General features: G+C 45.9%; 3 protein-coding genes across 7 annotated transcripts; all 3 read left to right on the top strand.

Annotated features, from left to right (window-relative positions):
• The first annotated feature begins 26,213 nt into the window (after nucleotides 1–26,213).
• On the top strand, nucleotides 26,214–80,134 carry LOC105472888 (exonuclease 3'-5' domain containing 2). Of its 5 annotated transcripts, none has more exons than XM_011726459.3 (10): nucleotides 26,214–26,341; nucleotides 43,868–44,122; nucleotides 44,463–44,842; nucleotides 63,568–63,824; nucleotides 65,225–65,351; nucleotides 69,718–70,046; nucleotides 71,062–71,168; nucleotides 71,424–71,559; nucleotides 72,594–72,950; nucleotides 76,171–80,134. In XM_011726459.3, exons 3-10 carry the CDS (start codon nucleotides 44,510–44,512, stop codon nucleotides 76,385–76,387), a joined length of 1,863 nt encoding a protein of 620 aa, XP_011724761.1. In that variant the 5' UTR covers nucleotides 26,214–26,341; nucleotides 43,868–44,122; nucleotides 44,463–44,509; the 3' UTR covers nucleotides 76,388–80,134. The 5 variants fall into 5 exon arrangements, with proteins under 5 accessions (XP_011724761.1, XP_011724759.1, XP_011724764.1 ...); XM_011726460.3 differs by lacking the exon at nucleotides 26,214–26,341 and adding an exon at nucleotides 28,759–29,136; XM_011726457.2 differs by lacking the exon at nucleotides 43,868–44,122.
• Nucleotides 80,135–96,001: 15,867 nt separating this feature from the next.
• Nucleotides 96,002–195,776, top strand: LOC105472895 (polypeptide N-acetylgalactosaminyltransferase 16). Its single transcript, XM_011726473.3, has 16 exons — nucleotides 96,002–96,297; nucleotides 158,452–158,609; nucleotides 162,407–162,505; nucleotides 163,050–163,117; nucleotides 163,675–163,740; nucleotides 166,202–166,323; nucleotides 169,217–169,304; nucleotides 170,835–170,919; nucleotides 171,250–171,353; nucleotides 176,412–176,538; nucleotides 177,289–177,381; nucleotides 179,474–179,557; nucleotides 185,464–185,605; nucleotides 186,292–186,417; nucleotides 190,534–190,673; nucleotides 192,199–195,776. Exons 1-15 carry the CDS (start codon nucleotides 96,121–96,123, stop codon nucleotides 190,669–190,671), a joined length of 1,677 nt encoding a protein of 558 aa, XP_011724775.2. The 5' UTR covers nucleotides 96,002–96,120; the 3' UTR covers nucleotides 190,672–190,673; nucleotides 192,199–195,776.
• Nucleotides 138,467–138,954, top strand: LOC105472894 (cytochrome c oxidase subunit 5B, mitochondrial). Its single transcript, XM_011726471.3, has one exon. The coding sequence runs from the start codon at nucleotides 138,497–138,499 to the stop codon at nucleotides 138,884–138,886; it is 390 nt and encodes a 129-aa protein (XP_011724773.1). The 5' UTR covers nucleotides 138,467–138,496; the 3' UTR covers nucleotides 138,887–138,954.
• Nucleotides 195,777–208,521: the final 12,745 nt, after the last annotated feature.

Raw genomic sequence — 208,521 nt, 5'->3', positions numbered from 1 at the left:
CAGGAAGGGCAGTAGATGAAAGCAATGAGATGAGGAAGAGAGAGGGGCAGGTGAGTGGCACAGACCTCAGAGAAGTTGGCTTTTCCTTTTAGAGTACAGAGAGAACAGTAGTCTGGAAATAGGAATGGGAAGCAAATGAATAACAACCCCACTACTGTTAAAGGAAAAACTTTTTTTAAGGTAAAATTATGACTCCCATTAAGATATAAAATGAAATGTGTTAAAAGTTTTAGTTAACTCATTATTAATGAGAGAACCAGTTAAATGTCCAAGGTGAATCCACATTGATAGATCAGGCATACGGAAATGAACTGGAAAATGTAGGTAAAACTGGCTTCATCCCACTGTAGGAGAGGCAAGTCAATTCAACTGCCACTGGACAGAATTTACTTGCATGTCTAAAGTTAAGAATTATCTTGCACTGCTGTCAGTTATTTACAATTTACAGAGTTGTACAATACCTCACAAGCAATAAAAGGGTAGAATCAGGTGCCTTGGAAAGGTGTGCTCTAAAGAATGTATAGTTTATCACTGGAAATACCAGTTACATTTTTGCTTATTCCAAATTTCCTTACACTTCTCATCTTTGAGGTATGTGCAAATTGAGAGCACAAAAAGCTACCATTTAGGTGAGCAAAAGGGAAAATATCTTTAAGAGAGCACCAGATTTTAATAAAGATAAGAAATTGGGGGAAATGCTTGAGAATGGCAGGGACTTTTGCAGGTTATGGATCATTAGTTCCAGAGAACACAGTGGAAGAATTTGGAAGGGGAAGGAAGGGAACGTAGGATGAGGCTGGGAGAGGAGTAATGTTGTAGGGAATATTATAGGCATAATAATTCATTCAGATGGCAGTTCTTGAGCCAGATGTGGTACACACCTGTAGCTCCAGCTACTAGGGAGGTTGAGGCAGGAGGACTGTGTGAGCCCAGGAGTTCAAGACTGCAATGCATTATAACCACACCTGTGAATAGTCATTGCATTTCAACCTGGGCAACGTAGTGAGACTTCATTGCTTTAAAAAAAGAAAAAAGAGGCTGGGTGCGGTGGCTTACGCCTGTAATCCTAGCACTTTGGGAGGCTGAGGTGGGTGGATCACTTGAGGTCAGGAGTTCGAGACCAGCCTCGCCAACGTGGTAAAACCACATCTCTACTAAAAATACAAAAATTAGCTGGGTGTGGTGGCACACACCTGTAATCCCAGCTACTCAGGAGGCTGAGGCAGGAAAATCACTTGCACCCGGGAGGCTGAGGTTGCAGTGAGCCAAGATTGTGCCACTGCACTCCAGCCTGGGCGACAGAGCATGACTCTGTCTCAAAAAAAAAAAAAAAAAAAAAAAAAAAAACGAAAAGAAAAGAAAAAAGAATGATGCTTCTCAATTGGGGAAGGATGTTGCCCCTCTTCCCCTCTCCTTTAAGGTTGTCAGATAAGGCATAAAGTAACCGGTCACATTGGAATAAAGAAGTTTTTGGCCAGGTGCGGTGGTTCACACCTGTAATCCCAGCACTTTGGGAGGCCAGGGCAGGTGGATCACCTGAGGTCAGGAGTTCAAGACCAGCCCGGCCAACATGGGAAAAACCCGTCTCTACTAAAAATACAAAAATTAGCCCGGTGTGGTGGTGAGCACCTATAATCCCAACTACTTGGGAGGCTGAGACAGAGAGAATTGCTTAAAACCCAGGAGGCGGAGGTTGCAGTGAGCTGCGATCACGCCACTGCACTCTAGCCTGGGTAATAGAGGGTGAGACTCAGTCTCAATTAAAAAAAAAAAAGAATTTTTTATAAATGTGTTCTGATATTTTGTTTTCACTTTTTCATTTTGTTAAATCTGGCATTCCTAACCTAAGGGAACATTTGTCAGTGTCTGGAGACATTTTTGGTTGTCAAAACTGTAGAGGAGGGGGTGCTGCTACTGGCATCTAGTGGGTTGAGGCCTAAGATGCTACTAAATATCTTACAATGCACTGGAAAACTCCTCACAAGAAAAGAGTCTCCAGCCCAAAGTGTACATAGTGCCCAGGCTGAGAAACCCTGCATTTGAATAATGATCTCTACATTATTGAATCACAAACCTTCCTTTAAATATTTTTCAACATGCATCCTAAGTTATTCATGCATTAGAAGCATGTAATACAGTCCTAATATGTTGTATACCTTTTAAAATGACAAAAATGTTTTAAAGTTAAAGGACAAAATGATGGTGATGCCGAAATAAACACAGCATTTTAAAATATAACATTTTGTTTGTGATGGCCCTATCTTGCCCTACAAGCCAGGCCCTACTTTGGGAACAGGTGTCATCCATTGACTAGGGGTGGCAGGGCCCAGTGGTCTGCCTCTAACTAGTTTTCTTTGTCTGACACCTACTTTGAAGTCCATAGGTGTTTGTCAAGCCAAATACCTGTTTTCTGTGCTTCTCAAACTTGTGGAAGAGGCCTCAGGCACCTATCTCCTCAGGTTTCTGTAATCCAGGTATTCTTTGGCCCTGCTGAAGCCCTGGAGAGTCCTCTAGATCCAGCTGGAACTGGCCAGAACAGGCTTACTAAGGACTGTGTAGCCTTCAGTGTCAGAGGTTCATTTTCCTGGCCCCCAAAATCCTCCAGTGGCTGTCAGGGCAGTCAAACCCTGGCCTGACTGCCTCTCCAGCCTGGTACCATTTTACCCCACCCACACTCACTCTGCCCCCAGTACATTCTGAGGGCTCAGACCTAGCCTTCCTTCCTCTGTACAGAAAGCCTCTTCTCTACCCACCCAAACTGGGACACCATTGTATGGACCCCACCTGAAGTGTTCCAAAGAAGACCACCTGTACTGACTATCAGATCTGAGAGAAGTGAACCGCTTTCCCACTGGAGGGTGATGCCACCTGGGCTGGTTCTGGTTAAAAGGCGGTGGCCTCGTGTTTGCTAGCAGCGTGGGGTCACAAGGAACTGACAGAGAAAGACTCCTATGGCCATTTTGTTCCCCTTCCCTGCCAGTATGTGACAAGAGAGCCCCTAGTATAAATGTAAGTGCATCTGCATGTGTGTTGGTGTGTGTGTTTGTTGCATTATGTTTATTTTATTTACTTATCTATTTTTTAAGAGACAGAGTCTTGCTATGTTGCTCAGGCTGTTGCAGAACTCCTGGCCTCAAGTGATTCTTCCATCTCAGCCTCCTGAGTAGCTGGTATTACAGGTGCCAGCCACCCTGCCTGGCTATATTTTATACATATATTTATATTTATGTATATTATTTTATATACACATATATGTAATTGTATAGTATATATATTTGTGTGTGTGAATATATAGATTTATGTGTGAAACATACACACACACACACACACACACACACACACATATGTTTCCTTCTTGCCTGCGTGAAGAACCACCACCAGAGACTGGCAGACAGTGCTACAACATTGTATGTAAAATCATCCATATTCTAATTTTTATTTCTATGTTGATACATATATTTATGTTACCTGTTTCTTTACTTAAAATATACACATTTATGTATGCATATAAAAATTATGTTTATTATCTGTACAAAAAAAACCCTCTTTTTTTGAGACAGAGTCTCATTCTGTTGCCCAGGCTGGAGTGCAGTGGCATGGTCTCAACTCACTGTAACCTCTGTCTAACAGATTCAAGCAATTCTCCTGCCTCAGCCCCCTGAGTAACTGGGATTACAGGTGTGTGCCACGATGCCCAACTCCTTTTTGTATTTTTAGTACAGACGGGGGTTTCACCATGTTGCCCAGGTTGACCTTGAACTCCTAACCTCAGGTGATCTGCCTGCCTCAGCTTCCCAAAGTGCTGGGATTACAGGCGTGAGCCACCTGCCCAACCAAAAAAAGCCTTTTTTTTTTTTTTTTTTGCTGTAACTAATTTATTTTTAAGAGCAACTTTATTGACCCTGCTTTATTTCTGATATTGTGGTTTAGCACATTACAATATTATAATTTGAGGCCGGGCACAGTGGTTCATGCCTGTAATCCCAGCAATTTGGGAGACCAAGGCAGGCGGATCACTTGAGGTTAGGAGCTCAAGACCAGCCTGGGCAACATGGTGAAACCCCATCTCTACTAAAAATACAAAAAATTAGCTGGGTGTGATGGCATGCGCCTGTAATCCCAGCTACTCATGAAGCTGAGGCAGGAGAATTGCTTGAACCTGGGAGGTGGAGGTTGCAATGAGCTGAGATTGCACAACTGCACTCCAGCCTGGACAAGAGAGTGAGACTCAATCTCAATGATGATGATGATGATAATAATAATAATAATTTCAAAGGCTTGTTTCTATGATCTGTTTAGCTTATTACTTGGTTTTGATGGAAATAAGACCTGACAAAAATATGAACTCTAAATGGATGAATTATTGTCTGGGCTTACTCAATAATGGAATTAGTTTTTCAATTTCATTCACCAATTTGTGAAGGATTTTACTGAAATTCAGCTAATTTTTATCTTCCATGATAGTCAGCTGCCTTTGCGATTAATCAGAAAACACTATATTTTTATATATGAGCATTGCTATAAGTTATATACTTATATAATTTTTAGCAAAAAAAGTCACACCAAAATGGAAACATTTCCAAATACACATTTCCAAATATATATTTTGAAAAATTTTGCAATAGCTTTCCCAAAAGCAGTTGTTTCCCCACTTGTGAAAATATCAACCCTACCTTAAAGAAATGGAATTTTAAAATATTACTTATTAGTATCTATAAATAGCATACTACTGACAGCCACCTTAGTATCATTGAAAAAGGCAACACAGTTTGAATGCTTGTCTTTTTGTCAAAGAAAAGTGCAAGTTATTTATAGATTCTATTTTTAATACTCTTGACAAGAAAGACCAAGCAAACCTTTGAGTGAAGTCAAACATCTTCATCATCAATCACCATTTCATCATAGACTACTGTATTATAAAGATTCTGCTATTTGTAAAAGTCTTAAAAAGTTAACATATTGATGTCATCCCTTAGGCACAAAAAAAATATAATATGGGGAAGCACTACTATCATTCCATCTGTGCTGTGGAACTCCTGTGTCTCTCTCAAGTATCGAAATGACTCATAACCAGCTGGCATCCAGACCAAATAAGGATGCCAGCATCTATCTGCATATTAAATACTAGCAAAGCTGAACTTCTTTTAGATTTAAAAACTATAAATAGAAATCTAACATTGCCTTCCAATGCCCTAATGGATCATCATGCATACCCTGGACATGCCCATCCCACTCTGCTGTGGGACCCTTGTGTTAGAAAACGGGGCCACTGGACTATTTATACTTCATTATGGAGGAACATGAGGCCTAAATGAGGTTGGTAAATTGAAGTCAGAGAGGCCTGGGTTAGAACTTTCTAAAATGGCTCCATCATTCATCAGCTCAGTAGTCATATACAAATTGTATAATCACTGTGCTTCTGTTTTTACATTGTAGAGTAGAATTATATTGTAAAGTAGAGATAATGACACCTCATGGAACTGAGCAAGGATTACATAAAGTAATTTTGTTAATAGGACCATAACATATTTTCTAAACCCTCAGAAATTGAGCATACTACCCAAGCCCTTGCTCTTAGCCTTGACCTCCCCATCTGCCTCACAAGGATCATGGAAGCCATGAGCTGAGGACTCCAACCAGCTCTCTCTGAGGCAGGGGGCGGGACTCAATTCCAGAGATAAGGCTAAGACACTGGACCAGATTGAGGACTAGCTGAAATGGGGCCAGGGTGAAAGCGGTTTTCAATCAGACACATCCACCAGTATGCCATGTCAATTTACTGTTGCCATGGCAACACCCTGGCATCACCACTCTTTTCCATGGCAATGACCCAATGACACAAAAATTACTACCCCTCCTCTAGAAATTTCTACATAAACCTCCCCTTAATCTGCATGCAATTAAAAGTAGGTATAGGCCGGGCGCCATAATCCCAGCACTTTGGGAGGCTGAGGTGGGCAGATCACCTGAGGTCAGGAGTTCAAGACCAGCCTGGCCAACATGGCAAAACCCTGTCTCTACTAAAAATACAAAAATTAGCCAGGCATGGTGGCGGGTGCCTATAATCCCAGCTACTCGGGAGGCTGAGGCAGGAGAATCACTTGAACCTGGAAGGTGGAGGTTGCAGTGAGCCGAGCTTGAACCACTGCACTCCAGCCTGGTGACAGAGTGAGGCTCTCTCTCTCTCTCTCAAAAAAAAAAAAAAAAAAAAAAAAAAAAGTGGGTATAAATATGACTGCAAAACTGTCCTGGGCTGCTCCTCTGCCCATGGCATGGGGGTAGCCTTGCTTGGAAGGAGCAGTCATAGAGCTGTAACACTGCCTCTTCAATAAAGTTGCTTTCCTCTATCTCTGGCTTGCCCTTGAATTCCTTCCTGAGCAAAGCCAAAAACTCTCGCAGGCTAAGATTCACTTTGGGGCTCGCCTGCCCTGTGTCATTTCCACTGCAAAACTCCTTATCCAAGCACCATCTTATCCAAGAACCATCTCATGTTATTTTCTCATTTTATCATTAAATCATTCCATCAGTTATCCCCACTTTCTACTATACATTAATCCACTCCAGTGCTAACCTTTCTCCTTAAGTTGTTAAGTTTGTCAAGTGTCTCCCAACATTGAAAAAAATTTTTTTAACTTAGGTAATAAGTTTATCCCCTCTCCCAATCCCACTTACCCTCTGAGAGGAAACCATGATTAACAGTTTAGCATTTATATATTGTAGTAGTCCGTTTTTACATTGCTATAAAGAGACACCCAAGACTGGGTAATTTGTAAAGAATTTAATTGACTCACAGTTCCACATGGCTGGGGAGACCTCAGGAGGCTTAAAATCATGGCGGAAGGGGAAGCAGGCACGTCTTAAATGGAGGCAGGTGACACAGAGTGTGTGAAGGAGGAACTGTCAAACACTTATAGAACCATCAGATCTCGTGAGAACTTACTATCATGAGAACAGCATGAAGGAAACCACCTCCATGATCCAATCACCTCCCACCAGTTCCCTCCCTCAACACATGGGGATTCTGGGGATTACAATCTGAGATGAGATTTGGGTGCAGACACAGAGCCAAACCATCTATATCTAGCTCATTATTTTAAATTCCTGCATAGCATAGTGTCCCATAGTCAATAAATATTTTTTGAGTACACTGTTTTATGCCCTGATGATATGGCCATGAACAAGATGGATAATATTCCCTGCCCTTAAGAAGCTTATATTCTAAAGGCAGTGGGACACAGAAAGCAACTAAGGTAAAGAAGTAAAATTTTTTTTAAAAAATACATATATATATATATATATATATATATATATGTTTTTTTTGTTTTTTTTGAGACGGGTCTCACTCTGTTGCCCAGGCTGGAGTGCAATGGCGTAATCTCAGCTCATTGCAACTTCTGCCTCCCAGGTTCAAGTGATTCTCCTGCTTCAGCCGACTGAGTAGCTGAGATTACAGGTGTGTCCCATCATGCTGGGCTAATTTTGTATTTTTAGTAGAGACAGGGTTTCACCATGTAGGCCAGGCTGGTCTCGAACTCCTGACCTCAAGTGATCCACCTGGTTTGGCCTCCCAAAGTGCTGGGATTTCAGGTGTGAGCCACCGCGCCTGGCATATAATATGTTTTTCCTCAGTCTCCCCAGTAGCTGGGACTACAGGTCTGCGCCACCACGCCCAGCTACTTTTTGTATTTTTAGTGGAGACGAGGTTTTACTTTGTTGGCCAGCCTAGTCTGGAACTCCTGGGCTCAAGTAATCTGCCTGCCTCCGCCTCCCAAAGTGCACCACTGTGCCTGGCCTATAATATGTTAGGTAGTGATAAGAACTATGGAATTTAAACAGGGTGGTTAGGGAATATGTCACTGAGAAAAGTGACATTTGAATAAAGATTTAAGGGAGGTGAGGGAGAAGCACTCATGGATATCTAGGAAAGAGCTTCCAAGCAGAGGAAACATCAAGTGCAAATGTCCTTGCCATTGAGTCACAGTTGCAGTATTCATATATAGGCAATGCTAATACTTCTCAAATTCAGCCAAGGTCCTACCCAAATATATTGAAACCTAAAGACAAATTGTCAAGTCAATCATCACCAGCAATCATTACTATGAAACAATAAGGGAAATCAGAAGAGAGATTACCTTTTTTTGTACACACATAAAAAGTTGGAAGAACATATGCTTAGATGTTAGTGTGCTCATTTCTTTAAGTGGTCATGATGTCATAGTTGACATTTATAACTTGTTTTCCACTATACATTCATTATTTTCTTTCTTTTTCTTTTTTGAGACGAGGTTTCATACGAGGTTTCATATATATATATACACACACATGCACACACACACATATATAGTAGAGCAGGGTTTCACTGTGTTGCCTAGGCTGGTCTCCAACTCCTGAGCTCAAGTGATTCGTCCGCCTTGGCCTCCCAGAGTGCTATGATTATAGGGGTGAGCCACCATGTTCGTTCTGCACTCATTATTTTCTTTATCCTCTGCAAGAACCTCTTTTTCTGGTCTAGGTTCTTTACCTGGTTGGGGAACCAAACCTTCATTCCTGAAGGATCTAAATTTTCTTCGGCATTCTGCCTTTTTCTGGTTGCCTTAATTTTCCATTAATCTTTCCTATTAAACATATAAGTGCTCAGAGGCTCCCCAGAGAATCTCTTAGATTCAGGAGAAACTCTTGGGTGCATGTCCTCATTGTGTAACAGAGACTCAATTCCCTCTCAGTAATTAGGATCAATCGCTTCAGCTAGTTGAGCAATATCTTCTTGGCTATTGGTTCAGTGGCTCCTCAGAGCCCAAAATGGCCAGGTGGTATCTCAGCCTCTCATTCAATGGAGCTAGTGTTGTGTTTCATAATAGAAGCATTTCTCTGTGGAAACAAAGTTCTTCAAACCTGCAGAACTCAAAGTTGCAGACGTGGGAAGTAAAAATCCCAGAAGTTGGTTATTAGGTGTAAGAATGAGAAAAGTCACTTACATGTCCAACCATTTATTCCTGGACTTGTGCATTCTGGCTGTGGGAGAAACAGCATGATATATGGGAATATATATGGAATTTTGTAAGACAGAACTTCAGTCTTTTAGGACACTATCTCTCAACAGGTGCTAGTGCTGAAACTAAGCCATCAGTAGGCTAATCCATCATTCCACCAGGCTAGATGCTTCTGGGTAATGAGTCATGTGGAAAGATCATTTTTTCCTTTACATCATTGAATGTAGTTGCAATATCTGCTTTTAAATCATGACAATTGCAGCATTTATGTCCTATCAGTGTCAGTCTCTGTTGATTATCTTTTCTCTTGAGAAGATGTGCTACATAGTTTTGTTTCTTCATATGTCAAATAATTTTGTTTATTTCTGAGACAGGGTCTTCCTCTGTCACCTGGGCTAGAGTGCAGTGGTGCACTCATGGCTCACTGCAGCCTCAAACTACTGGGCTCAAATGATCATCCCACATCAGCCTCCTGAGTAGCTGGGATTACAGGTGTGTGCCGCCATGCTTGGTTAATTTTTTAAAAAAATTTTTCAGAGACGAGGTCTCCCTATATTACCCAGGCTGGTCTCAAACTCCTGGGCTCAAGCCATCCTCCTGCCTCAGCCTCCCAAAGCAGTAGCATTACAGGTGTAAGTCACCACACCCAGTCATTTGTCTAATAATTGAGTTGTTTTCTGAACATTGTAAATGCTAAGTTGTGAACACTAGATACTATTATGTTCCTTAAAGAGTTGAAAGCCAGTTGCAGTGGCACATGCCTGTAGTTCAAGCTACTTGGGAGGCTGAGGCAGGATGACCACTTCAGCCCAGGAGTGTAGTGTGGTGCACTATTATCACACCTGTGAATAACCACTGTATTCCAGCCTCGGCAACATAGTGAGACCCTGTCGTTAAATGTTTGTTTTAGCATGCCATTAATTTGGTTGGACTCAAATTACAAACTCTGACTCTGGGCTGCAGAGTGAATCTCAGTTCAGTTCTTTTATCTTTGGTTGGGTTACTTGCAGTGTACCCAAAGCATGTATGACTCAGGGGTTCTCCAGATCTCCAGAAAGTTGAATAGCTTTTTCTTTTCTTTTTTTTTTGAGACAGAATCTCGCTCTATTGACCAGACTGGACTGCAGTGGCACGATCTTGGCTCACTGCAACCTCTGCCTCTCAGGTTCAAATGATTCTCTTGTCTCAGCTTACCAAGTAGCTGGGATTACAGGCATGTGCCACCACACCTGGCTAATTTTGTCTTTTTTTAGTAGAGACGGGGTTTCACCATGTTGGCCAGGCTGGTCTCAAACTCCTGACCTCAGATGATCTACCCACCTCGGCCTCCCAAAGTGCTGGGATTACAGGTATGAGCCACCTCACCTGGCCTGTTACGTGTTTTTGTTTTTGTTGTTGTTGTTGTTTGTTTGTTTGTTTAGCATGCCATTAATTTAGATGGACTCAAATTGCAAACTCTGACTCTGGGCTGCACAGCAAATCTCTGTTCAGTTCCTTCATCTTTGGTTGGGTTACTTGAGGTGTACCCAAAACATGTGTGTTTCAGGGGTTCTCCAGAAAGCTGAACAGTATTAAAACGCAAATAATATGGCTCCCCTTCTCTGGGTCTCTCCTTTCTTGAATTCCTTCTCACCATCCAGCAGCTATTTTTCCCCCAACTCTTGCCTCTTGTTTTTCTGGCCAGAAATACTGTGGATTTTTTTTTTTTTTTTAAATCAGTGTTTTAGCACCACAAGTAGCACTGACTGAAGCCTGCCCTCAAGCTAAAAGATGGTAAACGATGGAAAATTCACCCCATGCTATTGCTTTCTTTTAGATGTTAACTCCCTGTCAGAATCTATCTACTTTTGCCCATTCTCCGGTGCATTCAGAGAGTTATTTTCTGGTGTGTTTTGTACAGTTTGTGTTTGGTCCAGCAGGGGCTTACTAGGATATACAACAAATGAACTCCAGTAACATTTTCTCAAGCTGTCCATTTAACTACGGACACCAGGATCAATTAACACTGCCAAAGAGTCTCATATATTAGAACTTTCTGAATGCCATTTCATTCCTTTTGCTCATTATGATGCCCACATCGTGTTTTTAATTTTTGATATGAAATTTTAATTTGAAAATAGATTTTGATTTACAGAAGACTTGCCATGAGAGTATAGAAAGCTTCCATATATCCCACACCCAATTTCCTCTATTTTATTTTTTTTTAAGATGGAGTCTCGCTGTGTCGCCCAGGCTGGAGTAAAATGGTGTGATCTTGGCTCACTGCAATCTCTGCCTTCTGGGTTCAAGCAATTATCCTGCCTCAGTCTCCTGAGTAGCTGGGATTACAGGCACCCGCCACCATACCCTGCTAATTTTTTATTTTTGGAAGGATGGGGTTTCACCATGTTGACCCGGCTGGTCCTGACCTTAGGTGATGTGCCCAACTCAGCATCCCAAAGTGCTGGGATTATAGGTGTGAGCCACTGCACCCGGCTTCCTCTATTATTAATATCTTATTTTAGTATGGTACATTTGTCACAATTAATGAACCAATATTGATACAATATTATTACCTGAGGTTCATACTTTACTCAGATTACTTTATCTCTTATATAATGTCTTTTTTCTGTTCCAGGATCTAATTAAGGACACCACATTACATTTAGTCATCATGTCTCCTTAGGTTCTTCCTGGCTGTGACCAGTTCCCAGACATTTGTTGTTTTTGATAACTTCAACAGTTTTGAAGAGTACTGGTCAAGTATTTGGTATCATGTCACTCAACTGTTTTTTTTTTTTATTTTTTGATTTTATTTTATTTTTTGAGACAGGGTCTCACTCTGTCACCCAGGTTGGAGGGCAGTGGCACGATCTTGGCTCACTGTGACCTCCTCCTCCTCTTCCCAAGCTCAAGTGATCCTCCTGCCTGAACTTCCCAAGTAGCAGGGACTACAGGCACACACCACCATGCCCAGCTAATTGTTTTAAAAATTTTTTTTTATAGAACCAAGGTCTCACCCTGTTGCTCAGGCTGGACTTGAACTCCTGGCTTCAAGTGATCCACCCACCTTTGCTTCCCAAAGTGTTCGGATTACAGGTGTGAGCCATATCTGACCTCAGCTGAGTTTTTATTGATATTTATTTCACTATTAGACTGGGGTTATGTGCTTTTGGGAGGAAAGCCATACAGGTGAAATGCCATTCTCATCAAATCATGTCAACTACACATACTGCCAGCATGACTTATCGCCTTGATAAGTAGTGTTTGTCAGGTTTCTACACTGTAAAGCCACTCTTTATGCCCTTCTTTTCATACTATACTCTGAAAGGGAGTCTATACATTGTCTCTTGACTCACACTGTCTTTGTCCTCTGTTACCCCAGGATCCCATCACCTCCATCAATATCAGGGAACCCATCTCAACTATAACGTCTTCCTTTACCATATCTACCTACAGAAAACAGTGACCATAGCATTTACAGGGATATTGGTGCCCATCTGCTAATGTATTTCTCAGTGCCTTAGTGAAGAGCATGTCCTCTGGGATCTCTTAGGTGATATAGTGAGATGGTGGCCATTCATATGTTATGAATTCAAATGTTATGAACTCTAACATTTCTATCTCCTTAAGCTTTGGGATTGCTTCTTCTAAATTACGCCACAAAGTTCTTGCATCTCAACACTATTGAAAGCAGCCTACTGCTGAAATAAAATTTCAGGCAACCAACCAAGTAACTATTAGAGAGATTTCCAGCTGCACAAGCTGACACATTAAATCCAGAATTTATGGTAAAAGCACCCATGCTAACAATTCAACCAAATCTGTCTTCTTGGTCTATTTCCTTGGTCTTAGAAAGGACGAATCCTCTCTTTCACATGTTCTCCACATTTCTGCAGATAAAAATTAGCAAAATATTGAAAGAATAAGTTATTTCTTCCCAGTCAGACTGTGGAACACACCGGGATCTAACCCTAGCTATAGATGTAGAGCTGTGGTTCTCAACTGGGGATGATTTGTTTCCCACAGTACATTTGGCAATGTCTGGAGACAATTTTGGTTGTCACAACTTGGAGGGGAAGGTGCTGCTGGATCTAGTGGGTAGAGGTCAGGAATGTTGCTAAATATCCTACAACACATGGGACATCTCCTCCCACAAAGAATTATCCAGCCCAACATGTTGAGAAATCCTGATCTACAGTTAACAACGGGTGGTTCGAGTGAAACTAGAGGAAAGTAGGCTGGGCGCCATGGCTCACACCTGTAATCCCAGCACTTTGGGAGGCCGAGGAGGGTGGATCACCTGAGGTCAGGAGTTCAAGACAAGGCTGGCCAACATGGTGAAACCCCGTCTGTAGTAAAAATACAAAAATTAGCTGGGCATGGTGGTGCACACACCTGTAATCCCAGCTACTCAGGAGGCTGAGGCAGGAGAAATCGCTTGAACCTGGGAGGTAGAGGTTTCAGTGAGCTGAGATTGTGCCACTGCACTCCAGCCTGGGTAACAGAGTGAGACTCTGTCTCAAAAAAGAAAGAAAGAAAGAAAGAAAGAAAAAAGAAACTAGAGGAAAGCAGACATCCTTCAAATGATTAAAAAATTTTTTTTCTTTTTTATTTAGAGATGGGGGTCTCGCTATGTTGCCCAGGCTGGTCTCAAACTCCTGGCCTCAAGGTGTCCTCCCACTTGGCCTTTCATAGTGTTGGGATTACAGGTATGAGCCACCATGCCTGACAGAAATGATGCTATTCTAGTGCCTTTAAGGGAAGAAGGACTGCTTCTACTGACCTTGTAGAAGTTTAGACAGATTAGATATTGTAGAACTTCGACTTTCTTTGAGTCAACCCAATACTCCCATTCCCAGTTTCAGGGTCACGCCCTTCCCAATCAGTGCCCTTTCCCTAGAGATATCTGGCAAGGATGTGAGATCAAATCATACTGTAACTCTGAAAATTGCACAATTACATTTTATGTTTGATTTTTAGAAAGATAAGTCTGGACGTACAGGAAATTCTTTTAGGGCTGCTGTAGAAGTTTTTGTATTCTGACTGTGACTTGAACTGAATGTTTTTTGTTTGTTTGTTTTGCTTTTTTTGCAACAGGGTCTCACTCTGTCTGTCACCCAGGCTGGAGTGCAGTGGTGCAATCATGGCTCAGAGCAGTCTTGATCTCCTGGGCTCAAGCGATCCTCCCACCTCAGCCTCCTAAGTAATGGAGACTACCAAGGAGTCTGGTTACAAACTGGCCACCACGTGCAGTTAATTTTGTGTTTCACTATGTTGCCCAGGCTGATCTCAAACTCGTAGGTGCAAGCAATCCTCCCACCTTGGCCTCCCAAAGTGTTGGGATTACAGGAGCGAGACACTGAGCCTGGCCTGAACTGAATGCTTAATAACCTGTACTTTTAATTTATAATAAGTTCCTCGATGCATTCAAATAAAGCCATGGATAACCTAGAGTTGTTGTAGATATTATTGTCAAACAGTTAAATGTAGCTCCCAATTACTTGCTTTAGTAAGCACTTCGACACAGTTGACTACAGATGATAAGTTGATTATTTGTGATGCCACTACATTCCATTTCCCATTGACAAGTGGCTCAACATTGCATTTGAGTTTAAGGATATGACCAAATAAACTCCTATAATAAAGCCTATATCTGAAAGTCTGTTCCCTGGAATAACTCCTAGAAAACCATTTTCTGTATTAGTCAGGATTCAGTGAAGAAATGGAAGCCATAGGAGTTATTTTTTTCAATATAAAATTTATTAATTTTCATTGTGGTAAAATTCACATAATAAAATTTATCATCTTAACTATTTTCAAGTGTTCAGTTCAAGTGGTATGAAGTACATTCATAGTGCTGTGCAACCATCACCACCATCCATCTCCAGAACTTTTCATTTTGTAAAACTGAAACTCTGCACCCATTAAACAGTAACTCCGGCCAGGCATGGTGGCTCACACCTGTAATCCCAGCACTTTGGGAGTCTGAGGTAGGCGGGTCACAAGGTCGGAGTTCAACACCAGCCTGGCCAATATGGTAAAACTCCATCTCTACTAAAAATACAAAAATTACCCACGCGTGGTGGCAGGCACCTGTAGTCCCAGCTGCTCAGGAGACTGAGGCAGGAGAATCACTTGAACTCGGGAGGCAGAGGTTGCCATGAGCTGAGATCATACCAATACGCCAGCCTGGCCGACAGAGCAAGACTACGTCTCAAAAGAAAAGAAAATAAAAGAAACAAACCCTGTAACTCCTCATTTCCCCTCCCCGCCAGTCCCTGGCAACTGCCATCCTACTTTCTGTCTCTATGATTTTTGACTGTCCTAACAGTGATTCTACTATGTGATAAGTAGAATCACATAGTATTTGTCTTTTGGTAGCTGGCTTATTTCACTTCGCGTAACGTCCTCAATGTTCATCCATGTTGTAGCATGTGTCAGGATTTCTTCCTTTTTAAGACTGAATAATATTCCATTGTAGGTATATACCACACTTTGCTTATCTGTTCATTTGTCAGTGTACACTTGTGTTGTTTCCACATTTTAGCTATTTTGAATAATGCTGCTATGAACACAGGCATGACAAAAACAAATATCTCTTCTTTGACACCCTGCTTCTGACTCTGAATATATACCCAGAAGTGGAATGCTGGATCGTATGGTAATTCTATAATTTTTTGAGGAACTGCCATATCATAGGAGTTATCTTTTTTGTTTTTTAAGATGGGGTCTCACACTGTTGTCCAGGTTAGAGTGCAGTGGCATGATTACAGTTCACTGCAACCTCTGCCTCCCAGGCTCAAGTGATCCTCCCACCTCAGCTGTGACCACAGGTGCACAATACCACACCTGGCTAATTTTTTGTTTTTGTTTTTGGTAGAGGCAGGGTTTTGCTATGTTGCCTAGGCTGGCCTCAAACTCCTGGGCTCAAACAATCCACCCGCCTTGGCCTCCCAAAGTACTGGGATTTCTGGTATGAGCCACTCCTTCCCCCTGGCCAATCTTAACTGACAAAATTAATATAAAGAATTATTAGAGATATCACAGGTATTAGAGAATTAAAAAGGGAAAATGAAACAAAGAAGTAGTGACCGTAGGAAGTAGAGGAAATAAAAGGTCAAGATTGAGATTATTGGGACCAAATACTTGAAGGAGGAGCCCAGCTAATTTTCGTATTTATAGTAGAGACTGGGTTTCACCATGTTAGCCAGGCTGGTCTCGAACTCCCGACCTCAGGTGATCCGCCCGCCTTGGCCTCCCAAAGTGCTGAGATTACAGGCATGAGCCACCGTGCTCAGCCCGGAACAATTTCTTTATAACCAGCACAGTTAGGCAATCATTGTTCAGATTACATACAACGACATAAGGGAGAAGCAAGAGTCTAGGACATTTCACAGGTTTCTAGCTTTAGTAACTACATGAATAGTGGAGAGAGGGGTAGAATGTATGTGGAGTAGAGAAGAGCTAGTTTGTAGGGGTTGTAAATATACCAACCCCAACAGAGTTGATATACTTAGAGAGCCTGGACTCTAATATAGCACAACTCAAAATGTGGCCTCTTTACTGGCCAATCTGCAATTTTTTAAAACATTGTAGTAAAATACACATGAAGTAAAATTTTCCATTTTAACTTTTTTTGAGACAGGGTCTCCCTCTGTCACCCAGGCTGCAGTGCAATGGCATGATCATAGTTCACTGCAGCCTCCTGGGCTCAATCAATACTCCCACCTCAGCCTCCTGAGTAGCTGGGACCACAGGCAGGTGCCATCACTCTTGGCTAATTTTTAAAATTTTTTATAGAGATGAGATTTCCCTATCTTGCCCAGGCTGGTCTTAAACTCCTGGGCTCAAGCGATCATCCCTCCTCAGCCTCCAAAAGTGCTGGGATTACAGGCAGGAGCCACCATGCTCAGCCCTTTTTAACAGTTTTTAAGCATACAGTTCAGTGGCATTAAGTGCATTCACATTTGTTGTGCAACCATCACCACTGTCTCCAGATTTTTTTCATCATCCTAAACTGAAACTCTGTACCCTTTAAACACGAACTCCACCCTCCAGGCCCTGATAATCACTATTCTACTTTTAGTCTCTATGAATTTGTCTATTCTAGGTACTCCATATAAGTAGAATCATACAATATTTGTCCTTTTGTGCCTAGCTTATTTCACTTAGCATAATATCTTCAAAGTTTATCCATGTTGTAGCATGAGTCAGAGTTGCATTCCTTTTTGAGGCTGAGTAATATTTCATTGTACATTTATTCCACATTTTGTGCAATTTGTTATCAGTCCTCAACAAGATAAAAGCTTGTCACAGAATGTAAAGCAACTATGTCACTGAACACCATGTTTAGTTCCCTCAGCATTTTTGTAGGAAGATTTTCTCTTTCTCAGTGAAGGAAGCAGAATGCTGATTTACATTCTGGAGTGAGGTCATTATCTCACTTCATCCTAGTACTTCTAATAGCACTGGTATAGTAAGTATTTAGAGATATAGCTTTGGACTGGAGATTTGAGAGTCATCCTACAAAAGAAAAAAAAATTCCAAACCTGGACTAGGATGCAATCTTTTTGCATGATGTAATTGAAAGCTTCCTTCCAGGAAGAAATTAGGATTTCTTGTAAAATGCCTACACAAATGTCTAATAAATTAATGGGACTAAAACTTCTAAGAAACCAGTCATCCACCCACTTACTTTTCAGTTAAGAGTCCAGTGAGTGACTTACCAAATACTCTTTTCGTTTCTGTATCTAATGGAACAATAACTTTATAAACAATCTTTTTTTTTTTTTTTTTTTTGAGACAGGATCTCGCTCTGTCACCCAGGCTAGAGTGCAGTGGTATAATCACAGTTCACTGTAGCCTTAACCTCCCAGGCTTAAGGGATCTCCCGCCTCAGCCTCCCGAGTAGCTGGGACCATACTTGCATGCCTCCATGCCTGGCTAATTTAAAAAAAAAAAAAAAAAAATTGTAGAGATGAGGTTTCCCTATGTTTCCCATGCTGATCTCAAACTCCTGGGCTGAACCATCCTCCCCTCTTGGCCTCCTGAAGTGCTGAGATTACATGCGTGGGCCATCGTTCCTGGTCAACAATCTCTTTTCCTGTAAAATATCCCTATCAAAAGTGAATATTTGAATTGAACTTTTTAAAGGATGATAGTAAAAACAAAAAGAGGTAAAATGATGACTCTCATGCAGATATGAAATGAATATGGGGCAAATATTTTTATTTATTTACTAATTAATGAGTAGTTAAATAATGAAAAAGATGTTACAATCAATGCAAAGGGAAACCCAAAACCCAGAAAACTATATAAACCCATCAGAAATGCTGGAATCATTTTTGTTTGTTTGTTTTTGAGACAGTCTCGCTCTGTTGCCCAGGCTGGAGTGCAGTGGTGCCATCTTGGCTCACTGCAAGCTCTGCCTCTCCAGTTCACGCCATTCTCCTGCCTCAGCATCCCAAGTAGCTGGGACTATAGGTGCCCGCCATCACGCCCAGCTAATTTTTTGTATTTTTAGTAGAGATGGGGTTTCACCATGTTAGCTAGGATGGTCTCAATCTCCTGACCTCATGATCCGCCCACCTCAACCTCCCAAAGTACTGGGATTACAGGCGTAAAGCCACCGGTCCCAGCCTTTTTTTTGTTGTTTTTTGAGGCAGAGTCTTGCTCTGTCGCCCAGGCTGCAGTGCAGCCGTGCAACCTCAGCTCACTGCAACTTCCACCTCCCAAGTTCAAGCAATTATCCTGCCTCAGCCTCCCAGGTGTGTGGGATTACAGGCGTGAGCCATTAGGTCTTGCTAATTTTTGCATTTTTAGTAGAGATGGGGTTTCACCATGTTGGCCAGGTTGGTCTTGAACTCCTGACCTCAGGTGATCCACAGCCTCAGCTTCCCAAAGTGCTGGGATTACAGGTGTGTGCCACCACACCCAGCCTCTCTCTTTCTTTCCTTCTCTCTTTCCCCCAACCCCACCTCTGACAGGGTCTTGCTCTGTTGCCCTGGCTGCAGTGCAGTGGTGCCATCATACATCACTGTAACCTCAAACTCCTAGGCTCAAGCAATCCTCCCATCTCAGCCTCCCTAGTAGCTGGGACTACAGGTGCACATCACTATGCCCCATTAATTAAAGTTTTTTTTGTAGAGATGGGGTCTTGCTATGTTGCTCAGGCTGGGCTCAAGCAATCCCCCTGCTTTGGCCTCCCAAAGTGCAGGGATTATAGGCATGAGCCTCTACACCCCACCTGAAATCAATGTTCTGAATAGAACAGTGAGAAAGGGAAGTCAACAGAAACTTCTCAGAACAGAATTTATTTGTATATCTAAAGACAATAATTATTTATGTTACTCTTAGTTTTCTACAAGTTAGAGTCCATCTCTTCAGAATTGTTAAATACCTCAAAGACAATGAAAGGTATAAACCCCACAGAATCTGATAAGCTGGAAGGGGATACTTAAAACAATGCAGTTTTCCATTTCTCAATAATCTTTTGGTCCATTTCAAAGTCTTTCAGACTTTCCCCCATATGCTACTATAGGCCTGCTCTTATACTATAGGCCTTGCTATGAGATGGTAATGAAATTTCCCTATAGGTTCATAGCAAAATTATCCGAAAAACTTTAACACTTGGCTTCTAACATTGGCTGCTGATTTAGGGGAGTCAAGCAGAAGTCTTGAAAGTAGGTATTTTCACTGAATTGGCATGTTTGTTATGGCACCCCATCCTTAACTAGACAAAGAACCCTCTGCTTTACCCTCTCCAGGGAATCAGTCCTGAGTCTTGCACCAGGCAGTCATTTGGGAGCTGGGGAAGGAATCCAGTGTTCTAATGCTTCTGAAATAGACTTTGAACCAACTGTCCAATTTAAGCCCCCACTTTATCCCTGCTTCTGGGGGTACCTGGTGCTGCCAATTCTTGAACTTTTGGTGGTTTTCTAGGGCAAATCTGGCTTGCTTTTGGCCATCCCCTTTGATAGAGGGCAAGTCTGCTAATTCAGTTCGCACTATCCTGCTTTCCAGCTTCCAAAATGGTAATAATTTGATCTCCTCTACTGTTCTCTGACAGACGGATTATATAAACAGACAGTAGCCAGACCATATATGACAACAGAACTCTGACCCACAACCTCTGCAATCGGCCAGCCTGGGCAGGGCTTGGTCAATGAGTCAGTTGCCCTATATTTTGCCCCTATTTTCAACACAGGACCAACCAGAGAAAGCCAAACCATTACACAAGAAGCCCAGCTTCTAGTTAGCCCACCTGCAGTTTCCCCATGACGGTGACCTCCAGTCAGAGTATACTGAAGCCTTCCCCTTTTTTCACTACAGCATAAAGTGTTTCCACTCCCTGCCCGCCTTCAAGTCTCACCAAAGTATGGTGGCATGTTGGCGGACTCCCAATGACAGCAGCCTCGGCATAAATATCCTCTCTTCTTACCTGAGTGGTTTTCATCATTTTCCTTATCTTTTTGATTGTGAAGTTTTATGTTAAAGTGCTTTTTTAAACCATTGTTCTACAGGGATTTTAGAAGGAGGTGGGTTGTGTGTGGTTCAATCTACCGGCTTTAACTGGAGATCTCTTTCTGTGTTCTTTCCTCTGTGACTAGATGTCAGCTGTCCATCCCCTACCCTCCCCCGGCAACAGGCCCAGAAGTCACCTTTGCATTTTCCTCTTGCAAACCTGGTTGCAAAATCCAGTATGTATTTAAATTCCTCCAAAGAATCCGCTGGATCAAAAGGATTAGAGAATGACATAGACTTTGCTGAACCTTACCTGTGGAAGATAGAAGATGAAGTTATATAACATTCACAATTTAAGCTATTTAACATTCACAAACCCCACCCCGCCCAGCCTGTCCCCTTTTTAGAAACATTACCAAAAATCCCATACAAAAACTTTTGCTTATAACTAGCCAGAACTTAGTCACATGGCCACACCTACTCCTAATGAAGACAGAAAATTGTATTTTGTAAATGCAATTGTTTAATGCCCCCGACTAAGTGGAAAAGGAGAATGGATGATAGGTGGGCAACTAGCACTTCTGGCCGCAGTTCCTCATGAATTTTCTGCATATGATGTCCCATGAATCCCTAGCCCAGTGCTTGACATTAAGTTGTCCTTGGAATGGATAAACAAATGAATAAAACATTTCAGATAGTTCACACAATAACCTTTTTTTCCAAAAAAAAAAAAAAAAAACATTAATTGACTTTATTTCTAGAGCAGTTTTAGGTTTATGGAAAATTTGAGGCTGGGCGCAGTGGCTCACGCCTGTAATCTCAGCACTTTGGGAGGCCGAGGCAGGCGGATCATGAATCAGAAGATCAAGACCATCCTGGCTAACATGGTGAAACCCCGTCTCTACTAAAAATACAAAAAATTAGCCAGGCATAGTGGCGGGCGCCTGTAGTCCCAGCTACTTGGGAGGCTGAGACAGGAGAATGACGTGAACCCGCGAGGCAGAGCTTGCAGTGAGCCCAGATCTGCCACTGCACTCCAGCCTGAGCGACAGAGCGAGACTCTGTCTCAAAAAAAAGAAAAAAAAAATTGAACAGAATGTGCAGAGAGCTCCCACATACGTCCCCTCACCACATGCAGTTTCATCTATTATTGACATATTGCATGGGTATTGTACATTTGCTACAAAATGATACATTATTAGCCAAATAGTTTACATTAGAGTTCACTCATCATGTTGCACAGTTCCATAGGTTTTGACAAATGCATAATGTCATGTATCCACCATTACTGTATCACACAGAATAGTTTCACTGGCCTAAAAATCCCCTTGCTCCAGCTATATTCTGCCTTTCCTCCTCCCCTGGAATCCCTGGCAACCATTGATCTTTTTACTACCTCTACAGCTTTGCCTTTTCCAGAATATCATATTGTAGGAACCATACAGTATGTAGCCATTTCAGACTGACCTCTTTCACTTAGCAATATACATTTAAGATTTCTCCATATTATTTTTTTGTGGCTTGATAACTTATTTCTTTTTAGTTCTGAATAATATTCCATGGTAAGGATGTACCAGTTTGGTTATTCTTTTACCTACTGAAAGACATCTTTGTTGTTTCCAGCTTATAAATAAACCTGCTGTCAACATTCATGTGCAAGTTTATGTGTGGTCCTAAGTTTTCAACTCATTTCGGTAAATACCCAAAGGTGTGACTGCTGGATTGCATGCTGAGACTATCTTTACCTTTATAGGAAACTACCAAACTGTCTTCAGAAGTGGCTATACCATTTTGTATTCCCAACAGCAATGAATGAGAGTTCCTGTTGCTCCACATCCTTGGCAGAATTTGGTGTAGGCAGTGTTTTGCATTTTAGCCATTCTTTAACCTCCACCCCCGAGGCTCAAGCGATCCTCCCACATCTACCTCCCGAGTAGCTGGGATCACAGGTGTGTGCCACCATGCCCAGCTAATTTTTGTATTTTGGGTAGTGATGGAGTTTTACCATGTTGCCCAGGGTGGTCTCAAACTCCTGGGCTCAAGTGATCCACATGCCTAAGCCTCCCAAAGTGCTGGGATTACAGGCATAATTTCCAAGTACGTGGAGTTTTAAAAATAATCTTTTCTTTTTTTTCTTTTCTTTTCCTCCCCTCCCCTCCCCTCCCCTTCTCCGTCTCCCTCTTCTTCTCCCTCTCTCTCTCTCTTTTTTGAGAGTCTCGCTCTGTTACCCATGCTGGAATGCAGTGACATGATCTTGGCTTACTGCAACCTCCGCCTCCCAAGTTCAAGCAGTTCTCCTGCCTCAGCCTCCCAAGTAGCTGGGATTACAGGCACTGGCCACTGTGCCTGGCTAATTTTTGTATTTTTTGTAGAAACAGGGTTTCACCATGTTGGCCAGGCTGGTCTTGAACTCCTTACCTCAGGTGATCCACCCGCCTCGGCCTCCCGAAGTGCTGGGGTTACAGGCATGAGACACTGCACCCAGCCTCATTATTGATTTCTACCTTAATTGCAATGTAGCCAGAGAATGTGAGCTATATGATAGCAATTTTTTACAATTTGTAAAAAGTGCTCAATAACCTAAAATGTTTTTAAATTTTTTATTTGATTTTAAAAATAGCAACCTGTTAGATAATCAATGGCCTAAATCAAAATTAATTTTCTTAAATCTTCTCTGAATATGTGAAAAGTATATTTGAGAACAATTTGTGTTCTCAAATCGTTGGGTACATAGTTCTTTCCTTTGTCTTCCTCAAGAACGGAGGGTTCTATACATAGTTCTACACATGGTCCTTAGAAAAGGTTAATTAATTATGTCAGAGACATTCCCATAATGACTGGTGATTCTTGGATGTCTTCTCATATTTAAAAGTGAGAAACTGTATTTTAAAAGCTGACTAGAAGTTCTGTATGCACAGAGGAGTCTTGTTGACTGGGCCTTAATGTAGAGTGATTGCTTGTGAACCCAGACAGTTCTTTATGAAATCCTCCAAATGTCAACACTCTGTTATTCTTTTTGTTTTTAATTTTTAATTTTTGTGGGCACACAGTAGATGTATACATTTATGGGGTACATGAGATATTCTGATACAAGCATACACTGTATCTGCCATTCTAATCTAATTTCTATCTTTTGAAATTGTATCTTTTTTTTTTTTTTTTTTTTTTGAGACGGAGTCTCGCTCTGTCGCCCAGGCTGGAGTGCAGTGGCCTGATCTCAGCTCACTGCAAGCTCCGCCTCCCGGGTTCACGCCATTCTCCTGCCTCAGCCTCCCGAGTAGCTGGGACTACAGGCGCCCGCCACCTCGCCCGGCTAGTTTTTTGTAGTTTTAGTAGAGACGGGGTTTCACTGTGTTCACCAGGATGGTCTCGATCTCCTGACCTCGTGATCCACCCGTCTCGGCCTCCCAAAGTGCTGGGATTACAGGCTTGAGCCACCGCGCCCGGCCTAAAATTGTATCTTTTTTTTTTTTAGTTTGGTATTATGTCCTTTCCTGTTCTTTCTTCTTTGGGTTAACAAACTTTTCACTCCTTTACTATCATTTTAAAAAAACTCTTTTATCGAAGTATATATGAAACCAGAAAAGTGCTCACAAATATAACCTGAACACACATGTAAAGCTGCACTCAGATTAAGAAACAGAACATTATCAGCACTTTGTGAGCCTCCTCACGTTCCCTTCCAGTTATTACTACCCTAAGATGAATCACTATATACAGTGACTTCTAACAGCAGGGATATTTGGGTAGTTTCCAGTTTGGGGCTGTTGAAAGTATGGGTATGAGCTTTTTTATGTACATGTCCTTTTGGTGAATATATGCAGACATTTCAGTTTCATATTTATAACTAGGAGTAAAATTGTTTTTTTGTTGTTTTTGATTTTGAGACAGGGTCTAGCTCTGTCACCTATGCTGGACTGCAGTGGTGCAATTACAACTCACTGCAGTCTCAAACTCCAGGGATCAAGAGGTCCTTCTGCCTATGCCTCTGGAGTAGCTGGGACTACAGGTGTGCACCATGATGCCCAGCACTTTGGGAGGCCGAGGTGGGAGGATCGCTTGAGGCCAGGAGTTCAAGACCAGCCTGGGCAACACAGTGAAAATCCCTAAAGTGCTGGGATTACACGTTGAGCCACTGTGCCCCACCTAGGGGTGAAATTGTTGGAACAAAGGCTTTTTCATGTATTCAACTTCAGTTGATACCACCAAACAGTTTAACAAAGTGATTGCATCAATTTATGCTCCCTTCAGGAGCATATAAGAGCTGTGGTTGCTCCACAATCTTGCCAATACTTGATATTTTCTATGGTTTTCATTTAGCTATATCTCATTGTGGTTTTAATTTGCATTTCCTCTTTATCCTTTGTTTTTTTTGTTTGTTTGTTTGTTTGTTTGTTTGTTTTGAGACGAAGTCTGGCTCTGTCTCCCGGGCTGGAGTGCAGTGGCCGGATCTCAGCTCACTGCAAGCTCCGCCCCCCGGGTTCCCGCCATTCTCCTGCCTCAGCCTCCCCAGTAGCTGGGACTACAGGCGCCCGCCGCCTCGCCCGGCTAGTTTTTTGTATTTTTTAGTAGAGACGGGGTTTCACCGTGTTCGCCAGGATGGTCTCGATCTCCTGACCTCGTGATCCGCCCGTCTCGGCCTCCCAAAGTGCTGGGATTACAGGCTTGAGCCACCGCGCCCGGCCTATCCTTTGTTTTTTAAGGGTTTCAAGATGGACAGATAAAAATTCAGGGAGTTAATCACCTATAATAGCTGGAAATTTCCCCCATGGATACTCCTTCAGTGGAATTTAAAACATTTGCCTCTGTATTGAAGACAATGTAGTATAAAGGATGGGGCCACATGCTTTGCAATCAGACGTATGAGGTTTGATTCCTAACTCCAGTGCTTACTTGTGAATTACCTTGAAGAAGTTATTTAACCTTTTTCCATTTTATGTAAAATGACACTAATAATAGTACTGCCTCATAGGGTTGTTATGGGGATTAAAAGAGAAAAAATAAGTAAAATGCTTTGCAAAGCTCCTAGCAACAGGTGAGCACAAGGTCAACAAATGGTAGCTATTATTACACCTTATATTGGTTATTTATGCACATCTCATTTCTCCTTCTGTTTTACACATTCCATGAGAAAGGAGAAACATGCATGTAGCAAACATTAACTGCCTCACATATAATTGCTAATGAAGACTGATTGGATGAACGATTTAATATATAAACAGAAGATATTGTGATTATCGCTATAAAAGATGGCATAGGTTGGGCATTCACGCCTGTAATCCCAGCACTTTGGGAGGCTGAGCTGTGAGGATCGATTGAGCCCAGGAGTTCGAGACCAGCCTAGGCAACGTAGGGGAACAGTCTCCACCAAAAAAAAAGAGGTGCATAAAATTATTATAGTGGCTATAGGATAATGTGCACTGCTAATGAAGACTACATTATTTAAATACACTGTCTTTCCTTCTATTTACTGTTATTGTTTAACAGAAAAACAGTACACAGGATACTAAAGAAAGAAAATTCGATGTCCCATATTACATTTGTGAGAGTTCAGCCAAAACCAAAACCAAAACCCAAAACACAAAGCCAAAACCAAAACCCAAACATACCATCCCAGAAACAAATGCGTCACTTTTCTGAAGACGTTAAGCCCTTCCAATTTTAACAGATTCTTTGTTCAACAGAGGAGACAGACTGGGTAGGCATCACCTGCCCCAGGAGCTTCCGTACAAGATGGCGTTGCCCGTTCCCAGACCCCAGCTGGGATTACGTCCTCCAGGCCTGCCGCAGGAACGGAAGTGGTTACGGCCCTAGTGAATCCGGGTGGGTGCGCGCTGGCGGCCGCACAGGTTCCAGCGCTTTACCGTGAGCCCGCTGCAGGTGTGCGGCCCAGTCCGAGACAGCAGGTAAGTGAGGCTCAGAGGCCGGCGAGGCCTTGCACCGGGATTGTGCGCGGAGCAGAGGGGCTTCCAGTGCAGACCAAGAGGGGTCGTGGGGCGGGGGATATTACCGTGTACGGGGGTGACATTGCGGGGACCCCGCTGTCCCGGAGCGAGTTGGCCCTGCCCCTCTCCCCGCCCCTCAGCGTGGCCCCCTCGCCCCCGTCGCCCACGGCGGGGCGGTTCAGCACCCAAGTGCGCAAGGAGGGCCTCAAGCCTGCCCACGTCCTCCCACGCTCTCCTCGGGCCTCTCCTTCCGACCCCCTTACCCTCTCTCTGGGAGCCCCTACCAGACCTTCGAGGCTGCGTGTCCCAATCAGCTAAAAAGGAGGCCCCGCCCGCGGCACCTGGTAGCTCCTCGGGCGCTGCGAGTTCGACGCGGCCACTGCTGCTGTTTTCTCCCCTGGATGCGTGTGAGCCGCCACCCCCGCTACCATCCCTGTCCTCTCAGACCACACCCTGCTCTGGGTCTTGCCGGGAGCCACCTCTTTGGTTTTTCACATCCCTGGGATGGATCAAAACTAAGAACCTTAATCAATACTTATTATAAAATTGACACCTGCTCCTTAAAATACAAACAAACCCATCGCTCGATAAGCTTTTGATAGGCTTTTGATATGATTACAACATTCAAACTCCTTTATATACCCTCTCCTCAAAAACACAAAATTGAAATTATACTTTTTTTTTTAGTTCTGTTACAAGGATAGAAGGAATTGAAAGGTTTTGTTAGTCATAGGAATTAGAAAGTGCGGGTCGGGGCGCAGGGAGGAAGATGGATTAAATTTGGTAAAGTTGAGCTTGTTTTAAAAATGTATTTTAAAAATATTCTAGTTATAGTCTGTGCATAAAAGTCTTGTAACAAAATTATGTAACAATTTTAAACAAGACAAATCTTTCTTAGCTTTATGTTCTCCTTGGTGGTGAGGGTGGGGAGTGTGGAAGACAGATCCTCTTTGATTTTTTTTTTCCGTCTCCTCCCTTTCTTCTTTACCAGTCCCTTTCTCACAAAATAAGAACTGTTGTCAGTTTGTGTGTATTTTTCTTTGCATTTATTTGACAAGTGTGTGCACGTTATGATATATGTTTGTAAGATTTCGCCTTAAACTTTTACAAATATGTATGTTTTATGCATTACATAACTTGACGTTTTATGCTTAAAAACGGGTCTTGGAATTTTTTCTTTGTCAGTATGTAGAGATCTACCTATTCTTTCTACTTGCTCTGTAAATTCCATGGTTATGTAAGATTCCATAGATTGTTTCCAGTTTTTCCTTGTCAGACGCAGTGTGGCGGAGAACATCCTTCCCACACACCTCTATGTGCCCATGTGAGCATTTCTCAAGGATGGGTACCCGCAGGTGGAATTGCTGGATGGGAGAGTATGGGGATTTAGGAATGCCAAACTGCTACCCACAGTGTATAATAATTTCCTCCGTGCTCTCTCTCTTTTTTGATACAGAGTCTTGCTCTATTGCCTAGGTTGGAGTGCAGTGGCGTGATCTCGGCTCGCTGCAGCCTCTGCCTCCCAGGTTCAAGCGATTCTCCTGCCTCAGCCTCCCGAGTAGCTGAGATTACAGGCACCTGCTCCCACACCCGGTTAATTTTTGTATTTTTAATAGAGATGGGGTTTCACCATGTTGACCAGGCTGGTCTCGAACTCCTGACCTCGAGTGATCCACCCGCCTCGGCCTCCCAAAGTGTTGGGATTACAGGTGTGAGACACCGTGCCCAGCCCCCCATGCTCTTTCGAACATTTAATGGTATCAATCTTATTTATTTTTGCCAATCTGATGGATGGAAAAGTGATTTCTCATTGCTGTTTTAATTTGCATTCCCCTGATTACTGTTGAGATTGAACATCTTCATGATTGTCGGCCATTTGTATTTCCTCTTTTGAGAAACATCTCTTTCTATTGGATTGTCTTTTCCTTACTGATTTATAGTAGTATTTTATATGTTCTGGATTTTGATCTTTTGTTATTTATATATGTTTATAATATTTACTCCCTGCTTATTGCTTTTTTAAGTTGTTGCTTGTCTTTTAACTATATGGCATCTTTGTTGAAACAAAGTTTAAAATTTTAGGTTTTAATTTATCAGTCTGTTCTGTGTGTGTTTGTATTTTGTGGCTATCATTCCCAATCTGAGTGGTTCTTAAATGGCAAAGATTTTTGCTCTCAGGGTTATTTGGCAATGTCTGTAGATGTTTTTTGTTTGTTCCACTAGGATGGTGCTGCTATTGGTTATCTAGTGAGTAAAAGTGAGGGGTGCTGCTAAACATCCTACAGTGCATGGGAAACATCCTATAGCACATGGGAAAGCTTCCCACAACAAAGAATTTCACCAGCCAAAAATGTCAATTGTGCTGAAGTTGAAAAATCCTCCTCTACTTTTAGAGAGAGGAGGGTTTTCTCCTAAAGCTCTGTTTTCTCCTAGAAGTTCTTCTTGTGGGAATAGTTTTTTTCCTTTAATTCCTCTGGAATTGTACGTGTATAATTGTTGTTTTCCAAGCACTGTCACCTTGAATAGTCAGTCCATTCTTGAGCCATTGATCTGAAATGTCACACTTACCATGTACTAATTTCTTTTTTTTCTTTTTAATTTTTATTTGTAGAGATAGAGATGAGGTCTTGCTATATTGCTCAGGCTGGTCTCAAACTCCTGGCCTCAGGAGATTCTCCCACCTCAGCCTCCCAAAGTTCTGGGATTACAGACAGGAGCCACCTCACCTGGCCACATGTACTCATTTATCATACAGGGTCTGTTTCTAGACTGTCTTCTGTTCTATGGTATACTTTTCTATTTGCTGGACCAATACCACAACGTCCTATATATAACATATATAACTGTATGTTATATGTTGACATCTAATAGGGTAAATACTCCATCATGATTATTATTTTATTGGAAGTCATATACTATATCAGCTCGTGTCCTCTCATTTAAAAAACAATATTTTTGGTTATTATTAGTTTATTTTCCAGATTAATTTTAGAGTCAGCTTGTCAATTTTTTTTTCTTTTAAGAGTTGGGGAGCTGGGCGCGGTGGCTCACGCCTGTAATCCCAGCACTTTGGGTGGCCGACGCAGGTGGATCACCAGGTCAGAAGTTTGAGACCAGCCTGACCAACATGGTGAAACCCCATCTCTACTAAAAATACAAAAATTAGCCGGGCATGGTGGCATGCGCCTGTAATCCCAGCTACTCAGGAGGCTGAGGCAGGAAAATCACTTGAACCCAGGAGGCGGAGGTTGCAGTTAGCTGAAATTGCGCCACTGCCTTCCAGCCTGGGCAACAGAGTGAGACTCCATCTCAAAAAAAAAAAAAAGAGAGAGATGAGATCTCACTTCGTCACCCAGCTGGAGTGCAATGGCAGCCTTGACCTCCTGGGCTCAAGTGATCCTCCTGCCTCAGCCCCCCAAGTAGCTGGGACTACAGGTGTGCACCACCACACCTGGCTAATTTTTGTATTACTTATAGAGATGAGGTTTCACCATGTTGCCCAGGTTTGTCTTGAACTCCTGGGTTCAAGTGACACGCCCACCTTGGCCTTCCAAAATGCTGGGATTACAGGCGTGAATCACCACACCTGGCCCCAAATCATTTTTTAATGGCTTTATTGAGATGTAATTCACACACCATATAATTCATTATTCAAAGTGTACAATTTGAGGATTTTAGTATATTCATAGAGTTGTGCAAATATCACCATAGTCTAATTTTACAACATTTTTATCACCCCCAAAATAAACCCATACCCATTAGCAGTCACTCCCTATCCCTGACTCCAGTAAGACCCCAGCCCTAAGCAACCACTAATATTTCTGTCTTTCTAGATCTGGGTGTTTTGTGTAAATGGAATCATACAATGTGTAGTCTTTTGTGACTGGCTGCTTTAACTTAGGATAATGTACTCAAGATTTTTCCATTCTATAGCATGTTTCAGTATTCATTCCTTTTTATTACTGAATGAAATTTCATCCTATGGTATATTTGTTTTGTAGGGCTGCGGTCAAAGTAACACAAACTGGTGGCTTAAAACAACAGAAGTTTATTCTCTTGCAGTTAAGGAAGCTAGAAGTCCAAAATTAAGGTGTCAGGAAGGGTCATGCTCTTCCTGAAGGCTCTAGGGGAGAATCCTACCTTGCCTCTTCCTAGTTTCTGGTGGTTGTTGGCAATCCTTGACATTTCTTGGTTTGCAGTTGCATAACTCTAGTCTCTGCCTCTGTCTTCAAATGGTCACCTTCCCTGTGTGTCTGTCTGCATATTGGATTTGCTCAATGTAAACCTGTTTCTTCTCCTCCTCCTGTAAGGACACCAGTCGTATTTGATTAAAGGCCCACCCTACTTCAGTATGACTTCATGTTAACTTGATTACTTCTTTGAAGACTCTATTTCCAAATAAGGTCACATTCACAGGTATTGGAAGTTAGACCTTCAACATATCTTTTTGGGGAATATAATTCAACTCATAACATACGGATATGCTACGTTTTATTTTTCTGTTCATCAACTAATTGACATTTGGGGTGTTTCCACTTTTGGGCTGTTATGAATAGCTATGGACTTTAGTACGGGCATGTGTTTTCATTTCCCTTGGGTATATACCTGCCAGTGGAATTGCTAGGTCATATAACTGCCAGACTGTGTTCCAGAGCAGCTGTACCATTTGACATTCCCACCAACAATGCATGAGATTTCTAATTTCTCCACATTATTGCCAGCACTTGTCTTTTTTTTTTTTTTTTTTTGAGAGACAGGGTCTTACTCTGTTGACCAGGCTGGAGTACAGTGGAGTGATCAAAGCTTCCTGCAGCCTCAAACTCCTGAGCTCAAGCAGTCCTCTTGCCTCAGCCTCCCAAGTGGCTAAATCTATAGACACATTACCACTCCTGGCGAATTAATTTTTTTTGTTTGTTTTTATTTGTAAAGGCAGGGTCTCACTATGTTGCCCAGGCTGGTCTCAAACTCCTGGCCTCAAGTGATCCTCCCACCTTGGTCTCTCAAAGTGCTGGAATTACAGGTGTGCACCACCATACCTGGCCTTATTTGTTTTTTTTTAATAGAATCATCCTACTGGGTGTAAAGTGGTATCTGATTGTGGTTTGGATTTGCATTTTCCTAACAGCTCATGATATTGAACATCTTTTCAAGTGCTTATTGGCCATTTGTATACCCTCTATCAGGAAATGTCTGTTCAGTTAGCTGGACATGTCTCTTCAGTTAGCACACCTGTAGTCAAGAGGCTGAGGCAGAAGGATCACTTGAACCCAGGAGTTTGAGGCTGTTGTGAGCTATGATTGCACCACTGCACTGCAGCCTGGGCAACAGAGCCAGATCTTGTCTCTAAAAAACATATTAAAAAATGAATTGAAGAACAGAAATACCTATTTAGATCCTTAGCCAGTTTTTAAATTGGTTTGTCTTTTTATTATTTGGTTGTAAGAGATTTTTATATATTCTAGATACACACTCTTCCAAGATAATATGATTTGTAAATATTTTTTTCCCATTCTGTGGGTTGTCTTTTCACTTTCTCAATGGTCAATTCATTCTTTTTTTATATATATATAATTTCAACTTTTATTTTAAATTCAGGGGGTACATGTGCAGGTTTGTTACATGGGTATATTGTGTTTTGCTGGGGTTTGGGGTATGGATGAGTCCTTCACTCGGGTACTGAGCATAGGTAGTTTTTCAGCCTGCAGCCCCCTTCCCTGTCTTCCCCTCCTCTCTAGTAGTCCCCAGTGTCTGTTGTTCCCGTCTTTATGTCCATGTGTACTGGGTGTTTAGCTGCACTTATGAGTGAGAACACGTAGTATTTGGTTTTCTGTTCCTGTATTAATTCACTCAGGGTTGTGGCCTCCACAATCCATGATCCGTGATCCACAATCCATGATCCTGATCCATGTTGCTGCATCCATTTTTCTCATCTACACACAGTCAATTCATTCTTTAAAAAGTTTTTAAAAATGAAGTTTGTATTGAATTTACATATTATTTTGAGTATTTCTGTAAAACAATCTTGTCTGCTTATCAAAAATAGGATAATTATAGTACCTCCCACATAGGGTTATTGAAAGGATTAAATGAATACTTTAACATGAGTATATATGTACATGTAAAGTACCTGGCACATGACAGCTGCTATCATACATCTCCACTCTTCTGGTCTTCTAGATCTTCACTAAAGTTTTCTGTTTCTCTTTGTATTGATCTGACGCATTTCCTGTTGAATTTATTCCTAGACTTGTGTATGTGTATATGTGGTTTTTTAAATGTAGTTTTAAAGTAGTATACAGGTATATTGCTATTATGAATGAGATTTCTTTTTTCACATTTTTATAATAGGTTTGGAAAGCTATTGAGTTTATACTCATCAGACTTTCTGAATTATCTTATAATTTCTAAAAGTTGGTTGATGACTTTGTTGTTTTTCCAGGTGGTTGTGATGCAGCCATTCTGTTTAGGAACCGTGGCTCTTTTTTTTTTTTTTTTTTTTTTTTGAGACGGAGTCTCGCTCTGTCGCCCAGGCTGGAGTGCAGTGGCCGGATCTCAGCTCACTGCAAGCTCCACCTCCCGGGTTTACGCCATTCTCCTGCCTCAGCCTCCCGAGTAGCTGGGACTACAGGCGCCCGCCACCTCGCCCGGCTAAGTTTTCGTATTTTTTTAGTAGAGATGGGGTTTCACCGTGTCAGCCAGGATGGTCTCCGTGGCTCTTTTTATTCTGGTTTCCTCTGCCATAATTCGAGTATTCTTTGCCTCTCAGCTTTATGAATCTTCTAAAGGTCTTTCTGCCTACAGCCTTGCCCTCCTCCAAGCTAGCACCCACATTAGTACCATGGTGGTCTGATCCTGTCACTCTCCTTATAAGTCTGTTATTTGCTCTCCAGGGTCCTGTAGGGTAATGCATGGCCCCCTCATGACTTGTCCTGTATCTACTCATTCTAGCATCGTCTCTGTTTCCTTACTTGCACATTATATTCTAGCACAGTAGTGTCCATTAGAAGTAGAATGTGAGCCCCAATTTAAAATTTTCTAGTAGCCACATTAAAGATATAAAAAGAAACAAGGTGAACTATAGTAATGGCATCACTTAGTGAGAATCTGTTCTGCGAAATGTGTCATTTTATGAACATGATAGAGCACACTTACACAAACCTAGATGGATAGCCGACTACATACCTAGACTGTATGGAATAGCTTATCACTCCTAGGCCACAGACCTGTACGGCATGTTATTGTTCTGAGTCCTGTAGGCAGTTGTAACACAATGGTATTTGTGTGTCTAAACATATCTAAGCATAAAAGTATAGTACAAATGTGGTATAAAAGATAAACAGTGGGCCAGGCATGGTGGCTCACGCCTGTAATCCCAGTATTTTGGAAGGCCGAGGCGGGCAGATCACCTGAGGTCAGGAGTTCAAGACCAGCCTGGCCAACATGGTGAAACCCTATCTCTACTAAAAATAAAAAAAATAGCCTTGTGTGGTGGCATACACCTGTAGCCCTGGCTACTCGGGAGGCCGAGGCAGGAGAATCTCTTGCACCTGGGAGACAGAGTTTGCAGTGAGCTGAGATCACGCTACTGCATACCAGCCTTGGCAATAGAGCGAGACTCCCTCTCAAGAAAAGATAAACAGTGTTACACTTATGTAGTGTATCTGTCATGCATGGAGCTTGCAGGACTGGAAGTTGCTCTGGGTGAACCTGTGAGTGAGTGGTGGGTGAATGTGAAGGCCTAGGACATGACTGTACACTATTTTAGATCTTATAAACACTATGTATTTAGGCTACACTCAATTTATTTAAAATTTTTTTTACAGTAATAAATTAACCTTAGTTTGCTGTAACTTTTTTACTTTAAACTTTTAAATTATTTTAACTTTTTGACTTGTAATAACACTCAGCTTAAGACACAAATATGTTGTATAGCTGTAGAAAAATGTTTCTCTATTTTATAAGCTCTTTTCAACTTAAAAATTGTGTTTTTTAAAACTTTTTAAAATTTTTTGTTAAAAACTAAGACACACACACACATACATGTTAGCTTAGACATACACAGAGTCAGGATCATCAATATCACTGTCTTCCACCTCCACATGTTGTCCCACTGGAAAGTCTTCAGGGGCAATAACAGGCATGGAGCTGTCATCTACGATAACAGTGCCTTCTGGAATAACTTCTGAAGGACCTGCCTGAGGTTGCTTTACAGTTAATTTTTTTTTATAAGTAGAAGGAGTAAACTGTAAAATAAAACATATGGTAAATACATAAACCAGTAACATAGTCATTTATTGTCATTATCAAGTATGTACTATACATAATTGCATGTGCTGTACATTTATACGACTGGCTGTGCTGTAGGTTCGTTAACTCCAGCATAATTACACACATTTGTGAGTAATGCATTGTACAGCAACGTTAGGATGGTTAGATGGCTATGATGTCACTAGGCAATAGGAATTTTTCTGCTCCATTGTAATCTTATAATTTTGTAGAACTGTTGTATGTGTGGTCTGTTGTTGACCGAAACATTGTTATGTAGCACATGACTATATTTAACCCAGTATATTCCAAACATTATTTCAACATACAATTTTTTTTTTTTTTTTTTTTTGAGACTGAGTCTCACTCTGTCGCCCAGGCTGCAGTGCAGTGGCGCAATCTTGGCTCACTACAAGCTCCACCTCCCAGGTTCACGCCGTTCTGCTGCCTCAGCCTCCCGAGTAGCTGGGACTACAGGGACCCGGCTAACCACACCCGGCTAATTTTTTGTATTTTGTTTAGTAGAGACGGGGTTTCACCGTGTTAGCCAGGATGGTCTCAATCTCCTGACCTCGTGATCCACCTGCCTCAACCTCCCAAAGTGCTCTTTTCAACATAAATATTTAAAAATCAATATGGAATTTATAGAGGTAGAAAGTATAATAGGGCTTATCAGGGGTTAGAAGAAGAAGAGAATGGGAATTCTTGTTGAATGACAGTTTCTGTTTGCAAGGATGAAGTTGTTCTGGAAATGGGCGATGGTGATGGTTGCATAGCAGTGTGAACATACTTATTGAATTGTACACTTAAAAATGGCTAAAATGGGCCAGCCGTGGTGGCTCAGGCCTGTAATCCCAGCACTTTGGGAGGCCAAGTCTAGAGGATCGCTTGAGCTCATGAGTTCGAGACCAACCTGGGCAACATGGCAAAACCCCATCTCTACAAAAATAATACAAAAAAAAAAAAAAATTACCCAGGCATCGTGGGGAGTACCTGTAGTCACAGCTACTTGGGAGGCTGAGATAGGAGGATGGCTTGAGCTCAGGAGGTAGAGGTTGCAGTGAGCCAATATCGTTCCACTGCACTCTAGCCTCTGCAATAGAGCAAGACTTTGTCTCAAAAAAAAGAAAAAAGGCTAAAATGGTAAATGTTATGTTATATATATTTTACCACAGTAAAGAAGTCACCATAAAAATCAGTATGGGGCTGGGCGTGGTGGCTCACGCCTGTAATCCCAGCACTTTGGGAGGCCGAGGCGGGTGGATCACCTGAGGTCAGGAGTTCAACACCAGCCTGGCCAACATGGTGAAACCCGGCCTCTACTAAAAATACAAAAATTAGCCGGGTGTGGTGTCGGGCACCTGTAGTCCCAGCTACTCAGGAGGCTAAGGCAGGAGAATTGCTTGAACCCGGGAGGCAGAAGTTGCAGTGAGCTGAGATTGCGCCATTGTACTCCAGCCTGGGGTAAGTATTCAAACGTAAGTATTCAAAAATTTAGTGCATATTTTACACGTATAGTACATCTTACGTTTGGTTTTTTGTTTGTTTTTGTTTTTGTGATTGAGTCTTACTCTGTCCCCCAGGCTATAGTGCAGTGGTGCGATCTCAGCTCACTGTAACCTCTGCCTCCCCGATTCAAGTGATTCTCATGTCTCAGCCTCCTGAGTAATTGGTACTACAAGCACACGCCACCAGGCCTGGCTAATTTTTGAATTTTTATTAAAGTTGGAGTTTCACCATGTTGGCTAGGCTGGTCTCAAACTCCTGATCTCAGGTGATCCTCCCACCTTGGCTGCCCAAAGTACTGGGATTACAGGCGTGAGCCACCGCGCCCGCCTACATTTTACATTTGTTTAAATGTTTCACCTATCTTGTGGTGCTTCCTGCCCTTCCCATTTGTGCACAAGCTATTCCCTCCACCTGGAGTGCCCTCCTCCTGTCTGGCTTCTGCACCTGGAGAACTCTTGCTCCTGTTTGAATGCCAGTCTCAGACACTATCTCTCTCAGCAAGTGTTTTCTCTTTTTTTTTTTTTGAGACAGAGTCTTGCTCCGTCGCCCAGGCTGGAGCACAGTGGCACGATCTCGGCTCACTGCAACTTCCGCCTCCCAGGTTCAAGTGATTCTCCTGCCTCAGCCTCCTGAGTAACTGAGACTACAGGTGCATGCCACCACACCTGGCTAATTTTTGTAATTCTTGGTAGAGACGGGGTTTCACCATATTGGTCAGGCTGGTCTTGAACTCCTGACCTCAGGTGATCCACCCGCCTCGGCCTCCCAAAGTGCTGGGATTACAGGCATGAGCCACCACACCTAGCCGTGTTTTCTCTTAATAATACCCCAACTCGGCCAGGTGTGGTGGTTCATGCCTGTAATCCTATCACTTCGGGAGGTTGATGTGGGCAGATCACTTGAGCTCAGGAGTTTAAGATCAGCCTGAGCAACCTGGTGAAACCCTGTTTCTACCAAAAATACAAAATATTAGCTGGGGTGTTGGAGCTCAGGAATTTGAGACCAGCCTGGGCAACTCGGCAAAACCCCGTTTCTACTAAAAATGCAAAATGTTAGTTGGGGTGCTGTCATGCGCCTGTGGTTGGTCCTAGCTACTTCGGGGGTTGAGGTGGGAGGATCACTTGAACCCAGGAGGTCAAGGGTGCAGTGAGCTGAGATTGTGACATGGCACTCCAGCTTGGGTGACAAAGTGAGGCCCTGTCTCAAAAAAATAAAAATAAAAACAATATCTCCACTCTTTCCTCAAGTCCAAGCCATTCGTATACCTGTATGTGCTTCACCTGACGGTGTTATCTCAGTCTTCGCAACTTGTTCATTATGTATATTTTTCCTTGGCTAAATCATGAATTTTTTGAAGGCAAATTGTGCCTTTCAACTATTTTTACCCAGGGTCTATCACAGTGTCTGACTTATATAATGTGTTATATAAAAGTTTGCTGAATGAATCCTCTGGCTGGAAAAGAAAAGAAACATGCAGTTCACAAAACCTCTCCAAATAAAAATGAATTAATAAAAGCATATGTTAGGAGATGTTATTTTCTCTGAAAACAGATACTCAGTTTTGTACATAAAATTATGTTTGAGAGGGAAGTATAATCAAGATGCAAATTGGCCTCAATATATGAAACATTTGGCTGAAACAGACAAGATGAAATTTAGAAGACGCATTTTTGATTTAAGTGCAAAATATAAATTACAAATATTTAAAATGGAGAACCTGATTTGGCGTCAGTAAATTTTAATTTACTGCAAACTTTATATGACCCAACAATGAGATTCTGTTACGAAAAAATATATCATTTCATACAGCATTAATAAAATATAGGGTCCAGCTGCTGGGATGTAATACTGTCACTGTAGCCTGCATCAGTTAGACCGTGTCTCAAGTTTGTTTTTTTGAGACAGGGTCTCACTCCTGTCGCCTAGGCTGGACTTTAGTGGCGTGATCACGGCTCACTGTAGCCTTGACTTCCCAGGCTCAGGTGATTCTCCCACCTCAGCCTCCTCAGTAGCTGGGACTATAGGTGTGTGCCACCACCATGCATGGCTAATTTTTTGTAAATTTTTTTTTTTTTTTTTTAGTAGAGATGGGATTTCGCCATGTTGCCCTGGGTGGTCTTGAACTCCTGGCACTAGCTACTTCGGGGGTTGAGGTGGGAGGGGTTCAAGCAGTCCACCTACCTCAGCCTCCCAAAGTGCTGGAATTACAGGCCTGAGCCATCATGCCTGGCCTCAAGTATTGCATATAGACCTAAATGCCACATTTGAAGAGATACATTGACAAAGTTGGAACTGCGCAGAAGGCCTTGGCCAGGAGAGTCTATAAGCCAGGTCACAGGAAGACTATAAGGGGAATCTCAGAGCTCTCTTCACCTCTTTAACAGGTTTTAAGGAGGGAGTAAACACTTGTCATTTCAGAGGCTATCAAAGAGGGCAATTTGTGAGTAGGCAGCTTTTACAGAACGCAAGGACTTTCAACAAAAACTGCCTCTGAAGGTGATGAACTCAGATACTGGAAGTATTCAATCAGAGACTAGGTCATGATCTGTTGGGATTATCATGGAAAGGATTCTTGAATTGGGTGGGAGCTGAACTTGACTCCAAAATTTTAACTCTGATTCTTTGATTTCCTTCAATAGAAGTTCTGTGGTTTTGTAGTAATAGCTAACATTTATAGAATCCTAATGTTCTAGCCAATATACTAGGTGAATTTTATTGATTTTACTTAAGCCTCACAGTAATCATACATAGTAGGTATTCCTGTTTCACAGATGAGGAGACTGTCCTTCCTGTCTCACAGATGAGGAAACTGAGGCTTAGCGAACTTTGGTAAATTGCCTAAGTTCCTACAGCTAGTGAGTAACAGAGGCTGGATTTAAACCTAGGCTATTTGACATTAGGGCTTGTGTTGTCTACCATATACTACTTTCCAAACACTTTAAACATAATCATTTAACTCATTAAAGTATGATTTATTCCAAGAATATGATTATGTGTTTTGTCAAGTGGGATATTTACTTGCCTATCTCTAAAGAGCACCAGTTTAAAAAGAGTGTATTTTTCTAATTACAAATATGTACATATTCGTATAAAATTTGAAAAATAAAAATTGTTCATAATCCTACTATCATTAGGTAGCCATTGATACTTAGCTGGGCATATTGGCTCACACCTATAACCCGAGCACTTTGGGAGGGTGAGGCAGGAGGATCACTTGAGTAGGCAGCAGTTTGAGAGCAGCCTGGGCAACATAGTGAGACCCCCATCTCTACAAGAAATCAAAAAATGTGCTGAGCATGGTGACGTGCACCTGTACCCCCAGCTATTCAGGAGGCTGAAGTGGGAGCCCAGGAGGTTGAGGCTGCAGTGAGCCGTGATTGTGCTACTGCAGTCTAGCCTGGACAACAGAGTGAGACTCTGTCTCAAAAAAAGAAGTTTTATGTTCAATTAATTTATATAAAAAACTTAAGAATGACATTTTGTTTCACTCATGAGATTTGGTGAGGCATTGAAAAGCTTGGATCCCAGAGTAAACTGTTATCAAAGTTTGATTTTTTTCTGGCTCCCAGCCCAGTAGTGAACCATATTACTTCCTTATAACGTCGAGGCACGATAAGGGGAAAAACTTTTTTTCATTTGAATAAACAGAATGTTGTAATCTGGTGATTGAATTAGAGACATTTATCATACAAATGTTAACATATAATACCTTGAGCTGAATTTCATTCATTCAGTAACTATTTACTGAGTATCATCAACTCTGTGCTGAGTCACTGGTGATATGGTGGTAACAAAGCCAGTTAAGGCTCCTGTTCTCATGGACAGACAATGAATGAACCAGCAGTCATGCATTCATCAGTCAGGCCAACAGGCTGTTTCCAGATTTTGGCTGTTACAAACAAGTAACTGCTATGAACATTCTTATATGAGTCTTTTTATGAATAGATTTAATTTATCCAGCTTGGGACTCAGAGAATAGTACAAAATCTGGCCCTTTTCATACATTCCAAATCTTTATTCCATGAATGTTGGAGTTTCTCAGTCCATTTGCCATGTCTCTGCTTTGTTGTGTATTCTTTCTGTTTTAAAAAAAATTTTAGCAAAGATGGGATCTCATTATGTTGCCCAGGTTGGTCTTGAACTCCTGGGCTCAAGTGATCCTCCCACCTCCGCCTTCCAAAGTATTGAGATTACAGGTGTGAGCCACCATGCCTGGCCTCTGTATGTTTTCTACCTCTTTATCTGTCTACTACATTCTGGTGACTTCCTCAGATTTTTTTCTTCAATTCGTTAACTCTCTCTGTATGTGTGGTCTACATTTTAACTTGTCTATTGAGTATTGAGTTTTAAAAAATTTTTAATAACTATTTTTCATATCTAGAATTGTACATTTTTTGTCTTTGTTTTGGTTATTATTTTCATTAATATCTCTGAATATTCTTTAAAGTCCTTTTCAGATCTCAGGTATGGAAATATTTGACGACTCTGTGCACTATTTTTATCGGCTTTAGGGTTTGGTTTTGTTGTGATTCATTGTGAGCCCCTTCGAGGGACTGATCTTCCATGGTAGTCCTGTATGTTTCCTACGTGGAGTGAGTGGGGTGTGTGTGTGTGTTGTGATTGATTGTGCCTGGTTCCAATAGAATTTACCAGTTCTGCACCAGTTTAAATTCAGTTTATTGGCTTAGGTTTCCCTTTTATGAGGATAATGTGAACTTGAACCTTGTTTCTGCTTGAGCCATAGAGAAGTGTAGGCTTGAAGATTTGTCTTTTATTTTTTAATTAATTTTTTCTTTTTATTTGTTTTTTGAGACATAGTTTCACTCTGTTGCCCAGGTTGGAGCGCAGTGGCTGGATCTTGGCTCACTACAATCTCCACCTCCCAGGTTCTAGTAATTCTCATGCCTCAGCCTCTGGAGTAGCTGGGATTACAGGTGTGCACCACCACACCTGGCTAATTTTTGTATTTTTAGTAGAGATGGGGTTTCACCGTGTTGGCCAGGCTGATCTCAAACTCCTGGGCTCAAGCTGTGCACCCGCCTTGGCCTCCCAAAGTGCTGGGATTACAGGTGTGAGCCACTGCACCCAGCTGAGGATTTGTCCTCTTTCGAGGGATTCTGTTCATGCCTTTAGCCTGGGGCAGGTGGCTTGCCCGGGCCAAGGTGGGCAAATACTTATGGTTTGTGGATAGTGTGGCACTCTCCTGGATTCCAGCTGTGTCCTGGGCCTGTGGCCTAGAGTTCTGCCTCTGGGTTGCTGATAAACTCCAGCGCTGGGTCTGATATGAGTTCTGGTCTCTGCCCAGCTTCATCTCCCACCTACCCACTTATTTTTTTTTTTGAGACAGCGTCTCACTCTGTCACCCAGGCTGGAGTGCAGTGGGTGCAGTGGCACACCATCAGAGCTCCCCGTAGCCTTGACCTCCTCAGCTCAAGCTATCCTCCCACCTCAGCCCTCTAAGTCGCTGATACTTCAGGCATGTGCCACCGCACCCAGCTAATTTTTTGTATTTTTGGTATAGATGGGGTTTCACCATGTTTCCCAGGCTGGTCTCAAACTCCTAGGCTCAAGCAGTCCACCTGCCTTGGCCTCCCAAAGTGCTGGGATTACAGGCATGAGCCACTGCACTCAACCTTCCACCCACTTTGGGTTTCCTCTTCCTTTTCTGGCACCTGATGATTTCTTTCTTTCTTTTGGGGTCTTAACTGTGTATTACTTTTTTTTTTTTTTTTTTTTGAGACGGAGTCTCGCTCTGTCTCCCAGGCTGGAGTGCAGTGGCCGGATCTCAGCTCACTGCAAGCTCCGCCTCCCGGGTCCACGCCATTCTCCTGCCTCAGCCTCCCGAGTAGCTGGGACTACAGGCGCCTGCCACCTCACCCGGCTAGTTTTTTTTTTTTGTATTTTTTAGTAGAGACGGGGTTTCACCGTGTTAGCCAGGATGGTCTCGATCTCCTGACCTCATGATCCACCCTTCTCGGCCTCCCAAAGTGCTGGGATTACAGGCTTGAGCCACCGCGCCCGGCCTGTGTATTACATTTTTATCTTTTCAGTGGCTTCTCCAGCATTTGCATTGGTTAGAGTGGAAAAGGGAAGGACTTTTATGTCTTCTCAGATTACTTTAATCAGAAGTTTCTCTGCACAAGTTATTTAATCTCATTAAGCCTTAGTTTCCTCTTCAATAAAAGCACTGGAGAAAATAACATATGAAATTCTTAGCACAGTTTCTGGAATAAAGTAAATGTTTTTAAAACAGCATAGCTATTACCACTTTTCATTATTACTGTAATAATTGCTGTGATTCAGTTTTTCTTCTCTAATACTCACATATCTATATAGGCATGATTATAATCCAGAAGTTGTTGTAAATACGAAATTTTTTTTGGCCCAGTGCAGTGGCTCACACCTGTAATCACAGCACTTTGGGAGGCTGAGGCTGGTGAATCACTTGAGGTCAGGAGTTCAAGACCAGCCTGGCCAACATGGTGAAACCCTGTCTCTACTAAAAATATGCAAATTAGCTGGATGTGGTGGCACACCCCTGTAGTCACAGCTGCTTGGGGGGCTGAGGCAGGAAAATCGCTTGAACCTGGGAGGCAGAGACTACAGTGAGCCAAGATCACACCACTGTACTCAGACTGCAGTGAGCCGAGATCACACCACTGTACTCGGGTCTGGGCAACAGAGCGAGACTCCATCCAATTAAAAAAAAAATTTTTTTTTATTATTGATGAAATTTTTAAAAAGTAATAAAAACCATACACATTCAGTGGGTAACCTTCAGTCATAGAGAAGTGTAGGCAGGGTACAGCTGATTGCTCTGTCTTTGGGCAATTTAGCTTTTAGGCCAGAGGCCACGGATGGGTAGCCTGGTGCCTAGTGTGTTTTTGTTTGGCTGGCACAATATTTTTTAAAACTGTAAATTTATTGCCAGCATTTTAAAATGGTGACATTTCATATAAAATTCAGATTCCTGACTTCTCTTAAATAAGCAAAGTATTTGACCACTCTGGGCCTTCTTTCTGCACAGGGTCATCAGCTTGTGCCGAATGGTTGCTGCCCCATGTTTTCTCCCTGGCCCTGAGACCAAAGGCCATTTACTTTTTTTGTTTTTTGAGACAGAGTCTTACTCTCATTGTCCAGGCTGGAGTGCAGTGGTGTAGTTTCGGCTCACTGAAACCTCCACCTCCCAAGTTCCAGCGATTCTCCTGCCTCAGCTTCCTGAGTAGCTGGGATTACAGGTGCCTACCACCACGCCTGGCTAATTTTCGTAATTTTAGTAGAGATGGGGTTTCACCATATTAGCCAGGCTGCTCTCAAACTCCTGATCTCAAGTAATCCGCCTACCTCGGCCTCCGAAAGTCCTGGGATTACAGGCATGAGCCACCACACCTGGCCAGGCCACTTACTATTTACTGTTGCACTTTTACTGTTATTTTAATAGTACAGAAATAGTGCTGTATACTCATTTCTTTCTCACATATAGGAAAACAGAAACTACATGGAGAAAGCCACTTGTTATAGAAGAATGAAAAAGGGACTATTTTGTGGCTTGCTTTATTTATTTACATTAACCTGCCTGGCGCTGTGAACACTTCAGTTTGCAACCTCCTTCTATGCATCTTGGATCTCTCTCTAAGTTCTACCTTTTTCTTTTTCTTTCCTTATCCTTTCTCTTTTATATCCCCCTGCCTTACCCTACGATAACCAAATCAGTTTCTATGAAGAACTACTGAGCCTTCTGGAGCAACAGAAAGTGTTGACTCAAGCCTGTTTCCTCCATTCCCTCGCTGCCCCACCTTCCAGAGAAGTCAAAAAAATCTCCCTACCAACTGACTGAGGATTACAATTTTTTTTTAATTGAGAAGCAAAAGTTTTCCTCAACTGTTAGGTCATCAAAGGTTTAAAATGCAAAATACTTTGAAGAAGATCCATTAACTAAAAAATTCATTCATTAATCAGCAGTTAGAGGTGAGAGTCTAGCTTATTGTTTGTTTGTTTTTCCTAGATCACACTTCATTGTGCAGATAGCCTGTTGTTTTGATTGATATGATTTTATGTCATTAAGAGAGCCCTGGGGAACTGTCAGAGGGCAGGGAGATTTCCTGGGGTGAGGATGGAGATAGAGATGGAATACAGAGATTATAAAGATGAAGAAATTAAACTATTATACTATTTCACGTGGAAATTTATAGCAGTTCTTTTAGTTTGTGGGCATGGATATTGTAAATGGGACTTTTTTAGAGGAAAACTTGTTTATGTAAAGGTTTATATTCTGTATATAAATGTATTTTTGCCATTTGTTTTGCAGATTGTGGGATTAGTGATATGCTTTTCTAAAGAGTAGAAAAGTCGAAGATGTCTAGACAGAATTTTGTGGCTTTGACAGTGACTACCCTTCTGGGTGTGGCTATAGGGGGGTTTGTCCTCTGGAAAGGCATCCAGCGCCGCCGAAGGAGTAAAACGAGCCCCGTGACCCCACAGCCACAGCAGAAAGTGCTGGGCAGTAGAGAGCTGCCTGCTCCAGAAGATGATCAGCTGCACTCCAGTGCCCCCAGATCCTCGTGGGAGGAACAGATCCTTAAAGCAAAGGTGGTGACGGTGTCTCAGGAGGCAGAGTGGGATCAAATTGAGCCCTTGCTTAGAAGTGAATTAGAAGATTTTCCAGTACTTGGAATTGACTGTGAGTGGGTAAGTTAAAAAGCAAACGTTAAAAAAACAAAAACAAAAACAAAAAAAACAACTTCTGCTTTTCCAACTGGGACCTTGGACAGTCAAGTAGAAAATAAGGTTAAAGGAGAATGAATTAGCTTGTTCTCAACTTGCTTGTAAGCAGATTTTAGCAGTGAAAACGAAGCTGCTGTTCCTCTCAGGATGGGAGAGTACTTACAATTATGGATTCTGGAGTCAAACCTATATGAATTCTATTTCCCCCACTTATTCTGTGAACTTGGGCAAGCTATTTAGCCTCTCTGAGTCTTTGGTTTGTTGGTTGGTTGTAATAGGAACATCATGGTACTTACCTCCAGTGGCTTTTCTAAGGGTTCAAATAACCCCTAGAAAGGATTCAGCACAGTGTTAACATGTAGTAGTAAGTGTTCATGAAATATTAGCCACAGTTAATATTTGTAGTAGCGTTTTCATTAGGATGCCATGGAGAAAATAAGGAAGTCTATTTAAATGGAAATTATTACTTAGGATTTTAAAAGATAACAGTTAACATTTGAAACATCATTTACTCTAAGCCATGTACTGTATGTTTTGCTTGCATCATCTCATTTAATTTTCACAGTATGGGCATAACTTGGAGATATTGCAGGTTCGATGTTAGACCATGGCAAAAAAACAAATGTTGCAATAAAGTGAGTCACATGAGTTTTTTGGTTTACTAGTGCATATAAAAGTTATGCTTATGCTGAGTGTGGTGGTGGCTCGTGACTGTAATCCCAGCACTTTGGTAGGCTAAGGTGGGGAAAATCAGTTGAGGCCAGGAGTTTAATACCAGTCAGCCAGGTCAGCATAGCAAGACCCCATCTCTACAAAAAGAGAAATTAGCCAGGTGTGGTGACACCCACCTGTAGTCCCAGCAACTTGGATTGAGGCAGGAGGATTGCTTGAGCCCAGGAGGTTGAAGCTGTAGTGAGCTATGAACACATCACTGCACTTCAGCTTGAGTGACAGAGGGAGATCCTATCTCAGGGGGAAAAAACAAAGTTATATTTGTAATATACTGTAGTTTATTAAGTGTGCATTAACATTATATCTTTAAAAAGTACATACTTAAATAGTTTATTGCTAAAAATTGTTAATAATTATCTGAGCCTTCAGCAAGTTGTAATCTTTTTGCTGGTGGAGGGTCTTGGCTTGATATTGATGACTGCTGACTGATCAGGTTAATGATTGCTAAAGGTTGGAGTGCCTGTGACAGTTTCTTAAAATAAGACAACAAAGAAGTTTGCCACGTTGATTGACTCTTCTTTCATGAAAGATTTTTCTCTACTATGTGATGCTATTTGATAGCATTTTACCCACAGTAGAACTTCTTTCGAAATTGGAGTCAGTCCTCTGAAACCCTGCCATTGCTTTATCAACTAAGTTTATGGAATATTCTAAATCTTTTCTTGTCATTTCAGCAGTGATCACAGCATCTTTACCACCAGGAGTAGATTCCATCTCAAGAAACCACTTTCTTTGCTCATCCACAAAAAGCAACTCTTCATCTGTTAAAGTTTTATCATGAGATTACAGCAGTTTAATAACATCTTCAGTCTCCACCCCTAATTCTCTTTATCTTGCTCTATCCAGGAAATGTAATTAAGAGTCCCTAAGCAGGCCGGGCGCAGTGGCTCAAGCCTGTAATCCCAGCACTTTGGGAGGCCGAGACGGGTGGATCACGAGGTCAGGAGATCGAGACCATCCTGGCTAACGCAGTGAAACCCCATCTCTACTAAAAAAAAAAAAATACAAAAAACTAGCCAGGCGAGGTGGCGGGTGCCTGTAGTCCCAGCTACTCGGGAGGCTGAGGCAGGAGAATGGCACCAACCCGGGAGGCGGAGCTTGCAGTGAGCTGAGATCCGGCCACTGCACTCCAGCCTGGGCGACAGAGCGAGACTCCGTCTCAAAAAAAAAAAAAAGAGTCCCTAAGCAGAATGGCTCCGCAAAATCAGTTCACAGGTTGATAGAAGAGGCTACTAGATGCCAACACTGTGATGACCAAAAAGAGAACACCTGACAGTGTGGGGAAAGCTTTGTAGTCACAAAAGCCCTTATACCACAGCTACTGAGGGTGTTTCTTTATATCAGCAATAGTAGTAGTAGTTTACACCAATGACCTTGGGCCATCAAGAAAGGATCGATCAGTGATTTTAATCTGTTCTGTATAAAAAGTTACATCATTTTAGAACTGTTTACATCAGCAACAATAAAAGAAAACAGGGTTTAAGTGGTAAGCTTTAGCAGATTAGGAAAATTCACATGTGCCAAGCACCTGGATTATTCCAACTAAACAATGTATAACTTGAGCAACAACAGGGTAGACTGAAGTGAATAGTAATTGATCTAATAATACACTTTAATGGCTGGGTGTGGTGGCTCACGCCTGTAATCCCAGCACTTTGGGAGGCCGAGGTGGGCAGATCATGAGGTCAGGAGATCGAGACCATCCTGGCTAACACGGTGAAACTCTGTCTCTACTAAACATACAAAAAAATTAGCCAGGCATGGTGGTGGGCGCCTGTAGTCCCAGCTACTCGGGAGGCTGAGACAGGAGAATTGCGTGAACTTGCAGTGAGCCGAGATCGCGCCACTGCACTCCAGCCTGGGCGACAAAGCAAGACTCTGTCTCAAAATAATAATAAAATTTAAAAAAACACTTTAATTACTATAGCAGAGGCATAGATAAAGTGGCAAATAATCTAACCGCCACCTCATTTTGACTTTTGATGTGTATTAAACTCAGGTTGAATGCCACATTTCCCTTTAGGCATGACTGCATTTTCCTGATTGTTGTCATAAAAAACTCAATGAAAAAGTCATTCATGGCTTCTTTCCTTGTAAAAATAAGATAGAATACATTTAAGAGATGAATAGAAAACAAAAATAGGCTGGGTGCGGTGGCACACACCTGTAATCCTAGCACTTTGGGAGGCCGAGGCGGGCAATCACTTGAGGTCAGGAGTTCAAGACCAGCCTGGCAAACATGGTGAAACCCCCCCGCTCTCTACTAAAAAGACAAAAATTAGGTAGGCCTGGTCGCAGGCGCCTGTAATCCTAGTTACTTGGGAGGCTGAGGCAGGAGAATCGCTTGAGCCCAGGAGGTGGAGGTTGCAGTGAGCTGAGATCCCGCCACTGCAGTCCAACCTGAGCGACAGAGCAAGTGAGACCCTGTCTCAAAAAAAGAAAAAACGAAAACAAAAATAAAAGGAAAAATCATCCATTCATGCTCTATTTATTCTCCATTCCTGTTTTGCTTTTTCATTCACTTTTATGTAAATGCTTATTCGATTATTAGTTTTGTTCTTCGTTGTTGTTTTTAGAGAAGAACAACGAAGGTGTCACTCTGTTTCCCAGGGTGTCACTCTGTTTCCCAGGCTGCAGTGCGGTGGTACTATCATAGCTCACTGCAACCTCGAACTCCTGGGCTCAAATGATCCTTCTGTCTCAGCCTCCCAAGTAGCTAGGACTGTAGGTGTGTGCCACCACTGTCACTTGGTTCCAATGGTTGTTGATTTCTTTTTTTTTTTTTTTTTTGAGACAAAGTCTTACTCTGTCACCCAGGCTGGACTGCAGTGGTGGGATTTTGGCTCCCTTTAGCCTTGACCTGCCTGAGCTCAGATGATTGTCCCACCTCAGCCTCCCGAGTAGCTGGAACTATAGGTGTGCACCACCGCACCTGGCTAATTTTTTTGTATTTTTCGTAGAGATGGGGTTTTGCCGTGTGGTCCAGGCTGGTCTCAAACTCCTGGACTCAAGCAATCCATTTGCCTTGGTCCCAGAAAGTGCTGAGATTACAGGCGTGAGTGGCCGTGCCTGGCCTATGTTCTTGCTTTATAGTCAATATTTGTTTAGATTTACCAAAGTGTTTACCTTCCTGTATTATTCTTCTTCTTTTTTTTTTTTTTCTTTTTTTTTTGTTGACAGGGTCTCACTCTTGCCCAGGCTGGAATGCAGTTGTTCGATCACAGCAAACTGCAGCCTTAACCTCCCAGGCCCAAGTGATCCTCCCTCCTCAGCCTCCTGAGTAGCTGGGATTACAGGTGTGAGCCACCACACCCCATCTCTTTTTCATAGAGACAGGATTTTGCTGTGTTGCCCAGGCTGGTCCCAAACTCCTAGGCTCAAGTGATTCTCCTGCCTTGGCCTCCCAAAGTGTGCTGGGGTTACAGGTGTGCGTGAGCTAACATGCTGGGCCTTTTTTTTTTTTTTTTTAAGAGATGAGGTCTTGCTCTTCTGTGCAGTTGTGTGATCATGGCTCACTGCAGCCTCAGACTCCTGGGCTCAAGTGATCCTCCTGCCTCAGCCTCCTGAGTAACTGGGACTACAGGCATGTGCCACTGCACCTGGCTAATTTTTTTTTTTTTTTTTGTAGAAATGGGGTCTGGTTGTGTTGCCCTGGCTGGTCTTCAACTCCTGGCCTCAAGTGATCCTCTCACTTGGTCCTCCTGCAAGCATAAGCCACTGCACCCAGCTGTATTTACCTTTTTCTTTTATTTTTTGAGACAGAGTCTCGCTCTGTCACCAAGGCTGGAGTACAGTAGCGTGATCTTGGCTCACTTTTCCTCCCGGGTTCAAGTGATTCTCCTGCCTCAGTCTCCTGAGTAGCTGGGACTACAGCACGCCACCACGCCTATCTAATTTTTTGTACTTTTAGTAGAGACAGGGTTTCACCGTGTTAGCCAGGATGGTCTTGATCTCCTGACCTTGTATTTACCTTTTTCTTTGCTCACCTTTTCTTATATCTCAGACCTTCTTTTGGGGATCATCTTCCTTAAAATCATTCTTTAATAGTTTAGGGCCCATTGATAATGAACTTTGTCATTTTGAAAATGTCTTTATTTTGATTTTAATCTTAAAGAGATTTTCTCTGGGTGTAAAGTTCTGGCTTGGCAGTTTATCATTTTCAAGATAGTATTCCATTGCTTTCTGGCTTCCATTATTGCTGCTGAAGATAACTTGTCAGTCTATATCTTGATTCTTTGTAAGTAATGTAATTTATTCGTATCTCTTCTTAAGATCTTCTCTTTGGGTTTTTGGTTCTGAAGATTCACTATGATGAGTCTAGGTGTTTTATTTCTAGCTTGGGATTCAGAAAAATATCCGGATAATAGGACTGATACGTTTTATCAATTTAAAATTTCTCTTTGAAGATTGTCTTTATCCTTTCTTCTTTCTTGCTGGATTTTTTTTTTTTTTTTTTTTTTTTTTGAGACGGAGTCTTGCTGTTTCACCCAGGCTGGAGTGCAGTGGTGCGATCTCTGCTCACTGCAAACTCCGCCTCCCAGGTTCACGCCATTCTCCTGCCTCAGCCTCCCGAGTAGCTGGGACGACAGGCGCCCACCGCCATGCCCGGCTATTTTTTTGTATTTTTTTAATTAGAGACAGGGTTTCACCATGGTCTCAATCTCCTGACCTTGTGATTCACCTGCCTCGGCCTCCCAAAGTGCTGGGATTACAGGCGGGAGCCACCGTGTCCAGCCTCTTGCTGGAATTTAATATTTAACATATCTTAGTCCCTCTAGATTCATTGTATACAATTTCTTCTGGTCTCTTTTACAATTCCCTTTTTCTTTATTTGGCTTTGTCTAATCTGTTTAACCTGCCCCTGAGTCTTTTTTTAGACTTTTTTATTGTGAAATATAACACATCAAGAAAAGTGCCTGGAACAAAAATAAACACTGAATGATTTATGTAAAGAGAACAGCTGTGTAACTATAAACTAGGTCAAGAAACACAAGATTGCTAGGACTCCAGAAGCTCCCGTTGTGCCCCCTTGCAATCATTGTCCCCTCACTGCCCTCTAAGGGTTACCATTATCCTGTCTCATGGTATTTACTTTCTTGTTTTCTTTATACTTCTACTACTTAGGCATGCCTCCCTAAGCACTGTAGTTTAATTTTATCTGTTTTTTAAATTTAGTATAAATGAATCATCGAGTATGTGCTCTTTTTTGGTCTGGCTTCTTTTTCCAAACATTGTGAGATTTACCTGTGTTGTGTGTGACTATGATTTGTTGCCATATAGTATTCCATGGTATAAATATACCATGACTTATTTTTCCATTCTATTACTGGACATATATACACATATGTATTTATATATATACACACACACATATATGTATCTATATACACATATGTGTGTATACATAGTGTATATGTAATATATAGTATATATATAGTGTATATGTATATATACACGTGTGTGTGTGTGTGTATAGAGTAAATATAATACAATATAGGCCAGGCATGGTGGCTCACACCTGTAATCCCAGCACTTTGGGAGGCCGAGGCAGGTGAATCACCTGAACCTGAGGTCAGGAGTTCAAGACCAGCCTGGCCAACATGGTGAAACCCTATCTGTACTAAAAACACAAAAATTAGCCAGGTGTGGTGGCGCATACAGGTATAATTCCGGTTACTTGGGAGGCTGAGGCAGGAGAATCGCTGGAACCCAGGAGGCAGAGGTTGCGGTGAGCTGAGATTGTGCCACTGCACTCCAGCCTGGGTGACAGAGCGAGACTCCATCTCAAAAAAAAAAAAAAAGGTATATATATATGTGTTTGTGTATGTGTGTGTGTGTGTGTGTGTATATAATACAATATATCATTTACATTTGGGGGCTCTTGCAAAGAATGGTGCAACTGAACATTTACATTCATTATTGGGCATATGTGTCTATGAGTGGAGTTCTGGGTCATGGAGTTTGTGTGTGTGTGCATGTGCACGCACAACTTTAACTTTTATAAATGATGCCAAACTGTTTACCAAGATCTTTTTATGAATTTACCTTCCCATCAGTAGCATATGAATGATCCCATTGTTTCCAGCTGTTTTGAGAAGTGATTATACTAATTTAACCTCCCTACATATGAAAATTGCCTTTGTTTTACATCCTTGTCCACATGTGGTACTGTCACATTTTAAAATTTTATCCATTCTGTTGGGCTTGTAGTAATAGTTCACTATTATTTTAATTTGCATATTCCTGATTACTAATGAAATTGAACATCTTTTTGTATTTTATTGGTCATTTAGATATCCTTTATGAAGTGTCCGTTCAAGTCTCTTGCCTCATTTTCTTTTTTTTTTCTTGCCTCATTTTCTATCGAGTTATCTTTATAGAAGTTCTTTATATATTCTTCACATGAACTCTCTGGGAGTTAAATTTATGTTGTAAACGTTTTCTCCCATTCCGTGAATTGCCTTTACATTCTTTTAATGTTTTCTTTTGATAAACAAGATCTGTGTAGTAAAGTTTATCAGGTCTTTTCTTATACACAGTCATGAACATATTCTCCCCACATTATTTTCTTGGAGTTTTATGGTTTTAACCTTGGCGATTCAGATTTACAATCCACCTGAAATTGATTTTTTAGGTGTGTTTGTATATGATGTGCAGTAGGGTTAAGTTTAATTTTTTCTCCCAAAGGGATAGCCAATCTGCCTAGAATCACAGATTGAAAAGATAAACCTTTCCTGATTGCTCTGCAATGCCACTTTATCACAAAATGAGTGTCTGTGTCTAGATCTGTTTTTGTCTTCTTGATTGTGTATTTTTCTATTCTCCCACCAATTATTATATATTTTTTTATTTACCTTTGCTTTAAAATAACTCTGGATATCTGGGACAGCAAGACCTGCCATCTTGTTCTTTTCCCACAATATCTTGGATAATCTTGATACTCTACGTTTTCTTTTGTGAGATGGAGTCTCACTCTGCCACCCGAACTGGAGTGCAGTAGCACGATCTCAGCTCACTGCAGCCTCCACCTCCTGCATTCAAGCCATTCTCCTGCCTCAGCCACCCGAGTAGCTGGGACAATAGGTGCCTGCTACCACACCTGGTTTGCATTTTCTTTTTTTTTTTTTTTTTTTGTGACGGAGTCTCGCGCTGTCACCCAGGCTGGAGTGCAGTGGCCGGATCTCAGCTCACTGCAAGCTCCGCCTCCCGGGTTCACGCCATTCTCCTGCCTCCGCCTCCCGAGTAGCTGGGACTACAGGCGTCCGCCACCTCGGCCGGCTAGTTTTTTGTATTTTTTAGTAGAGACCGGGTTTCACCGTGTTAACCAGGATGGTCTCGATCTCCTGACCTCGTGATCCGCCCGTCTCGGCCTCCCAAAGTGCTGGGATTACAGGCTTGAGCCACCGCGCCCGGCCGGCTTGCATTTTCTTATACGTTTTAGAATCAATTTTCAGGTCCTATAAAATTTTCTTGAAATTTTAATTGAGATTGTATTGTATAGATAAGTTTGTAGGGAACTGACTCCTTTATATTATTGAAGGGTTTTTAAAAATTGACATGAAATTGTATGTATTATATATAATGTTTCATGCATATATACATTGTGGGATAATTAAATCTAGCTAATTAACAAATGCATTACTTCACATAGTTATCATTTTTTAATGATGAGAACACTTAGCATACACTGTCTTTGCATTTTAGTAATACAATATATCATCATTAACTATAGTCACCATGCTGTGCACCAGATCTCTTGAACTCATTCCTCCTATATAACTGTAATTATATATTCTTGATCAACATTTTCTCATCCTCCTCTCCTCCCAACCATCCTAGCCTGTGGTAACTACTATTCTACTCTACTTCTATGAGATCAACTCTTTTATTTTTTATTTTTGTTTTTTAGAGACATGTTCTCGCTCTGCACCCAGGCTAGAGTGTAGTGGCGTGATCATAACTCACTACAGCATTGAGGTCCTAGGCTCAATCAGTCCTGCCTTACCCTCCCAAGTAGCTAGGACTACAGGCACACACTACTACAACTGGCTAATTCTTATTTTTTTTTTTAAGAGATGAGGTCTTACTATGATTCTTAGGCTAGTATTGAATTTCTGGCCTCAAGTGATCCTTCCACCTCAGCCTTCCGAGTAGCTGGGATTACAGAAGGGAGCTACAGTGCCCACCAAGATCAACTTTTTTAGATTCCACATATGAGAGAGCTCATGCAGTATTTATCTTTCTGTGCCTGGCTTATTTCAGTTAACAACATAATGTCTTCCAGGTTTAGCCATGTTGTCACAAATGACAAGATTTCATTATTTTTTATGGACAAATAGTATTCCATTTTAGAGAGAAAGATATATATATATCACATTTTCTTTATCCATTCGTCGGTTGATGAACACTTAAGTTGATTCTATATCTTGGCTATTATGAATGGTGCTGCAGTAAACATGGGTGTGCAACTATCTCTTTGACATACTAATTTTATTTCACTTGAGTATATATCCAGTAGTGGAATTGCTAGACCACAATATTGAGTTTTTGAATCTAAGTATTTGTTTAGACCTTTAGTTTCTCTTAATAATGTATTTATAGTTTTATGTGATTTTTAAATTTAAGTATAAATGGAGATTTTAAACATTTTTCTGTTTCTGGTACATGGAAATGCAATTGAGTTTTACATATTTCTCTTGTATTAAGGAACCTTTCTAAACTCACTTATTCTAATTACTTGTAGATTCTTTTGGATTTCTATATAGATTATTATCTTTGAAAATGACAATGTTATTTCTTTCCCGTCCTTGACATTTTTTCTTTCTTTTCTTGCCTTGTTGTACCTGGCTAGGATCACAGTACAGCGTTCAGTAGATGTGGTGATAGTGGACATCCTTGACTTATTCCCTAACTCAAAATGACAGCTTTTAACATTTCACCTTGAAGTATAATATCTGCAGTAGGTTTGTAGATCCCTTTATCAGATTAAATATGTTCATTTCTACTCTTGGTTTGCTAAGAGTTTTTTTTTTTTAAATCATGAACAGTTGGTGAATTTGATCAAATTTTTCTGCATTTCTTGAGATAATTATGTATCTTTTCTCCTTTATTCTGTTATTGTGTTGAAATACATTGATTTTTGAATTCCTGGGATAAATCCAACTTGACCATGATGTCTTATTCTTTTTATACATTGCTAAGTTCATTTTGCTAATGTATTTTAGAGGATTTAAAACAAAATCTTTATAAGTCATATTGGCCTATAATTTGTCTTTCTTAAAATTGCCTTGTCAGGCTATGTATGTATTTATTTATTTTTGAGACGAAGTCTCGCTCTTTCACCCAGACTGCAGTACAGTGGCACGATCTTGGCTCACTGCAACCTCTGATTCCCGGGTTCACGAGATTCTCATGCCTCAGCCTCCCAAGTAGCTGGGATTGCAGATGTGTACCACCACACCCAGCTAATTTTTGTATTTTTAGTAGAGACAGGGTTGCACCATGTTGGCCAGGCTGGTCTCAAACTCTTGACCTCAGGTGATTCGCCTGCCTTGGCCTCCCAAAATGCTGGGATTACAGGCATGAGCCTCTGCACCCGGCATTTTTTTTTTTTTTTAAAGAGGCAGAGTTGGGCTGGGTACAGTGGCTCACTCCTGTAATCCCAGCACTTTGGGAGGCTGAGGCGGGTGGATCACAAAGTCAGGAGTTTGAGACCAGCCTGGCCAACATGGCGAAATCCCGTCTCTTCTAAAAATACAAAAATTAGCCGGGATTGCTGGCGGATGCCTATAATCCCAGCTACTGGGGAGGCTGAGGCAGGAGAATCGCTTGAAACCTGGAGGCAGAGGTTGCAGTGAGCCAAGATTGCGCCCCTGCACTCCAGCCTGGTCAACAAGAGTGAAACTCTTTCTTAATCAATCAGTCAATCAATAAGAGATAGAGTTGTCCTTTTCCCTAGGTTGGAGTGCAGTGGCTCAGTCATAGCTCACTGCAGCCTCAAATTCCTGGGCTCAAGCGATCCTCCCACCTCAGCCTCAAAGGTAGCTGGGACTACAGGTGCACACCACCACACCTGGCTAATTTTTTTATTTTTTTGTGGAGATGGGGGTCTCGCTGTGTTGCCCAGGCTGGTGTCAAACTCCTGAGCTCAAGCAGTCCTCCTGCCTCAGCCTCCAAAAGTGCTGGGATTATAGGTGTGAGCCACTGTGGTTGGCCATTGTCAGGCTTTGATTTGAAAAAGTTATGCTAGCTTCATATAACAAATTAGGGGTGTTTCCTATTTTTATGTTCTCTGGAAGAGTTTGTATAAGATTGTCTTTCTTTTTTACTTAAATGTTTAGTTAGAATCTACTGGTGAAGCCATCTGGAGTTTTCTTTTAAGGGACTTTTTGAATTATGGATATAATTTTTTGAATCATTATGGAGCTATTCATATTTTATATTAATGTCTCAGTTTTGATAAATTGTTTATTTCATCTATCATCTAAATATGTTATCTTTTAAAATGTTTAATTATTGGCATAAACCAAGCATAGTGGCTCATGCCTTTAATCCCACCACTGTGGGAGGCTGAGGCGGGAGGATCATACTTCAGGCTAGGAGTATGAGACCAGCCTGGGCAACACAATGAAAATCTGTCTTTACAAAAAATTTTAAAAATTAGCCTGGCATGGTGGTGTGAATCTGTAGTCCCAGATACTCAGGAAGCTAAGGTGGTAGGATGGCTTGGGCCCAGGAGTCCAAGGCTGCAGTGAGCTATGATCACGCCACTGCACTACAGCCTGGGCAACAGAGTGAGACCATGTCTCCCCCTCCAAAAAAAGTATTGACTGGCCGGGCGAGGTGGCTCATGCCTATAATCCCAGCACTTTGGGAGGCCAAGCAGGTGGATCATGAGGTCAGGAGTTCAAGACCAGCCTGGCCAACGTGGTGAAACACCGTCTCTACTAAGGATACAAAAAAAATAAAAAATAAAAAAGCCAGGCGTTGTTGTGCACACCTGTAATCCCAACTACTTGGGAGGCTGAGGCAGGAGAATCGCTTGAACCCGGAGGCAGAGGTTGCAGTGAGCCGAGATTGTGCCATTTCACTCCAGCCTGGGTGACAGGGTGAGACTCTGTCTCCAAAAAAAAAAAAAAAAAAAATTATTGGCATATGTTTGTTTATGATATCCTCTGACAATTTTTTCCCCGTTTGGTAGATATCTAGGAATGTCTCTTTTTCATTACTGACTTTGCTTACTTGTGCTTCTTTCTTTTTTCTTGATAATCCCTTCCATGGGTTTATCAATTTTATTAGTGTTTTCAAATAACCAGCTTTTTACTTTGTTGATCTTCTTTATATTTGTGGTTAATTGATTTCTGCTCTTATTTCTATTGTTTCTTTCCTTCTGTTCTCTTGGGTATGATTTCTTATTCATTATTCTTCAACCAACTTTAGTCTGACATCTTTCCATATTACTCCACTGAAACTGATCAAGTTGATGGCTTTCTTGTTTTCTAGTCCAGTGGACACTTATTTGGACTCATTATTCTTGCTCCCAAAAGCATCACACTCACATTCTTCTATCTCCTATCTTGTTTTACCTGATATCTAAATATTGAAATGGATCAGGCTTGGTCTCTTCTGTATCCACCCCAGGTATTACAAACTCAAATGCCTACAAGAGCCAAACAGATTCCGTAAATGAATGATACAGAGTTATTGTTTGCATTTTTTAATACATAGGAATGTTCTCAAATTCATAAGGAAATATATTACTTTTCATTTTTTCTTTAAACATAAGGCCTCTAGGGTCTTTCATTTTTGTGGTTTTACTAGCAGCATAGATCCTGAGAAATATTTCTTTGTATTAGAAAAATGGTTGTGTACAAATATGATGGGAAGTGGAAGATGACAGTTGGCTTCAGTTGAAAAGACATCCTGGTGAATTAGAGAATTCATGCCTCATATAAATGAGAAAGCTGCCATATAGTTCAAGCCAACTGTTATTGGATTGTCCAGTTCTTTAAAAAGAAACTTGGAGTATGGATTTTTAAAAATGTGGCTCTACTAATTTTAAAATTCTGGCATAAGTTTTTAAATACTTGGAGATCAAAAATAATATTATAATAAAAGCATGTCTGTGAGTCAGCAGATGGATCCGTGGGCCACTAATTTATGTCTTCTAATTTACATTCCTTTCCTGTATTCTCATCTAATTGTATGGCTTTAAATACCATTGATATGGTGATTACTCTCAAAATCAGAATGCCAATCTTTCATATCCACCTGCCTACTTGACATCTCTCCTTGAATGTCTAATAGTCATCTCAACCTTAACATGTTCCTAACAGAACTCATTCTTGATTTTTCTTCCCAAACTTGTTATCCCTAGTCTTCCCCACCTTTAAGATTAAAATCAGTGAGACATTCTTCTCTCTGAGGGTTGTCCAACAGGATGGTGATATGATTGAAAGTCAGAGATAAACAGACAGTTATAATATGTTAAATTTCTTTAATGGCAAAATATATGCAAATTCAAAGAAGTGGTTATACAAAGCAGGAAATAACACAGCATGCTATCTCAAAGAGGTATAGGTTTCTTTGAGTTACCTATAATGAGGTGTAACTGTGGATAAATCACCAGTACAAAATGAATATCCTGCCATGTTTTAGAAGCTATTATTGCCCTTCTCCTGAGGCAGGTGGAGACATTAAATACCTTTTTGGTCTTCTGACTCCTACCTGGTCCTTTCTGGAGACTCTGGCTACATATTTCCTTGCATAACAGGTACAAATAATTGATGCAATAAAGGTTGAGCAAGGTGATTTTCCCAAAACCATCATCCTGTAGACCCAATGTATTAGTCTATTCTTGCCCTGCTGTAAAGAAATACCTGAGACTGGGTAATTTATAAAGAAAAGAGGTTTAATTGGCTGTACAGGAAGCATGGCAGCATCTGCTTCTGGGGAGGCCTCCAGGAGATTTTACTCATGGTGGAACGCAAAGCGGGAACAGGCGACTTACATGGAAGGAGCAGGACCAAGATGGCAGGGAGGTGCCACACACTTTTCTTTTTTTCTTTCTTTTTTTTTTTTTTTTTTTTTTGAGACAGGGTCTCACTCTGTCACCCAGGTTGGAGTGCAGTGGCGTGATCTTGGCTTACTGCACTCTCCACCTCCCAGCCTCAAGTGATCCTCCCACCTCGGCCTCTGGAGTAGCTGGGACTACAGGTGCACACCACCATCCCCATCCCCATGTGGTCCAGGCTGGTATCAAACTCCTGGACTTAAGCGATCCGCCAACCTTGGCCTCCCAAAGTGCTGGGATTATAGGCGTGAGCCACCACACCCAGCCACCACACATTTTTAAACAACCATTATCTTGAGAACTTACTCAGTATGCAGTACCAACGGGGAAGGGTGCTAAAGCATTTATAAGAACTCCATCTCATGATCCAGTCATCTCCTACCAGGCTCTACCTCCAACATTGGGGATTAGAATTCAACATGAGATTTGGGTGGGGACACAGATCCAAACTATATCACATCCCTACTACCTCCTGAGTCTAAGCTTCAGGTATCTCTTACCTGGACTATTGCAAATCTTCCCCTGACCGGCCTCCCGCTTTGACTCTTGCACATGTAGCAATCCTTTCTCTGTACAGTAACTAACAAAAATGCAGATCAGATTGTGTCAGTCCTCTGCCCAAAATCTTTCCATTGCTTAGAGTAAAATGCAGATGGCCAGGTGCAGTGGCTCACGCCTGTTACCTCAGCACGTTGGGAGGCCAAGGCGAGTAGATCACGAGGTCAAGAGATCGAGACCATCCTGGCCAACATGGTGAAACCCTATATGTACTAAAAATACAAAAATTACCTGGGCGTGGTAGCAGGCACCTGAAGTCCCAGCTACTCGGGAGGCTGAGGCAGGAGAATCGCTTGAACCCGGGAGGCAGAGGTGGCAGTGAGCTGAGATCACACCACAGCACTCCAGCCTGGCAACAGAGTGAGACTCCGTCTCAGAAAAAAAAAGAATAAAACGCAAATGTCTCAATTACCTACATGCTCTTAAGGTCTTACTTGCTGTAGCTTCTTTCAGCATCTCTGATTTTGTCTCCTCCTACTCTCTTCCCATCCTACTCTTACCAGCATCTAGCCACACTGGGCCTTAGTTCTGTTGCCTGAACAGGGTAAACTCATTCCTATCTCAAAACCCTGGCCTAAATTTAACTGATACGTAAACTCCACAAACTAGGGGTGCTCATTAGTTAACCTGTTCCAGCCCAGAAGATGGTCCCATGTCATTCTTTGCTGCCTTCGTGAAGTCATTTGAAGAATCACAGGCCATTCCAGAAACTATTTTTTAAGAATGCTGTTTCGTTTTGTTGGATTTTTTCTTTTAAGAATACTGAAGCCAAAATGGATTATCCCCTGGCTTCTGGAAGGAGGACTCTAACCCAGTGTTCTCTAAATGAATCACTGAAACAGCAGAGTGTTACAAATTCTATCTGTAATGATGGTTGGTATTACTCAGTTAAACTTTGTGTTTTGTGTATCTCTAACACATTAATGCAGTAATATATGTGTGTAATTTATAAATACATGTAGTATATGTCTCAAACTTTTATATATGTTGACTAATTTTAAAAACCCTAGATTAAATAATGCTAATAAGACCACTGGATTAAATAATGCTAATGAAATTAAAACGTGTCTAATGAATAAAAATGTGTTTTTAATGATGTTGATAAGCCAGGGTTTCTTGTTTTCCATGAGTAGTGATGTCAGGGCAAAAAGACATTAGAAAGCAAAAGGGGGGAAATATGAGAAATAAAGACTAGGTATCTTATTCTTTAAGCTAAATTGACTGTCCTAGAACCATTATTCTTCCAATTATATATTCAATATAAGTTATGTAGCTAGAGGAATCATAAACATTTGGATTCCTAGTGAGAAAACTTTGATTATAGTATATTGGATCTTAAGCACAATCCAGAAACATTAAAGACAACTCAATTTACCTATCTATTTATCTAGTTATTTAATGTATTTTATCTTTTTCTTTTCTTTTTACTCACCACTATATTAGCAAGGAAATCAGTGTATAGTAGACAATGAGACGTGACTGTAAAGAGGTACAAATATCCAACCTTAGAAATTTGTAGTGAGTTTTATGTCAAATTAGCAGTACTAGCTATTAGAAGTAGAGATTTATAGCTTTTTCTTGGAGAAAGCTGGTATCACAGAGGGAAGGAACTACTCATTAATTTTTAAAAAGGTGATTTGGTCACATCCAGAAGAATTATTAGAGAACAGGAACCCCAGTAGTCAAGTTTTTTATAGGTGTTTTTAACCTTGGCGGAGCCCCAAGAAATAGACAATGAGATCAAACTGGCATGCTTTCGTGTGAGGATACGGAAATAGCCCTCATTGGCAAAGCAGTGCCTAAGAAGGAAGCCTAAGTCTTTTGTGGTTAGATCATGGTTTTACTCCACCTTAGAAAAGAAGTTGAGGGCTAGAGGTATCTCACGCCTGTCATCCCAGCACTTTGGGAGGCTGAGGTGGGTGGATCATTTGAGGTCAGGAGTTTGAGACCAGCCTGGCCAATATGGTGAAACCCTGTCTCTACTAAAAATACAAAAATTAGCCAGGTGTGATGGCAGGTGCCTATAATCCCAGCTACTCGTGAGGCTGAGGCAGGAGAATCACTTGAACCCGGGAGGCAGAGGTTGCAGTTAGCTGAGATTGTGCTACTGTACTCCAGCCTGGGCAACAGAGCAAGACTTGGAAAAAAAGTTGAGGGCCAGAGCCCTCCCCAATTTTTTTTTAACAGCAGTTCTTTCGTGATCTTGACTATTTCCTCTGTGTGATTTTGGTCACTTCAACTATGCAATGTCCCTCCTCTGATTAATTGTGACACTTTGCTTGAAACATTCCTTTGGCATTTACCATGTCATTTTCTGTGTGTGTGAGCTTGTGTTTATGTGTATCCATCCTGCTCTTCCTATAAGATTATAATTTCTTTAAATCAGCATGCTGTCTTCCATTACTTTGTATGCAACTGTGGCACTGCAGGCCCAGCAGGCAGCTAGCACAGTAGCGAGAGGACCACATTGCCCTAGAGCAGTTTCTCAGCCTCCTCGCTATTGACATTTTGGGCAGATGATTCTTTGTTTTAAGGGACTATTTTGTACATGTAGGATGTTTAGCAGCCTTCTGGCCTCTGCTTACTAGATGCCTATGTACTTCCTCCCCACTTGTGACAACCAAACATTTCTCCAGATATTGCCAAATGTCTCTTGGGGTACAAAATTACCCTCAGTTGAGAACTACTATTCTAGGGACTGGGAAATTTAGGTGATAGTGTGATAGTCCTAGCTTTGCCATGATCTCACCATATTTGGTCAAACTAATTCACCTATATTCCTCTCCTGACAAGTGAGAAGGATTGGAATTTATTGGGTACTTAATCTGGGTTCTGTGGATAGCTTTAGGGAAACTTTAATCCCTTGAAAATGTATGTGAGTTTTGTGTATACGTTTTTCTAGGAATAACATCCTTAACTTTTAGCATTTTTTCAAAACGTTCTATGACCCCAAAAATATTAAGCCTCAGCCAGGTACAATGGCTCATGCCTGTAATCCCAGCACTTTGGAAGGCTGAGGCAGAAGGATCACTTGAGGTCAGGAGTTCGAGACCAGGGCAACATGGTGAAACTTCATCTCTACAAAAAATACAAAAATTAGCCGGGTATGGCTGTGCATGCCTGTAATCCCAGCTACTCAGGAGGCTGAAGCAGGAGAATTCCCAGCACTTTGGAAGGCCGAGGCAGAAGGATCACTTGAGGTCAGGAGTTCGAGACCAGGACAACATGGTGAAACTTCATCTCTACAAAAAATACAAAAGTTAGCCGAGCATGGCTGTGCATGCCTGTAATCCCAGCTACTCGGGAGGCCGAGGCAGGAGAATTGCTTGAACCCGGGAGGCGGAGGTTGCAGTGAGCCAAGATTGAGCTGCTGCACTCAAGCCTGGGCGACAGACCCAGACTCCGTCTCAAAAAAAGAAAAAAGATTAAACCTTGATCACTTATTGTATAAAGCTTTTTGTATCTTTTAAGATTTAAAGGCCTAACTTATGCTCAATATATATATATTTTTTTCTTTTTATGAATGCCATTTGTGACTAGAAAATGCTGAGAAAGCGCTTTGTGCTACTGGTATTTATTATCAAGTACCACTTATCTCCTACCTCTTTTTAAAAATTGGATCTTGAGTCAGTGATGATAGGGTAAATGACTAGAGTTACCTGCGTGTACATTAGAGAGGCTGGATAATGGATAATGAAAAGAGGATGTTTATCATTTCACACTCTACTCCTTAGCTGTTTTTTTTTTTGTTTTTTTTTTGTTTTTTTTTGAGATGGAGTTTCACTCTTGTCTCCCAGGCTGGAGTGCAGTGGCGCAATCTCGGCTCACTGCAACCTCTGCCTCCTGGGTTCAAGTGATTCTCCTGCCTCAGCTTCCCATGTAGCTGGGATTATAGGCACGTGCCACCACGCTCAGCTAATTTTTGTATTTTTGGTAGAGTTGGGGTTACAACTCTACCAAAAATACCTGGGATTACAGGTATGAGCCACCGTGCCCGGCCTCCTGAGCCTTGTAAAACCAGCATGTTCCATATGACTGCCAGTGTATGTCCCAGAGCTCCCCTGTGTCGGATGGTCACTGTTTATGGACCACTCATATTTCAGGCCTTGGTGTTTGGGGTTCTCGGTAACCTTTGTTTAGGCTGCTGCTTCACAAAGTCCATTGCATTCGTTACTGTAGGCTTATGTGTAGATGCAAACCAAAACCTGGTCAGATGCTCCCTTTGGGAATTTAAGGGTGTACCTCTTAGACTTTTTTGTCACAGTTATATGTTGTGCTTGCTGCTGTGCTAAGGTGTGAACCACAACCCTGTCTTCCTCTGTTGCAGGTAAATTTGGAAGGCAAAGCCAGCCCTCTGTCACTTCTACAAATGGCCTCCCCAAGTGGCCTCTGTGTCTTGATTCGCCTGCCTAAGCTAATCTGTGGAGGAAAAACACTACCAAGAACATTACTGAATATTTTGGCAGATGGCACCATTTTGAAAGTTGGAGTGGGATGCTCAGAAGATGCCAGCAAGCTTCTGCAGGATTATGGCCTTGTTGTTAGGGGGTGCCTGGACCTCCGATACCTAGCCATGCGGCAGAGGTGTGGTTTGTATGAATGCTGGGATTCCTGTAGCTGTGGGACAAATATTTTAGCCAGATTTGTAGATGCCTGGGAATCAGTAGCGAAACATGTGAAATTGTCTAGGAGCCTACAGGCTTCTAAGATGCATATTGAATTTGTGAGAAGACATTCCAACTTCTGTGAAACTCTGGTTACCTAGAATTAGTCTTTTTAGATCAAACATTACTGAGGTATCTCACAGCTACAGGCTAAAAGCTGGTGGTCCCATTGGCTAAATTATGGCTGCAAAGGGTTTTTGGTTTTCTTTTTTTCCCATATGATATTTTTGGAACTTTTTATTTAAATCAAGAAGATTTAATGTAAAAATCTGTATTTCTGGCTTCTCTTGAAAAATTAGGTAATCTGACTACACTGAGTCTACAGTTCTAGATGGCAGCATTTGGCTGGGTAGCATATGTGCCCTTTAGATGAGCATGCTCTGTTCAGTTTGCCAGAGTCCCCACCACTTCCATTGTTACCCTGGCTCCTCCTGATAAGCCTTTGAGTTTACAGACCCTGCTTTAGGCCGAAAATGATGGTAGACCGGCCCTTATCTGGGAGGAAGAGAGATTTCCTTTAGAATTTTATTCCTATGGAAATTTGATTTCAGCTTGTCTTTTTGGGGCGGGGGGTCATAATTACCTCCTCATGTTTATGCACGGGTCCTCATTTATAACATCGTGGACTGAAACAGCCTCTTGCCCTGCCTGAAGTGACAGAGTCACTAAAAGGTTGGAGATTTGGTAAACTAAGAGAAGGCCTGATTAAAATCTGTGCTTACCACAATTTTTTAGTATAAAATGAAATTTTATTTTAGTTTGTTAGTTTGGCTTATATAAAGCTCTTACAAGTGAAGTATAATTTTTTAAAGTAATACATTAAGATATTGCTGTAAAAATTAAAACTGTGAAAGTCTGTGGAGTATAACAGTAAAAGCCTCCCTTCATCAGGCCCTCCTTTCTTTGGCAGCAGCTCCCCAGAGGTGCCACTGTCACTGTGTGCTGTTAGAGGCAGTGTGGATAGAGGCTAAAAGCTGACTTGGGAGCAGACTGCATGGGTAGGAGTCTCAGGGCTGCCACTTGCCACCTGTATGACCTTTGGCACAGTACTAAGCCTCTCTGTTCCTCAGTTTCCTCATCTGTAAAGTAGAGATGATAATGTAGCCACCTCTCGGGGTTGGTGTGAGTATTAAATGAGTTAAACTACAGAAAGGATTTATAAAGTGTTTCACAAGTAGATAAATTATCATTTTCTTTGATGTCTAGTGAGATTGAGTATGTTATCTCTGTTTATTGGCTACTTATATGTCTCTTTTGATTTTCTTGTTCATGTCCTTTGCCCATTTTTGATGCATGGTTTTATTTCTTTCTTTCTTTTAGAAACAATTTGCTCTGTAATGGGCTTAGCCTGAAATCCCTCGCTGAGACCGTTTTGAACTTTCCCCTTGACAAGTCCCTTCTACTTCGTTGCAGCAACTGGGATGCTGAGACTCTTACAGAGGACCAGGTACTTCTTATCAGAGTAGTTGAAGAATGGAAGGTCATTGTTTCTGAAGTATAACTGTTTATAAAATTAAAATTCTTGGCCAGGCGCAGCCGGGCGCGGTGACTCACACCTGTAATCCCAGCACTTTGGGAGGCCGAGGCAGGCAGATCATGAGGTCAGGAGATCGAGACCATCCTGGCTAACACGGTGAAACCCTGTCTCTACTAAAAATACAAAAAATTAGCCAGGTGTGGTGGCGGGTGCCTTTAGTCCCAGCTACTTGGAAGGCTGAGGCAGCAGAATGGCGTAAGTAAACCCAGGAGGCGGAGCTTGCAGTCCGCAGAGATCGCGCCACTGCCCTCCAGGCTGGGCCACAGAGCGCAACTCCATCTCAAAAAAAAAAAAACAAAATTAAAATTCTCAAATATAGTATAAGTATTGGATAGAGATGCCCTAAAATGGATTCATTCTCTGGTGATAATCCAGTTAACTGGTCTACAATAAAATAATCACTTAAATAAAAGATAAGAGTCCTGCTGTTGTTTCATTTTTGAGGTGGAGTCTCACTCTGTTACCCAAGCTGGAGTACAGTGGTACGATCTTGGCTCACTGCAACCTCTGCCTCCTGGGTTAAAGCAATTCTCCTGCCTCAGAGATTACAGACGTGCACCACCACGCCCGGCTAATTTTGTTTGTATTTTTAGTAGAGATGGGGTTTCACCACGTTGGTCAGGCTGGTCTCGAACTCCTGACCTCAAATGATCCGCCCACCTCAGCCTCCAGGTGTGAGCCACTGCACCTGGTCAAGAGTCCTGATTTTTTTGACCTTTTGCTATATGTTGGGCATTTCAGAAAAAGGGATTTTTTTTTTTATGAATACAAATGCATAATTAAAAAAAAACAGTGTTATAAGTGTGTAGGAGTTATAACTTATTTTAAGAAGCAGTAAATAGTTCCCTGTATTACCTTTCCCCATTCCTAATCCTTCTTCCTTCTTCTCCTCAGAGGCAACCACTTTCATTTCTTTCTGGTAATTATCATTACACTTCTAAATTACATGCATGCGTTATTCTTCCTTATCTATATATATTATCTTTTGACTTCATACTATGGAAGATATGGTTTAGAACTCTTGCAGCTCCCCTGCCCCTAGACAAATACTTCTCTTCCCCATCCTCCCAATTTAGGCAAATCATCATTTTTATCAGGTTAATATCCAGTATTTGTATTATTTATAGCTGAGTCACATAGTAAACTGCAGTTACTTTTATTTCCCAGGATTAATAATTAGTATTTTGTTTGCATAGTGTCCATGTACCTATTGTTTCCACCCCAGACTCCTTACCAGAACTATGAATCTCCTCTGGGCTGGTTCAGACACACATCAGGTCACTTACTTGTTTCATTTTCCCTTGGAGCCTTCTCTCCTAGAGCACTCTCTCATCTGGCTCCTCCCAGGACGGACTGTACTCTAGGCCTGCTGCCCAGCTCTCATCCTGGAATTTGCATTTATCATCAGCCTGGAATTCCCTTCACCTCTCTCTTTCATAGTAGATCCTCTGTTTTTTAAATTCCATGTCTTTTTCCTTTCTTGCTTTGGCGGAGTACATTCATAACAGCTTCTTGAGAAAGGGAGCATGAGAAGTAAAAAAAAAATGTCAGTAACTCTCTTTTCTCTCAGGTGACTTAGTTTCTCCAGAGATGAATCTTTTAGTATTCTATTCAAGAAGCGTAAGCCCCACTACCTATATTCCAGTCACTGAGTGGGGGAAAGGCGCCAGTGGTCTTAACATTCAATGTGTAATCTCTCCCTTAATCCCCCTTTCTTCAGGTGACATTTCGTCCCTCCCTTCAGTTGTGCGTGGTATTACCAGGTCCAGATCCTCTGTGGTTTAACCATTATATGATTTAAACTTTTACTGTCTTTTGGGCTAGGGGAGGGATAGTTGTCTGGCCCTGTGCTGTAAAGGAGGAGAGCAGGGTGTAAGTGTTCTCTGTGGAGATTTCACCTTACCCTTCTGTTTTCACCCTTGCCTTCACAGATACCTGGTGTCTCCATTCCTCATGCTTTCCTGGTTCTGTGGCTTAAACCCATTAGAACTTAGGCTTTTTGCCATACCACTTGCATAGGCCTAGTTTCAACCTTGTTTGCTGGGTCAGTTACCACTTGTTCATCCTTGAGAAATGTTAACTGGTTTCCAAAGTAGCTACACCATTTTGTATTCCCACCAGCAGTGTATGAGGGTGCCGGTGTTCTACATCCTTCCTGACATTTGTTATTGTCAGTCTTTTCCATTAGAGCCATCCTAGTAGGTATGAAGTGGTATTTCATTGTGGTTTTGATTTACATTTCCCTCGTGAATAATGATGCTGGGTGTCTGTTCATGTGCGTATTGGCCATTTGTATATCCTCCGTGGAGAAATGTGTATTCATACAAATCCTTTGCCCATGTTTTAATTGGGTCATTTGTTATTTTATTTTTGAGTTTTAGGAATTCTTTGGATATTCTAGATCCTTTTCCGATAGATGATCTATAAAGTATTTTCTTCCATTATTTGTTTGAAGCACAATAGTTTTTAATTTTGATGAGCTCCAGTTATCAGTTTCTTTTTAAAAATCTCTTCTTTTAATTGCTTATGCTTTTGGTGTCACAGTCAATAAATCATTGCCTCATCCAAGGTCATGACGATTGGCTCCTATGTTTTCTTCTAAAAGTCATATAGTTTTAGCTCTTGCATTTAAGTCTGTGATCCATTTGAGTTAATTTTTGTGTATCTTGTGAGATAGGGGTCCACATTCACTCTTTCTCATGTGGACCTCCAGTCATTCTAGTACCATTTGTTTCTTTATCATTAGAAAATAATGTGTTAAAGAGAACTCTGAAGTCTTTGCATTCAAGTACACATTCTTCTGTGGGAAACAGTCTGCTAATAGATATGTAGATTGTTGGATCCAGGTGGAAAATTTTATCCAAACTTGTTTTATTCTAAAAGTATAAATGATCCTTACTAATAGAATTATTCACTGGCTTGGTTATTAAAGGTGAAGTAATAGAATTTTAAAGTCCTTATACTTGTTGGGAAAACCTGTTAATTTTAGTTTTTAAAATTTTTATTTTATTTATTTTTTTTTTTTTGAGATGGAGTCTCACTCTGTCACTCAGGCTGGAGTGCAGTGCTGCGATCTCAGCTCACTGCAACCTCTGCCTCCCGGGTTCAAGCCCCAGGTTCAAGCGATTCTCCTACCTCAGCCTTCCGAGTAGATGGGATGACAGGTGCGTGCCACCGCGCCCAGCTAATTTTTTGTATTTTTAGTAGAGACGCGGTTTCCCCATGTTGGCTGTGCTGGTCTCGAATTCCTGACCTCAAGTGATCCGCCCCCCTCAGCTTCCTAAAGTGTTGGGATTACAGGCATGAGCCACCGCACCCAGCTGAATTTTAGTTTTGACCACAGTACTTTTCCTTTTTTTTTTTTTTTTTGAGATGGAGTCTTGCTCTGTCTCCCAGGCTGGAGTGCAGTGGCGCGGTCTCAGCTCACTGCAACCTTCACCTCCTGGGTTCAAGCGATTCTCCTGCCTTAGCCTCCCGAGTAGCTGGGATTACAGGTGTCCGCCACCACACCCAGCTAATTTTTTGTATTTTTAGTAGAGACAGGGTTTCACCATGTTGGCCAGGCTGGTTTTGAACTCCTGACCTCAGGTGATCCACTCGCTTTGGCCTCCCAAAGTGCTGGGATTAAAGGTGTGAGCCACTGTGCCTGGCCCACAGTACTTTTCTTTATGACCGGCTTGCGTATCATCAGTTGCTTAGGAGAATGACTTACTACTATTAAATAAATAAATTCCAAGAATGGGCCCTGTGACTTTGATTTGAGGCCCATGTTTGAAACCTATTTGTTTTCAATATCTTATTAATGGATATGGCAGGTCATTTCTGATTGACAGTCACACAGACCTCTTAATGAATCATGATTTCAGCTATTCCAGAGGATGACTGCCTCCAAAGTGAATTTCATGTACTAGTTATCAGGCCTTTGTTAACTACCCTTCCCCCAAAGTTGAGAGAAATCTGTCCAGCAATTTGGTAGCAGATAGACACTTCACTGATTTATATAGGTGAGGATTTTCCAGCATTTAGAGTAAGTCATTATTTTAGCTATTTTAGTGAAAAACATAGGGAACATGAGAGTTAATCATGCTATTCAATTTACTTCTGTATAGTTTGAAAATTTTTATAATAAAAAGTTTTAAGGAAGTATATGGTGCCCAGGTTGTCGTACATTTTGAATTAGCATCCTAAGAGCTATCTATTTCTTTGTGATTGACTTTGAAGTTGCTCTCTCTGGTTTGCCTTCCAGATTCCACTGATCTCTGACTTTTCTCTTCAGGTAATTTATGCTGCCAGGGATGCCCAGATTTCAGTGGCTCTCTTTCTTCATCTTCTTGGATACCCTTTCTCTAGGAATTCACCTGGAGAAAAAAACGACCACAGTAGCTGGAGAAAAGTCTTGGAAAAATGCCAGGGTGTGGTCGACATCCCATTTCGAAGCAAAGGAATGAGCAGATTGGGAGAAGAGGTTAATGGGGAAGCAACAGAATCTCAGCAGAAGCCAAAACATAAGAAGTCTAAGATGGATGGGATGGTGCCAGGCAACCACCAAGGGAGAGACCCCAGAAAACATAAAAGAAAGCCCCTAGGGGTGGGCTATTCTGCCAGGTAACTGAGTCACTCCCTGTCTAGCAAAGAGTCAGTCCCAGCCTTAGCAAAGGGTGTGGTGCTTCCCTTGGGTCTGGGGAGAAGGCTTGTAGTAGGGGAGCAGCAGCTCTCCAGGGGTTAATCTTGCTTTTTCTTTCCATCAGAGACGTTTGGACTCTCCTTTGCTTTATTTATGTATTTTTCTCCTTTTCCCCTCTTTTACTTTTTTATTTTTTGACAGTTGGAGTGGAAATGAGGAAAGCTTAGCTTAGTTCTGTCATTGACCCTGATGTGACCTTAGGCCTTAACTTCTCCAACTGTAAATGGGGGTATAAGTATCATTCCTTCCTTGTTTCAGGCTAGCTACGAAAATGAATAACACGTAGTGCCTCATACTTTTCAGGAGACATGCATCATCTGATTTCTTGTTCGTATGTTAATTAATTATTTAGAATGACATCCAGCTCCAAGAAAATGTTACTCTCTAGCCAATGAAAAATTTCCTGTATAACTTACTCCTCTATTGTAGGAAGATGACTAATAAGTACTTTGGAGCATAAATTTGGTCCCTGTAGCAAAATGCCTTAAGGAATTAATTGGATGATTAAATTGAAGGAAGTGTTATTGCATGTGAGTTAGAAGTAAATCCACATGGCCCTCATTACTTTGGCTTCAACTTTAAAATTTTTAATTTACTTTGTTTCACCCAGTGATTTGGCAATTTTCTTGTTGCTTGATTCTTTTTTGCATTCACAGAAGAGCTGTGTGTAAACCACCCGACACACTTCCTAATGTCCTAATCCTTAAGTTTAAAAACTAGAGGCATAAACTAATTCATTTTTAGTTCTGTTTCCTAGCCCAGTGCAGGTGAGGATTAAACATGGTTTATCACTGTTTGTTTTTTCCATAGTGGTGTGTTTGACCTTAGTGCTTAGTGTTGAGAATAGTTTGAGTCACTCAGAAGAGAGCATGGGAAAGCAACATTTTGACCCACAGTTAGCTTTCGGTTTGAGATTTCTCTTTCCTTTCCCCACAGAAAATCACCTCTTTATGATAACTGCTTTCTCCATGCTCCTGATGGACAGCCCCTCTGCACTTGTGATAGAAGAAAAGCTCAGTGGTACCTGGACAAAGGCATTGGTGGTATGAGATTCAGCTGTCCTTGTTTATCTCTAATTAGGTACTTTGGATGCTGGCAGGAGTGGGGAGTGAGATAAGGAAGAGGGGAGGGATGGAGGAAGGCAGAGAGACCTTGAGTTGCATGGGACTGGGTAGGCACAACCCAGAAATCTTGTTCTCTGCCAGACCATAGCAGAGAACAGTGAAGGTAGTGCTGCTACTTGGGTGTGGTGGTGGGGGCAGGGGGAACAGTCAAACACTGATGTCTCTTCTCTTAAGAGCTGGTGAGTGAAGAGCCCTTTGTGGTGAAGCTACGGTTTGAACCCGCAGGAAGGCCCGAATCTCCTGGAGACTATTACTTGATGGTTAAAGAGAACCTATGTGTAGTGTGTGGCAAGAGAGACTCCTACATTCGGTGAGTGTGGCATTGGGCCACCCTGGTTCTCTGTGGCAGATGGAAATTGCTTTTGTAGCCATATGCGGAGCCTTTGGGGGCTGTGACTGAGTCTGTCCACGTTGGCTGAGAGGCTTGTCCTTGGCAACCAGCTTCCCCAAGAGCTTTGGTATTCTGCTGCCCTTGCTATAGTGGCCTTTACTCCTCCTGAGCCATTTCTCAGTTTCTGGAGTGCAACACTATGCTCAGTAGTGGTCTGTCATGTGGAAAGTGGTTCCCTTTTGCTCATGAAAGACTGAAGACCAGTTCCTTCAGAAGCTGTGTCCTTCTCATCCTCTCTTGACTGGCTCACCAGCTTTTTGAGCCATGATTTTGTTCGTGGAGTATCCAGATGTCCTGAAGCTTGCCCTGTGCTGTAATACTGTTTCACATCAGGGTCCCTGCACCGTGAGAGTGAGGCTGCCAACTACGCCTGAGTGCCCAGACACTTGGGCTTTCTCCCTGGCTTCTGTGGAGTCACTCACTCTCCTCCTTTCTCCCCTGCGAAGTGAGACAAAGTCATTGCTGCCAAGAGTTTTTCCTGAGAGCTTAGTTCTCCTTAGAAAATAATGATGGACCCTGGTGAAGCAGGGAAATAGAGTAAAGTATTTGCTTCTCAGATGAAGGAAATTGGCTTTTTCAGGTTCCTAGGCCTTCTTGAGAGAGTTGTTGTCCAGGTGTCAAAAGGCCATTAGAGTATCTTTTCAGTTCTCTGAGACTTTCCCTTCTGGGAGCGCAGCCCTCTCAGAGGTTGTTATTAACCTCTTGCCACACTGGCCCTCCATTGAAGCCCACAGCAGGTGGTCTGTACTTGCAGGAGAGAGGAAGCTAAGACATACATGGGCTGAGAGTGGAATAGGTGATACTGCCTTTCTGTGATCTGTGTTGGGCGGTGGTGCCCAAGGCTTCCCAGTCATGGTTAGGCCCCAGTTAGAACCCCAGTAGCCTGTCTGCTGTCTTCCCATGTGCTCTGTCATACACTCATGAGTGCTGCTTTCTGGCTGGGCTTGTTCCAGGAAGAACGTGATTCCACATGAGTACCGGAAGCACTTCCCCATCGAGATGAAGGACCACAACTCCCACGATGTGCTGCTGCTCTGCACCTCCTGCCATGCCATTTCCAACTACTATGACAACCATCTGAAGCAGCAGCTGGCCAAGGAATTCCAGGCCCCCATTGGCTCTGAGGAGGGCTTGCGCCTGCTGGAAGATCCTGAGCGTCGGCAGGTGCGTTCTGGGGCCAGGGCCCTACTCAATGCGGAGAGCCTGCCTGCTCATCGAAAGGAGGAGCTGCTGCAAGCACTCAGAGAGTTTTATAACACAGACACGGTCACAGAGGAGATGCTTCAAGAGGCTGCCAGCCTGGAGACCAGGTACAAAGCACAGATCTGGTCAGAGAAGGGAGTGCGGGATGTACCAGGGACATTAACCCTCATTACTTAGTGAGAATGCTTGCCAGGGAGGGGGCATTGGCTGCTTAGGCACAGTGCCTAGCCTCATGCTTCACCTAGTAGGTGTCTAGTAGTTTAAGATACTTTAGAAGTGGAATAGAACAATCTACTTGAGGATTTCCTTTCCATAGGAAACTTGCTTTTTGTGAGGTCCCTATCTTTGACCTTTTTTAAGATCATACACTTAAGTTCAGTCATTTCTGTGATTAGCATGAGAGTGCAGTTGTGGTGGAGCTGCATCTTACACATTCTATGCAGACGTAAATCCTCATGCCAGCTCATGAGATGAAGTAATAGTCCAATAATACCGTCAAAGTTCTGAAGTTCCCCATGAGATACAGTACATTCACCCCTCAGTATCCATGGAGGATTGGTTCCAGGACCTCCCTTGGATACCAAAATCCACCAATGCTTAAGTGCCTGATATACAATGGCATAGCATTTGCATATATCCTACACACATCCTCCTGTATACTTTAAATCACCTGTAAATTACTTATAATACCTAATACAATGCAAATGCTATGTAAATAGTTTTTATATTTTATTGTTTATGAAGTAATGAGAAAAAAAGTCTGTATGTGTTCAGTACAGATAGTACAGATAGTTTTTTTTTTTTTCAAATAGTTTTGTGTGTGTGTGTGTGTGTTTTTTTTTTTGTTTGTTTGTTTTTTTGAGATAGTATATAGCTCTGTCACCCAGGCTGGAGTGCAGTAGCACTCTCTTGGCTCACTGTAACTTCCACCTCCCAGGCTCAAGTAATCCTCTCACCTCAGCCTCCCAATTAGCTGGGACTACAAGCATGCACCACCATACCCAGCTAATCTTTGTATTTTTTGTAGAGATGGGGTTTCACCAGGCTGCCCAGGCTGGTCTCAGATTCCTGACCTCAAGCAATCCACCTGCCTTGGCCTCCCAAAGAACTGGGATTACAGGCATGAGCCACTGTGCCTGGCCCTAAGTCGTTTTGATCTGAGGTTTGAATCCACAGATGCAGAACCCACAAAGATGGAGGGCCAATTCTATGTGTGGTTTTGTGTCTCTGACTTTATACAGGTCTGTGAGAACTGTGACTAATGAATTCATAGTTCCTATCTCACCTGCACTCCAGGGTATCGGCCCACTGAATGGAATGTTAAGCAGAATTGCTGTTACTCTGTAAATTACTTTTCTCTTTTTTCCTTCCTTGCTTTCTCCCTCCTTCTCCATGAGTACATAGTTGAATTCATGTGACACAATGTAGTGTTCTGAAATGAGAAATGAATGGGCACATGGCTCAGATGGTAAGAACTCTGGGCTACCATGTGCAGTTCTGCCTCCCAACTGTCACTTTTTCCAACAGGACTAGGAGTTGAAATAAGGGAACTGATAAGTTCACAAAACCTTGAGAGTGATGCTGGTTGCCTATAGGGTTTTTGTTAACTGAAAAATTAAAAAGTAACTCTAATTATAAGCAAATATTTAATTTTTTTAGAAAACAAAAATTTGTTTTACTCATGCTACTGATCCATTACAGATACTGCAAATATTTATTGAACAGATATTTATAGATATACTAAATCTTGCAGCAAACCAGCTAATAAACTTCACATAAATTTCCTTAATTGTTTCTCATGACAACCCGACAAAGTAGGATTTAGATTTCTTACTGGTTAACTGCTATTATATCTTAAATTTTAAAAATCTTTCAAAGTTTTAAAAGAATTATAGAATTTTATCCCCATAGCTATTTTGTGAGGTTGTAGAATAGATGTTGTTTTGTAAGTTTTTTGTTGGATACCCTGAGATTACAGTTAAGTAACTTGCCAAGATCATATATATTACAAATTAGAGAGACTGACTACTTTGACCCATTTCCAAATATGTTTTCTTTTGTTTTCCTTTTGTTTTTTCTTGAGACAGTCTCACTCTGTTGCCGCCCAGGCTGGAGTGCAGTAGCACAATCTTGGCTCACTGCAACCTCCACTTCCTGGGTTCCAGCGATTCTCCTGCCTCAGCCTCCCAAGTAGCTGGGATTACAGGTGTGTGCCACCACACCTGGCTAATTTTTGTATTTTTAGTAGAGGAAGGGTTTCACCTCGTTGGTCAGGCTGGTCTCAAACTTCTGGCCTCAAGTTATCCTCCCGCCTTGGCCTCCCAAAGTGCTGGGATTACAGGCATGAGCCACCACACCCAGCCGCCAATGTTTTCTAAAGCAGCTAAACCTCCTCTTTCAGCTACAGACTTTTCTAACAAATGCATCTTGCTGAATTGGATAGATGAATGCTGGACTTGTGACTGAGAAGAACAGTTGTTTGGAGACAGACAAGTTAGTGGGAAGCGCATGAGCTAAATATTAATAATAAAGTGTCTGCAGATACCCAGAGACGCCAACACTGCTGGGATGGTCGGCGTCTTGGGAGGGAGGATTGAAAGTGGGGTATGAATGTAGGGAGAGAAGAGTGTGTGTGGACAGGGTACTTCCTTGAGGAAGGCCATCTTTATTCACAGGAGGTGAAAGCACTATTCACATGGCATTGGAGCAGTTTTGAAGGACTCTGCTTAGGAAGGAGGGAGGGATTCATCTCATTTAATGGCACCATTTGTACAACTGAGCAACCATGGTAGCATTTCACTGTGACCAAAACACTTCTCACCACTGTGGCTTGCATCTTCTTGTGAGAAAGAAGGCTCTAAAGAAATACGCTACCTTGCATTTTACATTCAGTTATTAAATTGTGTTGTGAAAAAGTGTAACATGTGGGCTGATTTAACAGCCTCATATAAATACTGTGTCCCAGAATGAACAACTTAAAAGAGGGATGAACTGGTCACTGGGTAATCCTGGAAGAAATGGAAGACCAGCATTCTTCATCCATTATCAGCTGGATGGTAGGGCCCCTCTTGTGGGAGCTGAACATTATGCAGTGGCCTTCCTGTCAGTAGGGCTCAGAACCCTGGAATACCTTCTGTTGGGATTATGAGTTGTATGTTCAGTCTATCGAAAAGGGCAGAGATAAGAAAGAGGATGTTTGGAAAACACCAAAGTAACCCGTTAGGAGTCCTTCAACATCCCCATTTACCCTTGGCCTGCAGCATTTGAAGCTGTGAGGCCATCCTGTGCTTGTTCCCCTCAGACCCTTTGTTTTTCGTGTCTTGGCAGAATCTCCAATGAAAACTATGTTCCTCATGGGCTGAAGGTGGTGCAGTATCACAGCCAGGGTGGGCTGCGCTCCCTCATGCAGCTGGAGAGCCGCTGGCGTCAGCACTTCCTGGACTCCATGCAGCCCAAGCACCTGCCCCAGCAGTGGTCAGTGGACCACAACCATCAGAAGCTGCTCCGGAAATTTGGGGAAGATCTTCCCATCCAGCTGTCGTGATAGCTGCTTTCCTCCCAGTTAGGACAGGTGGGAAGCTGGAGCCAAGGTTGAAGAGTCACCTCTTCCCATTTTAATACATCATTAATTGTCAAAACCTGGGTGACACGAATCAGAATACTAACCTAGACTAATCCTAGGATGCTTCTGCTGGAGCAAAGATATTGTTTGAAGGAGAGTTTATGGTTTTGGATTTTAAGTGGGCAGGGTCTTTTATCCTCTCTTATTTTTGTGGACAAGAGAGGCCTTGGCCTTTATTTTTACTCTCCCTCTTCTGCTGTCCCTGTGCAGAGGAAAAATGAAGAATTCTCCCAGAAGTGACTTGTCAAGACTTTCAAAAAATGTTTTTAATGCATTTCTTCCTTGTCTGGTGCCTCAGTTTATCTCTAACAGGGGCTGTCCAGTATATCAGTCCCGTTAAGAGGGAAGAAAAAGTTCTTCCAAAGGCTGGAGAAGTGAGCAAGGAGTCAAATTTATTTTCCCAGTTCAACCTCATCATTATCATTTATTTGGCTTCATGCTCTCCCATAACTCATGTAGTTGAGATCCATCCCATCTGGGTCACTTCAGTCTACTTCACATACTTGAAAAGGCTTTCCTTTACACATTCAGGACCAAACAGCAAATTCCTGCCACATGCTTCCACCCTATCACTGGGAGAAATCCTTTTTTGGAAATGAGCCTTTGACCAGGGTGGGGCAGAAAGAACCACAAACTCCATCTCCCAATAGAACTTTGAAATTCACTCAGCTTTTCCTTTCATGCTGTTTGTTGCCTGCTTGTTGCACTTCTCCTGCCCCAGAACTGCAAGATTTTTAGCTTCACCACTTTCTGAGGGGAATGTTATCTTTTATCCGAATCAGTATCAGTTTCCCTATATTCTGTGCTTCATCGAATTTGCAAGACTGACCTCTTTTAAGCATTTAATTCACTCCCAGAGTCATCTGGTCAGGTTGCAATATGAGGACTTCTCTGTCTCCTCTGAAGCCTGGGACACCGAGGTTACTTAATACATTAGATGTTCAAAAGAGGAGTGTTATTTCATCTTTCAAAATGTTAGGCCATCACTTTGAGTATAAAATTGACTTATTAATGATTAGTATTTTTTCTAAAGTATTAGGAAAACTTTCTTATTTTATAAGATCTTAACAAGCTTAAAAAAGAATTTTATGACCAGAATCCAACAAGAGCTCTATTTTGGAATTGTGCCCAAGCTGGTGATGTTTGCTTTAAAATTGATAAATAAAACTACTTGTAAGCACAAGGCTCACTGGATGTGAATGTAAAACTTCACAACTTTATAAAACTGGTAAGTGTTCCTAGGGAAGGGGCTATTTATCCTACAGGTCCCTGCCTCCTGGCAGTGCCATGGTATGTGTGCATGGATATACCATACACGGTCACCATCAGCCATCAGTGGCAGCCCACGAACCTACGTACACATCCTGCATCTTGCTCCTCTGACCCTTCATTCCCATTTGTCTTCAAGCAGGCATTTCTGGGATCTAAACTAGAAATCCTTCAAAACAAATAGTACCAGCCACTTTGAGGAATGTGCGTTCACTATAGTGGGTTATTATGGGGTCTCTGCCTCCTGGCTGTGTTATGCGGAGCCCAGGAGTGGAGCTGTGGAAATAGATGGGGAGAGGCTGGTACTTGGGTTGTGGTAATAGTCAGGCTTGCCACAAGAGGGCACTCATAGATTTGTTTTTATATTCATTCTTGCGAAAAAAAGCGACTGGTTACTGAACGTAACTCATGACTTATGTTTCAAATTTTGCATACCTGATTTTAAGTCATTTTGATAGCTTTGCAAGAAAAATTTTTCCTTTGAAACAAGGGAGTAGGGCGGTTTCATTTTCTTTCCTTCTAATCCTTGTGCTAAGAGGTAAGAAACACTTAAGGTCATTTAAGGTGCTAAGGAATGGGTTTTCCCATGGAGCTTTCTGTAAGGCGCAGTAAAATAGAGCCAGCAGCAAAGTAGAGGAAAAAGCCAGACTGCGTCACACAAGATTTCTCATCCTTTTCAGGAGAGAGTTACTGTATAGATTTGAATCTTTTTTCTTTGAGTCTGCTTTGAACTTCAGCAGGCTTTTCCTAAGACTGACAATTGTCATCGTAAATGAGAGATTTGAGGGTAGACTTATTTTATGGTAAATGTCTATTTTTCTGATATAAAAGTAACAATGCTCATTACAGAAGAGTCTAAACAAAGAATAAAAATTAGCCATCTTCTCTCCATCTAGAACAGAGCTAAACTTTGCTGATATGTTTATGAATTTCCTTTCAGTATTAAAAAGTGCATATAAGGTGTATAATATTTAAACAAAATTGAAGGTCATACATATATACAGGTTGGTATCCTAACTTTATCCTCTGATTAACATGGTATCACGAGTAACTTCCTATGTTTTTAAATCTTTGAAAATAGATTTCTAGTGGTTCTACCTTATCCATCCCCATACTGTTGAAAATTTTGGTTGTTTCAGATACTTTTATTATCAGTGATGATGTGATAAAGTTTCTTGTGTATATCTCTTTGGCTCTATCTTTGGTAATTTCTTAAAACTAGAATCTTAGAATTGGATTGTGAAGAGGGGAACTCATATTGCCAGGGTTGAGTACAAATTGACATCACCTTTTAGGAATGAAATGCTTCTCTTTGACCCTTTAGCTCCAGTGTCCCAGCATAGTCACTGAGCTTCATATGAGTAGCAGTGAGAGGATGGTGTCACAGCAAGGGCTTCTCTGCATGCTCCCTGATCTTGTGTTTGCAGGTTCAGCATCTCTTTTTGAGTCCTTCCCGTCTTCCAACTTTATTGCCTCATTTCCCCCTTGTAGTCAATGTTTTTAGAAATACTGTTTATATTTATTTTAAAATAAAAATGTAAAAAAGTAAAAAAATAAAATTTTAAATTTTAAAATAAAGGCTATAGGCAGATGTTTTTTTCCTGCTACATAAACAATTAGTGATTTGCCATCCCAAAGTGAATGAGGCACAATATTCAGGGCTTTGTTACCACTTAAGAGCACAGCCATAAGTTACTTATTCTTATCCATGTCACGGATAGAGATGAGATGACAAAATGTATTCTGTTGAAATAAAGCCATTTTAATCCTGGATTTTAGACTCTCAAGAATCCAGCAGACAGAAAGAGGTTTTGTTCACCTTCCTATTCTGCCTGTTAGTTTGGGGCCCTAACATTTGACTGTGAGTTAAGTTCTTAGTTTACCCTGCCTCTCAATTTTTCATTCATTCATTTATCCTTTCTTCCTTTTTTCCCCTTCCTTATGTCTCAGCCTTATAAGAAGTATCATTTTTTTCTTTTAAAGGAGATATTTTCTCAGTTTGCTAGTTTACTAATTATTATGTATTTTAAATGAATCTTTTTTTCTGGTCTTTTATGTTTTCTATTATAAGATGGTCATTTTTTGAGCGTACCTAATCCCCTCAGGAGTACACTAAGAATCAGTTTTTGTTGGAAGAGATAAACTAAAAGAGGGCATAAGAATGATTCTTGTTTTGATTAACTATTGATTGATCTGAATAACATAAAAATAATACATAATCTCCCCAATACTTTTTTTTTTGACAGGGTCTCACTCCAGACTGGAGTGCAGTGGTACAATTATGGCCCACTGCTGCTTCAACCTCCAGCGCTCAGGCAGTCCTCCCATCTCAACTTCCCAAGTAGTTGGGACTACAGCCTGTGGCACCATGCCTGGCTAATTTTTTTTTTTTTTTTTTTTTTTTTTGTGGAGAGAGGGTCTTGCTTTGTTGCACAAGCTGGTCTCAAGCTCCTGGCCTCAAGCTGTCCTCTCACCTTAGCCTCCCAAAGTACTGGGATTACAGGTATGAGCCACTGTGCCCAGCCCCCAAATACTTTTGTTTCGGAATTCAGATACAATTTTCAGGCATTCACCAAGATGTCCCTTGTGCAGAAGCCCAGCGACTTCTGCTTGTCCCAGTCCTGGAGTAGTTTTGCATCAGGCGATGGAGCAGGGATGACATGCAGCCACACAGCCTATGTGTTCAAAAGTACCTATTCCACCAGCCTGTTAGAAAGTGTGTTAGTCACTCCCTTTGCTTGAGGAAGCAAGGCCTCGCTTAAATGCTAACATGTTATTTGGAAAGGTGGGAAGTACATTAGATCATTGGTTTTTTTTCTAACCAGCTTTATCTGTGGCCAATTCTGGTTGGGGGGCCTTAGAAACTGGGTAACTGGCCGGGCGCGGTGGCTCAAGCCTGTAATCCCAGCACTTTGGGAGGCCGAGACGGGCGGATCACGAGGTCAGGAGATCGAGACCATCCTGGCTAACACGGTGAAACCCCGTCTCTACTAAAAAAATACAAAAAACTAGCCGGGCGAAGTGGCGGGCGCCTGTAGTCCCAGCTGCTCGGGAGGCTGAGGCAGGAGAATGGCATAAACCCGGGAGGCGGAGCTTGCAGTGAGCTGAGATCTGGCCGCTGCACTCCAGCCTGGGCGACAGAGCGAGACTCCATCTCCAAAAAAAAAAAAAAAAAAGAAACTGGGTAACTGGACCAAATGGTTAATCATTTAAGAGAGAATCAAGAACTGCCTTTGCAGAGGAATAGAGTTGTCAAAGGACCTAGTTCATGCATCCTGGGTTGTACCCCCTTCTGATATGGTGCAGGCTGCCTCAAAGGTCATTTTGTGTTGTGACCGAATGGAGATAATGTCATACCCTCCAGACTGAACTCAAAGCATTTGCTTTTTGCTATTTGTTATTCTCAAATTTTTTCTCTCTTGCTGGATGGGTAGCCTGTTGCCTTTCTCTCAGCATAAGCTTCAAAAGCTGCCGAATTTATAGGCAGCATTATTATAAGCATGATGTTTGGGTTCAGAATATTCCTGAGTTGAAATGGCTACTTAGAATCTACTGCTGCTGCTGCCTTTTTTTTTTTTTTTTTTTGAGACAGAGTTTTGCTCATGTCACCCAGGCTGGAGTGCAGTGGCACGATCTTGGCTCCCTGCAACCTCTGCCTCCTGGGTTCAAGTGATTCTCCTGCCTCAGCCTCCCAAGTAGCTGGGATTACAGGTGTGCGCTACCACGCCCAGATAATTTTTTTATTTTTAGTAGGGATGGGGTTTCGCCATGTTGGTCAGGCTGGTCTTGAACTCCTGACCTTAGGTGATCCACCCGCCTCGGCCTCCCAAAGTGCCGGAATAACAGGTGTGAGCCATAGCGCCTGGCCCCTACTTCTGCTTCCTAAAGATCTCCCTTCTCAGGCTGCAGCACGCCAAGGTGGAGTTAAGATTCTAGCTACTCAGGCCACCAGGGTATCTATTAAGTCCTGGATAAGAAACAGAATTTTGAGCTTAGTAAGCTACAGGGGGCGAAAAGGAATGAGATTGAAACATGGATAATTTTAAAGGAGGTACATTTATTTGTTTAGTGGGGATGGAGTGGGCTGGGAGCTTGTTCATGAACTGAACTTTAAATTTTGCTCTTTCCTGTACCTAGTTCTGTCATGTATTGGAGGATCAGAGAAAAGTGTGCTGGTGACTGAGGTTCTGGTTCCAGCCACCAGCTGTGTGCCTTTGGACAGATCACTTTTCTGGGCTCCTTTCTGTATCTACAGAGGTTTGAATTAGATGTGCCGTAAGGGCCCTCCTAGCTGTAGCATTCTGTAATCCACCCCACTGTTTCCTTATGTGGCCCTTTCCCTTGAGTACTGTGTACTTTCTGCTTTGTTGCACACTCTCGTCCTACCCCCAGCACTGGGAATGGAGACTACATGGAAAGAAGGGTAATGAGGGAAGCAGGATGCCACACCATGGCCTCATTGGCTAGGGAGAAGCCTGCTCTCTCCATCTGGTGTCAGAATACCTGTCTCACCGGAGATGTGTGGCTCTAGGGAACTCACATTTCCCTGTCGCCCAGTCGACTGAATAATCAGAAAGAGAGAAGGGAAATCTGTATGTTTAACCATATTGCCAGTGCTGTAGGATTTAATAGGAGATAAGTGTAAAAGGGAAATGAGGCAGGTGTGCCAGGTGTTGTAGATGGGAGGATATTGAGTGGGGAAAGACTTTCTCATTTTAAGGGTAAATAAATTAAGATTATATATATATATGTATATACACACATATATGTATATATACATATATAACATACGTATATACACATACATACACATGTATACATATATACACACACATACATACATATATACACATATACACATATATACTCCATTACATATATACACATATATACACACATACATGTATGTATATATGTGTGTATATATGTATGTAATGGAGAATTGAATTGGGTACTTAAAAAAAAAAAAACTTTAAACCAGTAAGTAAAAATACTCTTTCTGTGTTTTGTGTGCAGTGTTGTGACAGCCCAAGAACATTGGAGGCATCCATAGTGTTAACACGTTCTTATCCATCCGTGAGTCCTAAGACATGAAGAACTCACAGGGAGACAGGGAAGCATCTCTGGAGCCTGTCTTGTATAACCCTGACTTGCCTTGGACTTTGTCCTGCTTGCCTTTGCCTTTGCCTGGGCATCAGCTAGACAGACATGTGCAAAATCTAAAGTTTGCATTTTATAAGCTGCTGAAGACATTTATCTCTATATATCCATCCCCTATGACCTGACAGAAAATACAATTTCTAGTCCATCCTTGTGCTTAGTTTCAGTCCCAAAGTGGATTGGCTTTTCATTGTGTAACACAGATTTGTACCAAGTGTGTTCATCATGGAGCTCTTTTCACAATAGTCACCTAGATCTAGACATGAGCCCCTGCTTTCTACCAAATTGGGGTCCTTTTGTTGTTTGTTTCAGAAAAAGTAGGCAGCTAGCCAAACAGGAAGCTCAACTACATTTCTCTGCCCTCTCCTCGATGGACCCTAACTTTATCTAAAATTCTGAAATTTCTCCTTATATCCCATGGAATCAACTAAAGCCCTGTTGGCTGGCTGCATTTCTTAATCAAGATATGTATGTTTGGCCCTGGAGGTTTGGTAAGCCTGAGCTGTTGCACATATGGCTCCCTCTGAGTTCTTGGACACAATGAGCAGGACAAAAGTTGGCTACGAAAAGGAACAGAAGATGACTTAGGTTAGTTTTTCTTTTTTCAATGTTATACAAGTGCAGAGCACTTGGCTGCCATCCCCCTCTCACACCATCAGCAGAGCTTGACCTTGGCCAAGATTTTGCCTCATCCTCTCGGCATTTCAGCAAAGAGTTGCATTTCAGTCATGGAATGCTTAACCAAAAGCACATGCTGTCGTGGTGGTTTCCAAAGAGTAAGTTTTTGCAAAAAGTCCACATAATGTTTCCTCATAACAGCAGCTTTCTCTGAACCACCAACCCAACAAACCTCTTAAGTGGTGAGTTTTTGGCTGCTTTGTCCACAAGGACTGGGATTTTTTTTTTTTTAGCAATACTTTATAAAGTGCAGTATAAGTAACATGATAAAGTACACAACTCTGAAGAACCCAACTCAATGAATTTTGACAAATGCATATATCCGTATAACCACCAGGGGCTGGTAGTGGTAATATTATGTGAAACACCTATTCTAATGATGTACATTTTGGGATTGGAAGGTTGTGCATTCATCTAGCTGAGAAAATTACTATGAAACAGTAAATCCAGATCAAAATGTGATGAAGATCCACCTGCCACAGAGAAAGTATTAATAGAATATAAGGCTAGGGTCTAGGAGAAGTGGCCCAGGAAAGCCATCCATTCAAATTTTGTTTCCTTCCTACTTGAGAGGATTGGGGATGAGAGGTCCACCCTTCCCTGGCTCATAAGCCCATGAGTTGTGTAAAACACTGTTCAATAAGGCAGAATATAAGTGCTCTTATATATTGAGTCCAGGCAGTTTTCCCTTTTGTCACATCTAGTGGATTTGGTTATTGCAAAGCTTCATGTTTGATTTTAATACGTTGATTTTTTAAAATAGGTAAAACGTACACATAGTATGAAATTTTAAAAAAATATATAATGAAAGGAAAATCGCTCCAGTCTTTCCGCCCTCCTTGAAAGCAACCAGTGTTACTATTAATTTGTATCCTTCAGAGAGATTGTATGTATGTGCGGTTTTGTTTTGTGTTTTAATTCCCAGGTTTCTTATTTGGTCGCGAACGAATAATATTCTCCACCCCTTTGTTTCATACTTTAGACTCTAGGGCATTTATACAGAAACGTTTTGGATACTGCAACCTCAGTAGGACTAATTCTTTTTGTTCTGTACCATGAAGTTCATCCTCTGTATCTGTCAGCTGGTTCAAAAGTCCATGTTTCTCACAGGATTGGCCATGGGTTGAGAATCATTGAAGCTGTGTATGTTGGGCCCTCTCTCTCTCTCTCTCTCTCTCTCTCTCTCTCTCTCTCTCTCTCTCTCTCTCTTTCTCTCTCTCTCTCTCTCTCTATATATATATATATATGAAATTTTCCATTAAAAATGTTTTTTTTAAAAAAAACTCAGTCTTCTGTTTGTTTTAAAATAATGCTTAGTTGCAACCTAGAAGCAAACTATAGATTAATCTCTAGACAGAACCCCCTGCCCCACCATCCAAGTCAGACATTCAGAGTTCCCAGTTTGCAAATGTGACCTAGGATGGTTATTCACCTTCACAAGCCATCCTTCTATTTAAACATAGGATTGACTCCCAATTTAGTTTGAAAAGCCAGCTTCTCTGGCAGGTAAAATTTGATTTATACACTAATTCTTTCAAGAATATGAATCTCATGCAGAAGAGGGCTTATATTCTGCCTTCTTGAACAGGTTTTACACAACTCATGGGCTTATGAGCCAGGGAAGGGCGGACCTCTCATCCCCAACCCTCTCAAGTAGGAAGGAAACAAAATTTGCATAGATGGCTTTCCTGGGCCACTTCTCCTAGACCCTAGCCTTATATTTTATTAATACTTTCTCTGTGGCAGGTGGATAAGGAGGCAGATCTTCTCCAAATTAGAACTTCCCGAAGATACACAGTTCAGAGAAAGGAGCGAGGCTCTTGGTGTTTTCCAATTCAAGTCCCGTATAGTTTCCCTAGGGCCATTTTACCCTTGGTGCCCTTTCATGCTCGCTCCTTGGTCTTGCCATAGTCTTAACACCCAAGGCCTCTCAGTCATCATTAAGAATATTCCCACTGGTCAGGGAGTGCCCTTTGAGTGTGCCCTTAAGAGCAGCTATCAGATTTGAGCAGTATCTGCTTTCTGACAAGTTTGAAGACAGGATGAAGGAAGCCATTGAGTCTTTCCCAGTGGAAATGGATACCACAAGCTGCCTTTGGGACTGTGTTCGATATGCGAGGAGTTTAGTGACCTGGCAGCTTGGGTAGGGGTGGAGATGTAAGTGTGGGTCATTCAGGATGGGGCAGGGATCTTCATGGTCTCAGCCATGTCATCCATTCAGGGTCCTGATGCTGGAATCCTTCCCTCAGCCTTTGGCTCCAGCCTTTTCTGGGCAGGGAAACAGAACGAGGCAAAATGCCTGGTGTGTTTTAAATAGATTCTGCTTGTGGCAGCCAATGAATCCAACAGCTTGGAAGGTGAGTGACCCTTCCGAGACTTACGTTGTGCCATTTCTCTTGCCCCTAGCCCCTGGAATACTGACCACCCTGGCCCCTCCTGCTGTCCTCCCCTCCGACCTAAACTCCAGTGATGTTAGCCATCCTCCTGCTGCTCCCTAGATGGACTCTCTTCAGGCTTTTCTGGTTTTAGTATTTATTACACTTTCCACTTGGCTTTTTCTGTCCGCAAAGCTGATTTTCCTCGTGCTATTTGTTCACTCCACCCAGTGCACATCCCCATCTGCTGCTGCTTGTCTGACTCTCATGGCTTCTCAATTATCTTCTTGCCTCCACCTTCCCGTGGCCTGCTAGGGGACAGCCCAGCCCCATCTGGGCCTGTGTGCAGTTGGACAGGCAGGAGAGTCTGCTCATTGCAGTGACAAACATTGGGGCCTGCAATGTGAGGTCAGCAGTCAGTGCTAAATTACAGCCAGGACACCCCAGATTGAGCATAGGCAGCACGTAAAGCCGTTTTCAGAAGAGTATCTTTTAGCAGAGAGAGGACTTCAGAGGACCAATGTGGCCTCTTCCCACCCTATCACGGAGACCACTTACAAGACCTAAGCATCATGATCTCTGGTTTCCCAGTAAGGGGTCATACAAAGGAAGGACATGAATATTTTTTACTTACTAAGGGGAGATTGGCTATGTTGATTCCGGAAAGAGGTAGGGTGTGGGGAAAGTGAATGGAGGGTAGAGGCTCCTACCTCGAACAATCTCGGTTTTGGGGAGAGGGAGAGCTCCAGACTGGGAAGCCGTCATCAGTGATGACGGCTATTTCTTGGCAGTGTGGCAGTGCCATAAGTTGGCCAAACAGGTAATGGGGGAATCAGAAATCTGAGGAGGGGCATAGGGAAGTAGGACACACAAGTGATGGGCCAGCACCCATTCAAGGTTAGAATCAGAAAAGGAAAGTCAGGTGGAGGCTGGATGTCATGAGGGAAAGCTGATGAGGAGCCGGCACTGGGGAGACCAGGGCAGTGGGACCCTGCCAGAGACCCTGCAGCCCAGCTCTGCCACATGGAGGCAAGCAGTTTGGGGATGAGGCGAGGAGCAAAGGGATCTGTGAGGACCCTGTCTCCTACTCATCTCTCGCCCTTTTATTCTTTTTTATGAGCCTGTCCTCATGTTATATTAGTAGTAGAAAACAAAGGCAGTCTGTCTGCCTTTGAAAGGGGGTGGCACAGCCTGGAGAATTTAAGGCTGGATGTATTTCCCCCTTTGCTGAATTCTTAGGCCTCTTTGCCCATCTGGTGCTGGAGCTATGGGGCCGGCCCCTTACTGGAGCACTCTGAATGGAGCCCCTACACAGCTCGACAGCTCAGATAAGTGCCGGTGGCAGGGGTAGCCAGCAGTGGGTGTGCACCCACAGAACCCCTCCAGGCCCACGGGGCAGCCAGGGGAGCAAGGCTGTTGGCCAGCCTGGCTAGAGAGGGGTGTTTGCCTTAGGGAGGGCCTGGTCTGAAGGCAGTTTCCAGTGTGTGAGTCCAGCTCAGTCACTGGGCTCCTCTTCCCCTAGGCACTGAGCTGCAGAGAGACATGTGGTAGAAGAAAGAGGAAGGAAAACTTTTTTCTTGCTGGAAAAAAATTTTAGGTAAAGAGGTAAAAAAATTGAAAAGGCACAAAAGGGTATACAATGAAGGTCTCTCTCCTACTCCTGTTCCCCTCAAATTCCCCTCATCAGAGGCATCCCCACATGTACCAATTTCTTGTACATTCTTCCAATTTCTCCTTTTTTAGTCTGCTGTAATCCAGAAGTTTCCAGATTCTTGATCAAATGGACTATTTTAAGTTGTTGGGGGGTGTGTGTGTGTGTGTGTGTAAGATGTAGGGGGGGAAATCAAATGATAATAAATAAAATTGTATCCTAGTTGATTGCCCATTATTCTTGCTGAGGCAGGGGATGGTTTAAAACATTAAAACAAGTAAATAGAATTCTAAAATGCTAGCACTTGAAAGGACCTTCCAAGTACCTCTCCTCTCCTCTCCCCTCCCCTCGCCTCCCTTCCCGTCCCCTCCCCTCCCCTCCCCTGCCTTCCCCTCCCCTCCCCTCCTCTCCTCTCTTCTTTCTTCTGTTTTTTTTTCCCAAAGCCCTCCCTATAAACATGAGGAAGAGGCCCAGATAAGTGACTTTTTCAGGGTCACCGTGCTAGCTGACAGCACATCAGCTACTAAAGTGGACATTAAAGCAATGTTCCTGGGATTGGTATATATTTTGAAGCTCTCAGCAAGGCTGAAGATATTCATCGATACATTCTGAAATATAATTTCTAAAACCCAGGTTTCCCAACTCCCAATTGTCCCAGTTGCCCAAGAAAATACTGAGTGCTCCATCTTTAGGTAGTGGTCTTTGTAAAGATAAGTGATGATTCAGAGGTGGAAGGAAAGACAAATGATCAGACATGGATTTAGAAATTTCCTCTGGTGGACACAAATAGGAGAAAAGAAATTAGTAATTCCAGGAAAAGCCCGAAGTCAAATTCCAATTGAAAACAGAGCATGCGCACACATGCACCCGCCCGCCCACCCATACACAAGTACTGGCAGAAGACAGAAGATGACTGCCGGCAAAGTCTATTGTCTGTCTATCCTGCTGGGCTCCAGGCTGAGATTCAGGGTCCAGGCAGAGGCTGTGAGAGGCAGCATAGTGCCATCCCTCTGCCAAAAAACCTGCAGCCCTCTGGCTTACTGTCACTGGGCAGGTATTTTCTTGTTGGGCGAAAGGGAGAAATGTCAACTTAGACTAGACAACGAAGAAGACAAGCTGTGCGTGGGGAGGATGTGCCTGGCCATGCCACCATGGAGCTCTGCCACCACTGGCTCCATGAGCACTGACAGACAGCCCCAGCTGTTTCCTACCACCTACCAGGAGGAAACGCCATAAGATTTACATGCTGATAAAATGGCAGGATGATATTTTAAAATCCTCCCTGTTTTGGCATCAGCTCCAGACACTGTGAGCAATTTCAGTGTCCAAGCCAGACTGATGGGCCTTTTGATGACTTCAGAGGGTGGCTTCAGTGAGAAGGGGACATGTAGGACTGTAAACATCGGCTGTAAAAGCCTTCAATTGCTTTGAAATGGTAAATTTCCAGGCAATGTGGATCTGATGTTATATGCCTCCTGCATTAACAGCTTTTTCTTCCCATTCAATTATTTTGACTGGTAAGGGAGTAGAAATTACACTTCAAAATATATCGATGGATATTTTCAGCCTTGCTGAGAGCTTCAAAATATGTACCAATCCCGGGAACATTGCTTTAATTTCTACTTCCCAGTTTCACAAGGAAAATGGAGATATCAATTATAAGCACCATTAGACTGAGGGAAATGCAGGACCAGGACTATGGATCTCTCTTCAAATTCTCTTTGGTCTTGTCACCTGACCTTTTTGATATTGAGCCAAATCTTATTCAAACCCTAGGTCAAGGGGTCCATCCTGATATGTACCAGATGAGATGCCCAATAAAGCAATGAGTATTCCTAAGAGCCTGGGTCCAGGGACTTGAATTAAGGCATTTGACAGAGGCAGAAAAAAATGCCAGTTTTCTGTCTCTCCATCTTCACACGAGGCATCCGGAAGCCCTCATCTCTGACAACATGGCCTTTCTGCCATGCCTAGGTGCTGGGTACATAGGCAGCCACCCAGCAACATATTCGCCCCAGCTGTGTTTCTGGCTTTCTCATCTCTACCTGACTGGCGCCATCTAGTCTCCCTGAGCTCCAGATCTGGATTTATAGATGCCTTCCTGGACCGACCACAGAGAACTCAAGTTCACTGAACACACCTCCCCAATTGGCTCCTCATCCTATATTCCCCATTTCAGTTAATGGTTACATTACACCAAAGCACTAGTCTCCTAAGCAAGAAACTTACATGCTATTCTCAAATCCTTTCTCTCAATCCACCTCCAACGCACCACCAAATCTTACCCTCTTTCTCTTCTGCTTCAGTGTTACTGCTCTCATCTGTACTTCTGTGGAGCTCTATTATATCATCTTGTGATTTTTTTTTTCTTCTGAGGCAGGGTCTTGGTCTGTCACCCAGGCTGGAGTGCAGTGGCATGATCATAGCTCACTGCAACCTCAGACTCCTAGGCTCAAGCTATCCTCCCAACTAACCCTCGTGAATAGCTAAGACTACAGGCATGCACCACCATGCCCAGATAATTTTTAAATTTTTAGTGGAGATGAGAGTTCACTATGTCACCCAGGCTGGTCTCGAACTCCTGGTCTCAAGCATTCCTCCTGCCTTGGCCTCCCAAAGTGCTGGGATTACAGGCACGAGCCACCACACCCGGACTCATCTTGTGATTATCTGTGTTTATTTCCCCATTGTCAATTACTGGACTCTTCAGAGGCTACAACCAGATTCTATTAATTTTTGTATCCCCAGTACCTAGAATTGCCTGGCATGGTAGGTGTTCAAGAAGGAAAGGAAAGGAAGGGAGTGAAAATTCCATGCCAATGGGCAATCAGGCACTGGCTTTACAGTCTGAGTGGGCTATTTGGCATTTTCATGGGACAGAATGGGGAGTAGCAGCAGCTGCCACCCTCAATATTCATTCATTCATTTACTCTGCCTAGATATTTAGTGAGTGCTGCCAAGATGCCCAACACTGTGCTAGAAACTCATGATACATAAAAGGAGGCTGCCAGGCTCTGCTCAGAGGAGCTCCCATTCAGGGGAGAGACAGGCATGTGGCAGGCACTAACCTGGCCTCTTGGGTCATGTAGTCTGATCTGAGGACCTTGGCCACTCAGCTCTGCAGAGGCGACGGAGAAGGGGAAGGGGCTCAGGAGAAGGTAGTGGAGACGGGAAGGTCAGAGAGGCCTTGGAAAGGGCTCTGCCTCTGGGATCAGTTCTGCTGAGGAGTGGTTTTATTTATGTATTTCTCCTTTGTACAAATTCCTTGCTTGTTAATGAAAATCATTTGACACATTTCTAATTAGCCTGCAGCCTCTGCAATGCTATTATTCTCAAATGCAACACCTGGGTTATTTCATGATCCCTAGTAACATTTATGGTTCTTGCAGTTGTCCACCAGAATTGGGGTCATTCCTTCTGCTACTTCTGATAGGACCACAAAGGACTTTCTCTCCCCAGTCATCCTGGGGCAGGAGGGCTTGGCCCTGGCTCCATGACTTGGGGAGGAAGCACTGGCAGGGGACTCACTACACTGGTCCGTCCTGGTCCTAGATGAGTCACCCGCTTTGTCTGTGCTCTAGTCCTGTACTCATTTCTCAAGTGCTTGGCTTAAGAGAGAAGTGCATTTTTCATGAAGCTACCCTGCCTTTTCTCCTCCCTCCCTCTTCCTCTCCCTTCCTTCCATCAACAAATACCTATGATATCGCATTCCAAGGGCTTTAGACAAACAAACAAACAAAAACCAAATACTGCACACTAACAAGCATGTACTATTTGCCACTACTATAAGCACCGGGAAAACAGTGGTAAACAAAATATACAAGAACCCCAGTCCTCTTGGAACACATACTCCAGTGGCAGAAACTAATAACTAATAAACCACGGTTATCAGATAAATAGGAGGAGGAAGATTGACAATAAGAAAGCTGCCAAGTTCCTTTCAAAGAGCTCAGTCCTTTCCTCCATATATAATGGTTTGTAGAAACTCACCTTATAAATATCTTTTCCTTAGAGACGATTGGTGCATTGAGTGCGCTTAGCTGGCAGTGGGCAGCGCATGCTCCACTTTATGCTGGCACCTCCATGGGCATCAGTATCCTCCCCTGTGGAAAGGGGATGATTGCGCCTTCTTCATAGGGTCGTTGTGAGTATTCTGAGATCCTGTGTCAGCACATTGCCTGTTGCATGGTAACATACATTCTGTCCACCATCCCTGCCTTCTTTCCTGCTTAGAGCAGATATGGGCCCGTGAGGGTATCCAGTCAGGTCCCTTCCCTACCTTCTGGGCCCTACTGCTGCAGACAGAGCAAGAGCTTCTGAGCTGGCCCAGCATCTCAAAGGTAATGAATGGGAGGCTGGGGCCCTGCTCTGTGCCTTTCCCCTGCCTTGCCTCCAGCCTGCTCAGCAGAGGCTCTGGAAGAGGCAGCCACCACCCACCGGCAGGACAGTCTATGAATGTTGGACATTAGCCATGGCCAAAGAGGCTCACGTCAGATCTGTTCTTGGCAGCAATAGTGAGCAATCCCTTTCAGGAGGCCCCTTTCACCTCCAGCAGCCAGCAACAGCCTGCGGGAAAGAGCCCCAGGGGACTGGGGTGCTTACTAGGCAGTCAGTGGATTTTATATGACTTTATTTCATCCTATCTTTCCCAACAAAGTTGTGAGGTGAGAGCTGTCAGTGCCCCATTTTGCAGTTGAGGAAACTGAGGTTAAGAATTTGCCTAAGCCACTCTCTTAATTTGTGACAGGATCAGCATTCAAGTTCAGGTTGTCCAGCCCCAGAGCCAGGGCCTTACACTGAGCTGTACCCTTTCCCCCTCGGTTATCCACTCCTCTACAACCCCCACACCAAAGGCACGGAGGCCGAGGCGGAGGCGGAGGCGGAGAGCTCCCTGGGGCATCTGGGAGCCCCAGGGGCTTGTGGAACTTTGCCCAGCTTACCCTGAGTGCTGGCTTTGACAGCTTTAAAACAATGTGCCTAAGAGAAATCCTGTGCCTAAGAGAAATCCTGAAAGGGAGGAAATGCAAGTTCTAAGTGGCACAGTTGGTGGGACCCCCGCTTCCCCCAGGACATCTCGTATCCCTCCTTTTATGGATGAGAAAACGGAGAACTGTGGGCAGGGGAAGTGAGGCTCCTGCATACAGAAATTCAGACCACACTGCAGATTTCCCAGTGGCATCAGAAGCCCTGCACTCATACCCAGACACAAGCGTTGAAAATGGCACGGGACTTAAACTGAGCTTCACCACTTATTTGCTGTAGAATTCCAGGCAAGTTGAGTAGCCTTTGGGCTTCAGTGTCATCGTCTGCAGTTGGGGATATGATCATCCTTAGCTCAGGGTTGTATGGGCTTTAGAGACAGTTTAGGTGAAGTGGTGGCACAGTGACTGGCATCTGGTAGGTACTGAGTAAACTGTAGCTATTATGATGACTCTTGTTTTCAAAGGTCAAAGTACGTGAAGAAACAGTGAATTCCTTAGGTGTTGCTTTGATTCTATGATGCTGCTGGAATCCATTCCTAGTACCAGAAAGGAAACAATACTCATGGTCATTTCTGAGCATTGAAACCTATCCCAGGGAGGGCCAGTTCTGCACCCACTTGGGATTAGAATCTGAAACAAAGACCACAGACTGTGGCCAAGGTGGCAATTCCTGGTCTCTAGCTCTGCCAGAGTGCCTATGGCTTCAGGCACATTACTCCACCTCTGTCTATGTGGAATTCCTGTAAGCCAAATGAGCACGGTAATTACTTACTGTCTTACCCCCACCCCACCCCTGTCATCCCCCAGGGAAGTGCCCAACTAAGGAAGAGCTGTGGTAAAGTCATCTAGAGAGGCTACACTTCACTTCTGTGCAGTCTTTCTGGTGGTGGGGGCCAAGGAAACCTTCTGTCAGGGACAGAACTACCAGGAGTGACCATTTGGGGCAGAAATATAGCATCCTCACCACTGAGCCCTGGGCAGTAAGTGGTGAGATGTGAGAAACCCTGCCACATTCTAGCCCATCCTTCCCCTCCCTCCTTCTCCCCATGGAGCCTTCCTTTTGGAGTCACTAGAAGCCCCATCCGCCTGGTTTCAGTCAGCATGGTCCAGCTTCATCCCCATGCCGAGGGGTGAGTTTGGAGCCTTTCACCAGGAAGTGATAGGTGATATGATGTCTTCGGATCCCACATCCAAAGGCAACTAGATATGCACACACCAGGCTGGGATGAGGGGAGCAGCCTATGACAACAGGGCTACTCCCCAAGTCTTTTACCTGGCTCACCTGAGAGATGTGTGAAAATGGGGGCACCAGGAGATTACGTAGTTCCCTTACATTTTCTTGGTTGACCTGAGAGGCCTGTGGAGCCTAATTACCAAGGAGCAAGGTCTTTCCTGGCCTCCCACAGATGGCATGACCACTGGATCTGCCCCATGATTCCTGCAGAAACCAGATGGTGGCTTGGCATTGGTTTTCTCCATCTATGCAAACGAGCCCTGGCCCCTGGCGCACTATTAAACTCCACAGGGGAGAGACACCACCTGGGAGAGCATCTGGTGTCTCCACACCCCCTGCCCCTGTTGCTTGTGACTGCCACACCTTATGCCTGAAACTCCCTGCTACTTGTGTAGACCCTTTTGGGGCCCTCTTTTGTGCATTCTCTTCTTTCTAGGCCCATTCCTACTTGGGTCACTTTTGGACTTATCTCAGTGTCCTCGTAACTAGTCTTCTGAGTGAGGATATCGTATTGCAGCGATGACCCTGGGTTTTCCGTGGCAAAAACCCAACTAGGGGTTTCTTCACCTCAACAGAAATGTATTGAGCATCTATTATGTGTGCAGTTTAGTCTCGAGTGCTGGAGAAATGGAGAAAAGCCATCTGATTTTACCTCTATCTGTCAGGGTGGTGCTCATGGGATGCTTGTGGGGGGCATGATGCTGTGACCTCAGTTTGCCTGATTCCCCAGGTGGCTTCATTTAGAGGCTGGACCCTATGTGGGTCTTCGGAGAAGCCATGGTGTCCAGCAGTGCCAGCAGGAAGCAGACTCCTCACCAACTCTGCCCCGGCATTCAAGGACCTCCTGAGTTCAGACCCACCCAGCCTGGCCAACCTCAACTCCCATCAAATCCTAGGCCTCCTGCAACACCCTGCAGCTCTCTCTCTTGAACACATCAAGCTCTTCCATCCTCTGGATCTTTGCAAGGCCTATTCCTGCATTCCCTCCCCTTTCCTCACCTCCCCCTTCCTTGCCTCTTAAGTGATTCATGCACCTTTCTGGGAGCTTTCCCAAAGACCACTTTACAATAAATTATTTCTTCCTCTGTTGGATCCCTACTTTGTTGTTACACAACTATTCATTGAGCGCTCTGTGCCCGACACTGTGCTAGTCTCCTAAAACTCATCTAAGTCACTTGCTTTCTGCCTGAAGAGTAGTTCACGCCTGATTCCCAGTGCCTCTAGGGCTGGAGCGGAATCTCAGCGTCTGTGTCCTCGTCTCTCACCACCACGTTTTGCACTTTGTCGAAAGGTGTCACATGGAGAGATGGCTTCCATACTGGGCTTTGCCCACTAATTAGCCGTGTGGCCTTGGGAGAATCATCCGGCCTCTCTTGCTTCCCTTCTTTCCGATGAAATAATGCTGACGATGATATTTCAGGGTTGTCCAGGGTCTATGGGGCGGGATAGGGGGAAGCATCGTGAAATCCGGGAGCCCCAGGCCAGTGAAAAATGTGGAATGGCTGTACCCCCACTCTCCTAGCACTGGTTGTGAGGCAGCGTCGTTTCCCCTTCGCTCTCCTCGAATGTCAAGTGCACCAGCTTCCAATCCCTCCTCTGGGCGGGCCCTGTCTGGCTAATCTTGGCTGCAGATTCCAGTACAAACTCAGGACTCTCCCCCGCCCAGCCGCCCCTACCCAAGGACTCGCCGAACACACCTTGAATCCCGCGCCAAAGCGCAGCCCGGAACTGCAGCTCCGCGGCGCTGGCCCAGGTCGGGGGTCGCGCGTCTCCAGTCGGTGACTCAGGGCCACTCGGTCCGGGGGTGGGTGTGGGTAGGCAGGACCGACCAGGGCCGCGCGGGGGCAGCTGCCGGGCGTTCGGTCATCTAGCGGTGGGAGCCGAAGCTGGCTCTGGCCAGTCGCCATTCCGCCGCGGGCGTCTGTCTCGCCGGGTTCCCGGGCGCGGGAGGAAGGCCCGCGCCGCTTCCCACCCGGCGCGCTCCTCTCCCAGTGCGCAGTAGCCGGGTGGGTCAGCCGGCGGCGGCTGGAGCGCGGGGCCGGCCCTGCGCGCGAATGAATGGGCGCCCGGGGGACGCGCGCGCTCGGGGCTGAAGGGCATTAGGACCGTGAGGATCGCTCCGCGATCCTGTCTCTCCCTATCACCCCCCCGCCCCCCCGCCACCTCTCTCCTTTTTCTGCTCTGCAGGACTGAGCAGCTAGGCGCGAGCAAAAACAAACAGCTGGGGCTGCGAGCGCCCCCGCCCCGGCCCCGAGAGCACGCCGGCCCCGGCCCCGGCCCCCACCCGGGGCGCCCGTCTGCCCACCATGAGGAAGATCCGCGCCAATGCCATCGCCATCCTGACCGTAGCCTGGATCCTGGGCACTTTCTACTACTTATGGCAGGACAACCGAGCCCACGCAGCATCCTCAAGCGGCCGGGGCGCGCAGAGGGCCGGCGGGAGGCCGGAGCAGCTCCGCGAGGACCGCACCATCCCGCTCATTGTGAGTACGCCCCGAGCGTCGGGCGGCCGGCTAGGGAGCCGCGGCGCGCGTCCAGCCCCTGCGCGGCGGCCGGGGGCGCGGGGCCCGGCCAGGGGCTGAGTGCCCGCTGCGCCGGGCCGGCTTTGTATATGTTGGAGCATTCCTGCCCGTTGTTATGGCAACCTCTGCTGGGCGGCGGGGCTGGGGCGCACCGACTAAGGGAGGGTGTCAGAGGGTGGGGGCTGGGAGAAAGTGCTGCAAGTTTGGTGGGCCCGGCGTGCGCGCGCGGCTGGGAACGTGGCGGCTTTCCCGGCTCTGCGCTGCCGGGGCCGGGGGTCTGGGGGCTGCAGGAGCCTCGTGTGCCCCGGAAGGCTGCCGGGCCCAGCGCGCAGCGAGCAGGCTGTGGGAGCCACTCGCAGCCGAGCGCGTAGGTGGCAGTGCGCAGCCCCTCTCCAGCCTTCTGGGGGCAAAGGACATCGGGTGGGGGCGTGCGTAGGGAAGGCTCTCTAGGCGCTGCGCCTAGCTTCGAGCCCCCTTCTGAGCCCGGGTCAACTTGAACCCGCTTCTTCGGCGCGGACACTCAGCTCCCCTAGAGTTCTCTGGGTTGGGGAGAGGTCTCTCACTGTACGAGTCCCTCACTCCCAACATTAGGGTCTGCCACCACGGGTGGGCGGGCAGTGTCAGCGCCCGAGCTTGGCGATACCCTTGCATGAAGTCAGCCTCGCGACATCTAAGCGGGCGGGGAAACAAAGGCGGTGTGGCACAGCGGGGGCGGCGGCGGGGCTGCGGGGGCCCTTGGCGCTCTGGGGACCCGGGCGAGGGCGTGCGGAGCCGCAGCCGCCCTGCAGGGGGCGATCCTGTAGCTGTCTCCGTCCGAGCCCCAGGTGACAGAGCTGTGTGTGGTCAGGCAGGGGCACCTGTTGAGGCGGGAGGCTTTGGCACCCGCCGAGAGCGCGCTCGAGCGGGCGCGTTCTTCCAGACGGGGGCGGTTGGTGCACGGGAGCCTCGGGCGACCCTCGGGACCTACCAGGGCGAGGCAGCCTGGCCGGATGAGGACCAGGAAGAGGAGAGCCAAGTGGGGCGGGGGTAAGGGAGGGAGAGAGCGTGGCGATTTCGACAAGGAAAGATCTGGGCCTGGGGGCGGGGGGGTGAGGAGCTCTGCAGGGGAGGTGCAAGGTCGGGAGGGCTGAGGCTTGTGTGGAGCCGAATCCGAGAAACGCATCCAGACGCGGATCTGAACCCCAGGAATATCGGGAAGTTCATTGGAGAGTGTCCCCTCATATTCCCATCCTACCCCAGATTCCAAGTCCCCTGCAAAGGAACCATTATTTCAGGGCTTTGCCTGAGGAGACCTGGGGGGTGGGGGGGTGAGGTTGTGGGTTTTGTCCTAGTTACCAGTCTGGGTGAATTCTCTGGGGGCAAGCCTGATTAGGTGCACTGTTCCCTTCTGGGCTGTCCTCCCAGGACAAAAAGCTGATGAGGAAAAGCCTCCTGTGCTGAGGACCCCAGAGTGTTATGATCTGAGCAGAGGGACAGGTTGGAGCTGGAACTGTCCAAACCAGCAGTGGCCTCCAGACCCCAGGGAGCTTCCTCCCCAGGAGCCCAAGCTGCCACATTCATACTCTGTGACAGAAACAGCCCTAGTGCTGTGTCCCTCTTTCTGGTGAGGTGATGGGAGGAGGGTCTGAGTTGGAAGGGGAGGAGAAAGAGGCTGGGCAGGGAGGAGAAGAAGGAAGAGAGCACAGGGGACTGCTGCTCAGAGCCTCTGCTTCGGAACCCGGAACCTAAACCCTGACCTGGCCCATGCACCTCTCTCCCGCTCCTTCCAGAGTCCTGCAAGAGTCCTTCCAGAGTCCATTGGGAGGGCCGCTCACATTTCTCAAGAGTCCCAGAATGGTGTAGGGGACCTGCTGGAAGGATTCAGCACTGATTTTGAGGGATGGGAATTGGAGGTCATGAGAATCACCAGTAAATATCCTCTTGTCCATGCTTATTCCCACAGGGTTTGACTTGCTGCAGGTAAGAAAAGGTCTCAGAGAGGGAAGCTAAGTTTAAAGTATGAAGGAGTATCAGGGAGATACTTGGGAGCTGGGAAGTGAAGGTGCAGGAAGAAAGGGAGGATGGAAGTCCCTGGGAGTGGCAGAGCCTTCTGTGGCCACTTAGGGGCACAACCAGCTCCCTCTTTGTTCTTAAGCTTTAGATGCCTGTTCCACCAGCACTGACCCCCTAGTCATGCACCACTTTTGACAACTGCCTTGCATTGTATCATTGTACTCCTCTCTTCCAGTTATTTTACTTCCATATGATTCACAGCTGAATGTAAGTAACGCATGCAGGAACTATGCTGGAAGCTCCTTGCATCTCCACATTGATGCACACAGCAAGACTTCTTTTATTTTTTGAGATGGAGTCTCACTCTGTCACCCAGGCTGGAGTGAGGTGGCATGATCTTTGCTCACTGTAACCTCCACCTCCCGGGTTCAAGCAATTCTCATGCCTCAGCCTCTTGAGCAGCTGGGACTACAGGCATGCGCCACCACTCCCAGCTAATTTTTGTAGTTTTAGTAGAGACAGAGTTTCATCATGTTGCCCAGGCTGGTCTTGAACTCCTGACCTCATGTGATCCATTTGCCTCAGCCTCCCAAAGTGCACAGCAAGGCTTCTTAAAGGAGTGAAATAGGATTCTCACCCATTTCTGGGAGCAGTCAATGCTTCATGTCCCCTTAATATTATTATATTGTATTCATATCACCTTAATATTTTATTATCAACTGTAACCTGGCTCTAAGTAAGGAGGTAGGGGGATGTATGTTCAAGCTTCTCTGCAGGCATTGAACCCTTTATTCAACTTAAAAGGGGCAGGTGCAGCTGAGAATTTACTTTCTCCCTGCAGTTTGTGGTAACTACTTATTCAGAAACATTTCTCTGTCTAGTTAGGCCAGGACGCTGCATGTGGATTTTCAGATTCTTAGAGAATGATGTGGCTAGCCCTGCTGTCAGAGACTGGCAAATTCAGACAGGCGTCATCATCACTCCCTTGGGGAGTCAGAGAGCTGAGCTGGGAAAGGGAGGGTCTGCAGAAGCGCCTGGACCTGGAGGCAGCTCTGCTTTCACAATGTCTGGACTATTCGAAGCCAGCCAAGCTGCTTCTGGACCTTGGCGCTGCCTATTTGGCATTATAGGGTGTCGGCATGGCAACCGTATGGCCAGATTTCTCAAGGAGGTCTTGATTTTTAATATTCTGTCCTGCTGTCAGCCCATGTGTCACCAATTTTGATGTGAAAAATTTGGCTATGGAATCTGTAAAGCTAAAGGGAGATACTGATTCCATCCCTATATGGCTGCTTACGATGTGGCAAGGTTTGTGATTTTTCTATGCTGTACTTGATGGGCGAGGCAGTAGATCTGGGGACATCCCCTTGAATCTACACTGATGCACGCTGGGACAGGACCGCAGCCAAACTGGGAGGCAGGGCAGACACAGCTGGCCTTGAGTCTTCAGTCCTCACAGTTGGGAAGAACATTTGTGGTTGTTTTGGTTTGGGACTTAGGTTTTCCATATGCCAGTTCGCTAACAGGCATGGGTGGGAGGCTAAGGTGTTACATGGAATTTCACTTTACAATTTTTAAAAAGACTATTCATTTTCGGTATAGGTGCACTCATTTGCGTCAACAGTCTCCTATTTAGAATTGTGAAAGATTTAGGCAAGAGTTTTCTTAAACTGGAGTTTCTTAGCCTGAAATTGGGATACTGCTGAATGACCATGGACACAATACTTAACATCTCTGGACCTTGGTTATTTTGTCTGCTGAAGATGAGTTAATGATGTGCAAGGTTTGTTGATCCTGAGATAAGCAGATGATAGCTCCATTTCTAGATGTAAATACATGGCTTTAAGGGAGTTCTCCTGAAAGGTGTTGTGAAGTTTCTGCTTATGGAGGGACATGCTCCTGTCAGGGGAAGTTCCCACAGGAACTCTTGGGGCCTTGTAGGAAGCCCCCGCTTACCTCGCAGAAGGGGATGCAAATGATGGCTTTTTTGGTAGTGTTCTCAGAGAGCAGATGCTTTAATAAGATCTAGAAGAATTTATATTTTATTTATAATGTGTGCATTTTGGAACTGTGGGAATATGATTTGCCTAAATATAATAACAGAAAGTGATTTCGTATTTAATTGGTTTAGGTACCACACTCGAGAAAGACAGTGAGGAGGAAGAAGCACAAACACCCACAATTCCCTTTGTCAAAATGTTCGGATTTTTTTCTTTTCTTTTTTTTCCTCTTTTCTTTTTTTTTCTTTTTTTTTTGGACACAGGGTCTCACTCTGTCACCTAGGCCAGAGTGCCGTGGGGCACAGTCATGATTCACTGAAACCTTCTGGGCTCAAGCGATTCCCCTACTCAGCATCCTGAATAGCTAGGACTGCAAGTGTGTGCCACCACACCTGGCTAATTTTTATAATTTTTGTAGAGACAGCGTCTTTCCATGTTGTTCAGGCTGGTCTCGAACTCCTGGACTCAAGGGGATACTCCCACCTTGGCCTCCCAAAGTGCTGGGATTACAGGCATGAGCCACCGTGCCCAGCCAAAAATGTTCAGATACAAAGGGCCTGATTTCCTGTCAATGGGGTCTGTTCCTGGGCCATTTCGAGACCTGCCTCTGGGACACGGGGTCAGCCCAGAGGCAACAAAGACTGGGGGTGGGGAGGTCTTTGTTGGTAACTCTCGGCTGCCAGCCCGAGAGTTACCTTCCTGGAAGGCCAGAGATCCAAGGGCGCAGGACTAGTTTTAGGGTGCTGCTCATTCTTCTGCAGGTCTTCTACTTCTGTGCTGTAACAGCATTTCCCCCCCACCTGCTGCTCCAAGAGCTTTGGGAGCATGGCTTCCTTCCCTGGTGGCTGTGTTTGTCCTCTCTGCAGGCAGAGGAAACCCTTAGGCCTGGAAATGCCATTTAAGGTAGAGGTAGGGGGACCCTGGTAGACCAGGACCAGGCTGAGTTGCCCACGGGACTGTCTCATTGTAGTGGAGGAAGCTTCCCTGAGGTTAGAGGGGAGCCTATAGCCAAGTCGTCATTACAGTTACAAGATTGAAGATTTATACCCTGTCTGCTTCTTGAGGAGACCTTAAGCACCTTCCCCATGAACAGTAAAGCAAAGACACAGGAGGCTAAACAGACGTGGAGAGAAACAGAGGAGCCAAGCTTTCAGACATGAGTCAACACTGATTATACTTGGGCAGTAAATTCGGTTCAGTTAATCAGTGTGCTTGCCTGGTATGGTCACTGACTATGTGTAGCCCACTCTGAAAATGGTGTCAAGTGGTTTAGTCCCTCTTCTCTGAAAGCTTACCTGTCTAGCCTCCATAGTCACTGTATACTCTGTTATGTTGATGGTGACAACATTCATTGGAGACCTGGATGCTGTGTGTTTTACAAGCTTACCTCTCTGAATCCCCTCAACAACCTAATGAGATAGGTGCCATTGTTAAGTTCTCATACGAGTAAACACACTTACTCATGCTCTGACAACTAGTAAGTGTGCCTGACACTAGGTGTTTCTGACTCCAAAGCCCGGGCTCATGTCTTCCTTCCCCTGGAGCATCTTCTGGGCAAGATCCAAGCCTGGTCTATCAGTGCATCTTTTCTGGGGCACCTGAATCAGCACCTTGCTTTGTATTCACTCCACAAACATTTGTTGGGGAAAAAAATGCAAAAACCATACAGAACAAAATGTTGGCAGTAGGGAGGCAGGATTATGGGCAATCCCTCCTTCCATCTTTTGGGTTTTTACCCCCACATTTTCTGTAATAAGCACCCATTGACATGACAGTGTTCAAACCAACAAAGATAATTATTTTAAAAACATATTTGATGACTGTTTAAGATCACTCTTGACTCCAAAATCAAAGTATAACCTTCTTAACCACATCTCACACTTCTGACTCCCCATCAAAACTTAGCATTGAGCCAACTTTCAGAAAAGGCAAGAGACTTTATTTGAATTATTCTGTAGGGTTCCAAGGAATAGAATTGGAGCCAGGAGGTGAAAGATGCAGGGAGAGAAATTTCTTTGCAGCAGAAGGAAAACATTCTCACAGAACCATCCAACATCGGAGCAGTCCAAAGGCCGGCCAGGGTTTCTCTCCACGCTCCCCGTTGGCCCTTAAGTGCACCCAACAGCAGCGGGAAAGGGAGAAAAAAGACTCTCTGTCATGAAATAGGGCCCAATTATTGCACAGCAAGAGCCCTGCACCCCGGGAAATAGGCGGGCCCCATGCACTGAGGCCAGCCCAGGACAGGGTAACGACCAGAAATGCATAACTTCTGCTGTACTCCTCTCTGCTCTGTTCCTTTGGAGCTGCCAAACAAGGACAGAGAGAGGAAGCCAAGGCTGGTCAGAGGCAAAGCTGCAAAGTTGGAGGCACTGGTCTTTAGCATCTTTCCTCTCCCAGGACTGAGGCCTGCATATGTGTTTCTGCCTGGTGGAGGCAACTTGAGTCTGACCTTCCCATATTCCACTTCTATTTTCCCAATCCAACCCAGGTGTGATTTCCAGGTTACCTGTCCTGTCTCCCAGGGCCCTGACTGTTGCTGCCTGGGGTGGCGCTGGCTGGCAGTGCCCCTCAACTGTGTGCTTATGGAGAAGCCACAGCCCTGGCCTGCCTGTCTCCCCACACCCCTAAACTTCAGCTGCACCCTTGAACTGTATCTGGCTAGAGACAGTATGGTCACCCAGGGGACTTTTGTGAACATTTCACACCAGACAGGAGTGGCAGGCCAGAGGTACTTTGGGAAAGAGGGGGCGACTGGAAGAAGCTTGTCGATCATATTATGTAGGGAAGATAAGGCTCAGGCAAAATTTGAGGAGGCATTGAGGCAGGTCTGCCCAGGTACCGCCTTCCCACTTTTCCAGACCCATTAGGAATAACTTTGCGTTTTGCTGGGGAGCACCAGCTCCTCTTTCTTGCTGTTTCACAAAGTGAGGTGTGGCTCTCTGTAGAGCAGGGACAACATTGTCTCAGAATTAGAGGCGGGTGACATGCCTTCATGTGAATTGTGCTGTTGCAGGATTTTCCTAGGCCCCTAGGTGGGCCAGGCAGAATGGAGTCGCTCAGGATGGAAACAGATGTTGGCTGTCAGCAGGGGATGGAGAGAGGGAATGGAGAGAGGATGTGAATGAAGGCCAAGGGATCCCACTTCTAGGCTCAGCTCTGCCCTCAAGGGACTGTGTTTCCTTAGGTGAGTCACTTCCACTCTGTGGACCGTAGTTTCCTCATCTGTCAGGTGAGGGTTGAACTACAGGATGTCGGAGGTCCCTATCAGCTGAAATCATCTTGGACTTTGTTGAACTTCTCACACAAAAGTGAGGTGGCCTTCAGCCAGGGCTTAAGTCCTGATAGTGCTTGAATTAAGGAGACTAAGACCAGAGGGTGAGGTGTACAGAGACCTCGACCACATGTGTTGAGAAGGGCTGTAACCTTTAAATTCTCATAAGGAATAAACTGGCCCTCTTCCTTCCCCTTTCTCTTCCCTTGAAACACTGTCTGATGGAGTTACGCAGCTCCCTGCCTGCTGTACTAGAAGCCTAAGATATTTGTGAGTGTGTCTGAGAACACACAGGCATGTATACAGAAGTGTCTACAAGTAGACTTCAGATATCTCAACAATCTTGGAAGACCAGAAGGAAGCTACAAAGACCCCTTTGCAGAGCATAAATAGCCACAACACCCGTGGACATTACTCAGAAGACAGGCATGGAATCGCCCATAGGCCACAGTCTGGAAATTAACATTGTTTATAACAATTGATTTCAGTAGTTCAGGGGGTTGGTCATCTCCTGGCAACTTTCAGTTTTCCTAGGTTACAAATATAGTAGATTGGATGAAGCAAGATGAGGGAATTACTAGGAGCTGCTGACACACTGAGAAGTGACAGCTGACAGCAAAGGCCTAGCCAGGAAGGGCTGTGTGTGGTAGGAGTGGCCCTGGCCCCTGCTGCCTCCACATACACACAAGATCAGAATGCTGAAGGCAGCATCTATTCATTCTCTTGACAATTATTTACTGAGCATGTACTATGTTCTAGGACTGTTACAGGCCTGGAAATAACAAACCAGGTAAAATCCAAACTCTCAAGGGGCTCCTATTCTAGCAGGGAGAGGCAGAAAATAAACAGAGAAAGATATATTAGGTGGTGGCAAATACTACGAAAGTAAAGCAGCATAAGGGGGCAGAAAGATGGCAAAAGGATGGCCAGGAAAGGCCTCTGGTAAGACTTCGGATGGCATTGGCATGCAAAGAGAGTGAGCCATGCGGACCTCTAGGAAGATAGTGTTCCAGACAGCCTAGGCCAGGGCGCCATCCCCGGAGAGTGTGTGCTTAGAGGGGCAGCTGGAGCAGGAGGAAAAGTGCCCACAGCAGAGGCCAGACCATTAGGCCTTGCAGACTGTGGTAAAGATAGGCTCAGAAATCCGTCCCTGAATCATCAGGAAGTGATAAATTCCACTCGGTTCACAGGCTTGGTAAATCAGGGAACTGTGTCATTCATTTCAGAAAATTTTCCAGCAAGATGCTCAAATTTAGTTGTTAGTGTTGGTTCTTTTTTCTTTTTTTAAGACTTTTTTCCTTTGCAGGATATGTGTGTGTATAAAAGTGTTGGTTCTTAAGGAGGTAAGTGTAGGTTCGTTGGAAAATGTTCTGTGTCTTGGAACACTTCATTTCCTTACAATGTGGGATCAATGTGTGTTGTGTGTGGTGTGTGTGGGGTGTGGTGTGTGGTGTTTGTGGTATGTGTATGTGTAGTGTGTATGTTGTGTTGTATGGGTATGTGTGGAATGTGTGATGTGTGTGTGATATATGGGGCTTGTGTGTGTGTGTGGTGTAGTGTGTGTATGTGGTATGTGTATGTGTGGTATGTCTGGTGTGTGTGATGTGTGGGGTTTGTGTTTGTGTATGTAGTATGTGGTTTTGTGTGGTATTTGATATGTGGGGTTTGTGTGTGTGTGGTGTGTGTGATGTGAGGTTTGTGTGTATGTAGTGTGTGTGTGTGATTTGTGAGGTTTGTATGTATGTGTGTTATATGTTTGTGGGGTGTGGGTTGTGTGTGTGCTATGTGTGGTGTATATATGATGTGTGGGGTTTGCGTGTTTGATGTGAGGTTTGTGTGTATGTAGTGTATTGTGTGGTGTGTGGGGTTTGTGTGTGTGTGGTGTGTGTGATGTGAGGTTTGTGTGTATGTAGTGTGTGGGTGTGATTTGTGGGGTTTGTATGTATGTGTGTTATGTGTTGTATGTGTGAGTGTGTGTGGTATGTGTGGTGTGTATATGATGTATTGGTTTGTGTGTTTGATGTGAGGTTTGTGTGTATGTAGTGTGTTGTGTGGTGTGTGGGGTTTGTGTGTGTGTGGTGTGTTTGATGTGAGGTTGGGTGTATGTAGTGTATTGTGTGGTGTGTGGGGTTTGTGTGTGTGTGGTGTGTGTGATGTGGTTTGTGTGTATGTAGTGTGTGGGTGTGATTTGTGGGGTTTGTATGTATGTGTGTTATATGTTGTGTGTGTGGGGGTGTGTGTGTGTGGTATGTGTGGTGTGTATATGATGTATGGAGTTTGTGTGTTTGATGTGAGGTTTGTGTGTGTGTGGTGTGTGGGGTTTGTGTGTGTGTGGTGTGTGTGATGTGAGGTTTGTGTGTATGTAGTGTGTGGGTGTGATTTGTGGGGTTTGTATGTATGTGTGTTATATGTTGTGTGTGTGTGGGTGTATGGTATGTGTGGTATGTATATAGTGTGGGGTTTGTGTGTGTGTGTGGTGTGTGCGATGTAGAGTTTGTGTGTATGTAGTGTGTGTGTGATGTGTGAGGTTTGTGTATATGTGTGGTGTGTGAGATGTGGGGTTTCTGTGTATGTAGGGTGTGTATGTGTGTGTGTGTGTGTGTGTATGATGTATGCGTAGGGGGCGTAGTGTGTGATGTGAGGCTGGTGGAGGGTGCTGGTGCCCTAAGCGATGTAAAAGGGAACAGATAATGGAGGCCTTGTTGAAATATCGGAGAGGGGCAGGCTGGGGAGGACTCTGTCTGGAGGGAGAGTTTTGTGTGGGATGGAGAATTCCTCTGAATGGTGGTACCTGATCAAACCCGCCTTTGTCTCCTTGTCTGGTTCGTGGTGTTCTCTTCTGGTACAGTTGGGACTCTGGAAATTGTTTTCTGGCAATGCAGGAACTTGGAATCCCTGCCCCTCCCCACAGCTTTTCCTCTGTTCGAGCAGACCCCCTGCAGGCTGAATTTTTCCGGGGCCTTCCCTGAGACACGGAGCAGGCACTTGTGTGGGGCGGGTAGTCACTGCTGGGCGGGAGTGGGCACTGTGCAGCTGTTTTTCGGGCCGGCAGTGGATAAAAGGGGCTGCCCTCAGGAGGCAGACAGCTCTGCCGGGCCCTTCTGAGGTGTGTCCTCTGAGGTTCAGTGGCTCCCCCAGTGCCCAGGTGACTGGTATGACACAGCGTCGTGTGTCTCTGGCAAGCTGCAGGCACCTTTTTTCTGTGGTTTGGGTCACACACAGTTCCAATCCCCTGGCAGTCGCACCCTGTGAGATGCTGCTTGTCAAAGTTCAGATTTTCATCCCTTCATCTTCTCACAGCAGCTCTGCCTGTAGCTTCTTTAAACAAACTGTAGGGGAGGGCTTCTGTTACTTCAAGGTCTTTCATGTCAAGTAAGGGAAGCTGGCCTTGGGCTGCCACAGCCCACTGAGGCAACCCGAGTTGCCTTCCAAAGTTGCCAGGTGAGCGGTCTGCTCCAGGGGGCTCCGCTTCTGACGCCTCACACGTCTGTGACCTGATTATTTGCTTGGAAGTCATCTTTTCCCCTCCCTGTGGAAGTTCTCACTGGATAGGGAAATGCAGGGAGTGTGGGAGGCCTGGGGTACTATCCCAGGGATGGGGGGCAGCGCAGCCTGGGGCTCAGGGAGAAAGAACATGTGATCGCCTAGTGATGGCTTGCTGGGGATCTGGTGGTTTGAAGGGGCGAAGCAGTCAGGACTGAGCACAGCCCCCACAAACACCGCACCAACCTGGAGGCCGGATGAAGAAGGAGAACCAAAGGTCAGGGTAAACACACCGCAAGGACCAGGGAAGGCAAGGGAACAGCAGGCCAAAGCGCTTCTCCAAGTGGAAAGCAGAGGCTACCCACGGTGATGGGTGAGTGCAGTCTTGGTGGTGCCTTGTGGGGGCATGAACACGGCAGAGGCCTTCTCCCAAAACAACAATGGGAAATGGCTCATCGCTGGATGCACCCCAAGACTGCTGACTCCAGTTTGGTTTTTTTTTTTTGGTATACCAGAGAACACAGCATCACCCAACTACCTCTTCCAGACAATGCAGGGTGCCTGAACCACACCGGGGCCAGGGCTCTGGGGCTGGGACTCACAGCGAGGTAAGGATGGGCTAGCTCAAGGCCTATGGAGCTTGGAGATCTGAAGGCCAGTGCTGGGGCAAAGCTGAGGGCAGGCCAACCAGAGATCCCAAGAAAGATCCCTGGCAGAGAGGAAAACTGGGCATAAGGTGACAGGTCTGAAAGAGTGCTTAGAGGAGCCAGTCCCTGGGATCCCTGAAACCAAGCCGAGTCACAGGAGCTCCAATGGGAGGCTGGCATCTGCCCAAGGCTGGGGAGAGCCCTCCTCGGCACAGGGTCCAGACTGTGCTCACCAATGCAGTGGTCGCCAGCCACAGGTGGCCACCGAGTGCTTGGAATGTGGTTAGTGCAACTGAGGAACTGAACTTTTCATTTTGATTCTCATTGATTTAAGTTTTGAAACAACTCTCATTTTAGCTCTGGGAAAGTATTTGGGAATGTTTAGAACTTCGGTGTGTGGAATCTATATTTTCAACTGTAAATTTTTGTGAAATCTCAATACAGATCAAGTATCTGTACTGAAAATTTAGTATCTGAATTGAAATCTGCTGTAAAATAGATATCGAATTTCAAAGACTTAGAAAAAGAACTAAAATGCCTTGCTAGTATTTTTTACATATTGAAATGATAATTGGATATATTAGGTGAAATAACATATTATTCAAGTTAACTTCATCTATTTCTTTGTATGTTATGTGGCTACTAGAAAATTTTAACTTGCATACACAGCTTGCAGTCTATTTCCACTGGGCAGTGCTGGCACTCACATTCATGTATATGCCCTCTCTTAAGTGCTAGGAGGGACCAGGTGCTGTGGCTCATGCCTGTAATCCCAGCACTTTGGGAGGCCGAGGAGGGCAGATCGTCTGAGGTCAGGAGTTCAAGACCAGGCTGGCTAACGTGGTGAAGCCCCATCTCTACAAAAATATTAACCGGGCCTGGTGGCATGCACTTGTAATCCCAGCTGCTCAAGAAGGGGAGTCATAAGAATTGCTTGAAGCTGGGAGGTGGAGCTTGCAGTGAGCCAAGATCGCACCACTGCATTCCAACCTGGGCAACAGAGTGAGACTCCATCTCAAATAAATAAATAATCAAAAAATGCTAGGAGATTGTCCAAGGAAGGTTATACAGTCATGTGCTGCAACGATGTTTTAGTCAACCATGGACTACATACACGACAGTGGTCCCATGAGATTATAATGGAACTGCAATAGTCCTCACCTACTGACCCTATAGCCATTGTAATGTTGCAGCACAATTAACTTTATTTCAAAAAATCAATTTAGTGTAGACTACATATACAGTGTTTATAAAGTCTACAGTCATGTAACATCCTGGACCTTCCCATTCACTCATCACGGACTCACTGACTCACCCACAGCAATTCCCAGTCCTGCAAGCTCCATTCATGGTATGTGGCCTGTACAAGTCTACCATTTTTTGTCTTCTGTACTGTATTTTTACTCTACTTTTTCTAGGTTTAGATACCTACAGATATAAAAGTACTTATTGTGTTACCGTTGCCTACCATTCAGGACAGTAACATGCTATCCAGGTTTGTAGCCTAGGAGCAACAGGGTATCCCATATAGCCTAGTTGTGCTGGAGGTTATATATACCATCTAGGTTTGTGTAAGTGCACTCTGACGTTTGCAATGATGAACTTGCCTAATTACGCATTTCTCAGAATGGATAAGGAATGCATGACCATATATAAAGTGAAGAATCTGGCTGTGCATCCTAGTTTACCTTGACTTCAGGATTAGATCTTTCCAGTCCAGCTGCTGCTGAGCTATTGGTTCCTAATTCACCATTATCCGTGAGCAGGGGATGCCTCCCAGCATGGGCCCTAGTCCTCATATCATCATTAAAAACAAGGGCCGGGCGCGGTGGCTCAAGCCTGTAATCCCAGCACTTTGGGAGGCCGAGACGGGCGGATCACGAGGTCGGGAGATCGAGACCATCCTGGCTAACACGGTGAAACCCCGTCTCTACTAAAAAAATACAAAAAACTAGCCAGGCGAGGTGGCGGGCGCCTGTAGTCCCAGCTACTCGGGAGGCTGAGGCAGGAGAATGGCGTGAACCCGGGAGGCGGAGCTTGCAGTGAGCTGAGATCCGGCCACTGCACTCCAGCCTGGGCGACAGAGCGAGACTCTGTCTCAAAAAAAAAAAAAAAAAAAACAAGGTCAATATTTTTTTGCAGTGTCTTCTCTTTTAGAAATCCCTTCTAAGCTCTTGCTGTGATGAAAATGGGTTTTGGAGGAGGGGTAGGAGCAGTGGAGGCGAGAAGCCTTTTACTCCCCTGGAAGGTAGAGGGATTAGTTCCAGTCTGTTGCTTTTGGTGTTTTGTCTTTGTCCTGTTAGAGCCAGAATGACAAGTAGGTCTCAGCTCTAATGCCAACTCAGAACCTGTGGAAGTGGCAGCCTGGAGCACTGCGATGAGGATTCTGGAGCTGCCTCCAGGCCGAGCGGGAAAGAGGCTATGATCGATTCGCCATGTCTGTAAAGGGCTTGGAAAGGGACCTTGTATTTACTAATACACCTTGTATTTACTAATCCTGCATTAGGTGAGGATGCACCTTGTATTTACTAATCCTGCATTAGGTGAGGATGTCTTCTTGGAGTGATTTTTCTCCACTTTAGAGATCTGATATGCTTTAAGACATCGGCCACTTTGAAGAAGCAGAGATGAGGCTTACATTGAGCCAGAACATGTGCAGAAGACACATTCTCATCTCCTTGGGCCAGAATCCTAGCTAAGGAGATGTGTGACATTTTAGTAAGCATTCCTATCGGGAAAATCTCAATACCCCCTTCACCTACTTGGTGAGGGTGAGCTTGGCTCTGATCCGGGGTCAGCTTACTGGCAACATAGGACATCGTTAGAGCCATAAACCCAAGAAGAGTAGGAATCTGCAGGGTCTGGGAGAAATGGGAGGGGGTGGCTCTTTTTCTGTCTTTCCTCTTCTTCACTTAAAAACAGGAGCTGTGGATTTGAGAACATGTCCTGCTTCTTGGTGCTAAATTTCTGATGATGGCTTTGTTCAGGATGCAGCATAGCATAGTGGACATTGGAGCCATAGACATTGGAGCCAAAGTGTCGGGGTTCTAGTTCTGCCACTTACTAGCAAGTTACTTAAGCATTCTGTGCCTCTGGCTTCTCGTCTGTAAAATGGGGATACTAGTAATCCTCATTTTAGAGGGTTACTCTGAAGATTGAGTTAATTCCCATCTAGAGTTTGGAATTGTGCCTAACTCATAGTAAATGCTGTACAAGCATTTTTTTTTGGAGATGGAGTATACAAATACAAATTGTTATACAAATTAATATACAAATTTGTACTATAAGTTATTATTTGTTAATTTGTGTATTAGTTACCTAATTCTATGTAACAAATCACCCCAAAACTTAATGACTTAAAACAATAATTATTTATTCTCTCTCATTGGGTCAAGGAATTTGGGAGTGGCTTGGCTAAATGGTTCTGGGTTTTCTCATGTGGTTGCAAATAGATGTCAGCCAGGGCTGTCGTTATCTAAAGTATTGAAGGTGTTTCTCTCATATGATTGGCAAGTTGGCATTCGCTGTTGGCAGAAGACCTCAGTTCTCCACGTGGGTCTCCACAGGCCTCCTTGTGTGTCTTGTGTGTCTTCATAGTATGGTGGTTGGCTTCCTCCTGAGTAAGCAATCTGGGAGACCAAGGCAAATATTGCAGAGCCTTGTATATGTGTGAATGTAGTCTTGGAAATCTCATAAACAGAAGAGTAATATGATTTTGAGAGATTGCTGCGGCTGCTGGTTTGATAATAGATCAGAAGACAGCAGGGATAGAAGCAGTTTTTGACTGTCCGGTTTGTTCTGGTACTTTCCCCCTTGACCAGCACAGCAGGCCTCGAGCTGATTATTACTGTCCTCATTTTACACATCAGAACCTGACTCAGAGATGGCAGGTTACTTGCCAACAGAGCCAGGATTCTACCAGGATCGCCGGGCTTCAAAGCCGTGGACACGCCTACTTGTCAGGATACCCACCACCCACAGCTTACAAGGGGAAAACAGATTCTGCAAAGGATCTTAGTTCCCTTATACCTTCAAGTCCGGATGGGGAGCCTCAGAGGGCCGAGAGGTACTCATGGGTCAGACAAAGGATTGGAGTGAGGAAGGGGTGACCGTAGCAGCTACCATAGCTGTGGGAAGATAGAGGGACGGGGGCAGAGTTTGGAAGGTGTTAGGGAGTAGAAGGATGCAGCCTGGGGAGAGCCCCTGCAATTGACTTAGGCTCTCCAAATTAGAATCTCTGAGGTCAGGGAAATTCTTGGTGTTATTTATTATACCCTAGAGAGCTCCATGGAAAGGAAGTGGGACCACCCACTTGGGCTGGAGTACCTTGCAGGAGTAAAATAAATGAAATCGATCAGTATATATATCAGTATGAATGGAGCTAAAAAATATGATGTTAGGGGGGAAAAGAACTGCATTGCAGAATTGATTATTTAGTATGATACCATTTATGTAAATTAAAATAATACAAAACAGTTCCGTATATAGTCCTTGGGTGTGTGTGTGTGTGTGTGTGTGCGCGCACGCACGCCCATAAACATCTCAAAGTATAAAAGTGGAACTGGCCAGGCACAGTTGCTCATGCCTGTAATCCCAGCACTTGGGGAGACTGAGGCAGGAGGATTGCTTGAGCTCAGGAGTTTGAGACCAGTTTGGGTATCATAGTAAGCCTCTGTCTCTACAAAAATTTGTTTTTCATTAACCAGGCATGGAGGCATGCACCAGAGTAGTCCCAGCTACTCTGGAGGCTGAAGTGGGAAGATTGCTTGAGTCTGGGAGGTCATGAGGCTGCAGTGAGCTGCGATCATGCCACTGCACTCCAGACTGGGCTACAAAGTGAGACATGTTGTATTAGTCTGTTTTCACGTTGCTAATAAAGACATACCCGAGACTGGGCAGTTTACAAAAGAAAGAGGTTTATTTGGACTTACAGTTCTACATGGCTGGGGAAGCCTCACAATCATGGCAGAGGATGAAAGGTGGTGGCAAGAGAGAATGAGGAGGAAGCAAAAGTGGAGACCCCTGATAAATCCATCAGATCTTGTGAGACTTATTCACTATCACAAGAATAGCACAGGAAAGATGATTCAGTTACCCACACTGATTCAGGTACCTCCCATTGGGTCCCTCCCACAACACGTGGGAATTCTGGGAGATACAATTGAAGGTGAGATTTGGGTGGGGACACAGCCAAACCATATCACCTGTTTCCAAAAAAAGAAAAAAAAAGAGGACCAAAGAAGATACACAGCACACTTATGACAGTGAGTGTCATGGAGAGAGACGGGAGAGAGGATCAAAAGCGAGTGGGACTTTATCTGTAATGTTTTGTTTCTGTTGTTTTTGTAGTTTTGTTTGCTGTGGTTTTTTAATAAGAAAGAAGCTTGAAGGCCGGGCATGGTGGCTCATGCCTGTAATCCCAGCACTTTGGGAGTCTGCGGCGGGCGGATCACAAGGTCAAGAGATTGAGACCATCCTGGCCAACATGGTGAAACCCTGTATCTGCCAAAAATACAAAAATGAGCTGGGTGTGGTGGCGGGTGCCTGTAATCCCAGCTACTCAGTAGGCTGAGGCAGGAGAATCGCTTGTACCTAGGAGGTGGAGGTTGCAGTGAGCCGAGATCGCACCACTGCACTCCAGCCTGGGCGACAGAGTGACTCCGTCTCAAAAAAGAAAAAAAAGAAAGAAGCTTGAAGCAAATCTAACAAAATAGAAACAGTTATTAATTCTGGTGGCAGTACAAGTAATTCTATTCTTTGTCCTTTCTGGAATAAAAAAAAACTCTAATTTTAAAACATGTTTAAAGTAAAAGGAAAGAAAGAGTTTGTGACTAAGGTTGCTGGATCTCAGCTGTATGAAGGTTGAGAAGGAGGATGCAGTGGAGGACTGAAGGCAAAATTCCTGTTCCCCCAAGCCTGTCACCCATGTGGCACTGTGGTCACCTGCCTGGAGGACAATCAAAGTGATTCTTGATTCTTCTGAACCTGAAGATCAACCCTGATGGACTGTCGTTGAAGGCACTGGTCATGGAGAAAGGACTTCCCTGCTGAGAGCCAAGGCAAGAGAGACAAGATCCCAGGACCTGAAGGCCAATCTGTAAAAGGGCTGAATTGTCAAAATTGGGTGTGTCTTCACAAAGGACAAATGACAAATCCTTTTGATAGAAAAGTATGAGGTCAAAGACAAAAAGCCCTTATTATTATATTTTCTCCTTTTTTTTTTTTTTTTAAGAGACAAGGCCTCCCTCTCTCACCCAGGCTGGAGTGCTAGGGTGCTATCAAAGCTCACTAACCTCCAACTCCTGGGCTCAAGCAATCCACCCACCTCACCCTCAGCCTGTAGCTAGGACTAGGTGCACACCACCATGCCCGGCTAATTTTTAAATTTTTTGGAAAGACAGGGTCTCACTACGTTGCCCAGGCTGGTCTTGAACTCCTGGGCTCAAGCAGGCCTTCCACTTTGGCCCCCCAAAGTGCTAGGATTATGGGTGTGAGCCACCACACTGGTCATGTTCTGTCCCTTTAGACATAATATGTGTTTAATACACAAGACAGGAAATCAAAAGGAAGGAAATAAAAATCACCCCAAATCCTATCATTCAGGGTTACTGCTATTAATGTTTTGGCAAATAATTGATTCAGATCTTTTTTGATTGTTTTTTTTAAAAAGGAAATTATAGGTTCCATACTGTTTGTAACTTGTTCTTTTTATTTAACACTATATCATGAATACTCTTCTGTATCATACTCTTCTTTCAAATATTTTTAAATGACTGTCTGGAATTTCACTGCTGTCTACTGTTCCATAGACTATATAATCACAGTTCATAAATGATGAATGTTTAGATTAGGTTGGACTATATGACGTTGTATTTTAGGTAAAAAATTGTCAAATTGGCAGTTTCATATGATCTAACCAAATATGTTGTCCAGTGTTTCACTGTTATAAACAACACAATGAGCATTCCTGAAGGCAAATCTTTGCACGTAGCCTTGATTAATTCCTTAAATAAATACCTCGAAATGAATTGTTGAACATAAAGACAGGATGTGACGGGGTTGGAATTAGGGTGAGGCAAATTATCTATGCACAGAGCCAAATCCTGTCTTTATCTTAATTTTTTTTTTTTTTTTTTTTTTGAGACAAAGTCTTGCTCTTGTCACCCAGGTTGGAGTGCAATGGCGCGATCTCGGCTCACTGCAACCTTCACTTCCCAGGTTCAAGTGATTCTCCTGCCTCAGCCTCCCGAGTACCTGGGATTACAGGCGCCCGCCACCACGCCCGGCTAAATTTTGTATTTTTAGTAGAGACGGGGTTTCACCATGTTGTCCAGGCTGGTCTCGAACCCCTGACCTCAGGTGATCCGCCCACCTTGGCCTCCCAAAGTGCTGAGATTACAAGCGTGAGCCACCAAGCCTGGCCATTTATCTTAAATTTTAATATTTTGTTCATTAAGAATTTTTTGCATTAATTTTGATTTTTAAAAATACTTCATTAAAATATTATGTACTTAATTACTGAGTTTTTGAGGGTCCCTTTACATTTGCACCTGAGGTGAGTGCCTCACTTGCATTACCCTGAAGGTAACAATAGCACTACCTTTTAGAGTCGTTAAGATGAGTCAATCTTTCGTAAATCTCAGAACACTGTCCATAGTAAGTGTGTTCAATAAATGTTATGTACATCTCCTAAAACAGCATTGATTTTCTTTTTTTTTTTTGAGACAGAGTCTCGCTCTGCCGCCCAGGCTGGAGTGCAGTGGCGCGATCTCAGCTCACTGCAAGCTCCGCCTCCTGGGTTCACGCCATTCTCCTGCCTCAGCCTCCCGAGTAGCTGGGACTACAGGCGCCCGCCACCTCGCCCGGCTAGTTTTTTTGTATTTTTTAGTAGATACGGGGTTTCACCGTGTTAGCCAGGATGGTTTCGATCTCCTGACCTCATGATCCACCCGTCTCGGCCTTCCAAAGTGCTGGGATTACAGGCTTGAGCCACCGCGCCGGGCCAACAGCATTGATTTTCTTGTGTGCAACAAGCACTAATCTAGAAGCTGGTTTACAAGGATGAGTAAGATGCAGTTCCTGCCCTCAAGTTGCTCAGCCCTGTAAGGGACCGAGTGAGTGTGGGAAGAGTTGTGGGAGCCATGGCAGGGCGTATGCCGAGTATAGCATAGTCGTGGTCAGCTTCACTGAGGGCTGAATCTTTGAAGATGAGCACGTGCTTGGTGGACAGGGGAAGGAACATCAGGTAAGGGGTGTGGCCTAAGCAAAGGCTTGGCATAGTAACCCCAATTACATCTTGTAGGGTCGTCTCCTAGGGTCATCTCATGGGGTCATAGCCTGAATGGAGGGGGACTAGGCCGAGAAATAAAACTGCGCTGTTGGGGAAAGAGACTGCAGCTTCACCCTGAAGCTGGTATTTATTCTGTTCCCAAGCCACACAGACTACAGGAGGGTCCAGCCTAGAATAACCTACTCATGTTCCCAGGGGCGCCCCCCCGCCATGCAACAGAAATAATGGTGCCTAGTATTGATTTATTTTTCTTATTTTTAAAATTTTGTATTGTAGTAAAATACATATAAGATAAACTTTACCATCTTAACCATTTTTAAATGTACAATTCAGTGGCATTAAAGACATTCACGTTGTTGTGTGACCATCACTACCATTCATCTACAGAGCTCTTTCATCTTCCCAAACTCGAACTCCATGCCCATTAAACACTAACTCCCCATTTCCCCTCTCCCTAGCCCTTGGAGGCCACTGTCCTACTTTCTGTCTCTATGACCGTGACTACTCTAGGTACCTCATATAAGTGGAATCCTGTAAGTGGTGTCTTTTGTGATGGCTCGTTTCATTTAGCGTCGTGTCCTCAGTGTTCATCCATGTTGTAGTGTGTGTCAGAATTTCCTTTTCTTAAGGCTGAATAATAAATACTCCTATGTATGTCTATACTGTATTTTGTTTATCCATTCATCCATCAGTGAACCTCCTGGGCTGCTTCAACCTTTTGGCTAATGTAAATAACGGTGCTGCAAACACGGTGTACAAATATCTGTGCAAGACACTGCTTTCGGTTCTTTTGGGTGTATATGCAGAAGTGGAATTCCTGGATCGTATGGTAATTCTATTTTTAATTTGTTGAGGAATCACCGTACCTTTTTCTTACCATTTTTTGCTGGATAAGGGAGCTGAGGCATCCAGCACAGTGCCCACGCCTAGAAAGTGTACAATGAACATTGTTGACTGGATGAGGCTCATGGAAGTTGAGTCACTTGTCCAAGGTCCCAGAGTTGGTGCCAGATTTGGGGAACAGCCAGATTAGAATCCAGAGGGCAACTCTAGGGCCCAAAGGCTCTTTACCTCCAGGTTGTACAGCTCCCTGAGAGGGCCTGGCTCCATCAGTTTCATGATGTCTTCTCTTCCCTTTCCTCCCCTTGGGGAAGAAACTGAGGTTACAGCCCTTAGGGGAGCCCCCACTGCCTTCGCTGCAATGAATTGCAAAGGTGGCCAAACTGCTCATGGCTAATAAAAACACGGTGTCTTCACCACATGCCCACAGCAACGCCCAAGACCAGGGCAGCAGCTGCTGTGCACCAACCCAACTGTGCTGCAGATTGCTTTTCGTTAGCTGTTCCTTGTATACCCAGTGGACAGAGTCTGTGATTGTACTTGACCTCCACAGTGCCTGGTCAATGGTGAGCACTTGGGGACTCTGCAATGATTGAACCTACAGGGCCTACTGTGTGTCATACCCAGAGCAAAAAGCTTGACACATTCTCTGATTTAATGCAGTGAACTAGGAACTGTCAGTATCTCCATTTTGCAGATGAAAAAACTGAGACTCAGAGAGGGTGTGACAGCTAATCAGTCACAGTGCTAGGATATAGAGCAGCTATATCAGTCACAGTGCTAGGATATAGAGCAGGCTTCTGGGTTCCTAACCACACAGGCATATTAAACAGGAGGAGGACCTCATTCAGCTCCAGACCTTGTTAGGTGTGCAGGGTCCCACTCAAAGCCCCTAAAGAACCCTGGATTGGGATGGAGGAAAAGGATGAGAGGAAAAGAGGGACAATTGCAAAGCTGATGGACCCAGTGCTCTGCTTGTCTGCCCTCCCCACTTTCAATGTTCTGTGAGCCTGGTGGTGGAAATCTCTCTCCTTTGTTGCGCCTACATAGGGATGCAGGGCTGGAGGCTGCATCCCTATGTAGTCATGACACCAGCCGAACCCTCCATTCCTGGGTTTCATGTGCTCACGTGACCCCAGCGAGAAGTGGCTTGTTAAAGAACTCTGACGTCAGCCTTTCTCCATCCCAGCACACAGGCATGTGCCATTTCTGAGACCTAATATTTTACAAGCCTGTATTGAAGGACCCAATACAGTCTCCCATTACTCCAAACACAGTCCTCTGCCCAAGGGTGGGCGCTGGGTAGGAGCTGAGAGTGTCCCCAGGGCCTGTCTAAACCCCAAGTAACCAGGATGGTCATTAAAGAAACAACACTCATTTTGAAATTGCCTCCTGCTGGTATTTGCATGCACAGAGCACTTCAAAGACTAAGTGTTAGGATTATGAATTTTCGTATGTTTCGTTGTGGGGTTTGTCCCAAAGAACCTATGAGAAACATCAGACTTGATGAAGAGGATGTCTGCACTAGCTGGACTTTGTTTTTCTTTATGTGAAGACAACTCAAGTTGCATGGTGAGGTTTCATCACTTTCAGAGGGGCTTGTAACCTGGGACCACCCGCGTCCCCTGGAGGCGATTCCTTGCATAGTTCCCTTGCACGCTGCCTGCGTGGACACTGTGTTGAGTGGCACTGGAGTGCACAGGCCTGGAGTCAACCAGATCTGGATTCGAGTCCCTGACTTTCCTCATCTATTGTTCCCTCCACTCACTGTGCTCCTTCCACACTGCCCTCCTTTCTTTCCAACAGGACCAACAGGACCTCAAGTTGTCCTGCCCTGGGCCCTTTGCACAGGCCATCCTCTCTGCCTACAATACAACACCCCCAGCTCCTCAGATCTGACCAAGGTTGGCTCCTCTCCCCAATCCTCTCCAGCCTGTACCTTGCTGTATTGCCTTCCCCACGGTGATCACCCTCGGAAATGATTTTTTTAGTGTTCCCTTTTATAAAGATAATGTGAACGTGAGCCCTGTATCTGCTCTAAGTGCAGGCTTAAGAATTTGTCCTATTTATTTATTTGAGACAGAGGCTCCCCCTGTTGCCCAGGCTGGAGTGCAGTGGTGCTATCTTGGCTCACTGCAACCTCCGCCTCCCGGGTTCAAGCAATACTCCTGCCTCAGCCTCCTGAGTAGCTAGGATTACAGGTGCACACCACCACACCCAGCTAATTTTTGTATTTTCGGTAGAGACGGGGCTTTACCATGTTGGCCAGGCTGGTCTCAAACTCCTGACCTCAAGTGATTCTCCCACCTTTGTCTCCCAAAGTGCTGGGATTACAGGCTTGAGCCACCGCGCCTGACCAAAATGATTTTTATGTGTTCTTTACTGCTCTCCATCCCACCTCTTCCACTAGCATTACAGCCTATGAGGGGCAAGGCCATCTGTGGTGTGCACTTCTGTACCACCAGATCAGCCCCTGCCATGCAGACACCTGTAAATTTGTGCATTTACCATGGAGCAAGTGATCTCACTTTTCTCAGACTTGGTTTCTTCATCAATAAAATGAGCATGATTATAGTCACAGAATTACATGAAAAGAGACACTGTGCACACATTAGTACATCTTGGAACAGAACAAGCACATCACAAATGATGGATCATTAATGTCTTTCACCTGAGTTCCTTGAGCACATCAGGGAGTGCACCTGTTTAGCTGCATCAGGGCCTGGACAGTGCCTGGCACTTGGTGGGCACACAGTAAATGTTGCCTGAATCGGAGGGAGGCTGGCCAGTATTGATATGGCTGCAGTTTCTTTGCTCACTTGGCCCTTCATAGTCTGCATCACCCATGTCGTGGTTGCTAGGATGTTGGTTTGTCTGCCATGGTCACACTTGGCCTATTACAAGTCCTGACTCTTGGGCTCAGGCTGGTGAGTAGCTTTGCGTAATGTGCCAGGGAGCTTTTCCAAGGTAGGAAAGATAGGATGGTAGTCATCACAAGGATGAAGACCACCAATGCTGGAATCTAGCTGTCTGGGTTCAAATTTAGCTCTACCACTTACTAGCTGTGTGACCTCAGGCAAGTTACTTAACCTCTCTATGCCTCATACCTACATCACAGGGTAGTTAAGAAGATTTGATTATTTACTCTAAGTGGTGCTGTTGGAATGGTGCCCAACACTTAGTAAGTGCTGCGTTAATTTTGTTTGTATTATTATCCCTCTGCTCTCTCAGCTTCCCTGTGTCATGTATTCATTCATTTAAGATATATTCATTATGCACCTACTATGTATCAGGAACTGTACAAAGGACTGGCAAATCAAAGAAGAACAAGAACAACATTCTGGCTCCTGTCTTCAAGTTGCTTACAGTAAGGTGGGAATTGGTGATAACAGAGGTGCGGATAAATACCAGGAGAGGGTGTGCTTAAGAATGATGTGGCACATCCTTACCCATCCTGATTTGGAAAAATGGATTCCTGCCTTTTGGTGCTCACACTTGCCCTGCTATACAATCTTTGGCCCTCTCCTGAGACTAGACTCGACTTCTCAGGGCTGGACCTCTTCCTTATCTTCCCCCAAACACCTGCTGCATTTCCTCGAGAAGGGGATGCCTGCTCTTCAGGCACAAGGAAGCAGAGGCACCACCTCAATGCCAGCAGCCAGGCCATCCTGCCACCCTCCAGACTCCAGAGGCGAGTGGGCCCATCAGCAGCAGCAAGGAGAAAGAGATCAATGCACCTGTCTTAGGAGCTGCACACAGGAGCTCCCAGCAGCGGGTCAGCTTTGGGGCTGTAACTTCCAGTTAACTCACCCCGTGTGGCATGTGCAGACGAAGGTGACATTGGGGAACCAGAGCCAGGAGGCTTTTACACGTGGCTGCTCACTCATGACAAATAATGCTCCTGGGCGGAAAACTTGCCACCCACCCTCGGCAGGACTCTGGGGCCTCCACTGAGCACCGTTTAGGTACAGGAGCCTCTCATTCAGCAAAATGCTGTGACTTGCGGCTTCATAATATGGTGAATTCTGGTTCCACAACTTACTAGCTGTGTGAACTTGGGCAAAGTATACCTCTGTTCTGTTTCCTCAGTCGCAAAATGGGGACTGATATGGTTTGGCTGTGTCTTCACCCAAATCTCTTCTTGAATTGTAGTTCCCATAATCCCTATGTGTCATGGGAGGGGCCAGCTGGGAGGTAATTGAATCATGGTGGTGGTTCCCCCATGCTGTTTTCTTGATAGCGAGAGAGTTCTCATGAGATCCAATGGTTTTATAAGGGGCTTTTGACCCCCTTCGCTTGGCACTTCTCTCTCCTGCTGCCATGTGAAGGACGTATTTGCTTCCCCTTCTGCCATGATTGTAAGTTTCTTGAGGCCTCCCCAGCCATGCACAACTGTGAGTCAATTAAACTTCTTTCCTTTATGTTACCCAGTCTTGGGCAGTTCTTTATAGCAGCATGAGAATGGACTAATACAGGGACTATAAAAGTGCCTGCTGTGGGAATAGGATTGTTGGGAGGATCAAATGAGATTACACCTCTGAAATGTGTAGTATCCTGTGTGCCTTTCTCATCATTACTGTCGTCATTATTGTCATCTTCCAGGAGCAGTGAGGTCGTGCCGATAAACCACACATGGAAGTAGGATGACTTCCATTTAAGAAAGATACTTTAATTTTCATGCCACACTGTCAATTTTGCACCTGCACAATGTACCGCCGTCTACATTTCCATTGTAGGCACCACTGTAGCTGGGGCTGTGGCAGTCACATGGAGGAAGGGCCTGTTTGACCCTCAGAGAAAGAGGGTTTTGTGAGGACACCAGAGAACTGGAACTGCAGTTGAAAGGGGAGGAAGCTGAGCCCCCATCTCCATCTGTCCCTCAGGGACGGTGCCATCTCTCACACAGAGTCTCTTCGTCTTCTGGGTACACACCCCCTACCCCTCACTAGCCCTGGCTTTTCCACACTTCTGCTGGCACATGGCATGCAATCATGGCCAACCCAGATCTGCCTCATGGCCCCTCAGCTCAGCATCCTGGTCTGACTCCCGCACCCGCCCCAGTGCAACCAGTTTCCCACTTCTCGAAAGAGCCTCTAGTGGCTGTGGCCTACCCTGCTAAGCCAGGCCAAAGAGGTTAAAGATCGCTCTTTAACCAGCACCTGGCTGGGTTGCCTTTGGGTCAGGTGCCCAGCCTGGGCAACTCGCTGTGGCCAGGTACTCAGAACCACAGGGCAAAGAACTCATAGGGTAGGATAGCAAAGAGTAGGGCATGGGGGACAAGTGCAGAATCCTTTAAGAAGGGATAGATGAGGGAACTTTCTGGAGTGATATTACTGCTCCATTTCTTGGTAGGGATTTGGACTACACAGGTGTATGCACTTACCAAAATGCATCCAAAGGTATTTTTTTTTTTTTGAGATGAAGTCTCACTCTTGTAGCTCAGGCTGGAGTGCAATGGCGTGATCTCAGCTCACTGCAACCTCTGGCTCCCAGGTTTCAAGTGATTCTCCTGCCTCAGCCTCTGGAGTAGCTGCAGGCACCTGCCACCACGCCCGGCTAATTTTTGTATTTTTAGTAGAGATGGGGTTTCACCATGTCAGGGGTCTCAAACTCCTGACATAAGGCAATCCGCCTGCCTCGGCCTCTCAAAGGGCTGGGATTACAGGCATGAGCCACTGTGCCTGGCCAAAGACACTCTTAAGATTTGTTCATTTTACACACACATATTATAACTCCTACTTAATAATATGCATGCGAAGTGTTTAAGTGAAATATACTGAGATCTACAGCTTCCTTTGAAGTGCACCAAAAAATCAAGATGGGTTGATTGACAGATGAAAGGGTGGATAGAGGAGAGTTGTATGATCAAGCAAATATACCAAAATGTTAACAGTGGAATCCAGATGGATGTTCACTATACAACTCTTTCAACCTCAGAATGTTTGAAAAATTTTATAATAAAATATAAATGTTTTAATAAAAATGAAAGGGAGTGTAAGCAGACAGGTCTTGACTGGCATCTCCACACGATTTGCCCTTTTTCCAGTCAAAAACATAGGACCCTTCTGCCCCAGGCCTGCCACAGAACACTCTGCATCTTCTTGACCAGTGTAGCTCCCGTCAGTGAATCAAGAGACTTTCCAAGACATATGAGTCACTCACCATTCCTGGTTTTCCAGATCAAGTCCCCACACACCTCACCATGGTTTGTGGCTCTGCCCACTGTTGGTCCATCTTTGTGCAATTACAACTCTGCACCACAACCTTCACTTTCATAGGGCCCCTTTGAGCATCTTTTGTACAATTGCCATTGACATCATTGTATCTCCACTGTGTGAAATACATCCCAGAGATAAAATCCCTGTTGGTTCCCTGGGCACAAGAGCCTCAGGTCTGGTGGTTGTTGCAGGCCCAGCACAGTGGCCTAGCCAGATGCTCAGTAAGCGTTTACTGGCTAAATGCAAGGATGAGTGAATTGTAGAATTCAGTGCAAGAAAGAAGCGTTTCTCTCCTGGCGGATGGGTAATCTTTCTTTTCAGCAAACAGAACTGAGCAGCACACAGTGTTTCCCTTTTGGTGCAATATAGCAATTACAACTGCTCCGGTAGCCTGAGCTCCCTCACTGGAAGTGGGAGGGGTACCTGCTCCCTCCCTTACACGTCTCTGGATTTTTGTCTCCCTGTGACTAATGCTCCAGGGAATACATAATAAGTGAACAGAAATCAAGTCCAACCTCCAGAGAGGTTAAGTGACTTGTCCAAAGGCAAACAGCCATCTGCTGGCCAGCACAGCCAACACAGAGCCCACCTTTCCTACCCGCACTTCTTTCTCCGGGACCACACTGCCTCTTGTGTTCAGATTTGAGGTGAAAACACAGCTTGGAAATGATGCAGCTGCCTCTGAGTGAGATATGCTAACCAAAAATCTCAACCGCAGGACTTAAAACCTGTAGAAAATTCTCCTCTTGATCCTCGCCTGGGTATTTGGTGACTAATTCTGAGGACTCAGAGAAAACCCTCCATAGCACCAGGAGCTCTGAATTCTCCCTCAAGCTTCTCAAGTCCTCAAAAACTGAAGTGCTAAGAACTGAAAGTGTTTCTTGGGATCAGTGACCCTCCAAGTCCAAAGCAAACTAACAGTGTCTGCCGCTGCCTAGCTTAATTCTTTGTGCACTGCTTTCCAGCAGGGACTGAAAGAAGGGCCAGTCAAATCTAGGAAGTGACCTGGACAGCCGCCTGGTGGCCTAATTTACAGGGGAGGAAGTGAAGGTCAGGAGAGAGTATCATTTGTTTAAAGTTGCACAGCTTGTTTGGACAGACTAGGGCTGGAATCCAGGCCTCCTGGCTTCCAGCATCCCGGCAGGACTCTTCCCACTACCCTCTGCTGCCTCTTTAAAAAGCCACAGGGCACTTGTTCTGCATTAAGGCAAACCAGAAGGCAGTTGGAACAGGCTGACAGCCCACAGCAAAGAAACCTCTGATGCAATTGGTGGTGAATGAATTTTAGTGGGGATGCTACCAAACCCGACCCCCGCTGACACAGGAGGCCCATGTGAAACAGTGGCTCTCCCACCAGTAACCCTGGCCCCCATGCTTCCCCAACACCCAGCAGGCTGGCCACGTTTCCTTCATTCATTTTGCATTGACTGAGCACCTAGCCAGTCCTGGTGAGTTGCAGCCCCAGACCTCACTAGTTTACCACCTGGAATTACTCAGAGAAAATGAAATTAATGGGCCCTTCCTAGGCTATCTCTTCAAGCATCAGAACTTCCAGTCGGTTTCAATCAACCCAGAACTCTGTAGATTGGAAAATAGTTTCCACAGTGTCAGAAACTTCAAAAACTCAATATGAGGTCTGGAAAAGCCAACGCCTGGAGAATGAGAGAAGCCACATGTGGACCAGGGCCATATTTGGGTCTGATATTGGCATAGTCTGTCATCCTAGCGAGTGGATAGAGGTTTTTTTCTTCTTTTTTTTTAGAGACGAGGTCTCACTCTGCCACCCAGGCTGGAGTGTAGTTGTGTGATCACAGCTCACTGCAGCCTCAACCTCCTGAGCTCAAGTGATCCTCCTGCCTCAGCCTCCTGAGTAGCTAGGACTATAGGCACACACTCCCATGCCTGGCTAATTTTTTAATTTTTTTGTAGAGACAGGGTCTCACCCTGTTGCCCAGGCTGGTCTCAAACGCCTGTCCCGAAGCCATCCTCCTACCTCAGCCTCCCAAAGTTCTAGGATTATAGACATGGGTCACTACACTCAGTCAAATAGAAATCTCACTGTTTTCCCTTCTGGGGCCTCTGAGGGATGCTGAGGTGCTGGAGAGTCTTGAGAGTGGCAGATCCATGTGGAAGTCATCATGTAACACTTGAACTTGTATGAGGCTCAGTGAATCCATTTTGAAGTCTCTGGTTTTAAGTTTACACAACTAACAAGTCATCAGGGAATGTGATGCAGGGGAGACTGGAAACCAGGATGCTTCAGAAGGTCTCTGTGGCCAAACTTCTGAGGGCTTCAGCTCACTGGAAGGTTCAGACTCTACAAATCTCAGTTGCTGGTCTCAGGCCTAAGGCTTGAGAGGGTCTTGTTGGCTCAGCCTACATCCTGTGGTTGCCCTTTGGTGGGAAGAAGTGGGCAGTCTCCACAGGGGCCTGCAAGGCCTGCCCCAGCTGCCATGGTGGTGATAGTGGTAGTGGGCCAGACTCCTGCATTCACCCTCCTGGTGACGTTACCCTCAGAAACAAGAGGCAATTCCCCGGAGTGAAACCCAGATGCTCTTAGGAAGAGGAAATGGATACTAGGCTTCCCAGAACAAACGCTGTCCCCAGAACCCATTGTGGACATTGTTCTGAGTTATTTATTTATTTGGAGACAGAGTCTCACTCTGTCGCCCAGCCTGGAGTGCAGTGGCACGGTCTCACTGCGACCTCCACCTCCGAGGTTCAAGCAGTTCTTGCAATTCTCATGCCTCAACTTCCTGAATAGTTGGGACTACAGGTGCCACCACCAGGCCCGGCTACTTTTTTTTTTTTTTTTTGTATTTTAATAGAGACGGGGTTTCACTGTGTTGCCCAGGGTAGCCTCGTACTCCTGAGCTCAGGCGATCCACTCGCCTCAGCCTCCCAAAGTGCTAGGATTATAGGCATGAGCCACCACACCCGGCCTGTTCTGAGTTATTTTTGTTAATTAATTTCATATGAACTATGCTTTGTTGGTCAATATCAATGATCTAATGTGTAAGGTTTTAAAAAGCAAGGGACAGTGCCACGGTGGTAGTTACTGTCGCACGCCACGTATTCATCTTTCTCACCGGAACTGCAATTTGGAGATGCTCTCAAGTTTGCACTTTGACCCACACAATCTTGCCAGATCTTTGCCAGGTTCCTAGGAGGCAGCTGTTGTTTTACCGAATATGTGTTCCCAGGAGAAGGACCCTTTGCCTCAGGAAACCAGCATCTTGGATGGCCTTGCAAGCAAACAGGAAGGCGGGGGAAGAAAAAGCTGTCCCAAGACATCGGAATTGAACCCAGGCTGCCTGCGGCTGGGAACAGCACAGCAGGGACAGACTCCCCGAATCATCTGTGTTTGGTGCCCCTGCAGAGGAGCTGAGACAAGATGTTAGCAGGGGCTTTGCCCTTCGGTTTCACTGTTGATGGTTTTAAACTGACAAAAGCAGTTGAAAAGGTTGCAAAAATAGTAAGGCTCTCATTGACCCCAAGATGCTATGGCAGAGAGTGATTGAAAGATTCACGTTAAGAATGTGACTCTTGAAAGTGCCTCCCAGAATTCAGACTGGCTTAGGAAAATAACTCGTGTACTTCATTCACCTCTGGGCTTGGAACCATCACAGCCCAAATGGTAATGGTCTCGGAAAATTACCAGCCCTCGAAAATGAGGTTGGAGAATGGAAATGCTATTTCAGCCTTAAATGGGGAGAATTAAGTGCCAAAACCTTCCATCCAGGTTCCATGACTGACAAGAGTTAAACTGTGTTAGAAGAAGGTAACATCGCCAGAGAAGGTTCCCTGAAGCTTCAGGACCCACAGAGCTCCCTTGAGAGACATGGTTCTGGGGCGCGGCAGCCCACTGGCCAGGAGACAGGGTTTGAAGCTCAAGTGTCAAGTACACTTCTTCCAGGCTGGGCGTGGTGGTTCATGCTTATAATCCCAACAGTTTGGGAGGCCAAGGCAGGAGAATTGCTTGAGGCCAGGAGTTCAAAACCAGCATGGGCAACATAGTAAAACCCCGTTTCTATGACAAATTTTAAAAAGTTAACTGGGCATAGTGGCATATGCCTGTAGTTCCAGCTAACTTGGGAGACTGAAGCAGGAGGATTGCTTGAGCCTAGGAAGCAGAGGTTGCAGTGAGCCGAGATCACGCCACTGCACTCCAGCCTGGGTAACAGAATGAAACCCTGTCTCAAAAAATAAAGTAAGGCCGGGCATGGTGGCTCAAGCCTGTAATCCCAGCACTTTGGGAGGCCGAGACGGGTGGATCACGAGGTCAGGAGATCGAGACCATCCTGGCTAACACGGTGAAACCCCGTTTCTACTAAAAAGTACAAAAAACTAGCCGGGCGAGGTGGCGGGCGCCTGTAGTCCCAGCTACTCGGGAGGCTGAGGCAGGAGAAGGGCGTAAACCCGGGAGGCGGAGCTTGCAGTGAGCTGAGATCCGGCCACTGCGCTCCAGCCCCGGCGACAGAGCGAGACTCCATCTCAAAAAAATAAAATAAAATAAAAAAATAAAAAATAAAATTTTATGTGGGAACATTTGAAGTTTGTCCCCAAAACTCTTATCTAATAAGCGCCCCTACCCGGCTTATTAGATAAGAGGGAGACTTGGCTCTGACTTTCCGAGTCTCTAGGCTGGGTGGCTCCCAGTAGACCAGCTATTCATACAGCTGACTTGACAAGGACACAACCCAGTGAGGCCAGGGTCTGTCGCCACCCACCCTGCTCTTGGTCAGAACAGTGGGAAAGGCACCTTCTTCCACAGACATGCGCCAAGCCCTGACCTTGAGCCAGCCTGCCAGGCCTCTCTGCTGCCCTCAGCGACCACCAGGCACAGGCACTCAGGAGGAGAGTGAGTGGGGTGGGGAAAGACAATCCTCACCTCTGCCAGGAAGGGCTCGAAGTCACGTGGAACAGGAGTTCTACCCCCTGGACTTCAGTCCTTCTTCACTGGCTGTGTCGCCTCCCTTGACTGCCCCCATTTCTTCATCTGTAAAATGGCTACCATGAGAATGCTCACAGGCTTATTAGATAAGAGCTCAACTGAGCAAGCGTGTGAAATTGCTTTGCAAACTGTTCAGTGCCATAAAAGCAGTCATTACTATAGTAGGCACCCCAAGCCCTGTAATGGGTGTGACCCCACAGGCACTGCTAACTTGGGAGGGGTTCAGATACCCCTCCTGGGCACAGGCCTGATGGCATCCTGAGTCCTTCCTCAAGACAAGAACCTCAGGTGGGAAAGGGGACCTGTGGGTGGCTTTGTCTTAATTTCAACACAAGCTTAACAGTAGCTGCTAATTATGGAGCATTAACTCTGTCCCCAGGCGTGCTAAGCCATTTTCCTCTCCCTATATCCATGTGGGGTAGGGCCTGGGGCACAGAGGAAATGGGCACAGAGAGGCGAAGTACTTTGTACAAGGTCACACAGCTGGTGAGTGGCAGAGCCGGGACTCCCGTCCAGGTCCCCTCATTCCCGATTTAGTGCTCTTAGCTAGCATGCTGGACCACATCTTTGTTTCCCATTATGAACTCTGCCCTGAGACAGAGGGGAAAAGGTGAGTCAGCTGCTTAATGCTGCTGCCCCTGCTGGGCCCTGCTCCTTCTACGAGAGGAGCCTGAGGCCGGCGCAGGCAGGGCAGGGAATGGGAGTGCCATCCGAGAGCCCCGGGGAAGGAGCACAGCTGACTGCTCCTGAGCGCATCTCCGCCCTAATGACACCAAGGCGGGTCTCCTTCCATACCCTTGGCTGGTTTAATGGCCCATGGAAAGTCCTTTAAGGTTAACCTAGCCAGCCTCCTGCCCCAGTCTAGACCCAGTGGCTCTTTCTCTGTTCTCTGGGGAGACGGAGAATCATTCCTTCTACCCACAATAACCTTTCTTATACCAAACTCACAGATATACTTAAAGCGCCTTATCCTTTTCTCGTTAGTCTAGTGATGGTGGCGTCCCCCTACCAGTTTGATTTGCAGTACTCAGGGGCTAAAGTTCCTGTCGTCCCTCCAGGATGATGACAGGGTTGGCCCATTGGGCAGCCTTTTCCCAGTGTGGAGAGTCAGATCACAGTGCTGAGAGCACAAGACCTTTTGTTAACCTTCCTCGATAAAGTGCTACACTTCCTTAATGAGCTGTAATGAGAAATGCATCTGTGGTGACAAGAAAATTAGGTGGAAGATCATTGACTGAACTTGTTAATCCCTCAATATGTGCCATGGCCTATGCTGAGCACTCTACACATATTACAATATGTCATCCTTGCAACCTCCAAGCAGGTTTTTTTTTCTTCTTTTTTTTTTTTTTTTCCCCAACCCATTTTACAGACAAGGAGGCTGAGACTGAACAGAAGTTAAGTATCTTGTCACTGATCAGATGGCCATGTTGGTAGAGGGGCCGGGACCAAATGCTGTTCTGTCCTGCCCCAAAGCCTGGGCTTTAAACTCCTCAGCACACCGCCTCACTGCTGCAAAGAAACCCAGGTGCGATAGGAACTGCATTGACTTCTTACTCCACCTCTTAACATCTAAACCAGATAGAAAAGGGATTTCTTTACAGAGGCTCTGTAGATTTAAGCACTTTTCTTTCAGACAAACTACCTCTTAAACAGGCTTGGCTTTTTTCTCCCCAATCACTTCAAAATACAACTGGACCAATTCAAACCATTTGAGTCAGTTAAGTAGTAGTTTCTTCCCTGACTAGCATTTATTGAGCACTTATTTTATGTCAAGTACTTTGTATTCATTGTTTTTATTTAATTCTCATAACAACCTGAAATAGGTGATGTCATTGTGAGGTGGTGCAGTGTGGTGCTTAAGCATTTGGCCCTTAAAATCTGGCTACTGCTTGCCCTACTGCCTGCTAGCTGTGTGACCGTGGGCAAGTCACTTAACCTCTCTGTGCCCAGTTTTCTTATTTGTAAAATGATGATGATCATAGGAAAGTTATGAGGCTTAAGCGCATTAATATATGTAAAGTGCTGGAACCAATGCCTGGCTTTATAGTAAGCATTAGTTATTCCCAGGACCACGTTACTGATAAGGGAACAGGAAGATAAAGGAGCAGCTACACTGGGAGAGCTGGCATTTTCACCCAGTGAGGCCAATGCCAGAACCCACACTTTTTTTTTTTTTTTTTGAGACGGAATCTTGCTCTGTCACCAGGCAGGAGTGCAGTGGCATGATCTTGGCTCACTGCAACCTCTGTCTCCCTGGTTCAAGCGATTCTCCTGCCTCAGCCTCCTGAGTACTTGGGACTACAGGCATGCACCACCATGCCTGGCTAATTTTTGTATTTTTAGTAGAGACGGTTTGACCACGTTGGCCAGTATGGTCTGGAACTCCTGACCTTGTGATCCACCCCCTTGGCCTCCCATCTCGCTCTGTTACCCAGGCTGTAGTGCAATGGCGCAATCTCGGCTCACTGCAACCTCCACCCCCTGGGTTCAAGCAATTCTCCTGCCTCAGCCTCCCAAGTAGCTGGGATTACAGGTGCATGCCACTGTGTCTGGCCAATTTTTGTATTTTTTAGTAGAGATAGGGTTTCATCATGTTGGTCAGGCTGGTCTTGAACTCCTGACCTCAAATGATCTATCCACTTCGGCCTCCCAAAGTGCTGGATTACAGGCATGACCCACCGTGCCCAGCCCTCTTTTACCTTTTTAAAAAGCCACTTTACTGAGGTACAATTTACATACCAAAAAATTCACTAGTTCTAACTGCAATTTGAGGACTTGTACTAAATTTACACTTGTGCAACTATCACCATAATCAAGTTTGGAACGTTTCTGTTATCCCAAAAGGATCCCGCATGCCCATATACAGTCACTTCCCCTTCCCACCCCCGGCCCTAGGGAACTACTAATTTACTCTCTGTCTCTATGGATTTGCTTTTTAGGGGAGACATTTTATATAAATGGAACCTACAATATGCAGTCTTTCGTGACTAGCTTCTTTCACGTCACCTGATTTATTTTTATGTTTATTTACTTTTAAAGAGGGGGGTCTCATCTTGTTGCCCAGACTGCATTTGAACTCCTAGGCTCAAGGGATCCTCCTGCTTCAGCTTTCCAAGGAACTGGGATTTCAGGCACAGGACACCACGCTGGCTCACATGATATTTTTGAGGTTCACCCGTGTTGTAGTTTATATTAGTAGTCTGTTCATTTTTATTGATGAATAACATTCCATGGTATGGATATGCCTCATATTTTTTCATTCACCAGATGATAGACATTTGGATTTTTTCCACCTTTTGATCTTTATGAATACCTTTTAAAATTTTAATAATCTATTATGAAAAAATTTAAACATACAATGAACCCCCATGGGCCCATCAACCACCTCAACATTTAACATTGGCTGGGTGCCATGGCTCACGCCTGTAATCCTAGCACTTTGGGAGGCTGAGGCGGGTGGATTGCTTGAGCTCAGGAGTTTGAGACCAGCCTGGGCAACATGGTGGAACCCCACCTCTACCAAAAATACAAAAATTAGCTGGGTGTGGTGGTGCATGCCTGTAATACCAACTGCTTGGGAGGCTGAGGCAGGAGGATCACTTGAGCTGGGGTGGTTGAGACTGCAGTGAGCTGAGACTGTGCCCCTGCACTTCAGCCTGAGGGGCAAAGTGAAATTGAGACTCTGTCTCAAAAAAAAGAAAAAAAAAATTAGGCTGGGCACGATGGCTAACGCCTGTAATCCTAGCACTCTGGGAGGCCAAGGTGGGCGGATCACCTGAGGTCAGGAGTTCAAGACCAGCCTGGCCAACAGAGCAAAACCCTGTCTCTACTAAAAATACAAAAATTAGCCAGGCATGGTGGCACGTGCCTGTAGTCCCAGCTACATGGGAGACTGAGGCAGGAGAATTGCTTGAACACAGGAGTGGGAGGTTGCAGTGAGCCAAGATCACACCACTACACTCCAGCCTGGGCATCAGAGCAAGATTCCGTCTCAAAAAAAAAAAAAAAAAATTAACATTAACATTTTGCTATTGTTCTTTCGTTGAAACCACTCGTTTTTTTCTGGAGTATTTAATTTCTCATAGGTAATATATTAATCAGGTTCTAAGTCCAAGGAGTATAAGAAGGTATTCCTTTCACTCTGGAAAGTCCTATCCCCCATCTGCTTAGTTCTCAGTTCCCTCCAACCACAGTTTTGTTCATGGAAACTTCCAAAATTTCTTTATGCATATCATTACCAGTCCATTCTTGGATTGCTGTAAAGAAATACCTGATGTTAGGTAATGTATAAAGAAAAGAGGTTTCACTGGCTCTTGTTCTCCAGGCTGTACAGGAAGCATAAAGGCTTCTGCTTCTGGAGAGGCCTCAGGAAACTTCCACTCGTGGGAGAAGGTAAAGGTGGTGTGTGCCACTTCACATGGCCAGCATAGGAGGAAGAGAGAAGAGGGAGGAGGTGCTACACACTTTTAGACAACCAGATCTCATGAGAACTCACTATTATGAGAACAGCACAAAGGGGGATGGTGTTAAACTATTTGTAAGAAATCTCCCGCATGATCCGATCACCTCCCTCCAGGCCCCATCTCCAACACTGGGGATTACAATTCAACATGAGATTTGGGTGGGAACACAAAGCCAAACCATATCACGTATGCAAGAAAATATAAATATATAGTCTTGGTCAGGTGTGTTGGCTCATGCCTGTAATCCCAGCACTTTGGGAAGCTGAGGTGGGCAGATTACTTAAGTTCAGGAGTTCAAAACCAGCCTGGGTAACATGGCAAAAACACATCGCTACAAAAAATATAAAAATTAGCCTGGCATGGTGGCACACACCTGTAGTCCTAGCTACTCAGTAGGCTGAGGTGAGAGGATTGCTTGGACCTGGGAGGCAGAGGTTGCAGTGAGCCAAGATTACACCACTGCACTCCAGCCTGTGTGGCAGAGCCAGACTCTGTCTCAACACAAAATAAAACTAGATAGATAGATAGATAGATAGATAGATAGATAGATAGATAGATAGATGTCTTTTCTCACCTTTTATACAAAAGGTAGCATATTACATATAGTATTTTGCACCTTGATTTCTTTTGCACTTAATAGTATAGCTTGGAAATCTTTCCATATCAGAAGACAGTCTTTTATTTGCATTCTTTTATTTACCTTTTACAGCTACATATTATTTCATTGTGTAGCTATACCATAACTTATTCAATCAGCCACCTACTGATGGACATTTGGACTATTTCCAGTCTTTTACTCTTAACAGGCAATGCTGTGGTTCATTGCCTTGTACATACGTCATTTATCATGCAAAACATCTCTAGGATACATTTCCTAAAAAGGAATTGCTGGGTGAGAGAGTATGTCCATTTGTAGCATTTGTAATTTTCACTGATTTGCCCTCTTTGGCAGTTACATCAGTTGACACTCCCAGCAGCTGTACACACTTGCAAGTCTTGATTTCCTATTGCCTCACCAATAGAGTGAGTTATCGAACCTTTTAACTGTTACATAATAGTTCTGTTTTTCAGCTTTTGCCTCATTTTCTTTCTTTCTTTTACTTTCTTTTCTTTAGTTAATACATTTTTATGTTAAGAATTTTTGAATGGGCTATTCTTGTACACCTTGACTCATGTTTTAAGGCTTTTTAAAATAACAGCTTTAATGAAGCATGATTCACATACTATACAATTCACCCATTAAAGTGTACCAGTCCATGGTTTTCAGCACTTAACTCACTTTTAATGCTCATCCTCAACCTTTAAGAGTATTTTTTTCTAATTACGTTAGTATTATGTGTTCAGAAAAGCTGAAAAAACAAACTACAAAGAAAAATATAACACTGTCACTTAGAGACATCCACTGTTAACATTTTTTTAAAACAAAAATAATACCATATTGTAGATCATATGCTGAAGTTTGCTTTTATCATTCTCAGTTCTTCTGTCTCTCAATTGTGTGTTCAGCCTCTAGGTCTTCTAGTGACATAATCATCAGTGATGATAACAATAGCAGTAATAGCAATAATAGTACCGACTTACTGAGAGCTGATTATGTGCCAGGCACTGTATCTTACATACTTTATGTGCTCTACCTCAATTAATCCTTGAAACTGTTTGTTGGTCAGTACTGTACTCATCCCTATTTTACAGCCACAAAAACTGAGGCTCAGAGAGGTTAAGTAATTTGCCTTATGTTAAACAGGTAGCAGGTGAAAGAACTAAGGTTTGAACACTCATCTATGCAACTTCAAAATCTCTAGTCACTCAGCTACAAATTCAGATTAGAGACATTCAGGACTGGTTAAAGAAAGCAGCCCCTCGCTCAGGAAGAGTCAGGAGGGCAGCGGAGTTACAGCCTCTCAACAGCAACGTTGGGGCCCGCCAATGCCAGTTCCTGATGCCCCCCTCTTTCTCAGGGCTGGTGAGTGCCCAGCGCCCTTCACCTGCACTGGCAGGATTCTGTCCTAGCTGTGTGTGGCCCTCTCTCTGTCCCTGGAGGGCCCTCCCTCCTTCAGCTTGTAGATAGGGAGTGGAGTGGGGAAGGAGGTGTGGCTGGAGAAGTGGCCTGCATCGCGAGGTGTGGGAACCCCTCTGGCGGGAGTCATCTCATAGCTCTTCCAACCTGTTGGTAGCGAATGACAGAACAATTCCAAATCTCTGCACTGCACAGCCTCCCGTTCCCTGTCCCACACTTCCCACGTCCTCCACCGTGTTCCAGCCTCACAGACACTCTGGGGGCATCTTCTGCAGTTGCCTAAGCCAAGTAGTCAGCAGGAGGTTCATGGCTGTTAGCTGGAGCGGAAGGCTGACTGCCTGGTTGCCACAGCAACAGCTGTTGTAAGTGGTCCTTGTGACAGGAGACAATTTAATAAGCCAGATCTGGGGGCCTAGTGGGAAGGTTGCTAGTGGCTTTACTGGGTATCTTCTGTGGTGCTAGAGCTGTAGGCAGGGGTGTGTAACTGAAGAGAGTTGGAGTCGGGGGAGGCCAGGCATCTGCCTTTACCCAAGGGCTAGAGGCTTTTGTCCTGCAGAGGTAGGCGCAGCCAAGAGGGAGCTGCCTCCTGTGTCTTCAGAAGTCCCGACACTCAGCTCTGGACATCACCCAAGGCCGAGGCCTTGCACTTCTGCTCCCAGCTGGAATGAACTAGCTTGTATCAGAGCAGTTCTGCTGCTGAAAGCTGCTAAGAAACATCTGTGTGCAGTTGAGACTGAGGCAGGCGGGACAGGTGTCCGTATCTAGGGCCCGATTTCAGCACGTGCAGTAGCCCTGGGGAAATGGCTTGCTGTTTCTGCATCTCTGTGCTCCTAGTAAAACAGCAAAACTCCTGGAAAGAGTTGCCTACACTTGCTGTGCTGTTTCTCTCCTCTTGTGCTTTCTTGAATCCACTCCAGGGAGGTTTTTGTCCCTACTGTTCCTCCAAAATTGCTTGTCAAGGCTGTTCTCACTTCATTTGCTCCCTAAGGGATCTCACCTCAAGTCTTAGGTTCCCAGGAAGCTGACTCTGAGATGGAGGTTTACGTGCAGCAGGTTTGTGTGGCAGCACTTTGGAATGCATACTTACAAGGCACACAGGATGGCGCAGAGGGAGATGCTCCCCTGCGATGGTGTTGCAGCAAAGGCTGTGGCTGACCTCCAAGGGTGCTCCAGAGCCAGGGCAGCCTCATCCGTAAGGTGGGATGGGGAGTGCTGAGCAGTGTACTGTGGAGGCATTACCTTGAGTCTTCCTAATATCCTTAAGGAAGAGGCTCTGTCATTGTCCCCATTTTGCAGGTGCAGAGGTGGAGGCTGAGTGAATAATACATTTTGCCCATTGTGGGGATCTGAGACTCAAACCCAGTCTTCCCGCCTCCCAGAGCCCTAGCTACGCTTCTGCTTCATAAAGCCTCCAAAAAGCGTGTTGAGGAAACTCCTGGGCCAGGTCTCTGGGAGGCCTGTGACTGTCACTCCCCTGGGCTGGCTGCTGGGAATCTCATCTTCACCATGGAACTGTCAGGCTACAGTGGAGGCTTCCCACAGATTCTGTCCCTATCTCCTTCTAAGACACCAAGGCCTCCGTGTTACAGGGTCTGATGGAGCGACTCTGAGATGTTGCAAGAGTTCGAGCAGCCTCAGAAGCAGGATGCAGGGATGAGGCCCCAGAGCGCCAGGCCTCTCTTCCCTAGCCCCTCAGCGGCTGCATTTGGCACATGTGTATGCACATTTTAGGAAGGGATGTTTCCTAGGGTGCTGCCTGCTTTCCCCACAAATGGCTCTGAAACTTGAAAAAAAAAGTCAATTCCAAAATAAGCAAATCTCTAACCACTGGGTGAACCCCTCTGTGCCCCCTGGAAGAACTTTTGTATTGAAAGTATGTGGGTGCCACACCCGCACACATGCATCTGCTCTGATACACACAGACACATCCCTGTCCACAGCAAAGCTTGTGCCTGCGCACACACATAAGCACACTCACATATTCACACAAATATGCAGACCCAGAAATGGAAACACTGAGCAGCATCAGCACTGGGGTGATGCCACTCCTGTCCTTGCCGTCACTGGGGCTGTGGCTGGTGATGCTTCTGCTGCTGCCAGGGCCACCTCTAAGAGCTGCTGCCCCCTAGGGAGCCCAGGCAGCATTCTCTGACCTCAGAAAACCATGCTTGCTCTTGCCTATCAGGGTCTGGGGTGATGTTTGAAGCCTGCAGGAATGGTTTTAAATGTTGATTTGAGTCATCTGCAGAATCTTCCGTTTCACTTGGGGTGTGCCCATTTAACCTCTGGAGAGCTACTGCCAAATCGCCCACCCCTCCTGCAGGCCCTCTTCCCAGGTCCTAGCAGTCCCCTTTGCCATGACAGTTGGTAGAGGTCTTGGGGTTTGGTTCTTGGTACAGCTGCTTGAGAGATCTTTCAAAGCAAGAGGACATCCAACTCAGAATTAAAACAAGACTCCTGTTCCTACCCCCACACTCCCCTCCCTGCCCCATCCCAAAGGCATGGGACATAGGAAGTAAGAGGTACCAACTTGGGATTTACCTTCTTGTTCTTCTTCCTGTCCGTGGAGCCCTCCCAAATTGAATGCTTTTCAGCGGTACTCAGAGTACAAGAAATTCTTCCTCTGCATCGTATTCTCTCACACACACTTTGAAAGTGCTTGCTGTGAGGCAGCCCCCTGGGAGTGCTGAGCTAATTCTATCCCTGGCTTTGTTTCTTTTTTCAAAATTCACGTTTAACCAGTTTGGCCCAAAAGGAAGTTGGGCATTTCAGGGCTCCAGGGAGTGCCAAAGGCTTGGGATTGCGCCAGGGATTCTGAATCTGGACTCCAAGCATGGACCTCGGGGGTTTGTGAGCCTCTGAAACCACCTGCAGCTGCGTGCGAGTTTATGTGTTCATGTGTGCTTTTCTCCTGAGGAAAGAGTCCATAGCTTTTAACAGGGTCTCAGCAGGTGTGCGATCACCATTCCCCACATCCCCCAGAAAAGCTTAAGAACCATTGCCTCAGGGACAGAGTATTGCCATGGTGCCATCTCTGCTCACTGCAACCTCCACCTCCTGGGTTCAAGTGATTCTCCTGCCTCAGCCTCCCTAATAGCTGGGATTACAGGTGCATGCCACCACACCCGGCTAATTTTTGTATTTTCAGTAGAGACGGGTTTTCACGATGTTGGCCAGGGTGATCTCAAGAGACTCGCCTGCCTCAGCCTCCCAAGTGCTGGGATTACAGGCGTGAATTACTGCACCCAGCCCAGAGTATGTAGCTTTATAAACAGGCAGAGTTAAGTAATTGCATTCTAGAATCAAGAATCTAGGGAGGCGCCAGGCGTGGTGACTCACTCCTGTAATCCCAGCACTTTGGGAGGCAAAGGCAGGTGGATGATTTGAGCTCAGGAGTTTGAGACCAGCCTGGGCAACATGGTGAAACCTGATCTCTCCAAAAAGTACAAAAAAAAAATTAGCTGGACATGGTGGTGTGTGCCTGTAGTCCCAGCTACTCAGGAGGCTGAGGCAGGAGAATCGCTTGAACCCAAGAGGCAGAGGTTGCAGTGAGCCGAGATGGTGCCAGCTTGGGTGACAGTGAGACCTCATCTAAAACAAACAAACAAACAAACAAACAAAAAGAAAACAGAATCTCAAGACAGATTCTTAACAAGAAGTTTAGCTTGGGGGGCTGTATGCATAGTGTAAATCTGCCTTCTGAGAATAGGATACAGATTTCATTAGATCCCCAGAGCGTTCATAACTCCCTGATTTAATAATCACAGATACAGAGAATTAATGATGTTAAAGTATTAATGTCATCTGAGAAGGTAGATATTTTTAATAGTGATTCTTTTTCAAAATGTGAATGCATTTATTCATTGAAGAAAACTTGAAAAAAATCTTCTGGAAATCTTCCAAAAATCACCTATAATTCCAACACCCAGAAATAATAACTTTAAAAAAAAAAAAAAAAAGGGGGCTGCTAGTCGAGGACGCGATGGCTTCAAGGTTACTTCGCGGAGCTGGAGCGCTGGCCGCGCAGGCCCTGAGGGCTCGCGGCCCCAGTGGCGTGGCTGCGGTGCGCTCCATGGCATCTGGAGGTGGTATTCCCACCGATGACGAGCAGGCGACTGGGTTGGAGAGGGAGGTCATGCTGGCTGCAAGGAAGGGACTGGACCCATACAATATACTGCCCCCAAAGGGAGCTTCAGGCACCAAGGAAGACCCTAATTTAGTTCCCTCCATCACCAACAAGAGAATAGTGGGCTGCATCTGTGAAGAGGACAACACCAGCGTCGTCTGGTTTTGGCTGCATGAAGGCGAAGCCCAGCGATGCCCCCGCTGTGGAGCCCATTACAAGCTGGTGCCCCACCGGCTGGCACACTGAGCGCCTGTACTAAGTTACTCAAAATGTGCTGTAAAGTTTTTTCTTTCCAGTAAAGACTAGCTGTTGCATTGGCTCCTTCTCCCAAAAAAAAAAAAAAAAAAAAAAAAAAAGGTTTTTCCAGTGTGTCTGATGTCTGTCTGTCTCTCATTCTCTTTCTCTGTGTGTGTATGTGCATGTACACACAAACCTAGAATCATACTGATTTTAACATGATTTTTATCTATGTAGTATCTATTTTATGAGCACTGTTTCCTGTTGTTAGTTTTCTAAAACAGTGTTTTTCAAACTTTGTTTAGTAATGGAACTCTTATTTTTAAACCAAATCTCGCACAGAAGTCTAAAATATAAAAGAGATAAAAGGTGAGACATTCTAGTTAAAGCGCAGGAAGAGAAGAAACACAATTTGAAAGCTACTGCGCTAAAAATATGAATTTTAATGGCTATATTATATTCCATCATATGGATGTATAGGGTGACCAGATTTAGCACATGAAAATACAAGACATCCAGATAAATTAGAGTTTCAGATAAAAATGAATAAATTTTTAGTATAACTCTATCCCAATTTGAATTTTAGATAAACAAATACTATAAAAAAGAATAATTTTTTAGAATAAATGTATCTTATAGCAATATTTGAGACATACTTATACCAAAAAAATTATTTGTTGCTTATCTGAAATTTTAATTTAACTGGGTATCCTGTATTTTACATGGCAACCTTATGATATGCCATAATGTAACCACTCTCCCATTATTGGACATTTAGATTATTTCTAATATCTTACTATTATAAAAAATATTAAGCCTGTGTCTTTGTACCTACATCTTCATTACTTATTATTTTATAACACCCTAGAATCAAAATTACTAGACCAGAGGTTGTGAACATTTTAAAGGCTTTTGATGCATTTGCCAAGTTGTTTTCTACCAAGAAATGTACCTTCCACAGCTGTGTGTGAGGGCACCCTGACCCGTGGTTAGTGGTTCACATTTGCTCGCCGTTCTGCCCCAGCAAGGTCCTGAGCCTCCAGGTGGGATCCAAGATAGCCAAAATGGGTGGGGGCCTGAAGGTGCTGAAGAACCCAAAGGGAGGGGCTGGTTAGCCCAACAGCATCTGCTGCTTGGGGTCAGGGATCAGGGCTGATAAGAAATAGGGTAGAGATGGCAGAGACTTCACCCAGGGAAAGTCAGCTCCAACCATGTGTTGCAGAGACCATCCTTTCTCCATGAAAGTAACAGTAAGCTGTACACTAGGCCCATGGAATGCGTTATATTTAGTAAGCAGCCTTACTTACCATAAAGACAACCATTCCAAGGAGAGGAGAGGCTACAGAGGAAAAAGTCTGAAAAGATCTGAAAAAAAAATAACAATTACATAAACATAGTAACAACCGAAAGGATGGAAAATCACCCATAATCTTCCCATCCTAACAAATCACAGTTTTTAGTTTTCAGTATACCCTTCTTGTCAAGGTCCGTAATTTTTACATAACTGCAATCACACAGTGTATACAATTTTATCCTGCCCTTTCCTCCCTTTATTGTGCAAGCGTTTTTTTGTACTGCTACAGAGCTTTTATAGCTATTATTATTGTTATTTTTTCTTGATTTCAGAGGTATAATTATTCAGCAAGATAAATGAGAACATCCAGATAAACAAAAATGGGATCAAAATGCACATATTAATTTGTAGCTTATTTTTTCCCATTTAACTATGTCTAGTGAACATCTTTCCATGTTAAAAAATGTTGATTTCTGCATCATTTTTATAACTGCAGTATGTTCTATTTAAGGAGTCTTCCATCACTTTTTTTCCAGGCTCTTTTTAGGGGTGGGGGTGAGGGATCAGCTCATATTTAATGATGACATTTTTAAATTGTACAAGTATTTTCCCATTTGCCCACTACAAATTTAGTCTGTTAAAATGACAGGAAAACACCAACCAATCACAGGTTTAATAAGTTTACCCCTTCAGTTCCAATTTGCCACACCCAATATTCTTTTGAAATATAAAACAGACCAGTAAAGGCCAACAGTAAATTTCTGCCCTCTTGACAGAGTTGGAGAGTTCAGTCCAGGTTCTATTATGGTTTAATTTTATAAATGAAGAGATGGAGATTCAGAAAATGTAAGTAACTTCTAATAGATCATATGTCAATGAGTGAGAAATGTAGGCCTTTTAATTCCATATGTAGTTTTTTTCTTTTTTCTTTTGTATTATTGCAGTAAGAACACATAACATGAGACCTACTGTCTTAGCAAATTTTGAAGTGTACAATCCAATATCATTGACTACAGGGACGATGTTGTACAGCAGACTCTAGAGCTCATTCATTTTGCTTGGCTGAAACTTCATAGCTGTTGATTAGTAATTCCCTGTTTCCTCTACACCTCTTCCCAATAGCCCCTGGCAACCATGAATCTGACATTTTGATGTCTATGAATTTGACATCATTATATTTTAGATACTTCATATAAGTGGAATCATGCAGTATTTGTCTTTCTGGGACTGGCTTATTTCACTTGGCATAGTGTCCCCAAGGTTCATCCGCATTATTGCAAATGGCAGGATTTCCTTCTTTCTGAAGGCTGAATAGTTTCATTGTATGCATCTACCACATTTTCTTTATCTGTTCATCTGTCATGGACATTCGGATTGTTCCCGCATCTTGGCTATTGTGAACAATGCTGCATTGAACACAGGAGGGCTAATATCCCTTCAAAGTCTTGATTTCAACTCTTTTGGATAAATACCCAGAGTGGTCTTGCTGGATGTTATGGAAGTTCTATTCTTATTTTTTTTTAAGAGCTTCCATCCATACTGTTTCTGTAGCAGCCGCGCCATTTCACACGCCCACCAACAGCATGCAGGAGTTCCAGTTTCTCCACATCCTCACCAATACTTGTCTGTCTTGTTTTTTGTTTTTTGTTTTTGTTTTAATAATAACCATCCTGACAAGTATCTTTTTTTTCTTTTTTTTTGAGACAAAGTCTCATACTCTTGCCTAGACTGGAGTGCAGTGGTGTGATCTCGGCTCACTGAAACCTCTGCCTCCCTGGTTCAAGTGAGTCTCCTGCCTCAGCCTCCCAAGTAGCTGTGATTACAGACATGTGCCACCATGCCTGGCTGATTTTGTATTTTTAGTAGGGATGAGATTTCACCATGTTGGCCAGGCTGGTCTTGAACTTCTGACCTCAGGTGATCCACCTGCCTCGGCCTCTCAAAGTGCTGGGATTACAGGTGTGAGCCACCGCGCCCAGCCCTGACAAGTATTTTATTGTGGTTTTGATATGCATTTCTCGATGATTAGTGATACTGAGCATTTTTTCATATACCTGTTGGCTGTTTGTGTATATTCTTTGGAGAAATGTCTATTCAAGTTCTGAGCCCAATTTTTAAATCAGGTTACTAGTTTTTTGTTTTTTGTTTTTTTTACTGTTGAGTTGTAGGAGTTCCTTATGTTTTTTTTGGAAATTAACCTCTTATAAGAAATATGATTTGCAAATATTTTCTCTCAGTCTTTTCACTCTGTTGATTGTGTACCTTGCTGTGCAGAAGCTTTTTTAGTTTGATTCAGTCTGGCTTTGTTTATTTTTGTTTCTGTTGCCTGTGTTTTTGATGTCATGTCCATGAAATCATTACAAGACAAATGGCATGAAGATTTTCCCCTATGTTTTCTTCTAGGAGTTTTACAGTTTCCAGTCTTATATTTGTCTTTAATCCATTTTTAGTTGATTTTTGTGTATGGCATAAGATAGGGGTCCAATTCCATTATTTTGCATGTGGATATCATGTTTTCCCAGCACTATTTGTAGAAGAGACTATCCTTTCATCAGTGTGTATTCTTGGCACCCTTGTCGGACATCAGTTGACCATATATGCATGGGTTTATTGGGGTATCTATTCTGTTCCAGTGGTCTCTTTGTGTCTATGCCAATTCCATACTGTTGTTTGATGACTGTAGGTCATCAAAATACATTTTGAAATCAGGAAGTGTGATGCCTCCAGCTTCATTTTTCCTTTTCAAAATTAATTTGGCTGTTTGTTGTTACATAATAACTTACTGAGCCAATTCCCTACGGTTGGAACTAGGGTTTTTTCCTACAATCTTTTGCTATTATAAGTGAAACCAAATTTTAATCATTTCCTTAGGAAAAATCCCTATAATTGAATCACGTGCACACTTTTTTTTTTAACTTTTGATCATACTGTTAAATTTACCTCTAAAAGATTTGTACCAGTTTATACTCCCACTAATAATGTATTAAAGAGTACCTACTTCCCCACAGCCTATATCAAATATTGTAAATCATTGCTAAATATTCTATTCAGTTGAGAGAACGTAATTTATTTACTTTTTCCTGCTGTTAACATTTAGATTATTTTCAAATTTTCGTTCTTGTAAGACCATCGTGAACATCTTTCTGCCTAATGTTTGTCTATAAGTTGAATCATGATTAAAATAGGAATCCTGGGTGAGAGGGCCTATTTACACATGTCGCTTGTACTTTCCAAAGGTTAAATTGAAATCTTCTGGGTAGATGGGAGATTTGGGGCACCCTGCCATGCCTAGGGGAAGGTAATGGACAGAATGAAATAGAAGAGGCCATGTGCCAAAGGAAAAAGCACTAGAAATGTACTGCCAGACTGTTTTCCAAAAGGGTACTAATTTAATAACCATTCCGGTGGCTTAAAAACAATTTAATGCAGTATTCAAAGATATTAAGTAAAGAAGAAAAGCACTATCCACCATTAACCTGCAATAATGTCATTCCTCACAGAGGACCCTTCGACCTCAATAAAACACACATCTCTGTCCCTCCCGGACCTACAGCTAGCGTGTGCATCTGCCTAGCTCATGCACTTGGCAGAAACCACCTGTGGAACTCACTGGGTAGCTCATCTCCTGGGGCTCCTCTGTTCTAGAATCCTTTGTATTTTTATCTCCTGTCCAAAGCTCGAGATCCCCAAGGGAGCAAGTCCCATTTTAGTGACACCTAATCAGAACTGCTGAAACTCCTTCAGCTCCTGTGGAGCCTAGGTCTCTGGGGCACAATGAACACACTTTTTCACGTGACAGACATACCTCAAGCAGCTACTGTGTGCCAAGCAAAGCGACAGGTCACAAAGAAGCTCTCAGCTCTTCAGCTGGCTTGTCCAGAGACCTAGTCCTCACTGTTTCGGCATTTGCTCCATGATCTGCAATAAATATGTATTGAACAATGATAGGATGAGTGGGTATTGTTCCGGCTCATTTGATATTTGAAGTGGAAGAAGACTCAGAGATCATCTTGCTGAAACCCCTCCTTTTATACAGTCATTTAGTGACAGCCTCCCATGACCCGAGGTGCTTGACACCCCGAGGAAGTACCATTACCTTCTTTTCGCAGCTGTGGAAACTGCTTCACTCAGAGGTTAACTCGACTGCCGCTGTGGAGTGGCTGTGATCTAGCTGGAGGAACTTGACTGATATCCCTTTTCAGCTCTCCTTGCCCTGCCTGCCCCCTTCAACTAAGTGACTAAGTTAAGCACTCAACACCAGGCACTTTAGAACAAGATGGGTTTTTTTGTTTGTTTTTTGTTTGTTTGTTTGTTTCTTTGAGACGAAGTCTCGCTCTGTCACCCAGGCTGAAGCGCAGTGGCGCGATCTCAGCTCACTGCAAGGTCCGCCTCCCGGGTTCACGCCATTCTCCTGCCTCAGCCTCCTGACTAGCTGGGACTACAGGCGCCCGCCACCGCAACCGGCTAATTTTTTGTATTTTTTAGTAGAGACGGAGTTTCACCGTGTTAGCCAGGATGGTCTCCATCTCCTGACCTCGTGATCCGCCCGTCTCGGCCTCCCAAAGTGCTTTTAATGGTCAAGACGGAAAAGGAAATGGCACCAATTGCCCATGTGCCTAAGTACCTAAGTACCAGCCTCTTGGGAGTGTTCTGTGGTTGATGTCTGCAGTACAGGTGAGGAAAGGCTTGGCTTCTCGGCCCCCACCCCCAGTCCACCCTGTTTTCAGTTGTTAGGCTTGTGCTGTGGGGAGATATTAGGCAAAGTCAAGTTGGGTTGCCAACCATCACATGAATGATGAATTCACCTGCAAAAGCACCTCCTGCCCTGACACTGCAGTTCAGCCTCCATGTCCTGCTCCCCTCCCTCCTCCACTTTCCTCTCCTTCCTGTCCATCGGGACTAAGCTACTCCGGATGTACCTCGGCCCTCAGATGTTACAGCTGAGGAGGGGCTTACTTTTCATCAATGTATTTATCCCTGAGTTTCACTCTGAGGATGATGATGATAATGATGACAGTAATTAGCTCAATCCTTTATCTTAGGTAGAGAAGAATTAAGGTTCACCTGTTTCTTAAAAATTTTATTATAAAAAATAAATCCTGGCAGGGCGCGGTGGCTCACGCCTGTAATCCCAGCACTTTGGGAGGCCGAGGTGGGCGGATCACGAGGTCAGGAGATCGAGACCATCCTGGCTAACACACGGTGAAATCCTGTCTCTACTAAAAATACAAAAAAATTAGCCAGGCGAGGTGGCGGGCGCCTGTAGTCCCAGCACTTTGGGAGGCCGAGGCGGGCGGATCAGGAGGTCAGGAGATCGAGACCATCCTGGCTAACACGGTGAAACCCCGTCTCTACTAAAAATACAAAAAAATTAGCCGGGCGTGGTGGCGGGCGCCTGTAGTCCCAGCTACTCGGGAGGCTGAGGCAGGAGAATGGCGTGAGCCCGGGAGGTGGAGCTTGTAGTGAGCCGAGATGGCGCCACTGCACTCCAGCCTGGGCGACAAAGTGAGACTCCGTCTCAAAAACAAACAAACAAAAATCCTTATTTATATAAAAAAAAACCTGACATATATGAAGGAAACAGTTAAATGCTTCCGTTTTCTTTTTTATTTATTTACTTATTTATTTATTTTTTTTGAGACGGAGTCTCACTTTGTCGCCCAGGCTGGAGTGCAGTGGCACCATCTCGGCTCACTACAAGCTCCGCCTCCCGGGTTCACGCCATTCTCCTGCCTCAGCCTCCCGAGTAGCTGGGACTACAGGCGCCCGGCACCACGCCCGGCTAATTTTTTTGTATTTTTAGTAGAGACGCGGTTTCACCATGTTAGCCAGGATGGTCTCGATCTTCTGACCTCCTGATCCGCCTGCCTCGGCCTCCCAAAGTGCTGTAATTACTGGAGTGAGCCACCACGCCTGGCCAATTCTTCAGTTTTCTATCTCACCCCCCTGCCATTTTCCAGAGATGACCACTGTTGAGCGGTTTCCTGTGTATTTTTCCAGGTATACCTATGCATTTACACATGCATATGTTTATAAACTATATAAAATGAATCATACTGTATATACTTAACTTTTTCCTTCTAACACTCCTTTAGAATTCTAGTATAAGGATTAACTATAGTTTAATCAGTTGTCTACTGATAGACATCTATTTCCACCATTTTTATTAAAAATAATGCAGTAATTAATATATTTGTACATTTCACACATTTACATGAGTTTAATTGTAGGGTTAATGCCTAGAAATATAAGGTGATCATATAATCTATTGCCTAAACCAGGACAAGTGCTCATTCAGAAGGGGTCCACAGACAGCATAGGAATGTACACTGGAATTGTCTCAGGAAATCAAATGTATTTTTGCCTAAAAATGAAACTTCTGCTAAGTCGAAGAGTGAGATTTTTAAACGCTGATGTTGACAAATAGCCTTCCATCATGGTTATACCAATGTATCATTCACCAATGTATAAAAGCTTCTATTTGTTCGAACTGTCAAAATACTGAGCATTAATAATTATTCTTGAACTTTGCCAGATGAATTAGCAAGACATTATGTCTCATTTTAGTTTTTGACTTTTGTTTTCTGTATTCAACCAGAATCAACCAGATATGTCTTGCTTTAATTTGCATTTTTATTTAGTCATTAATGAAGTTGAACATCTTTTCATTTATTAATGGCCATTTGCATTTTATTTTTTTTTTCCTTTTTTAACATGTACTTATGTTTATTATAAAAGGATGTAACTCAGGAAAAGCCAGATGGAAGAAATGCATAAGGCAAGATATGAGGAAAGGGGCACAAAGCTTTCATGACCTCTTGAGATGTGCCACCTACATTTCATTTTTCTTTCTTTTTCCTTTCTTTCTTTCTTTTCTTTTTTTCTTTTTTTTTTTTTTTTTTTTTTTTTTTGAGACAGGGTCTCACTCTGTCACCCAAGCTGGAGTGCAGTGGTACGATCATAGCTCATTGCAACCTTGAATTCCTGGGCTCCAGTGATCCTCCTGCTTCAACCTCCTGAGTAGCTGGGACTATAGCATGCACCATCATACCTGGATTATTTTTATTATTTTTTTGTGTTTATAGAGATGAGGTCTTGCTATGTTGCCCAGACTGGTCTTGAACTTCTGGCCTCAAGTGATCCTCCTGCCTTGGCCTCCCAAAGTGCTGGGATTATGGGCATGAGCCACTACCCAGCCACACATTTTTCTATGAACTTCTTCATATCCTTTAAGCTTACATTCCTTTTTAAGTATTGGTTCATTTCTTATTGATTAATAAGAGCTCTTTGTGTATTAAAGAAGTTAGTTCTTTGTCATATTTTTATTTAATATTTTTTCCCAATGTAATGTTTGTATTTTGATTTTATGACATTTTTGACATATAAAAATGTTAAGTGTTTGTATAGTGCTTTATTTTATGACATACAGGCTTTATGGCCAAGATTGAAAATAAATGAAAAGTGACCATTTTTTTCTTTATATTTTTAAGTTTCTTTTTCAGTTAAAATATTTGAGCTACCTGAAATTTATTTTGGTTGAAGAAATTAGTCCAGCTTTACTGATTTCCACATTGCCTAGTCACTTTTCCTAACGTCATTCACTGAATGGCAAAGCTCTCCCTCCCCACTGCCATTTGAAGTACAAATGTATCTTACGCCAATCCTCCACATGTATTTGGGTCTATTTCTGATCTCTCCTCTGTTGATCTGTTTGGCCTTATACTAGTTAGACATGCTATAAGACTGCCGGTACTACTAGTATAGTAGTATTCTACTATATGCTACTATATAGGATATAGATCTATATCCTATAGATACAGGATACTATTATATGAATAGCATCTGTAGTCTTATGGTATGTCTTAAAACCTGGTAGGTAGTTTTTTTCAGATTTTCTCTAATTGTTCTCTCATGTTTAAACTCTTCCAGCTGAACGTCCTTTCCCCCAACACAGTTGTTATTTTATCCGAGTTGCATTAAATTCATAGATTAAGTCAAGGAGAATGTATGTCTTTACATCACTGAACCTTTTTCAAGCATGAGCTGTGTCTTCCCTTTAAGGTCTGTTTAACTACAGGGTGGGTGGCCATAAAGGGAAACATGGACAAACATACCTAATCAGTGGTTTATTTCTATCACATTACAATACATGAAACTGTTGTTTTTACTAACAAAGTATGGTTCAGTGTACTGTGCAAAATTGCAATAAATGCCCCATTTCTATTGATCCCTGCACATGCATCTAAAATGTGCTATGATCGGAACATTTGTGTCTGTTTTCTAGTGTAATAAAACTGCCCTTGTGGTATCCCAGAAGTAATCAAAAGGGTTTTTTCTGTCTAAAAAAAATTAGGGCTGGATGCAGTGGCTCACACCTGTAACCTCAAGACTTTGGGAGGCTGAGGCAGGAGGATCACTTGAGCCTAGGAAGTTGAGGCTGCGGTGAGCTATGATGGCACCACTGCACTCCAGCCTGGGTGACAGAATGAGACCCTAGCTCAATAAATCAATAAAATTTTAATAAATAGTATTATCCCTCTTTCCAAAATTTATGGGTACTTTGTGTGTTGATAAAATACTGGGCTACAGGGGTAGAGGCAGTCCAGGGGCATGGTCCTATTGAGGGGACAGGTCATACCTGCTCCAGCAGCGGTCCTGTCTTTGTGCTGCTGTAACAGAATATCATAGACGGGGTGGCTTATAAACAACGGAAATTGATTTCTTACAGTTTCGGAGGCTGGAAACCCAAGATCAAGGCACCAGCAGGTTTGGTGTCTGTTGAGGGCTGTTCTCTCTGTTTCCAAGATGGTACCTTGTTGCTGTGTATTCCAGAGGGGACGAATGCTGTGTCCTCACATGGCAGAATGTGACAGGGCGTAAAGGTGTGAACTCTCTCTGAAGCCTCTTTTATGAAGGCATTAATCCATTCATGAGGGCGGAGCCTTTCTGACTTAATCACTTCCCAAAAGGCCTTACTTCTTAATACCACGACAATGGGGATTAAGTTTCAACAGGAATTTTGGAGGGGACGTATTCGAACCACAGCAGAGCCTCAAAGAAAGTCACATGAGAGGCAGGCTGATTTTTTCCCAAGTTCTCCTTCCCCTCTCCCTTTTCCTTATGTTTAATCTGACTCAAAAAATCTGCCTTTGTCATGCTGTGTCCTATTGGTGGACATTATTGTGAGAGTATAGCCTAACCAATTAATTACAAGTCACAAACCACAGGTAACATGTTTCTAAATTTGACCCACCGTGCCAATAATGTGCCACATCGACCACTACTCTGTTTTTGGCTCTCTCTTCTGAAAAGTGTTATAAACCGAGACACTCAGCTGGCAATCAAAGCCTTGCTGAGTTCTAATGTGTTGAATTGGATTCTGGCCCCCACTGGTCCTGACCTCAGTCAGTGGTGCAGAAGGCTGTCACCATCTTTGCAACAGTCACACTGTACGTGTTCTATATGTTATATGGCCCATTATTACTTTTTCCCCCCTTAATATGTTGGGGTGACTCACGCCTATAATCCCAGCACTTTCAGAGGCCAAGGCAGGAGGATGACTTGAGGCCAGGAACTTGAGACCCGCCTGGGGTAACATAGCAAGATCCTATTTCTAAAAATAAAAAAAATAATAATAAAATTATCTATCTATCTATCTATCTATCTATCTATCTATCTATCTACCTATCTATCTATAATATATATAGTCCTGCTACTATGGGAGACTGAGGTAGGAGGATCACTTGAACCTAGGAGTTTGAGGTTGCAATGAGCTAGAATCATGCCACTGCACTCCAGGCTGGGCAACAGAGCAAGACCCCATCTCTAAAAAACATTTTTTTTAACTTCAAGTGTGATCAGTCCGTGTTGCATAGATACTGACTGTGAAATAGCTGAAGTACAATGGTGGCATGCAGACCTTGACGCTTTACGCTTGTGACTACAGCCGAAGTGGCACCGACCTGAACCCCATGTTGGCCCAGAGGGTGTTTATTGGGGCCTCAGTTGCCTTGAGGTTGTCCTGTCTTAGCAATTCATGCTGCTCATGTCCTTTTCCTCAGCCACAGAGCAGGACCAGGTTGTTTAGGGGACTGGTACCCTGAGCAAGAACGACTGTCTCCCATTAGATGTGACTGCTGCTGAGGGTCATCAGGACCCTGAGAGTGTCGCTGGCTGAGAGGACCCAGGAAATCTGGTGGTGTGCTGATTTGGTCTGAGTACACAAACTCTTGTATTTTTCTGTTTTTCCATGTTCTTTTGAGCCATGGTCGAGAAGCGCATGTCCAGGCCAAGAAGTGACAGCACTGGGCAAGTCCCTATCTGAGTCAGGAGCTGATGCCCTGATCCTTGAGCCAAGGAGGGAAGCAACCTCCAGCCTGAGCTTGTCAGGACCCAGCTGTATGCCGGGCACCAGAGGCCAGCCTGCTCTGGAGCTCAGGACTCAGTATTGGCAAGGAGGGATGCCAAGGACATCTGAGCCACGAGCTGGTCTGAAGACACACAGAGAAGGCTTTGTGCTTAGGCTCTGTGGCCAGACAGCCTCAATTTTGGTCCTGGCTAAGCCACTCAGCAGCTATTTGACCTTGGGCATACTATTGTACCTCTTTAGGCCTCAGTTTCCACCTCTGTAAAATAAGGAAAAGAGGAGCATTTGGAGATAGAAATAAGCCCTTGGCATAGCACCCACTGCACAGTAGAGCCTCAACGAGCCGTCAGCATCAGCTGATTCCTGTTGAAGACGCCCAGTCTTCCCTCACACCCTGGGCTACAGCAGCTGTGGCTGGAAGGATCAGGCAAGGCTTTTATACCCCTCACAGACCCAGGGATGCTCGACTTGCACTGGCGAAACTGATAAGCAGGTGCAAGCTGAGCATCACATATCTCTGGCATGGACCAGCCTCACACTCCCTCCATCCCCAGATGGCCTCTGGGCTGGGCAGAGTGTGGGAAATGGAGACATGGGGAGCCTGGTGGGCCTGGAGGGGACCCTGGGGTCTGAGCAGAGACTGCCTGGAATGGCAGGCCTGCTGCCTTGGCCCAGCCTTAGGTAGAGGACGCTGGTTGGCTCACATCCCTAGGGGAATAAGCAATGGGCCTCCCTCCACTTTCTTGGTGAGATCACTGGAACCACAAGCACTCATAAGGTCACAGGAACTCTTTCTCAGTGAAACCACTAGTGTTGGAAAGCTTTGCAGTCCTCAGTACCGCTGGAGGAGTCGTATTAGAATGTGTTGGGAAATCTAACTGGAGGCCTTAGGTGGGTTTCCCCAGGTAGCTCCCATCTCGTGTTCTGGATATGTAACTAAACTAGGGCCTCCCAGGCCTGTGGGACAGAAGTGTTGCAAGGTAGTGGATTTCCATAGTAACCATAGTGGCTCTAGCTGAGTTTCAGTTGGCTCTGCTGATGGTGAAGTTTCTGGTCAATACAAACAGAGGCCAAAAACCAGACTCACGGTTAGCCTTCCTGGGAACGGGGTCAGAGGAGACAGCCTTTAAGGTCCCTTGTAGTTCCAAGATCCTATGATTTCACCAGCCCATGATTAGCCCCTCACCATCATGAGTTTGTATAAAGCAGCGGCTCTCAACTTGGTATCACACTGGAACTGCCTGGAGGGCTTTAGAAACATCTGCTGCTTTCATCCCACCTCCAGAGATTCTGGTTTAGCTGGTCTTGGGTATGACCTGGACATCAGGCTTTTTGCCATCTTCCCACGTGATTCTAATGCGTGGCCAAGGTTGAGAACTACTGATAAAAAGGCAGATAACATAATATTATAATAATAGTTAATAATAATTCATTATTTAATAATAATAATTAATCATAATTCATGTGCCAGGCACTGTGCAAAGCACATTATATACATCGTATTCTTGATAATTTCCATTCTCCAGATGAGGAAGAAACATGTTCAGAAAGGGTAAGTGACTTTCCAAGGCCAGAGAGCAGTAAGAACTGCCATGCTACTCCAGGGCCATGAGAGTTCAAAGCCCTGGCCAGTCACTACAGTAATTGCCACTTTTGAGGCAATGTGCAGCCGAAGATGGGGACATGTCTGGAGCAGACTCCTGAGGGACCCCTGATACCCCTCTCAGCCCGCAGCACCTTGTCTGGTTGGATGAGACCACTGGCAGCCCAGTGGGGTTGGCTACTTCCTGAGGCAGGCTCAGGGAGGCCCTGTGGAACCCTCCTTTTCATTTGGAAGAGCTGGAACCTGAGACCTTGAGCTCAGAGTTGTTGAATTATGTGTTTAGCTTCCCAGCTCTCATAATGAATGGCAGTCTTTCAACTTGGTACAGAGAATCAGGTAAGATTTTACTCCCAGGGGAGAGGGGAGTGGTTGGAAATCACATTTTATTCACCAGGTGTTTTTGGTTTATAGTAGACTCAGGAAAAAAGTCAGGGGCCATCCATAAAATAGGGCCAGATCCTTTTCACTTGCAGTTTCATTGAAATTTAGTGAAAGGCAAACCCAGCAGGTACCTGTTTTACTGGCAGTAAAAGAACACTGGGCAACAATTATTTAAAATGAGTCAGAGCTGTTTAAATCTAAAACTTAGGGGCATGTGTATGTTTTAAAAGAAAGTTTACAAGGCTTGGAGATTTGGACTGAACTGTTTTTGATGAAAATGACATGGAAAATATTTTCCTTTCTTATTTTAAACCTTCTTCTTTGCTGTTTGTTTCCTAAATTTAGCAGGAAGCAATAAGCAAAAAAATAAGCTGGAAAAAAAAAAACTGAAACAAGTCAGGGAAGTTTCAAGGTCTAATTGAAATGACAGACTGAAAATAAAGCTGTCCAAGGTGAGATAGTAATTCTTCCCATTTTATAGAAAAAAGTCATTATTTCAACTTAAACCATTTCAGATGTGATTGACCTACTGGACACGGAAGTGCTAGATTTGGCACTCCCTAAAAGTGCAAAGACTGGGGAGGGAGGCAACTGTCTAAACATCAGCCAAGAACTCTCAGCGGGAGGCTGGAAGGATGTGGGAGGCTCATCAGCCTGTCACTCACCATCTCCCCAACCTTCCTTCCTCACCATGGCAACACCAGGGCTTCTGGAGCCATGGTCCAGATGGAACCCCCAGTCTCAAAGCCTGAACACAGCCCTGCCTGCTGGGGAAGGCTGGGAATGCCCCACCCAACTGTGGACTTAAGCCACTGGCCAAATGCCAAAGACGGGCCTGATATTTTGGAATGGAACGTTGCCACCAATGACTGTGATTGTTGTCAGTGACTCACTTGTTGAGATTTGGGTTTGATTTTGCTTTTTACTTGTGGAGAATGATTTTCTGTTTATTGAAATAACTGAAGGACTGATATCTCTGAACTTTTGGTCACTAGAGAAGAACATCCAACTCAAATTAGTTTTTTTAAAAAAAAATATGTAGGTAGGTAGGTAGATAGATACTTTACATCTCCTGGTTCTGATTGTTTCTTCTTGGTTAATTTTTCAGACAAGGTTTCTCCATGTGATGGACAAGAAGATTCTAATTTTTCACGCTTGGCAGTGCTGGCAAAAAAAAAAGTTCATTGTATAGAAAAGTCTCAGGGAAGATTCTGATTGGCCCAGATCAAATCAAATGACCACTCCTGAACCAATCACTGTGTCTAGAGGTGCAGCAATAAGATTGGCCTAGCCAGGGTCTTGTGCTAACCCTTGTGGTGGTGCTTGGGGTGTTGGTGGGGCAGGGGACAGCGAATGACAGTCCTTCCAGGAGCCTATGAATGAGGAAGAAGATCTCTAAGACAGGCAAAAACTACCCTATGTCAGCTTGGCCCACCTCAGTTTCAAGTGTTGTGTTTGGCCAAGGGTGCAGGTGGGGAAAGGAGGAAGGAGAGGCTTGAGATCACAAATGTATTCAGTAGCTATTGTTTTTGAGTGCCTACAATCACCAAGGTTCTGCTCTGGGCTTTGGGATTCAGCACTGGACAAAACAGAAAACCCCTGCCCTGGTGAAGCTTATAATCTTATCAGGAGAAGTAGCCAAAAACCTAAAATAAATAAGTCAAGCACATATAGACTGTGAGATTGCGACGAGTGCCATAGGAGAAGTAAAACAGCGCAAGAGGGCAGAGAATGTGAGGGTCGGGTTGGGATCACAGAGTTACATATGGTGGTGGGGGAAGGCTCACAGAGGAGGCGAGGTTTGAGCAGGGCTCTGCAGGAGGTGAAGGAGAAAGCCACACAGAAGAGCCTTTCACAGAAAGAGTGGCTGGAGCAGAGCACATAAGGGGCAATAGTGAAAGCAAGCTCAGCAAGGTGACACCTGCCCAGAGAGTGCCTCAGGCCATTGTGAGTTTGGGGGCTCGTGGTCTGTGAGACAGCGGGTGGGGGTGGGGGTCGGGGGGGGGGGCACTGAAGGTCACGTGATGTATCACAGGGTCCCATTTGTTTGCTGTTGTTTTCTCTCCAGTTGATTATAGGTCTTTTGAGAGCAGGGACAATATTTAGGTATTTATTCATTTACTCATCTATTCCTTGATGCAGCAAACACCTATTGAGTACCTACTATGTGCCAGGTGCGGGGAGCCCCGTGAGGAAGAGCTCACCATCTAGTGGAAAAGAAAGAGAAGTAAAGCACAGATGTCAGTGTCATGTGAGATGTGCCCCTGCCTGACATTAAGAATTCCACCAACAACCCAAAATACTCTCACCACCCCCACCAGAGAGGGCAGCCAAGCCAGTCCCATCCAGTGGCTCCAAGCCCAGGATCTCCAGTCTCTTGAACTGGTCCAGATATAGCTCCTCCTGGTCCTGCAGCCAAGTGCCAAATGATGCATTTACTCCCTCGCCAATACGTGCTTAGTGAGCAATGTGGATGGAATGCAGGCTAGCAGCAGCACAGTTCCCCTTTAGAAGAGGGGAGGAGGGAAACAGCATCCACTGGTCACACGACATCTGCAGACTCCTGCTCCAGTAGGAGTCAGGGTAGGGGGAGGTTCTGTGGTCAGTTCCCCAGCTGCCCCCGCTCTGAGCTTGGGGTTGGAGGTTTCTTCTTCCAGATCCAACATGGCCAAGCCTGGCATGGGATGGGGCATGAAAGGGACCAGATGCTTGGATTCCTGTTCTAGGGGTCATGTTGCCTTTTGTTTATTTCCACATTCCCAGCCTTTTACCCAGTGTATGTACACAGTAGGTTTTCAATCAGTGTTTGCTGAGTTAATACCAGTGGTGTTAAGTACACTGCCTATGAATACACAGGGCAGACGTTGAATCAGGCTATGGAACATGGGAGGGCATCAAGGATGACTTGGTGAATTCATGACTTGGGTGGAACTGCCCATCTCTGCAACAGGGAATGCAGGAGAAGCAGCAACTTTGGGATAAGTGGGGAATTTGTTTTGAGATGCCAAGTTAGGGACACCCATGGGACATTCAAAGACCTGAAGTCTCAAGATCAAAGAATGGGACTAAAGGCAAAAGGAGGAGTTCAAGAGCTGGGAGGAAGTGATTATGGTCTGGGCTTGGGAACTGGGGTTACATATTAGAAGTAGAACAGCTCTGGGTGGTGACCCAGGTGAGGCCAGAGACAGCTGAGGAGAGAGGAAATGAAAGCCCTTCAGAGGTCATGGAATTGCCAGGAGCCACAACCTACCCTTCCTCAGGATCCCCTCCACTTCACTGGCTCAGGGCCACTGACATTTCAGCTCCAACCCCAAGGGATAGCAGGGTCATCCTGAAAGGAGAGCTAAGGCCTCTGGGCCTACTGTTTCCATGATACCTGTCTCACAAGCTGTCTCACAGGTGAAGAGTCAAACCCCAAACCCTGATGCCACCCGGAGCGGGGTTGGACCACCCAGAGAGTACGGCTTGTGGAAGGGAACAGCAGACTTTTCCAATAGCATCTTTGAGGATGTGTAACTCAATTTCAAGGGTTTGGGAGGAACTTCTCTAGAGAAGCCTGGGCCTGAGCAGACGTTCTTCCACAGCCGTCTCCATGGCCCTGAGGAAGCCTTGAATGAGGTGGGGAAGGCAGCAGGCAGGGGCAGGGGGAACCATCTCAGAAACCTTACTTCTGCTTCCTGGCACATAGGAAGTGCTCGGTGGAGCTTTGTGGAATGAATGCATTAATGAATGGATGAGTGAATGCAAGCATTCATAAACAAATGAATGCATGTTTAGGTGATTCAGAAGGGTGCCCCAGTGCCTGGTAGATGAGTGACTGTCAGTGTTCACTGGGCAATGAATGAGTGTGAGATGAGGACTCAGAGCTTTCCTGAGCCCACAGAGCGGCCGTAAGTCCTAAATAAACAAACATGGCTATTTCCCACCGCTGACCTGGAGGATAATGAAGTGCACACTCTCCCTTTGGGAGCCTCAGCAAATCATCCCTCCGCAGTTTTTCTTTAATTATAGCTCCTTTGCCATCAACTGGAGGCTCCGTTCCATTTCCCTGACCCAGAGTGAAGAGGGCCTCCATTGCTCTCCCAGGTGGGAAGGACACAAAGAATCACTCTCCCTTTCACTCTCACTTTCAGAGTTGGATGGCTTGGATCCTTCTGGCGATCCTCAAGCCAAAACAATCCTTTTCTCCCTCCTTCCTTCCTTCCATCCTTCCGTCTTTCCTGAAATGGATTTTGAGTTCACCCGGGGCTCTGCCACATCTGTTCAGTCTCTGGCATGGCACCACCTCAACATTCCAGCACAGCCGCCACAGCCGTGTTACCATCATGAGCATCTTTGTCTAGCATGGGGTGGGCCCAGCGGACACGAGGACGTCTCCCTCACTGTTCTGCCCTCAGGGAGCCTCCAACTGGCTCCTAGGACAGGAGGCAACCTGAGAAGGTAGCATCGCTACAGAGTGGCAACAGTTCCAGAGATCAGAGTTCCCTGGACCCTGGGCATGCCTGTCCAGTGAGGTTGGGGGCTAGGCTCTCAGGGGAACGTAGAGACCCTGAGCTGCTGGTGATAGTCCCAGTGTCATACCACACAGCGGTCCACTCCCCACAGGTCCAGCTGCCTTGCTGGGAGCATCCCTCTAGGACTAGCCTGTGATAGCATCCTCAGGCAAGAGTTTTGTGAGTGGGCAATTCTCACCCTCCTTTCTGCTTCCTCTGGGGCTACAGCTTCAGCCCAGGGCTGATGGTTGGGTGGAAAGTTGGAGTTGGGATGTACCCCCAGTTGGTGATATTTCATGGCACTCTGGAGAATATCTAGCCAGCAGTTTGGTTCAAGTAATGAGATGTCAGGTGTGTGCATCCATCCGTGCATTTCAGATGTGTCCTTCCCCAGTGTCTGTTGATGGGGACTCTGGGAGCACAGGGTAGGGTGTGGCTGTGAAGGAAGGGGATGGGCGATGGCATCTACCATCCATCACTGCCCAGTACTTAGTGCCGGGGGGACCAGTGGATCTTACAGGGGCCATTTCAGGAGCAAGCAAAAGTCCCAGAGAAGATGCACCACTGTCTGAGCACTTGAGTTCTGGTAGCTCTGGCTTCAGCCTGCAGGGGTTTGCTGTCCTTACAGGTAGTTCTTTCTGTAGCAGCTTGTCCAAGCCCTGGTGTTTTACTGATTGGTGCCTCATATAATGCCTAGCCCAAGGCTAGGCCCAGGTTTCTCCCTAGGAGACTGTCAATCTGCAGGTGCTTAGAAGGGTCCATTCTGGTTTGTAGTACCCTCAGGACACCTTGACTTAGAGGTCTAGTGCACTCCAGGACTCACCCTCCCCGTATCCTGCCAAGAGCATTGGTTAAGAGCATGGGCTTTGGAGTCAGAATAACCAGTTTAAATCCAGACCTTGTGACTTACTAGCTCTGACCCTGGATGCTTTTTAAGAAGCCTCTTGATGACTGGGTGCAGTGGTGCATGCCTGTAATCCCAGCACTTTGGGAGTCCGAGGCAGGCGGATCACTTGAGGTCAGGAGTTCAAGGCCAACCTAGCCAACACCACAAAACTCCATGTCTACCAAAATTATGAAAATTAGCTAGGTGTGGTGGTGCGCACATGTAATCTCAGCTACTCAGGAGCTGAGACAGAAGAATCGCTTGAACCTGGGAGGCGGAGGTTGCAGTGAGCCAAGATCTGCACTCCAGCCTGGGTGACAGAATGAGACCCTGTGTCAATAAAAAAAAAAAAAAGAAAGAAAAGAAAAAAAGCCTCTTGAGCCTCAGTTTTCTCACCTGTACAATGGGGAGATAACGGTCTCCTCCTCATAGAGTTGGCGTAAGCACAAATGAGGCCACGCGGCTGGCTCCCGCCTGGTGTGTGCTGAGTGCTCGCCATACGGTGGGGTCCTCCTGCCTGTGGTCCTCTCTGACGCTGACCTTCATCTCAGGTGACAGGAACTCCCTCGAAAGGCTTTGATGAGAAGGCCTACCTGTCGGCCAAGCAGCTGAAGGCTGGAGAGGACCCCTACAGGCAGCACGCCTTCAACCAGCTGGAGAGTGACAAGTTGAGCCCGGACCGGCCCATCCGGGACACCCGCCATTACAGGTACGGCCTCCATCGTGTCGGTGGAGGAAGAAAGTCTGAGAAAAGGCCAACATTGTTTAGTTTGCCTTATTTTACATGTATCTAAGAAATCAGGATGATTTCCTCAGACTATGTCCAGTGATTTAGACATTCAAAAACCCTCACCCTCTGTTGTTTTTTTATCTGACCTACTGAGGCCCTGCCAAGACCAAGGAAACTGCTCAGCTGAGGCCAAGGAGGCCCCGAGGCACTTCAGTCTGGCGTCCCAGCAAAAGTGACCTGGGAGGGGACCAAAGGAGGTCCGTGGGGGTGGGTGAGCCAGGCGCTCTTGGGGCCTTACTGGTGGTGCCTAAAGTGGAGAGAGTCACAGCCCTGCCCATTGCAAACAGTGGGGTGCTGTGCCCCACCCCATTGACCTACCTTTCCTCCTGCACCACAGCCCCACCTCCTCAGCAACTCCCAGAAACGCTTCCCAGTCTTGTTCTTAGTTCTTCCCGTGTAGTGAGGTGGGAGAGGCCTTAGACCGGGACCAAGGAAGCCTCCACTCTCATCCCAGCTCAGTGTGAGTGACCGGCCTTAAGCAAGGCATTAGCCCCTCTCCAGGTTTAGGCCTTTGTGTGTTCTGTCTAGAGTATGAAAGTCACCATCTGCAGTCTTTCCTCTTCCTGCTGTCACCTGCAGGAACAGTCTGAGTTCCTGATGCTGAAGCACCACCCTCCCCTCCCCGTGACCTGGCCTTACCCACCTTTCCCCCAGCACTTGATGGTCCAGCAGTCACGGACTCCTCCCTCCTTCCTTCCTTGCTTTCACATGTGCTGTTTCCTCTGCCCAAACACACGTCCTCTGCCCCACCTACCCTTTGAGCTACTTGGCTCACTTCAAGGACACTTGGCTCACTGTCCTCCCTTCCATGGAAGGCTCCTTCCCAACACCGGCTAGGTTGGGCCCCTCTTCTGTGCTCTATGCAGACATCTCACAGAATGACCAGGGCACTGTTGGAGCTGACCCACCGCTGTGCCTGCAGCTATGTGCTCAGAGCTAGGCTGGGCCTCCATCTGGTCCTGGTTTGAGGGTAGGAACAATGACTTGGATCAAGGTTGCTTTTAATTCTGAAGCAGCTACTCCACAGCACAAAGGGTATAGGTGAGGTGAGGGTACGAGAGGGCCTGGTTCTAGCACTTTCCTTGTCACTCACAGACGCATGCCTGAAGTCCAGGGTGCTTGGTAGCCCGTGCAAGGTGAGATGAACACAGGGCTGGAGGAGCCCCAGACCTCAGCCTTGCTGTCCTGTAACACCAGCACTGTCAGCCTCCAGAAACCACTCATGCAGCCAAGTAAGGCAGTACTCCTGGTATGCGGCAAGGCCAACACCAGGTCTGCTGGCCGTTTCTGGGCCTCAGAAGTTCTTTCTCACCTAGTCGTGGGCAGTGTCCCCTCCTGTCTGCCTGTGCCACAGAAGAGGTTACGTCCACGTAGCTCCACTTGGAGGCCTTTCGTGGGCAGCCCTAGCCATGGCCGACCTAGTCCCAGGGTCTGGAGGATCTGCTGGCCCCGATCTGTAAATTGAGGGCTTGTCCTGGGTAATCTCTGTTCACCCTCCAGCTTACCTGACTCTGAACCTTCTCAGGTGCTCACTGAGAAACTTAAAGGGGGAATTGCCCTGGGGACTACATAGATTTTTAAATGAGACGCTTTAAATCCAAGGTAGTGGTGGGTGGATGAGGTCCGTATGCTGCTGCCGGGCCCTCTCAGAAAGCTGAGGTGGGCCGGGCACGGTGGCTCACGCCTGTAATCCCAGCAATTTGGGAGGCCGAGGCGGGCGGATCATTTGAGGTCAGGAGTTCAAGACCAGCCTGGCCATCATAGTGAAACCCCATCTCTACTAAAAATACAAAAATTAGCCGGGCATGGTTGTGGGCACCTGTAATCTCAGCTACTCAGGAGGCTGAGGCAGGAGAATCTCTCGAACCCAGAAGGCAGAGGTTGCAGTGAGCCAAGATCACAGTACCACACTCTAGCCTGGGTGCCACAGTAAGACTCCGTCTCAAAAAAGAAAAAAAAAAAAAAAAAGAAAGCTGAGGTGGCTCACGGTGGGGGTGTGTGTGTGTGTGTGCATGTGTGTGCACATGTGTAGGGAAGCAAAGGATGTGCTGGCTTTGGTGGGCAGGCCTCCCACCATGATGGGGCCAGTTCACTGGTAGGAGCTGCTCTTACTTGCAGCCTTGCAGGCTGTAGTGTCTGCTGGACTCCAAATTGTCAGGTTCATTTCTGGTCCAGTCCTCAATCTAGGGAGCCCCCTCCAGGGAAGCAAAGGGACATAAACCACATAAGACAGCCCAAGGAGGATCACAGAGAAAACCCCACCAGCTCCAAACTCAAAACTCAGGGCTGGGACAAACCCCTTTAGAGACTCCTGGCTCCTGGGAGCCAGATAAGCCCCCATCCTCAGGGACATCAATACATCAATCCCAGAGGCATACATGGTGGAAAGGGTTAGAGGGGGCCAGTGGGGAGGGGAGGTCAAGTTCACCCTTCAGATGGGGTGTGGGTGGGTTTGCCCCCTCCAGGGAGACGTCGCTGTCCCGATTCCCTCCTTCCTGGGCACCAGATGGTTGGGGGATCAGGACAGAATGACTGGGGCCCTGGAGGTTAGCACTGGGAGGGTACACGCTTAGGAGGTATCTGCTGCTCCCAGCACACCCCAGCTCAGCCAGCCAAGCTCACTCCCACCCCCACAATTCGTAGGCCCTTGAGCAGCATGGTTTCTCAAGGGGCAGAAGGCAAATTTCCCTCAGCCACCACTACCCCACACCCCCTCTCCAGGAGAATTATTGCACAGCCTCTCAAGATTTCCCCCAGGGGGGTCCCAGGCTAGTGGGACTCCCGCCTGTCTGACCCGGTCTGCTCTGCAGGGCAGGAAACGGGCCTGGGAATTCGGGCTGTAAGCTGCTGTCAGTAGAATGAATGCCATAATGAAAAAATGGTCACTGCTGGAATAGTCAGAGAGCAATTGTAATAAAGAAGATTGCTATGAAAACCAGCAATGGAGGCCGCCTTCCAGCGCCCCAGGAGCGCAAATAAATGCATGCACAGAAACAACAGGGATGAAGTCTGGCAGGAATGAATTGTTTTCACTCCCTTTCTAGAGGAGAGGGAGCCAGTAGGCCAGAAAATGTGGTGTATATGGATGGCTGGGGAGGGAGGGGGTGGCGGGATAGGCCTTTGGTGTCTTATCAGAGGCTTGTTTCTTCCAGGGGACCCAGGACCCCCGGAGGAGCGAGACTGCTCCCCAGTCCATTGTCTGCAGCAGGGCTGTCAGTATTGGGCAGTGAGAGGGAGGAATTCCCTGGCAGCCAGGGTAGGGGTGATTCCTCTGCAGATGCTACCAAATGTCCTGAGGTGGGAGGAGAGAAGGAAGAAGCTCCAGGGTATCGGGACAAACAAAGAGGTGCTTTTCCCTTTCGCATATCCCCCCCATCATAGGACAGAGAGTTCTGCCTGTGTGGTCAGGGCTGTATCCTGGGGCCTGGTGCTGTACCCTCTGGGGGCTCTGGATCCCTGGTAAAGAGCCCTCAGGCTTTGGAAGGTCTCCCAACCTGCTGCTGCCCTTCCGGGACCCCAGGATGGGTGGCATCTGGGCTCTGGGCCAGTGTGGGATACAGCATGGGGGTAGAGGGGCGGGGCCTCTGGCCTGGCTTTGGGTGTGCCTTCTCTGCCTCGCAGAAGTATTCTCGGGTGCAATAAACTGGACAAAGAAAAACCTTGGCCTGCCCTGAGGATGCCCTCATGGCTGGCTCTGACCTCTGCTCCCTGCTCAGCTGCCCGTCTGTGTCCTACTCCTCGGACCTGCCGGCCACCAGCGTCATCATCACCTTCCACAATGAGGCCCGCTCCACCCTGCTGCGCACGGTGAAGAGGTAAGTCCAGCCACAGGACTGTCATCTCAGTGGTGCTGGCAGGGGAGGATATTGGGATCGGGCGCTGTGGCCAGACAGCATGAAGCTCAGCAGGTGCTGGAGGCTGAGTCCTGTACTTCTGAGAAGGTGAAACTGGTGAATCAGGGCCAGGAAGACCCCAGAAGTCCAACTGTTAGAGGAATGTGATAGTCAAACACCAGGTCAGGTGTCCAGGACAAGGACAGAAATGTAGGTGTCAGGAGCTGAGGGAGGCCGGGCTAGACAGGAGGCCTCAGGAGGGTGATGGAAGCCCAGCAGTGTCTGTCGGTGTCACAGAGCGGCAGATTGGAGGTGGATTCTTCCTGCTAAGCCTGGGCTTGTGGTCAAGTTGAACTCCCATCTCCCCTTTTCCTTAATGAACTTAGACAAGAATGGGATTCAGGTAGGAGCGCCCAGGGTGCTGGCCCTGGAGCTGGGCGGCTGGGGAGTCCCACGGCCCAGGGAGGGGTAAAAATGGGAGGTGGTTCCTAAATCCAGGCTCTTTCTGTTTCCACTGCTACTCTAGTGTCCTGAACCGAACTCCTGCCAACTTGATCCAGGAGATCATTTTAGTGGATGACTTCAGTTCAGATCGTGAGTAGTCACCTTCCTTTTTGCAGCCCTGCATTCCACCCTCGTCTCCGTTTCCCCAGAACACCAAGGCAAGCACCCCTGAGGTTGTCCTGACCATCACAGACACCTTTCTGTCCCTGGCAGGGATCCTGTCTTTTCTAGGACCCTTCCCTGGTCCTGTTTCCTGGTGTCAAAGGAGGGGAAAGAAGGGTGGGTGTTGCTTTGGATGGGACACTTGTGAGATGATATTTTTTTTTAAAGTAAAGAAACTCAACAGCATCCTTCATTATTACAACTGCCAAATGCAGATGCTAGCTGGGCTGGTAACCACCTCCAAATGTGCTCTCTGGTGCTCCCTGAGGTGGAGTGGAGTACTGCCGTAGGTACAGGCACTCTTCAATCTGGCCTGAGAGTGGGGCAGGGTAACCCTTCAGCCAGTAATGATGACCATACCCCTTCCCCATTCTCATCCCCAGCCCTTTCCTGGGCTTAGTATGGGGCAATTTTCATGGCAGCCAAACCACTAGCGGCCTGATGCCCATGTCTAAATGAGCTTGCCTTCCTCTCTACGTCCTCAGCGGAAGACTGTCTACTCCTGACCAGGATCCCCAAGGTCAAGTGCCTGCGCAATGACCGGCGAGAAGGTGAGTCCTTGCACCCTGGTTCCTGCCGAGGGCCCATCTTGGTGTCATCCTCTGCACCTCCGCACTCTCTCTTGGTGCTGTGGCACACCAAGCCACCAGGGCCCTGCTGCATTCCTGATGGCTGGGACCAGGCTCTGCAGAAGACTCTCCTGCTTCCCAGATCAGCCCCATCAAGGCACAACTGGAGGCAAGTTGCTCCATCTCTGACTGCCTTAGCTGTCTCTCCTGAGAAATGGGATAAGACAGTCCCTTTCAGCCTTGCAAGGTGATTGTAAGGATTACATGAGACTGGCTGTGTGGAAAGGCTTTGAGAAAAATTCAGAAAAATCCAGAAGCATAAAGCAGATGTGACCTCACTTCCAATCCAGACGTGTTTTGGAGTAGCAACTATAGCATGGCACTCTAGGGGACACGAAGGAAATACGGTGTGGTCCCTGCCCTCGGAGGGCTACTACATAGCCAAGGGGTCAGAATCCACTGCAGCCACAGGTTGGTTGTGGTTGTGTATGAGTAGCATGGAGATCGGAGGAGAGCTGGAGTGAGCAGGGAAGGCTTCCGTGGAGGAATGGGCCTCAACGGGGTGTGGGGGCGTCATGAGACAGGTAAAGGGTAGCAAGGGAGGGCATGCCGGCTTGTGCACTCTGCAAGCAAAGGCATCAGTCAGGGGTATGGGCATGTGCAATACTAACAGCCCCTTTCCTGAGGGCTCCTCCCCTGCGGGCATCCATTTTGTTACTTTCAGTCCTTGTACTAAGCCCATTGTGCCCGTTGTACAGACAAGGGAACTGGGGTTTAAGGAGCTTCAGCGATTTGCCCAGGGTGATGAATAGAGCAGCCATGGTTCCAACCTGTGGGGCCCAACCCAAAGGCCAGCCTCCTAACCTCCCTCTACTCATACTCCCTTCCTGCGAGACCCCAGGCCTGGTCAGCGAGGGGAATGGGTGGAGTGAATTGAGATGATAGAAGACCTTGGAAGCCAGAAGAAAGCATTGACTTCATAAGGCAGAGGTAGCAGGGAGCCACTGAAGGTTTTAGAGTGAGAGAAGGATGTGATAGATATGTTTAAGATAATCCCAGCACTTTGGGAGGCCGAGGTGAGCAGGCCACTTGAGGTCATGAGTTCAAGACCAGCCTGGCCAATATGCTAAAACCCCGTCTCTACTAAACATACGAAAATATCTGGGTGTGGTGGTGCATGCCTCTAGCCCCAACTACTCAGGAGGCTGAGGCAGGAGAATCACTTCAACACTTGAACCCAGGAGGCAGAGATTGCAGTGAGTCAAGATTACGCCACTGCACTCCAGCCTGGGTGACAGAGCGACACTGTCTCGGAAAAAAAAAAAGAGAGAGAAAGAAAGACCAGTCAGGCTAAGGGGCCACAAGGATATCAGTGACGGAGACCTTCAAACCGGAATGGAAGTGGCCAAAGTTAAATGCTTCCCAAGCCACTGGGCTGTAGGTACCATCGGGTCTGGGAATATGCTGTCCCTGGATTTGACAACAGTAAATGTAAATTTATGACTAGAGGCTTTGTAGACACTTTTGGAGTGGAGACTGATGGGCTTTTGGCTGGAGGGCGGGCTGGTAGGCAGCTAGAGGCAGAGTGTGGGGCAGAGGCATGACTAGGGAAATGTCTCCAAGGAGCTGCTTATACTCAGAGCTCTAAGAGTAAGTCCTTCCCTCCCACAGCTCACAGGGCTGCATGGCCACTCTGGCAGAGGCAGGAGAAGCTGGGCCTCCTCCCTCCTGACCAGGCGGGTCCCAGCCCCGGGCACAGTGCTGCCCAAAATGAGGCTGGTGAGGCTGTTGAGGGACAGGCACAGAAGAACAGAATCTTCTGGAGATTCTGTTCTCCAGAAGAATGTGCCTGTGGGTCCCCCAGGCACAAGCTCTATCCCTGTCGTCTTGTTTGATCCTGACAGTCAGGGATTATTATCTCTCTGCATCTTATAGATAAGAAAACTGAGGCTCAGAGCGGTTAAATAACATGCTGAAGGGAAGGGAAGGGGCTGCCATACAGACTTCAGCCTATCTTAGTCTCGAAGATTATCTCCATGCTACACATAGGGGTATGGCTGGAGGGGACCACCCACAGGTTCTCATGGGAAAAAGTTTTGTTTTCCGGTTCTCCTTTAGGATCAAACTATACTTTATTGCCCTTTCCATGCTCTAAACTGTGACTGTTCATCAGTGTGTCCCTAGAGCCCAGACAGTGACTGGCACATAGAGGGCACTCGGGGTGTGACCCTGGAGTGATGGTGGTTGATGGGTGGATAAGAAGAAGCAAGGGAGGGAGGCAGGAAACAAGCGGAAGTACAAAGACAAATCTAATCACAATAACTCAGGAAACCTCAAGGAAACCTCAGCCCCTGAAGGGGAGGAGAGCCCTGGGACTTTGGGGGACAGGTGGGAAGCCAGTTGGCCCAGTCCCAGCACCGAGCCCTGTCTACTCCCCTTGCAGGGCTGATCCGGTCCCGAGTGCGTGGGGCGGATGTGGCTGCAGCTACCGTCCTCACATTTCTGGATAGTCACTGCGAAGTGAACACCGAGTGGCTGCCGCCCATGCTGCAGCGGGTGAAGGAGGTGAGCCGCCGTCTCTGGGGAGCTGGGCGTCCTTGGGGACTCAGCCGCTACATTCCCAGCACCGAGGCCTGTGGAACAGTCTTCGAAGCTGGGCAGGCATCGTAGGAAGCCCAAATAGTCTACTTCCCCCGAGTGACTTCACCTTATTGAGTTTTCTCATCTGAAAATGGGGATAATTGTAATAATTATCCCATTGGGTTATTGTGAGAATGAAATTGGATGAAAGCCTGGGTGAGCTACAAAGCTCCTACTATAAATGGGTGTTTTTTTTCTCCTGAGAGAGTGAGGGTCCTGTGCTGGGAGAGCTTTTGTTCAGGCTGGGAAGCCCTTGCAGGAGGGAGGAGAGGATGCTGTTCTCAAAGAGAGGGGAGGGTAGGAGGGCCCCTGCCACATACCTACTGCTCTCCAGAACAGGGAGGATTTTGGACAGATGGCAGAAAAGGATGAGATGATTACAACCCGACCATAAAAAGACAAATAACCCAATTTAACACTTGGCAAAGGGACCTGGAGCGGTGGCTCACCCCTGTAATCCCAGCACTTTGGGACGCCAACGCAGGCAGATCACCTGAGGTCGGGAGTTCAAGACCAGCCTGGTCAACATGGTGAAACCCCATCTCTACAAATATACAAAAAGTAGCCGGGCATGACGGCGGGTGCCTATGCTCCCACCTACTTGGGAGGCTGAGGCGGGAGAATCACCTGGTCCTGAGAGGCAGAAGTTGCAGTGAGCCAAGATCACACCACTGACTCCAGCCTGGGCAACTGAGCGAGACTCCATCTCAAGAAAAAAAAAGTTGGCGAAGGATTTGAGTAGACATTTTTCCAAGGAAGATATAGAAATGGCCAATCATCCTAGGAAAATATGCTCAGCATCATTAGTCATTAGGGAAATGCAACTCAAACACATACTGAGATGCCACTTCACACCTGCCAGGATGGCTAGAATCAAAAAGATGGACAATAACATGTGCTGGCAAGGACATGGAGAAATAGGAGCTGTATCAGGCCATTCTTGCACTGCTGTAGGGAAATACCTGAGACTGGATAACTTATAAGGAAAAGAGGTTTAAGTGGCTCACATTGTACAAGCATGGCACTGGCGTCTGCTTGGCTTCTGAGGAGGTCTCAGGGAGCTTTATTCATGGCAGAAGATGAAGGGGGAGTAGGTACCTCACATGGCAAGAGTGAGGGCAAGAGAGAGTTGGCTGGAGGTACTACATACTTCTAAACTAACCAGATCTCATGAGAAGTCACTCACTATCTCGAAGACAACACCAAGCCATGAGCGATCCACCCCCATGACCCAGACACCCCCAACTAGGCCCCATCTCCAACCTTGGGATTATATTTCAACATGAGATTTGGGTGGGATAAATACCCAAACCATGTCAGGAGCCTTCATATATTGCTGGCAGGAAAGTAAAGTAGGGCAGCCACGTTGGAAGGCAGTCTGGCAGTTCCGCGAAAGTTTGAACATAAGTTAGTTACCATATGACCCAGCAGTGGAGCTACTAGGTGTATACCCTAGAGAAATGAAAACGTATGCTCACACAGTAACTTCAGAGCAGCACTATTCAGAATAACTGAAAGGTATGAAAAATCCAAATGCCTGTCGACTGAAGAATGGGTAAATAAAATGTAACGTATCCATACAACAGAATTATCCCGTCATTAAAAAAATGAAGAACTGATTCATGCTACAACATGGATGAACTTTGAAAACCTATGTGAAGTGAAAGCCAATCACGAAAAGCCATACATTATATGATTCCATTCATAGGAAATGTCCAGAATAAGCAAATCTATAGAAATAGCAAGTAGATTGGGTTTCTTATTGGGGTGGTGAGAATGTTCTGGAACAAGATAGTGGTGGTAGTTGTATAATCTTGTGAATATACTAAAAACCATCAATTGTGCACTTTAAACCTGTGATTTTATATCTCAGCACAAAAAAGTCTATAAAAAGGATGAGGTGAGGCCCTCCACAGAGCATTGAAAAACCATCAAAGGTCTCCGCTGTTCAGCCCCATCTCAGGCTTCCGTTATCTTGATCTAGGGTGCAAACTGAGGGGTAGAGCTGGATTCCAAGTTCCAGACAAGAGGATTTGGGGGGCAAAAGCAGAGTGGAGAAAGAGAAGAAAGAAGGGGCTCTGTTCCCTGTCCCCCATGGAGGGCGAAAGACGAGAAGGCTCATGAAGGGTGATGAAGTTTTGCATGTGGTATATGACGTAATCTACCACCCAAAAAAAGAGACCAGCAAAATCAACATTATTCCTCAAGGTTTTGGATTTGGATTTGTGTTCTGGGAGGTGATGCAGGGAGTGGTGAGTCTGACCTTGTAACAGTGGATGTGGTATGAGAGAGATAGCACCCAGATTACGTGGGGACCACAGAGCCCCTGCCCTCCAGCCGCTAGTAGTCCTGTTGGGAAGACTCAAACAACTATTATACAAAGGTAAATGATATTAATAAAACGACAGTTCAGACCAGAAATAGAAAAGCCACCTCAGGCAGCACAGTGAGTCACTGTCCCAGGAATCATCTAGGCTGTCATTGTAAGAGCAGTTTAAAAGAGGAAAAAATCCTTCAGCCTGCAGCAGTCAGGGAAGACTTCATGGAGTAGGTGAGATTCTAGCAGGGCTCAAAATGATGTGTGAGGAAGAGGCTGGGAGAGTACATGGGAGCCAAATAGGAACATCCAGGAGCTTGGGTGTGATGATGTGGGACAGCTGCCAGGAGCCTGCCAGGGTTGAGGGGCGGCCCTGGGCATACCCTGCAGGAAGTGCTGAGTGCCCCATGTCTCAGAGAGGCCTTCTCCCCAGAGCAGGCAGCTAGGCCTTTTTCTGCAGAGGAGTCCCAGGCCTCACACCATCTCGCATCTCTCTCCTAGGACCACACCCGTGTAGTGAGTCCCATCATTGATGTCATCAGTCTGGATAATTTTGCCTACCTTGCAGCATCTGCTGACCTTCGTGGAGGTGAGTTCTACTCCCAGGGATGGGGCTGTAGACATGAAAGGAGGTAAGTGAGGCTAGGCAGGCAAAAACCCTTGCTTGCTGCTCTTTCCAGCTGTGCCAGAGAGCCTCATGCACACCCCTTCCACCACCTCCAAAGAGAAAATGAAGAGGGATTGGGCGCAGCCCTGGGACTGGGGACAAAGGAGCAGCACTGGCAGTTGCAGGCTTCTGGTTCAATCAATATCGGAGCCAGACTAGTCTGTCATCTTTCCCTCCCTCCAAATATTGACACTTTCTTCCCAAATGCTTCAAGCCTAGGGATCATGGTCACAAGTCCTGGCAGAAGGCCATGATGTGACAGCTGTCTTGAGGATGAGGATGTCTTGAGTGGGGATCCCTCGGCCTTGCATGACTTCCTAACACGTGTGCCCCAGAGATGGTCAAGACCTGTGCTGTGTATGGCAATTATCAGCCACATTTGGCTGTTGAGCTCTTGAAATGTGACTAGTCTTGAAAAGTGACTAGCTGGAACTGAGAGTGCTGTGGACATAGAAAACCCACCAGGTTTCCCAGACTTAATGTGAAAGAATGTAAGATACCTCATTAGTAATTTTTTGTATTGATTACATGTTGAAATGACAATATTTTTGATATATTACATTAAAAAATTTCATCCAAATTAATTTCATATATTCTTTTTCTGATGTGATTACTAGAACATTTGAATTACGTATTTGGCTTACATCTGTGGCTTGTATTATATTTCTTTTGGACTGTGCCAGGTTATTCAGTACAGTAGATAATAGCCACCTTTGGCTACTTAAACTTACATTAATTCAAATCAAATAAAACTTAAAAGGCAGTTCCTTAACTGTACTAGCCACAGTTCAAGGCTCAGTAGCCACATGAAGTTAGTGGCTACGGTATTCGACAGTGCAGATATAGAACATTTCACCGTTGCAGAGAGTTCTATGGAACTGTGCTGCTCTAGAGAGTCTGGTGCTGGGAGCTAGTGGGCACAGCGGATTCCCCATTTGGGATCTGGACTCCGAGTATATGGACCCAGCCATTAGTTAGATCGCGAGTCTGGGTGGGATTCTGAAGGGAGCCAGGCATTTCTTCTTTGGGAAATCACCTCAGGGCTTTGGCACTGGCAGCTGCCCCTGCCTGGAATTCCCTTTTTCCAGGTATCTGCATGGATCTATCCTTCATTCAGGTCTCTACTCCAAAGTCACCAGAGAGCCTTTCCTGACTATTCTAACTATAATATTAATAGTATGGGCACTCCTCCTTTTTTTTTTTTTTTTTTTTTAGTGCTTTCATCCCAGCAGACATCGCCTCCGTTGATTTATTTATCTTTGTAGTTTCTGTCTTACCCAGTAGATGGTGCACTTCCTGAGAGGAGGGGCTTGGCTCATTCCGCATGAAGGAGGGGCTGCACTAGTAGCCAGGGCTCTGATCAGGGGAGACTCCGAGGGGTGGTGGAGTGAAGGGGCTCAGCAGCCCGCAGCTCTGCCCTGAGCTCTGTCCTCACCTTGCTCTGTCCCTTAGGGTTCGACTGGAGCCTGCATTTCAAGTGGGAGCAGATCCCTCTTGAGCAGAAGATGACCCGGACAGACCCCACCAGGCCCATAAGGTCAGGGCTGCTGTGGGCTCTGGGGGACCCCTTCCTTCCCTGGGTCAGGGGCCTGGGAGGCTCTTCAGAGGCTACATCGGTTGCTTGGGCTCCTGAGGTGCACTGTCAAGTGCCGACTCTGTTCTGGGCCCTCAGAGCCTGTCTGCAGGGACGGTGCAGACAGAGGCCATGGGAACAGATGTGGGGGGCCAGGGAGCTGGCCAGACATCCTGCCCCAGTGACTCTGCAGGGAGGGATCTAGAGGCTGGCGGTCTTGGGTCCTGGGGCCATCTAAAGGGCCTCCTTGCTTCTCCAGCTCATGTGTTGCCTCTTCCCTCTCCTTGCTCCCAGGACGCCTGTCATAGCTGGAGGAATCTTCGTGATTGACAAGTCCTGGTTTAACCACCTGGGAAAGTATGATGCCCAGATGGACATCTGGGGAGGAGAGAATTTTGGTGAGTTGGGAAATAGTGACAGTGAAAATAACAGAAGCGGTAAGAACCATAACTAACCCTGACAGAGCACTTTCTATGCGTGAGGACCTGATCGAAGGACTTCACACACATGAGGTCATTTAATTCTCTCAAGGACCCTCTGAGGTAAGTATCATGATCTCCATTTTACTGATTTTAAAATCCAAGGCACAGAGAAGTTAAGCAATTTGTCCTAAGCCACACAGCTAGTAAACAAAGAGGTTCTATTCCGGGGAGCCCGTGGTCACATGGCTGGACATGTGTGTGGAAGAACACACAACTGTATCACAGACCACAGCTTACACACGTGGCTGCTTCCCTACCAGCAAGGCTGGGAGGTGTGTGGTAGAGGGTGGTGGTGAGATGCTAAGTAATGGAGTCAGATGGCCTGGGTACAAACCCTGGCCCTACCACCTGCATGCTGTTTGGCCCTGGGCAAGTTAAAGCCCTTTAAAGTCTGACTTTCCTCAAGAGGTTGTTATGAGTACTAAATGAGGTGATGAGTTAAAGGCAGGTCACAGTGCTGGTGGTCACTGTCATTAGGCGGTCTCTAGACTCAGAAGGCACAGGAAGCTGCCCCTCCCTGCCCTGAAGCAGCAGCGAAGGAGACAGAGGTGGGGGCGAACTGTTCCAGGAGGGAGCTGGAGGGGCTGGGCCCTCACACACTTGCTTCTCAGCTCATGGTGTTGGGACCACAGAGTACCAGGAAGGGTTACCAAGTGGGATCGGAGCCCAAACTCTGGACTCCATTATGTGTGGGCTGGCAAGCCAGTCAACTCTTTGAATCTCAGTTCCTTCATTTGCAAAACAGGGTTGCATGTGAGATGGAAGTTAGATAAGGGTGAGCATCATCAGTTAGGGTCCTGGCAGAATACGGAAGGCGCGCCAAACGTGCGTGTTTATTAAAGGCCTTATTTACACAGTGCAGGCAGGATAGAGGGAACCGCAGGGACAGCGCAGTACTGGGCAGGACTGTGAATTCTGGGAGCTGTAACCACCCCGATGTCTGAAAGACAGGGTAAGGGAGCACCCCACGATGGAGCTGTGGTCATGGAGCACATGCAGCCAGCCCATGGCACCAGGTGGAGAGTGTCCCCCTCACTCTACCCCAACCCCATCATCTCCTGCTGGTGCCTCCCTGTCCGCCTGAGGAAGGGAACTCCATGGTGCAGCCCTCAGGGGCAGTCTCACAAACAGCGATGTGGAGATGGGGGCGGTGGGGAGCGCCATTCTGGGGTCTCCAGGAGCAGGGGCATGTACTTGGTGGCCTGTTCTTGCCCTCTTGGTGGACCCAGCCCTTCACAGAGCCCTGTCCCACTGCTTCCTTCTTCTTCCTGACCAGGTGTTCTGTGCAGTAACTAGGGCTGGTGGTGTCTCACCCATCTGACAGGTGGAAAGACTGAGGCGGATGCTGCCTTCCACATTGCAGTCCGGAAACTCCACGTGTAACGGGCATATGCAGCTCCTTTACCAGAGCCACTTATGTGTTTGTGGGATGTTGGCAAAGTCACAGTCTATGTCTCTGAGATGTGAGGAGCAGGGATTCTTTCAGTCTTTCTCCTTGATCAGGAAAATAGCAGCGAGGGGGCTTGCAACAGGCCTGATCCCGAATCAAAACCAGCTGGAGTGGGAATGGGCATGGGACTCCCCCTGCTTTGTAACTTGCTTTTGGAGGCTGTTTCCAGGCAGGGTTTGGAGGAGTAAATTCTGGGAACTGGGGTGCAGTGACCCCTCCATTCTGACCCCTTTCATGTGTTTTGGGTCCAAGTGACCTGCTTTGTGTCCTCAATCTCGGCCTGAAGGGCTTTGGCAAAACCAGTTTCCTGTGAAGACTTGGAAAGCTGGGAAACCCACAGTCTCCTTGCTCTGCCTCCAGAGGCCTTTTTTTCTTTTTCTTTTTCTTTTTCTTTTGAGGCTAGAGACAGAGAAACAAGTGAATGATCAAATAGCTCACTTCAAACTCTGCCTGAGGCAAGGGCTCCGTGGTTGGAGAACTTGAAAGGTGAACCACAGAGTGGTTCTGGCGAAGGTTTTGTTTCTTAGAAGAAATTCAAAGAAATGTCTAGGCTAGCTGCAGTGCTCAGACGTTCAGTCGCTGGGACCGGTTTTGAGCTGTGAGACTCCTGTCGCTGGCGAGTTTGAGCCTTTTCTTTTGTTCCTTTATTGAAGGAAGGGAGATTCCCACACCAAGATGTGTTCTTTCGTGCCCAAAGAATTCCAACTCGGGAGCCCAGAGGCCACCTTGAGTGTGGCTGGCAGATGTGCAAACTTTGGGATTCATGTTGGGGATCCTTTTCAAACATAAATTATGTTGCTCCTGTGCTCAAAACCTTGCAAGGATTCTCATGTCACTCAGAGGAAAACCCAAACTCCTTACTGGCTACGAGGCCCTAAGGTATCTGCCTGTCCCTGCAGCCACACACCTGCCCTCACTTCCCACTTACCCCACCTGCCTCACTCCACGTGGGCTGCACGGCCTCCTTTCTTTTTTTGTGTTTTAGACGGAGTCTTGCTCTTGTTCCCCAGGCTGGAGTGCAGTGGCTCAATCTCAGCTCATTGCACTCTCTGCCTCCCGGATTCAAGCGGTTCTCCTGCCTCAGCCTCCTGAGAAGCTGGGATTACAGGCACACACCACCAGGCCTGGCTAATTTTTGTATTAGTAGTAGAGACAGGGTTTCACCATGTTGGCCAGGCTTCTCTCGAACTCCTGACCTCTCAAGTGATCCGCCCGCCTCGGCCTCCCAAAGTGCTGGGGTTATAGGCATGAGCAACCGTGCCCCCGCCAGCACAGCCTCCTTGAACCTGCCAGCTATGCCCTTACCACTAGGGACCTGCCCTTGCCGGCTCCTCTGCCTGGAATGCTTTTCTCCTGCCAGCCACAGGACTTGCTCCCTCACCTGTTTCAGGTCTTTGCTCAAATGTCCCTTTTACAGTGACAACTCTCCTTATCAGCCGAATTTAAAACACAGTCATAGTCCTCCCCCAGCACCATCCACTGGCCCTCTTCAATTCCCAGCTTGGGTCATTTTTCTCCATGGCCCTGACTACCATCTGATATGCTCTATTTATTTTATTTTATTTTATTTTTTATTTTTATTTTTTTCATTTTATTTATTTATTATTTATTTAGTTTTAGAGACGGAGTCTCGCTCTGTTGCCCAGGCTGGAGTGCAGTGGCGTGATCTCAGCTCACTGAAACCTCTGCTTCCCGGGTCCAAACAATTCTCCTGCCTCAGCCTCCCGAGTGGCTGGGACTACAGGTGCATGCTGCCACACCTGGATAATTTCTTTTGTATTTTAGTAGAGACGGGGTTTCACCATGTTGCCCAGGCTGGTCTCGAACTCCTGAGCTCGGGCAATCCGCCGCCCTCAGCCTCCCAAAGTGCTAAGATTACAGACGTGAGCTACCGCGCCCAGCCGATATGCTACGTTTTTATGCATTTTCTTGTTTACTTGTATTTTTTTGCTTCTTATTTTACGGAGTTCCTTTCTCCCTGCTTCGCTGCTAGAGTACAAGGGAATCTAGAGCAGTGTCTGACATATAATGAAAGTTTGCTGAGTGAGCTAAAGAATCTGGCTGTGTGGCTTGCTGGACACAGTGTGAACTTGATGCTGCATTTCTGCAACTGAATATTTGAGTGACCTTGGAGAGGTTATTTAACATCTTTGAGCTTCAAAGTTCTCATTAAAAAAAATAAGGGTAATAGTCCTGACTTCACATGGTTGTAATGAGAATTAGACATTGGATAGAAAGAGCATGGTGTGTAGTAAGTACTCAGTAAATGGATGGTTACTGCTATTGTTATGGCCATTGTTGATAATAATAACAATAGTTAATAATATTATAGACAATCTGGGCTGAGTGGGATGAATTGACTTAACTAGCATAACAAAGTTGGGATGGCAGAAATGGAACCAGAATGCAGATCTTCTGTCCCCCAGGACTGTCCCCAGTTCTAAACCTTAGTTACTGAGGCCAACACAGACCTCTGACCAGGAGAAGGGATGGATGCCTGGCAGTTTATAGGCAGACCTAGGGAAGCCCATTGATACAGCCATCCTTACATGTGGGTCCAGGCATGCCAAGTGTCCAGTCCTGGCCCTGAACCACATCTGGATGTTGCTTGGTGCACATAGGCTGGCCAGAGGTGGGCTTTAGTCCTGCTTCCTCCACTCTGCCCTTTGCTAGTCACTGGGAGGGTCCTGACCAGCTACACCAGGTGAGAGCCCCCAGGCCTGGCTGGAGACCATGAGTGTCCTTACAGCCAACTGAGGAGTGGGAAGAGACTATAGGGTTAATATGAAGGAAGGTAGGAAATCAAAAGAGATTATGTGAGATTCAGCCAGCTGTCAAGGTGGGTCCTTACCATAAATGGCAACTGGTGAGTGGAGATCAGAGTGGTAACTTTTGAGGTCCCCTTCTGGGCAGCAGGATGGCCACTGCTCTCCCGACACCACTGGGGACCACAGTCATCCACAAAAGCTGGTTCAGCTCCATCGCCACCGTCAAAAGGAGGCATGGCTCAAGAGGGCCAGTGAGAGCCTGTACAAGGAGACCAGCTGGGCCAAGAGGGAGGTTGGGGCCAGCCCAAGAGGTGCCAGCTGGAGCAGCCTGTGGTTTGGTTGGCAGCTGGTTTTCCGACCTCGCGGGTGCACAGAGCTGGCTGATGAGCAGATGTGTTTTTCCTTAGCTCATGTCTGGCCGGGGCTTTCTAGACAGAGCCTGGAAATGATGCTGCTGTTCGGTTGTTTTCCTCCTATTTATGTTCTTGCTGTTCCTTCAAGCTTTTTCCACTGCTCTTCCCGGAATGGGCCACAGGGATCATGTGTATATGTGTGTGTGTGTGTGCACATGCACACGTAGAGTGGGCAGTCAGGAACATTGGCAAGAAGTGGAAGCACTTCATTTGAGCAGGCCCAGGAGCCCCGACCCCAGCATGTACCTCCAGTGAGACACCAAAGGGAAGGGAAGTCAGCCCCTTCCCACCCTCACTTGCCAAGGAGCCCCTTCCTCCTCCTGATGGCTACCATTTCCTGCAGAGCTCTCCTTCAGGGTGTGGATGTGTGGTGGCAGTCTGGAGATCGTCCCCTGCAGCCGGGTGGGCCATGTCTTCAGGAAACGACACCCCTACAACTTCCCTGAGGGTAATGCCCTCACCTACATCAGGTAGGTCACCGAGGAAGGAGCACGGGACTCGGAGCAGGACACCAAGGCCCAAGCCCCCAGCCCTGCCAGTTATCGCTATGTGACTGTGGGCAGCCACTTCACTTCTTGGGCCTCAGTTTCCCCATTTGCCCCCTCTGGTAACCTCCTGGGATTGCAGGTACCTTCAAGGGTGGAGGGATGAAGTTATGGGAGTTGCCACCAGGTCTCTCTTGCCTTGACTTCCTTTGTCCATATGAGTCTCGGAAAATTGGCCAAATCGCCAACTAAGCCATGCTCTCCACTCATTGAGCCCCGAGTGCTGGTCATGGATGCCAGTGTCTCAACCCTGACTTGATCAACCATCTGTCCATCCCTATCCCCAGCTACAGGGTGCACTAGTCTCAAGGGAGAGTGGGTAATGTCCTGGAAGACCACTCCATGGTCTGCTGTCCTGAGGAGGTTGGCAGGGGAGGATGAAGGGCTTGTCATGAGCACCCTCTTACATGTGGATGGTTCTTCACCTTGTCGAGCTCATGCTTATTTGTACAGGGTTTGGAGCAGCAGCTGCCCAAGTCCAGCTGCATACCTACAAAGTCGATGGGTATTGACAGACTGTCTTCCAAAAGGATTGTGCTCATCTATACCATCCAAGTGTCACCTTGCTCCTGAGATTCTCATCGCCCTGCGTTCATGGATCAATTCATCTTGACCCTGACCGCTAACCCTGTGGCTTCCCTGGTGACCTTATTTTGCTCTTTCCTCTCCTTTTAGGAACACCAAGCGCACTGCAGAAGTGTGGATGGATGAATACAAGCAGTACTACTATGAGGCCCGGCCCTCAGCCATCGGGAAAGCTTTCGGCAGGTAGGCCCCTCCAACTCCACTGTCTGACTCTCTCTACCCACATTAGCACAACCCCAGCAAAATACGAAGTGGTGTGTACGCCAGGGAACCGCCCACAACCTCCCCAGCCACTGAGCTCCCACTCTAATGGGCTTCTTTGGGTCCTGGGAGGGAATGCAATGCAGAGACAAGACTTAGGCTTTGAGGAGCATGAAATCGCATGGGGAGAGAAGGCTCACTTATGAAAAAGAGCTGCCTGTCCACAGCTGCCTGCAGGAAAACAGGCATCTGTGGGAGTGCTTAGGAAGGGGCTGCCTGCAGAAAGCATCTGGGGTTCTGCCTCCACCCCCTGTTCAAAATTGAGATCTGTTAGCCTATTTTCCTGTCATGGACTGTTATGACTACGGTCTAGTTAAGCATTTTCAAAATGCAGCTGGGTTGTGAAATCAATTTAGTGGGTTGTGACCAGCATTTAAAAAGAGAGAGAGAGAAGTAGAACACTATAGATTAGATTAGCACAGAGCAGGATAGAAAATGAGAGTTGATTGCAGTTAAGGGTTAGTATTGTCCTTATGAAACTCTTATTTCAGTTGTGGGTGCATGTGTGTGCATGCATGTACCTACACATGTACAGTCGCCCCTCTGCATCCACAAGGGATTGGTTCCCGGACCCCCCATGGATACCAGAATCCACAGATGCTCAAGTCTCTGATATAAAATAGTGTAGTATTTGGATACCCTATGCACAACCTCCTGAATATTTTAAATCATCTCTAAATTACTTATAGTACCTAATACAATGCCTACACATCACTTCATTTGCGTGGATTCAATGTACTACTCAATGCATGGTGAATTCAAGTTTGGCTTTGGAACCTTGTGGAATTTTTTTTTTTTTTTTTTGATGGAGTCTCATTCTGTCACCCACGCTAGAGTGCAGTGGCGCAATCTAGGCTCACTGCAGCCTCCACCTCCTGGGTTCAAGCAATTCTCCTGCCTCATCCTCTAGAGTAGCTGGGATTACAGGCATGTGCCACCATGCCTAGCTGATTTTTTGTGTTTTTAATAGAGATGGGGTTTCACCATGTTGGCCAGTCTGGTCTTGAACTCCTGATCTCAAGCAATCTGGCTACCTTGGCCTCCCAAAGTACTGCAATTACAGACGTGAGCCACTGTACCTGGCCTGGAATTTTTTCCTGAGTATTTCTGATCCAAGGTTGGTTGAATCCATGGATGCGGAACCCACAGATACTGAGGGATACTGAGGGCCGACTGTACATGGGGCATGTTAGATTACAATGTAAGATATTTATCTCCTACTTAAGCTTGTGGTCAGAACAGTTTGAAAACACAATTAATGATCATCAAGGAATCGTCTCCCTATTTATTCATATCTATCTACCTTTTTTTGAAAAAAAAAGTTATGTCACTAAATATTTTTTGTAATGAGGAACTGACATTTACTTAGCACCTGCCCTGTGCTAAGTGCTTCATGTCCCCTTAATTCGCTTGATTCTCACAAAAGCCTTCTCAGACGAGTGGTTGTGTCCCCAGATGAATGTAGAGGACACTGAGGCTCAGATAGCTGGTGACGAGGGTGTCAACCAGTGGCCACTGTGGTGGGTGTACCTGAGGAAGGTGAGGGTGGCAGTGTCCCAAGGACACATCTAATGGTTTTATTTGCCAGCACACCTGAAAGATGTTTAAAGCTTGCTCTTCCTGCTGTTAGACCTTTCTCCTGTACTTCTCGTTAACTCTGCACAGATAAAGACCAATTCATGGTCTGCTAACTGAGGTCTCAAGGAGTGAGTCGCTGAGAGAAAGACATGGTCCTGTATGGTCTGTGCTCACCCTGAAAGGCGAGCTCCAGGCAGGAATTTAAGGAGTGAGGAATAGCCAGGAGACCTGACTTGAGCTTGCAGGTCAGAGAATGACATCAGACAAGTGGCCAGGGCTGGACATGGCAGGCTGGAAGGCTCCTCGTCCTTGCCTGCCTGAGACAGATGGGAAGAGGGGGCTGACTCCTGGGGTTGGGGGACGGGCCTCTGGTGTCCTCCCTGGGGCTGCCTTCCACACTGGCAGGCCAAATCCCGAGCCCTGCCTCCTCCTACAGTGTGGCGACGCGGATAGAGCAGAGGAAGAAGATGAACTGCAAGTCCTTCCGCTGGTACCTGGAGAACGTCTACCCAGAGCTCACGTAAGTGCACCCCTTCTTCTCATCCCCCAGGCAGGTAGGGGGTGGTTGGGGCCAGCACCCTGGTCCCCACCCCACCCTTAGATCTCCTCAACACCGGTGGTCTGGCTCTTTCTAGTTGCCAGGTTTTATCTTCATGTGAAGGCTCTGGGGGAACTGAGAGGGCATTACTAGGAGTTATAAATTAGGTGTGGTGGGAACCAAATTTTTAATGGTCTCAGACCTAGAAATGGACATTATCCCCTTAGGAAACAACATTCATTGCATTACATAGCAAAGGCTGCAGGACATTCGTCCCCTTTAGCCCTGCTCTCTCCTTTCTGGGAGTTTATCCTAAGGAAATAAAGCAACCAAAGCAGAAGCTGTTAACCAGTAGATCAACAGCTGCCGTGAAAAAATGAGAAACTGCCAGGCACAGTGGGTTATGCCTGTAATTCCAGCACTTTCGGAGGCCAAGGCAGGAGGATTGCTTGAGTCCAGGAGTTTGAGACCAGCCTGGGCAACATAATGAGACTTTGTCTCTACTAAAAATCAAAAAATTAGCTAGGCATGGTGGGACACACCTGTGAGTGGGAGGATCACTTGAGCCCGAAAGGTAGGGCTGCAGTGAACCCTGATTATGCCACTGCACTCCAGCCTAGGTGTTAGAGTGAGGAAGAGGAAAGGTGCGGGGAGGTGAGGGGAGGTGAGGGGAGGGAGAGAAGAAGGAAGGAAGGAAGGAAGGAAGGAAGGAAGGAAGGAAGGAAGGAAGGAAGGAAGGAAGGAAGGAAGGAAGGAAGGAAGGAAGGAAGGAAGGAGAGAGGAGGGGAGGGTAGGGGAGGGAAGGGGAGGGGAGGGGAGGAAAGGGAAGGGAAGGGAAGGGAAGGGAAGGGAAGGGAAGGGAAAAGAAAAAGAAAAGAAAGAGAGAGAATCAACAATAGGGGTTGGGTTCAGTGAATCACCATACATAGATCTAAACAAATATTATGCACCAATTAATATTATAATCATAGAAACTGTGAAGAAAACACAGGGAAATGTTTGCTCTGGCAAATGAGAAAACAAAATGCAAATGGTATGTGTACTCAGGCGGTACTTACCCAGGAATATGTGTCCACTCTCACAGGACTGTGGGCAATAAGCTACGATGGCCTTTTCAGTGTCTTGGTTACATCCACGTGGTTCGTTTCTTTACCTTCCTCAGGTCTTGACTCAAACGTCCTCTTCCCAGGGAGACTTTCCCTGAACACTCTGAGTTTGCAGCTCCACCTCCCTCCCCAGCATCGTCTTCTTCATGTTCCTTGTAGCCGTTATTATCATCGGCATTATCTGGTCAATTAATTTTGTTGTATCTCCCTGAACTTGCCTGTAAGTTCCATGAGGGTGGAGGCTTTGATCTGCTTGTTCACTGCTTTATCTCCAGCACCTGGAACAGTGCCTGTCATAAAATGGGCACTCAGTAAATGTTTTTAATGGAATAAATTGCATAGTCCGTACACCTCAATCATGTATAAAAGCCACATGCTCCCTCTATAGCTGTCACCTTGGGGAACACGTTTCCCACTACTGCCAGCTTTCTCTCAAGGACGCTGCCGTGGCTTTCCGGAACACTTCACCCCTCAGAGCTTGCATATCCTTGAAAGAGGCAAATCTTTGTCCCTTTGAGGACAGGTTTGATTTTTGGCCAACAGCCACCATTAAGTTGTAGCCAAGTGCAGTGAATAAGCTAGATGATTAACCCAGATAATTATAATCCCAGGTCCCAAATACAGCATGACTGTAAAGGAACAAGATTAAACTAACCCTGAGAGCAATTTCCAAGAAGTTCCAGAACAATGTGAGCAATGGCAGTGTCACTGGGAGAAAGTCAGTGGCCTAGATAACCCCAGTTCCCTGGATGCTAGCTGTGATGGGAAGAACATTAATTTATGAAAATGCAACTTCCTGAAGTGATCACTTGTAGGGGACAGTGCTCATTCAGATGCATCATTTCTGAGGCGCTGAAGAAAAAAGAGCAGTCACTTCTTTATGCTGTGTCAGCGTTCATACAACATTTGGGTGAAGCCCACTAGTTCCAGTCCTAGGGCATGAGCTGGGCAGCCTGTGGGAAGAGTGGGGGAGGCCTGGGAATGCCGTTCCTCTCCAACCCCAGTGCCCTGCCACAGGGTCTGATGACACCCCCAAGGACCAAGGGGAAGAAATGTCTCATAACTCTCAGAAACCTGGCTCCATCACAAGGCAGGAGATGAACTAGCTACGCCGATGAGGAGCAGAAGGCTTCTTCTGTTTGTTCTGCCACTGTGTGAAAGTTAAAATAATTATTTGTCGCTAAAATGGAAACCCCAAACCTCATTCCTATCTGGATTACTCACCCCCACTTCCCAGGGTGAGGGGCCAGGAGTGGATCAATTTGTTGATTAGAAAGGGGACCCATAGGCCTGAGTGATACCAACCTTCCTCCAAATAGGGGGTCCCTAAATAGTTGCCTAGTCAGTGGGGAGACTGAGGAGGCTGAAAGAAGAGGCTTTTGCTCTCCTATGCCTGCCATGGCTCTGCCCCTTCTCCAGGTTAAAGCTCTGCAGCTGGCCTCAGCAACTGCTAATTTATTACTTGCATTAGGACTGTCAGGAACTGTTGTTCAGGCTGTGCATTGCACAAGCACATCATGTTTGTGAGGGTGCTAGTTGCATAGTAGACATGGCATGTCCATGACAGTAATTCCAAGCAAATGGCAGTAAGCATTCTTCTTCTAACAAAACCAGTATGTCAATTTTCTGTCAAACAGAAAGAAGTAGTGTCTTGGGGAATGGACCTAATGGCAGCCTGTGTACACGGAAGAGACCCATAGAGAAGAAAGTGGATGCAGAGTTTAGAGGTCTGCTGACAAACAGGACAGCTTAGCCTGGCACTGCTGGGGAGCTGGGGAAGGGTGGCGATGACTGCTATCCCAGCTGTTCCACAACTGCTGCCACAGTGACAGCTTAGGAGCTGCGTCTGATCTTGAGATTGTTCCCAAGCCTAGGGTTTCTTCTGTAAGCATCACTGGGCATTACCAACCTTGGTCAGTGTCCACCTCACCTCTGAAAGCTGATCAGCTTGCACAACACCCTAAGCAACAGGGGAGTAGCAGGGTCTGGAACAACCCCTGGCCCTCGTGCTGTATTCCCCCTGAGCAGTTATAAAAGAGGTCTCAGTACCCGTCTTGTCGCTACAGAGAAGGGAAATGTAACACATTGCTCCTAGATGAGGCCGAGAGTGTGGAGCTCCTGCCCTTCAACATGCTTGCACGTGGCAGGGTTTGCGAACTCAAATTCTTACAGTGGTCAGGCAGGTGATGTCAATAAGTCAAATGGGTAGGGATGAGACAATGGAGAGTTGTGGGGACTGTGGCAAACTGTGATGCAAAAGCCCCACTCAGAGGGGCAGCGGCTACTCACCGCGGCGGATTAGTGCCATGCTGGAATGCAAGCTCCTTGTGGCCTGATCTTCCATTTTTCTCAAGAGAAGCTAGATTCAGATTTGAAGGTTTCTATGTAACCTTAAAATCATTCAATATTGCCAACTAATTAAAAGCAACAACCACCACGCTATGCAGGCCAGACCATGTCCAGGGTCCAGGTTCAGCTTGGCAGTCGGCGGTTTGCCACCTCTGCTAGAAAGTTGCACGGCCTCCCAAAGGGAGTCTGGAGAGGCACAGGCTGCTGCCAGGGGTGTGGGAGAGGAATCGAAAGGGTCTCTCTGAGCCTTTTGTGAGCAGATCAATTCTGGCACTTTGCGGCTTCTAGCCAGCCCTGAGGAAGGAAGACCTGGTTCGGTCTAGATCCTACAAATGTCCACATCAAAGAATGCCAAACATATTATAATGGCCCAACCCCCCAGGCCCGGATTATTTCACCGACCAAGGTAACAGGAGGCAGAGAAGGCACACAGTTAGACTGTAACCCCTCCTGCTTTCCCATAACTCCCAGGCCTGGTGAGTCCTTAATCCAAGAATGAACATAACCTGAACTCAGGTATGCAAGCCTGCAGCAGCTGGGGCCAGCAGCGTCCTCAGGTTTATTACCTATAAGGTGTGTGTGTGTGTGTGTGTGTGTGTGTGTGTGTGTGTAAGCATATTTTCCTGTGCATATGTGAGGCAGGCAGGGGAGGGAGCCCCTTATTTTATAAGTGAGGAGACTGAGTGAAGGGAGAGGGAGGAAAGACTGAGCTGGGGCCTGCTGACTCCATCACACCAGGTCTGAGACACAGGAGCCTCTTGGATACAGGAAACTCAGCTTGCCTTGGAAACAGGACCAGCAGGGGACCAAGAAGGATGGCCAGATTTATATTATTAAAACCAGTGTTTTAATAATATAATATTTTGGGCGGGTGCAGTGGCTCATGCCTGTAATCCCAGCACTTTGGGAGGCCGAGGCGGGTGGATCACAAGGTCAGGAGATTGAGACCATCCCGGCTAACACGGTGAAACCCCGTCTCTACTAAAAATACAAAAAAAATTAGCCAGGCGTGGTGGCAGGCGCCTGTAGTCCCAGCTACTCAGGAGGCTGAGGCAGGAGAATGGTGTGAACCCGGAAGACGGAGCTTGCAGTAAGCTGAGATCGTGCCACTGCACTCCAGCCTGGGTGACAGAACGAGACTCCATCTAAAAATAAATAAATAAAATAATAATAATTATAATGTTTTAAAACTTGCCTGTTTTACTTAATAGTGTGCTGTGAACATTTTTACATACTGGCAAGTATTATTTCACAAAGTCATTTTTTAAAATTGTATTTTATTTATGTACTTTGAGACAGGGTCTCACTCTGAAGCCCAGACTGAAGTGCAGTGGTGGCATTACGGCTCACTGCAGCGTCAACCACCTGTGCTCAAGTGACCCTCCAACCTTAGCCCCACAAGTACTTGGGACTACAGGCATGTGCCACTGTGCCTGGATACTTTTTTTTTTTACTTTTGTAGAGATGGGGTCTTTCTGTATTGCCCAGGTTGGTCTTGAACTCCTGGCCTCAAGTGATCCTCCTGCTTTGGCCTTCCAAAGTGCTGGGATTACAGGTGTGAGCCACCATGCCCAGCCATAAGTCATTTTTAATGGCTACAGGGTTTTCCATCCTATGGATGAATCCAAATTTATTTAGCCCAGCTCCTGTTGTTAGATATCTAGAAATTTCTGGTGTTTTCAATATAATCAATCACTCTGAGATGAATATCTTTTACAACATTTATAATTATTTCTGTAGGATATGTTTCTACAAGGGGCAATATTGGTCCAAGGTGTTTGCATTTTTAAGGGTTCTGAGACGTAATAGCACACTGCCCTCCTGAGAAGCTGTGCTAATCAACGCTCTTACCAGGAAGGTGTGAGAAGATTCAATCTCACAGCTGTTTCCAACACTGGGCATTGTCATTAAGAGTGTGTGTGTGTGTGTGTGTGTGTGTGTACAAATGTACATGCATGGTAAATAAACATTGGTGACTCTGATATGTAGCTCTTTAATCATTACTGAGATTAAACACATTTTCATATTTGTGTTTAATTTGCCTCTTCGAAGCGCCCCCTTCCCTGTCATTTTGGGATTGATTATTGAGCATACATTTTGGCCCCAGGCTCTCCTGAGGCTTTCCTCTTTCTGGACTGAGGGGCTCTGTTTTTCCAGCCTGAGCTCCACCCATGGCTCCCCCATCCTCTGTCTCAGGCCCAGCCTCCAGGGCAGAGGCTCCCAGAGCCACTTGGAAGAATTCCTGGGGCCCAGGCCCAGCCTTCCCAGAGGCCACTCCTGCTCCTCCCCTCCCCTGCTGGCCAGGCTGCTCCCAGGCCCCTTCCCACAGACTCCTTGGCGCTCCCGGAGCTGATGGGATGCTGGCGTCTGGCGGAGGGTGAAGGTAAGCCTCGGGGCGCAGAGAACAAGCCTGACTGCTGTCTTTTCTCTCAGGATCCCTGTGAAGGAAGCACTCCCTGGCATCATTAAGCAGGGGCCGAACTGCTTAGAATCTCAGGGCCAGAACACAGCTGGTGACTTCCTGCTTGGAATGGGGATCTGCAGAGGGTCTGCCAAGAACCCCCAGCCTGCCCAGGTAAGCTGCTTAGGACCTCAGGTAGGAATGGGAGTGGGAGAGAGCTGGGGACATTGCCCAGGCGTGGGGTGAGGGACTTCACCCTACTCATTCTCCTGTCTACACCTTACACAAACCCACTTTGCCAGGGGCCCCTAGACTCTGGTCCTACACATTCGTATCCCCTTTCCAGCCTGTCACTCGTGTGCACCACCTGCTTTGTGCTTGCCGAGGGAGAAGTGCTGCCCAGATAGTGCCCAGTTCTCTCCTGAGATCCAGCTGGGTTCAGCTCATGCGACAAGCAATGTTCAAGATTTCTGTGCACACATGGGTCCAACACATGAGTGTTGCACCCACATCGAAACTAAAGCAGGTCATGGAGACTCCAGTGAGGAGCAGCTCTCGGCTGCCCTGGTTCCATGTCTTGTCATTCTCTCTCATCCCCTGCAGTCCCTTGGCACAGCCCTGATTGCCCTCTGGCCAGCTCCAGCTAAGCTCCCCCAACCCAATATTTTATCAAAAAATTCAAACATATAGAAAAATAATAAGAATTGTACAGTGAATACCCATACAACCACCCTAGCTCCTACAATTATTTGTAGAAATCTTACGAAAATATGCCATGTGTTTGATTTATTCCCTATCTACCCATCTCCCCACCCATCGCTGTACTTTTTGACTTGGCCTTTCTGCTCCCTGCCTTGCAGGCATGGCTGTTCAGTGACCACCTTATCCAGCAGCAGGGGAAGTGCCTGGCTGCCACCTCCACCTTAATGTCTTCCCCCGGATCCCCAGTCATACTACAGATGTGCAACCCTAGAGAAGGCAAGCAGGTGAGTCTCCTTGCCTGCAGCACAGAGGCCCAGCAGCCCCAGGGGACCATGCTTCAGGGTGGCAGACATTGGCAGGGGAGCCCCTGGTTGACTCAAATAAGCCCTTCAGAGGAGGATCTGCGGGGAGGGGAGCAAAGTCAGCGTCCAGGTCAAGCCAATTATTCTGCCCATGAGGAAATACTTCTTTGGGTACTTATTCATTGAATGCCATCCTGCCAGGCTGTGAGCTCCATGAAGGCAGGGACCACTTGTCTTGTTAACACTGTATGCCTGGCTCCTGACAACCACCACAGTTCAAATAAGTGTTAGCTTTTACTGACAGCCTGTGCTAGAAATTTGAAATAGATCATCTCATCTAATCCTCCCAGCCACCCAGTGACGTGGGTTCTAGTACTACCTCCATTTTATAGGTGAGTAAGTTGAGGCTCACTGAATCTAAAGAATATAAGTCAGATCACACAGCTGAGAAGGGGTGGATCTGGGATTCAAACCCAGATCAGTGTGACTTCTAGGCACACAGTCTTAACCCAGCACATAGTAGATGTTCAATAAGTATTTCTTGACTGCTGGCAGACTAGGGAAACTGAGATCCAGACACAGTGATGTCCAAGCTGGCATGACCAGCCTCACGTGAGCACTGCCTTTTCCATTCGTCCGATACTCTCACCCACACTGTCACCACTAATCCTGGGAGACAGGTCAGGGTCAGGGAAGAAACTGATGCACAGAGAGGTGAAGTCACTTGCTCAGGGTACACAGCAACCAGTGACAGTGGAACCAAAGGCTGGATTTCCAGAGCCAGCCAGCTCCCTTCTGTGCTGCTCCCTTCCTGTCTTGGAGGGCTCCCTTGCCACCCAGGGAATGGGACCCAAGGCTCAGAGGCTGCTCCAGCGCTTCCCCTGCTCACGCTCCTCGGAAGCCCTCCCTGTGCCCGCCTCCGTCGGTGCAGGCAGTGAGGACAGTGCTCCCTCTCTGATTTGGCCTGCAGGGTTTTCCACCTACCCCCCTGTTCTTTGCTTGAGTCGGCACGTTTTTTAAAGGTTGAACAGCAGTTTGCTGTGCCATTCTGGAAAGCAGCCACATCCTCTCCCTCCAGCCTGTGTGTGTCTGAGGGATCTGTGTGCCTAGCCCACTTGCTGGACCTGTGGGACACTTGAAGCACATTTGGATGGTGGGGGGATGCAGTCCACCCTCGGCCCTGCCCTGCAGTGGGGCTGTTGCAGTGTCCCCTGCGTCTAGAGCACCCACCTCTCTGAGGGCAAATCCTTGAGCCCACGCCCACCCTCTCCCACTGAGGAATTATCTCCGAGCAAACCTCCACTCCATTGCCCCTCTGGGGCTGAGTCACCCATTTCCCCCCTTGTGCTGACGCAGCCTATGGGGTGTGTAGGAATCTCCCTGGCCCCATTCATTCTGCCCCTGCAAGTCCTGCCAGGCTCCTGATGGCACTCTGGGTACCTGTGCCCCTCTTCTCCCAGGAGGCCAGGATGAGCAGCTATCCCACTGCCAATGCCTTCTGGAATCCGGCAGTCCTTCTTGGTCCCCTGCTGGTCCTGTTTCCAAGGCTAGCTGGGTTTCCTGTATCCGAGAGGCTCCTGTACCTCAGACCTGGTGTGATGGAGTCAGCAGGCCCCAGCTCAGTCTTCCCTCCCCCTCCCTTCACTCAGTCTCCTCACTTACAAAATAAGAGGCTCCCTCCCCTGCCTACCTCACAAGGAATCTGTAAGAACCAAGATGTGGAGATGGGACAGTGGGTGATGTGATATTGTTTCTCAGACAAGCCCAGAATTGAGCGGCCTGGAGAGTCAGGAAACCCTGAGATTGTGCCTAATAGCACTGATAGTAAGTGAGAATGAGAATCCTGCTGTTTAGGGAGCACTTCCTAATGATTGGGTGATTCAGTCATTCATTCATCTTAAAACAAAATGACAGCCAGGTGCGGTGGCTCACACCTGTAATCCCAGCACTTTGGGAGGCTCAGGTGGGCAGATCATGAGGTCAGGAGTTCGAGACCAGCCTGACCAAAATGGTGAAACCCCGTCTCTACTAAAAACACAAAAATTAGCCGGGCGTGGTAGCATGCATCTGTAATCCCAGCTACTCAGGAGGCTGAGGCAGGAGAATCGCTTGAATCCAGGAGGCGGAGCTTGCAGTGAGCCGAGATCGTGCCACTGCACTCCAGCCTGGGTGACAGAGCTAGACTTGGTCTCAAACAAACAAACAAAAACAAAATGACGTTGGGTGCCTACCTTGTACCAGAGAATGTACAGATCATGTTGGCCACAAGGATGAAAGGACATGGTCCTTGACCCCCAGGGAATTTGCACTTTAGTGGAAGAGAAAGAAGGGAGTGAGCCGCTATATTACAGAAGGCTAGATGCTGAGGTGGCACTAAGCACCAAGACTCCCTGGGGTGAGGATGGCCATACTCTCTCCAGCTGGGCGTTGCTGGAGGTTTGGCCTACGTGAGGTAAATGTCAAGGACTAGAACAGCATGAAGAAATAGGAGGGGGAATCCAAAGGCCCTTGACCTTTAGGCTTCCTGCGGAGACCATGTGGGCCCAGAGAGGCTGAGTCTTGGCCCTACCCCTCACATCCCGGCATTCCCACTGGGAGCCCAGGCTCCGCACCTGCCTTCCACCCTGTGTGCACAACCCCCTGCAGCCCTAGCCCTATCCCTGCAGCCCTGGCCCTATCCCTGCAGCCCTGGCCCTATCCCTGCAGCCCTAGCCCTATCCCTGCAGCCCTAGCCCTATCCCTGCAGCCCTAGCCCTATCCCTGCAGCCAGGTGGGTTCATCTCTCTCCCCCTAGCTGCTCCCTGTCCACCCACTGCCCTCAGAGCCCTCTGGGCTCCCTCCACATGGTCACGAGCACTCCTGCCTCTAATCAAAGACACGGTGAATGAGAGGAGAAGGAAGAGGGGAGGTGGTTGCATGGGAGGCAAATAGGAGAGAAACCCAAAATGGAACTATCTTACTATTATTTTTCCCTGAGCCTTGAAACCTAGGTCTCTGCCTCTCATCCCTTCTCATAAATGTTCCAAGCAACACTCCATCCTCCATCCAGGCACTTCCCTAATGTTCTACAGGAGCAACTCTTCTCCCCCTTGTCAAACCCGGGGACGGGGAGGCACCAGGAGGTGAAGGCACTGACCAGGAGCCCCTGCATGACTCTGATGCGAGACGTCCAGTCTCCCACCACCCTGCTGGCCCCACACTTCATCCCTACAAAGAAGGCAGCTTCCCACTAGGGGGTGTAGATAACTGGCCTCACAGGTCAGAAGCTTAGGACTGTAGGAAGAAGAAATCATGTTTGCAGAAGTAAAAGATTTACCTAGGCCAGGACTGACAAGCTCGAGTGCCTACAGGGAGCTGGTGGGAAAACCCCAATAGGAGAAAAGTCGGGACCAGGCAGGATCTATGGTGACCTGAAGAACAAGAGCCCATCTAAAGCAGAGGGCAAATCCTCAGCCCCAGCAACTGATGCCATGTAAGAAACTGGGCCCAATAACTACACAGAAGCTAGAAATGCAGATTTGCATGTGGCAACCAAGCTAAATTGTAAATAAACACAGGGGACTTCTGCTTTGCCTCCTCTGATCTGGACAGGAACTTCTGCACACTACAGAAGCAAGACCCCTGCTGGGAGGGGCAGGGCTTAAAGCTGGTGTTAGGGTAGGATGGGGGCAGCCTCTTACGTAGGAATACACAGCCTGATTTAAATGAGGGGCATGACTGGGCATGGTAGCTCATGCCTGTAATCCCAGTGCTTTGGAAGGCCAAGACAGGTGGATCTATCTAGACCAGCCTGGGCAACATAGCGAGACCCGGTCTCTGCAAAAAATTAAAAATTACCTGGGTATGGTGGTGTGCATGTATGGTCCTAGCTACTCAGAGGCTGAGGCAAGAGGATTGCTTGAGCCCAGGAGTTCGAGGCTGCAGTGAGCTATGGTGGCACCACTGCAAGAACAAGATCATGCCTAAAAAAAAAAGGAGGGGGATGTGTCCTAGTTATATACAAGGGTTGAGTACATGCATGTGAAATGAAAGTACAACATTATTTTTTTAAATCATTGTTTTTTCCTTCCTCTCTTAACCCATCTCCGTTCCTCCTAGAAATGGAGGAGAAAAGGATCTTTCATCCAGCATTCAGTCAGTGGCCTCTGCCTGGAGACGAAGCCTGCCCAGCTGGTGACCAGCAAGTGTCAGGCTGACGCCCAGGCCCAGCAGTGGCAGCTGTTGCCACACACATGACGGTAGCCCCGGGGCCTCCTGTACCTTTTGCATGAGACTTTGGGACCGGAAGGGGGTTAGGGTGGGGGAGTGCAAAGCAGGCTGTTCCCATCTCCCACATTTCCGCCGGGACCATCAGCAAATACCCACCACAACACACGTTCTCCAAAGCTTGTTCCAGGAGGGCGCAGGCGGGCACGCCCCGATGCCCTCAGTGCTGTCCTGGCCGTGCCCCGGGAGAGGAGATGGTCAGGGTGCTGGACTGTTGCTGGGTAGAGACTGAGTAGGTGCCCCTGGCTCTTTGTCCTCTCCCTTGGCGCTTCTTGGGGCCAGGACAATAGTGTGTGGTCTCTCCCCTTGTTGCCTGGAGAGAGCAAGGACAGAAGCCCACACAGGGGTCTGTTGGGTCATGAGGCCCAGCTGTGTGGGCAGGCAGGGCCGGGGGAATTGGGCAGTGTGGATGGAGAGGCTGAAGGGAGAGGGGCAGCCTGCAGGAGCAGGTAAAGAACAGGAAGGAGGTGAGAAGCCTGGTGACCTGTCAGTGATGCCAAGCCCAGGGTGGCACTGGGTTGGGTGGGGACGGATGGTATCTTGGCAGCAAAGGATGGGTAATTTGCAAATGAACATGGATAGAAGAGCAGCAAAGCACCAAAAGAACAAGTTCTCTTACCCAGGACGCAGTCCCTTCCACACTTTACCAGCCCCGGGGTCTGAGCCCGGCACTGTGCCTCCGGTCCTGTGCCTGAGGGTGCCCACATTCTTAGCAAAAGGCTGCAGAGGGATCTCTAGGGGAAGATTCGGGCATAGTTTATTAAACAGACTCCGCTTCTGTTTGGCCATGTGTCAGGCTGAGACCTCTCTCTTGGAACAGCTAGTGCCCTGTCCCTGCGGCCAGGACCCACTGAAAGGACGGGTAGCCACACACACCCCCGAGTAGCCCCAGCCTTGTTTGTCATTTTTGACTCCTGCTTTCTCAAAGGTTTTGGCCTCTGTCAATACAGCATCACGGGTCAGGGTGGTTGGAAAGAAGGGAACCTCCTTTCTGGACCATGAACAGCCCCTAAGTCATTAGGGCTCAACATCACCCTTATTCCCCTCCCCACTACAGGAGGGATTTTCTTGAAGTGTCAGCTATTGCACTGGGCTGGGAGCCTGGCTGTGGCTCCTGTTTGTGTAGAGAACTCCCAGTTCCTTTTCACAGCCGCTGAGAACACATTCACACATCTACCCCATGGCCTAGTCTTGGAACTGCTCCTGCTATCCCTGCGCCCTGCTTCCCTCGCCCCACTGGCTCTTGGGCAAAGGATTGTTGGTACCAGGACCCTGGGGGTCTCCCCTACAAAGCAGACCAGCCTGGGGCAGATATACCTACCACAGGAGCCCCCTGTCTTTCATAGGCCAAGGATCCACACACCTGTAGAGTTCATGGATTCCAGAAGGTCTAGGAATCTCCTGAAATTGTCCCTAAAATACTGCCTGTGTGTGCATACATGCATTTTCCTGGGGAAAGCATCCATGGCTTCTAAAAGAGGTCCCTGATCCCCAAAGGGCCTGAACCTCTGCTCTGGATTGAAGCCACTGCCTGCCCAAGCTGCCACCCCCTAATCTTCCTCCCTGGTGTGCTCAAACTGCCATCGCCTGCTCCCTCCACGCGGCTCTTGGGGTCGGCAGCCGAGTGTGTGTGGTCCGCAGCACCTGCTCTGGAGGGCTCTCCAGCAGTTTCGCCTCCTGACTCTCACCAGCGTCCTCTCAGCAGCGCTCCCATGCCCGAGTGCACACCCCTGGACTTGCCAGTGCAGGGCCCTTCGCCCCCAGGGCCACGCTTTGCCCGTCGTCTGTTGTGATGTTTCTTCCACAGCCAGGTGCAGCCTCAGATCCCCTGTTCATCTGGGAAGCCTCCAGCCACAGCTTAGGACAGAACCGGGCCCAGGGCAAAGGCCTCTCCCCAGAGGATGGACTAGAAGGCCTGGGCCACACTCGGGCATGGACCTTTGGGGCTGGGGAGCGGGGGCTTCTCCTCTTGAATATAAGAGGACTGCTGGCCAGGGGGCCTTCAAAAGGGTCTCTCCTTTGCTGTGGTCAGATCAGGCTCTGCACTTATCAGCCAGTCCCTTGTGGCAACTCAGCCCTATTCTGTTTTTGCTTTTCCTCTTCTTGACCAAAGCATGTGCCACTAGCTGTCCTTGAGGACCTCGTCTTTATGAAACACACACCTGGAATAAAACCACTTCTTACATGTCCACACGCACCAGCGCCTTCCTTTCTGCCTCCAGGCCTAGCCCTTCAGCAACACCCTCCGCCGCCTCCTGGGGGAAGTCAGGGCCTCCTTTCTGTAAAAGTGAAACTGTACGTGCTCAAGTCTAGCCCTCTGCTGCACCTGGTAGCTTGCTCATCGGCCTCCATGCCCTGTGGTGCCCCAGGAACTCCTGACTGCTCCTGTTGTGGGGGCCAACAGGTGGCCCTACTGCAAGGGCAGGCCTTGGACCAAAACCAGGAACCAGCTCAGGTCGGGCAGAGTCCAGGCTCCTGTGGCCTCATCACAGGATCCTACTTGGGGCTTAGAAATGGAAAGCAAGGCCAGGCACGGTGGCTCACGCCTGTAATCCCAGCACTTCGGGAGGCCGAGACGGGCGGATCACGAGGTCAGGAGATCGAGACCATCCTGGCTAACGCTGTGAAACCCCGTCTCTACTAAAAAAATACAAAAAATTAGCCGGGCGCGGTGGCGGGCGCCTGTAGTCCCAGCTACTCAGGAGGCTGAGGCGGGAGAATGGCGTGAACCCGGGGGTCGGAGTTTGCAGTGAGTGGAGATCGCGCCACTGCACTCCAGCTTGGGGGACAGAGCAAGACTCCGTCTCAAAAAAAAAAAAAAGAAAGAAATGGAAAGCAAATTGCTTCCCCAAATAGGTATGGCCCTGCCGCCATGCTTGCCTTTAGCCAGCCCTCTCTCCTTCCCTGAGAGCCAGCCCTGTCCCCTTGGAGCTGCCCTCCCCTGCTCTACCACACAAGAAGGCAGTGGTACAAATTCAGGCAGGACACACTTCCTGGGTAAAAACAGCAAAATAATTCTGAAAAGAGTCTTACCAGACCAGCTTTGCTTGATTGGGTAGCAGATGCTCTGCCTAATGTTCCCATGGAAACCAATGGAAAACCCCCACCATATCTGTGATCAGAAGCTGAACCTACCCAGGTAAAAATAAACGCTGCTTCAACACACATATGAACTGCCGTCGGCAGGCCAGCACACCACTAGCTTCTCCTGGACGCAGCCATTTCTGCCCTCAGCCCCACTTTGCCGTAGGGCTGCTGATCTGGAGTTACCCAGAACTTCTGACCCCTGGGCCTGAAGAGCCTGGAGCAAAGCCCTCGCTGGCTGCAGAGAATACGCCTTGGCTACAATGTCCAGCTTGGTCTGGGCTTGGGAGGCAAGTCACTGTAAAAGACCCTGGCTGCAGTCTCCATCCCCCCATCCATCCCTCCATCTTCTCAGGGAGCACAGCCCACCACCCACCGCCTACTCAGGGCTCCCTCCTGGCGCACTGAGCCCCATTTCCACTCTCCATCTATTTTCACTCTCAGCCTTGGAGGGCTCTGGTTCTTGTTCCTCCTGAGTCAGGCTCTCTCCTCTTGCCTTCTCTCCTCCAAACCTACCTCTCCCAAAGGCCATTTTCTGTGCCACCCAGTTATTTTCTTGGGAGCTAAGGCTGTCAGCCTTTAGCCAGCCCCTGGAGGAATCAGCAAAAGCCCCAGGCTCGGTATTAACAGTTGAGTCACTGGCAGGAGAGTCCCCCAAAAGCCTATGGGCGGGGCGGCAGGAGGGACTTCTGCACCGGGGCCAGACTCCCATTTGTACAGCAGGGAGCAGTTCCTGGATCCCTGGGCCTCTGTGACTTGGCTTCAGTTTTTATAAGGGCTCTTCCCCCTGGCCCCTCAGGAAGGCTGTCTCCATTTGCAGCTGGGAGAAACAACCTGGACAATATGACTGTCCTCCCAGGGTTCCAGCACCCCAAGGCCTGCAGGGGGTGTCTCCCAGCACTGCATGGGGTGTGGTCCTCTCCCACCAGGGAACAGGAAAGGAAACCTGGAAGGGAAAGGCTGGCATTTATAACGTCTGTAATTTCATTGCCAACAATGTTCTCAGTGTGTTTGGTATTTGTGTGTCCCTGTGATGGTCTGAGTCAGTGCTCCACCAGAAGGAGGGGGCGACCCAGCCAGCTTCTCTAATGGGAAGAGGTCTTCACTGCCAGGCACTTAGGAAAGACCTGGAGATGGAGCAGGGGAGGGCCTACTCTCTCCTGGCCTGGCAGCTGGGCTGTCTGAGTAGCTGACCTGGACTGAGGCTCCAGAGCCATCTGAGGACACCTTCTCCTGCTGAATTCAGCCCTGTGAAGCGTGGAGAAGAGTGTACGAGGGGCATGGACTCTAAAGACCCATTCAAGTCAGATGCAGAGGCTCACACCTGTAGTCCCAGCTATTCAGGAGGCTGAGTTGGGAGAGTCCTTTGAACCCAGGAGTTCAAGACCAGCCTGGGCAACATAGTGAGACCCTATCTCTACAAATAAATAAAAATTCAATTAAATTAAAAAAAAATACCCAGTCAGCTGGATCCCTCACTACTCTGCCATTTATCAGCTGTGAGCTCTTTTTTTTTTTTTTTTTTTTTTTTGAGAGGGAGTCTCACTCTGTCGCCCAGGCTGGAGTATAGTGGCGCAATCTCCACTCACTGCAAGCTCTACCTCCGGGGTTCATGCCATTCTCCTGCCTCAGCCTCCCGAGTAGCTGGGACTACAGGCACCCACCACCACATCTGGCTAATTTTTTTGTATTTTTAGTAGAGACAGGGTTTCACTGTATTAGGCAGGATGGTCTCGATCTCCTGACCTTGTGATCCGCTCGCCTCAGCCTCCCAAAGTGCTGGGATTACAGGCGTGAGCCACCATGCCCGGCCAAGCTCTTGCATAAGTTATTTCATCTCTCAGCCTAGATTTCTTTACCTGTTAAATGGAGTACTCAGAGCCCTAAAGGATTTTTTTTGTGAAGCCTGATTGCAAAGCATCTGGCCCTTTCCAAATGCTTAATCAATATGTTATTACTGTTATTAATAAACATTTTCTGAGTGCCTGCTACATGCCAAACACTTCGCTAGGGGGGATGACACAAATGTAAACAAAACAGAAATGGTCCCTGCCCTCGAGAACGAATATTCTAGCAGAGGAGATGGACCAATCAGCAGCAACTGTGATACCACATGATAAAAGCTACAGGGGAAGGCAGGAGCTATGGGAGCAAGGAGAGGGAGCTCTCACCCAGGGTGTCAGTGAGCTGGTGCTCTCTTCCCAGAAGACAGTGCTTCCAGGACAGTTTAAAATGACATTCCAGGCAATGCCTGCCTCAGGGCTGGATAAAGGTTGGGCTGGATAAGGTCCGGTGAAGTCCACTGGCCACACTAGCAGAGCTGGCAATTCAGCTGGCACCTTGCTGGGTGGCCTGGGCTTTTTACCCTGCAGGCAGCATCATGGTGATGTAGACCAGCCTTTACAACAGGAGAATTCTAGAAGGAAGCTATGGGAGCCATTTCAACCCCAACAGACACAGCCTGTGCTTCTTGAGCTAGGGACCATTCCTCCAGGACTCGGTATTCTTCCTTCGGGAAGGTGGGACTAGTCATGGGAATGAGTGACGCTTGTCTGGAGAGAACGATACTCATAGTGGAGGTGTTCCAGGAAAGACTTGTTTTTGCCATGCTCTCAGGTTGCTTCTGATCCCCTCAAGCCATCTGAAAACAAAGCCTGTCTTTCAACGGTTTGTCTTTCAAATATGTGTCTCAAGATGTGGTCCAGATAACCTGCTCAGTATCCCTGGAGGGATTGTAGACCTGTATGCTCCTGGGTGTGATGAAGACTGGGAGGCTCAAAATTCCTGTGTTTGTATTGAGTGGCCCAAGTGATGCATTTGCACATTTAAGTCTTCAACTCCCATGCACCAGGAAGGAGAGCTGGAGGCCCAGGGAGGGGCAGCTGTGCAGGAGAGAGTCAAGATGAGCTGGGCCCCGGATTGAGTACCCTGACACTCAGCACTGGACTCACCACAAGAGGGAGAAGTCAAGAGGAAAGAAGGCTACCCTTGTACTCCTTACTGTAATTCCCCAGGAGCCAGAAGAATGTAGGGACCACATTTTGGACCTGAAGGTCTGAGCCCAGCAGTGGTGGAGAAGGTCCCCAGCTGGGAGACCCTCAATTGGATGGGAAACCAGGGATGGCAGTAGAGTCTGAGGGACTCTCTGGCAGGAGAACCAGGAGGTAAGAGTCTCTGGAGACAGTTACTGTAGGGCCACTTCAATGGGGTCTCTGGGCCCCTCCCCACATTTTGAGTCAGAGACCGCTCTCAGCATGGCAGGAGGCTTGCCGCTCTCCCCATGGGTGGACTTCTGGTCCCACAACTCTGTCAGGCAGCTGCAGAGCCCCAGGTTTCTTTGCTCACAAGGGCAGGGGCTGCCCCTTGCCCAGGATGACTCTGCCTTCCAGAGCCTTGGTCTCCATGGGGGTAGGAGAGTGGGGGGATGCTAAGGTTAAATCAGGTCACAGTCAGTTGTGGGGACAGCAGGTGGAGCAGCAGAGTGGCACTGGGGGCTTTCTCTTGGGTGTGCGGTGTGGCCTTGGTCCTGCAGCCATCAGGTGGGGGCTTGGGACTGACTTCTCCTTCTGAAGGATGCTGGGAAGCTGAGCTGGCTTTGGCAGTGCTTAGAGCTCCTGGGGGTTCCCCCTCCTAGACCATGCAAGCTCTCACACCTGTGCATCATCATCATGCCCATCATCAAGCCCACAGTGGTGTGCTGAACACCTGCCCCACAAAGGACGTGGAATGCTCTCGGAGGAGCCCGTGAACCACTGATGGTCACAACTATCCAATGCCTGACAGCAGACAGCCAGGCCAACCTCAGCTCCCACTTTCTCTTCCTCACCCCACAGTCAGCCAAACTGACCTAAGTCATGTAGTGTGAAGTTGCTTTCTGCTTTCTCCTGTTTGTGCTTTTGCTGTTTCTTCTGCCTCATACTTTGTTAACTCCATGGGTTAATGCTACCCATTTTCCCAGACAAATAAATGCTGCTTCCGCAAGGAACCCCTTCCTGATCCCCCACCTGTCTGAAAAGAACCTCTCCAGCTTGCTTCTTCAGGGTGCTGAGTGTTCCTTCCCAGCCTGTCATCACCTTCCTCCGTACGCTGTGGCATGTTCCCGTCTTCTCTAGTCTCATCCTCTTTTTTCTGTTAGATTGTAGCTCCTTGCTGACAGGAACCCTGCCTGCTCCAGCTTCATACCTCCCACTGCTATAGCACAGAGCCTGCTTCTCAGACTTACAGCAAATGTTTGTTTCCTGAATGAATTAATTAAAGATAAAGCATTCTAACTGGGTTTGTTTTTGTTTTGTCTTTTAATGATAAAGCATTTTGGCATTTAGGAATTAGTATATTGCATACAGAAAGCACACAATATACATTTGTCCATTTTTCCTCTCACTTCTTACAAGTTTGATATCGTCACAACTCCACCCTCCCTGTTCATTAGTTGTCTCAACAACAACGTGTTGGTGATGCTGAGGACTGACACAGATTGAGCACTTTTTGGGTACCCAGAATCTCAGTAAGGCTGCCATAGGCACCCCAACGAGGTAGATTCTGATACACTCACTTTATGGATGAGGAGGGGAGGCTCAGTTGAGATAAGAAATTTGCCCAAGGATAAACAGCTAGGTTTAAACTCACTCCCACAGGAGTATCTGTCAGTGGTCCCACAGACCAGCCCCTTCAGCTGGGAACTTATGAGAAATGCAAACTCTTGGCCTTGCGCAATGGCTCACGCCATCCCAGCACTTTGGGAGGCCGAGGCAGGCAATCACAAGGTCAGGAGATCGAGACCTTCCTGGCTAACATGGTGAAACCTCGTCTCTACTAAAAATACAAAAAATTATCCGGGTGTAGTGGCACGTACCTGTAGTCCCAGCTACTCAGGAGGCTGAGGCAGGAGAACCGCTTGAACCTAGGAGGCAGAGGTTGCAGTGAGCTGAGACTGTGCCATTGCACTCCAGCCCAGGTGACAGAGTGAGACTCTGTCTCAAAAAAAAAAAAAAAAAAGAGAAAAGAAAGAAAGAAATGCAAACTCTTGGCCAGCAGGCACAGTGATTCCTGCCTATAATCCCAGCACTTTGGGAGGCCAAGGTGGGAGGACCACTTGAGCTCAGAAGTTTGAAACCAGCCTGGGCAAAATAGTGAGACCTCATCTATACTATAAATTTAAAAATTAGCCAGGTGTGGTGGCGCATGCCTGTAGTCCCAGCTACTCAGAAGGCTGAGGCGAGAGGATCACTTGATCCCAGAAGATTGAGGCTGCAGTGAGTTATGATTGCAGCACTGCACTTCCAGCCTGGGCAGCAGAGCGAGACCCTATCTCAAAAAGAAAAGAAAAGAATAAAAAGAGGCCGGTTGGGAGACTGAGGCAGGTGGATCACTTGGGGCCAGGAGTTCGAGAGCAGCCTGGCCAACATGGTGAAACCGTGTCTCTACTAAAAATACAAAAATTAGCCAGGCATGGTGCCAAGTTCCTGTAGTCCCAGCTATTTGGGAGGTTGAGGCAGGAGAATCCCTTGAACTCAGGAAGTGGAGGTTGCAGTGAGCCCAGATTGTGCCACTGCACTCCAGCCTGGGTGACAGAGTGAGACTCCATCTCAAAAAAGGAGGAAGAAGAAGAAGAAGAAGAAGAGGAAGAAGAAGAAGAGGAGGAGGAGAAGGAGGGAGGAGGAGGAGGAGGAGGGAGAGGAGAGGAGAGGAGAAGAGAGAAGAGAAAAAGAAAAGAAAAAAGAGAAAAGGAAAGAAATGAAATGCAAACCGTTGGGCCCCACTCAGACCTACTGAATCGGATACTCTGGGGGTGAGGCCAGCCCTCTGAGTTTAACAAGCCTCCCGGGGATTCCGTTGCACGTTCAGGTTTGAGAGCCACTGTTTTGGTGACTGAGATGGGTTCTGGTCCCCTGATGGGGGCCATGTGTCAGCACGTGGTGCAGAAGGCTCAGAGAGCTGGGTGCTGTGGGCCTTGCCTCTGCTAAGCAAAATGCCTGCCACAGACCTCTGGGCAGTGATGGATCCCTCTGAGGCGGAGGGAGAGTGGGCACTGGGCTGGGCAGAGGGTTGCTGCTGAACCAGCTGCCACATGCCAGCCTCGCTTTGCATGATTTATGAATTTCTTCCCCAATACCAGCCACATATGGCTGACTTCATTCTAGAAGAGCCTCTGCCTCAGAAGATCGATTAATCAAGGAATCGGTGCTGCATCCTCCAGCCTGCAGGACGGGCATACATTTTATCATGAGTTACATGGCAAAGTACTTTCTATGAGCACTCCATTCAATGACATTTATAACTGGTCCTGTCAGTCACTGACCAAACACTGAGACACACATTTTATCTTCTTTGATCTTTACAACTCTATCAGACAGGTATTTTCAATACCACCCCATTTACAAACTAGATATTAAAGCCCAGAGAAGTTAACTATCTGCCCAAGATTGCCCATCTAGCAGGATGGAGGGCCAGGATTTAAAATCATGAAGTCTGATCCAGGGTCCATGCTCCTTGCTGCTCCTTATTGCCTTTCACGCATCAGTTTGTATGTTCATAGAACATTGACGTGTATGCCCTGTTATCCCCATGTTGCACTTGAGGACACTGAGGCCCTGTGCAAAGCTCTAACAGGCTGAGAGCTCTTGTCCCCACATCCCATATGCTTACATGGCTGATTCTTAGAACGGAGGTAGGGTGAGCCAAGGTTGTTTCCACAGTCATCATTTTGCAGATGTAGAAACAGGATGAGAGGCTGAAGCACCTAAAGTCACAGGGGGCCCGGTGCAGTGGCTCATGCCTGTAATCCCAGCACTTTGGGAGGCTGAGGCGGGTGGATCACCTGAGTTCAGGAGTTCAAGACCAGCCTGGCATGGATGGCAAAACCCTGTCTCTACTAAAAAAACAATAATTAGCCAGGCATGGTGGCGCGCGCCTATAATCCCAGCTACTCAGGAGGCTGAGGCAGGAAAATCACTTGAACCCAGGAGGCGGAGATTGTAGTGAACTGAAATCACACCACTGCACTCCAGCCTGGGTGACAGAAGGGGACTCCATCTCTAAATAAATAAATAAATAAATAATAAAGTCACAGGGCAGGAAATTGGGAGTACAGGACACGGTAGACCCGAGAATACTATGTCCCGTGACGTAGCTCTGGAGGCGATTGCGAATGGTCTGCCTGGGGCCAGGCATCTTCTCTGGGGCTGGGGAGGGTGAGCCCCCTGACTGAGCTGGCTCAGGGCCCAGGGCTATGACCAGCATGGCCTGTTTTCTCCCTGCCTCCTGGCCAGGACTATTTGTTCCCAATGTCCCTCTGGCCTCAAGGTTCTCTGCTGTGCCTTATTTGTCCTCAGACATCTTGTGCTTGTTCAGACCCGTGTGTACCCTGCCTTGTGGCTTTGTCCACTTGAGGTGGAGGCTCCAGGGTGCTTTGTGGAACCCCACAGCTTCCACCAAGTGCCTGGATCTCTGCATGCTCATTAAGCAGTGAGGCTTATTTAAAATTATTATAACCTAATGTGTCCATCTCAGTTATTTCTTGGCTGCTTTTCTGTGTTGGACAGCAGGGATGGAGAGGAGAGTTCAGCCTTACAGTAAGAGAACAATTGCCGTAGCTCTGGCCCAGCTATTTCTTTTCTTTTCTTTCTTTATTTGGAGATGGAGTCTCGCTCTGTTGCCCAGGCTGGACTGCAGTGGCATGATCTCAGCTCACTGCAAGCTCTGCCTCCCAGGTTCACGCCATTCTCCTACCTCAGCCTCCGGAATAGCTGGGACTACAGGCGTCCGCCACCACGCCTGGCTAAATTTTTGTATTTTTTAGTAGAGATGGGGTTTCACCGTGTTAGCCAGGATGGTCTCGATCTCCTGATCTTGTGATCCGCCCGCCTTGGCCTCCCAAAGTACTGGGATTACAGGCGTGAGCCACCGCGCCCAGCCTGGCCCAGCTATTTCTGAGCTGGGAGACTTTCAGCCAACCACTTAGGCATCCTGAGCCTCACTGTTCTCAGCTGAAAAATGGGTATGATGTGGGGGCAGATCAAAGAGGAAAATTTCCGTCGTCAGGCCTTGTACACTGGAAACAGAGTCTGGAAATCCTGGGGATATGTTTATGCGACGCTGGGCAGGCCAGAGCTGCTAGCCCCTAAAATTTTGAATTTTCCAGCTGGTCAGGACTTTCTCCGGCCATCGGGGCAAGACTTTTCAGCTCAGACATGGTGGCCTGAAATGGTGGGAAGTTAACCAGAGAGAGGAGGCTGGGGAGTCCCGGCACCCACTTAGCTCCTGAGTGGAAGAATGCTGGTCTGGCTTTGAAACCTTGTTTCATGGCACTTGCTTTTACCTTGTGAAGAAAGGAAAGTGAGTTCCGCAGGAGACTTGATGTTCCAACAAGGCTTTGAAAACCTTCTGAATATTGGGGCCGGGAGGGAAGGTTATGAGGCAGGAAGAGTGGTTCTGTTTGGGGTCTTCAGAGCACAGCTGTCCCACCCTTGTCTGCATCCCTGCCTGAAATGATTTAGGGCTCCCTGGGCCTGCCTCGTGGAGCAGAAAAGATGCAGGTTGCGGAGACAGTCCTCGGCCGGTGCCCTCTGCTTGTGCGGGCCATGCAGCGCATGGCCTTGCTGCCATCACCAGGCCTGAGGGAGGATGGCAGTCATGCTGCCGAGAAGGACCCACACATATTTATCAACAACACAGAGAAAGCTGCTGTCAGAAAGCCCCTTCCCAGCCCAGGATTCTGTCTGCCAGCAGAGGAGAAAGAGAAGAGGCTGGGGTCTAACCTGTAGCTAGTTACTCGAACTTTCTGAACCTCGGTCCCCTCACCAGCAAAGCAGCGATAATAATAACTGCTTCTTAGGGGTGCTGTGAGATTTAAATAACATTTTTCAATGAGCAGAAGTAAATAAAGAAAAAGAGGCATGGTGCTCAAAAGAGTGCCCCAGCTCCCTGAGGAAGAAGTATCTGTCCTGCTCACGGCTGGCCTGCCAGAGCTTGGTACAGAAGACGTGGTCAGTAAGTGTTTGCTAATGAATGAATGAACGAATGAATGAATGAATGAATGAGTGAGGCTCTGTTGAGGCAAGATGAGCCTCTCCTGGAAGGCGCTGACTCCAACCCCAGTCCTAGCCCTGGTTCCCGGGCTCTAAAAGGCGGCACGCATTCAAGACAGAGGCATGCCGAGCTTGTTAACCTTGCAGACAGAGGAATCCTGTCAGGGATGGACTGGACAAATGGATGCAATTCAAGGGAAAGAATGCCAGGAGCTTCCTTGAGATTCTCCACCCATATCCCTAGCCACTGGATGAGGGGCCCCCTTAGAGGTTCCCTGAGTGCCTGTACTTCCCTGCTTTTACCTTGAATCAGGGTTGCACTGGAATGGCCTGTGCTTTTCTGTACTCCAGGTGGATTGCAGACTGCATGAAGACGAAGACTTGTCTGTTGCACTTAGTATAATACCCTGTGCATAGTGGGTGCTTGCAGTAAGTGTTTCTTGAATGAATGAACAAGTGGCGATCAGTACAATAAACCTACTGTTCTCCCTCAATTCTGAGAGTCTTGGGGGTTTGTTCTTTGTCAGTTTGTTCTCTGTTTCCTCTTTTAATTTGGCTGTTGACTTGCGTTTTCATGAAATTAGGTGAGGTTTGACCCACTGAAAATTCTTTTTCATCAGGCATAGGAGACGCAGCATTTGCAAGTGGATGCCAAATCAGTGCTTGATTAAACAGACAATGAATGTGAGAATAAAGATTATACAGCAGAGATGATGCAGTACATACAGATGGGGATGCACCTACCTTGCTAGAAAGCTGCCTTCCATACTAATGGATTTGTTGAAAGGCTAAGGCAGTGGAAACTGCAGCTTTGAAATTATCTAAGGTCTTCACTTAAACTGGCAGCAAAGAGAAACTGATGCAGGCTTCTCTGTGGTCCAACAGTCGTCTTCTGCAAGGTTTTGCCCAGGGCCATGTCTCAGCTCAGGATATAGGAGTCTTTAGTTTATTTGCATGCAAATTGCAAATATCTACAAATTCTTTGCTCAAGCAATTTTTAAGCAAAATGTTATTGCTTCCCTGAAGGTCATAATTCCTTGCTTTTTCTCTTCAATATTCTTCTCACTTAGGAGCCACTCACATTGACCCAGATTTCCCACCCCAGGAGTGTGCAGGAGAGTGGAAGGAGCCAAAGGAAGGGGAGCAGGTGGCTGAGTGATGGAACCCATTTTTCAGGATACCCAGAACCTAAGTGTTTTAAGTATTATTTCATTTAATTATCAAGCCAGCTCTTCGGGGTAGACACTATCATGGTACCCATTTTTAATGAGGAAATCAAGGTTCAGAGATGTTATGTGAATCTCTCAAAGTCACACAGCTAGGAATGGCAGAGCCTGGAATCCAACGATGTCTGATTCCCAGAATTGAGTCTTAACCTATGCTATTTCTGTAAACCACTTACTCTTTATGTCTCTTTAAATATATTAGGCAATTCTATTAAAATTATTAACAATAGTATGCCAAGTCTACTGACTTGTCCCTAAACTGTTGTCAAATGCGAATGTGCTAGGAGCTTTCTGGAGTTAAAGTGGGGGTAGGATCAGCTATATACTTTGGAGGCTTTAGTGAAAAATGAAAATATGGGTCATCTAATTAATAAATAATAATTTCAAAATGATGACAGCAGAGTATTAAACCAAGTGTGGGGCTCTTTTAAGCTCAGAGCCCTGTACAAGCACGCAAGTTGCATGCCAATGAAACTGGCCCTGAGTCAGGGTTCTGGGTGGAATATACGTCTATTTTGTCTTGGTCCCTGGTATTGGGTCTGGCACATGGTAGACATTAAAAGCTACTGGCTAATTGATATAAAGGAACGAGATCATGTCCTTTGCAGGGACATGGATCGAGCTGGAGGTCATTACTCTCAGCAAACTAATGCAGGAACAGAAAACCAAATACCACATGTTCTCACTTATAAGTGGAACTGAATGATGAGAACACATGGACACATTGGTGGGGAACAACACACACTGCAGCTTGTTGGAGGGCTCAGGGAGAGGAGGGAGAGCATCAGGAAGAATAGTTAATAAATGCAGAGCTTAATACTTAGGCGATGGGATGATCTGTGCAGCAAACCACCATGCCACACATTTACTTATGTAACAACCCTGCACATCCTGCACATGTACCCCCGAGCTTAAAAGAAAGAAAAAGAAAACACTGCTGGCTATTTGAATGAAATAATGCAATAAATACTTATCATTACTACATACCAAGCAGGGTTTAGGCACAGGTGACACAGCGGCAGACAATATACATAAGGTCCCTGACCCCGTAGCACATATAGTCTAGAGAGACAGAGAAACAAGTAAACCAAAAAATGCACAAGTTTATTCCAAGATAGTAATAGGTGTTATGTACAAAATAAAATGGGACAATGGAAAGTCACTAGGAAGATGGTGTGGAGGGGTAAGGGCTAACTTCAGATGGGGCAGGAGTTGGCATTTGATGCAAGACTTGGGTGATAGGAGTCAGAGAGACTGGGGAAGAGCATTCTGGGCAGAGGAAGTAGTACACGCAAGGTTTCATAGAGGAATGAATGAATGACATGAATGAATGAGCAGCATGGGTAGAGTGGATGCATGCCCACGGGGGTTTCCCATGTAGTAAGCTCCAGTCCCTTGGCTATCCGCCACCTCAACCCATGATGCCCCCTGCCTACCTATCCAGCCTCCCTCTCACTCACTGTGCCAGTCTTCTTTGAATCCTTCCAAGGCACCAAGCTCTTCTCTGCTTAGCGCCTTCCCACAGCAGATCTTCTGCCTGTAGAGTGCTTCCCCGACTCTGCCTGGGGGCCTCCTTTTCATCTTTCAGATCTCAGCTTAAATGTCAGGGCTTACGGGGGCCTCTGCTCATCCATGTTCAAGCAGCTCAAAATATTATTCTCTCTCATAAAACCCTGATGATTTCCTTCATAACAACAACCAAATTAGCTTATAGTTTTTGCTGTAAACCTCTCTGAGGGTATCATGGATCAAGGGTCATGTGTACTTTATTTATGAACCTTAGTTAATAAAAATGAAGGCTGACCTCCCTCCCTGCCCCATACTCCCTTATAATGGAACCAGTATGAATAGGCAGACACAAGTGAGAGTAATTCCCTGATACCATAAATCAATTAACTAGCTAATTGATTAATCACAAACATATGTTGAGAACCTATTATTTAGAAGGCACTGGGGATTCCAATGTGAAAGATGTGGTTCACTCTTCAAAGAGCAGAGATGATTGAGGGAAGCAGACAGTCACACCAACAATCCCACACAGTGCAATATAAGCCATGACAGAACATGGCGGGGTGGAGGGATTAGGTTATCAGGGAAGGCTTCCTGGAGGTGGTGATGCCTGAATGGATCCTTAACCTATGATTAAGGGTTAAAGTGTATGAGCCTTGAGGAATGAGATGTGCCCCTAAAAGGGAGAACATATAAGAGGCATGGAGAGAGTGTGGGGTGTACTAGTGGAACCACGAGAAGTATGGTCTGTACAGGGAACAGGGAGTGGGATTTGTGGAGGCTGATTTTTGACAAGTTGGCAGGTGCTGATCATGAAGGGCCTTGGGTGGCAAGCTAAGAAATTTGGATTTTATTTTAAGAATGTGCAGTGGATGAATGTTTGTGCTCCACCCCTGCAAGCTCATATGTTGAAACCTAACCCCCAAAGTGATGGTATTAGAAAGTGGGGACTCTTGGGAGGTGATTAAGTCATGAGGGTGACAGCCCTCATGAATGGGATTAATGCCCTTGTAAAAGACACCCTAGAGAACTCTCTCACTGTCTTTCCTCCTTGTGAGGATACAACAAGAAGGTGGCCATCTGCAACCAGGATGACTCCCCTCACCAGCGCCTAACCATCCTGCCACCTGATCTTGGACTTACAGCCTGCAGATCTGGAGCAATACATTTCCGTTGTTTATAAGCCACCCAGTCTATGGTACTTCGTTGTAACAGCACGAACAAACTAAGAGTGATAGAGAGTTTCAAGAATTCCAAGCAGGGGCTGTGCAGGGGGAAAAAAAAAAAAGAATTACATGCAGGAAGGCCAGGCATGGCAGCTCACACTTAAATAATCCTAGCGCTTTGGGAAGCAGAGGCAGGGCAGGGTAGGGGGGAACTGCTTGAGGCTGGGAGCTTCAGATCAATTTGGGCAACATAGGGAGACCCTGTTTCTACCAAATAAAAAATTAAATATTAGCCAGGCATGGTGGTGCACAGCTTTAGTCCTAGCTACTTGGGAGGCTGAGGTGTGAGGATCGTTTGAGCCCAGGAGTTCGAGGCTACAGTGACATGATTGTGCCACTACCCTCCATCCTGGGCAACAGAACAGGATCCAATCTCTAAAGAAAGAAAAAAAGACAAAGAAAAGAGGAAGAATGGCAAGAAAGTGACATAATCAGATTTTCATTATGAAAAACGTCCTCTTCCATAGCACGGAAGAGGACAGACTATTAGAGGGTAGTGATGGATGTCTATTCTTTAACAGCCAAAACCGCCTGCTTCCTTTTCCTGGGAAAACCTCTTTCTCTTGTGGGTTGAATAGAAGCTTCCATTTTATTATAGACTCTATTAGCTACCTATTGCTGTGTAACAAATTACCCCACAATTTAGTGGCTGGAAACAATTAACATTTATTATCTCACAGTTTCCATGGGTCAGGAATCCAGGAGTGGCTTAGCTGAGGGTTCTGGCTCAGACTCTCATGAGGTTGCAATCAGTGTGTCAAGCCGGGGCTGCAGTCATCTCAAGGCTCAAGCAGGGCTAGAGAATCTGCTTCCAAGCTCACTTCCATGGGCTGTCTCCGTAGGGCTGTCTCACATGGCAGCTGGCTACCCCTGGAGCCAACAGTCCCAGTGAGACTAAGAGAGCGCACCTAAGATGGAAGCCACAGTCCTTCTGTAACTTCATACTGGTAGTGAGACCTCATTACTTCTGCTGTATCCCATTTTTAGGAGAGTCATTCATAAGTTCAGCCTTCCCCTAAGAGTAGGGTTTCCACGAGGCCATGACTACCAGGAGGCGGGAATCGCTGGGGGCCATCTCAGAGGCTGCCCACCACACAGATCCCACTTTGTCCTCAGGGCAGGTGACTCAAGCTGGGCCAGTCCAGTCAGAACATTTCTTGGGATTTTTGAACTCGACTAGAAAGAAGGAATCTTTCTAAACTGGTAAAACTCCAAGACATTGGGCATCCCCGTGGGAAAGAAGCTGGCCTCTGGGGAGAATGACACTAACACTTAAAGGGAAGCAGGGGCCAGAAATAGCAGGCATTCCTGCTGCCCATCAGCTTCTGGTTCCATTTGATCCTAAGACTCACCTGCGCTCTGGCCATTCCTGTAATTTATTTACACAACTCAATAAACTATACCCCTCACTCTTGTTGCCTGAGCTAAGTCAAGATGGGTTTCTGTCATTCGTAATGAGAGTGATGACTGACTAACTGATTGAGACTCACCCTGAGGTAGGAAGGTCAATTAGGAAACTATTGCAGATGATAACTGATGAGGGCCTGACGAAGGCACTGGGGTTGTGATTAGGGCCCAAACAGGAGAACACATAGGAATGGAAAGAGGGATTATGGGGGACTGTCTTATTCCATTATATCTCCAGATGTTAACATTGTGTCTGGCACATAGTAAGTGCTCAGTAAATATTTGTGGAAATGAATAATTAAATAAATGAACAAAGGCAGAGAGACAAAGATAAAAGCAAGA

This window comes from Macaca nemestrina, chromosome 7, assembly GCF_043159975.1.
Source record: "Macaca nemestrina isolate mMacNem1 chromosome 7, mMacNem.hap1, whole genome shotgun sequence".
NCBI lineage: Eukaryota > Metazoa > Chordata > Mammalia > Primates > Cercopithecidae > Macaca > Macaca nemestrina.
This window is presented reverse-complemented; position numbering and strand designations above follow the sequence as displayed.

Coding starts and splice junctions, on each gene's coding strand:
- LOC105472888 (XM_011726457.2), top strand. CDS start 44,510: ATGTCTAGACAGAATTTTGTGGCTTTGACAGTGACTACCCTTCTGGGT. Junction 44,843..63,567: donor TTGGAATTGACTGTGAGTGG/GTAAGTTAAAAA, acceptor CCTCTGTTGCAG/GTAAATTTGGAAGGCAAAGC. Junction 71,560..72,593: donor AAGAGAGACTCCTACATTCG/GTGAGTGTGGCA, acceptor GGCTTGTTCCAG/GAAGAACGTGATTCCACATG.
- LOC105472895 (XM_011726473.3), top strand. CDS start 96,121: ATGAGGAAGATCCGCGCCAATGCCATCGCCATCCTGACCGTAGCCTGG. Junction 162,506..163,049: donor CTGCTGCGCACGGTGAAGAG/GTAAGTCCAGCC, acceptor CTGCTACTCTAG/TGTCCTGAACCGAACTCCTG. Junction 177,382..179,473: donor ATCGGGAAAGCTTTCGGCAG/GTAGGCCCCTCC, acceptor CTCCTCCTACAG/TGTGGCGACGCGGATAGAGC.
- LOC105472894 (XM_011726471.3), top strand. CDS start 138,497: ATGGCTTCAAGGTTACTTCGCGGAGCTGGAGCGCTGGCCGCGCAGGCC.